Source organism: Rhea pennata, chromosome 1 (assembly GCF_028389875.1).
Source record: "Rhea pennata isolate bPtePen1 chromosome 1, bPtePen1.pri, whole genome shotgun sequence".
NCBI classification, from domain to species: Eukaryota; Metazoa; Chordata; class Aves; order Rheiformes; family Rheidae; genus Rhea; species Rhea pennata.
In genome coordinates this window covers 24,759,980-25,048,337 of record NC_084663.1, presented here as the reverse complement: position 1 = coordinate 25,048,337, position 288,358 = coordinate 24,759,980, and the positions used below count along the sequence as shown (strand labels likewise).

General features: G+C 37.7%; 2 protein-coding genes across 4 annotated transcripts; one reads left to right on the top strand and one right to left on the bottom strand.

Moving 5' to 3' along the window:
* The first annotated feature begins 139,692 nt into the window (after nt 1–139,692).
* PTPRZ1 (protein tyrosine phosphatase receptor type Z1) lies at nt 139,693–242,418 on the top strand. The gene is made up of 31 exons (XM_062592002.1): nt 139,693–139,753; nt 141,105–141,170; nt 180,237–180,416; nt 182,258–182,409; nt 183,872–183,967; nt 184,233–184,299; nt 186,907–187,064; nt 187,635–187,785; nt 194,541–194,725; nt 195,486–195,612; nt 202,695–202,738; nt 204,272–207,836; nt 211,412–211,556; nt 218,663–218,754; nt 222,114–222,199; nt 224,427–224,447; nt 224,608–224,704; nt 226,828–226,910; nt 227,650–227,784; nt 229,100–229,234; nt 229,996–230,159; nt 230,863–230,946; nt 232,704–232,839; nt 233,764–233,910; nt 235,962–236,055; nt 236,369–236,442; nt 237,450–237,578; nt 238,487–238,633; nt 239,272–239,414; nt 240,035–240,170; nt 242,013–242,418. The coding sequence occupies exons 1-31, from the start codon at nt 139,693–139,695 to the stop codon at nt 242,151–242,153; spliced, it is 7,041 nt and encodes a 2,346-aa protein (XP_062447986.1). The 3' UTR covers nt 242,154–242,418.
* A 7,204-nt stretch (nt 242,419–249,622) lies between these two features.
* Nucleotides 249,623–287,190, bottom strand: AASS (aminoadipate-semialdehyde synthase). Of its 3 annotated transcripts, none has more exons than XM_062583265.1 (25): nt 287,127–287,190; nt 285,675–285,784; nt 284,524–284,744; nt 283,107–283,283; nt 282,311–282,395; nt 281,531–281,598; nt 281,266–281,412; nt 280,215–280,293; nt 279,982–280,109; nt 279,682–279,830; nt 276,467–276,589; nt 276,203–276,314; nt 275,607–275,666; nt 275,456–275,523; nt 268,786–268,907; nt 263,710–263,839; nt 262,661–262,771; nt 261,245–261,353; nt 260,647–260,787; nt 258,677–258,844; nt 256,298–256,390; nt 253,742–253,857; nt 253,499–253,587; nt 253,010–253,186; nt 249,623–252,168 (listed from the first exon to the last, which is right to left on the bottom strand). In XM_062583265.1, exons 3-25 carry the CDS (start codon nt 284,734–284,736, stop codon nt 252,050–252,052), a joined length of 2,784 nt encoding a protein of 927 aa, XP_062439249.1. In that variant the 5' UTR covers nt 284,737–284,744; nt 285,675–285,784; nt 287,127–287,190; the 3' UTR covers nt 249,623–252,049. The 3 variants fall into 3 exon arrangements, with proteins under 3 accessions (XP_062439249.1, XP_062439259.1, XP_062439268.1); XM_062583275.1 differs by having other exon boundaries at nt 285,675–285,781; nt 287,127–287,143; XM_062583284.1 differs by lacking the exons at nt 279,982–280,109; nt 280,215–280,293 and having other exon boundaries at nt 249,624–252,168.
* Between the last annotated feature and the right edge of the window lie 1,168 nt (nt 287,191–288,358).

Genomic DNA, 288,358 nt, shown 5'->3' with positions numbered 1-288,358 from the left:
TTGTCACAGCTGGGGCAGTGATCCCCAAAGCACAATAACTCTATTTTGTTTTTGTTTCAGACTGCACTGTAAAGTCCATTTGCCCAGGCCTTCAGATGTCCAACAGCTTTCTGCAACGAGGTAGGAAGACATCTAGAAGTTCTGCTTATTTACTAGAACAGCATGCTTAGCTCTGAGGATATGATAACATAGCATGCAGGTTTTTCTCGACTCTTTGAAATTCCTAGGATAATTCTGCTATGGGTGCTGCTACAGAATTCAGTGTTAAGAATTGTTTTCCATTGTTTTAATGACTTGCTTCTCACATTCTTCTGCACCTAATTAGATTCAGATCAAATGAAGTCATAAGTGCCTAGGGATAAATAGAAGCTCTTAAAGGGCAATTGGCTCAGACAATGCAAGCCTCTAAGGGGAGTTTCAAGCAGATGCAGTGATTAATTGGTTATTTGAACTTTGTATGCTGACCTGTTCTCACAGGACAGGTATTCTCATGTCAAATGGCTGTCTCCATTGCAAACACAATTTGTTTGTGTAAGAAGGACGCAGTAACAAAATGAAGAGATGGTCATTTCATGTGCACACTGGGAATATATCTTCAAAAGTAGCATACAGGAGCTCAATATTTAAGATAGAGCTGTAGTAAAAAAAAAAGTCCAGCGAGTTCTATGTTAGCATCAAGAAACTCTGGCCCATGTTTTTCATGCGGTTAGCTGTACTAGGATAAACTCCTGAAAGGTTAGTCTGATCCCTTTCTACTCTGATCACCCTTCATGGAAAAGAGACTCCATGACCTACTGCTTCCATTCAGCTTCAAAATGTAAGTTCTTAACTTCTGTTTCATATACTAATTTAAGGAGTGATGCATTTTTAGCAAAAGGAGGAATCTCGTAACTAGACCACAACCATTTGTCTTTTTGGCTGTATTAATTTTGCCTTCGGCATACCTGATACAGGCCACAATGTGAGAATATAGGTAATTCCCTCAGTTCGGTCAGCAACAGTCAGCTTGGAATTCTCTTTGGTCTCCAATATTGTAACTACTTTGTATAGCAATTTTTTTCGTAATTTTGGCCTCTTCCCATCATTCCTTTACTATTATATCCTTTATGTAGTCACCCGGACTATTTTTCCATAATCTTTCTTTGTTTTGTTCTCTGCTGACTCTTTCTTCCCATTTTGTTTTGTCTTTCCTTTTTTTATTTTCCCTGCTGCCCCTGTGCAGACACATACACACTTACTCTACCATAGTTTTTTCTTCTATCTTTATCTCATTTTATTTAGATATTTATTTTAACAAAATAAAACCACAGATATACACAAAACCTGAAATAATAGTAACCTTGAAGAACCACAAAAGCAGGCACATTAACAAATTATGTTTTGAGATTGTTGATTGTTTCTCTTTACTCTTCTCATTTTCATTTTTTTTTTTTTTTTTTTTTTTTGATTTTTGGCTTGATCTGTTATAAATAATAAGCAATATAAACACTTTGGAACAATACCTATGTCCTTTATCAGTATAGCATCTAACACAATTTCAGATGCTAAAAAAAAGCTATAATAAATGGTTGAAAATATTTGTCTTAACAACTCAGTGATATATGTGCTTAGCATTCAGATTTGATTATCTTCTTTTATGTTAGGCAATTGGCTGTGAACTGAGAACAGCTATAACAACATATGGAATTAATCAGCTTGTATCAGTCAAGGGACTGCTATTAGTGTGTTTATCAGTTGTTTACGTGGAAAAAAATTCAGGCAACCTTATTGTTTCTCCAATCTCTAACTGGCAATAGAAGACTTCTACACTCATAATTACACTCTTGATTTATTAGGGAAGAAGGAGAGTGGAACAAAAGCTTGTTAGGTGCAACTACTGCTCAAGCTGTGTACTACATTTCTCTGTAAACAAGCTCAGTGCTTTGATTTTTCCTGTTTTCACCATAAAATTTAAGGATCTAACACACTGTGTATGCTCAGGAGTGCCACAGTCACCAGACCCTCTCCAAGGTCACCTCACTGCCCTTACAGGACTTGCATTCCCTTCTGTGGTGTCCATGCTCAGCAGGGCTGATACCAGCTGTGCCCACAACCTGGTGGTTAGCAAGCTTTTCTAGGATGTTTGATCTGTGGGTCTGAGTCTCTTCAGACACCTGTGACAGGCCCAAAAGTCAAGTCTCCTTCCATGCTTATAGGAGTGTTATGACCATTAGAATATTTGCAAAGCACAGATTGTATTACAGCAGTCATGGAGGAGACACCGTGCTGAGAGTAACAACCGAGAGATCATGGCAACTGCAGTCTCTAATAGATCCTGAAGAGACACACAGCTGCAAACACACCTTTTTCTTTGCATTTTCTTATGATTTCCACCTGCTTGGTATCAGGTAAATCTTGATTTTAGGCCACTAAATCCTCTGCTCATTGTATATGAAATTCAGTCAGGACTATCAAACACTGCCCAAAGAATCAAGTGCTAAACAGTCAGTATAGTAAAAATTCTTATTTGAAGCTGAGCTACAGCTTTGTGACTGGAACATTTAGCTATTTTGTTAGACTGCCCAGAGGCAGTGAGGTCTTTTCAAGCTGATTCTTTGCCAACTAGTAATGGCTTCTTATAATTATTACTTAATTAAAAATATGGAGGTGTTGGAAGAAAGCAACAAACTTGAATTTTTATTTCATAGCAGGCTCTTAGAGCAAATGTGTAAGGGATGTTCCAATGCAAAACTAGCTTTAATGCATAACCTTTACATCATTATTAATAGCGCTGCCATTATTAATAACGCTACATTATTAGAAGTGAATCAATCTGAAAAATATAGTTTTGCACTGCTGCTGCTGGCAAAGCTTATGCGTTTTTTTCATCTGTAATGATGAGCATAGACCTTCAGGTTATCTTTTTGTTTCAATTCAGTCCTGCATTTCACTTTGCAGACATGATCAAATTGTAGCAAGCACTGAAGGGAATCTGGTTAAACTCTTTTTCAATGATTTTTTTAATCTAGTAGAAATATGTGAAAGAATTTCCTTTTTTTTTAAATTATTTTTTCCAATACTATGAAGTACAGCAAAGCTGGGAAAAGTAATCATCCACTTCCCAGATTGTCACGGCTTTAAGCACAAAACTACATTACGAAACTTTTCAGTCAGGCAGAAATTCCATGAGCACATCAAGACAGCCTAAGTCACTTACGATACCAAACATAGCTCCTGTTTCTTAGCATCCGTGAACTTACATGACTGCGAGGTACACAGGATCAGGGAATCAATCTGATTACAGTTCAACTAGAAAAAGAAAACAACCTAACTTCACACCCCATGCCCACTCCCCCCGGAAAACAAAACAAAACAACAAACAAAATAATTACACAAAAACCCAGTTAGTTTTAACCTAAGTCTATTCCCTGACCATGTAGCAACATATTCCATTAGAGTCAATAGAGATCTAGGTAAGAATTCAGTAGCTACCTATTGACACCTCAGATGCCCTAAGACATCTCAAATACCTCTGTGGAGCTTGTATATATGACACAGGATTGAAGGGAGAAAATGCCTTTGCAAAAAGATAGCTGGAGACAGGTAGTTCAGTCTAAGAAATCTTGCATGACGCTAGATGTATATGGTTAAGCAACTGCATAGATGTTTAAAAAATTAGCTTGCCTCATCTCAGGTTGAGGCATCTTAGGTTGAATCCTACCCCTGAATTGTCTAAGGCTAGAACAGAACCCCACTTACAAACACTCCAGCAAGCATGTGGGAGAAGGGCTGTGCAAGGCAGTTAGTTACTGCTCAAAGGCAGAGGGAGTAAAAGCCCTTTTTCTTCCAGCAGAAATACCTGCTTCTGAGAGTTAAAAGTATTCAAGGAACAACATTGCTAGAGATTTAAAAGAGGCCACAAAAATGGTTAAAAAGGAAAGAGAAAACTCCTATCAATTGCTGGCAGGCACTAGAGTGGTTTTCTGTTTGTTATTCAGAGATCTTCAGATGGTAGCCCCCATTTACTCTCTTAAAACATTTAGAGATCCAAGATAGCTTACCTACAAGCATAAACCCAACAGTTTTGGTTTTATAGTAGACACAAAGATGCAAGGAGACTTCTATAGCCAGTCTAACTTCTAGTATCTTCAAGGAAACTTCAGTGAATGAAAATCTCCTTATGTACTAGAACAATTTTTTTTTATTTATTATTATTTGTATTGGTAAAAACAATAACAATAACCTTTTGCTTTTAGAACAGACTAGCCCATTAGTCTTTGTTTAATACTTCAGAAATCTCTGAGGAAAGAGATCTGATCCCAGATATATCCTGCCAAGTTCCCTTGACCTGCAATCTCTGTCTAAATGAATATTAAGTGACTCTGGTATGTATTTTCTGTAATTAATTCTACTTACTTTCTCTACAGGGTAGAGCTCCTGAATCAAAGTGCTTCTGGAGGCAACCTGTGACTAGGCACAGCTCCCACAGGAGTTATGCTGTGTAGTAGTGGCAATGAACTCAAAGGAGTGAGACAGTAAGACTAGTATCCTTCATTGACCTTCTATGTTAACAGAAGAATCCTACAAGAACATCATTAAAAAAGAACTTTGAATCTCTTTATTTCTGATCTTTACTCCTGAGGTTATTGGACCTGTATTCAAAAATACATCGTAAAACAACATACTACATTTTCTGACACACTTTTCTGTCTCATCTCTTTTGATCTCTCTCTCTCTTTTTTTTTTTTTTTTTTTTTTGATTAAGTTCATTCTCAAACAGAAAGCAATACTTAGACCTTTGAGGAACAAGGCATTGTTTCTACAAAAACAAAGTAAGATCAGTTATCCTAAAGGCAGAAATTATTTGGTTATAACTTTGTAATCGCTAACATTGATTCTTCTGTGGCCAGGAATCAGTCTCCCAATACTGTTTTATTCATAATCCTTTCTCTTCTAGCATCTCTGGCACCCTATCCCATTGTCTGGGACAAAGTCCTCTCCAAAACAGTCAATGTTTCCGAAATACTGAAATGACATAACTTGAAATATGTTTGACTAAAATGGAGAAAACTGCATTTCAAGGTTGAAAAATACTGCTAATTGCAAGATCCTGCAACCAAATAGATGGATAAGCTTAAGAGAGTAAGGATGAGAAGTCTAATTCCCATCAAGCTAGAGTTTCACCTCATTCATTTTTCTTCTCTTTTGATCTGAATTCTTCATTTACTCTGCCATATAAATTGTAGATGATAAAACTGAGTTGAATATTTCACTTCTAAAGCAAGTTAGCATTCATACGTCTCCCTGCTCAGGCAGGATTTCACTGAACACCTTCTTAGCTTAAGAACACAGAATAATCATTCATTCCCTATTGTCATCTTGATGTTTCCTGCTCCCTCCTAGCTCATATCATATATGAGCTCATATACCTTTCCCTCATATCACTCCTCCAAATAGAAACCATAAAACAGTGCTGAAAAATGAAAAATGAGTGTTCAGGAAGCTAACGCCCTCTCTCAATTATCAAATTTAACAATTATTTTTTTCAAAAAAAAATCATTTCAGGCAGCAATTTTCACATATATGAACACCAGAAATACCCCTCTAAGTTCAAGCAAGGCTTTCTGCTAATCAGGGAAACTTTTCATTAGTTATAATATTGAAGCACTACCAGGATAAGTGATAGCATTCACAGTGTAAACTCTGAAATGGTGAAGGAAACCATTGCTGGTGTTGAAATAGCTGTTAGACACTAGGATAGCTTTGTTCGTATAGCAGACCCATCACTAGGCATAGTGACCAAACTGCAAATCAAAAAGCACATTTGAAATAATATTTTGGAAAGCCACAGAAATAAAGTATGTAAAGTAGATACTATACCGCATAAAATATGAAGATACATCTTCACCAGAAAATATCTATCTGTCTAAGCAGATCATAGAATCAGAATCATAGAATCAGTAACGTTGGAAGGGACCTCCGGAGATCATCTAGTCCAACCTCCCTGCTCAGCAGGGTCACCTAGAGCATGGTAGACAGGGTTGCATCCAGGTGGGCCTTGATTAACTCCAGAGAAGGAGACTCCACAGCCTCTCTGGGCAACCTGTTCCAGTGCTCCATCACTCTCACAGGGAAGAAATTCCCCCTCACGGTCAGGCAGAACTTCCTGTGCTTTAGTTTCTGCCCATTGCCTCTTGTCCTGTTGCATGGGGCAACTGAAAAGAGCTTGTCTCTGTCCCCCTGACATCCTCTCTTCAGGTACTTATTGATAAGATCCCCCCTCAGTCTTCTCTTCCACAGGCTGAAGACCATATGCAGATGCACTGTCTTTACCACCTGAGAACTACCTTCATCTACCTGTAACCAAGTAGGCATAAAAGATGTAATGAGGGATCCTGAAAGACAACTCACAAGGATTCATAAAAAGAAGAAATAAAGAGAAAGCTTTATTTATGATAGACAGATTGCTAAGAACTCTACAGTAGTTCAGTCTAGAACTAGTTCAATCAAATAGTTCAATCAATAGTTCAATCAATAGAGAAAGCCAATCTTTTTGAGGAAAGACTAGTTATCTCCAGTCCGTCCAATTAGAACAATGATACAACTTTGTTCTGTAACAAGAGTTTTAATGTTACAGGTCCATCCACAATATGTTGAACTTCTAAGCAGAAGAGACCACAAGAAAATGCAAACAAAGATATTTGAACCAACTTAATTGAATTTAGCAAAGGGATTTAAAATGATTGGTTCCACAGTAACTGACCTTCAAGCATCACGTGCATAGAAAGTCTCCAACTTTGTTAAGGGTGTTGAAAGACTCATGACAAAGGTAAGGAAAGTCCAAAGGTAATGTGAAAAAGCATGTTCAAGAAATTTTCAGGTATGGTTTTGATTTCAGTAGTTTCTAAATTGTTACTTGGTCCCATTTATTGCTAGCCAAATGTAGCTCACGGAATAATCACTGAAATCAGCTTACAGTATCTCTTTGCTAAGCTCACCTAAATGACAGCTGCCTTCACAAGCAGAGAAGCTAATTGAAATGAAAAAATGCTAACAGTCAGCACAGCCTTGGTCCTGTGCCAAGTACATAGCTCTGATTTACAGAAGGACAATCGGAGTGGAACTGGTCTGTATATTCACATGTATCCACAGAGACAAAACAGATGCTGCTGCAGATTTTTTTAAAAAAAAAAAAAAAGACAAAAAATTTGTTTGAAGTTTTGTCTGTTTTCAGTAGCTTGTTTTTTGTGCATCTATGGAAAGCGACAAACAACAAAACAAAAATTTTGCAAGCAATTTCATATCCCATATTTTGGCCGTGAAAGAAATCATGTCTGTTAGGTATAGTGTCCTGTATTTCATTGTGAGCAACACAATATTTCTTCCAGATTCTTTACTAGTGTGTTCTCCTAGATGCTTGCACATGGGCTTGTCTCCAAATATTGCTACATTATGCATAAAACTAAAATCCAAAGGTAAGGTACACAAGATAGTATTCCTCAAAGAGTTTCCATTTAGATATTGTTGTACCTACAGAATTTTGTTGAGCATAAAAAGCCTTAAGTTCTCAAGATTAAAATACAGCTCTAGTTTATGTGGATAAAGCAGAAAACTTGAAAGCCTAAGCCTTGATACTATGACAAGAGACTACAGAATTTAAAGTTATTTTTAAGTCAGTGCTCAAATTACTACATTGTAGCCCCTTGTTTGGGGTGGGGAGAAGCTTAAGGAAATCTCTAATGTTAGTTTTGGAATCACTAGTTTCCCCATAAGTAAGTTTAAGTCAGCATCAAAGGGACTGCTTTCATACTTAAAATAAATCACATAGTTAATGCCTACATGAAGCCAAATGAGATTTAAGTAAAAGTAATAACGAACACTTGAGTATCATTTATCAGCCAGACAGATGATTCTTAAGGCCTTGATTCTTCAGGCTTTTTAACATGTAGAACTCTTCATTGTTTGATTAATCATTGAAAATAATGGGACTTTTTTGTGCACAGGTGTTTGAAAGACATCCTGCTAAATTGACAGGAGCTACTCTGTATCTATTCTTCAGTTAATAGACTGAAAACTCCAAATTCTTCTTTGACTCCTTGACAGATTTGAATTTTCTTTTTTCTTTATGGGTAGTGTTTTGGATGTCAGCTCACTTCTCTGCTAACTCAATTGTTTTGGTTGGTTGTCTCCGCTAAATTGAAAACAGCAATTTTCTTTAATCTGTAGCTTTTAAAATATATTTCCCATAATTGCCTACTATATGGCATTCCTCCCTGCAGTGTCTGCTCTGTAATTTCTAATGGATTTCTAGCTGCTCTAGAGTGATCTGCAATACCAATCCATTAAGATATTTTGGATGAATCTTCATGAATATTTATCTACTAGCAAGAGCATAGATTTTTACAGACAAATATATCTGGCTTCAATCAATTCCATGGTCTTTCTTTAATAAATTATTTTAATTCTGTCCTTTATGAGTAACTAGTACCTGCAGCAATGACATGACTTCCTTCAGGGACACTATTTGAAAAATAGATATATTCAAGTGACTCAAAGAGCAAAGCGTGTCAAAGTATTTAAGCTTTCTAACTTCCAAAAATACATCCAGTTTGTGAAGACATTAAGACAGAGAGGTTCAACTCCCAGTAAGGAATAAGAGAGAGATGTGGTGGGCAATCTAACAAAACTCTTGAAAAGCTGGGGCTCAGCCTGGCTAAATCCAACCTATGTATCCTCACCACTACCTGCCTTCCTCAGGAGAGGTCTAACATCAATGTATGCTTCATTATTTAGCTTTTAGATATTATAATACCTGTTCTGGGAAAGTAGCTGCATATCCCCCACCTGAAGTTTTACTGCTATATAGTTCATTCAGATAGGAAACATTTAAATGCTGCCCATATCCTGACTGTGCTCATAACTACAGCTAACTTCTCCTGACCTATCGATGCTGCTTTCCTCTTTTCCTATAACTCATTATAAGGGCTTGGGGGGATCATGGACAAGGGGTTGGTGTGGGGTTTGGTATCCATCTGAGAAACACAGCAAGAATCACAAGGCCAGAAGGAGAGCAGGCAATGGGAAGCCAGCCTTTCACCAGTGAGGACAGTCTCCTGCCACTGCCCAGCAGAACTGGGGTTCTAGATTCCCAAAGAAGAGCCTGAATTTTGCGGAGGACTGTTACTGGGTAGAAACAGAAGCAAGGCTGGAGGTAAGGATATTTCTTGTAGGCAAGTGAAGTCAGAACCAGGCTTTTTCTTGATTAACTTCCTCTGGCTTTCGCTTCTAGCAACGTGAGGCTTAGCTCTGATAGAGGGACTGAGGATGCTCTAATTTCCAGACTTTGAGATGCCCTAATTAAGGCATTCTGACAGATTCTCAATCCTCTTCAAACTGGGGGACTATGGACATATTGCTTAAAATCTTCCTGCTTTTTGAGTAGTTTCTTTAGTCACCAGGCTATTGCATTAAAGATAAGTACCACTGTTATCACATAGCTCCATTAAAGTTACCAACCCAGAGGAGCAGGAGTAGATTGCAGCCTGAGTGAATAGGTTACTCCAAGGGTGACAGATAGATAACATAAGTAATTTGGATCTTTCCTTAAAGTTTTCTAAATTCCCTGCAGAGCCAGTAGTATGAGGGAATCACTAAAATAAAACATACTGGATTCTACCTGTAGGGATTCTGTACAAATTTTTTATTAGTATGGATTTAGAATTTGAGGAAAGTAAGTTTCCATCTGGCCATGGCACAGCAGAATTGACTAGGAAGGAACTGAAATACTTATTTTGAAATATATTTCATGATAAACCATTCTATGATTGTGATAGGTAGGTCAGATGACTTATCCCAACAGAAAGTGAGTGACATTTTGCTGAGGACATTGTTTTTTACATTGTTTTATATATGTCTTAAAAAAATGGTCAAGAATCCTTCCTAGATAATTACTGTTCTTCTAGCAGCCCTTTGTCCTCATTTTCCACATTCACTAAGCTTTGTTTTGATTAAGATAGGGAAGATGAAGGCCTCAGAGCTGTCATGGTTTGGCTAAACTTTGCTGTGACAAGTTAAAACAGAGAAGTTCCCTGGTATATGCCATGCAGATGGTGGGTATCACTTGGATTAACAGCCAGTTAATTTCATAGATATGTAGCTGAATAGAATGTGAAAGGTTCAGGCAACTGTTTAGACAACACAGGCTATAAATGGATTTCATTAGTACTGCACTAATAACTCAGTACATTAGCAGAAAGAAAAGTGGATAGGAAACAGGGTGCAAGTCTTTATCAAGGTTCTCGTTTATTTTCGCTTTAGGTGACAGAGCACAGGAGCTGGTGCATCAGTTGCTGAATTCTGTGTGTAAAGAGTAACACAGCACTTAACTGATAAATCTAGATTAATTTCTTTATGAACGACTAGGTAATAACAAGAATTTACTTTTTGTATCCTTCTGCAAACCTATGTAACTTCCATTCCCTTAGTTCAGGAACAATGAACAAAATGGATCCCAATTCACGCATTATTTTCCAGATCATTGAAGCTAGAATGTCATAATAATATGGGATTAGTGTTAAGTGTCAAGATGAATAATAAAATTGTATACAACATAGATTTCTCTCTCTACAAAAAGAAGAAGAAATTATTTCTTAACAAGGATTTTTCAAACATAGCCACAGGGCTAACTTCTTTACGCTATTACTCAGTGCAGCCCCTTTAATGTAACAGCAAAAATATGGAGTAATGCACAAAGAAACTGATTTCTTGATGAATTCCTCTGATGTCTTTTCTTTTTTCTCTTCTACAAGCTTTCTGCTTATGTAATGCTTATGGGGAAAAGCAGTGCAATTGTGAATGGATTGTCACTGAAATAGTGCTAATTCAGAGAAATTATTTTACTGTACAGTGACAGATGCAAGTCTGCCCAGGCTCTAGGAGAGAGACAAGCACTAGAAGAGGGATCCATTGCAGACTACTAATTCTACTTGGGAAGCTTCCTGAACTAAAAATGATCAGAGACTAAGGGTTCTGGGCAATGGGAAACACTTGCCCTGTTCTTTCACTTCCCTAGGTAACTGCTGATAGGCACCACCAGAAACAGAATACTGGGTTAGAAGGACCAATTAGACTGTTCTTAATGGATTGAGATTTTAAAGAAAATTATTTCTGCCTCATAATTAGCCATAAGACCAGAAAAGTCTCTTGGAGTCTTTAAGAAACCATTTAAACCTGTTCTTTGGCATATCAGTTAAACAAGATTTAACTCTAAGTAAGTTTTTAGGGGAGCCTTCCTTATCTCTGACTTTACCATTAGAGCATATTCATACAGGTCTGTGAGTCAGCTCTCTCCTAACATACTTTCCCCAGCAAGGTTCATATATTCCTTAAAGCTTCTGTTTTCTTCACAGACATTTTTGGAACTCAGTTAAGATCATACAGTGAGAAAACAGCTAAATAGTGTACAGTTATATTAGCATTAACAATTAAAAATATGACATTCATTTTCTATAAAACCTGTTTACAGTGTGTGAACAGTCAGAATTATAATCCTGTACAAATGGTTATGAATAGTCAGCAGCGAGACTGAGCAGAAAGCAGTTATATCGTACCCAGGAAACTATTATTTAGCCTGTACATGATATTTTCATCCTCAGAGTTTTATGAGCCACTCATTCATCTCTGAAAGATAAGCAGGTCAGTTTTTCCAAATCTGTTTCTAAAGGCTTAAAAATAGTAAAGAAGTTAAGTGACTTACCCAAAGGCAATCAATAAAAGAAATTCAGTATCAGACACACAATTATAAGTCAAGGGAATCTAACTATATACAGACTGCATTTTGAGCAGGAGCCTGAGGCCATGCATCTCTGAATCCTTGTGTCAGTGTTGCACACATGAGGTTGCCATGACTTCTGGGAAAAGTCAGAGAAGGAAACTTGAGCTCATATTATCCCTAGGACACCATGCCTGATCCAAGCACCTCTGTAACTGCTTCCAACAACGTTCCTTGTAGTACGATTGCTGAGCATCCTCTCAGCAATCACTGAGATCACTGAGCTCATCTCCTCTAAAAGTGAATGGAATTTGTTCACAAAATCTAACATCAGCAGTATGGGTTCATGAGTTCCACTAATGATAGAGAAGAAGGCATGCTGGATATGATAATTTTCTGTTCTGAAAGCATAAGATGGGTGTGGATGCAGTCAACCTCTTCAGACATTAGCAAGTCCATTTTAATTGACTTATAGTGGAGGCTTTGTGGAAAAAAGATAAAGAAGAAGCAGGCTTAAAGGATTGAATTCCCTGGTCTTTAGAACCATTGCTACATTTTCTTTAGTTTTCCTTTATTGTATTTTTTTTTAATTTTGTTCCTTAATTAATGAAGAATAGCTTAGCCTGGAAAGCTGAGCTTATCTGTATTTTCAATGAAGAAACCTTGTCGGCGGAATTCTTCTATGAGAGAAAAATGTGAGCCTACAGAGGCCCACTGGTGGGATCCTTTTCTGAGATGAATCTTTTCTGTTTGTAGATACTTCTAACAGTAAAAGCAATTCACCTCTGAGAGCCAGTCTGAATGGCTGTAAAACACTCTGTAACCCCACATAAATACACAGGACACAGTATCTCCACTACTCTAAATGAATATATCACTCTCAACTTCAAAGGATCTAGGATGTTTTGCACCAGATGAAGACTCAGTCCCGTAGGAATTTCCTACTTTGCCAGTATTAAGTTGCTATCTCATGTCTTGTTTCAGCTGATCTGGATCAAAAGGTTCCTAGTTCCAGCTACTTGTCACTATCTCCTCTGAAGGTTATTCCCCCCTCCCCATCCCCTATTCTCCCTCTCTGATATGTGCATGTAATTGTTCCCTAACCCAGTTCAATCAAAATGAAACAGGTTAGAAAAAAAACCCTACTATTTAAAGTGTGTGAGCTAACCTGGATCATTTTGACTGAACTGGGTCAGAAAGTGATTATACGTGTAGTTGTACTAACTGAGCGAAAAGGAAGGGAGACAATCTATTTGCTTGGCTTAGTAACTGTCAGAGCAGGACATATGATTGCAGCTTTAAGCAAACTATACACACAGAGCAGCTTTGGAAGGCAAACTGGCATGCAGTCTAAGAAATGCTTTACTCTGTCCAAATACCTTCTTTTTGATGTGGTTTCAGCCTACCTGAAATCCTCCTGAAACTGAAATGCCCCAGCAAATTCTCCTGAAACTGAAACAGAGTGGGTAAGCAGCCATCTCAGGTCTCCCAAGACACAAATGTCTTGGGAAGATCTACCACAGGACTCAAAGTACTGACAAAACTCTGCAGTTGAAATGGTTTTCAACAGTGATGGGGGAGATTTGGGGCAAAAGCTTACATATTTGTCTTTAGTTTGAAATCAGCCCAATAGTTTTAATTTTGGCAGATAGAAGCAGCCTCTTTTCATCTATTCTGGAAGGGAGAAAGGATTTGCTATCACTGTAAGCCTGCAAGCATTATTGCTTCCTGTCTAAGAGATTCAACTACTCCACAAGTGAGGACAGTTAGTGTAGACAGTTGGGTTTAAACAAAAACACAGTCTTTGTCAACAGCTCATTTATATAATAAGCTTGTACCCTTCCTGTCCTTTTATTGAGCTGTAAAGAAACCAACAGAATGCCTTATATCCTTTTTGGAGGTGTATTGGATGTATAGAAGGCTAAACTTTTCCAAAGCAAGGACTGCTTGCCTTCAAAGTAAGCATTTACTTACAGTAAGCATTACTTCAAGGCTTATTTCTTTCTAAAAAAAAATGATGATTTTATTTGTTTGATCACAGAATTCTTCATTACAGCTTCTCTTCTTCAATTGTCCATTATCCATGACCTGACAACAGCACAGAAAACATTGTCCTAAATAAAAGGGTGTTCTGAGACTTTCAGCAACAAAATGGGAGCACAAAGGAGCAAAACCTCAGATAGGAGGTCCTACTTTGTCTGGTTCACCCTAGTGTCTTACTTTTGTTTCTTGCAAGACTTTTGACAGGAAACCATATTGTCTTACAGACATCACCTAGTTTCAGCACGACCATATAGTTAGGAAAAGGTCACTCTGTTGCCTGTTCAGCGGCTGCCCAGCCACACAACATTAGTTAAGTCATTTCACTTCTCTATCTCTCTCCTGTAGAAAGATCTTAAGAATATTGTGGCTTTGGGTGAATCAAGAGACTGAACTAGTGGCAACTCTGAGCACTTAGTACAGGTACCCAGAAAAATATTAATCAATATTAAGGGTGGCTGCCAGCTAGTACTATTTGAAAATCGTATCTGAGAGCTTTGATTCACAATCCCTCTCAGACTGAGCATGTCTTCAGACGCTATGGGTAACCCGGCGGAGGGCAATTAACACTAATATTCCTGGCAGCAAGCTGTGGTGTCTGAGGGGCAGGCACACTGCTTGGTGTACTGGCTCTGCATTAATCTTTCCCCACAGTAAAAGGGTGGACAGCTCGAGGCGGTAACCTCTTCTGCCACTGCAGCTAACCCCATCAGAGATTGTGAATCAGAGCCCTTACTATTTTCCACATGAGTGTTCCCCATTCATGCACCGATGAAATGATGCATTCCATAGAAAACAAAATAAAGTGCTCAAAGCATTAAATTCTTTAATAACAGACCAGGAGACATTATAACTTTTTGTCTTTAATCTCTAATAATTAGGAGCTGCTGTTAATTTCTTTTAAAATATAGCAGAATATTGAAATATTATCACTATTGACATTGAGAACATACTATGATTCAGACTGCCTACGTGATTTGAAATTTGAAGTTTAACTTTGAGATTTTTTTCCAAATCAAACTTTTCAAAATACAAGATGTATGAGAGAAAGAGCATCTACTTAACTGAGAAAACAATAATTGTCTAATTTTCACTCCAAATTGAGATAAAGTTGAATTTTGAATTTAAACACAAACCAAGATTTTAGAGTTTCAATTTGTGCTTGAAATCATGGAAGAAAAATGATAATAAATATGACATGTTTACATGGAAAGAGGAAACGGTTTCAGATTATCTAATTTTAGGTCACACACAACCTTGACAGACTTGTTTTTCTCTATCAGTGGATAAAATTTCTGTTGAATTTATACATCAGTGCTACATATATATGTGTGTGTCTATGTGTATACGTTATGTATATTTTTATATACATATTAGTAGTATATATTTATATACGTATATATATTCAGTCAAGAACAGCAATGAAGTAAAGAAATTAAGTATTAATTTTTTAAAATTCAGATTTATATTGTGCCTGGAAGAATAATAACAAAAGATAAGATCTCTATTTTGCAGTGTCTATTAGATTTAGCAGCCAAATGCAAAGCCAATCCTGCTTTGCATAGAAAGATTAAAAAATAAACATAGATTAAAAAAAATCATTTTGAAAGAGAATTCCAACCCCCTCATATTTTTCATCATTTACAGAAAAAAAAATCCACTCATAAACAAAAGTGGAAGTTCCAGCTTCCATGTAGGATGTTGAACTGAAAAGCCTGGAAAGCTGAGTTTCCCTTTTATTTATTCCCTCACCAACTTAAATCAAGCTGTTGGCTAACTGAGCAGCCAGGGTATTCAAACTCCCTGCTTTACCCACAACTTGGCTGACGCTGAAGAAATGGAGAGAAGAGGCAGGGCACTTAGCCTTTCCTGCTTCCCGCTAAGTCTGCCTGTAGGTTCCCAAGTGGAAGACTCTTTTTCAGTTCTCTTTTATTACTGAATAAGAGCAAAATTGGCAAAAGCCTGACAGGCTTTTGTGAGATGGAAATACTACTGACTGTGCAAATAAAAGAAAAGTCCTGATCAGCTCTGTGTGCAACCTCCTTTTAAGATGTGACACCAGAAATGGCATTAGTAAATAGTGTGAGGAGAGGAAGCAAAATGAACGTGATGGTACAACTTCACGATTATTCTGTTTAAATTATGCACACCTTGATGGTTGCCTTCAAGATGATATTTTAATGGTAAATTCGATTTCCTTCTTGTAGGCAAAATGAAATTAGCATTAGGCATATGTTACCTTCCATTTTATTGCAAGATCTGTTTCATTCTGCACGAAAATGAGACCACTAACAACTAATTAACATGTGAAATCACATTAAAGCACAGAATGCTGCAGCCAAAGCGAAACTCTGGGAGATTGCTGTTTATCATTTTTATTTACAGAAACCTTTGATGTTCTTGGCACTGAACAAAGCAGAAAAAAGCAAGAAACTGATCCTTCCCTATGGGGCTTACGATCTATGGGTTATGCTGTGCTATTGAAGACCGGCCTGAGCCATAGCTGCATTTTTCCATGCAGTGGAAGCATGTCAGCTGCTAACTTTAGAAGTTAAAGCATGCATATCTAGCATGCCAAGCTAGCTTTACTCTCTCTTTCGGGTCAATGACCCTCTCCAAGGTTCAGCAGAAACGTAGGATACAGTAGGCCTTTGAGAGAGGAGTAAATCCAGCTTGAAGCACAGGCTGTGCAGGCAGTTATCCAGAGCAGCAGACTGGCAGGCTTGCAAAATGGCTAAGATTTTGTCTGCAGTGTGCAGGGTAGACTAGATTTGCTGCTGCTGAGGTAGGGGTCAAGGTGAGTGAGGCCGTAGTTACTATAACATGAGAGAAACTCCAATGCAACCTCCAATGCACCCTGGTTCTGGTTCTGCAGAGGAGACTGCTCTGTGTATCTACACCAAGTTATGCAATGCTGTATAGAGAGCCCCATGCTAGGTCTGAATAAAAGAATGTGTTTAGACAGCACAGTGCACTGTCTAGCAGAGATATTAGCTTGGTTCTAAGAGCATAAATTAATACAGTTTTCCACTGGGACAAGTTTGTGAGATGTATCATTATGAAATGGCTATAAGCCTTATACTTTTAGAGCCAGTTCATTTGCAGCCAGTTTGGATACAACTACATGCTGCTACATTGCCTGATGTGGATTTATCCTTCATGATCTCCATGCCCTCACAGCCTCAGCAGCTGAGTAATGAGCCACCCCAGGCGGGTCCTGAATTTGCTAGAGCAACTCAGACACTGAATACACTGAGTAAGCAGATGGTGTACTCAAATTAGAGTGGTTTAGATGTCATTTTATGATTAAAACCTGTGTAGTGAGCATAATTCTTGCAAAAGACATGCCTACCCCTAGTAGGCATTATAGAAAACTGTATTCTAGGGAGAGAAACAGACCATGCATGGGGGTGGTCATTACGCAGGATTTGGACTATAGGTGGCTTTGGAGAATGTGGGGAGACAAGACTGAAAGATCATGTGGCACTTAGAAGTAGCCTTAGATGGTGGAAGAGGAGGCAGTGAGAAAGCAGACACACACACACACACACACACACACACACACACAGAGCAAGAAGTCTGTTGGGCCTGCAAGAGAAGTTTGAACGTGAGTAAAAAGACTTGGGTAAGTCAATGTAGGAATTCAGATCTTTCCAGGAGGGAGAGATGGGTGGGAGAGCTCTGACAGTTGATGGAAGGCTGCGACAAACAATAAGGTCCCATACTTCACTCCCTGTGCAGCCATACTAACTTACTAAACATAAACAGGTCCTTGTGTGAGCAAGATGATTTATAGCTCCATTCTTAGATTCCCTAAATACAAACAATGATTCTGAGCATCAAGCTTGAGATTTTAAATTTTCCAGTCAGTTGGAGCTTGGCTCTTTTTGAAAATTGCAGCTCATGCAGTCCCTAGAATTACCATAGCCTGAATCTCTAATTAGTTTTGAAAATGTTCTTAGTCTTTCTTTACTCTGCTTTCAGAATATTTTGCCTGTCACCCCACATGTGTCCTTCAGGGTCCTCTCTCAGCTGAGCTCACCAAAAATAGACAGTATACAGAAAAATCCATAGCTAGTATCACTAGTAAATGCCTGAGGCTGCCTTATGGAATATCCCATTGGTCAGAGCAATACATCCACACATTCATAGATGTTTTAAATCTCCCTCTCCCTGAGATGATTCCAACTTACGGGCTCCCAAGAAAATAACTGTCAGATTATTATCACCTTCCGTCCTTTTTTGCTGAATTTGGAGTCAAAATGAAGAAAAAGATATAAATTTCATGCTGACAGAGAGGTGATAGATTCTGTAGCAGTTTGCTTCATATAATGAAACCCAATCAACCAAGGAAATAAACAAGATTATTTATGGAATTTTATTGCTGAAAATTCATTAGTATGTGTAAAAGTCATACTACCATTAATTATAAACTGGCTCAGAGATGCTATTTTAGAGTAACAGAGACTGTTGTTTCTTTCATCCATTTTCTTCCCTTTTTTCCCCTTACATACTACAGAAATTCACTACTGAAATTATTATCAAATCATACACTGATGAATGAGCACAAAACTATTAATGGCACACAATTTACAGTGCACATGTTCACTAGAGTATCTCTCAGTCCATGCAAATCTTACAGGATACCCTTTGTGCTTTGATTTTCTCTGTTAGATGATTGAAAAATATTCATTAAGAGATTTCTCTAATGAGCTGTGTTCAAGCATGAAATAGGCCACTCCTTTTATAATTTAAGTTGTTTTTTTGAATATAAATATCCTCCAATTCCCTATAGGAACTGACTTCAAATGGGAATTTTGTCTTAACACAGATTTCAGGATCTTTGAAGGGTCTTTGAAGTTTATAATTGGGTCCAAGCTGAAATGTGGTATCATTCACTCAAATACTGTAGTTCAAACATTCACATTGATTATTGTTGGTGGAAAACATAATGCTTTACTTTTTGAGATATATCCCCAAAATCCTGTTGATATACACTTAAGTAGGGATCTGAGAGAATCTTAACAATTTGAAACCAATCTAGCATCCCCTGACCCTATAGTCAATTAATCCTGAGTGCCATTCACATGATTATTTCAGTCTTTCTTTCCATTATGTGATTTTATTTATTTATGCTTTTATTTATTCTGTTTTCATTTGCAGCACACTGAGAATGCTTAGCCAGAGCAATAGGCAGCTTTAAAGAAAACACATAAAGGTCAATTCTTGTGAGAAACATGAGCCTTTATGAGAAATATGAGCCTTAGCTCATATACATGTGTAGAAAGCGTAGAGTAAAACAACCCTTCCAAATACCAGGTTACATTGCTGTTATGCCTTTCTGAAGTCTGAGTACGAGGCTTTGCAACATATCCTAAGAGTCAAATGGATCTGAACTACTGCTCTCCGCAGGGACATAATGGAAGCCATAGCTTGTCAGAAGTAACGATTCTGAGTTCGATGAGTTCTTTATGGTTTGCTGTCCCTTGTAGACTTGAACCGATGAGTGACGGTTCAGGACCTTCAATGAGGTTAAATAGCCAGATATGTGATGTAGTGAGCAAATTGAAGATTCCTCCCTTTGCATTTGCTCTTTATGAGCTTAGCTGATGTTAAAATGCAAGCTCTGTGGTAGAAGTCCAGCTAGACTTGTAGCTGAGTTGCTGCACTCATCACTGCTGTGTCTTTATCAACTAGAAGGAGAGGGGACTTTACATGTTGGTAAATCAAAACAAAACCCTCAGACTTCTCTCAGAAGACACAGAATACATATCAGTACAGAGGTCTGGCAGATGTGACACTTAATAATGATGTCCTATGAGAAAAGGGGGAAAAAAGCCCTTTTACCTGCTGTGGCTTCCAGCTGTGTCTACTCCAGGTATGAAAATAGAGCAAGGATCCCATCATAAACAGAATTCAAACTCTGGAATAGTTGGCAGGTAGATCTGTGTTCCACTGCAGGTATTGAATCATCTAACAGAGTGAAAGAGAGTCTGTTTTCAGATCAGGACTGTTCTGGAGGGACAAGCATCTAAAGGGCCTGCTCCTATGCCAATGCTCTGACCGCTAGGTTACCATCAGATTTCTTCAAGCCTCATCTTCTGACTCTATGACTCTTGGCTTCCAGATGTAATTCACATACTTTCAAAATATGGGAGGAATGGTTCAAACTTCTCTTCAGCTCAGGAATGAGAGTGAGTTTTCCTGGCAAGCACTATAGCTGCTAGGCTATTTTGCAAAGGAGAAAACTGCCACCAACAACTACTTTTTAAAATTCATATGTACTTTTAGGTAGCTCTCCTAAGCTGTCTAGCATTGCAAAAGAATGGGGACATCTCACATATTCTATCAATTCTATATGCTCTCAGAGTAAGGAAGGAGGCACCTCACCTAGGGGGTAGTGATTAATGTCCAGAGAACGTCAAAAGAGCCTGCCTTTCTTCATTGACCTTCTAAGGACCATAGAGACTTACCTTAGAAGTGGATTTTTCTGTTTCTCCGTATACAGCTCCTGAGCAAGGAATCTGAAAATTAGATGGATTATCCCTTAATATGATCATATAGACTCTGAATTCTGTGATTTTAGATGGTTCATGTTCTGCAATATGGGAAGTAATTTTGTATTATATCTTTCATGTTACACAATTCTGAATTTCTTGTTCATCCTTGTGAGGCATATTATCAAAGAAGCACCAAAATTTACTTTATGCATCTTTAAAAGATTGGAATAAGGAGAAATGGAAAGAATTCTCTAACAGAAAACAGGAGACTAATCATTAGACAGATATATGACAAGCAACAGCCAAAAATCCATTTTATCATTGTGACTTTTCCTAGACATGTGTCAATGGTGTCTGAGAAAGAAAATAAAAAAAACCAATATATGCAAAGTATCAAGATGATCAAAATCAATATCAAGCTAAACAACCTGTTTTTCTTTTTCTCAGCCAAAAGACTCTGAGGACACTCTCTTGAATTTGACTATGAGCATACTATCACATCATAATTTAATCGTTTCTTTCTTTTCTTTTCTTTTTTTTCTCCGCAGAAAGTCATTTTGGATGATGTCTTCTATGCTGAATAGTACATGATAAAAATCCCATTAGTTCTATTGTCAGGAACAAATTCATTTTACTTCCCAACCAAATGTAGGCAATTGTTCTTTAATGTCAGCGGTGAGGCTGGAATATTTTTTCAATTAATTTTAGAGAAGAAACACTCCAAGATTGGAAGTGAGCAGCAATTTCTGCTTCTATAAGCCATACTTATTTTTTCATTGCCCCAGTTTTATCATAAAAGTTCAAAGACATAGTTTTCAGTTCCTGTAAATTGTCAGTCTATTTACCAAGAGACATGAACAAGCAGGTAATTAGGCTAATCTTGACAGCCAAAAATCACCTGTGCCTTCAAACCTGAAATCACTATGAAAGCTTGTTTCTCAAGCCAGAATTCAGAGACAAAATCACCATTTTCAACATGATAGCCAGCTCATTTCCTTTTGAAGACATTTTTGATGACTGTCTCCCATTTCTTTTACACCACTGAAAATAAGCAAGAATTCAGCACCCATACCTCAACAGAACTGACAGCATTACAGCTTGACTGTAAAGAGTTTACAGAGTAATAGAGTTTATTACTTACTGCAGAAATATGCTTAGCTGTGCCTAAAGCTCTCCAGGTTTTTCTTTTCCACTCAAGCCTACTACTCATTATCTGAACAAGCCTTCACTGTGTTTCTACACAATGTTTCTCTTGCAGATGGCTACATATTTGGAATTGAAGATCATGGTTACGTTCACAAATATAAGCCATCTCTTATTTCTAGGTTTCTAGAGGTATATAAAGGCTTATGTTGAATCAGGATATGGGAAATTCTCCTAGTCTCACGTATGCACGAAGATCTGTTAAAAGCAGTCAGGCAAAGACTGGCCTGTGACAGATACCACAAGAACAGGGCTTGACAGGGAGATCCTGAATATGGGAGCAAGAATGTTTGAGGTAAGAGAAGGGATGTTCTGACCCAAATATGGGAGAGGCATTTGTGCATGTGTGTAAGGCAATCTCAGGCAGGAGCACAGCCCTTGGAAATCTCCCACAGGAGATTTCAGTTGGGCCTCAGGCAATTTCAGTGCCTGGAGATACTTTACCCCTCGCCAGCTATAGACTAGTTACCACAATTTTGGTCAGTTTTCATGGAGGATATAAACAGGCTCCAGCTGCAATCTGCTATATGATCTATCTATTCGATGTCACCAGCCAGTTTCCCTGTCCTTTCTCCATGGAGATTAGTCAGAATTCACTGTGCCTCCCCTGTTACTAGGTAAGCAAAAGCTTCAGCTGGGCTGGTAGTTCAAAGGTAACGTGTGCTGCAGTTATTTATTGTGTGGAGGCTCTGTGATCTGAAATGACCTAGAAAATGCATTCTGCTTCTCAGATATGTTCTGGCATGCTCCAAAGCACACACAAACAGTTTCTTGAAAACTGAAAAGCTTTTTGGCATATCACTTTAAACAAGCTTATCAAAGAAATACCTGTGGTAGATATGTCTCTGGGTAAAAACCCACAACATGGAATATAAGAGTAATGACCATTCTTTGCACTTCCAAATATTTTACCACTTTGTAACTCACAGTGTTTTAGAAACTGCTAAGTTGTAACACTCCAGCAAACCAGAGAAGTATTATTGTCCTATTTTGTATATGAAGAAGCTGAGGCTCAGGCTAGCTAGATGACTCACCAGTCTAGCTAGTAATATAAAACATCCCTGTAGTTTCTGCAGTGAGAGTTGAAAAACAAGCCTACCAAAGAGCTTGGTGTATATATTTTATATATACAATATAGATTTATATATATATATATAAAATACAGATACGCCGGTCAGACGCTTCTGCCAAAAGAACATTTCTCCTGTGGCCCTTTTATTGCTATCATTCATTCTGTGCTTTCTCTAAATACACGTAAACTTCTTTAATTATTTATTCCAGTCATCTGTCATTTTTGTCACACTTAATACTGTGTAGCTGAGGAGGCTCTGTCAGCTGAATGCACAACTGAATCTTGTTGCAGATGGTGTTGCAGAGGGCATCTATCTATTGCCTTTCTTAAGTAACAGTTCATAAACTTTTCTATTCTTCTATTGTATAGAAGCTGCTTACACTGGGAAATCCATTCTTATTTAGCTTTCTGGTTCTTTCATATTCTTTGTAGGATTCTCCCTCAATAATCTACCAATTGTTCTCAAAAAAATGTTATACAATAAATCTATTTAATTTGCAGTTCCCTGAACACCTTTGTGGCAAAGTAGAATATGAAATCTGTACCTTGATTCATTAAAATTTCCCATGGCAGTTCAGCTTTGAAAAGCCTTTCTTTAAAGGCTGGCACAATATGCTAAACATCCAAAGAGTTCAACGCTGTTGCCTTTGGATACCTCATAACATGGTCACCAAAATACGAAAAAAATATAGAAACAGAAATGCTGCACAGAAATGCACTAATTAGATCATTGCTTATTCAAGGGAAGAGATCTGTCATCTCCCACAACTCAGGCAATTAGGTGAGGTCCCTCACAGCACACCACAGGGGCAGTCAGAAGATACTAATGAGTTTTATGCTGTAGTTGAGTAAACAACTGGTCATCACAGTCTCATTAAAACTCTTCCTTTTCCATGTTTTCTTCCTAGATGCCAGGCTCTGTGGCCCAATAAGACATGTAGAGTCCTTGTCGTAACTTTGTACCTGCACATACTGCTTTTGCTTGTTCCTTCTGCTCTGTCCTGCACCGTTTTGTCATCAATGTGGGGCTGGTGTTGACCTCACCTGTTCAGGCTTCGTTCCACTGACATCATTCTTTTCACATCCTGCCCCGGCATCCACTGAATGCATAAACTTGCTTGTATATATGCCTCTATTCTGAGCTCATTTTAGTGATGATGAAACTTCCAGTTACAGAGAATGTCTCTCTCAGTTCTGGACATCTGTCATGTCAGCCAGGATAGTAGCTGTCACAACTAGATGAGTTTTTAGGTTGCCTTATAGTGATTATTTACAATGAAGTAGCAAACTTTTAAGTTACACTGACAGCACTTCTATGTCCAAATATTTCTCATAGTTAATTCTCATTATATCTCTTGAACCTGTATTGATTGTTTAAAAATGTATCAATTCACATTTTGTGCTTTTATTCCAAAATAAAAGTTTCTGCTCACAAGGAAAAAAATATAAATGAGTTTAGCCAATTGAATTTGCAGAGAGAGTTGACTTTAAAAGCAGATAAAGTAATTTGTGGACTCTGGGCTAGACCGTGCTCTCCAGTGTCTATCCAGTGTCACTTTACACTATAGCAGTGTAACTTTGCACTACAGTAGTGTAACAGATGTGTGATGCAAGAAGCTATAGCAGGCTAGAAGCTGAGCAGTAGAGATGATCAGAAAAATTTCGGTACAACCAGGGATTGACAGAATCAGTCATTCTATTGAAATCTAAGAGCTCATCAAATTGGATCATTTTCACTGATATTTCATTTTCAAAAAAAAACCCAGACTACATTAAGACACCATTTTAGGCACTTTGACAATCATTTTTAATTTCTTATTCAGAATTTTCCAATATAGCTTTTTATGTAATCAAAAATAAAAAGTCTGTATTGAAACAAAAGGTGAAATTCATTTACCTGAATAGAGGTATCTACCGCCATTTGAGATGCACTTGTTGCTGTTCCAGAAAGGAGAAGATCTCTCATAGGTCCTGGGCACAATTAATATATTGCATATAGATATAGCTATAGATTTAGGTATATGTATTCTATGTTTATATTTAGGCAAACAAATCCCAGCAACAGTGATGGTCAATAACTGGGTTTGATGCCTAGACACATGTCAACATTTAAGGTTAACATTTGTAGATTCCTCTTATAATTAAGAATATAATTAATAAGAATTTCTTGGTTTTATGGTCCTTTCATTTATCTTATAACATCTTCCCCAAAACATATTTCCTCTACCTTTTGTATATACTGTCCACTCTAGTACCTTTTGAGCCGCATATTGATCAGTAGTTTCTAATCAAGAACAAATTTTTATCATAAACAGGTATTTATAAAAGTCTGTCTATGCAGACTTCATTCAAGAATGATTATCTTAAAAAGATCCCAAATTAAGACACTCTCCAGGAAGAAAGCATTTTGGAAGTGGATGATGCCAGGAAAGGGTGTCTTATTTGGAGTAAGAACTGTGCATATAATTACTACTGAATTCAGTAGTAATGGAAAAAAAAAAACTTTTATTTTATAAAAACGTACACACACACACACACACACACACACACACATGTATCATCCCATCTTATTCCAAAATAATTTTCAGGTGTATGCAAAACCTTGGTTATTTGCATTTAGTTATATAAAGCAAGCTTTTTCTTATCAAATCTTTTTATTCTCAATCTTTTCCCTCTTGAAGTAACCTAACCCTTTTCAAAACAGAAGCTTGCCAGACCGCAGACGTTTTTTGTCGCCACAGGGACCCTGGAGTATCACCTGAACAGGCACAAAGAATATAATAATACCAAGAAGCAAAGTATGCTTTATATAAGTATTTTTACATAAGCATATTTAAGCAGCAGATCTTGTCTCTTCTCTCAGCTTGAACGTATTTCACAATAAATGTAGGAAAACTTGAAAGGTTGAGGAAACAGAACATCGCCTGTTTAAAAACCCTCTGAAATGATAATTTTGATGCAAAATTAACATTAAGGTGAAGAGAGCAGCTCACAAGGTAAATCCAAAACATAGTTAGCCACCAAAGCTTTAAGTTAAAGGGGTTTGGGGTTTATATGTATTTTTAAATGAAATACGGGGTTCATGAGGTAGAGCAAAATCCAGGACTTAGGGCGCAGATTCAGTTCTTGGTTTAAGTTTGTGCTTTACCAGAGCTTTCTTGAATAACTGGGCAATTCACCCGAGGACTAGGTTGATCGAAGGATTTGAGGTTTTGAACTGACTCTAAAATTTCTGTATCTGGTGGGTACCTGCTGAACAAAGACACAAATCTCACCCTGGCTGCAGCTGTGCTGAGAGGATTCCCATCTATTTCATTCTCAGGAGACAGGCTATCAAAGCTCAGTTAAAACATGCCTATATCTGACTGTGAGATGAGGAAAGCCTGATACAAGGAGCTGAACTAGCAGACCTCCAGGCAAGAGAGCTCCTACTGGGAGGGTACTGACAGACAGATGAAAGTAGGATCTTTTTCAGTCAAAATCATCTATAGTTACAGAGGATGTGTAAGTGTCTAAAGAAAGAGAGCTAAGACTCTGAAAGCATGTCTGCTAACTTTCCCAGGCTCATCTGTGTAGGCAGCCTGCCTCCAGAGCAGAAAAAATTACACTAGTTTTACACATGTGAAACAGGATTTGTCTGTGTGGGTTTTAATGCAGTATATCTGGAATGCCAAAGAAAGAATCAAGCCTGGTCTTGCTTATGTGGCCAGTTTTTCCAGAAACTGACACCTGCAACTAATTTTGCCTAGATAATCAAAAAGGTGCCATGGTAATTATTTTTTCCTTGTCTGAGCTGGGCTACCAGAAAGAGCACAGACCTAGAAGCGAGCTAACCTCTCACCTTGCCCACCCAGCCAGCAGCCCCCTCCCACACCAGCCCCCATGGAGCCCTGATGGGGAACGACCAGGAGTTGATACCTGGTTTTTGAAACCATCAAATATCTGGTTCTGTTCTCAGTGTGACCAGTGTGAACAATCTCATGGAAGAATCTGATCCAAAAACTAATGGAGAATATTTTCTCTGTCATGAACATAACATAACTTGAGCAGATTTTAACTTTGATTTTCTGTCTGGTTGTTTCCTCTCCTTTTTTCTTTAGCTTTAACATGAAGACAAGTCAAAGTTGTGGTCAATACAGCAACAAAGATATTCACGTGAGAGAGAAATTTAATGTAATGGATTTAATTTAGCTAGTACACGAATGAATCACTCACCTTTTGTTCTTTACCTTTTGGTTATTTTGCTTTTTGTCTGTGTTTTACGAATGAACTCTTCTTTCTTCAGTACACAAGTTCCTATAATATTCTTGTTACATTTAGGAGGCACATCCTTTTCTCATATCCAGTCATCCTTAACTCATGCACGAAAAATCAAAAATACAGCACAATTTGTATGTATGTGGAGCACAACAGGGAACAATGCTATTAGACACTGAGAATATTAGATAATGTTACAACAACAAGAAACTTATCTGACAATTACAATAAAGGTATTCCAGAAGGACACTTAGGTTCTTTAGCTGATTGATACAAAAGAAAATACAGAGAGTTATCCAATTACAGCTAAGATAATGTTACAATCATACAGCTTCCCTAGCTGCCCTGTTCTTGCATGCAATATTTAAATAGGCATTGTAACACTATATTGAACCGTACTCTATAATGCCGTATAGAATAAAATAAAACACACACACAGACACACACAGAAACCACCCTTTGTTATAGAAAAAAATCAGTAACACAAAAGAAGACTAACATTTTACAGCAAATGTTCAGTTTATAGACATTCTTTAAAATGTCATTACTTTAGCATAGTTGCCAAAACTATTTCCATGCTAACCTTGTTTCTACTTGTTTCTAACTTTCTGAAAGATTCTTCTTTTGGACTGAGCATTGTGTTTTTTGCCTAAAATAAATAATATAAAGTTTGTCCTCCTTATTACCTGGGGAGAAATAACCCTTGGCACCAGTACAAGCTGTGGGTTGACCTGCTGGAGAGCAGCTCTGCAGAGAAGGACCTGGGAGTGCTGGTGGATGACAAACTGACCATGAGCCAGCAATGTGCCCTTGTGGCCAAGAAGGCCAATGGTCTCCTGGGGTGCATTAGGAAGAGTGTTGCCAGCAGGTCAAGGGAGGTGATCCTGCCCCTCTACTCAGCCCTGGGGAGGCCTCATCTCAAGTACTGTGTTCAGTTCTGGACTCCCCAGTACAAGAGAGACATGGAGCTACTGGAGAGAGTCCAGCGTAGGGTTACAAAGATGGTCAGAGTGCTGGAGCATCTGCCTATGAGGAACGGCTGTGAGAGCTGGGCCTGCTTAGCCTGGGGAAGAGAAGACTGAGGGGGGATCTTATCAATGTGTACAAGTACCTGAAGGGAGGGTGTCAAGGGGACAGGGACAAACTCTTTTCAGTTGTCCCATGTGACAGGACAAGAGGCAATGGGCAGAAATTGAAGCACAGGAAGTTCCGCCTGACCGTGAGGGGGAATTTCTTCACTGTGAGAGTGACAGAGCCCTGGCACAGGTTGCCCAGAGAGGCTGTGGAGTCTCCTTCTCTGGAGATCTTCAAGGCCCACCTGGATGCAACCCTGTCTAACATACTCTAGGTGACCCTGCTGAGCAGAGAGGTTGGACTGGATGATCTCCAGAGGTCCCTTCCAATCTTACTGATCCTATGATTCTACGATTCTGATTCTCCTCGTGGTACTTGCATCGTCTTGCTCTTTGCTTTCTCTTTTTTGACCTCAGCTGAAGTGAGCTTAAGTACTGTGACCTAAAATTACATTCAACAGCAAATCTTTGTCCAGCAGAACCATAAATACATGCATTGATCTTTAAGGATCATGCACAAGGAATACTAAGCACACCTGTGATGTTCTGTAAGCCACGAATGAAAAGCAGCTATTACGAATAATTGTGTGCAATCATAGTATTTCTTCTGCAAAGGCGAAACTTCTAATTATAAATAGTGCTACAGTTCTCAAGATGAAAAATAAAGAATGTTTTTACACATACAGAAGGGGGCATACACACTGGTGTTACGCCATACCTCCCATTCTGCTATCAGAGGATACATCTTACTGGTAAATAAAATGGAGCAGGTCCAATTTTTTGGCCCTGATGGCAAGTTACACAATACAGCTCGTATCTGTACAGCTAAATTATATCACTCTTGCCCACATCTGAAAGACGGCAGTCTCCTCTATATTGCTTAATGAAAACAACTCCTCACTTGATCTATCCCCTGGGCAGGGAATGTTAGCTGTCTTAGACCAAACCCACGCCAATGAATGTGCTAGTAGCATGGAGTGCTCAATAATCTGCCTTGGCCTCATTTAGTATAGCGTTATAGACAGCTCAGATAATTTTTGACATTGTTCAATTGACATTTGATATTCTAGTGCTTCTGGAGATAGTGTAGACCTTCAAGGATGGATTTTGATGCTTCTTCTCCCAGTGCCTCCACAAGTACATGATACGAAAGTATAGTAGTTCACTGCAGTTCCATCATCCTATTTGACTTAACCTGCATATCATTTGGAGCACAGATTCAGGGCCTGAATATGCTCTTATGCCCTTCTCACACCTGAGTAATTCTTCTGTTATACTAAAAGTCTAGCATTGAAGGACACTGGCTTCATTCTCCTTGTCTTTTTCATCTTCTGTCAACTGCCTAATTCAAACATGAATGATGTTAAAGTTCACTAATTATTAGTATGCAATAAGTAATCAAGAGGCATTTAAAACTGATGCTAAAATGCTAGAAAATTTATATTTTGGTTGTTAACATGATATAGTGATTTCCTGATGTAATGCGATTTTTATGACAGGTAGTGAAACACTTTCCGTAAAGTATTACAATTACTGCCACTAAAACTATTGGCCAAATCTATGTGGTAATAGTCATGGCGGTAGGGCAGGAACAAAACCCTTTTACTCCTCATAGTGTCTAAACTGGGGTTTAAATTTGAAGTTTTTACATCAACTCTAGGCCTTTCTGCCCAGAGTACTTGGAAAATCTCAAGCATAAAAAGCCTATCAATATATTTTCACAGTGCAGTGTGTTATGCTGTCCTCATTCAGGATTACAAATCTGGTAAAAATCCCTCTGACTGGATAACTTATGAGCTTTCTAATGTAGCATTTTATGTTTCCTTACATTATTAACTTCATAGCTACTCTAAGCTCCCAAGATTCTCTGAAGTTTTCCCTTTTCCAAGACTCCCACTCCGGGTTATTTTTGAGCACACCACGATAATTGAAAGTAAGCAGGTATAAAACTTTCCAGGGTTTCCAAAATGTAATTACGTTTTATTTATCATAAACATACACAGATATAGAAAAAATAATACCACATCTGCTAGAATTTCCCCACCTCAGCTACCTTCCCTTCAACATTCTTTGAATATGCTTCAGGCTCTTCTCAGAAATCCAGGATCCTCAGTACTGAATGTGAAAACTCTCCTCTGAATTCATGGCTTCTCTCACTCTCAAGAAGGCATTTTTCTTTCTTCTTCAGCTTGTCTTGCCAGCTACAGCTAACTACATGAGACTGGAACCTAGTAATGAGGTGTAAACCTTGGGCAAACAAAACCTGATAACAGCAACCTCACCTGAAATACATCTGTCAGTATATCGTATTGAGGTTAAAAAATATATTATGAATCATTTCAGTGGGACCTGCAAAACCTGAAATAGAGAAAGAAATGAGAGTAGTTGAAGTAGTTTAGGCTGCTTGAGAATGATTTTGAATGCAATTGCAGGCATAAGCTTGTGTTGTATGAATTCTTATCTCTTTTCTGCTTCCCTGTGTCAGTGATAATTCTCTTCTTGTTCCCATTTCTTCATTGCTGTTCTCAGGGGCAGATGTTCTGCCCTTGGAAATATCCAGCAGCCTCAGATGCTGGTCTGTTGCAGAAAAAATGGAGAATTTTTTTTTCTCTTGGATTCATCTACCTCAGGCCAAAGAGTTTGCACTGACCTGCATCACCAACCCTTTGCAATCTGTTCTAATGAGTAAGTAAAAAAGAACCCCGTATTTAAACTAAACTTGCAATGTGGACCTGGACCATATAGAAGGTCTTAAATTCAGGTCAATGTTATAATCTGCATTTGATGTATTCCTAATGTTATTTTTTTACAGATTAATAAATATGGCATGTGTTTATAGATTTAAAAACCCTTAATCCAATACTTTCTTCTGAATAGTTAAATAAGAGGTATTTTCATGACACTAAACACAGGCGATGATTATTCACTTATTTATCACAAGATCTACTACAAGATTCCTTGATTATCACATTTCATCTGTTACTTTAGAGAAGGGGTAAAAACACTAGCTGTGTTGCATGCTTTTCCAACAGTTTCAGTGATAAACCAGACACTGTCTTCCACATTAATATCTTTGCTATCAGCCACCATTGTGTGCTTTTTCATGTACATCAGTATTTTCTCCCCGATTCTACTAAATATATCCTAAATTAGATTTTATTTTAAGACATTAATAAATAACAGGCAATCCTACACTGGTATTAGAATACCTATTAATAAACCATTTGATTTTGCAGGTGAGACAGTCTTTTGTTTCTTTAAACTATGACAAGTCCTTGTATTAAATTTTGCCACTTCTCATATGTCACCTGCTCTTAATGGAGTTAGGGTGAAATCCTAGTCCATCTTAAGTCAATGCATTAAATCTTTTTGACTTCAGGAAGGTCAGAATTCCTTGTTCTGATTATATTTTGACAGCATTAGTAACAGGGAATTGTCCCTGTATGTAAAACAGGACTAAAAAAATGGTTTCTTGTGCTGGACCTATTTCAGGCCATTTTGAAGTCAATGAAGATTTAGAAAAGATCAGAGGGAGAGTCCTATAGAATACCAAGGCTTGAGCACATAAAAGGACCCCAAGACAGTTTCTCTCCAGAGCTTCTATAAACATGAATATGGTGCCATAGCAAGTGGCAAGTTTATCAAATTTATTCTTTTCACTGACCAAAATAAGGTCTGCAACGTAAGACTGTAGTCTTCCTCTTTTTCAATTATACACAAGAGACATCAAAGGAGGACTTCTAATTCTGTCTTTGCTTACAGTAGGGTTAATACTAGCTAGAACCTACCCTGAATCAACACCATAAATAACATACGACTCCTGAGCTAAAAGGAGAATACCTGTATGAGCTAGCACTACTCCTGCAAGAAAGTCTACTACATAAAAGGACAGATTTGATCCTAGAAAATATCTATGTTTGTGAAGAGGAACTGAGGCAACTGAGATTATATTGCCTATGGGGTCTACATTAGGCTATGGACCTGGAGGTAGCTGTGCGTTTCTACCTCCTTATGGATTCATTTTTCAATTTTGGAGACCTTTCTGTGTTTCTCTGTTTCAACTTACAATTATGTAGAAAACGATTTCCTACAGAAAATTAAATAGCTATATGCCTTAAGAATTGTAACTGTGATATTTTCTGCCATTGTGTATTAACCTGTTCACTGAATTATAACTCCTTCACATATTAGACAGCAAGTTCTTTGCAGGTGTTATAGCATTACCTGAGTTGAATTGCTTTATGAGTCATCTGGGAGCCATGTAAAACGATGATAAAAATAGCAGGGTTTAATGTATTTCAGCTGATATGTCTAAAATGGTGATCTTCATTTCAAGAAAATAAATATTAGCTTCTTATTGGCTTCTATTGATCTTTATTTTAAAAACTTAAAGCAGTAGTGAGAGATTTTGAAGTTCTTTTTGTGTTTTTACAAACTACTGAATCTTTCACATCATTATGTTCTATTTCAAAACTGGTTAAGTACAGAAGACATGGCTCTGCTAAGGGAATAAATACAATCTTTTTGGCATGAAGGACTTAAAGCTTTATCTGTTGTAGCTTTATACAAAACCGGTAGGCAATTACCTACAGGTTGAAAACTGACATTTAACTTTTTTTTTTTTTTTTTGTAAACATGTCTACACTGTATGATAAAAGGCAGTCCAGCTATTAGAAACACAGTACAAAAATGGGTCAGATGTGGATTATTGCAGCACTGCTGAGAACAATTTTGTAAATGTCAGTCTTCAGGCATTATTTTTAAAGCTAGCATAAGAATGATTTCACTGAAACAAACCAGATACACACGACTTGCTCAGTTTAATGAGTCATAGCAAACACACCCAAGAAACAGCAACAATTAACAGGAGAGACCAAAGTCAACATGAATGCAATCTAAGGATACTTTCTGTCTTTCACTGGCTTTGGTTAAAGTCTATAGTAACTGGGTAAAGATGCACATATATTAACATGCATACTCATTAAAAATGGTGAATTGAATATGCTTTCTCTGATTGTCCCTGTATTTATTTCCTATGGATATGGTAACATTTCATTTCAAATAGGGATGATCAGTTAAACAATATATTTCTAATGAAGCATAAGCAAACCAAAGTACATTTTTGTCCTTGTGAAGAAAGCTATTTCTATCTTTTACTCATGCAACTTGGGAAAAAAGTAGCATCGTGTGATCAACATATTCTACCACAGTTCTGATTTTGTATATTCCTGCCAGTAGAGACTAGCCATATAAAATTATTTACAAGAAATACCTGCTGAATAATCACAATTGCAAAAATATTTTCTTTTTAATTTGCAAACATATTATAAAGAACTTCCAGGTGATTTGATGGCAAAAAAGCTGAAAAAACAAATTATTCATTCAGGATTAGTTGTATATCTTTACAGGAGATATTTTTGTAAGTTATTCTAAATAGATTTGCAGCTTGTTCTTTATAACTATCAGAGATTAGCACTGGGAAAATTTTAGTTGTTTTGGATAATGAAATGATGTTACTTGTTGCATTCCTAAGGGAATGCAAGTGTGTAAATAAAAAACAAAGTCTTGTTGGGCTTTTTAGTTGCTTATCACTTCATTATGAGAAGGATTACTTCGAAAGAAATTAATGTTGGCATTAAAAAGTTAAATATTTACTTTTCTGCAAGAAAACTGCTTTGTATCTGTAAGCCCAGGCAAGTTATGCCAATACACAGCACACCCATAATCTGCCCAAGCAGCTTTTCCCTTTTGTTTTTACACGGGTGATCAGCAGGTTTTCCCAGGTAGGATTGTTTGTGTTCCATGGTGTCTTGTACAGAGTTGACTTGTCTTATGTAATGTTGCTGGTTGATTCATTCTCTCCAATATGCAAGTCTTGCAATACCATATGATAAACAAATTCTTATCTAGCTGATCAAAATCAGCATTTCATATCAAATCTTTTATAGAGTGATATGTTACAATTGAGGTATTCTTATCAATTATATAAAACTATTTGCTGATGACTATGAGAGAAAATACATTTCTTCTTCGGAAATCCATCCTTTTTTTACTCCCCTGGTCTTTAAAGCTAATTCTTCCAAGTAGTTTAAGTCTTCCTGTGTAGAAATGGCCCTCCAAGCTTTTCACAGCCTGGTCATGTTGTAATGCACTGACTGACTTCTGGATTATTCTCCTCACAGTCAATAGAGTAGTCCTGTGGTAAAATTCCAGCAAAGGTTGATTTCAAAAGTATATTAAGAAGGCATTTCAGTAGTGTTAGTTGCCCTTCAAATTTTTCACTAGCTGAAAAGAAATAAGATCAATTCAAGCAAGCACTAACACAGAAAGTAGATTCATTGTCACTATTCAGAAAAATTTCCAAGAACATACTTAACTCTAAGCCTGAACCCTAAGGAACTTTTCGACAAGGAGCAATGTCAGTGTAACATTCCTAGCCCAAGCATCCAATATGTATGTGTCTTATCAGCTGTAAATCCCTGAGTTTGTAGAATGATGCCAATCCCGCTAGCCAAAGACTCACTGTTTTCTTGCAGTGCCTTTCAGTACTCATGTAGATGTTGGCCTCAGTGCTTTTAAGAAATCTACAGAGTGTGGGATTCATCTCACTTAACTTCAGATGTTTAAATTTTACAAGTGAGAGTCAACATGCCTAAACATGACTCTTGGTGCCTAATGTTTGAGGAATTGAATTGGAGTCTTAGTATCAGCTTGTAGGCAATACAGAAATATATTATCTATCTTAATGAGGGATATTTCTCTCCATTTCTCTTTAAAATGGGGTGAGTTTCCTCTGGAGGTGATGTTTGTTCTCCATTAAGGAGTATAAGTCCAAAAGGCCAGCTCTCAGCTCTAATTGTCGAGGACTTAGAGTTCTGAACATTAGCTCAGACAGAGGTGCCTAGCGCCACACTCTTCTGGGGACATGAAGGTGTATATATTTAGCCTGGCAGATATGGCACAGGGGTGAAACCTTCTGGAGTGGCAACTAGGAGATAGGCAGGGCATTTTAGGGCATCTCAAATTACATCATTTCCCAATGTTGGGATAGTAGGCTCAAGACCCTGACTTTTGCAGATCTATGTGTAAGTGAGGGGAATTCTATCACAAATATGACTGATAATTTAAGTAAGTCCCTCATTTAATGTTCCATCATTTCATGCCACCAGACTTTCTCTGTGGGTAAAATTGATGGCTTACAAGACTAAACTAACTGACTGCTGGGTTGTAAGGAATCTCTAGGGCCTTGGTGGAACACCTAGTTCTGGACATCAGCATACTCTAACACTGCAAGCTGCTAACACCCTTCTCAAAAAGTAAGGTTTTTGAGGATGTTGCTTTATTGATCTCCAAATCCTGATGGGGGTGAACAAAGCCATTAAAACTTTTTCTGGATATGATTAGTTTGTATCACCCACATTTCAAGACTGTACTATAAGGAAAAGATTTGACCTTTTACTTTCTCTTGGTTCTCTTTTCTTTTTTAAAGGAGTTTAGTTTCCTTTTCAGTTTTTAAACATCTCAAATTGGATTGTGAGAAAGAACAGAAAAATAGAAATCGAAGTGAGTTTCTTGGTCCCCACAGCAGGCAGCTCCTCAGTGTCTTTTTTTTTTTTTTTTTTTTTTTCCAACCTGAAGTGTGCATAAATAACAGGCAAGAACAAGAAGACTGGAAGACAAGATCGTGAGTATTTGCATGCATGTTGTAATGGAAAACAGGTTATGACAAAAAAAAAAAGTCTGCTTTCAGTTGTAGTGCACAATAGGTTTCCACAGATAAAGCTTCTAGTTGAGTATTACGCTGTTCCTCATCCTTCTCTCAAGAATAAACCAAATAGTCTACAAAACCTCTGCATAAAATTCATGCTAAAAGATCCTCACAAATACCTCTCTGCTTTGCTTAGCTTTTGTTACCTTTCCTTTTCTCTCTTTCTTGCCTAAATTTTTAACTGTGAAGAGAAACAGATAGAAAATATGTGCTTGTATTAGCAGAGCCATAAATTATTATCAATTCAAATAAGGTTCAAAAATGTTTTTTCTGTTTCAGTGCACAGTGTAATTGTTCTCAGAAGCAGAGAAGAACAGGGAGAGGTAACATGTTGGAGACTGTTTCGGTTGGAAAGTGCTTTGTTAGCTTCAAAGTAGGTTACACCTCTGGTGATTTGGTGGAATTGCTTTCCTTTTTCCTTTTTTTCCTGGGTAAGGGTGAGGATTTGAGCACTCTATAGGGCATGTATGCTACAGAAAGTAGGTTAGAAAAATTCCATGACTATAGAAATTCACTCAACATTTTTGCTCAATTAATTTTCAAATCTTTTCAACAGCTGTTGCTGGCCTGTAAATTCTTGTTTTCTCATTATTTACTCTTCCTTCTGCATGTATAACCTGCAAGATACCTAGATGCTCTGACTCTGACTGGGCTCACTTCCCATCTCAAATGAATTACTTTTATGCCAGGGATTTTGGTGGGGTTACTCCTGTTTCAGGCCAGTAATGATGAGTAGAAATAAAATCTTTCTATAGGAAATATTTGAACAAAATGCAGACTAAGAAAAGACAACAATGTATCAATAGATATTTACTTTGTAGAATCACTGCTTTCCTATGAGGATAAGTAACTGCTAAATACAAATCTATATTGGTGTGTTATTTTAACCTGGGAAAATAAGGGACACCAATTCATTTTCACAGATCAGTTTACCTGGAAAGTCTGAAGTGATAATTGCTACCTATTCTCTGTCCACTTCCTCCTGGTGGTCAAACTATATATTTAAGTCCCCCTCCACTGCCACAGTTTACAGGCCATTACTTCCTGTTAACATACCAGCAGAGTACAGATTGCAGCGAAAGAAGCTGAACACCTTGCTCAGTTGTGCTTGCTACAGCGACAGAAAACTCTGGGACAGGCAGAGGTGGAGTTTTGATACGAGAACTGTCCCAGCTATCTTCTCCACCTGAGTCAGAGTTTTCAGGTGGAGAGATTAAAAACAATATATTTCTACTTTGGTGTTTTGTCATAATCACTCAAGTTTGAAAACAGCCTGATTATCTGGCCATACTGAAAGAGAAGATTCTTGAGTCCCAGACCTTTTTTAATTACAAATTACATTTTTTTCTCCCTGTCTGTCTGTCTATCTCCCTTTTTGATATAAAATACTACTAAGAACATCTCTAGGATATATATTATATCCTTTTTTATAGGTTTAACAGAGCAAATGTACTTGAAGGAATGGTTCGGTGACAAGCTGAGGCTAATTCTGTACACAGAAAAGGAGAGGTTTCCACTTCTGTAACAAAGGATGGAAGAAGGTACCTTGCACCTGATACAAAAATTTGAAGCTCTGGGCTATTAAGAACTTGGAATTGTTTCCAATAGACAAGCTTAGGGTGCCAAATTTTGCAGAGAACAATTTTTTCCCTCAGGGTGATTTCATGACCCTGCCAAATTCTAACCTGGAGAGTAATGGTTTCCCATGAAGTCAGTTGCCAAGATGAGCAGTGAGATACCATGTTTATTTAATTCCATTTTGGTGCATCTCCACGCACTAGAGAGCCAAATACATTTTTAGCACAGAAAGGGAAATGTCACCAACAGTTGCAGAGAGCTGGAAGCTATACGGCTTTTGGAGTAGCAGACAGAAGTTAAATAGCCTGGGAGCTGGCTGCAGAAGGAAGGCTCGGTGGCTCGGGTATTGGGATGAAAGGCTGAGAGCTGGCATGAGGAACAATATCTTTCTGGTACATGAGGCCAGAATAGTCATGAAAGAGCCTTGTGGGTGGCCCACTAGGAAGAGGAGTTGTAGTTAGGTCTGAAGGAGCCTGGCAGAAGAAGGAGGTTCCTGACTGCAAAATTTGCCAGGCTGCATATGCTGCAGCAAGGTAATGACCTCAAGGGGTCTGGCTGGACAAAGTCCATCTCTGCACCCAAGCATTGTGTTGTGGTTAGGGCTGAACGAAGTACGGTGATTTTACATTAGTTGGTAGCCATTTCCGTACACAGAGCATGAAAATAACACACCCCCAAAACAGACTGAGAAGGGGTACCTTCATTACATAGGATCAAGGAAACACGGGCCATTCCTGAGAGAGGTTTATTTAAGCATATATGTAATTCTCTAGTTATTACGATTGCACATCCTTCTTAGATTATCTTTTTCAATTCTTTGCTAGACTTAAAAATAGAGTAAAAATCTCCTTTGCTGCAAACTAAGCTAGTTAGCTGTTGCCTTGCCCTCTGTGGACTTGGAGTACGGTGGAGAATTATTTTCCAAATTAAAAAAAAATTGAGATTGGAAGATTTTTCTTGTCTTACCTCCTTCACTTAGTTTGTTCATTTGTAGGCTAAGTACAATTATAGCTTTCTAATCTGTTTCATGGATCCTGTTTTCTAAAGTTCTTACCATTTTTGCTGGCCTCCACTAGATTTTATTTTAATCTGTTTTTTCTTAAAATATGGTGACCTAGCTCAGTATTAGTTCTCCAGCTAAGTCCTCATCAGTGCCAAATACAGTAGAACAGTTATCTCAGACAACATAAAATCACATATACCTTTTTCCAATAGCTTAGCATAGTACATTCAGAGTTAGTCTCTGAAGCATTCTAAGCTCTAGGTCCTTTTCTGTGTTATTACCGTCTATCAGCTATACTCTCTTCTATATTTAATCCCCAAATACAGTATTTTAAATTTTGTCTTTATTGAAATTTATATCAAATTGATCATTTATTATTATGATGTTTATTGATCATTTATATCAAATTTATATCAAATGATTCTTCAGACTGCCAAGTTCATCTTCAGCAAACCCTGCCTGCCATCCCTACTCACTCAATTTTTAATGAAAGTTCTTCCATCCAATCTGTTAAAAAATATTAAAAAATACTGAAAAGAGGACAGAACCCTAGAGAACCTGACTAGATAACAAACGGCTGACAAATAGCCCTGGACTGGATGTCTGCTATTAGCTGTGAACCTGCCACACATCACCTATACAAATCTCATTGGGAGAAGGATCTCAAAGGCTGAAAGTCAAGATACATCCTCCTGCTGCTTCTCTCTCTCTTTACCTGAGACCATTTACTCTGGAGAAGAAGGGAATTGCAGTGACTGGACATATTTCATTCTTGACATATCAGTGTTTTTTTTTCTTATTACCTAAGTATCATTTAGATACTTACAAATTGCTTCTAATAATTTGCTATCATTCTTTTTCCTGACCATCAAAATTGGGTATTTCGATTCTACCCTTTTCAAAACTAGAATACCTTTTTCATCGGATTCTTTTGGCTTCTATGAATTCCTGAAGAAAATTGCTGGGGGTTCGGAACTGCTATAATGCTATAGAGTATACTTCATCAGGACTTTTGAAATTTGAACATATTGAAAATATTTAAATGTTTTTCAGCCTAAGTTCTCATTTCTGCTTTTCATTCTTATTATATGAAGCATATAGGAGAATTAACTTTTCACAGTATTTTAAATAAAAAAAAAACCCTTTGAACTTTTCAGTCTTTTTTACTTGCTGTTTTACTGTTTTACTCACTTGCCTTTCCTGTTAAATACTGGGCCCATTCTTGTCCTTCCCTTTCTTTTACTTCTAATGCATACTTAGTTTTTCTTCTTGTCCATTTTCTCATTAGTCAGCAAAAATATTGTCCACTGAAAAATTCCATTGTATAACCTCAACCAATTGTTTTTTTCAACAATAATAACAATACGTCTCACCTATCTCATCCTCCTAACTTGATCGCATTGTTACAACGCACTTCCAATTTATCTTTCTCCACAGACTTTCAATAGATAGGCCTCTGGTTTCTTGATCACGAAAGCATATTCATTTTTGATATATTATGCTGTTCCTTTTTTTTTTTTTAATTCATTTTTTGGTAACTTCAGTGCAAAACTTCTACTTTCTTGCTCCATGCTGCTAAGTCTATACATAAAAGCATAAATTTGAGTTCTATATATTGATTTCCATTTCTGTTAACTTTTATATGGTGAGACCAATGGTACATTTTGCATCCAAAGTGAACTTGCTCTAGTCTTGCTGAAAGCACATGAAAGCTGATTATGTTTACATTTTGCATCAGTAAGAGTTTATCAGTAGACACAACTTTAACAGAACTGAGCCCCAAGCTAATTAGCTCTGCAGTGGTGGAGTACATTAAAACGGTTAATATGTCAGAGTGGATGCAGAGCTCTCACTGGCTTATGCAGATAAGCTCATGCCTTCCTGAAAAAGAACATACAGATGTATTTTAAGGTGTTAGATCAATTACTGCACTATTTTCTCTCTTAACTTTCATGTGTTCCTAGTTCAATTCCGCATTATTTGCTTTAGATTTGCATTGGTTAGAACGTTATTTTTTGCAATCATTAGCTGTCCTTTAATCTCCTATCCACTGCTCTTGCCCTCCTCACCACCTCGGCAAGAGAATGTCCTAAAATGTGCATGCTTTGTCAGACAGCTCGACTAGTTCTCTGTCTCAGACCTCGTCTTGTGTTCAGGAACAGTATCAGTAACCTGTTGTCATGGAATTATTCCTTAATATGCAAAATTCTCTTACCTCTGTCTTGGCCCTTGCCTCCAGTTGAAGAGGTTGACATGAATACCTTCATTCCTAGCCAGATCTGATCTACTTAAAGCAGATCAGGCAGGATCTACAGGCCTACTTAAAGTAGACCAGGAAGGAATATTTTCACTGTGGAATAGTGGATAAAGTATTAAATCTTTGCTTTTAACCACGCTTTGATTTTCATTCTAGAGAAGTGGCCCTTGGGTGTTAAATGTCACATAGGTGTCTTTGCCCCCTCCATCTCTGCTCTCTTTTTAGAACATTTACAGACTGTGACCCACTTCTGACTTTGGTGCCTGCTTGATTCCAGGAACTAAGCAGCTTGCTGACCCATACAAATAGGGAACCCGGGCTGAGGAGCAGTGTCTGCTTTCAGAGGTAGCCAGTGGCCAGTATCAACCCAGCAGAGCAATCTATTTCCCTCAAAATTCACTCCAACCCTCACAGGTGGGCCCAGGGTGTCAGAAGTCCTTATGCTCCCAATTTTATAGTGGATCCACTTCCTCCCACAGCTCATTTATCTGTTTTCTCAGAAAATAGACCAGTTTTCCCTTTTCTGACTTTCCTCAACAACAGCCTATATGCTCCTGTACTAGTGCAGTTAACTGAGCAATGGAAAGTGACACCCCAGGGCTACATAAGAGTGGGAGAGAGGTGAGATATAACTACCTCAGTTCATTTTAGAAATTACTAACCAACTTGAAAGAGCAGTACATAGACTGAGCCTTCATGCACTTGAGCTTAGACTGGAATCCTTAAGTTACTTATCTCATTTATCTGGCTGCTCCAGTAAAATTGCCTTTAGATATTCTTTTATACTCTGTCTATGGGATTCCCTCAGCACTACAGACTGACATACCTATGAGCTGGAGGATCTATAGCACTTGTCTCTTAATGCATGCTACACCTATGTGACAAAACATAAAGGACTAGCAAAGTTCAGCAGCTGTACTGAGTTGACGGAGGTTGGTTACAGCGCAAGGACAGCCACACTGTGTGATACTGCTTTATATTCCATTACAGTTATGCCCACTGCTTAGGGATGACAAAATGATGCGCGTTCAAAATTCTTGAAGATTGAGGAAATAAGGAAGGGAGAAAACAGGGTAAGATTAGTATCATCCTTTTCAATCTTTACTATTTAATCTATTACTTAGGTACTTACACAGAGGGAAATCTGAAGAACAGATTCTTGTGCCATAAGAAGCTGCTCCCATAGAAAAACTAATTGCCATTGCAGTGATTAATCATAATAAAATCATAAACACATTACATATTTAAATAGCAAAAATTGTATCATTTTGCAAATCACTTCTTGCAGAAAAGAACTCCAACTACATTGGCTCAATCAGTGCCCACTGGATAATTACTTTCACTTTAAGCTACAGTAACTTCCTGCATGGGGAACCAATTCTCTTTCTCTTCTATTGAGATTCCCGTGGGGAAGGAAAGCTGAGTGTCTTTTGTAGTTCCCTGTGCCCTGTGCTGAACAGAAAGCCTAAGGTCTTGCCTGGCATAAAAGGACTGAAATAAGTAGACTGTGTATGCAATGGTGGCTTCTGGGAATGGTTTCAGGATTTTGTATTTCCTAGTTATTTTGTGCTTTTTTTTGTCAAAGGGTAAACATTTCAAGCTAAATTATTCAAAAGGGATTTAGGAGGTGTTTTCTTTACGTTCTGCTGAATACAAATGTGTGGAGAGAAAAATAATCAAGTGTTCTGTTTTGTGTTTTTGTTCGCTGGTTACATTGAGATCTTTGAGAAGGACTGTATAGATGTGTGAGCTAGCTCTGTTCCCTATTCCTGAGTAGGCTTTTCTTAGGAAAGCCACTCCAAACTACTGCTTGAGGAGTGCTATCTCAAGCTTATTGAAAGAGAGAAAAGAAAAATCTTGGCAGAATAAAGAGCCATGATAAAATCAGCAGTGATTCTGCTACCAGACTAGTATGCTTGTGGGATTTCCTCAGCAAAAAAGGGACACTGAGAACTTTCTAAGAGATGATATTATGGAAAGAAGTGGTAAATTTCAGAAGTGGATTGCCTGCATGAGGAGTTAGAATACAATGCGAGTTCACCTTTTGAAAAAAAATCTTCTGCAGGAGGAGAAGGGATACAGCTCCTTGAAGTATATGGTGGTAGAAATTTAAGTAGGAGCCACATGCTGTTGGATTATCACATTGACTGTGCAGTGTATGCGTAAATACCATTCCTGTAAAGATTCAGAATTTTAAATATGTGTATTTTGATGGACTTGTGAGACTGCTTATGAAGGAGGTGAGTAAGAGAGGAACAAGAGTTGTTTCTTAGCATCTCAGAAGGAGGCAAAATTACAAGACATTGAGCTCTGTGTAGCGACATTAGGGAGACTGAGGTTAAGGTATGGCTATGCTAAGTAATCTGGTTAGCCTTTTGATTAGAGCCAATAACACTGGATGTCCTTAGTGCTGTCGTTGTCTCACTTCAATGTGCCCAGTGTGTAACTGAGGCAGCGGAAGAAGCAGTAGCCCCCCAGGAAACTATGCTCCCCATGCCACCTCCCTCCAAGAGAACAATTTGCTGCTGCCTTTTGATAGTGTGCCTTTTGATACTCTGGCATTCATCCAGGATGAGCGTTATTCCTTTCATCTTCTGTTACAGTTTTGGCCTAGTTTCATGCGATACGGAACCACTATTCTGACTGCAATACAACTACGCTCTAGCAACTGATCCCCGAGCAACAATCCTGTTCCATGGCAACACATTTTTTCAGATGTTTTTATAATTACATTCTTTCTTAGTTCATTGACTCACAGGTGGCAAGGTACAGGCATGCACAAGAAATTATGTACATGTTAGCTTTCTACGCAGGGGGTCTCAGTCCTCTATCTTAGCATGATCTGGGATGTTTTAATACAGCGTTTTCAAGCTAAGACAGCTATTTCTGTGTAGGTTTCCGGTATGCAACTAAGAGACAGTTGTTTGGAACCTTTCTGGCATTAAATCTATTAAAATAAATTTCAGTACTGTGAGGGAGTGCTACTTTTCTTGTCCTTAAACACATGCTTAAAAATCTTACTGGACTGGAGCTTGTGAACTAAAGTTCCCAAAACTGACAGAAAATGGGAGTGAACTACTTATAACAGAGCTCCAATACAAAACATAATGTCAAAAGATAGGGACAGGCACAGTGTACTGGAATGCACATACAACTGATGCTTTTTATGATATATTCTTTATGGGGTTTTATGATAGGCTTAAAACATTGCAGCAATATAAGAAGTATTTTAGGGATGTTCCCAAGGAAGCAACAAGTTCTTAATTTACGTGGAGAGAGAAGGAAGAGAGAAGAACCAAGTTGCTACTCATGGCTTTTGATTCTTCAAATTCAGTTCCAGAAGTCAATGGGGAGAAATGTGAGTCACAAAAGCTGTATTGCTTGATGAGGAGAGGACCAGAAGTGTGCAACACCGTAGGTACACTGCTCTTGAATAGAAATATAAAACTTAGTATGCAATAAATGCCAGAGAGACTACATAAAGGTAGTCAGAATACACAACAGGCTGCTCGGGACAGTTGGCACAGGGAAGAGAGCTAAGTGGGGTCCAGTTCTGTGAGGTATATCCAGTCTAGTGGATATTACCAGGATGTTGTTCCCTTGGCTCTAACAGCCTCGACAACTCTCAAGTACATTCAAAAGGCAAAAGTTTTTAGAGACTGGGTTAGTTAAGAAGGAACTTTGTTAAATATATGTTAGAATTACTTTATGTTGTTTTTTTCCCCCTCTTTCCCACTTTTTTTACCAGTCCTGAAATTAGTAGTTTTAGTTTGCTAGAATAAACATGTTTTATTTTGCCCTGTAGTCTTCTTCTCTGGTCCTAGAGTTGAGGCCAAAGGAAGCTAACAAATTCAGCTCATGTTTTCTCTCTGGAGGTAAAGTATGCAAGGCTCAGTCTGATGCCTACCGCCCCATGAGGTGCACCCTGACATAAGGCTGAATGCTTTATGCCATGCTATAAGGGTCAGTTGGGGCCTGGGAGTGCCAAGTGCTGTATTGAGAAATTCGTTCCTGGCAGGCAAAGAGAACAGCCCTCCTTCCAGGAGCAGGTGACAAAGAGCAACCCCTTGCAGCAGACCCCCAGGGAACCTTTCAGACCATTCCATGGCTTCAAATGGAAATGCAGCAGCTTTCAGCATGGGAGTAAAGGCTGCAACTAAATTAACCTACAGAAGATGGTTAGACCATCCCGATTTGTGAGATTCCTCTTGAACAAAATTTACAAATGCTTTCTACAAAATTACCGCTGTAAAAATTTGGATGAAAGGTGCTTTTATTTGCATATGAAAAGGGGTAATTCATTTAGTCCAGTCACTTAAGCAGAATTATCTCTCTAGCCAGCCTTTCAACTAAGATTTCTGGTGTAAAAAAACTACCCTACACCTATTCTGAAAAGCACCTATTAGTTCATTCTTGGAGGTACTGTAACCATGCTGTTATTTAATCATTTCAGTCATAAGGTTTCACTGTCAGATTCATGCCTCAGGGAAGGTACTGTGGAACCTATTTAACAGCCAGATTATAAGCAGACCTGGACTTCTGAGTAAGTCGTTAATGCTAAGAAACAAGCTCTCAAGATATAATGCTCTCCTGGAGATTCTCCATTAAAGAGAATATAGGCCATAAAAATATATCCTACAATTATTAAGGTAGACATCTGTTATCTGAAAAGTATGCCTAGATACACACTTTCTCTCACTTTCTCTAGACACATCCACGAGATAGATAGGTGATAAGCCCACCTGTGTTTGCCTTATCAGCTTACAACTGGATTTGTCATTTAACCATTATGTCTTTCTTCTCCTTTCCTCCATAGCCTCCTCACAGTTATCAGTCATTCAATGGGGTTTTGTATATTTTTCTAAAATATTTTTCTTTCTAATAAGCATAGGGCAGTGACTTTGTGGTGTGCTTTGACTTGTGTATTTCAAATACCGAAAAATAAAATAAACAAATGTAACCTACAAGGCTGTTCACATAATGAGATGAGTGCATAAAAACTAAGATAGCTGAGAAAATGAAACAAGAAAGCAAGTAATGCTCAAATGTAAGCAGCTTTTTATTTCAAATCTGTGGAACAGCTAATTTGTACTTTTGTACATTTTACTATGAAGTGCAAGCAGCTCTTGGAATAAATTATAAATCTGAAAGACTGTGAAGAAGTGTTTACTACAACCTAAAATCTGACATTCTTCCTAGAATTAAAAGATACACCGGGCTTGGAGAGGTTTGCTATTTTTTGCTGCAGAATAGGCAACAATTACACTGGACCCCTTACCTATTGAAAGTCTTTTTCTTTTTTAGTTGGATAACAACACAACAGATGAAAAAGAGAATAATATATGGAAAGAGGTCAATATAAGACTACATAACTCCTGGAGTCCCCAGGTCCTTTAAAATCTTTATATCTACTCTAATAGGAAATATAAACTGTGCATTTTGTTATTAAGAACTCAAGGGGTCTGTGCTGGGTATTCAACCCCATGCTAAGGCCACGTTAAAATAGAAACATGAACGCTAAACTTTCTAAATACCATGGTGTAAGTTGTTTCAGCTTAGGACAAACTTGGACCAGATGTCACCTATGCTATCAAAATGAGAACCCCTTGAAGAGCTCTTCTGATTTTCTGTGCTCTTTTCTCTTTTGAATCCTAAACAATTCAGGCAAAGAATTTAAAATAAAAAGTGGTATATGAAAAAGTGCACAGTACACAGGAAAATAAAGAAACACTATCACCACTCTAAATCACAGGGATGAAGGTGGAAACAAGGCAGCAGAAAACCTCAGAGGGCACTGCAGCACTTTTAAGGAAAGCCTCTCAGAGATACTAAGAACTGTTAAAACAAGCAAACTTATTTCAAATGGGATAAAAGCAGTTATGCAGAAAGAATCCTGTGCTCTTCTCTTGAAGAGATTCAAGTGCAGAACATAGAGCCAAAGTGATAGTAATTCCAGCTTGAATGGGAAATATAACAAGGGAAAAGATTTACTTTAAAATAATAGTGCCCCGATATAGTGCCTTCCAAAAGGTTGTGAGTAAGCAGAAAAGACCGCCCAAGAACATTAACATCAGGAAACAGCTCCAGTAACCTGACTACCCTGACAATGTGGTTGATAAAATATTAAATTAATATTTTTAATCCAACAATAATAGAAGTCAAGTTGTGAACTTTTGAGTTAAGCATATGTTATTTAAACATTAGACCCTGAATTTTATTCACGGCATATACACTCACAGACAGGTTATCATAAACAGAAACAGAGCAACTGCACAACCACTGAAACCAGGCAACTGTGCACACAGAATTATCTCCTTGTGTCTGTGCAGTGCCAAGGAGCTACTTAGATCCCTTCTGTGTTTAATGACAGTGCTTAAAGGAGACACGTCTTGAATAGTGTGTATTGCTACTAACTGAAAAAGATGCACTGGAGTTTGCATAATTAAGTGTAACAGAAAAGGTTATGACAATGCCTATGCAATGCCTGTGAGCAACTACAGGAAAAAAAAAAAAAAAAAAAAAAAAAAAACTGTGAAAATAGTTCAAACATCTGTTCTTTAATATTGCTTATTACAATCTTAATTACAGATATGAAAATAATTAATTTTTCAATTTGGAGTCTGAATCTAAAAATACTGTTTAAGTTGTTTTAAGTCAACCTCTGAAAGGATTTGTTTCCTTCCTGTCAAAATAAAACCCAATAGCAAAAATATTTTGTTCTAAGATGCTTTTAGTATTTATGAGAATGATTTATAGCTGCTCCCCCCCCCCAAATTAAATAATATTTGCCTTCTGCAAAGAACAAGCATCAGAACTTTTATTTTTTCCAAACAAAATTTTGAGATTTGATCTCAACATCTAGAAACCATTTTGGTAGATTTAAAACTTTTTTTCTTGTGCAAGTTTGTTCCTCATTCCTATCTGAATGAAGGCACAAATTCCACTGAAAAGATATCTGTGAAAATCCACTAACAATTTCTTTCCTAATTTCAAGTTATTAGACTTAATTCTGCCCTCACTTAAACAGAGCAATATAGCTATGTCCAGAATTATCAAAGCGCTTGTGTATGTGCTTAAAGATGAGAAGCCTAATCAGGGCAGGATTTATACTTTTTTGAAAGCTAGGTCAGTTTTAAAAAAATTAGCTGGACATTATTTTGGCAGTTTACTCCTGCATTTGTATTCCCATATCAATGTCTGTGATAAGTGTAGCAACTTTTCTGTATTTTCCAAAATCTCTTCATAACACACACACACTGCAGAAAAATTGAGAGGGCAGTCTATAAGCTCCAGATCTACTCTGCTTATTTGTTAACTAGGGAGCCATCAGGGTGCTTCTGATCTCCAGGGACTAGAGCCATACTTTGCCATAAACTGGTTTTATCTTGAGGTGACCCTTGGCTGTGTACCAACCCCTTTCGCACTCTGATTTTCATCTGGAGGAAATCAAACCCATAGTCATTGTGGAATTACAGACTATTCCTATCCCACTATCTCCCTAGTACATAACCCCTTAAAAAAAAAAAAAAAAAAAAAAAAAAAAAAAACAGAAGATTCACAATCAGACAGCAATCAATGGTACCAGGGAATGAGGAAAATTGACCTTGTCACTTGAACAAAATCAATAAAGTAAAGAACATTAAAAAGACAGTTCTTTAAGATATTACAGGTTTAGCAATCTTGGCTACCACTTGCATCAACAGTATCCAGGACTTTTTAAAAGCAACAGTAATTTCCAAGCTGCTTCAACAAGTTGCTAAAACAATTTTATATTCCCTCATTTTCTTTATGTTTTCCTTTCTTTCCTTCAGTTCCATTGCACTTGAACTGCAGTTGATAACAAGGGTAGAAATGTTTCCCCATGTTTAGGGCATGTAAAGGAAGCTCAGTTGTGGGTGTTAAAATTACTGTCTTACTTTTGGAGAACCCTTAGCTCTACTGCTGCCTCTTCTCAGGGACCTGTGTCATGGGTCTGGGCAAACTGGGCATACTCCTCTCTTCTTCCCTATTCCTCACTGGCCTGAGGCTGGGAAATCCCTATTGCTCGCTGATTTGAGGCTGGGAAATCTTTGTTCCTGAGTGGGAAATGAGGCAGAGGAGGCATCCTCTGCTGGGTCTGTAGGTAGCTCCTATTTCCCTTCATTCTGTTGGTTCAGGCTCAGCCCTAGGAGTCACTGAGTGGAGAGGCAGGGTCCTGCCAGCTCCCCACAGAAGTCCTAAGCTTAGGTCCACCTCACTCCAGAACACATTGACATTAGAAGGACAATTCACAGCTTTCAATTCTTTATCCTAGTTGAAATTACATATTTTGCCCCTTCCTTTCATCTATTTACTAATCTGCCCCCTAAGCATTTAAAGTTTGAGTATCCCATGGATACATAGATGTTAAAATTCCAGTAACAGTGTCAATCAGTCAAATATAGATTTCACTCTGTGCTTGTTTGCCTGTCTTTGTGTGTAATAACAAGGGCCTAGAGAAATAATAGAGTAATGTTCCTAAAGTTTGAAGATGATGTAGTACTGCAGAAACTGTCTTGGTCATGAAGAAAGAGAAGACTAGTCCAGCTGACTCATACAGGTATAATATGAAATTTCATCACTCCTATCACATGACTTGATTTAGACTGCAAAAGGTCTGGATTTGAATTCCATGACAAAAATCTTCTATTTACATTACTCAGACCAAAACCCTGGGCTTGGATATCCACAGTACAAGAGTCTAGAATCTACTGGAACAGGGTCTGCATTTGCCACTGATGTTTTTTACATATTCAGTGCCGGTCTCCACCCCTTCTGCCAAAATAGTTTTTCAAATTATGCAATTATGATACATTTGAACAGCTGTGTTACAGACTAATTTAGACTGACCACTGGAAAATTCTCAGTGACAGAAAGTAAAAAGAAGCTAGAGGTAGCCTGACTCTTGAAAAGTCATGGCAATATTTAGATGGGAGAGAGTGCTAGAATTTAGTCTCCATTCCTAACATTCCTTGTATATTTTGTCCAATAAATGTTAAGTGGAGTATAGGAAGCACTGGCAGTAGTAGCACATGGCACAGCAACAAAAGCACAGGACCTGCCCTCCCACTGCCAACAGAATCCTTGTACCGTAAGACTACTCGGTCAGGTTCTCTCTTGATTATTCTGTTTTTCACACAGATTCCCCAAAATGTAAGTGTCTACATGTACATTTCTACATGTGCGCTAGTGTCTGAGCTTCCGTTATAGTCAAGGGCAACTCTGTTGATTAGCGTAAAGGAAGGCACCTACTATCATTTCAGACACCTTAGGATTTCTTAGATACCTGTGCAGGGCCAGCAGATATGAGTCTGGACTTAGGTAGCATGGCAGTGTGGCACTCCAAAATACTCAAAGTCATATCTGTGTTTATTCAACTGAATCTCATACTGACGATCTAGATGACACAAGCAGTGGAAAATAGAAAGCAACACAACTGAGCAAATACAGGTCTGTTTAACATCACTCTGTTCTCCATCAGCTGTATTTACTGAATCTCCACTGATTCTGTTGGGAGCTTCAACACTTACTCCAGGCTTATATGTGGACACTTAAATCTAAGTGTCTTAATCTGAGAGCTATAAACTGACCCTGTGATTTCTATGGCTTTGTTGCACAACAACTTTACTCTAATGGGTAGGATGCCCTATGCCCAGGCTCTTAGAAACTCTATGACTCAGATTACACTGGCAATTGAATTTAGAACTCTACAGGATTAGATCTGAACTACTCATTAACTTAGGCAGACTAGACAGATTCCAGCTATTACTTCTGGGTGCTGCAAAATATATAACTATTAGATTTATAGCAAACATGATCAAAGACAATTCAAACAAAAGAGAGGAGCTGTCTGTGATGCTTCTGACCATGGGCTGAGCACCAACACTTAACATAAGTTTCTTTCAATTAAAGATGTGAAGAGGCATGTATTTACATCAAAGTCACTCACTCAAAAGTAGCCCATCTTAAAGCAGGTACTTTTACTGTCTCATAGCCATTTGGTAGTGTCCATATATAATGATCTCAGTCTAGTTGCTCCACAAGGAGGTCACAGCATTGCAAAGAGTCTATTCAGCTTCCCTACAAATAGTTTTTGAAAGGATACCACAGATGGACCTGTTGCTAATGGTTTTACGCATCCTTGCAGGAAAGGCCTGAGCCGTATTCAGAGGACATTGTGAAAGGGCAATATACTGACATTTTACATCTTCTCAGATTGGTTAATATATTCTTTCAGCTTCTAGATTTTTAGTCTGGTAGCTTCATTGGCAAATTGATGCATGTACAATGATTGCATAAATGAATGGTAGCAGCATTAAGAAAGAACAGTGTCAAGAAGCTCTGAGACAAATAATAGATCATTTTTGACAAAAATATCTGTGAGGTCTCAAAAGACAGATGAAAAGACAAGACAGTATAAGCATAATGTAAAAATGGTCAGTGAAGCCAGATCCTCTTTACTAGATTGATTATAATTATAGTAAAAAAAATTTCCATCACATAATAAACTTAGCTAAAAATCAACTTTATGTATCTAAATAGAGAGAAAAGAGAACTCTTTACAGTTGTACCTTGATTTTTTTTTTAAATGATGGAAAATATTTTTCACTGGTAAAGTTTATGAATTTTAGCATAAAAAAAACCTATGGTTTCTTGAAAGCAGATTGTCATCACTTTATAAGAAAAGTATAACTAATTTGCAAAATTCCTTTCCTTAATAGAAAGGAAGTGAAATTTTTCTAAACTAAGAGGTTTTGATCTTGTTCTCTGCACACTCTGTAGCTAAATTCCAACTCCCACTCTCTCGTCAAAGGGCTTTAAATCTCACAAACTTAGTAGTGAATTTAATACAAAAAACCTGTGTTAAGGATAAAAGTGACAAAGATTAAAAAAACAAATTAAGCCATGCAAATCATAAATTAAAATCTGATATTTTAATCACAATTTAATTACCAAGACAACTATTTAGAATTTTGGAAGGCCACTGTAGAGCAGGTTCAGCCTTGTGCTGTTCCCTAGAGCAGTGAGGTACCTGATGATGTCCAAGGCCTGCTAGAAGCAGGAGGAGCACCTGCTGATAAGCTTTAACTCCAAATTTACAGGCTAACAGGCATGTGAGAAGTCCCAGGCTGATTGCTTTCAGATCCCTTATGTTGGTCATAATCTCCTACAAAGGACTCCCTCAGCAGGGAAAAGGGCCTCTTTACTGAAACAGCCAGAAATTGAGAGCCCGAAAGTGAGAATGACAATGAAGTTACTTTTGTGAAAAAAAAATCTATGACTCAGTCAAATTGTTGAGGAAACAGGGGCTGGAAGAAGAAATGGATAATACATTATAAATAAGAGGCAGACAACTTAACTACATAAGACTCAAAGACAAATATTTCAGGGTCACGTTTAGAGGAAAAAGATGTTTTGAAGATAGGAGTGCTCCTTTAAGTCTTGGGTCAGTGCTAGATGTGATGGAAAAGAGGAGAGCTTCTTCTAAAATCTTGTTCTTCCCTCCTTCTAAGTGCTTCTTCATGACATAACAGTAGGAAATTGTTGTAAAATTATGAAACAGCTGCTGCTGCTGTGCTTTCTACAGTCTCCCATAGTCCTTTGATCAGCAAAAATATAAGCAGAGGTCTAAGTTCATTGCTGACCAACAGATTGCTTAAATACATACCTAAATTTTAGTGTGTGATTCAGTTCCATTGGTGAGAGTAGACACAAGCTTGTAACTCAGCTTAAACATATGTGTTTTGCTGAAGAGTGATGGTGTATGGAGATGGAAGTGTGAACCCTCTGCCCAGCACCACCAACATCAGAGGAGAGGCCACATATAATTGTGGACATATCAGACTTTAGCTGCTTTCTTAATCTTGGAGATTGCCTCTTTATGCCTGTTCATTATTTTTCTGCAGTGGTCTTGAGTTTCCCCTTCTCATAACATGGATGTGAATTAGAGTGAGGTAAAGTATGAGTGAAATTTGAGAACAGACTTGAAGAGAATATTGGATCATCTAATATTGCCACCACAATGGGACACCATGCACTAGTCTCTCAATATAAAGAAAGTTCTACAAAACTTCATCTCCCATAGCATAATCCTGGTTGCGGGACAGAATATACAATACCTCTTTGTTCAATCGAGAACAGTCACCATTTTCCAGATGTGTGGAACAGTTTCATTTCTTTGTCTCTCTGCCACAATTCAGCTCAGGTGAGCAATTGGTAGGTGATTTAAGCAGATGAATCATCCTCAAGGAACACTTGAGAGCTTCTATTAGCATTCTGTTCTGAAATTACAATCCATAAAAAGAGGGGAAAACTGATAGTATCGATTCTTGGCTGACCATGACTGATGGAAGATTAGCGCAGAGGAGACATGTTAAAATGTTTCTCCTACTGATAAAAAAAGAGGCTTGGACAGAAACTACTTGAGGCCTTATTGTTGTCTTATCATAGGATAAAGTAAAAATACTGTGAAAACTGCAGTCTGCTAGTTTGAGGTTTTGTTTAAGGGCAGTACATGATGCTTTAGTTTTTATCCCCCGCTAAACAATGCTTTGGCTATCAGTTTCTGTCCAGCATCAGGTTTTTCACTAAAACCATTTTCTCATTTTCTCTCTGCATTTAGATTTCTTCTTCAGGTTCCCCTTTTCTGCAAGCAGTGTGAGTGACCTAAATGTATATACACAAACAATATAAAAAATACACAAAAAAAAATATTTACTTATTTTTGAACTAGACACCTGAGAAAAGGAAATATGGGATATTTTTACTGTAGGACTTATTTTTCATTGCCTAATATTCTCCCTACCATTTGTTTACACCACTCTGAAAATGAGTTCATAAGCCTTTTGGGACCTGGAAATTGTAGTTCTTTTTAAGCTCTGAAATTCAAGAGTTTTAGCTGCTGTTTAAAATCTGTAAAGGAATAAATTGCTATAACAGTCACTGAAACTGTGTTAGAGTCTTGAGGAAATATGAGCTGGCCCATGGTATAATAGGATCGCACAAGATCAGAGCCACTATGTTCATTTTTATTTCTACTAGGGAAATGTATAAAGCTCTTCTTAATAGGCAGCAAGGCGAAGGCATTGAAAAGCAGCTGGGTTCTGTGAAAGCACCTTCATGGCAGAGAGATGTGAGAGGGCTTTGGCAGCTCTTATTCAAGAGCCAGAAAGAAGAATAAAAAATACAAAATCACCCACAAATGGGATCCCTCACATCTCACTTACGATGTCTATGATGTAAATGCCTATGTTTGAAGTAGTCATCCCCAGGTAATTTTCCCTGGAGGTAAAACACCTTTCCAGTGTCAGATCCAAAGATCAGTCTGACTCCTCACATGCAAGTAACATGTAATTATATAGGCTAATTGTGGTTGCAATTATTTCTCCAGTTGCAGCTTTGTTGTTTCAAAGTCCAGAGATCTACTTGATTTACTTGAACCAGAAATGCCTAGAAAGCAATTCTAAAATTTTGCCTTATGCTTTTTTACTGACATAATGATTATAATTATCAGCCTACTTCAGTTACCAGTGTTTTTGATGTGGCTTCTGAGGGCCAAAGTTGACTGTAGAGGGAACAATATTCCTTCCAAAAATGCTGATTTTGACTTATGTAAAATATTTCACACAAATGTGAATGTTGTTCTAGAGCCATCACTATCTTCTTGCAAGCAGAAGATACAGTCATTGGATCGTAATAAAAAAAATGACAGAGTGCCTCTGATCCACCCAAATATGGTATAGCAGCGACTGGTAATCTTTCTCCCTGTTCTTAGGACAGCTCCAGTATTATCTTACATTCACTTCAACAGGGCCAATATGTTTTGTCTTGATAAAAGTCAAATATTAAATTTTCAAGTTATCATTTCAATTTTTATATTAAATGATAATGTATATTCTTTCATAAAAATAAAAAGACAATTATTGTGCGTAACTGAAAGTAGATGTATCACTGGAATTAAGCAGATTACTCTTATCTGAACAAACCATTTTGCATATGAGATGAAACATCTCAAGATGATCCAAATATTTCATTTTTCTAGAATTTTGAACTATTGGAGTTCTTATCCCATTTCAAATCAAAGCATTTTGAAATCTCAGAGTTCTTCTGAAACAGAAATTTGTATGCAGATTGGTGAAAGTTCAATGGGTAAAGTGCTTGAATATTTTCAAGCACTCTGAAGTTTATTCAAATTCAACTAAAACTTTGTGAATGAATCACAAAGAATTCTGAAAAACTGGGTGAATTTTTTATTTTGTGTGACTGTGGTACTTCATAAAAAATGTATATCATATGCAACAGGCTTCAATGATTATTACAGAGAACATACAAAATATCCTGTGGCTTTTGCACAAAAAATAAAAATCAATAAATTTGCTTTATTCAGGCCTTCCCCCTAAATCTCTTTATATGATTTGGAAAGATAATAAATCTGAGCCCCAGAAAGTCTGACCTGCTATTGGTATTTTTAGTAATTTTAGAAATGGGTAATGAAAAATCAATTAAATGGAAACACTCAAACTAAAAATACTTAGATGTTGTCTCAGACTGCAGTTATAAAGACCAACGAGCAAACCTTCCAGTAATCATCAGCATCACAGGAGATCTTTACTAAGCTCATTTAAAACCTAAATGCACACCTAAATCCATTTTCATGAAAAACAGCTTCCTCTGTCTAAAATTTCCCAGAAGTATAAATATTGAGGCACTGGTGTGCAAATGAGACAATTAAAAGCAAGATTAAAACACGTTTGAAGAATATCTTTCCTTCAGAACTATTCTTACTGAAGTTCCTCTGAGGTCCATTTGACTTCCCTGATGCATTTTTAGTCTTATTCTAGTATCAGATAGAATCTCTCCCTGCAGAATAACACATCTATCCTTGCTGAAAAGAAGGGCCAATAGCTATGAAATTGTATCAAAATCAAGCCAGAAATCTCGTGAACTACTTATGTATTTTGCTTTCATTCTTACATTCCCAAAGTCATAAAGAACACATAGCAGGTAACAGTGTACTCACTGTGAAGAGAAAAAACATTGCAAAGATTATAAACTACAGTTAAGCTATGTAGTTCCTAATGAAAGTCAAGCATATTTAAATGAGAACACACATTTATATTAAAAAAAAAAAAAGATTGTTTTTCTCAAGGGGATTTAGGATTCTGCCTTTTTTACTCAGCATGACTTAATAACTATTTATTTTTGAGACTGGAGTAGCTTGCTGAGGTAGACAATTTAGCTGAAACCAAATCTTCATGAGGGAAAACAATTACATTACCCTAAAAGACTAGCCTTATTTATTTGAAAATGAAGCAAGTGGATTAAATCTTTGAAGAACTACCTGATATCTTACCTTCCTAGACTACCAGCTATGTGCATCTATTCTTAGTATTGAAAAATCATGAGTTAAAAAACACTCTTTACATTCCCTTGTAATTTGGACAACTCTGCAGCTACCAAAAAAGTTCAAGCAATATGATCTCTGACGCTGTCTCATATACAAGCTACAGTTAAATCTGGTGCTTCGTGGTTCTCAGAGATAGAAGAGAGTTAGCACTGTGAGAATTGTATTGCCAAAACATTTTTCTGACTTGATTAGTCACTAATATAAGGTGGCAAAACACCTTTTATCACCTCTCCTGACTGACATACTACATCCCATCCTCTCAGGTGAGAACCTAGTCGCAGCAATATATATTTGACTACTCCTGCATAGGTCTGGACTTTGAGGCAGTACAAAACTTTTACCTTGCATGGGGTTGAGCAACTCATCTTTAATGAGAAGAAATCCAGAGGACACCTGAGGTTCAGTGCTCAACACCTGTAGTTGTCTACCATTCACTTCAAAGCCAAGCTGACACTGTGGGTTGTCAAATATCCAATTTGTATTCAGCAGCCTTACTTAATTGCCTTCAATTACTTCTATATTAACAACCACATAGTTGCTCTTCCCTTAGACAATTAAGCCAACAGTACCTAGGAAGAGCAAAGGAAAAGAGAGCTCTCCAACTGCGAATCAGCATAACGAGGGAGAGAAATATAACACCAAGCGAAACCATGCTTGAAACAGACTATAAAATGTTTGCAAATGTTTCTCTTCTTTAACAAGATTTAAGAATCAAGGAGAAGAATGGAAAGAATAATCTGTAAAATCTGCCAAACTATGAAGAAAAGAAGATCAATTCCATTATGGCATCCACGACTGACAATACTATACAAACCATGGGTAATGTAATGAAAGTCTTAGTGTCTAGAAAGAAAGTCAATATGGGTAGAAACTATGCTATCCCTTTATCACTTTTAGAACTGCTACGGCTCAGCTTGCATAAAGCCTGTAGTTATTTTATATCAATTAGCAGAAAAATCTCAAACTATCTGGAAGATAGATGGGAGAAGATATATTAAGTTATAAAATCTATATCTTTCTCTTTAAATGATTTCTTTCTACTCTATTATGCTTCACAAAAAGGATGTAAAAAGATTGTCTAAGGTGACTTTGAAGTCAAAGTTAGTTTGTGCTATTTGAACATTTCAGAATATATTTTCTGTACCAAAGGACCAAAATAAGATAGATTGCCTTACTTCCTATAGGTATGGTATTTATGAACTACAGAATCTATGGCACCTTTTCCAAGTTGATTATAAAGGCGACCCGTCCGCCTGAGTCAAATTTGGTGACGGTCATTTGGGAATAAGATCACACAGCCCAATCATGCAACTCAATCACACGGGAGCCAGGCAAGAGCAAAATTTAGTGTACCCAGAAGACAGAGCAAGCCCATGTCATCTGCATGAAGAATTTTGTTGTTGCCTTCTGAAGAAAGACTTTGTATAATAAAAAACTTTGTATTACAAACAAAATTTAAACATTCTTACCTTTACTGGCAAAGATGTGTATAATATCGACTGAAGAAAGGAGAGCTCTTCTTGAGAAGGTCTTCGCTATCCTCTTCACGCGGCTAGAAGAGAGTCCAAGATCGGCGGGCAATCCATCATTGCCCTCATAACATTTCCCTCGAGCGCCAGTCGGGAAGCCCAAGAACTCAACCACTCCAGTTCTTGTCCTTTCTTTCACTTGCTCTTCTAGATGTTGATATTTCTGAATTTTCTCTGCTGCTGTGTCACTCAAAGATGTTAATCCACTTTCACAGCGCACTGTAAGGTCCACCACTTTCAAACTAGATCCCTTCACCAACACCAAATCCAGCTTGAGGATCTTGTTGTTATTGTCCCTGAAGTGGACGATTACCTCCCACTCCAGTCTTTTCGCCTCCTTGGCTAGCATTCCACATAAGATGTTATGACATCGAATCCGGGCCTCCTGGACTGCAAGACAGTAGCCAATGATATGGAGCAAGTTTCCCAGACTGCAGCACAATGTCTGCAATTCTTTGGTACCTCTTGTCCCAGTCCACGGGCCAAATACTGTCAGGTGGGACAGACATTGGCCCATAGCTGGATTGCTGTTATCAGTTTTCTGTGAGGAATGCCTCTATAATGTACTAGCCAATCATTACTGATAGTATCATTTTCAAAATTCTTAATTCCGCGGCCTTGCGATTTGAGATTGTCCCAATTCTCTAACTCTCGTTTCCTCCACTTGCTGGGTATCGGATAGATGACTCTAGGAGCAGGATGCTCCATAACTTCTAGCTAGGTTATTTAAAATATTCAGGGTTTTAACCTTTCTTTCTAAGATCTTCCATTTCCAAAGTGCAACTGAATGAATAGTACAATGATTCACTCGCAGTGAATCTCTGTATACACTTTACTTCACCTCCTCTGCCAGAGGTAGATGAAATGCAACCTAATAATTTCTCAGGCATTTCTACCCACATTCAGTGAAGAATACAAATGTCATATAAGATTCCAATGACAAGTAACTGGAGGTTTTAAAAGTTCCAGAAACCTAGCTACTTTCTTAGCCTCCAAAACAGTTAATGTGTGAGGTGAAATGTGTCATGCTAAATGCTCTCCAATGCAATTCATTTGTGGGGCTGTTGATATTGGTCACACCTGACAGATTCAGGCTCTAAGCAGTCTATTTGGATGACTGTATTCTTTTAACTTCTGAAATAAACATAGGAGAAGGTGGATTGATGTTTTGGATAACAGAAATAATGACGAAGAACCTCCAATTATAATAAATGGGAGCTGGAGGTGATGCAGTTAACATTTGTAAAGTTTATATAGGAACCTGCTATGACAGTCAGTCTGAAACGTTAAAAAAAAAAAAAAAAAATCCTTCTTCCTTTTCAGCCAGTGTCAGAGCTCTCTATATCCCATCAAGAAGTTCCATTCACATCAGAAGCCACAAGTCCAGAGCTTAAATGGTTTGTACAGCCACTAGAAGGCCTCTGCACAATTATATCACCAATAATTTAAAGCAGATTTAATATTTTATTCTAACATAAATCAGAGCCAGGATCCACGCTTTGCCTTCAAATCTCCAGAGTTGTTTGCAATGCTTCTGTTTGACCTGGGACATGTCTTCCATCCCTTCCCAGCCAATTCTTAGGATTTTCCCATTGTCTCCCAAACGTATTTCTTATTCCCTGTACTCTACTACTGCATTTTCTCTCAAAGCTCCCAAGATTCCCACTGTACTTATCTTTACAAGACCTCCCTCAGATGCTCTGCTTTTAGCCTTTTTCATCTCCCAGCAAGTTCTCCACTCTAAAGGATCTAATAATTCTCCAACTTAACCAACTTCTTATTTGCTATCAAACTCAACAGAATTTCTATCATTACAATGTCTGCAACCAATTAAGTACTGAATTCCATGAATTGTTAAAGTAAATCAACACTTCCTCAGCATTATTTTATTCAAGACTGCCTTGAGTCTTACTCTGCTACTGGAACCATACTGATGTGCCAGTGTGACTGCACTTGTGCTGATGTTATGTTGTATTGAATTTAAGAGTCATTTTCATTTCAAGGATAGTCAGTATACATACATATACATAAAGATCAAAAGGTTAGTCATCACTTAACATTTTAAAATCCACTTTATTTTCTATTTGATATCAAACATAGAAGCCTCATCTGATCTTAAATGCTGAATGCTGCTGCTCATGACTCATTTCTGAAGTCTCATCACAATAGGAAGCTTGAGTCAGAAACTGCCTGTTCTTTTATTGAAGATCTTTATGTGTAACAGGTATTATTTATTAAGCAGTGTGAGGCAAAAGAGAAGGAACAATACATTCTACTCTTTTATGTATCAGATTCTGTGTCAGTGAGATAACTGCATCCTAACATAACAACCAGATTTCAGAGGTGCTTGTCACAGAAATCTCTTAAGTTGATGGCAGCTGCATGTGCAAAGTGTGTTTGAAAAACAGACCCTGTAAGACAATCTTAAATCCACTGAAGTTAATGACAAGCCTCCATTTTCAGCAAAACAACTTCAAGTCCTATAGCAATGACTTTAAAGTTGTACATTCCTGGATGTAGAATTGTTCAAGATGAAAGAAACGTTAAAGTTTTATTATTAATTTTTGCCATGAATTATTATTGAAAAATACCAAATTTCAAAATTTCTCACTGGACACACTTGCTTCTGGAAGGTTTAAAACATCGTGTTTTGTCTTTGTGTCTTCCTATTTATTTATTTATTTATATTCCTATTCCAAAAGATGTTTTACAATAGGTTAATGATTTGCATCCTGAGAATACCTGCTTCATTCCAATGACACAAGGGGATCCATGGACAAGTAATTCAGGCATAGATACGAGAGTGTAGATGCCTAAAATTAGACAACATGAAGCCTGCTTTTATAATCCAGAAGTTTCTGAGACCTAAGGATACTTATAGTAAGACAGTATAACTCATTGCCCAGCACAAACTGCAGAATATTACCCAGTAACTCTTCCCCCAGATCCAGAACCTTTCCTGATAGATGACTGGAGTCGTTTATTTCACCTTTTCAATTAGGTAAGAGAGAAAGCTAGGGACAGGCAAAGCAAGAGGAAGACACATAGAGCGTACAATTATTTCTGTCGCATTACATGAAAGCAAGGAAGAAAAGTAGAAGAAAATGAGAAAGCACTCAGAGAAACCATGTCTATAATACCTTTGCTATTGACGGGTTTCATATGGTCAAGCATGTGGCTCACCTCGATTACATCCACACTCCCTGTTGGTACAGAGTTTGAGCTAAAGTCAATACCCTAGTCTTCTCATCTGGCTTTCCTCCTGGACCCCACCAGAGTAGACTTTGGAGGCATGAATAATCTATGGCCTCTATGCCACGCAGATCTTTTTCAAGCATAGCAAAAAGGTTTCCAGTTTAAGTCAGAGACACCATTTCCCTAATAATTTTGTTCCAAAAGAGTTAACCCCAACTGTTCAAAAAATTACCCTCTACCTAGCTATCTGTTCTAACTTTTAGACACTGCTGTTCCCTTCTAGATTAAAGACTATGATTACATCTACTGTTATCTCTGGGTGGTGTTTATACACACATATATGTATATATATGTATGTATGTGCATATGTGTGTATGTAAATATATAAGATTCAGATTGTGCCTTGATGTTCTTTTTGATCATATAAATAAATTAAGGACAAGTCCTTTACTGAAATATATGAACATTTCATGAACTCTGTTACCTTTCTGATAATCTCTGCCTGAGAGAAAATATAAATGGAAGTGTCATATCCTGCTCATTGCAATGAAAGACACTAAGATTTAGTGTCTGTAGATCTAGCTTTACTGGTAGTAATTAAAACTCTAGCAAACAACATTTAATAGGATCAAAAAGGTCCATTTAGATTTAATTCCCCCAAATGCACATCTAAGCCTCCCACTTCCTCCACAGTGCAGTCAAGCTGCTGTGTAAATATGTACTCTGTCGTAGGAAGAAGGAATTTTGCCAAAATAATAGTTCAGCAGTAATAACAACCATTGCAATGTACAGTACTGTGGGTGAGAGATGAAGAAAAGTTTTGCAGTGAATGCATCATGAACCACAAGTGAGCCAAAAACAGCTGAAGAATAATCATGCTGGTTTGGGGGCATTTTACTCATGGAATATGTACATGAAAAGTTACATCATAGTGAAGGCAGCCCAGAAAAGCTTTTCACAACGCCACTCAAAAGCAGAATTCAATCAGATGAATCAATCTTCAGTAAAGTTGGAGATTCTCATTTTTCTCAAGGAACATCATCTTGTAGTCTACCGAGATCTTGTAAGAGTCTTTTTTTTGAAACTAGCTACATCCCCTGAAAGGTTGGCCTTTAAGGCTGGTACAGAGGCAAGAATTTTTACCTATTCTTCTATTTATGAAAGAGGTGTTAGTCCCATTTTAGCTGACCTTACCTGTGTTTCCTTCATAACTGGCTTCCTTAAATCCAGAAGATTTAGGCAGATCTTCTGTGAGGAAAAAGATATACACTTATTTCCTAAGAGAAAATAAAATGGGAATATGTATTGCACCAGTTAGATGGTTTGAACTACACAGAGCTTGAAGGGTGATAGGTAATTCTGCTGTATGCATTTCCCCAAAGAATCGCAGCATATCTGATGTTAAATAAAGAAATATAAATTATGTTGTATTACACACAAAATCTCAATGGATTGTTTCATATATTAAAAAAACACAAGAGGCAACATTACCATCATTCCTTGCTCTCCGTGCATTACTATTATATATCAATCCTGCTACATAAAATTTCCTTACATAAAATAACAGATTGTTAAAGATCTGAGCAGAAGTCTAGTCACACCATCAGCTTAGATTTGTGTATGGGAAAATGTAGAAGAATGTCAAGGAGACAGGTGATGGCAGCTAGCCAAACTGTTCTGCGGAAAAAGGAGGATCAACAGGGCATGTTGACCCATAGCCATGGTCACCTGGCTGGGCCTTTGCCAGGGTGGTGCTACACCTGGCCTGTGAATCAAGATCAGCCATGAGCTCAATACACTTGCTGCACATGTGGATAGTACATAAAAACCTCTTATAGTGCTCCCTCGATGTTCCTCGCCGTGGACTGACAGTCAGCAGTGCCTTGGATTCCCCTGCACTTTTATTGCCTCAATTGGGAAACTCCTAGAGAATCCCCACTTAGACGTAACAAATGCTCAGTGTCCACCATAGCATGCCTTGTGTTTGTGCATCTGCCCCCGCTGGGGGTCGAGGCAGTGCCCACACCTTACCCTTACAGTTTGCCTCTAATTGGTAGGTCAGATCTTGGCTTGCTACATCCTTACAGAAGCTTTATGGACTTTTGCATATGACCAATAATTTCAAAGCTTGTATTTGGCCAAACATTAGTTATGGTGCATACACAAAAATCCTGACTGTATCTTTGTTTCTACCAGGATAGGAGACTGACTGGCTACAGATATCACCTTTTTACAGATTGAAAAGCACCTGTCATTAGTAGGAAAAGAACAAACTGAACAGACTTCTGGACTCCAGACAAAGGGATTGCTTTAGAAATGTAGAATGTCTTTATTTTGGTGTTTGTTTTTCCTGCCTAGAGATTTCTATGGAATTGAATATCACATCATATAAGAAGACCTCAAGTGATGAAGACTTCCTGCCACATAAAAATTTCAGGCTCTATTCTCAGATGCCATTCTCCAAAGAAGAGTAGGGGTTATTATCACAAGGTCTTTGCAGTGTATATTTCCAACAAAAATGAATCTTTCAGCATTACAGAGATCAGCATAATGTAAAAATTCAGGATAAATTAATACCTCTAAAGCTAGAAGTCATTATTACTGTTGCTTAAGGTAACATCTTCAAAAGTGCCTAAATGTTGTGGTTCCACTTTCAAAAGTGACCTGAGCATTTAACAACGTAAATCCCATTAAAGTACTGTCTCATGATTACTGTAGCATAAGCTACTTCACAGCACCTGAGCAGCATTAACTGCTATATTTGCATTATTAAGCTATTCAGGTGAGGTTTACATGACTCTTCCTTTGCAGATTAAGTGAAGTTGAATTCTTCTTACTTCTCATGACTCCATTAGAACATGTGGCTTGCTATGAAGGTCTATTTGGCATATGATGGATCATTAAGTTATAGTAACTCTTAGCAAATGAAGCCAATGAGACCTCAGAATTTATGAATACATAAATTCAGCTCATGAGAGGTTTTTGACTCATTTCCTAAATAGAATTTCATCCTGCAACAATCCCATAATAGTTGTTGAATGGACATCTGAATGTATATGTTAGCAAATACCCACAAAATCTTGCTTCTTTTTTTTCTAGAAATAGCTTTAGCTTTTCTATACTATGGAATATGATTTTAAGTATCCTCATGCACAGGGATGTACCTTAATATTCTGTCAAATGGTGTAATTTATTGAGTGCCTATAGCTATTTTCTATTTCTTTAGTTCTTCTAACGATGTCAAGGTACCTATATTTTGGGGTAGATATGTGTCTTCTGTGTGTGCGTGTGTGTGCCTGTGTGTGTGTCTGTGCGTGCGTGCCGCACATGGGTATGTGTTAAAACTACGAATCATGAACAGCACTCCAAGATACATTAACAGGTTAATCATCCATATAACGCCTTGTATGGGCAGTTAAATAGTTCATCTGAGATACAGCTCATTTCTCACCCACTCACAAAGGTGTTACTGAAGGCATGAATTTTCTTTCATATCTTGGAACAAAATGAGGCTTATTTTTTTGGCTCTTGTAAGGAATGCTAAATGCAAAGTGAGGCATCACCTCAAATACACATAGAGTTCTCAGAAAGGTTTGTGCCACATCTACTACCAGGGCTACTGGGGCTAGTAAACAGTAATGTTAATACAAACTGATATTACAATATTGCTAATAATACAAAACAATAATACACTTATAATGTCTAGGGATTCTACAAATGTGTATCCTAAGGCAGAACACAAATTTCATCTGGAGAGGCAGAAACAACACATTCACCTATCTAAGGCAGTAAATAAAATCCTTTGTGGTATTTCAGCCTCTCTGCTGCAATTTTGTGTATTCACTTGCACTGGGTATGTTACTCTGTACCAAAGAATGAGTGCTGTGATCCAAGAGGCATGTGCAGAAGGACTGTCCTTTTGATTGCAGGATCACTTTATATAGGATCTGTTAGAATCATTCTAGAATACCCTGAAAGTAAAGATTTTGTTTTCACAAACTTGGTGAATTTTCCTGTGGCACTAGATGCAATAGGATACCCTGAATTCTCTATTAATTGTTTCCAAACTGCTGGTGTTAGATAACAAAAGATAATGAATTTTTTATATTCCCAGATATTAAAATTCTTAGTCACATATGGATGAAAGACAGCATCTCGTGTTGTTTTATTCTTCAAGTAAATATATCTCATATACACCATGCAACATGACTACCACACTGTTTTCTCCCTCTTTCTTTTATGCATTTTTAGATCATTCTAACTTAAAAAGAGCAATGATATCCATAAATTACTGGGAATTATGTTTTCATGTAAAAGATATCCTGGATGGTATATTCTGGGAAATTATGCTCTCAGAGAAGAAAATGTAAATCCAGTGTTTTGAAATTTAGAATTATTCAGAAGAATACTTCTGACATGTAGAAGGTATCATCGAAATTTAAGGGGATAATTTAACTACATAGCACAGAAATCTGAAAATCTGTCCTTTGGTGAGGCACCAGCTTCCCTGCAGTTACTGCAAAGTAAAAACAAACACATTGTGATTTTTTTGCTAGGGTAATAATGCAATTTCCTCTTCTACCTTACTGCTTAATGTCTTTTTCATCTATTCATAAGGTGGTCACTGTGAACAGTGGGAATACAGTTTTTTCAGGAAAGCATTTTCTAGTTGACTCTTTCACTATCCATGCACTCACTTCTCCCTCGCATATGGTAATACACAAGGAAACCTCTGCAACCGAACTCTGCACCTGAATGCAGCCCCTCCACTTATTTAGTCAACCTGAACTGCAGACGCAGTTCAAACCCAGCTGAACGGATGAGGAGTTCTCCCACTGTGTTTTAGCTTGGGTTGTGCACATGGACGTGGATAGCCTGACAGACAACGAGATCTGGAGAGGACTGGGTTTGTCCTATGTTACATTGTGGAAATCTTCACAGTTAAATGAATTATATGTTGATTTTTTTTATGTAAAAACCCTTCTAACTCCATTCAAGTTCACTCCTCAAAACATCTTCCTCTGCTATCAAGAGAAAAATCTGAAACATGCTCATTTTCCTCATGCTGTGAAACTACAGTACATGGTCTTTATAGGCAGTGTATGATGCAACTGGCAAGTGTTAAATAGCTGACCACCCACTGAGGAATAATAGTGGATGGTTGCAAAAGCACAGTAAAAGTCTATCAAATAAAGGACCAGAATTCCTTAGACAACAGTTAAAACCCCAGGGATAAAGCAGTCGAGCATCACTTCCTGCCTAAGATAGACGACATCAGTATCCAATCAAAACAGATCTGGACTCACAGGGGAAAATGCAGACCAGATCCTGAGATCTGGATGTGAAGGCATTCCATTAGCTGCACTTGTTATCTGTCCACCAAACAATGCATAAATCTGTACTGCTGCCTGATTGGAAAAATAAAAGCACTATATAAACCAGTTTATATTTTTTTACAGTTCCTCATTGCAGCTGGCAATTGCTAAAATAGATGATCTCATAGTCTGCTGTGTGCCTGCCAGATAGCTTGCATGCAGATAGATGCCTTTGTGCTGCAGACCATAGAAACCTGCATAAAATTGGCCTTCTTTCCTTAATAGAGCTGCATGAACAAAGATGAGTTTGTTGCTGACCAAGAACTGAAAGCTTTGTTTTGTAAGTCTCTCTGAATGTATTGCACTTTGCCAAAGGAGAAGATTCAAGAAAGAAAGAAAGAAAAGAAAAGAAAAGAAAATACAAAAGAAAGAAAGAAAAAGAAAGAAAGGAAAATAAGAAAGAAAGAAAGAAAGAAAAGTAAGCGGAAACCAAACAACAAAAAAAGTACATATACTTGAATGTACTGATGGTGGTGTCTAAAATGGGCTGAACCCCCTTTTTTTCCTTTTTCTCTTTTTTCTTTTTTCTTTTTTTCTTTTTTTCTTTCTTTTTTTTTTTTTTGAATACTGGTCACATTTCACAAGCTGAATAAAAATGAAAGAAAAAGGAACTTTAATTAATGGAATGTCTTTTGATTTGTAGAGCAAAACTGCCAGAGCAGATGTACCAGCAAAGAGGATTAGATTGTCCCTTCTCTGACGCACTGAAAATTTCTTTTTCCCCTTGTAGTAACCCCCATTGAGGAGAGGCTGTCTTTAGTGTCTAAGATTCAGCACTGCTAAAGAAACTGTTGTATTTGGGTACAATGGGCAGCTCTCACAAGACTAGACAGAATATGTGAGGAGAGAGCTAATATTCCTTTAAATACAAGGTTGATTCCACTTCAGTATTTAGAAAAGCCTAAATAAAAGAGAATTTCTAAGTCTGAGCTCCTTCAAAGCTTATAAAATAAGCATTAAAGTGAATCTTGAAACAGTCATGACCAATGTCATCCTTTTTAAAAGCTCAAATAAGTTAGGTAAGCAGTTGTGAACCTATTTTTCTTTTATTTATATAAGTAAGTAAGTCCATCAGTTTGCTAATTTCTGAGATTTTTTTTTCCTGGTTACAGTTTTCCTTCAGACAGACTGGAATGATGAAGTGCACATTTAACTGATGAATTTCACATACAAAAATTAGAATAGTTGACAAATTATTTACGTATCCCTATTTAAGTATTCTAAATACTTAAAATGCTGTTTTTAAAATTATAGTTTGAAGAAAAGCTGTCTCCAATTTTTATGTATCTGCCCTCTTTCACACTAGTTGTGAGAAAAGATGTATAGAAAAAAACTTCCTTTTTTCTAGTGCTTTGCTTAAGCAAAATGCAAGTTTGCATTTTGAGTTTCTTTTGTACTGAGAAGAAGCAAAAAACTATGATTCCAGTGGAAATATGCAATTGGCTGAACAATGCACACTTGGAAGGAGGTACAGACTAATTTATATGGTTTCAGGAATAGAAGTAAATACATATATTCTGTCCCATATATTCTGTTCCAAGTATAAGCAGCACAGTTTCTAAAGTGAACGTGTGCACAGAAAAGAAAGGCAATGAAGCATTCTGATGCCTTCTTTAGTCATTAGACTTTTCACTGAAGGGATGGGAAGAAATAAAATTTTCAGGCCGCATCAATTATTTCTTGCCTTTTTGGAGTGACTCCTGAAATGAAGCAGGCACCAAAGGCTTCAATTTACATTTTCCTTCCTTTTCAAGTAACACCGAATTACATCTATTCTTGCCTTAGACAGCCTAATGCTAGCCTTCCTGTCAGATTTCATGATGATGTGCCCAAGATCCTGATCTTATCACGTACTGGTTGGTTAAACGAAAATGTCCTTCTCTATCTGATATATTCTTGTTGTTTGTGTTGTGTTAAATTGAAAAATCTTTTCTCTGGGCAGATATATTTTGCCTGCTTAACCCATAAATATCTATGGGTCAGAAACCTTAATATTTTTTTCTTAAATTAACTCTCATATTGTAAAATTATTCAAATTCATGAAAACTCTCTCAACAAAAGTCACGAGTCACAATGAAAATTAAGTAAGCATAGTTTCACTGTGAAGTCGGAAGAGCTACTTAAGAATAGGTAGTCAAAAAGAAACATTTGTGGTAACGTAATTCCAGAAGTCTCATGAATAACATGTTCTAAAAGGTGAATAGGAGACATCCTACTACAGTGGAAACTTTACCTTATTCTACTCTGCTTATGTAAAATTCTACTTTTTCTGGAAGTGTTCTCCAGGGTAGTAATAGGAAATATTTTGGCAAGTATTCTTTTCTATTCTCACTAATGGCAGGTATCTTGTATCTCAACTTCTAAGCACCTACTTTAAATGAAAATAATCAATATTCACTATGCTTTTATATGCTATTGGAGCAGTGCAACATGTAATGAAGATACAGAGAATTCTTTTCAAACTGTGCTGGGCACCCAGATTTTTTCTTTTAGGTCTAGCATTTTAAGCACTTTTGTAAAACTGTGGGAACACTCACTTCACTAACTTATCAGTCCTTTTGTTCTGGAACACAGCTTCTCAGGAGTGAGAGTAAAAGTAACTAATTCCTTGTACTTTGGTTTTAGGGGAAAAAAACAGGAATAGCTTTCATCATCAGTGTAGCTAGATGAATCATCACTTGAGGGCATAACAGAGGGAAAGCTTGGGACGACTCATCTATGAAGATAGAGATGAGGAAGAAGGATCTTAAACTAAAAAGAAATTAGATCAGCAAGATACAAAGACATCAGCAGTTAGAGCCAGAAGAACAATAACACTGATGCTCTTCTTTTCACAAGATGAGACATGTGAAGGCACCAAAGACGTCCTATTGAGAGAATAACAAAAATCATAAACTGTTTAACGTGTTCACTGTGCAAATTCTCCTATTGTATTGCTGCTCCTCTATTTTCTTTTAGAGAAGTTTCAGATGTTTGAGAATAAATATAAACAAGATGAACAATGTTATAAGATTTAAAAGTAATATTAGAGTAGGACAGGGATCCCCAAAGTTGTGTTCCTAGAAGGTCTCTCAGACTACTCAGTCTGGGAACTGCATAACAAATCGCAGAGATCAACCCCCCTCCAGGAATGTGATGGACTTTAACAAACCACTGCAGAAAGTCTCACATTGTTGAGAGTGGGCCCCTGGGGTCTCTCCACACTCTGGTGGACAGTTTGGTGGGGTCTGGCCACTGCAAGCTCTGAAGACCCTGGCCTCATGTCCCAGACACAAACTTTGATCTTTGGGCAGCTGGAAAAGACTCCAGCCTTGGCGATCACTGGGTCCCCTGGAACATGACCCCAGTCCGATGCATGGCCCCATGAGAGCCACACATAACGGCTCTGTGGGCCACCAACAACCAGAGACTGGCATTACCAGGGCTTCTCTGAAAATGATGTCTGACAAACCACTTATTTCTCCAGCGTTATATGATGTTTCATTTCCCTAAAATATTTTCTATTACCAAACATCAACCAAGAATTAAAGCCCAAACATTTTATTTTTTGGAACTGGCTTCCCGGTATTTTTCCTGGTGCAGAACTTGGCTGTATATTGCTCTCCTACAAGGTGAGTTACTAGGTGTTTTAGGCTAAGATATTGAGAAATTCAAGTTTTGATGATATTTTTTGAAACTTGCTGCTGCTTCTTGCAAAGCAGGTTTTGCATTGCGCTTTATATTATGCTCCTGTTGCCACTATATGGTCAGAAGCTTTATATTGTCATCAAAATTATTAATATATTTTCCTTGAAGAGACTTGTTTACCAATGGCTTATCACTGCACAGGAATCAGAGCTGTTATTCAGCCAGTCTTAAGTCCTATAAAACACAAACTCAACAGTTCACAGACACTACTGGGAAATCTAGTCATCAATAGCTTTTCCAATGTTAAGACTGCAAATGGGTTTCTATGAAAGATCTAGTGGTATGACCAGCATACTGTTAGACAAGTTATCTCAGAAAAGGAGTTATTGAAGTCAGCTACTCAACCTCAGCTACAGCACGCAGCTGAAGTGCGGTACCTCTGTTTGCATTTACCTCTCATATCTCCTACTCATGCAGCAGGAGCCTATTTATTGTGCATATCCAAAAGCCGACCCCTACCACCAGTTCTGAAACTTAGAAACAAAGGAGATAAATGAGCTTAAAATTGTCACTTTTTGGCAAAATTAGGTATTCCTAATAAATTTTATGTTGTCTTGATGAGAGATCCCTAAACTGCCCATTCTAAAACTAATCGGATCATTAGAGTGTATAAATTTTCCAGAGCTTTCACCGTTCTGTAGCAAAACCCCACAACTGGCAGAGTGATGGATTGCAGTTCATATAGTGCAAAGAATGAAAGAGAAGATACTTAGACTCATTTTAAGAAGTTATTAACATTTTAATTAGTAACATGGCTGTGGCTGTGTTCTGTGGGTATGGTAATACTCTTGTAATAGAGCTGAGAAGAAGAGGAATCAGGCAAAGAGAGAATTTTCTTTTTCCAAAGATTTCCTAATCTAAAGTTTCCTTTTCTCTCTTTCATATTAAGCAGGATTTTACAATTACAATTACCCTCTGAATATTTTGATTATTTTAATGCAGTATTTATCATTCATAGGCACAAAGATCGGGTAAAAAAATGTGGGTTTGTTTATTTAATTGTAAGGATATCATAGTAATTAGAAAGGAAAATATAGCATTTTTTAATACCATGCTATTGAAAGAGCTAGAAAATACGTCTTCTTTTATACCAGTTTTGCTATATCTGTACTGCCAGAACTAAACCTAGCTTTTGGGGTTTGTGCATGGAAACTGAATTAGCAATAGAATGTAATGCAAATAAGTTTATCACAGTCACATTTCCATAACAGCATTACAACCACTTTACTTGCACTTGCTGTGTAATTATATTCATGATTCAGTCTATTTTGATAAAATATATTCATGTCTACATATGGGAAGATCTGCTTCTTTTTTCCTTTTTCTTTTTTTTTTCTTTTTTAATTCTGAAGTAGAGTTTTGATGGAGCCTGTTAAACCAATGCTTGATTATGAAGCACTATCCTAATTCTGTACGCCTTATGTTTATTTTTTTTTATTTTAAACTCTAACTTAATTAGTTTGTACTATAGAATTTACTCACTGCTCTATTCCAATACTTCAACTTTCATTGCAATTTCATTGCAATGAAATTTTTGTTCTGATATCTACAGAACCACATTATTACCTGTACTTAAATTATCAGATGAGTAATGCAGTAATGCTGGTGGTAATGCAGCCCCTTTATGTTCTATCGTATTTTTCTCCATTTAATGATGCTCTCTGCACATATTGTAGTCTATCTACCTAGGTACTAGAAGATTTATTCCTCTTTAAAAATCCGTCAATAACTTTGGTTTTTCTATGTTCAGTCTTCTTCTGGTAATAACCCTTACTTGATTCCACAGTTTTACTACAAACACATCTCTTTGACTTCAAACTCCAGAGCTTTCAGTTTACTTATAAAACCAAAACACATACAGTTATTATTTTTAAGTCTTTTTCCTCTCAAAATACAGAATCTTCTAACTGACTGTGAAATTATCAACTCTGTAATTCATGTCATAGCTGCTAAAATAGTTTTTTTCCACAATTAATTCCCATTGTTTTTCTTGTCCTTCTTCCCATAGTTTTTCAGGATTTGCATTTATAACCAGAGAACTGAGAAAACCATACATGGTGTATTCAATTATTTAATTTAGACACTATCTTGACAGCTTGCATATTAAGCAGGAAATCAGAAAATAACTCATCACTATAACTATGCCAGGGGTGTTCTTGCCATCCTATTCTACGTGGCAAGGGAGTGACTGGCAAAATAAGGCTTACTTGTGACTACGCCGCTCCAGCTGCGTAGCCTCAGCTTGACTACTAGCAAATGAAGAAATGTCAAACAGACATGGAAATGTGCATTCGTAGGAGAAATTTCACACTGGCTCCGGTTATTATTACCAAATCACCTTGCGAAGCACGCAGCTGGGTTTTCAGGGAATTCTTACCCGTGAATAGCGAGGTATCCAAGGCAGGGCTATAGGAACAGGCTTGCTCTTGGGGCTGCAGTCTTCAGTTGCTCGGGCAGAGTGGAACAAACAAGAACTGTTATATTAAGAAGGGGAGACAAAATGGGCAGAAGCTGTGTGAGAGAAGGCTGAGACTGAAGTGATAGGCAAGAGAATGAAGTTTTTCACTGCAGGAAAGAAAAACAAAGCAAGTGGTAGAAGGATCAAGGACTGAGCTGTGTTGCTGTATGAAGGCAGTTCTCCTACAGAGAAACAAGGTAGAAGGCTTTCCCATTTAAAACTCCTCTGAAATACTGCAATGTGAGGGATGAGTTACCATTTGGACACAGTTTATCCCCATTCTTTTCTTAATTTAGGCATGTAATTTAGGCCTAGATGAACCTACACTTTGGGTGCCTGCTTCTAGTAGGAGGAGCAGAAGAGGATTGCATCAAATGGCATGGCGCTACCTCTTTATGCAGAGGAGAGCATTGACTTTGCTTGCCTTTTAGGAAACTACAATAGTGGTTGCATGATGCAGCTTCAAGGTCTGCTGTTATCTGGATTATCACATGGCCTGGAGGCTGGCAACCCTTTATATGGACTGAAAGAAATCAAATCTCTGTTAGTTAAAAAAGGCCTAGGTTCACAGTGCCTTATTCCCCAGAATAAATACTAACAGGTAGCACATGAGGCAGAAAAGGGCATGACTGCTGGGTGGGAAATAGGTATCTGTCTCCTCAAAATAAGTGTATGTGAATGTCCAGAAATTTTTCCAACCTTCCTTCAGTAACATGTCAAGGATGATTAGTGCCTTGGCAGTTAGGTGCCAAGCAGACTGAAGTGAAGCTGCAGTGTTTCACCATCTGTCTTTCAAAAAAACTTTCATTGTACTTATCACAAGATCCACTTTTGTCAACGTTACTATCATTGAATAAGAACCTTAATCTGTGAGCAAATCTATCAAAATCAATTGCTTCTTCTCACATACTCAATATTATTAAGAGTTACAGTCATGGCCTTAAAGCAAGCATGAGTCATTGTGCCCCCCCAAAGAAAAATAAGCCCACTTTCTATTATTGAATCTTCCTCTTTTCAAGGTCCAATTATTATCTAATATGTGTCTTAACAGAACTACGCAGTTTACAAAATTTGGAGCAGTAATCAAAGCACTTTTATATTCCAGAATGAAAGGTCAGAGCAGATTCTAAATTGGCATCAACTGGCACAAATACATGAGCTTCCATGGAGCTGAGTCTATTTACATCAAATGCCTCCCCGGCCTTCTGAGAACAAGATTATATTGTTATTATTATTATAATTTTAAAGGCTACCAAGGCAGCAACATTTATGCAATTTGTTTTCTGAAACTTGAGTTTGTAAAAGAAAAGCAAAACAAACAAAAATCTTCTACTTTCTCTTTATTCATTTTCTAATTAAAACCACGTGGAGAAAATTGCCACTCCAAAAATAATTGTGTACATATTCCAGTTCTTGCAAGCATGAAAATTTTTTCAGTAAATATAATTGTATGAGATATCTCCTATAATAAGTGAATCTCACAACTAGGTGTGACATTGTCATAAGAAAAAGTTCATAATGCTCCTCCACCACTGAACCAAAGAAACAAGCTTGCTAATATATGCACAAAAAATATCCCCAAGCTAGACCCCTGCTTCTAGCTCAGAAGCTGAAGCTGCTGCTACGTTCATGCTAAAGGAAATAGTATCCCAAGCAGAGTCCTGACAGCCACGTCATTTCTAGAACTATTTTTTTTTAATATTATCACATCCGCATAAGAGACCCATTGACTCTCACATACAGAGAATTAAGGATTTATTGTCACTCTCTAGCGGTGTGGTTTGCAATAAAATTTCAGTTATACTGTACAGGTGACCCTGCATGAAGAATCTGGAGGCCTGCAAATATTGTAAGTCAGGCTAAAGTCCAGCAGTGCTTAGCACTGGGAGAGCATCTCTCCCTGACAAACAAGTATTTCAGTCATGGCCTGAGTTCCTGTAGCTTCTTCTGGTCACAGGCAACACAAATTAACACAGGTCTGCAATAATATGTATTTAGTTTTAGACTGACTAATAGTTGCTAAGCAACACAGTGATCCTTTTTGTTCAGAGGTACCATTTTGTTAACTGTAATTGTATATATTATCTCTGCTTTAATGAGAGATACCTAGTAAATTATACAGAGAAGCATTTCACTGAAGAAAACACAGGCACCCGGAGAAACTCCAGCTGTTATCGAACAATATTTATTATTCATATGCCAGCCTTGTTTTCTGTATGAAGCACTTCATGTTGCAAAAAAGGCAGAAAGCAAAGAAGATATCAATTGGCATTTTCTAATTCTAGACATAAAAGTTTAAAAGTTTGATTCTATGGTCTTCAGGCAGCTTGCTCTCAGCTTTATAGGAGTTTCATTGTCTACTGAATAGTTTTAGCCCTTACGGTAGGTGACCAGAGTCCAAGAAATTCTTTAGAATAATGATGGTCTTAATTTTACTGATGGTTGGCATTCTTTCTTCTAGAGAAGGCTATAAGGATTTAGCAGGTCAATACCAGTGTCTCTTGCCATGGCCTTTGATATATTAGATGTTTCAGGTCAGCAGGTAAAAATACTTGCTTGTATGTCTGAGCCAACTGTGTTGTTAATAGGGGGTCTTTGCAAAGGAAAAGGGAAATTGTAGCTGTTTAACTACATGTATTAAACATTAAGAGGGACCATAACATACAACATAGGAGAATAAGATAAAAACCTAATTAAATTCCCCTAGTTTTCATCATTTTCTCAGACTTACTTCTCCTCTGGGTGTTGTAGTCCTAGAGAAAAGTTCCAAGACTCAGAGAAAGGTAAACAATTCTGCCTAACCAGAGCACCCTGACATCACATATTTGACAAAGGAGACAAATGCACCAATAGACTGTGAAAGATGAGCCCAGTTTATCTACAGCTCTGATGTTTTATTTTATGAGACATCATGTTGAGTGAATATTCTCAGCCCAGCTGAACAAATCAACTCTGATTTTTTTTTTTTTTTTGAGATATGCTGAGATATCTCTGATATTTTCTGAGATATATTATATGAGATATGTTGAAAACTATATTTTGCAGAGATGGCAAATTTGGAGGCATATTTTTGTCTACTGAGCAGAGCTTTGCAGACCAGGTAAGGATAGGTGCGAAAAGGAAAATTTCCCAAATACTGCAGAGAAGGAGTAAGGACTCAGAACAAAAGAACAGGCATCACTTTAATTAAGTCTTCAGGCCTGTGAAATAAAAACACCGGATTCATGATTAATAGCCAAAACAGATACCACTCTACTCGGAGAACAAAGTGTAGTATTCACTAATGCCATGGATACTAGGAGAGTAGGCAGAGCTGTGGTGAGCAAGGGAGAATTACAGTGCCATATGGCAGCAAAGATACCCACACAGAAAGCACAGCTGCAAGTCCACAGTGGCAGCAGCAGCTGCTGGAAGAAACTGCGGGGCAGAGGACATCTGAAAAAGCCCAGGAGTAGGAAAATATTATGGTGTGGGGAGTGCCCATGCTGCTAAAATTCTCGCTATAGGCCTGAGCATAGATGAACCACTGTTGTTGGAGTGGTGCAGGCTCAGAAGGGTATTTTCCTGTTTATGACTTTTCTGACCCCCAAGAACGTCTCCACTCTCTCTATCACGTCTCTGCCCCTTGGCTCTTCATCCCCCCATGATATGCATGGTATGGGCATGATGTGCCCTGCATTCCTGTGAGGGTGAAACTTTGAAGAACCAAGTCTGAGCCTGATATAGAAGTGCCCTATATATAGCCCTGCATTGAGAAGACATTTTAGATGTGGTGCACAATCAGCAGGAGCAGTCTCTACTACTAGTTGTGCACAAAGGAGCCATGAAGCAGTTCTCAGTCTGCACTCCTCAATCCCTAGTTGTACCTGCTTGTGATGAGGGAGAAAAGGAAACACATGCAGAACAACTGGCATTAAAGAATAACCCTTCACCAGAGTCTACACCACCCAAATACATGTTGCAGTATCTTCTATTGAGTATACAACAAAAAGCTATAACAACTCTAACACCACAGAAAATGAAACCAGAAGCAAATACTGTGGTATTTTCACAGTACAACCCTTTACAAAAGGAAGCTAGGATTACTTTGGGTATAACTTCTTGTCTGAATGTGCACCTATCTTTCGGAAAAACAGCCAGCCTTAAAAAATATTCCCAGCAATGAAGAATCCATCGAAATTCATGAGACTTTTCCACTGGTTAATTAACCCCACCATAATATCTTAATCAATGGTAAATAATTGCTTTTTAATGGCAACAATTGTGTGCAGCCCTTAATTATCCACAAATTTTCTTTAAATCATCACCATCTTCAAGCATACAGCAACATACCCACTAATAGCACTGAAGCTTCATAAAAATCTTCAGTGATTTGACTATCTCAGCCCTGCCCCTCCAAAATCAGGTATTTAAGCGTCTTTGGAGAAGATCAGACTATAAATGGGAAAAAGGGCAAGTTTCACCCGTGTTTACCAGATGGAGGTTTGTTTTTACATAGCTGTTTTTCTTTTTCACTTAGCACATGCATTTCATTTGTGATGAAAAAAATTGATGTCCTCATTTCATTTTGTACATAGTACATATGGGAAAAGGCTTCCATGTGGCAGCACTGATCTTAACAGATGCTTCCCTTTGGGCAAACACAGGCTCTTAGTGCAAAAAGTGCTGAGAGAGGTGCCAGCTACCTTATCTTAACGGAGCAAATTCATCTTGAAAAGAATGTTTAGTTTCACTCCAGTGTTCCTTATTTATTATGTTAGCTATAAGCTGTTATCTTGCATCACAGCCAGTGTTTACCTTAAAGATAGTCATATCAGATATAAAAACGGAATTGGAACTTGAATCAGTTAATGAGCACAGTTTGTTAAATTGCCAACCTAACCCATGAAAAGGGAGATTGTGATTGTAGCTTATTCTTCATCTGTCACTCATTTCTCTTAAGGAAAATGGTTGTTGCTTTATACACATTGCATGGAGTCATCAGTCAGACTCACGGGTGCCTGATGCACTGCGATAAAATGAACACAGGAAAGATAAAGACTCAAGTCATTCATTACTTTTTCTTGTGCACCACTTGTAGACAAGGTGCCAGCTGCAGGAAAATCTCACTCTGCCCCACACTTGAGTTGCAATAGGCCTATTATTCAGTGCCAGGCTTCGGTTTCCTAACTTTTCCGGCATCAGCTTAATAGTAGTGTCAGCTGGGCATCATGCCATATACATCAGCTATGGCTCATTTACCCTCTTGCTCCCAATTAGCTCGATCATGATGATAAAACTAGGAGAAAGACCTTTGGATAGAAGGCACATATTTATTTGGCCAACAATCTAGTTAAAGGAAGGAAGGATGGGGAACTTATAAAGGGGAGGAAGGATGGATGGTGATCTTGGCTATTCTGCAAATGCTCTGCATGACTGCCACTTCTCTAAGCCTCCTCTTCTCCTTCCCCCCCCAACTGGGATAATTCTCTGCTTCACTCATGGGAGTCTTGTGAGCCATTCTGATGCCACAGAGATGAGACACAGAAATGACTGTAAATAAAGTAGCCCATTTAATATCTTCTTTGTAATAAACATCTCTGGTGCCATTCATGTTCAGATTTCTTTACAAAATCCATCATAAAGTATCCCCTTCTAGCAATAAAAATTCCAGTGATTTTTAAAATTAAACCAGATTTCACTAAAAGCCTTAAGTCTCTATCAAAAAGATTGATTTTTATTCTTGGAATGTGCTTCAGGAACTCTCATCCAACCTCATTTTAGGATCCATGTGATTCCACCTGTCTCTAAAGTAACTGCCCAAAAGGTATATAATGTGACATGTTAAGCAAATTCCTAACTTTGCTCACACAGACAATAGAACAGAGTTTACTGCCATGCTTGTAGAACTGGGCTTTCAATTTCTACATGATCTGAGAATGTAATACAAGTATACAACCTTCACCAAAATGGTAAAGTGAATAGCAGATTTACTTTGTTAAAGTAATGAGACTACTACTGATACTAACACCCTCAATCTTTCTCTCACCATAGTGCACAAGAGAAAATGTCACAGAGACACATGGCAGTCCTACCAGCATTTGGAATGCTTTCCATTTTTGCTTCAGTGTCCTTCGTCCAGGGCATTGCAATCCCAAGCATTCTGTCATCGTTCCTCAAATAATTAACAAGGAGATCATTTTAATTGTGCAAGTCTCTGAATACCCCCATTACTCTCTAACATGGGAACATCTATAAAATGAGATGGTTGTGAAATGGCATTTATATGCAATATCAAATAATCTGGAACACCATACGAAGAATATCCCAAAAGTCACGGACACGAAGTTTCTTTTGCAGCCAAAAGAAAATGCTGGTTTTCAGCTGAAATAAGACGTGGAAGAAATGGTTGCTTTCTTATAAAAGTACTTTGGTGCCAAACATTTTGGAGACATTGTTGAAGAACAGTGCCCCCTCACATAGAGGTCATCCCTGTGGTGCTGCCAAGGTCAATGCCTGAGTGCGTGATATGCCAAGTAAGTGCCAGTTGTGTAATATATACTGTAGCAGGCATGGAAGCAGATTTTACTTTCACACCCGCTTCTGAATTGGCATTCTTTGCCTCTTTTGTGCCAAAGTTGCTTCTCTTTCCCATTCTGTGCCCTCTCTTTTCACTGGAATGTCCTCACCCCTCACATATAATCTGAATGTCCCATTGTTTGCTAGAAAACAAGACTTGCTGAATATGGGCTTTATGGAAGTTACACACTGTATAACTTGCTACATACCTTATTTACATGATGCCCTTAGCAGGAGCATATTATTTCAACAAAATCCTTGTATTTTTGCCCTATACACTTCTCTATTCTATATAATAGGAATGAAAATAGCTCTTTATTCTTTATGAGCTCTTCTTTTTCTTCAGCCCATTCTATCTTCCTACTTACCTAAGTTTTGTTTGAACTTTTCCCTCTCCCAGATCTTGATTATCTTCAGATGTCTTCCTTTTCTGGCTTGCAAGTCTCCATTGATTAAATAAATAATTCCTACTTCTTAGACCTTAACCGTATGTTTTCAGGCAAGTTTCTAACAACTCTGTGCATAAGCCTATATGTACCTGATCACTTCTTTCTGAATGCAGACACTCAGGAATACCTTCTCAGTAGACAAACTGTATTCACTGAAGACATTTTAGAGGCAAGTGTTAGCAGGCAGGTAGGTTTATAGAAATCAAATGTGCATTTGGTGCATGATAGTGGAAGTCTTAAGCTTCTGAAAGTTAGAGGTATCCTTTTCTGGCTGAACTGGAGAATGAAATCCCTGTTTCACCTGTGCTGCTCTTCATCCAGGCCTACTGTAGGTGACAATTTCTTCCTTCCTTGGGATTCCCTCTGCTTACAATAGGAAAGAGCAGGGCAAGTAGGTTGAACGAGGATCAGTCCCTTTCCACCCCACATCTACCAGTCTCTCACCAGGCTAGGACACCACCCATGCATTCTTTGAAGTTTTATATTAATCTCATTCATTTCAGAAGCCAAGCGGAGCTGGGGAGCAACAGTTACTCTGCAGGTCTGGATGTACTATATAAGTTACCTCAGCTGACTTCACTTGTCAGTTAAGCAGCTGTATAAGTCAATATGCATGTTCTGATCCTGGGACAAGCATTAGGTGTTTCAACTTAGCTTTCCTCTCTTTCTCTGTGATCTAATCCAACTCATGTCTCCTTTTCCTGTTATCCCAGAATATGCACGTAGGCAATTACTGCAGCTCAGCCAATGCTTGATCAATTGTTAAGTATAATAATGTGATGGGATATGGGAGCCCCGAGTCATTATAGCTTTAGTGAACTGCTCTAAGATTGCTTAAACTCCTCCTTAGCTTAGAAATGAGTCCAAATGTTAAGCCAATGAGGCAATCTACTGAAGTATTTTATATACATCTCAGGCAGAACAGACAGAGGAGACCTTATTGTGTAGGGCTCATGAAGACTGAAGTGATTTGTGAGATCCAGTTAACATATATCCTCAAGGGTAGCTGCTGCCACTGCAGAGTGACCATTCAGTAGCCTTACACCTGATATACACATCTGTTGAGTCCCTGACATGCCGTGATTTTGCCACGAGGAATTCCACTCTGAAGAATTTTTCTGTGGAGGAAGTAATTACTTACTATCCATCTATTAATGACTGCTTTCAATAGGGAACAAACAATAAAGATGTCCTGCAGGAAAAATATTGGCTTTCAGAAATTTCTATACGTTTTTTTTTTTTTTCCTACTGATGACTACAGCTTCATCTATGCACATATCAAAGCAAGTTAGTAAGAAAAAGAAGTTAATATTCCCTTAATTATCTCCAAGTTAATACTTGGGTCTAAACCCAGTTTGGACTCCCTGACAAGCTTCCCAGATTCTAGGTCCAGGAACAATCAGGAACAGAGAAACATAGAGTGCAGCATTTCTGGGCAGAGATTGGTAATGGATGGAAATTAGGGATTTTTTCTAGAAAAAGAGAGAGAGCCTTCTTTTAACAGTGAGGAGAAAGTCTGCAGATGCTAATCTTTGATGCTCTTTGAAGTATACTTTCTGTTGCAGAAAACTGATATCTGCACTTGTTACAACTGAAATTAGAGGAACAGGAGATGAAACACCAACTATTCCTTAAAGGAATGGTAATAGACTGAAACATCACACAAGTTTTCCAATATTTATTTGTAGAATTTCATTGTACAATATACCTTTAAGTAGTTTAAGTAAATTTGAAAAAAAAAAACTTATAGAAAAGATGAGAATGTATTCTTACCTATGAAATAATATACTTTATAATGATCTAAACATACATTTTCCTTAGCTGACTTGATGTGTTACTTCTGCAGTAGGTGATTTTATTCCTCCAGCTTTTTCTACAGTAAATCTGTTGATCTTTTTTAATACTTACTGTTTGTTAACTTCCTTTCTGTCAGAAACTGTGACAGGATGCTCAAATTATCTTGTTTTCCAGAGACTTTGCAACCCACATTTAATCAGAGACTACACTTTATCTCATTTTTTTTCCCCAGTTACATTACTCAATATATTTTACATCTATCACTAACACGTTAGTAACTTGTATCACAGTGTTACTGGTTCTTTACAAGTAAATAAAAAAATAATAAAGTGTATACTAAAATAAGTTTTCTTCCTTGCATTTTTGTAAATTCATAGGAGATAATAAAACATTAATTTTTGAGCATTTGTAAAAGAGTTTCTTATTGCCAAACAATCCAGTCTCTCTTGTCACTGTCTTGGATGAACTCCTTTGGAATAAATGTTCTACCTTCCATTTCCCTTTCTCTCTTTTTCCCTTTTCCTTTTCTGTTTCCTTTTCCTTTTCCCTTTCCTTTCTCTTTCCCTTCCCCTTTTCTTTTCCCTTCGCATTTCCCTTTCTCAGCTTCCTCTTCCTCTTTGTCTTCACTTTCTCAACACAGATTTGATTCAATTTATGTTTAGGACCCATGAAGATGGAAGTCCTACCCTCACTTGACTTTGCACAGCCAAAACCAGAGTGATTCTGATCTAAATTATGCAATATGTGAAAATGATGCAAAGAAACTAACCTGTGTTTGGGGCTTGTGTATGTTGACTGTCAGACCGCTGCAAACTATGGCCCATATTTTGACTTAACAGAGATTCCTATCTCATTACATTCCCATACTAAATGGGAAATTACACTTGCTGCTGTAATGTTAGGTTCAAATAATTGAAAGAAATTAAGATGGGATATAGATTTTCTTTAGTTAATGAGTACAGTGAACATTTTTAAGTGTTTGAAGTTTAATTCAGTGGGACATAAATACATGGATAGTATTTTGTCTTAATCATGAACTACTTACAAAGAAAACCACCAATGTGGTTTCCACTTCACTAGAAACCTGACTTTATCTTGTTAAACAATAAATCCATTTCTTTTCATTAAGAGACAACTGTTAAAAAAATTCTTTAATATTCACTCATCAGTTCATATTGTTACATTCTCTGTCCTCTCTTTTGAGTTAAGACAATACTTTCCGACTCACATTCCTTGAGTCCCCATATTTCTCTGAACATATTAACAGTTTTTCCACACATAGAATCTTATATGTTTTGCTACTTCTGTGACACCCTTCTAGGGAAATCCATCTGCAGAACACAGTCTTAGAATAACATCTTAGCTCTCATCAAGGAGATGGCACATATTCTGCAGTGTACTTGCTGCTGGTATAACATTATAGCCAAAGCATAGAAGGCAAAGGTTCCTTTTGCTTTGCTCATCATCAACTCCTATTTTAGGCACCATATATTTCAGCAGACCTAAAACCTGCTCTAATTTATTTTTCAAGACTATTCCAGCATGCAGTCAGCCCAAAATTGGGCTTTTGTGACCTACAGGAAATTCAGAAGAAGCAACAGAGCTTGTAGAAAGAAGAGTTTAGAAAAAGGATGAGGAAATCAGTCTAGCTACACATTGCCAAAATGCTTGCTGTGGTTATAGCAACTCTGTACATAGTCATCCTCATAAAACAAACAAACAAAAAGGTTATGTTTAGGTTATTTTTACATGCCTGGAGTCCACTCATATTTATTATCCAAAATTCAATTCCAAATGAAACATAGGAGAATGCAAATCAAAGGAGAGAAATTCCTATATAATTCGTTAGCATATCTAAGCAGCCAAGCAGAGAACTGGATGTGCTGTTTCAGGAAACTTTCTGCCTTCTGACACTTTACAGTACCTGCCACTCACCAGTGTGGCCCGCTCTGACAATGGATGTAAAAATAGTAGCTTTGATAAATCTGAGCCTGGGAAAAGCAACATTATTAAGCTATGTTTTAGCATCATAGAACCTCTTATATAAGGTATTCCAAAAGAGCTATTACAGACTGAGAAGAAAAAACTTCCCATTTCTGCTTCATTCACTGAGATGTGCCTCTCACTGCTTTCTTCTCCTCACTCCAGCCCTACTCTCCCCTCCTCCTTTCCTTTTCAGCTTCTAATTCTTTCACTGCTTCCCATTCAGTCCTTGCCCTCTGCATTCAGTTTCTGCTTCTCATTCCCTTTTCCCGCTCCCCACCATGCCTGCTCCTTTCTAGGTTCAGTTCTTCTTATTCCAGCCTTTTATTTCTCTGAGGGATTTGAATAATCACTCCTCCTTTTTTGATCTCATTGTCATCTCAATAGGTCTTGCTGCCTTCCACCCTTTCCTCAAAAGGTAGGTTTCCAAAGAACGTATCCCAGCCAAAAAAGGAGGAAGGAGACCTCTGAAACTCAGTGACCCTTTCTAAATTGGATGGCCCATGGTTTATCATGGAACTAGGCATTTTTCATTGTATAAGAATGTTAACTTTGTTAGTGAATATATTTTTAATGAGCACATTAAATTCTACCTTAGTCTTAAACAAATATAACTTTATCTATTAATCCATCATGATTAATTTTGGTCTTCCCATGGCTGACGTTCAGTGTTAACAAGGCTGTGCCAAAAAATATGCTAAATTTTATGTAAAACATCAGGAGTCTCAGTCCTTGCTAAAAGCCAAATAAATGCCTTCATAATATATCAGATGGGAATCTAAACCAGAGCAGATACACAGCTGACAGTATTCACCACATTTTCAAAATGCCTGGTAAATCTTCCATCTGCAACTGAATGATCTTGAATGCAACTATGTACAGCTAAGCATCTAATTACACTATCTGGGCAGAGAAGTCTTTCACATCTGTTTTTGTATCTTGCTATGGGTCAGATCAAAAAAGGAGACCCAAATACTGAGTATCTAAGAAAAAAGATTTACCATTGTATTTCAGGAGCACAACTGCTAAGAATGAATTAGAAAATAAGTAGAAAAATAAAATAAAGAACAACTTTGCACTTAATATCAAAGCCTAGCTTTTGCTTTTTGCCATATGTAGAAACTGAAATAAAATAAAAGTCTGAGAAGAATGCAGCTGAAGACAAAAAGTAAGAAGACCCGGAGCTAAACTTCTTCAAAGGTCAAGGATATTGGCATAAGACACTCAGCTAGGCTTTTTACTCCTTATATACTGAATGACAGACCACTGAAACTTTGATTACTATCTTTGTAGTTAGGCCAGGGAATGGTAAAACATTTTTTTTTCCTGCACTCTCCTATGACCAGGGTATCAAATCAGCGTTTCAAAATAAAATGAATGCAGAACCATATGGTTAATTCTGACTGCCATCTTGCAGAGAAAAACACTCATGCTTCTGTTCTGTACTGCAGATGGCTCTGATGGACAGCCTCATGCAAAAGCACATTTATTATTGCTGAGGAAAATGTGAAGACAATTCTGAAAATCTATTTAAGGAACATTGTGTTTCTATTGAATGCAGGGATAAGTAACCAGAAAGTACCTTTAAAAAGATGCCATTTCTATTCCATATTCTATTCCACACATATTATCTAATAATGCAGACATTTTAGTCAATGGTAAAACTCCCTTCTGGTCAATATATTGCTGGATCAAGCCCTTAAAAGATTACACTTGCTTTTATCACATTTATCTTAGTTCCCAGAATTCTCATTTCCACCTGCCAGACTGAGGCTATTGTTACTTGATCTTTTTGTGTATTAGAAAGACTGATTATACTTTCTTCCAAACTTGGTAAGTCAGGCTGCCTCGTTTGAAGTAACAGCAGTCTTTAGTAGACGCATAGTAGACACATCTGACTCATCACCATACTTTTGTGGACTGTTGACTAAAGAAAAGAACACCAGCAAAAATTCATCCAAGATCCGTGTTCTTTTATATTGGCAGTTCCCATTCATCTCAACACTTTTCTTTTTAATGGAAGATGTAAACCAATAAGTAACTTTAACAGGTATCCTTTCATTTATAGTTTTTGCTATACAATGGGACAGTAATGTCCATCATTTTCAGTCTAAAGATATCACACTATTGCCAGATAAAGTGCTATTGCAAACATACATATTTAGATTAAACTGTCTCAGAATGCTGTCTTCACAAAACATAGAAATATTCATTTTAACAACAAAATCCCAATTTCATGTCATCTGCCTGTGACCATAATATTATGAGATTAAGTCTGCTCCCCCAGAACTCAAAGGAAGGGGAATCCAGCCCGTTCTCACTCCTCCTTCTCTTTGCCTTTTGCAAGAATTTAAATAAGATTTCCGTATCTACTTTTACCACTTACATTCTGTTTCATGAATAGGCTGTTTTGTGTAAATGCAGAGAGCACACGTTCACAGGCATTCCTGTTCTACATTCAGTTTCTACTAGTTTACATAATTTTCTCTTTAGGGATTCTTACAAAAAGTGACAGGGGGATGGAAGTCTTTTTTTTTTTTTTTTTTTTTACCCCTCAGCCATGAATTCCATCTGTTGTCATGGCACTGAACCCAGTCCTGAATAACAGCCAGCATTGCTTTTGATGTTCTGTAGGATTAGTAGAGATGTCTGATGTCATTGTGCAGATTATTCATAGGAATAACTCTACCTGAACTTTATGCAAATGTTCAGCTTAGAAATTAATAAATGAATATGATATGCCACCAAAGTTCACATTCCCTGGCACCTTTTCTATTTCCATAATAGCTTGCAGAAAGTTTTTACAATTATTCTCACAGTATTTTTTGTGTGTTTCCAGAGACACAAAACAAGTGTATGCAGCATTTAGTCAGATGCAGTCAAGAAATAAAAAGTAACACACCCAGTGAAATACAGTTGATGGTCTGTATCTCTTCCAACTTTTTGTTTTATAAAATATGACAAGAACAAAATTTATTTATATGGTTTTCTAATCAAAACACTTCACGATTTGTGCCCCTTGGCTCTATTTTTGATTCTGAAGCTTTTTACTGAGTCATCACGTAGACAAGGTTCCCGTTGATCCTAACTCTGAGAGAAGCCGAGTCTCTAATAATTGCAGGTATTCTTCAATGCTCAGGACATACAGGATGTTCCATCTCAGACTCTCAAAGCTCTTGACAAACATTAATCAAGCTTTCGCAAATGCCTGTGGAGTGGAGAAGTTATTGTTTTGATGTTAAAGATAAATATCAGTGCTGCTTATGATTTTTCTGCTGTATCATTTTCATCAAAGGTTATCGGTCTATCAATACCTTTTCTTGTTTGTGGATACACCTCAGGAATTATGAAGAAATGTTACAGTATGGATGATCTTCATCATTAGAAATATTTGCAAGTGTCAAGACAGCATTTCTGGTCAAAACAGAGAGCTTCTCACCTTGCATGAGCTCAGGAACAGGAAGTGTGAACAGTTACCTGCAACAGCCAGTTATGAAGGCTGGCAAACGGACAGGGCTCTGCTGACTCCCTTTCCTGTTCCTAATAAACCAAGTTTACTGCGGTTCCTCAGGGCCTAGCCAGATTATACTGGGCCAGGGCACTGGCTTTTTCTTTGAGAGGAAGAAGAGGTAGCAGTTGGCACCTCTTGCATCCAATCTTCTTTCACTGCAGGAGCAGCAAGCCCATTTATTCCTACTGTTTCCTGTGGAGAAGCAGTCTAGCACTTAATCCTTGGAAGAGTAACTTTCAGTTATGCCTCTACTGCTAAGATGTCCTGACACAGCTTTGGCCCAGAAGAGCAGCCTAGTGGGTTGGTCTCTCTCACAGAAGTGGATGACTTATGTGCAAGATGCAGACCTGACTCAACAGAGATGTAGATTCGGTGTCCCATAATTGCCCTACTATTCACTGTCCTTTATTGTTTCAGTAAAATGGTTTAAAGTCCCTGATTTTATTACCTCAGGATAGAAATAAATTTTATAACTGTTATATTTTTTACATTGTGATTTTTTTTTCCTTCTAGATAGTCCTAATAATACAAGGTGTAAAAAAAATTGAATGTTATCCTGGGAAGAAAAGTAGGAAATAGATATGTATTTTCTTGTCTAACTTCTTGAAGCTTACTGATTTGTACCCTTCAGATTTATGCAGTATTTCTAAAATAAAAGGCCATTTTTCCTAATTTCATTACTCTTCTAGCAATCATCGCAAGGCAAAAAAAGTTCTCAAGAATAGCGTGTACTCTTAAGCGCTTACAATTTGCACTGGCTTTTCCATATGTGAAATCTCTTTAAACAAAATTGTACAGACAGCTCTGCTAGCATTCATGTGGTGTAATTCCACTGATAGTAACAGTAACATCTTGAATTTGGTTTGGTGTAAATTAACTTGTTATAAAATTAATTAATCAACTTCTGATTACAAATGCAAATAATAGAATCTAGAGGTACTGCCTTGCTGTTCAACCGCTGCCTGGGCAGCTTTCCGAAGTTTTCCATGGAAGTGAATGAAGACAATTGGCTTCCTTGGGATACAGAATGGAAGAGAGGATGGTGGTATGCTGTGTTGGGCAGGTAGAGTTTCAGTTGTGACTGCCTTGCCCTGGACTGGTGACTCATTGCATTACATCAATTTCCTGCCACTGCAAATTGCAATAAATTCAGTTTATTCATAACTTTATGGAGCTGTAAAACTACAGTAACAAATACACAAAGAGGACCTATTCCAGAGTTGATGGAGAGCAGGTTGTTTCATATTTACTGGGGAAATATATTCAACAACATTTATTCTTGTGGGAGTTAAGCTTGCAAAAACTTTAAAGTTCTTTTAAAAGAAGAAGTCATCATCACTGTATAGTATATATACTATAATAATACTATAATAAATAGCCATCTTTCTCCTTGTTTTTATGAAGGCTTTTCACCCAGACCTTCAATTTAGCCTATTAAAGGTATATTTCTCCTGTAGTTGTTATATAAGGGTCTGTAAATACGCAGGTGGATGATTGAGATATCGCTGAACAGTAAATTGGTTGTGAAGCAGCTCAGCTTAGCCACTGGTGAAGTAGAGAGCAGCCACTCACTTTGCACCAATCCTTAAATCTCATTGCTGTGTGAAGCCTCAGTCTCCAGGATCTCCAGGCTCCAATGGATGTGCAAGGAAGCGGCATCAGCTCAGAAAGCCTCCTGAGCAGAGCCAGCAGCCCAGCTCGCCTCTCACTTTGACCAGTCTGTCTCTGGTAGAATTATGCAATATCCTCAAGTATTTGCTCTACAGTCACAAGTTACAGGGCTTCACCCTGCATCTTTTTGCAGGATTGAGAAAGAGATTACTACAGCTGGAGATATAGGCCATAACTCTACCTGTGTTTTTCAGTTAAGGGAGCGGGAAAAAATACTGCTATCCAAGAAAATACAGAATACTTAGTCTGTAGCTGCTCTGCTGTGCCGTCAGGAGTCCTTTCTGCTGCTCCATAGTATGAAGAGGGTGGCAAAGCACTGACAGTGACCTCAGCCTTTACATCACAGAAAAAAAAAGAGAAAAAAAATAGGCCAATAACATGGAGTTCATTTACAGATTAGACTAAATCTGATGGTAGTGAAAGAATCTCTGCTGATATCACAGAAATCATTTAATCCTTGCATTAAGCATTCAGTGCAGAGCATGCAATTGCAGATGCACCTAATTTCTGGTCAGTAAAATTAAGTTTCATTGATGATTTGATTTATGGAACACATCCTTCACAGGCTCCCAGTGCACAGGTGCAGCACTGCTATCTGAGCCCAGAGGCTGCTTGGCATGGTGCGGACCACAGGTACTAGTAGCAGGTTACATCAGTGAAATTACTTTAATTTTTCATTGTCTTAGTCCTGCAGGTTAGACTGAGCTGCCCTTCATCAAGCAGAGTAGGGCCTGATTCCCTGCTTCCGAAAGCAAGAGTATCTTAGAGTGAATAAAGGTCATGACATGTAACCACAGGAATCTTACTGAGTTTCATTTTTCCAGTCATTATTATCTCATGCAGCCCATAGATAAGATATCACTGCAGTAGTGGCATATAGCTCCAGGACCATAATGATTCTATCTCATTTCCTTCCTTGGCTTTTCAACATTTAATGTCATTCTTAAAAAGCTCAAAGTTTACTCTTTCTTAAAAACACAAAAAGACATTGAAGCACTCTCTTTTCAGTGTTTTAGAAGAATACATTGAATTATTTGCATTTAATTTGGCTTTGCAGAGCACTGAGAGGGTCTTCAGAGATATGAACCTTGTTGATGAAAGTGTAACTGCCTAATCTGTGTCAATCACACTTATGGATGCTGTAGCTATCTTGATGTTATGGTGCTCAGTACTGTCACATGGAGCTTGCAGATCAGCATAAAATTATATTTATAATGAAGTTGGGAGTAAATGGCAATTAATATGTACTATTAACACATTTTAAAGAAGTGGTAGGAAGCCTACTATGCTTTCTTCTCATAACATCACGAGCAAAAATTTTACAGATAACATATTCAAAAGAGAGAGAGAGAGACAGGAAGACAGAGGGACAGAGATCTACCGAAGCAAAAACATTTAGGGCCGGATTATGAAGCCTTTGCTGAAGTTGTTGAGCACTTACATGTCAAGTCCCATTGATTTCAATTTCAATTAGCATGAGAAAGGGTTGAACAGTCTGGCCTTTACTGAGATAGTGGGCTTAAAAATACACATTTGTCCACTTTGAGCTGAAGCATCTCACTGACACTAATTCTATTCAGACTACCCAACTAAAAGAAAATTGAATAAAGTACCTGCATGTTTTTTCTATGGCTCTTCTGTCCAAAGGGTTAAATACTGTTCAGCTCAGAGAACATAACTTCTTCTCTAAGACTGAAAAGGAAATCCACAGTCTGATGCATTTTCTTCTGCATATCCTGAGGCAATCTTCAGGAAACTCATTGTGATTTGAATTTGGGCAGTTTCTGAAATATTTCCTTTTTTTATGAACAAACAACACAAGACTTACTATCAGCTGAATATTTCTGGGCAAAAATGACTTTGGTAAGTTTGCATTTGGAGCAAAGTCTGTTTCTTGACATAAAAATAATCTACAAAGGGGTTTCCTTCACTCAGTGTTAGTAAGAATTAGTTGGTTTCCTAAATTTCAGAGGATTTCATCTAGGACTTTTCAGCTTGGAGAAGAGAAGACTGAGGGGGGGTCCTATCAATGTGTATAAATATCTAAAGGAAGGGTGTAGAGAGGATGGGGCCAGACTCTTTTCAGTGATGCCTAGTGACAGGATGAGAGGCAATGGGCACCAGCTGAAACACAGGAAGTTCCATCTGAACATAAGAAAAAACTTTACTGTGAGGGTAACTGAGCACCAGAACAGGTTGCCCACAGAGGCTATGGAGTCTTCATCCTTGGAGATACTCAGAAGTTGTCTAGATAGGGTCCTGGGCAACATGCTTTAGGTGACTCTGCTTGAGCCGGGGGGTGGACTAGATGATCTCCAGAGGTGTCTTCCAACCTCAGCAGTTATACAGTTCTCTGAATTTCAGAATTACATATTGCAGATTTTTGCTAAAAAGTACTGAGGCAGTGAAGTGAAAGAAAAAGTGTCAGTTCAAGAATTCTCTTCTGTATATTCAATGTACAAAAACAATTTTGTCCTTTGAGGATTTCTGCAATTGTTTTGGAAGGTCAGTGAACAGTTCTAGTTGTTCTTTGATACTTCTGCCTTGAAGAAAAATCCAGTAATACAGATATTGCTCTAGATTTGTATAATATATATATATATATATATATATATGTATGTATGTATGTATATATATGGATTTTTTTCTAAAGTATTTGAGAGACACTGGAGAAAATAAACATAAATAAGAATTTAGGATGGAAGTTTCAGGGAGGACTAAGTCACATTATACAAAATTCCACTAGTGTTTTTCCTATGCTTTCATTTTTTACTGTTAAAGAACAGAAACCTGTCCTGGCATGTACATAAATCCTCCTCTCTGTTCTAGAGTGAATGTATCTCTGTTTCTGCAACTTGGCTTTTAAAAACATATGTTTCCCACCTGGACTCTTCAAAGCCAGAAGGGAGTGGCAACACTAGAAAGGGTAAGCGCAGCTGCTTATCTATTAATATTTTCAAAGCTGAATAAGAAGCTCTAAATATTAAAGAAAAGAAACTCATAATACACAAATAACAGGGATTAAATTAAACCATGAACCCTTGTAAATAGGTAGAATTGTGCCACTAACTTCACCAGGGACCAGGACTTCATGTTTACTGCATTTCATAACACATTTGTAAATTCTGTACTCCATATAAAATTATGAATCTGCATTGTTTTTGTAAACATGAATTACATGATCACCCTGCTCTGTAAAGCCTCAATGATTTCTTTTCTGGTGAGTGGAAATGGAGACAGATTTGGAGTGGGAAGACACAGTGCTAGAGCACTGTCAGTTCCATTTCTAACTCTACAGGTGTATTTTTACAGATACACCCTCGGATAGACAATGCATGTCTTATCTCCATGGAGAAAAAGAAACACACACAAGATAGATCCTGCTCGTGACATTGTCCTACCTAAACCTTGTGACACTGTTTCTATATAATAATATAGGAAATAGCAAGAAGGAAAAAGGCCATCCATATTTTTAGAGGCTTTCTTATTCCAGGCCTGATCTACTGTAAAGGTAGCACTAAAAGCCACAGTCCCCACCAGTAGAATAGCTTGGTTTTAGAAACAATCCTCTAGTATGGGGGAGAGAGATGTATGTGGCACTACTCCAACCCAGCCTTTTTACCCAATAATCTATGTACATCACAGAATCATTTATAGAAAACCCTTTGGCAAACACAGCCATTTATTCAATAGTTCAAGTATCGAGAAAGGATGTTTTAAATTTTGAACTTACTTATAATAATTACACACATTACAGGGGCCATGATTTAGTTAAATCATGAACCTACTGAGAATAAGTAGAAATTTACACTATCTTTGTTTCCATATTAGTGTTAAACACTTTACGAATGGTATGAATGTTTCTTGGGGGATATAGACAAGATTAACACTTTTCCTTTGCTTTGTGTTTTCCTCTTTTGCTATTACATTTACAGCTGTTGTTTTACCACTTTGGGTTAGTTACTTTACAATGTATTTCAAAGATTTCCTCTAGTTTCCACTTCATCCTTTCCTGATGGATCTGCTAACTGATCCATGTTCTTATGGCTTCTTCTGCTCCTCCTAGATATCCAGTTTCCTAACTCTTAATCCTGTCTGACATTACTAAGCAAAATGTGCCTCCCTTCACACACTGCGACAAAATAAATGGCCACATCAATGCTTTTTTGAAAGTATTTCCTTAACGAAGGATATTAAAGCCCTAAAATCAAGTAAGCTGTACTCATGCGGGTATTTTCTGTTTGAAACATGAGTGCCGTTAACCAGCCAGGAACCTGATTCTCCCTTACTTGCACTACCATTTATATCTATGCCTTATGGTTGTAAGCTCTGCTATTTGTGGTGATCCATGCTCCACAATGCCCGAGTAGACAATAAATAGCTACCGTACTTAGCTACTGCACCTTATGCCTGCAGAAGGTGAAGCCTGGGGCAACTAAGGAAACTGCTTTCTTCCCCATCTGTCCCATCTTTGGTGGAGATTACTGCAGGGCCACTGCAGTAGGTATATTAATGTGGCATTTTAACATAAACTATCATGGTTTACATTACAGTAGAATTCACAGCCAGTTCAAAAGCTGGACAGTCATGGATGCACCAGAACTCTGGGGAGCAGAGAGTAGCTGGGAGAGGAAAACCCTTAGCTGCTTAATGTATGACATCCATGCTGTAAAATACAGTTCAAAGTACAAAGAAATCAAGAGCAAAATATTTCAGTCCTCTACTTTCCATATACACCAAGAAACTATGCAACTGCTTCTTCATGAAAAAGCCAAGATATTTTACAGGTACATTCACATTTGTTACCTGTAACAATTAGACTTAATTCAGCATCATAAAAAGACTTGAATTACAAAAAATCATTAATTTCATGGCAAATATGCTTGCCAATATCATAAAGTCATTTGTGGTATTTACTTTCATTTTAGTAAAAGATTGGCAATGTGAGCTTATTTTCTGAAACACAGGAGTATACTGTATATTTCCAATTAATCTGAGAAGTAGATAGCAAACTACAGGTTTTATTGCATTATTTGTTTTAATTGGAAGTATATGGAGGCTCTATGATTGTGGGAAAGGGACTTCTGTTAATGGAATCTGTCACACCTTTATACACAGCAAATCCTTAAGCAACTGTGAGCTTCACGACAGGTAGCAGATAAAAGTGACCTTAGCCAAAGTGACTGTCCAGCTCAGTACCCCTCAGGGAGAACTGAAGTGTAGGAGCAATGCATGTCACTTGAGCTACAGTTGGTTGTAGGTTATAGAGAAAGAATTCTACAGTTCTGTCCTAATCTTTTCAATTTTTTTCCTCCCATATTCTTGACTGTTGCTGGAGTCTGAAAGCTAACTTGCAATTAGGAAAAAAAAAAAAAAAAAAAAGTGTGTGAGCTTGCTGTACTGCACACACATACTCAATCCTCCACTTTTTCTTGTCAAAATAGTTATCTCACACATCAAAGGTTGGAGGGTATTTTTTGGTACATTCACAAAACGTTCAAGAGACGAAGAAGCTTATCTGTTCCAAATGATGAAAGTTCAAAGTATTTCATTTATGTGAATGGTTCATTAATATAGCTATTCATGTGTGCTAATCCCACTTATTAAGCTTTCCTGTCTTCTGTTAATAATAATTTAGCTAAATATGAGATGTTTCAACAAGGTTATTTATACTTTCACACATAATTATGCTAGATATAGGTATAGGACAGCAATAGTAATCTTCCTTTTTCACAGAGTCTTTAATCTAAACAGAGCTTGGAGTGCCACAAATTGTATGATGTACTACACAGACTACATTTATCTTAAAAATCTTCATTACTCCTGTTACTGAACCATCTTCAGAGTTCTTATCTCCGAAATCCTCATGTCAGTAGACAAGCACCATAATCTTCCCTGAGCAGATAGAGACCTATAGGGCAGAAAAAGGAGCAGAACCCAGAAGAGGCTTCATTCTTCTGTTTTTTAAGGACTTTATACCCTTCATCATAACACACATAAGTAGTCAACTTTCTCTTTACTCTCTCCAAGCCCAAGAGCAGCACATTTCTTCCTCCTCCTCCATGTAAGTATTATACCCTCCCTTTCTTCCCAGAGGACAGTTCTGCCATCCCATTGACTTATTTCCACTTTTATACAGGGTAGCCCACCTTTTCCACATGCAGCACTCTATTCAACCACTTCTCTAACCCTGCTGTGCAAACAGCCTGCATTTCCCTCCCTCCATTTTTTTCTGGCAACATCAGCCTGCTTGCATTCTCTCCCTGTCATCTTCACAAGCACCCAAATCCCATTCTGTCAAGCACTACAGTGGGATGACAGAAGTATCTTCCTCATCACCACCAGGGAATAGGCAGGAGGTCAGATAGAAGTATCTGTGATCATAGGTAGATGTAAGGCTTGGGATCCCAACCATGTATGGGCACCAAATTCAGTCCTGCAGGCAGAAATACAGATCTGGAGGAAGATGAACATCCACACATCCTCACCTCGTGCATGGCACTTACCTCGGGACCATAAATCTAACTGCAACAGCCAGGCATCTAAACATAGCAGAAAGTGAAACTCAGCACCTGTGGATCAATTCCCCTTTGCAGATTTAGCTCCTAGAAGTTCCCTCATAGTGACAAATCATGGAAAGGATTCAGCTTGGAGATGATGGATGAGTTCATTTGCCCACATATAGCACCTGGTACCACTTGAGATGCCTTACGGCTATTATCCGACTCCAGGAAGGTGTAGGTCTTGTCTGAGACAGGTTTGTCAAGATAGTGTGCAGGTAATGCAAATTCTTGGGTTTTCAGCTGGCACTAGATGCCTACATTTAGGAGACTGAATCATGGCCTTTACCGTCTCCATTTATGCAAGCTAAGTTTTCACTGTACTCAGTGAACATTTAACTAATACACTCAGTGGAATTTAGAGAACTATTCAATAAACCCTGAAAAGTAGACATTGGCATTTGATCAGGTAACACCAAACATTTCTCTGTTAACTGTAACGGTAGAAGAGTCATCCTGCAGACACTTATATTTAGGTGTCTTTATTTGCCCAGGTCCTCTACATTCCTCTCCATTCCTTGCAGCAACTTGTGGTATATATGCAAACTATTTTTCAGTCTTGCATTCTTTAGGCTATAGCAGATATTTCTGCAAGGCATTTAAAAAGGTGGGCTTATACAATTATTCTGAATCTATGTTCTCATACACAGGTCAGTAGCATTTGTGTGTCATAAAGTTATCATTCTGCATACAGCTCCTTGAAAACATGCTGAATGTAGCTGGCCCTGGACACACAGTCCATCCACAGGCTAGCCCCTGCATGCCAGCCCCTCCAGCTGGTGGAATCCAGAACTGTAGTCCTACTTGCGAGCTAGTCTAGCTTGAAGTTCACTTAGCAGTCTCATATGCAAACACAGACTCAACTTAGAACTCAAATAGAAAAATAGCTAGTAATAGGGTTTAATAAAATAGGATAGACTATGGTGATCAGACATGGGGCCCAGACTGACCAGCTACATACTTGCATGTGATCAGACCCTTTTACTATCCCCTTCCATTTTCCCATGCTTGTTCTTCCCCCCATTCACCTGATCTCTCCCTTTCTCCAACCTGATCTCTCACATAATCAACCCAACCTTAATTTTTTTTCCTATTGGTCCGAGTTCTGCTATATCTGTATCCATATTTGGTATTTTTGAAACCATTACCTAGGTAATCTCAGCCTTGCATGGTTTTATTGATACAGTTAGCCAGATATTGCTGACCTTGGAAGTTCTTCTCCCAAAAAGGTCCCCATTACTCCACCTTAATTATCTGTGAAGTCTGGCCATCTCTCACATAGCTCTCTCTTAACTACCTGTGAAATCTATCCAGCCTTCACAGTGCTTTTGTCAGCTTCTCATTCTGTTATTCGTTATGTCCCAAAATTTATCCTGTGTTTAAGTAGCTGAACTTCAGGCCAGTGCCTTGTCATCTCCCTACATACTTTACACTTGGCTTCTTAGCTCTTGTTTCTTTGATCCCTAACTCTAATCCTAACCATAAAACTTACCTATAGGATTCTGTTTTCTCCTGAAATGTATTTCCATGCAAATGTCTACATTTTTTCCAGTTATATTTTAAAATATTCAAAATTCTGATCCCTCCCCAAAAGACATTTGGTTAAAACATAATCTAATAGTGCCTTCATAAATTGAAGACAAAATACCCTGACATTTGGATGACAAACACCATTATTATCCTCTATCTGGCATGTTCAAGTGCGTTGTAGTTTATGTCTTCACCCAGGACAATGACTGTAGTTAATGAGACCTCTAAAGATCTCACTTGTCTATGATGAAGGCAGCTGCAAGAACATAATCCAGAAGTGTCTTTTGGCTCAGAAAAGGCATCCATTCTTACTTCAACAGGAAGAGTCAGCAAATGCCTAGGAAAGAGCAAGAACTGAACATATCACAGAATCATAGAATGGTAAGGTTGGCAGGGACCTCTGGAGATCATCCAGTCCAGCCCTCAGCGTAGCCCCATATGGGGACTGAACCCATGAGCTTGGCATTAGCAGCACCACGCTTTAACCAACTGAGCTAAATATATGATACTTTCTTCAAGTAACCTCTAGCCTCTAACTACATCTGTTTCAGGAGATTTCCTGAGACCGATGTTATATTATTTAGTAACCTGCAATAAATCTGTCCTCGAGCTCATGTGAATTCTTTATGTCCATAATATCATTGCCAAGGACATCCACAGGTCTAACTGTCATTGCAGGAAAAAGTTTGGGTTTGGGGGATCTGCTTTGAGTTTGACACATACTAGCTTCATTTGCTGTCAATAGTTTCTAATGTTGGAAAAGAAAGTGAATAGTCTATCCTCATCTACCCTCTCACTACTTATGATTCTATAGATCTCTATCTATTCATTTCCCTATTTGAGAAACTTGTGCCATTTGTTTTAATGTGCTAGAAGCCAATATCGCTGCCTCTGTTTATTTTCCTATCTATATAACAGCATCATTTGTGGTATTGTCAAAGCAGGCCTTGAATTTTGACAAATAGTGGCTATTTTTGAGATAAGTTATTGCATATCAGCATATCCTTGTTGTTTTGCTGCTGTTTTTCTCTATTGGTCAGTTGAATAGTAGATTACAAAGAAAAAAAGATTTATTAAAAACAATAAGAATAATGGTAGTCAGATAGGACAGTTCCATGATCTAAGTTGTTTTTATTTCCAATTTTTAAATTGAAACATGCCTTCTAAAATCTATCTCAGTGGTACAATTTGTTGTCAGCACAGCTGCAGAAAAAGATGATAAATGTATTTAAGAAAAGGAAAGTCTGTGCTTCATTTGCCAGCAGTAAACTATTTCTACCATTCAATATGCATTATTTGAAAACTCCTCTGTGCAGCATCATCAACAATGTTTACCCAAGCATGATGATTATGATAAATTGTTCTGGAGACTTCGTATCTATTGTGTGTGTACAACTGTAGCTGCTGTAATAAGAGGGCCAGCAGTTTCTAAAATGAAAGAGAAAAAAATTGGTAAATGTGATGTCAACATAGGAAATATTATTTGATTAGATTTACAAATGAGCCAAAAGAATTTGCTTTTGGCTGGAACTTGATCTAGTAAATCTCAGTTTAATGACTGTTTTGGGGGGGAATTTCTTTTTTGATTAAAAGAATCAGTTGGGCTATTGTTAAAACATGTCACAACGTAGGAACCTGTTTGTTTACTCTGCATGATAAAGTATTTGGTTGCATGCATGCCTTTAATATGTACTTTAAGCATGCACTAGAGTTTTCTGTTATGAAAAAGATTCCATTATCTTTGTAATTACAGAGTTTGTTTTGACTTGCTAAAATCCCTGTCAGGGCATATATTATCTTTTAAAAAGAAGGCAACAGGTAAAAGAACCTTTTTAACCACCAGCACCTCTGAAAACAGTTTCTTACTCTGTAGTTACTGAGCAAAGAAAACTTTTCCACCGGAATAGAAACTGCTCCTTACACACTGCAATGAGAGCTTTGCCAACAGTAAGAGGCAGAGGGAAAGCAAACTAGTGAAACTGTCAGTTGTAGGCACAGTGCAGTGCATGGGTGACATGAAAGATGGTGGGCTTCAACCAGGTCTCAATCATCGTGTACTCATCGAGGAGTAGGGAGCAGACTGGCTTTGTACTAGATTGTAACCATCTCTGGCATTTACACAGACCTAATTCTACCTCCATATTTATCCCTCCATAGAAAGACAAGGAAAAATTAGATCTCTCGGGAGGTCATGCAATTGTCCATTTGGGACTAAGAGACTGAGGGGGTGGAATCTATCATTAAATAATTCCCTCCTACTCCTCACTCTTTAGCTATCATTTCAGGGTTAATCTTATCTGTATCTCTGGGAAACTACTGTGTTGCTAACAGGTAACTATGCAGTAAGATGATATGCTAGTGTAATGGTAGATATGCTTGTGTTTCCAATTTTCCATTTAATAATCCAAGAAGAAATGAATAGGACTGCTAAATGGGAGTATGAAATATTATTTTAATTTTCTCTATTGCTGCATAACAGGACGGAAAAATAACCAAATGCCCCTAGGGGCATATCCATTTGTTTAGAGCATAGGAAGAGATCTGCAATTGGAGCAGAGCATTTTACAGCATGGCCATAGTTCTCAGAACTGAAAGCATAGTAAGAAATTCAGCCAGTGATGTATTTTTCACTTCAGAGGTAGTCTTTCTGTGGAAATATGGTGTGCAACCCTCTTGGAAAATGTTAAAGCTTGCCCAAGCGTACTACAGTATTGTAGCGAAAGAAATAACTTGTGAGGGAACAGCCACAAATGAATATGTAGGAAATGTAGAATTTGACTCAGTGTTCATGTACATATGTCTTAACTGTTCAAAGTTTGCATTTCAGCCCAAGATTTTTTTATTGCTTGTATGCCACTAATCTTCATAATCACTCTGTTTTGTAAGTAATTGGGTTAGAAAGTTGTTCTTCAGCAGATTTAACAAGAGGCAGCTCTTTTGCCACTCAAGGCATCAGCTAGGTACAGACTGTTTATGGCAGAAGAAATAGAATTTTTAGAGATGTGGTTTTTGTTAGGAGACCAACTGATAAAGCCAGGAAAAATAGATAAGATTTCTAGCCCCAAACCTTTCATCTGGACATCTGCATTGCTGGAAGAAACAGTAGCGAAGCCTTTTCTATAGCTAGATACTTGCTAAAATAGTTTTAACTATGCTGTCTTTAGTGCATTTAGCATCCTTGCTCTTTTCAACTAATTCTTACTGAGAAATAAAACAGTAAAACTAGATTATCTGAATAGACTTGGTCTCCCCTAGCTCTTCCATTATTTGATGGCATCTGCCTACTACCAAACTCTAGAATTCTGTTTTATTGCTGAGAGGAAAATATACACAATCTACCATCCTGATGTTTAGCTATGAAAAGCAGTTCAGTTAGATCTTCTGTTTAGCAAAGGACCAAATGTTCAATGTCACTATCTTATCCTATCTCCATGTTCCTGGAAGCAGCTGAATTTGGGAGAGTAATGCCAATCCAAACAATGGAAATAATGCAACTTCACATGGAGTATAAAAAATTGAACTCCCTTATAAAATGAAAAAAACACCTATCTTGGTATTCTGGTAACATGAAAAATTGAGGGAGACATAAATATTGTTTTTACTTTCCATTTACTTTTCCATGTTTGTCTCTTAATATTAAAAAATAAGGTTTGAGATCCAGTGCCGATATTCCTCTGTGTAAAGGGACATTTAATATTAATTACTCAGGGTAAAAAATCTCTGAAAAACAATATTCTAACCAGACAAGTCTGAAAATTTTGACTTAAATTGACATTTAATGATTAGTGTTTGGTTATTGTAATATATGTCTGGGTGAAATTCCTAATGATGGTAATAATCACTATTGCCAGCGCAACATGTGATACATACCTTTTTAATATTTTAAATTTATAGATGTGTTCCTCCAGTATAGTATAAACTAAAAATAGAAGTCCCCATTAACATATTGTATTATATCAAGAGATGCTGATGAAATAGCTTTCATATAGGAAAAGAATGGGAAAGATGCATATAAATGCAAAACAGGATATGACAAGCATCAAAGTACTGAAAATGCAAACATACACTGTAAGAAAAGCAGAAGATGAATGTAGCAAGAAAATGGCATTATTCTAAAAAACCTAAGCACTCAAAACAAGCTAGAAAAAAGCTGAACAAGAAATAGAATGACTCACCCTTGAAAATAACAAGATTGTCACAATACAAAGGAAAATACAATATCAACACAGAGAAGAGATTCACTTAGACTGAGAACAAACATGACAATGGATAAAAAGAGTAGATTTGAAGAAAACACTCAATATCAAATGAGAAGAATAAAATAAGGCTGAAAATTAAACAAAGAAATCACAAAACATAAAAAAGGGAAAGGCTTATCAAAAGTGGAAATTATTAACACAGAAATAAAAGAGGGACCTATTTCTCATTTAGATTTGCTAATATTCTAAAGAAGGACAAGTAGGAATATTCTTATTCTAACCAGGTGTATACAGACATTGAAAGGCCAGAGGTGACTCTTACAATTCATCCTTATCACCTATATAATACAGGCTACAAAACCGCACTTGGGTTACTTCGCAAGACTGCATTTGTGGTGTTGTTCTGAGGACACTAAACTCTTGATGCAAAGATTTCAGATGATTTTCAAATACCTGACACATTCACTGGTGATCTGTCCTAAAAGTTTATTTTTCTCCTTGTAAATATTACAGCGTATTGCCACCAGAAGTGAAAATTACCTATTGACATAGAAACCCTGTCAGGACGAGATCCTGTCTGTATAGCCATTTATTGTGGAGAACTGGGAAACAGCTGTGCCATTTATGAATGCTGTGCTTGCCCTTGAGTGTGGGTGCGTTCATGATGGATAACTCCTCCACGGTTAAAAAAAAAGGGATTTCTTAAAGCAACTCTGTAGAAAAGGGAACACACCTGAATGTTTTCCAACACCTACTCAGACATGATAACCAAATTAATAGCTGTTAGAGGTGATCCTTCAGCACTGGGATCGGTCACAAAGCTTTTGACTGAGGCTTAGGACCTGGAGACAAAAAGGCACCGACAAGAAGGTGATTCCACCAGGGTGGAGGGGGGAATCAGCTGCTACAAAGCTATACATACTCACAAGCAGCATAATCCAGCTATGTCTCCCTGCCAGTTTGAGGCAGGTGGAGCCAAGTGGAGGGTTTGCCTGAGAGCCATGCATAACTGCAGTCCTGGGGGCATTGGCAACATTATTTGTCCATGCATGCATGGCCCTGTATTCGGGTCTAATCAAATGACTGCATATTAGGTATGGCAGTGGAGAATCACCTCTGGAGTGACTGAACATATGCTTTCTTTCCCATCTGCAGCCTTTGACAAAATCTTCTGAACACACATTCTTCCTTAGTAGTATACTATGTACTTTACATTGTATATTATTTTATATATATATATATATATATATATATATATATTGCTTTGCAGTATTGTATAATTCTTATTCCTACTCAGAAAATAAACAAATTGCAAAATGGTGTTGGAGCTGGGGTTTATCTTGAACATACTATCTACTAGTATTAATATTTTATCTTGCATATGTCTGCCAGAGTGTTTGAGCACGTCTGCATGTATATAGGTTTGGAGGTCATTACAGTTGTTTCCTGGGTTCTTTTAATAAGATCAAAATCAGCTGACTGAAGTCTTTAACAATATTTTCCCTTAGGACTACTCCAAAATAGTCTTTTATTGGGGAAGCTCAGCACACAGAACTTGCTTCTTCCCATGATACCAGAAGTCAGTTTAACAAGAACTGTCATTCAAAGCTAATTCGTCTGCTAATGAACCAACCCCTATTGTATGTAAACTCTGTAGTACCCTGAAAGACGCTGACCTTGCATGAGAAGACACGTCTACTGTCTAATTTCCAAACATAATCAACTCCTTGAACATCATTGGCAATGTCTCCTTTCACATTTGTTAACTCAGAAACTTACAGTTTGCTTCATGCCAAGATAGCTCATAATCTCCTAAGCAGCCAGGTAGAGTAAGTGGACATTGAAATGAAAAGTTGAGACAGGAATTTTTTTGTTTGTTTGTTTGTTTTCTTTGAAGGAGAAGACGGCAGAAGTGGCTTCTATGCCTGAGGAGTGAGAGGCTTCATAGAGCAGCCTACCTATAAAGCACTAAGTGATTTTACACTTAGGTTGCCCCCCATTAAAAGTCACATCACATCCATGCTGAGTAGACGGTTTCACTCAGACGGGATGTTCAGCATCGCAAACACAGAAACCATTCACACCACCCCTGGGCCACACTTCGGAGGACTGAAGCAGAGGCTCATGTGTGTCTCAGAACAGTCCTAAAGCCTAGATTATTATTCAGAGCTGTTTCTAACCCCTGCGTGGGGTATGCAGGGAAACTCCAATCTTTAAAAACTGCATTTTGGCACTAGCATATTGGAGACCAAGTATCTCACCCCTGTGCAGACTGCTCAGCCCCCTTGGCAGGCTCGGCCCTGCTGCACCAAGCCGTGCTGAGCTGAGCCACGCCAGGAGCAGGCGGCTGTGGTGGCTCTCGGTGCAGCCGCGTGGGGAGCCCCAGGCCGGGGGGCTCAGCCTGCCGCCAGCCCGCGGGAGCTGCACGAGCTCCCCTGCTGCTGGACATGTTGTTTGTTCCCCTTAATTTTTCACCTATCATTTGAGTAGTCCGGGGTTTGGGTGTTCTTGGTGGGGGAAGGGTCTTGTTTTATCTTCCCACAGAAATGATGCCAGTGCCCGCGCCTTGACCCACTTCTACGCGGATAACGATATCCTGCCGCTCCAAAGCCCCTTCCCCCACTCCCACGGCAGCTCCCGGGGACCATGACGCCACCTGCTCACAGCCCGGTAACGTTTTCGGGCCGCGCTGAACGTCCTGCGCTCCCGCGCAGCCACCCTCGGCCTTGCAGGATCGGGCCCTCAAATCATCGCTGGGAGCCGACAGCTTTTTCATGGTGCTTCCCGGCCGAGCAGGCGGCTCTGCGCGGGGCCGCGCTGCGGGGCAGCTCCGCGGGCCTGCGCCCGCCTCCGCGATCCCGGAACCCACGGACCCCCCCCTCCCCCGCGCCACCTCCACGCCTAAATAAACTTTTGCTTCGCATGAGCTGGGGAAGGGGGGAGGTGTGCGGGGGGGGGTGTCCCGGGGGACCCCGCCCGGCTCACTCCCCCTCCCGCCCGCGCGCGCGCACACACTCACGCACACGCGCGCACACACTCACACGGGCGCACACACGCACCCGCCGCCCGCCCAGCAGCGCGCAATCTCCGCCCTCCCCCCCCCCGCCGCCGCTCCCCCGCCCGCCCTCGCGCACGCGGCAGCGCGGCCGCTCCGCGGGGTGAATTGGCGCCGCGGGCGCAGGGCGGCCCCCGCGAGAGCCCCCGCGATGCGCTGAGCCGCGGCCCCGCCAGCACCAGCGCGGCTGATCCCGCCCGCGGCGTGGGGGCGGCCGCCGGGCGCGGGCGCGGGCGCGGAGCCGGCTCCCCCTGGGCAGAGGCGCAGCGGCCGGGGGAGGCGGGCGGGCTGCGAGGCGGCCAGCCGGAGAGACGGGCCGGCGGACCCACGGGCGGACGGCGGGGAACAGGACGATTTGGACATGCTCATTCTAGGGCGCTGGGTTGCTTGTATCCAGCTCGTCTGTATCCTCCGAGTGGGTGAGTGAGATTTGCATGAATTCATCTTTGCGTTTCCGACCAACTTTTCTCCTCTGGCTCCAGGGGGCTTTCTCCCTCTGGCGCCCTTTGCCTAGAGACCCAGGCGCAGTCACCGTCGCCTTCGCACCATGGAAACACCGCCAGCATCATGGATGGGGATGTTTCTCCTGTCCCTCTTTACCTCCGCCTGCCGCCGCCGCGCTGCCTGCATGCGGGGACGTCCGTGCCGCCGCCGCCGGGGACAGGAGCCCCCGAAGCGGCCTGCGGGGAAGGTCCCGCGGGGCGAGCGCGCCCGCGGAGCCGCTGCCAGGGAGCCGCGGCGCGGTGAGCGCGGGGCGCGGAGCCCGGAGCCCGCACCGCGCCGCCGCGCAGCCCGGAGCGGGCAGCGCCTGCCCAGCGCTGCTGGCATCGGGCTTCACCTGCCTCTCGGGCAGAGGTGGGAAATTTTACTTTAGCCTCTCGCGTTAACTGTTTTTTTTAAGAGAACCGTTGATGGGTGCATCATTTCAGGCTAAAAAAGACCCGTTTTCCCGAGAACTGGTGAAGTCGGTGATTGCCCTAAGACGAGAAATAGCTGCTGCGTTCAAAAGCAAAATACAATTCATTCATTCATTCACATGAGACACAGGTTCCATATAGAATATGCATTCCTATACTGATTTTAGAGGACTACTAATATATCCAAATTAATTTTAGATTCATTCAAATCTCTGCAACTGGAGACCGTCCTAAAAACATACAGCGTTCTTTTATTCAGTATTATATATTCAGTGTTATGTATAACCCCTATGAGTCTGTTGATGCTGTTGGAAGTGCAGTCTTAAATTACTTTGCCAAATAAATGCTAAGAACCTACGTGATGGATTTGGATTGTATTGGATGTTTGTTTTGAACCTATGAGCTTCTGCCAATCGATCACCTGAAAATATTAGTTGTTTCCTTGTACTGAAGTACGAGAAACTTAGGATCTTCAGCCTACTGTATACAAAACCGGTTTTACAATAGGTCTCTCGTGATAAAGTAGATCCTAACCTACATTTTCCAGCCAATAGGTGGTGCTGCTTCTGAAACCGTAAGCTTTATAAACAAAGATCGGTGTTGGGTTGCTAAGAGTGAATGCGATCTCATACTGAGTTCTGCCGATTAGTAGAAACTATTTGTTTATGTCTTGTGATGTGAAAAAAGGTTTGTACCTCCTTTCCTAAAGTTTAGTGGGATAATTCAACATCAAATGTGATGAATGTGATTGACCTTTAATGAAAATGTATGATCCTTATAAAGACATTACTAACTTTTGATGTGTCCTATTGCATTTTACCATCGTTTCTAAACTTGTGTATCTTTAAAACTAGGAAATCAGGCAACATACACTAATATATTTTTCTTATACGAGCCTGGCAAAGAATGACTTATCATGAAACTTTTGATAAGTTTTCATCATGTCTTTCCTGTGTTCCCAGCCTATTTGCTAAAATCAAATGTACCCTCAAGCCTGCTTAAAGAATGGAGTTACCAGGTGTTTGCATATGTGTGCACAGGTTTTTGAAAATATGTGGATATAGGTCAGCATACTATGATATAATGTAATAAAACATGTATTGGAGCCTAGTTTTCATGTTCATATGATCTTACCACATCAAAAGACCCAAACATAACTTCTCTAATGAAACTTCTGTTTTCTTAGTAATTTCATCTCATATATTTTTAGAAATAAGGTGTTTATATATAATGTAATATTCAAATACTTTGTGTGCTTATGTATGTTATACTCAGGAATTTAAAAGATGAGCAGTAGAGGAAACTAACATTTTTTAACTCATACATGAGGTATAATACAAGCTACTGGTACATTCTTTTTGTCTAGACTACTACACTATTGTTTTCAGACCTGACCTGAAGTGAACACCCTTTCTAGATGTGATGGATGATTTGATCTCAATGGTGGTTCATTCTGAACATTCATGAGCGAGACTGCTTAGTGTGTTCAATGATGTGATTGTTCCCCAGAATTGGTACACTGTGCAGGTTATTAGGCAGATTTAATCAGATTTTGTCTGAATATCTTCCTCTTTGAATCTCCCCATAGCTCAGTATGGTCTCACCTGACACTATTTGTTCATGAGATTAAATATTTTATTAGGTTTTGATGTAATTTCCTTTTGTTTGCTCATAACAAAAATAAAATGATTGCACATTACCAGTGTTATGGTTCCTAGGGCTTAGTGAGAAAGGAAGACTGTGTTGGGCAGGCTGGTTCTCATCATTAGGTATTTCTGGTGTACAAAAAATCATGTCACATCAGAGACAGGGGTCTGTGAATGGGTCATTGCTGAAGAGTGTGGTGATCTGCTGGTGCATCTGGAGACTACGCTTACTAGATTGAGTCTCCCAAAGGAGAGCAAGGCAATTTGTAAATGCAGCCTCATTTGTTTGTAATTTCAAAGCGTTGTTGAGGGTTTAGCTGGTCATGTACAAATTCTTGTAGGAGATTCTTTCTAATTGTGAGTTTTGTTATTGCCTCTGGTAGATTCAACAGGAAAAACTCAGTCTTGTACGAGTTTAGAAAAGACGAGAAAGCCAAATCAACCTTACCAAAGAAAAACCTATTAGAGTAGACTAAGGCAAAAAGTTCCTTTGGGAATGACAAAACACTGACAGTTTGTTCTCTGTATTATTGAAGAAATGCTTAGAGGCCTGACTCTAATATCCTTCCCGAGTTATGAATAGCACCTTCTTCCATTGTATTACTGAAGCCAAGAGCAGCACTGATACAATTATTTGTGGAGCAGAGTATGACCTCAGCATTCACAGCGAGAGTCATTCAGTGAAGTTCAATGGGACAACCTGTGGAGTAAGGTGCTATTCAGTCACAAGTAAGGGCACAAGTAGTATGGTTATTTGCAGATGCTACTGAATAGTTAGAGATTTCCTATGAAGTTTTTGCTCTTGTTAAGATTAAAGAAAAAAAAATCTCTTTGAGAACAGTTCACTTACTTTTTTACATCTGTATTTTTAATGAGAACTATATGAATCTGTAATTACATTTATTCAGTAGGTATCTCAGGCTGCAGATGCTCTTTGAAGTTTTGCCCTAGCTTACTGATGTGTTCTATGTAACTGACTTAAAGTCAATGGGGTACATTTTTTTCGTAGATTTTTTCTCATTATTCAAGTATTGGAAGAATATCTGGAGTCTTTTCAATAACTAGATTGTCTATGAATTGTCACAGGCAAGAAAATGTTACTAAAAACAGAATTATGTTTTAACAAATTACATTATAAATGTGGCTAAATTTGAATCAGAGAGATGTAAATATTTAGATAAGGCCTAAAAAATATTCTCTATTCTACTAGCAAAAGATGTGGATGATTTCCCCTCAAAATATAAAAAGTCACTGTAAATTAACACACTTACACTTTATTGCTGGCAGTGTCTAACCTCAGCCAGGCATCTCAAAATGCAACTAATTAAACTCTACTAATTGTTTAATTAGTAGTGTATCACTTTAAGTTTTTGCCATCTAGAAAAGATCTCTCATTATCATTTCTTTTCTGATATCCCAGTAATGTGGTATTATTCAAACAAAAGTAATATTTTTTTCCCTAAATAGAGCATTCCCTAAATGCTCTATTTTTTATTATACAGTTGACATTACAACTGTATTTCTTAGCTAGCAGACAGGATATTTTTTACTACCAACAAGAAAATGAACTTCATTACTCTTTGTTGAATGGTTCCAATTAATAACAATGTGAATGAGAAGCACAGCATTGGCTACACTTTCTAAATCCACTCACACGTTCTGTTCATTCTCATGTAGGCACATTTGGATTTAGTAAGTCTTTGGACTGTTAAAGAAACATGGGATCAGATCCTATTTTTATCTCTAACCTTTTATATTGATATTGTTTTTGCAGATTGGATATTAACTTCAGCATACTTCAAGCTAAATTACATTAGAGTGGAATTACTATATATTACTTTTAATGCTGTAGTTTATTTTACACTAGGATGATAAGCTTTTGTTATTACTTATTTCCTGTGGAGAAATTTAGTCCTTCAATATCTAAAACATATGAGATAAAACAAAAAATTGAGTTTTAAGATTGTTTAATTATCTACATTTGATGTTATGCATTTTGGTACCTTAGGGATTGATAGAAGCCATAATATAAATATACACTTTGGATTCATTTTAAGTTCAAATACTGGCATATATGAAAAGTTGTGCAGAAATTAATGACATTTTAAAAATTAACTTCAATGTAAATTTATTCAGCATATCAGTCTGTGGGTAATATCTAAAGTAGATAAATCTGCAATTTTCAACATTTAATCAACACAATATAAAAGTAGAATTTTCTTCATTGTATTCAGCATTACTTTTCCTTTAAATATAATCTTCTGTCTGAATTCCTGGAAAAAATAATAAATATAAAATTGCTGTGCCAATTGCGTGTGTGTGAATTGAAACCATTAGAGTTTTAATCTGGATTATAAATCAAGATGTTAATTTATTAATGCAGGCATTTGCCTGTTTCTTAAGGAAGGCAATTTCCTTCATCTTCTGTGATCATCATTTAAGTGGTCACTTTCCACTACGCGTTGTCTAATTAGGAACTTAAGGGTGAGCAGATTCTGTTCTTTCGCTGACAACTTCGATTCCTCTTCAAATGTGCAGTGCTTCTCAGTATTCCCCCTAGGGCCTGGAAGTCTGAGTTAGTTCCGGAGCCCTGGTCTTCCATTTAACAGCTTGATTCTTACAGCTTCATGCACCATTTATGTGGCTTTCCTGTATGAGACATCCTTTGGGTATTCAATAAGCTTCTTTTCCCATAAAGACAAAAGTTACCTTTTTGAATACATGTCAAGGGTTCTGCAATAGAAAGATAAATCAGCAGGAAGAAAAGGATTTGCAGTATTAAATAAGTAAAATCCACTAAATGAAAGGTAGCATTTTTTTTTCAGAGAGTTTGTGGCTATAAATGAAACTTGGCTCCAGTAGGTTCTTGAGGAGTTGTTGCCAGTAGAGTAATTTTGTAGGAAGGTATGGTGCAGGTTGCTTGTTGAATATAAATTACTGAAGCCAGTCAATTCAGTCTTGAGTCTCAGGTGGAAATGAGGGATTTAGTGGAGATTTTAGAAATGAGGTGAAGGTATATTTTACTTTTTTATCCAATTGCTTCACAGGGTGATGTTTGAGACCACTTGGTCAAAGTTAAATAACAGACTTCCTAAGAAAAACTTTGGCACTGTCCAAAGTATCATGGATTATTTTAGTTGTGGCAGTGATGACTGTGCTCTCTTCTCATGCAGTTGCCCGGTGATTAAAGCATTTTACCAAGGAAAGCTATTCTAGAGGGCAGAACTGTTCTGAATGAAAGGGATTTTAACCTATATTTCCTGTCTACAAATATTAGGTTCTGGACTCTTCTTCTGACTTCCTGACTAAACTGAAGCATTTTGCCTTGGGGAAAAAAATAAAAAGCACCAAAATGATAGCTAATCCACTTCTCACCTTCTGTGTATGCTTATGGTCCCCTCATCTGGTAAAGGATACGGTAGAACTGGAAAAGAGAAAACAGAACTGGAAAAGCAAAAACTGGAAAAAAGGAAAACGGGAGATTATGGATGTCTCTTTTGAGGAATGAAGCCAGTAGGAGCCAGAATTAAAAACATAAAATAAAAGGGTAGTTCTTCCTGCAACAAGCAATAGACTTATAGAACTCTTTGCTAAAGGCTACTGTGAAACAAGAAGGTTTGAGGAGATACTGGACAAGTTCCTGAAAGAGAAGCCCGCTGAGGATTTCTAAGCAGATAGAAACCATATCTATTTCAGAAGTTTTTGGATCTGGATATAAAACCTGGGAGAATTTACAAGGATAGTTTAAACATATCATGTAAGTTTTCCCTTCTCTTACTGTTTCTTAGGCATCTGCTTCAGGCTTTTGACATACGACTCTGAATCAGTAGCATAGCATTGCAAGGGAAGAAATTTGAGATTTTGTGGCTGTTACTACTTCTCTATACCTCAGCATTCACTTGCAGGATATAATGTATAAATTACTACCACTACCTTTTCCTCTGGCTATGCTAAAAAGAATAATTTCTGCTTGTTCCTTTGGGAGAAAGTTGCAGACACTTACTCTCAGAAGGAATCTCTAGTAATACTTCTGAAAGACAGCTCCCAAAGGAGGACAGATTTCGGATGCACTTCCCTGTACTCAGCGTTTTACATGAGCTGTCCAGGGCTGAATGCCGTTTGGACAAGCTAGTTGCTTGTTGCTGCACTCGGATGCCTAAGTCTCTTAACTACAGTGAAGGCAGCCTGTACGTCAAGCTCTGGACTCTTCTAGGTGCCGAACATCCAGGTGACTCAGCCAAATGACTTGTTGCACCTGGGCTCCAGCATCCATTGCTCATGCTGTAGCTTCAAGCTCAGCAGCTGAAAGAAAGGCTAGAGGTGACTTGGTTTCTGGGTGTATAATAAGCAGTATTTACTTCTCACGGCTTGTATAGCATCCGGTCAAAAATACAATGTAACAATTGTTCTGGTAAAGTCCTTTATGTATCACATGACAAAGCTATTACTACCTTGGAAAAGTGCTAAAGATTAAGGTGTTTCTCTAAATTTGTAGAATTCAATTACTTGGAAAATTCTCTGTGTGATGTTGAAATATTAGAGATCCTACTTTGCAGTTGGTTTTCAGCAATTTGCATCATTTTAATGCATTAAATATAAAGAAATAAATTTATACTCCTTCAGACTCATTAGGAGAGTGTTAGTATTGCCTCTAAATCAAATGGGTTATTCCAGTGATCTAAAGGTTTTTGGGGGGAGAATTTATATGTGTTTTACACGTACTCACAAACACACAAACACAAATACATTGCTATGAGGATTTACTAATTGCTTTTATTCCATAGCCATTCAGTCTGTTGCCTATACTCTTATATTTTAAAAACATTTTCGAAAATCATTGTAATGGGAGGGAAAATCCTGTAACAAATGCAGTGCTATATTAGATGTTCTACAGGAGCTTCTATTTCACTTTTCAAAGGCAAATCCTAGCCTAAATTTGTATGAGTATCCAGTGTCTGCTGAAATAAATATGACGATATTAGGACTACTTACCTGATTAGTTGAGATTTCATTGATAGTTTTTTGGGACCAGTATATATACATTATTACTTTGGCTATAAAATGTCTAAAGAATTCTACTGAATTCTAGATGTCTGATGCCTGAGATATAAAGCAGGTAGCATTAGAAGCGGCATCCATCTTTACTTGCTTGTTTATCTGTGGTAGCAGTAAAAGCCTTGAAGATCTGATTAAATGCTAGCTTCTAAAAAGGTGAAATAAGAGACATCTGGAGTACTTTTTCTGTCTTGAAATAGGGTTATAGATTAGGTCTTTGAAATGTAAATAAAAGATGTTGTATAAAAATAAATGAAATTGAACGTATCCTAATGAATGAAGACCTATGTTTCTGCAAATATCCTAATTTCACAAAGAACTGCTAACTCATTTAAGATTTCCTTACAAATCATGATATATTCTTTAAAGGGACTATTTTTATGTTTTTTAGAAGCTATCCAGGCCAAAGCCAAAATTTTCCTGAAGTAAATGGAAGGATTTAGTAACTTTATTGAGATTTAGACTGATTTGTATGATAATACTTGAAAAAAAAAACTTTTCCAAGTATAATGCTACTTTTCAAAGCTGTCAAAGCCTTGGAAAATAATTTTTTTTAAAAAAGTAGTTTTCCACAGAGGAAGCTGATACACAGGAAACTGAAAGCTTTTTGAAAGTTAAAGTCAGTTTTTGAGGGAAAATTATGGCTTTAAATCAATGCCTGAAAAAAGACTTGATTCTTTGCTCACTTTGTATGCTTAATTCCATGATTTCAATGGAACTTCCCCAAAAGAAAAGCAGCTGCTTGCTTAGACTAAATAGTTAATGATCAGAGTAACAGCTGGCTTTATAAAAATGACCTAATATTACTCTAGGCAGTTTATCTTCCAGCTCCATCCCCAGATTGACCAACTGTGTTTTATCCATTTCTCCCTGTTTGGAAAAAAAAAGTTCAAAGTTTATTTCCGTTGTTTCTATGATTTCCCCTTGTAACTCTTTGTTTTGATAGGTACTTAAAGATGTAATAGTTAACAAACTTGGCAGGCTAGGATTTCCTGGGAAGCTAAAGGAGTCTCCTTACTCCCACCCTAGTCATCAGCGCTTGCTGTTATGGTGTGTTCTTCGTGTTAGGTGATGCAGTCACCACACAACCCCATGATCTACATAGAGAGTGGGGCTATTCCTGTGTACTCTGTGCCTACTCATTCCTCTATAACCTCCTTTGATTTCAGGACAGTAACTGTTCGTTTCATTTATCATACAATGCTAGCTTGTTGCGGAAAAATCCCAGGGAACCAGGTTCTCCTTTTTTCACGCAGCTCAAGCTTATATTGCTGTAGCTTTGCTGACCACAGTAGACTTACTTTTGGCTCATGAATTAGGTCCTGAATGAGCATCACGGAGCAAAGATCCAGAAAAGCTATTTAAGTTAGAGGATAATACTGACACAAAAACAAATGAATATAAACTGGCAATGTGTTAACTTAAGATGAAAATTAGAAGAAGGCTCTTAACCATTAAAGCAATGAGATTTGGGCAATTTTTACAATAGCAAAAAAAAAAAAAAAAAAAAAAATCACATCAGTGACATAAGAATCACTTTCAGTGAGTTCTGTTGTTATTTCAGCTGTGCCAAGTAAGAAGACTGAGCAATGTGTACCTGGCTGTGCCAGCCAGATGTCTACAGTTGAAACAACATAAAACAGTCATTCCTCACTCAGGACTAATACATTTGTAAGGCAATGCACTGGAGAACTGAGTGGTCACTTAGCTTCTCCATTACGACTCAGCATTTCGAATTGCACTAAGCATTAAAATAACATAAATCAATCCAGAAAAAAATCCCTTATAAAATCAGGAGATTTTAAAATGTGCATTTTGGGTTTTATTCATTGCATTTTGAGACTGTTAACAGTTCACTATTTAAAATAAAATTATTGCTATGAGCACAAGGTAGGAGATGTCCTTTGAAGAAAAGTGTTGGAAATCTCATGTGGCTATATGACTCCAGGAGCTAGGGCTTTAATTAAAATGCTAACTATTAGAAGGTCTTTGAGAACTGTCAGTGTTCTCACTTTCTCACATGATAACATCATAGCAAAATGAGAGGAAGGAAGCTACCCCTGTCCATGCATTCTGCAGAGCCTTCCCATACAGTCTAGATTGGCCCAGGTGTGTTGCTAGAGAGATGGGTAAAAGCCTGCTGAAGTTAATGCACAAGAAGTGGGATTTTGCCACAGATGTCTGTGGTGTGCTGCTCTGTACTCAGGTATGTCCTATTCATGATATAGGACAGTTGCCTCTGCCTCAGAAGCATTTTTTTTTCAAACCAATATGAGGCACATATTGTGCAATGGAAGGACCAAAAAAAGTGGAAAATGCCATAGTAGACTTGGAAGGTGTAGGGTTCCACCAGGAAACTCAGAATAGGAATAGTGCACTGAAAAGCTTTATTGTAATGCAGAAGAATGGCTGAGTACAGGATTCAGGGGCAAATGACAACATTTTGTAACTTTTGCATGCTAGATAAAGCAATTGCATATACAATTCTTTTTACATGGGCTAATGAGGTTGTGGTATGTATAATTATAAAATAATTAAATACTGTTCTCTTTCATGTTTCCAGCTGATGCACCAGCACTCAAATTGTTATATTTCACTGTCAAATTTAACATTGGCCAAATTCTGAGACTGTTGTCAGGCTTATCTACTGTTTTGCTCATTTTTCTTTAAACCCCTCCATGTCCTCTTTCACATTCTTATATAATTGGTATGACGTACCTGACATTTTTGAATGAACTTCTCTCCTGTCCACTTATACATTTCTCCAAATACACACACACATAGTTCTACATTTTAATGTGCTAATGCAAAACTATTCCTGAAATTTCAGAAGGCTACACCTTGAAGCTTTTCTGCCCCCTTTTTTTGTGTATTTCCTCCTTTTTTGACACAATTCCTCTTCACTGTTTCCTTGTGTATTTTGTATTAGTACTAACTTTCTCCCTTTCTTTATTTGAGATGAAAAGAGAAGTGTTCATATTTTGCTTATTTCTTTTTATGTACAGTAAAATAATGCACATCAATAAAGTACTTATTATAGCTAACCAAACAGTAGGTAAAAAATATAAATTCCTTAGTTTTCTTTCTCTATGAATTTTATATTCTGCACCATTGTCTAATCTCTTAGTTGTAGGTTTACAATTTTTGGTGTCTCTTAATTAGAGAGTAAAGACAAATTTCTGTAGTTAACATATATATTTCAACAGAGATCAGTCAGTATTACATTCAGTGGAATTCATTCAGGAGTACTTAAAAATAGCCCAACAAAGGAATTTTTCTTCTCATACATTAGTGAAAAAATGCTCCCTGCAAAAAGATTTTGAAGAGCTACCTTTTAAGTCTGAGTGTTTTTGATATTTTCTGATTTGTGCGATCATCTAGAGAATTTGTAATGTGTGAATCAGCAGAGAAAATACATTTCCATGAGCAATAGTCTTCTCCATCTGTATGGGGATTTCCAACCTTTTTATATGAGTTGATACAACCGTGACACACAATCTGCTAAAGATTTGTTTGAGTAGCTATGCTGCTAAGAAAAAGTCTTGAGGGAAAGATGCAGCCAGGAAAAGACATATACAGTTCATTGGGAATACGTGCACACCTTAAATTACCCAATATGACTAGCTTTGCAACTATATAAATGTTTACAATAGGAAGAAGGATTCATCTTTTGAGAACAATTACAAGTGCAATTTAAAGCAGATTAAAGATACTCTCATTGCCCTGCTGGGTGGAAGAAGATGGGTTCAGGTAAATCAGATGAAGATAATAATGCAGTGAGGCATAATGGAAAGTTTCAGACTACATGCAGTTTGATGAAATAGAAAAAAAAAAGCATACAGAGCGACAAGAAAATGTAGTATTGTTCTTGGAATGTAAGATGATGTGAATTAATGAGCTTTATCTAATATAATTGATGTAGTCTATCCTTATTGGAAACAATGCATGTGAATGAAACTTTAATCCAGTTTTTGTGGAAAAGCTGTCATTAAAGATATTATTTGTTCACTAGTTAAAAAAGTTCCCAGGATACAGAGGAGTTTTTCTAAACATATGAAACCTTGATTCCCTGAAATCTGCTGTTCACTTGAGGGCAACGGGAAATTTGACCCACTCAGAGTAGCATCATGGCTAGATCAAAGAAGAGCAATTTAGTCACCTTCCAGTAGAATTCAAATGGTGGGTTTTACCCACCAGGGATGTGTTTTTATGTATTTATCATACATACTGAGCCAGCCACGAGAGAGTTTAAGGCACCTAGACTGGAATTCATAGAAGCGTGCGTGTTCAGAGCTGGAATATGCATGCCTGGATGGTAAGATGAAGACTGATGTAGATAATAAAGTCTGAAAAAATAATAAAATGGTAAGTGCTTCTTACGGCTGCATATGAGAATACCTAAGCTGAAATTTCTTGTGTAGATGCCTAGACCCAACAAGAATATATTGGAATTCAGAATTTGGTGAGCTTCTTTCTCACCAAAACAACCATGGAAAAGAATGCTGATACCAAATACTTTACATAATCATCTAATAGTACAAGATTTGCCAAAGAAATATGAGATGGGAATTTGAAGCCATTCTCAGATAAGGAAGTTTGAACCTCAGCTGTGGAGAGCAGTACTATCCACAGGACACTAGAGCATTCTGTAGTTAAAGATGTGCTACTGTGCTGGTCTGGACCCACGCTGAAGATGGGAACAGTAGGAAAGTTTGAAAGAGAAAGCAGGATTATCCAATCTAATGGGTACAACAAGGTGGTCCAGGACAGTAATTTCAGGAGCCAGACAGGGTTTTGACATCTTTTTCTTCACTACATCAGCACCAGCCTGCCACAGAAGCAGCAACTCCTGCCACCTGCAAGCAGCTAATCCCTGGACTCTTCTGCTATGATTGCCAATCCCCCCCCCCCCCCCCACACACAACACCCACAATACACACAATGCTATCTTTCTTCTATCTTTATTTCTTGGGTAGATTTATCTGCTGTTTCTCTAGGTCTTTTAGATATTTCAAAATAGCCACCTACCTACACTTGGTCCATGAAGTCTATGCATCCTACAGTCTTGGATCAGTTCCTATCAGTTCCTTTTTTTTTTTTTTTTTTTTTTTTTTTTTTTTTTTTTTAATTAGAAACTGAGCCAGCTAGCCACAGAAGTGTATTGTTCCTCCTCCAGAAAAGAAAACAGTGAAGCTATGTCATTAGCCTGTGTAGGAAATGTATGCGTTTACTCCACCCCTGTTGGAACCCCAGGAAGTTTTCACCCTCAGGCAGGTATGGCAGCGGTGTGAGCAACAGCTGCATGTCCAGGGAGGGAACGCAGCATATGCTCCCTGGTGCAGCACATCAGCTGCTTCAGCTGGCACAGAGACAACACTCCCTGTTTCCCCAGTGAGTCACTGAGCCTCCCCCCAAAGACTTCTACCGCCAAGGCTTTCAGCTGGGGTGGAGCATATTACACTGCTCCCAATCCAGCCAACACCTTAAAGGCTCAATCAAACCCATAAGCTATAACTCACTAGATGAGCATGAAGGCTATTGCTGATGATTTTAAAACTACAAAGCATCTCCCTAAAAACCTTTGAAATTGACAGTTATAACTTTCTATTTCAGATGGAAAAGCTTTGATCACTCTAGAACAGGAAATAAATGTATGACTTAAATGGGTGAAATACAGTGACAGAACAACAGTAAACTGCTAAATACCCTGACATGGCAGAGGACCAAAGAAAGATTTTCTGTTTCTCTTTCCAAAACACAATTTGAAGCCCATTTCAATACTTCTGTATTGCATAAATGACTGTGAAAAGTCCCAGGAAGCCTGCAGTTAACATGTACTTATGGTCTGAAGATAAGACATAATTGGAGAATTTTACTTTCATGTCCTACTCACTTTTTTTTTTCTTGATTTCTATGCAATTGCAAAGCTAAATTCCAATAAGGTGCTAGAAATGAACCTAATAAAAAAATGTCCTGATTTGTCTTATGTTCCAACATGGATGTATTAGTAAGATTAAAAAGAAAATTGGTAAGATTAAAAAAAAACTGATAAAAATGTTTCTGAAAGCAACATATTCTTTTCTTGTCAAGAGTAGGAATATTTTGTAAAGAAACTAACTAAATGCATACAAAACCCTGGAAGCTTGATGTTGCTGTGGTGTTTTCCAAGAGCAAAGTATGTGAAGCTGCCTTTTTCTTTGCTTGACTAGTGCTGGTGGTGGATTCAGCAATAGCATCCACAAACTGTTTCATTGTTTTATTTAATTTTTCATGAGATTATCAAAATTAAGAGATACTTCAGTGGAAAACAGTCAGAGTTATTTATTGACATATCTTTAAGGACAATAAAAAAGGCATTATAGAAACATTCTGATTTTAAGCATGTATGGATATCTTCAAGTTAGTGGAGTACTGTCACATGCAAATAATGTGTGCCTGTTGAAGGCTTCTTCAGAAACATTTTATTTACGTTGAATAATTGTGTAATAAATTGTGCCTTTTGCATGTTTGACTAAGAACAAAATATTCTTCAAATTCCTCCCTGAAGAAATAAATATTATTTTAATGTTTTTACAGAAGAAAAAAATCAGTTTCCTTGTGGATGTTCCCACTGTCTCAAGTGGCAGTGTATGAGGACTTAGCTGGTTTTGAAATTTTACTTACAAAATAAAATGACATTCAAGTAAAATGTGAAAAAAAATCTTTCTCTCAATATGTGCCCATTAGGTTTTCTACTTAGGAATAAAATGTTATTACTATACTTTGTAATACGATTCCAATATTCTTCAGACATTTTACCAATATTTGAGAAGTTTAGCTAGTTATGAGAAATATAGTCATTTAAATAATACAGAGGAGTGCCTCTCCATTTCCTTATATGAACATAAGAATCACCTAACCAATGGGGCTCCTATACTTATTGGATATTTAACCAGAAACTGGATCTGAGGTTAAACTAACATGTGGAGGTGCCCTATAATTTAATCATTAAGGATCAGAAGATTTTTATATTGACAACCTCTAAGTGTGCTAGTCACTGGCTAGGGTTTCACTGTGTAAGGTACTATACAAACACAGAACATGAATATGATCCCTACTGTAAGCAGTTTACGAATGCAGTAAAATACAAAAAGAAATCTGATGGGACAAAGAAGATGGGAGACACTATTAAAAATAATTTTATATATTAGTCATTATAAAAAGACATTGATGAAGCAGCAATCTGTTGTGGAATTTTTTTTAGACATTCTTGCAAATGATAATTGTGGAAGAGTACTGAGAAAGACATTTAGATTTGCTGTCTTCCTCGTCTCTCAGATAAAGATAGTAATACCTTACTCAAAGATGTATTGTGTGAACAAGAGCATATTTTCATTTCCAACGTTCTTTCAAGGGAAAAATGGTATGTTAACTCTTAGTCTTATGACATAGGGCAGAAATCCTCTGCTGTGAAATCGTGTAGGTAAGCATCTTTAATTTTTGTAGGTCCTAATGTGTACAGGGAGGTGAATTTGTTTATAGTCACACTGAAAGGTTCCCGTAGCCGCAGTCCCCTTAAATATGATGTAAGCTCCAATTAACTTTATATTTGAGGTGAAGAATGCACATAGAGAGCTAATGTAAACTAGTGATTGATAGGGAACTGAAAATCCTGAGACCTAGGAACTAAACCTGGCAGGCAGTGCCAACATGAGCATGTCATTTATTCTCCTGGGCCTCAATTTACTGTCTGTAAAACTGAGATAATATCCCCATACTTTTTGAAATCACTTCAGGAACAAAAGCAGTACATAAATTTTAGAGAGCACAGATATTATAGTGTGAGCACAGGCATGTAAGGGGCTGAGATGTGCTGCTTCTGATGACAAACAGCTCTTTCAACCTGAGCACAGGCATCCTAATGATGTATGGCTTTACGTATGTAAGACTACACGTACTGTGCTTGATGGCTTGGGGCAAAACGGTTGATCTGATCTTTATTCTACAATGGATTCTCTCTGATCGTATTCCGTGCTTTTCCTGTGTGACCCAAAGATATCAGAAATTACAGATTCCAACAAGCCCTATTGCCGAATAGCCCTAATCTAAGAGTCAGCATGCAGAAATGTAACAAAACCCGATGTGTGTTTATTATGTAAAATAAAACTCTAACATATCACAACTTACTTATTGTGCAGTAAAATAAACAGTTATATTGAATAGGATACCCTGATGTTATTTTATCTTACTCTGCTCATTTAATATGCATATGCAGTGCATAGCCAGAAGTGTGGTAAGCTATCGTAACAGCCTACAAAGTTAGGTTTTCTTTATGAGTAACAGTCAGCTACTGTTACAGCTGGGATCCACATGTGTCATGTTTGTTAATAGTAATAATATCTGATAGCGTTTTTCTTCATGCTATAGGTGTGTGACTATGGGCATAGGATGGGTAACTGTAGGCAGTTGTTCTCTGTTAGTTACTATTGCAGTTCCACAGGATCTCAGGACACATATTGTCTACGAAGATCCTAATGCCAAATTAGTCTGTACAGCTTTTATTCTTTTTGCCATCCATATTATCAGGTAAAAAGGGACATGGGTCACAATTCACACTTCAACGTTTACCAGTTACCACACTATATTGTCCTGAGATATGACTGTTGTTTCTAATTCTAATTACAGGGAGGTGGTGCTCTGTATCCATGACTGATAATTGTAATTCAGTAGTAAGTGTTGACTTTTAAGTTGTGACCATTAGGACAAATATTGACGTGAACAAAAGCTTTAAATTGCAAAGCAAGCAACAGAGAAAAAATAACCTTTCTTTTTATTTTCTCCTTAAATAAATATACATTTAAAATTAATAAAGAGATCATTCCAGATTTCTAATACCTTCCAGTAAATGATGACTTATGGCCAAAAAAAAAAGTGGTGAGTTGAATGGTTAGCAAGAGAAAAGGTGTTAATGGTAGTTTCCAGAGACCTTATACAATAGCTCATATAAAGAGAGAGGAGGAGAGAAAAAAGACAGAAAAAAAGAGAAAAAAGAAAGAGAAAGTGTGAAAGATAAAGAAAGTAAGAAAGAAACCAAGAAGCAAAAGAAGCAAGTAAGCAAGAAAATGAAAGAAGAAAAGAAAGAAGAAAAAAAGGTTGCAAATGATAGAAACTTGACACTTGCACAGCTTCAGTTTATCTCATCTTTCTAAATTTTTATGCTGCTGCAGTTTGCATCTACTCACCATTTTTAACTACTAGCAAAGTAGACCGAGGAAAGGGGTTACTTCCACTTTCGCTTTCACAGGCATCCTGCCATCAAACTGAGAGAAATCCAATGAAGTGACTGAGCCCCAGGCTTTCTTGCTCAACTACTCTTAACATATCTCCTCCATGGAGTGGGAAAAATGAACAGGGTAACGCTACCATTTGAGGTTTTGTTTTTAAACCAGCTAGGCAGAGTCCACTGCAGAGCAGTTCATGAGATATTCATTTGCCAAAGCAGTGAACACTGGTCAGAGCAAGAGTTGAGGAGTCTTGTGTATAATTTCTTCTATATAAATTTCTTGACATCACAGTGACCTTTAAAGGTTTATAGGTATGTAATGCTTTTAGAAAGATTATAATGAACAATTTAAAGAAAGACACTTGTCGAGACTTGCGAGGAGAGGTTAAGTGACACAATGAGAGGGGAAGTCCTGGATTTGGGAAAGTAAGACCCTAGGCCCCATATCCATACTTCCACACTGCTTTGCCCTCTCATCTGTAAGTGACCCCAAATCCCTCCTCTCTCCTCCTCCTCACAAGTGAATTTATGCATGCCCCTTCCCTGCCTTCTCCTCACAGATTCCCCTTCAGAAAATCCTGTTTTTCTCGTGGCAAGGAGAGCTCTTGACTAAAACGGACAGGCAGGAACACCAGAAAGCAGATTCTGCGTTGTTGTCACTTGCTCCCTGTTGTAAGCATCTGTATCTGAGATTATCATTTAAATGCTGCTTAAACAACATGTCATCCCAGCACCCTGTTATCTGCTCCATTTCTGTGGATGCTCTAGCAATATTAGAAATAAATCACAGTAATAGTTGTTAGTGAGTGCTGACAGTGATATTCATGCCACAAGGATCACTATAACCCAAGAAAATCAAGAAGCCGTATTCTTTTTAATATAGAAATGTGTATTCTTATGCTAAAAGGTAATTTGGTTGGAATGGTATGTTTCATTTATAATGAATGTACTCAAGTGTAATGCTGCTCCCTTGTACAACATGCGAAGCCAAGAACTGATTGTAGCACTCAGTGCTTCCGAGTATTGCAGAGTCATGTCTCTGTGGACAGAACATGCTTGTGCATTATAGATAAAACAGAAACTTTGCTGTTTTTCCCCCAAATGTATAGAGCTTCGCTAATAGCTGGTTTTGTGGAAGGAGCATCTGAAGAAGAACTAAAAACTTGAACTTATCTGTGGCTGGGAAGAGTTTTAGCATGCAAGTGGCAATAGACAGTCTTGAATGGCATGTAAGTTCTGTAAGTTTAGGTTCTTTCTCAGGAGATAATATTTGGAAATATGTTTCACTTAAATTTCACAATGATTTTAACTGGATTAAAATAACTCTAAATTCTTTTTGATGTAACATCTATAATGAGTACTATTTAAAGAATCCACCCAGGGCTCTAGTCATTAAGAAACATGTGCTTGACTGGTTGCATTCACTCTAGAAAATGAAATTGATGTTCTACTCTTGCAGCTCAGACAGGAGAATCTTTGTTCTTTTTCCTCCAAGCCAGACTCCCATGGCAGCTGCTAGAAATACCCTGGTTTTCTGGAACTAACTTAAAGGTGAGTTAGTTACCAAGCATCGCTAAGGAAATGAGATATTACAGCAGAGTTGAATGAAAACAGGTTGATAGCATGGCAAGTTGAAAGAGACAAGTGTTACACTTTATTAACACCATGGGAAAATTCCTAAAGGATGGAATAGAAAGATAAGGGCTCTCAGCATCAGCTCTGATGAGGGACCTTGTTACAGTGAGAAACAAGGGTTATGATATAGACTAGACTGGAATTATACCATTGCATGATGGCCAAGGCAGAATTTCTGTACTTCACTATAGTGTTGAACAACGGGAAGAATTTGAAACAATAGCACCTAGCATGGTGAGAGCAAATGTTTAGCAGCCCGATTTTTGCACTTGAGACTAACCTCTGGTAATATCTAAAAATAGAACCTTCTATACAGGAAACTATGCAGGGCAGGTGTTCTGTTGTTAATTTAGCAAGACATGTTCTCAGAATATTAGTCTATACAATAAAAACTCAGTAAAAAACAGGATGATATCATATCATACTCAGCCCTCCTTGTCAAAAGTGCATGAAGAGCTTCCCTCTGTTATTTCAAACATTTGGAGTAGGGTGGACATTTTCATCCTTCTGATATTTAGTGATATTATCGGTGACTGATACACATCTATTAGACATTAAAGATTTCTGACATCTACTATGAAAGAAATAAAATTGTAACACTAAGATAATTGTAAGATAATAACTGGTACTCTCATTGATATTTCTTAGCCGTTTGCTTAGAATGAGCTACTAAAAATGAAGTAGATGGGACACACTGGCAATGCCAGAAGAGTGAATAACTAGCTTAAAGGTGAATTAGTTGTCAAGTATCATTAAGGAAATGAGATATTGAGCAGTCACCAGTCTCACACTGATATATGTGCATCTGCAAAAATCAACTTTAACTTATCTTCTTATTTTAAAGAGACAATTTAATTTTTACTTAGAATGACAGAAAAGGGGAAGTATTATTTATAATTTTCCAATTCTTCATGTCATGTTGTTATTTAGCAGAGCAGACATTTAGAAAATGATGGAAAATGGATACCGTGTTGCATACAGTCGTCCTGTGGGCTGAAGATTGTTGGGGACAGAAAAAATGGGTTAGGGTGGAGGAAAGACGTTCTGTAGCAAAGTATTTTAAAAGTTTTATATTTGTGAAATTCTGCTCCATTTGGATTCAAGAAAATTGTGCCAATTTAAGAAACTCATTCTGTTTTCTAACCTACAGAGCTAGATTTCAGTGTTTCAGGTATGTAGAAGGAAATTCAAAAAAATACAGCTGCTAATGCAAATTGCTGTTTATATAGCAGACTAAATTTGAAGAAGGATATTTCATTCTTAGACTACATGAACATCTGTGGGTTTTTTATTTAATGTAGGAAAGTGTCCAAAACATGGCCATAAAATGTGGAATATTAGATTATTTGAATCAGAACCACTATTAGTCAGTGTATTTAGTATCCCATGCGTTATAAAGATAAAAGTGAAGATACCCATAAAACCAATAGAACCTTCTTCCGACAGTTGTATTCTCCCATTTTCTTTCCCTCCAAAGCCATTTTGAGTACCATAAGAGACCATATATATTTTAGTGAATGAATATATGAGACTTAATCCTAACACGTACAAACTAGTACACTGCTTGTAAAAGAGCAGTAAGACCATTAATTTGGCAATAAGATAGGTATTGATGGATAGATTAAAATGCAATCCTTTCATCACTGCTTGATTTAGCATTTAGTTAACATCAGAGTACCAAACATATTAGAAAGAGAATATAGAGTGTGATTTCTCCATATTAATCTCTAATTTCTCTTTCATTACATCCTTTATAGCAAGCAGAATTAGTGCTGGTAATAGAATTTTTATTATTTTCTCAAAAACTTCTGTCATATTACAGTGTTAGCTTGCCCTGAGTTGGCATTTAGTATAGATAAGGTCTTCCTTCACCTTTAATCTAATTATGACAGCATTAATAATGAAAAGTCTTCAGAAAGTAAGTGCATGGCAATTAATAAAATAGTGGCTTAGATATAAAGGATTTTGCTTTGCTGATGATGACAGAGGTCAGTCTATAAATCAGCAGTATAAGATGAGTATGCTGAGAAAAGACAACTGTAAAGATCTCGGTAATTATGAGATAAAAATGAACCTCTGGAGATAAAGCAGATATTGATGGATAAATCAAATCTGAGGTGGGGCTGAGGCCTAAACATATAGATGAAAAAGACAGCTTGAATTTGATACAAGATAAAAGTAGTGTTCAAGCCGTGGACCATGTGTCATATGCAGCCCCACAGAAGAATTCATCCATCATTCAGCCCATTCCTGGCAGGTTTCTTTCTGTAGGGAATTAATTTGATGGCAGCAGCCTGCCCTCAGCTGTCATTTTTACCAGGGCACTTGCTTGATACAGTTGGTGCACATAAAAAGTTTTCTTCCTACTCTTGGGTAGAAATAGCCACTAGGAGAAGGCCAGAGAATTATTTTGGCCAAAAAAACCCTCTTGATCTGATTTCGAGGTCATAGAAAAAAAGATCTGGCTGTTTTGATGTTTGCAACCATCTTCCAGCAATTGCGTTTACAGGTTTGATTATTCAGTGTTGTATGAACCTTCTCTGACAGCAGACTAAGCTATGGGACCTACCCTTCTGTGAATGAGTTCACAGATCCATGAAAAACCATGGTATCCTGAGAACTTCATCATGCTGTACTCTCCTAATGAAAGCCAAGACACAATTATATGAAACTTGGAATTTGCAGCAGAACACTAGACCTTTACTAGTTTTTCTTATCTAACCTCAGCTGTAGGATGCGTGGGTGGCTCAGGCTGCCATGGGTCTTTTCTGAACTGACCCTGTTGTGCCTCAGAGGGGAAAGTTCGTTCATATCTATGTATTCAGAGCATTCAAGGACTGAATATTTTTCATCTTTGGGATGAAGATTAGAACTTTTATTTTCTAACATAGATTAATGTAGATGAATTAATTATCTGTATCATGCAGATGTAGCATGAGAACCTTTGACAGCCATAGGTAGCACAGACCAGAGCCGGAATACTGCCAGGACGTAAGCTTTACTCATTTGCCAAAGATATCACTGGCTTTTTGCATACATCCATGTGTTATTCTCTAAAAAACAGTGTTTGATTTCTCTTTCTGCTCTTATTTTGCTTTGATATAATTGTGCAGAAGCCTGTCGTTTGGAAAGAGGCAGTACTTTTCGTCATAAGTTATATATACTTTCAAACAATCGATACTTGTAACTTGGAAATTTGCATTTACCATAAATGAAGCAGTATACATTTATATATTGCTTGTTCACAACAAAGCTATTTCCTCCTTATGAGAAACTTACTTTCATGGAAATGTTTTGAAGTTGTTGGTAAAAGTGAGGTAACATGTTAGTAATGTGGACGACCAGAGAATATTGCATGAAGTTTTGGATATTGAATTACCAAAAGCTGTAAGAGTATATGAAATATATTTATTGTTAGTAGTAGGGGTTTATAGACCAAGGAAAGATTTTCTAACTTCTGCTTCAAACAGTCATATTTCTGTGCATGTCCTTAGGCAAAAATCATTTAGAAAGTCAGGCTTCATATTTTTCAGATAAATATCAGAATGCCTGATTTTTCCTGGATTGTTTTTAGGAGCAAACTTTAAGGTACAGCCTTGAGATTAGTTTTGAATTCCCAGGTGAAGGCTAGTACATATATGCAGTGCATGATTATTAATAGCCTAAGGGTTTTTATTTATTAGAATTCTATCATACACTAAGAAAATGGTTGGACAACTTAGAAAAACTGATGCTAAGGCTGAATTACCTTCGCTTACTAAATTCTATTTTCTTTCACTGAGAAATGTGCTTTACTGTTTGGAAATAATTGCTATGCTCTGTATTTGGATGTTAATATTGTGTGGTGTTTACATTTGTATTGTAGTATTGTAATGTATTTGTATTTATATTGGATAATTTAAAGCATAATGGGAACTTGTCTTTGAAGAGAGTAGGGTAAGATAAAGGAAAGTGTTTGTTCTAGTTTATTTGAGGAAGCTTTGTTGTAACTTGTTTGAGTATTTTTTATAACATTATGAGTTCTTTGTACTCTTAGATCATAGAGTACATAGAGTTTAATAGTCGCACCAAAATCAGTGACAAAACTACCTGTTCCTTTGATGAAACTACAGTTTCTCACAAAGAGGTTTGGGTGTATCAGGAAAGCAAGAATGAGGTTTGTGATTAGAATTGTTACATGGTAGTCTGACTTAAAATATTTCACAGCTTGTCAAAGAAACTAGCAATTAACTCTAAAAATTTTCATCCTTAAATATAAAAATGTATTCAATTTGTAATTATCTTTATGAGCTGTAAAAATAGACTCAAGATTAAGAAAAAATAGAATTCCTTTCATTAAAAGCCACAAGTTTTGTTCAAGGAAAGGGCATTACTGTCAAAATGTTGGTAGATTTAAAACTTCAGTGTGATTGTACTAGAAAAACAAAAGTGTTTCATTATTGGCAATTACTGGTACCACAACAGAGTCACAGGAAGGATTTTGCAGGTGCAGAAGCCGCAGAGGGAAAGATTTTGAAGCCAACAGTGGGAAGACTGTGTAGGTCAGCCTTAAATGAGCTGTGGGGTGAGAGAGTAAAGATTAGAAATCTGAAATATAAGCTGAAGCATTTGGGACAGACTGTGCTTCTCTCAGCCCTGTGGAGTAAAAGGTTATTCAGGTAAGTGCACTGACCTTTCTTCATTATGTAACCTAGCACTAAGACCTATACAGATTCATCGGAAAGATTTGGGTTTCTCATCATGAGAGTTTTATAACAGCAGGGATATTGCAAAGGGAAACATTTGAAAAAACACTCATGTGACTTAGGTGCGTGAGATCCGGTAGGAGCATTTGAATTTGTAAGACAGAAATCTCCTAGGCTCATTTTAAGAATAATTCCTAATAATGATACAGAAATATTGTTGCAATAAATCCTATATCTGGAAGAGCCTGTCCTGGCTTCTCCTTAGGCAAAATCTTTGAATGCAAAATTACAGTGATGACTTACTGACCACAGCTGATTTTACTGAATGTTTTTGAATAAGACTTATAAAAAATGGGTCTGAAAGGGAGTAGAAATAGTGTATATCATCCTATTTTGGAAGAATCTGATTGTGGCAAAAATGTTTGTCATTTTTAAAAAGGTAAGTAAAGTCAAGCTATATTGGGATATCTTATTGGTCAAAGTATAGGTATTGCATCTTCATTTATTTTTATTCACAAAAATTGCACCACTGTGACTGCAGAGGTAATATTTTTATGTTGAAAAAATCAATATAATGGCACAGCAAAACAGCATTTTTACTATAATTTTATTTCCAAATTGTACTGGTTTTACATCAAATTAGTTTTAAGTAGTGATTACTACTTAAAAATTAAAAAGACCATTTGAAACAGTCACCTAAAATATCTTTTCTTTAATATTTAACAAATTTTCAGTTTTTGACTGTTAACTGTGTTTTAGGAGACAAAAATATGTATTGTTTGTAAGTTTTATCACAATATGCATGCTAGAGAAAGCTTAGCTGCCTGTTTTCTCTGCAGACTTATGCAAATTTCTAGGGACCTTGCGTGAATGGAAGGAGTCTGAATTTGTGTCCATGGTAATCTGTTCGATGTGTGGAGGAAGTTACAATGGCATTAACCCATGAAAAGAATTGGTTGTTTTCATGGAAAGCAGTCAAGGCATGCTTTGCATTCAGATCACCAACTTGATCAGAGCCGGACCTCATTTTTTTTTTAAGAGCTTCTCTTTGAACAAGCTTAATGCTGGTCACATGTTACAGTCAAAATTTATCTGTAAAGAGGTATTTCAAAAAATTAACAGTGGAAGAACAGATACATCTCTGAAATAAAGGGCAAAAAAAGATCTGCAGTCGTTTGCAACTTCTGCTTGTGCAAGTAGAAACGTGAAAATACCATAACCATCAAGGCTCGCTACCTGCCTTCTGCCATTGGAGACTGAGTGTATTCATACAGTGTTTCTTTAGAACTGGAAATTTGGCAATATTTCTGTCCTCACTGCCTTCCCAAATGGAGCGGCAGTCCTGCTCGGGGATGACCATCAGACCTGAGAAGTACAGAGGGTCTTCACCAAACATGGACATTCAGAATCTCTCCATACCTTACATGGATCATTGCCTGACATGATGAGAATTCGAGTCAGCTCTACCACTTCAGCTTGCTTTTCCTTAGACACAGATGCTTCTGCTGGTACAGATCCTCAAGTAAGAAGAAAGTAGTTGAAAATATATTTACTTTTACCTTTACAAGAAGAAATCCTTTCTTCACTTTCCTTTACCTTTCTTCAAGAAGAAATTATACCCAGCAGCCTCATTTGGAGTGTTCTCCTGCATTTAAATTAAATTACAGTACAAGGAAGAGTAACATTAGGCAACCTGTGTTTATTTATGTAGCCAGTAGAGATTTAATTTGCAAGATTAATTATATCTGTCTCAGCATCCTCTCTATCAGCCAGTGAAAGTAAAAGATCATTCTGCTGTGTATCTCAATTAATATGGTACAGGTGTCATATATTCCACAATTTAATAGTAGACTACTGTTAGGGATGATTTGTTTTTGAGGAGGAGGATGAGAAGATTAAAAATAATCAATAAAAATAATGTAACAAAATGAAAAGTTTACCTATAATTCATGTCAAATTTTCTACAATATCTTTCTAGTGCTACTGTGAGGGATTTTATACCATTATACCACTGTTGGCTAAATAAATTTTCTCTATTGCTTTGTGAAGCCATGTTTAGAGAGCATTGTAACTACATTTCCTGACCTTCCTTGAAAATAGCATTATCAAACAGCTTTCCAGTGGGAAGAGACGGATCTTTCAATGCAGAGTTCTGAATTAACACAGCAAGAACAGCTGGTACTTGCCCTTAATCACATTTAAGAACTATAAGTTCCAGGAATTATTTTCATAAGAGCTACTGTGCCCTGTGCATGTTCACCAGTAGAGATATTTGACCATTAAAGCTATAGTAACACCCCAAAGTATAGGGAAAAAAAAAGCCACTGAGGGAAGGTCTCACTGTAAGGAACAACATCTCATTAAGACAGAGGAAAAATGGTTAGGTAACTACTATAATGTCTGGCTTTTTGTTGGATGCTTAAACTGTCTTTCTCTTGCTTATTTGATGCATCAGTTCAGAGTCAGGTTTTGCTGTCCCTTACGCTGTTTCAGACTATTAAGGGAAACATTTCTAAAAAACATTTAAACACACACTTAAATATAATCAGGAGAGTAGCCAATCATTTCCACTTCTCCAGCCAGCTTCTTAAAGTTAACTTCTTTTCTTTCTTGGAGGTAAATAAAGTGTGTCTGTTACAGAATAGTAAGGAATGTTCATGTTAAAAAGTTTTATTTAGAGACTACATTTCATCTAGGACAAGTACTATCACTGCTCCAAATACCCTGGTTCATTCATGTTCACTATGCAAATAGCAGGAATACCCATTTTGGGTCAGACCTGAATTCAGTATTGCCTGGCAGAGGCCAATGCAGATTCTTCAGAAGAATGGTATAAAATCCCACAGCAGGTAAAAGTGAGACACTCCTCAGTCTTTTCTCACACGTATACTGGTGTATGTCAGTTCCCCTTATAAATAGGTTGCAACAACTCCAAATACTCTTGATATCTTTATACTATTTTTATCTTCATCAAGCTGTTAGCCTCAGCAGTTGCTGGAGGTTCCACAGATAAAAATACATCCTTTTACAATTTTTCTTGCTTTTATATTTCTCATGAATGCCCAGCAGTGTTTTTGTTCTTCTAGAGGAAGGGAGATCCTAAGTTCCTAGTATTAATCTCAGGAACATTATTCTTCATAGTTATTTCCTTCTCCAAAATAAGCATTCTTAAGCTTTTGCATCTCCCCTTATTTGGATTTTTTTCTATGTCCATGGTTGTGCTCATCACTCACTCCCATGTAATTCTGCAAAATTCTTTTTGAGAAGGCAAGTTCAGTGTAGAACATAGTTTTCCAGATGAAGGTGCACTGTTTTATGTTAATGGATAATAATGTTGTTTCCTTACCATTTCTTATATATTTCCAAATCTCAGCATTGAATGCTATTATACATTGAATAAAACACCTCCATTCAGCTGTCCAAAGGGATGGTCTGAGCCTTTCTCTCAGCTTATACAGTTAACTGAAACCCTAATAAAGTAAAAGTAGTTTAGTTTGTCTCAGTGTACATATTTTTCTGTTATTTTTTGCTTTATATATATATATTGAAGTAGAACATCATTTGCTGTTGTTACACATTTACATTACTTGTTATATCTCTTTGAGCATCTTTGAAACTATAGTCTTGTCTAATCTTAATAACAAACATTGGCACATTGAAGCATTTCTGCAAGTGGCATCCCTATCAAAACAGGAAATATTGTTTATTTTTATTTCTAGGACCATTTAACAAGCTTGTGCATTTTATTTCTTAAAGGCTGGTGTCAGTGCATTGATTTGGCACCTTTGCTCCCCATTTAATGTCAAATTATATTGCAGCCATCACTATTTAATGGCTTGGCTGCTGTTGCCATGTGACCTAGCTACTACAGGTGTTTAATGAGTATACCAAAAAAGACCTCTACTCATTTGCATTCAAGAGCTATTTTTCAAAGATTTGCAGCTGCATTGTTACTCTAATGCTAGTTTGTTGTCTTAGACCATTTGGACATTTTACATCTGGTAATCGAAATCTTACTGTTTTGGTAGATTGTGCTGTTTCTTTGATCTTGCTTCTCTTTATGAATTCAGTTTGCCTTTCTTCATTAGGCTCTTTGGTATAGACATACTAATATATTATTGGAAGTTAGAGTTAGCTTTTATATAGATTCAGCTGTATATTCCTCCCCTTTCAGCAGTTTTATTTTTCCCTAAGATAGTCTCCAGGGTCTATTAAGTTTAAACTCTCCTTGCTCATTCAAGGAAGTGAGCTTTAGCACTCTGTTCATTTTGTCTACTTGGGCCTGCACATTTAATTGGGAGCATTTTACAAGAAAACAGCTACTGAGAGAGCTTCTTCTAAGTCTATATGTAAACATCCAGGCCATCCCCTATTCACAGCTCTCCATTGCTAGGCATGATGTGTAACGTGATCACAAAGCCAGGCTTCCTCCCTAGCACAATGGCACAAGTGCCTAAATGGCTCTGGTACAAAGCATCCTAATTACTTGGTCAAAGAATATTCACGGAAGACATTCTCAATCCAGCCTATTGATGCTATTCTCCATACCATAAAACCTTTAAATACATATTCATAAGAGAGGGAGAGATGGCAAATGCTTCAGAGCCTGCTAATTAATGCCTTTACCCAGAGTTTTAGTGCTGTGCACCTAGACCAAGGCAGGTGTCTGTTTGCAAGGACTTTGTATACCTTTAAGACCATGAAAAGGCAGGCCAGTGTGAAAATCCCTTTGTAGAACTAAGTTTCCATCACTTAAGAGCCTGAAGCTCCTAGTGCTGCGGAGAGTTAAGATCCAAACTTTCAAAGACCTTAAGTGTGTAAATTCCCAATGTGGAAATTACTTGGTCGGTCTAGCTGCAAATTTACAAGTCACTTTAGGTGCATTAGAATGTACTTACAAGAGTGCTCAAACCATTAACTCGCTATACATTTTTAGGCAATTTTTTCTTCTAATTCTTGTTGAACTCAAATGACAAAGCAATTAATTATTTTATTAATTGGCAATAAGCATCATTTAATCTGGATAGATGTGTCATTGTAATTAACTGGAAATGAGTTTACTAGCTACATGCATTGTATTAAATTTCGTCTTGTTACAATATTTGACTTGTGAAATTTGTGTGTGAATCATGAGAAGCTTCATGATTTTTGTTGCAAAGATTAAATTTCTTAGTGCTAGAAAGTCACAGGCAAATCGCGGTTGGTTATGGACTGACTGCCACAATATATGAACTTTCAGTTGTATTGAACTAATCTGAACCTAGGAAGAGGATTACTGCAATAAGGTTTTCAGTTCAAAACGTGTTATACACTTAGTATAGGATTGCAAGTAACAAGAGGTCAGAACCTCCATTTTGTGGTTCAGTGCACAAATTAAGGCTTTTCATAAAATGCCACCACCACCTGAGACCTGGAGAAAAGCTTTTTACTGTGTCAGCAAAAGGCTGGTTTGTATGGGGAACTGATTATTGCAGTAAGGTGAAATTTCATGTTTACTGTGATTGATTAAACTATGTGTATATAATCTTATTGGGCTGTTATTTCCACATTTTGGGTCAAACCTTGTTCAACTAGGTTTCTGTGTGTTGGCAGAATTCATCAGAAATTAGAGAAAGAATATGAATTAAACAAAGCATTCAAAAAACATTTTTTTCCTGAAATCACAAAGCTGTATTCTAGTTCCCTGTTTACTATTACGTGAAATGTGCATAAACAAAATATTTGGAGGATGTATAGCTGTACTGTGTCGAACTTTCTGCATTCCTGTGGACTTCATATAGCTTCCCTGGCAGACTAACCTCTGCTTTCCAATATTAAAAGTATGCTGATTACATACAAGCCAGACAATAGATGACACACAATACTTGACAAACTCCTGTCTGTTTATTCCTGAATATTATTAGGTATCTGAATTCAGAAAGGATCTGTGAAGTTCCAGTTTTGTGGGTGATGTGGGGCGGAACTGGGATGGACCTTACTGTTTGCCTGATGATACTCTCTTGAACATATATAAAATATGAGACAGAATTTGGTCTCAAAACTATACCAAATACACAAATACCACATATATAACAAACACTGAAGAGTGTAATAAAAACGAAGAAAAAAATTCAAAGAAAACAGATTTTAAAATGGCATGATCTTTTTTTCTTTTGATTGAATATGTTTCATTAAAGCATCTGACCAGAAAAAAACTCAAACATCAAGAACAGTGGTTGTTTGGTTTAGCTAATTACAGCACTGCCAGAAGCAATCAAAACACCTTTTTGTTTCTAGTATTCTGTAAAAGTAACAATACTATTTTATAAAAAAATGTACCACATGTCGATGTTCAGTGAAGCAGAGATACTGGCCATTCTCTATTTTTCACTTTCCAAAACAAGAGCAAAATGTGCTGGATACCAACAGCCTAGTATGAACACTAACTGGTGGAAATGTGTGAAAATACAGCTGTGGCATGGTATTCTACTTGTATTGCAGAGGGCAAAGCATAGAGGAGAGCCTGTCCCATCCACTTCCATGTGGAGTTACCATTCTTCCATAAATCCTCTAAAAGCTAGGATTACATCTTGATTCCTAAAGGAACTTCAAAATATCCTTTTTTGTACTCCTCAAGTTTGTAGAATAATAATATTATGTGCATGTTGACTTGTTTATATTGATTCATAAGCTTTGAAAAAACCTCTAAAATTGCTATAGTGAAATTGCTACTTATTCCACCAAAAGCAGAGGCCTAAATAAAATAACTTTGAACTGTGCTGAGGCTCCAGCCAAGGGGCACAGTGTAGCAGTGCAATGTAGGAAGGGGAGGACAAGTGTTGCTGATCTTTTTCTGTCACTAACCTGGCTTGCAGGAGAAGGAGCATTCAGTGCTGTGAGCTGCGTGTACTCCCACCTCCACTAAGGACAAGGAAATGCCATGATAGATACAGCCCCCAGGCACCAGACTGCATTCCACTGTTAGCACATACAACAGTTGAAAATGAAGGCATAAATGAGATTGACTATTTTGAAAAAGCAGCACTTCCCAGAAGTTACTACATAGGTACATGCAGTGCTCAGCCCTGATACTTGCTGTTTCCCAAATAGTGTCTCTCTGCATTTACTGCCAGTTTGTGAATGTAATGGGGACTAATGTGGGTGGCATTGCTGCTGCAGACCACACATCCAGAACTTTCACCATGGGAGATCCTGCAAAGTGGTCTCTCACATCTGTCACTTGTTCCGGAGCCAGCCACATGGCAGGGCTGTAATAGAAGTGTAATGAGGATCCCAAATGAGGTGAGGGGAAGAAAAGTGCTATTTTCATTCTCTGTAAGAGCCAGCTTAAATAGGAAAGGACTAGTTATTCCATTAAATGAAAAAACATTCTGTTTTAGATCTGGAAAAAACTTTCATTGAGCACACCAGAATTTTTCTTCTGGCTCTGTGTAACACATGCCTCTTTTTCCAATCATATCTGTATTGGACTGTGTCCTAAAGACTGAATTCCAGCCTTATGTGACAAGGTGAAATCTTTATTAGTATTAGAATATACTTGGAGCAAACAGTTATCATTTTGCCTATTGAGCAATGAGTTTCCCAAAGGTTTCTGTAATTTTAAATGCCAAGAGTCAGATTAAAAAGTGAGACTTAAGAATACAGACACCCAAGTCCAAAATTACCCTAAAGTCCTGAAATTATTTGCACAGTTGCTGCCTGACCTTGCAGATATCCCAGCTCTTGACCTGAAAGTCTTTCAAATGCTTAAAATTTTCCTTTAGGGTTTGCTGTGAATTTCTCAGTCTCGATTATATGAAGCAGCTTGGGACCTATTTCATACCTAAAACATGCTTTTAATTTAAAGAACTGACTGTTTTTCAGACCCATTTTCAAGACTAAACCTTGTAAGAACACACTAAAACACGTATTTGGAGTGTTACATTCCATGTAAGGTATTACTGATGCTAATTTTCCTTTATATTGCAGCCTATCAGCTCTATTGACATTGGGAGGCGTAGGTTCACTTCCTTCCCCTGCCTAGAGAGATTCAAGTCTACATAGCAAATGCTCTGTAACAGCGCCTGAAATGTAGACATAAGCTAACAGCAGAAACAGGTGTGAGAAGTACTCGCTATGTTCCTACTAAAGTTGTGCCATTGTGCAGGAGAAACGCAGGAGAAAACTCCAGCAGGACCAGGGTGCTCTAGTAGCAATTCAAAAACGCAATGTTCTGTCTGAAAATTCAGGCAATTGGAATATCTTTAGAATATGCTTTCATGCAGGATTTTTTTTTTTTTCCTTTTGGATGCTTTGGGACTTGTATTGAAGTGAATATTCATAAATTAATTTGAAAATAATTGCAGTTACTCTGTTTTACTTTTTTTTAGCTATGATCCCCCTTATGCCGCTGTATAAACATTCTGCCAAACACTAGTAAATAGAACATTTTAAACTTAATTAAATGAAATTTAAAAATTTTTAAAGCAAATAAACACGTTAGGTTCCTTTGTTTTGCCTTTGCTTGTGTGCTTTTAGTGTGTCAGTGGTTTGTACACTTTTCTTGTAGTTTTTAGCAGCCATGAGACATATTCTTTTATTTTTCAAAAGAGGTTTGTGTTTAATCAGTTACAATGAGTAGAAGGGAAATGGTAAGCATGAGCTTCATAACCTGATATAATTGCAAGAAATTGAAATATCTGTATATATAGAAATTGTGCCTATATTTACACTCTATTTATATATATATATAGATATATATATATATCATCCTATGCTTTCTGACAAATCCATACATGTTTGTATACATGTCTTTTACAAGATTTCCATTGTATTGTTTGCATTATGTTTATATGTTATTTGTCAAATAATGAGCCATGTATCTATATAGATGTACAGTTAATACTGACTGTCTGTGATTAGCTTTGGAACACCTTAACAGTCAAGTGCTTTATTTTTCAGTCTTAATATTATAAGTACAAGCTTTCGTATGGGAGGTTCAAAGTTTTATTTCATTTTATTGTTTATTTATTTATTTATTTTTAAGATAGATGATAAAATCGCTAGACTTGTATGAACGCTTATACCATAATCATCCTGGGCAATCTATCCCCTCCACTCTCCTCCTTTTTTCACTAAAAAAGAATTCCACTAAGAAGTTTCACATAAATATATCCCTGAAGCATCAAACAAACAAAGAAACAAACATCTAAAGAGCTTCATTTCTGAGACCTTGCGTACAGAGGGATAATGTTGCAATTATGAGGTGTCTGTTTTACCCAGTTTTCAATTTTGTTGGAAAGGAGGTTGTAAATATTTTTATATCTCGTTGTTAATTATAAGAGGTAAAACACGTATATTTCATTCCTAATTATATGTATTATATTTGTTGACATACAGTTTTCCAGAAATCAAAATCATAAAAGTTTTCCTCAGTTTATCTGTGGAATATCCAGAAGGTTGAAGAGGATCATGAAAATAAAGTTAACTTACTATTGGCCCTTTATGTTTAATCAAAGTCCATTTCTGTTCAGTTCTATCTCATTTCTCCCTCTCTGGTGGTGATATCAGAGAAGTAAATTCATTTTGAACAAAATGCATACAGTTTGCTGACTTGATTAAATTAATATTTGTTTATACCTAGTCTGGATATATTCCTAACTTCTGATTTATTCCATTCCATTAATTCACATGTGTAGCCTGTATGTGGGCATAGGCAGAGCATTATATCTTATATGAAAGTATATCCTGGGAATCACTACTTGACAAATTCTTTTTAAAAAAGAAGTTCTGTTCTTTCTGTCTTGCTAAAATAGTTGTTTCTTCTAATAAAACTCAATATATACTAATAAAATCTCAATACATACATGGAAGAATAATATAGCATCTTTGGGAAGATGATGGTCTTCCTAAATCACTTCTGTTTTTGGCTTTAGATACGTAAAATCCCATTATTGTTTTTAACAGCAAACCAGTCATCCTGTGTTTATCTTGGATTACCTATTTCTGTAGATACCTAAATTATTGAGATATCTTTGTATTTAGCCCCAAAGCTTCACAGGCATTTAATTTCTCTCACCTGTGCTTATTGAGAAATATCTATTCTGAAAAATCAAGCAGCAGTCTCCTACCTAAAAGCTCTGTGCCATCTAGGTTTCAGTGAGCAGGCACCTGAATGCTACATAAATCCCCACCCTAAAACTTAACATAGTCATCGCTACAGCTAGCCTCTGATGGTTGCCCGAGAAGTGGACATCTATCAAACTGTTGAGCTCCGTCTTCAGATGATGGCTAGGGGTATGGATCACATGTGGAAGGAGACAGCAAACATTTCTTACTACTTTCCCTGTAGTCACAGTGAATATGGCAGCAGTCAATTGAAGCAAATTACATCATACTCTGCAGAATCCTGAGATCCTTCCCTCTTTCCACTTACTGCTTAGGGATTTAGGGGGCTCTGTAAGCCCTGGGCATGTAAAATGCCAAAAAGAATGGAATGTCTATTAGGGAAATAAAATCCCGGTTGCTTATTTTCACATACAAATGCACTAGAAAATTACGTTTGAATATGATTTATAAACATTAGTTGACACTGTAGGGTTTATTCTTTTAATTCCTGGTGTTTACTGTAAAATTGTGACAGATTAAGCAACCAGAATGCTCTTTGGTGCTCAGTGATATGTGCTTTTAAATAAACCCAATCAATGTGTTTTTTTTTAAGATACAAACACTTTTTAAATTAGTAAATACACACTATTAGTAAATAAACATGACAACTGTCAAACTGTAAGAAGAGTTTTGCTTTAGCATTATATAGTTAAGTGAAAGTCTCACCCTATTTTCTCAGTCTCCATCAAAATCGGCAACCTACACTCTAGCAGAATAAATAGAACTGCCTCTATAGATATCCTGACATGTATTGATGCCTAAAATAAACCTACATAGAAGGAACTGTGGATTAAAAAATAAATAAATAAAAACACTTTTAAATTTCTTTACGGCTGTTAGAATGCTCGGACCCATCTTGACAAAAGACTTAGAGACACATTGACTTTTGGAGAAAAGAATATATGAAAGATGGGCTATTAAATCATTTTGGTATTCTTAAAGATTTTACAGATAATATTACCGAAATAAATAAATCTGTAGAAAAGAGATCCTGTTCACACCCAAGTAGCTCATTGTCTCAAAAGGATTTAGAGATACTTCTTGTCAGTAAGAATTTCTAAACTGTTAGCAGGTTGTGGTCTGAATTTTCTTGTTCCTCCATCAGTATAAATCAATAATTATTTCTGTTAAGGAAATAAAGTTATATCATAATATGGATGAAAGATAGGGAGATGGATCCTGTGATCTTCCTGTGAATGGAAAGAGCTAAATAAAGGCACAATGATTATGGAGAAAGCATTGTACCTAACATCAGACTGCAGTTTAAGCTGAGAGGAGGCTAAACTAGTTTTCAGTGTCCTTTCGGCCTCCTGGTTCCAGCAACTGATATCCCTGACACCGCAGTGGCAAAGCAGACAGGCATAAAGGCCTGGTAAAATTACAACAGCCTGGTATACATTGCATTCCCAGATTACACCTGAGCTATAATCCTGCCTAGCAACGGAGCATATTGAGTGTATCATTCCCAAAACACGCTTTGTGACTGTCCTCAGAATACCCTTTTTTATTAGAGAGGGGTCTCCGGTGGATACTTGAGGCTTGTTGCCTTAGCATCTGTCAGAGGATTTTCCCTGAAAAAATTCAGAGACTTAGGATCCCATTTCCACTTCTTTGAGTAGTTTACCCTAGCCCAGAGTGCCAAATAAGAGGCTGTCACTCACAGACATTTCTTTATTTTGATCTTTAGAAGTATTCATGTTTTTACTTTTGCATGTAAATAAATACACATTGAGGACCTGGATGTTTCTTTCATTTGCAAAAGCAATATCATGTCAGGAGGAAGAGAATCTGATTGTTTATATATTTTTAATGGGGAAAAATACCTACAAGATCTGATTACTCCCAGTACTATGCTTTAAGCGGAAACCCCTCTTCTCCATTTTCTTCCCATGACTGTAGAATGGAACAAGAGAGAAGGTCAGCAATAAATAAGTCAGGCCAGCTACCCCTTATGAACAGCGGAGTTTTTGTTGCCATTTTTCATAACCTTATGGGCCTCTGGGACTGGAGTGTGTAGTAGTTGGGCAGAATGTAAAAGGAAACAGATCTCAGCTTCATACAGAAAACTCTGGCTTTGAAGGAGGATAGGAAAAGGGGACAAAAAACAGTTAATGATATCTTGCACATCTCCTTGACTTGCATAGAAATATAACCATACAATCAGTTAACAAATGATCCTGCAGCTGAACTGCCTTGTTCTATGAATAAATCAACAGTCCATGGAAACATGTTCACCAGCATCCTGAAAGCACAAGAGAACATGAAGGTTTTTTTTTTGTTTCTTTGTTTTTTGTTTTTTTTTTCCTTCATAAAGCAGCTCCTCAATCCACAACCAGTAGAATAAAAACTATTTTAGGCACTAGCTGAAGACAGTCAGTGTCACAAGGGTCATGCTTGTTCTCAGGCTGATAGTTTTGAAAGCCCGAGTATCTGTATCGTAGATCTATCTGCTAAAATGCAAATTTGCAGTTTTTCTTCCTTTTTTGTGAAGACTTTCGTATTATTACTATTATCATTTAAATTAAATGTAAGGCATGTAATTACACTATTTAAACAAGTATTTACTGTAAAATACTAAGAGAAAAATGGACGCCATTTTGTCAACTTCAAAATAAAATAATTTCCTTCCATATTGTGTCTGTATTATCATTTGGTCAACACTGAGCATTTACACGACAACACTATACAATGCATGGCTGCAATATTACACTGACAGTTCAGGGGAAAAATTGCTGCATTGGCTTGTGCCCATACACTGACACGCAAATGCGCAACTTTCCCTTGCTAGCTGTGATTCTTTAATCGCTTCCCTTCCCCAAATGAGGTTTCCTTTCTTTTTCTCCTCCCTTTTGCCACATATTTTTAATGGAAAGAGACAATACCAAAACCACCAGCAATCACTGCGAATGTGAGAATGCACAAGTCGGTGAGTGTGCTGTGAACAGACTGTGTGGACACAATAGGTGAAGAGCGGAGGAAAGAAGGTGTATAAACTCCTAAAGTCTGCTCGCATTTATACAGGCTTTCTGTAAGATTTACTGGGTCTATATGTGTGTAATGCACCAAAAAAAGTGAACCTTGCCCCTTTTTTTCTTGTTCATTGAAGCTATCACTCCTTGTCTATCAGACCTCCATGTGGAATTTAAGAAGTGGTGGGACGCTCTCACGCCCAGACCATGCTTAGTTAGCATATGAATGCTCAGCTGATTGTTTGAAGTAACAATTAGGAGGACAATGGATAAAGGAGGAAACTGGAGACAGCAGCTAACACCTGTGAATCAGAACTTAAAACAACTTGCTTTTACATAATTAATTAAAGAACCAGGAACAACGCACATTGTCTGAAAATATAGTCCAAAGACAATGCTAGTACATGTAAATCCCTTTTCCACTGCTTTCAGTTACACTCCTTGCATAAAAGGTTTGATCTTACTGCAAAAATCTTAGTTATGAATGAATGTTGTGTAGGTGTTGCAAGGGGCTTTTTGGCAAGGAGTGGGAAGGGAAGAGAAAAACATTTAAAGGAAAAAGGAAATGGATGCTATGGACACTGTTTCATGAAATCATATTTATTGCAGAATATGAAAAGAATTCTGTGGCATTTCCTCAAGGAGACGATCCGTATGTGTGCTAAATATGCTCATATGCAATTATTTCCAAAACAGGTTATACTGTCTTCCTTAGAACTTCTTAGTGCTTCTTAAGATTACGACCCTAGATATGGCTGTCTCACAAAATCTTTATCCTCAATTTACATATATTAAAAAATGTCTTGATCACACTGAAGTCAAAGTTTAGCTTTCACTGAATTCCAAATAGCCCCAACTGGTTCTTTCTGGAGGACTATACAGAGGATAGTATAGTCTTCTTCAAGTGGGATGCCTGGTTCTATGGAAAGAAGGAAAGAAAACAGACATGATGTGAACATAAAGGAAGAAACCTGGATGGAATGAAGCTCAGAAAGAAAATTTATCCTTCTAGCATATGTATGTCAAGTTTTAAAATAAAAATTAAAAACTAAATAACAAATTACAAAAACAGAACAAAATTTCCCACATTTTATGTTCTTCCATTTGCTTTATTTGTGACCTGAATGATGACGGTAATCACATTCTATTTAATGTATGCTTATCATTCAAAGCCCAAGACAAGGATGACATAAGTAATTTATTGGTAGTCAAAATAGTTATTTTAGGGGGAGGGGAGACTATCATCTACACTTCTTATTCCAGTAAGTCTTCCAGTTTTGATATTGTAAATTCATTAATATTTTGCAGATTTGGTGTACGGATACTATAGACAACAACGGAAATTGGTTGAAGAGATTGATTGGTCATATACAGGTAAGCAACACTGTCTTATTGAAGAACTTATTCTGTTTTGATATTTTCATGTTCACTGTTAGAACTTCAAGAGTCTGTTGTGTATATATAACACTTTTCATATACCTAAACAATTGCTAAAGTAGAAATCTAAAGTAGGAAATAGATTCTGAAAAATTGCAGGAACAAGTGTTCCTCTGCATAGTGTACAACAAGACTGATTACTTTTGTTTCTTATAGAATCATAGAATCCGTAAGGTTGGAAGGGACCTCTGGAGATCATCTAGTCCAACCTCCCTGCTCAGCAGGGTCACCTACAGCATATTAGACAGGGTTGAATCCAGGCGGGCCTTGAAGATCTCCAGAGAAGGAGGCTCCACAACCTCTCTGGGCAACCTGTTCCAGTGCTCCATCACTCTCACAGTGAAGAAATTCCCCCTCACGGTCAGGCAGAACTTCCTGTGCTTCAATTTCTGCCCATTGCCTCTTGTCCTGTCATATGTGACAGCTGAAAAGAATTTGTCCCTGTCCCCTTGACACCCTTCCTTCAGGTACTTATACACATTGATAAGATCCCCCCTCAATCTTCTCTTCCCCAGGCTGAAGAGGCCCAGCTCTCGCAGCCGTTCCTCATAGGGCAGATGCTCCAGCCCTCTGACCATCTTTGTAGCCCTACGCTGGACTCTCTCCAGTAGCTCCAGGTCTCTCTTGTCCTGGGGAGCCCAGAACTGGACACAGTATTCGAGATGAGGCCTCCCCAGGGCTGAGTATAGGGGGCAGGATCACCTCCCTTGACCTGCTGGCAACGCTCTTCCCAATGCACCCCAGGAGACGGTTGGCCTTCTTGGCCACAAGGGCACATTGCTGGCTCATGGACAGCTTGTCATCCACCAGCACTCCCTGGTCCTTCTCTGCAGAGGTGCTCTCCAGAAGGTCAGCCCCCAGCTGGTCCTGTTGCCTAGGGTTATTCTTCCCTAGGTGCAGGACTCTGCACTTGCCCTTGTTGAACCTCATGAAGTTCCTCTCCGCCCAACTCTCCAGCCTGTCCAGGTCTCTCTGAATGGCAGCACAGCCCTCTGGTGTATCAGCCACTCCTCCCAGCTTGGTGTCATCCACAAACTTGCTGGGGATACACTCTGCCCCCTCATCCAGGTCATTGATGAAAAAATTGAACAGGATGGGACCCAGTACTGAGCCTTGGGGGACACCACTAGCCACTGGCCTCCAACTAGACTCCATGCCACTGATGATGACCCTCTGAGTTCTGCCTTTCAGCCAGTTCTCAATTCACATCACTGTCCACTCGTCTAATCCACACTTCCTGAGCTTCTCTAGGAGGATGTTGTGGGAGACACTGTCAAAAGCCTTGCTGAAGTCAAGGTACACAACATCCACTGCTCTGCCCTCATCTGCCCAGCCAGTCATTCCATCACAGAAGGCTATCAGATTGGTTAAGCAGGATTTCCCCTTGGTGAATCCATGCTGGCTACTCCTGATCACCTTCTTCTCCTCCGTATGTCTGGAGATGACATCCAGAATGAGCTGATCCATCACCTTTCCAGGGATGGAGGTGAGGCTGACGGGCCTATAGTTCCCTGGGTCCCCTTTCTTGCCCTTCCTGAAGACTGGAGTGACATTGGCTTTATTCCAGTCCTCAGGCACCTCTCCTGTTCTCCATGACTTTTCAGAGCCTGGCAACAACATCCACCAGCTCCCTCAGCACCTGTGGGTGCATCCCATCCAGGCCCATGGATTTGTGGATGTCTAGCCTGCCCAGAAGGTCTCTAATCCTATCCTCCTCAACCAAAGGAAAGTCTCCCCTTCTCCAGACTTTCTCCCTCACGTCCAGGCTGCAGGATTCCTGGGGGCTGCCCTTAGCAGTGAAGACTGAAGCAAAGGAGGCATTCAGTAATTCTGCCTTCTCTGTATCCTTTGTCACCAGGGCCCCCTCCCCATTCAGTAGCGGGCCCACATTTTCCCTAGTCCTCTTCTTGCTGCTGATGTATTTGAAGAAGTCCTTCCTCTTGTCCTTAACATCCCTTGCCAGACTCAATTCCAACTGGGCTTTAGCCTTCCTTGCCACATCTCTGCATACCCTGACTGCATTCCTATAATTCTCCCAAGTAGCCTGTCCCCTCTTCTACCTTCTATGCATTTTCTTCTTCTGTCTGAATTTGGCCAAGAGCTCCTTGCTCACCCATGCAGGTCTCCTGCCCCTCTTGCTGCACTTCTTACTCATACGGATGTATCGCTCTAGAGCTTGGAAGAAGTGATGTTTGAATACTAGCCGGCTCTCCTGGACCCCCCTTCCTTCTAGGGCCTTAACCCATGAGATTCCTCCAATTAGGTCTCTGAAGAGCCTTTTTGGAAAGAGCAAGTCCTCATCCGTATGGTCTTAATCCTGAGACATGATTTACTTGAGGAAGGCTGAGCCAATATATTGTTAGGCACTCATTTGAAGATTACTGTTCTGGCAAGTTTGAAGACTGGACAGAAATGCTGAAACAAGGCATAGCGCAGTATGAGGATAAGACATATCCATATGCTGCATATGAACCTCTGCACTTTGTTTTTGAACAGCTCAGCATCCTTTTCACACCAGGTCCCATCTTGATTATTGTAAAATATCGACATTTTGGCAGTGAGTCATTTGCATCAGTAAAAAAGATATACCCTTAAATTCTGCATGAATTTAAGAGTAATTACAGAATTGCTATGGGAAAATCACAATTTGACTTCTAGATTCTTCTGTAAAAGAGAAACCAGTTTCAGTTCTAAAGTAGTTTTATCTTTAAATGAGATGTATATTTCACCCAGAGTGTATTATAAATATAGAAAGTGACCTTCTGTGGTTGTGCATAGGTACTGACATTTTTAATAATTGAAGTTATTCTGTTTCAAAGGGGACCAATTTATAGGTAGAAATAAGGACTGTCAAATTTCAACATTTCATGTATTTCATTCGAAATATGTTCCTGAAGTTAAAGCAAGCTACACCATTCTTTTTCTTTCTCTCACTCTATTTCTCATTTTTGAGATACTTCTATTTCTTCAAGGTAAAATGTATAACAAGTTTTAATCCTAGAGAGAATTGAAACAGGCAAGTCATAAACCCTTCAAAATGAGATTTATAATGAAATCTCCTACTTACACACATTGCACTGCAAAATCCAAGCATAGGATCAGTCAATAAAATATTTCCTTTTCAAAATCTATCAGATTTTTAATATTACAGTTAGAGAAATGCAGGTGTAAGCCTCTAGGATTACAGTGGTGACCAGAGAGCTATTTATGAGTTTTCTTTAAAGAATCAGTAAATGAGTTTTGCAAAGGGTATCACAGAGGGATCGAGTTCTTCCCTAGCCCATGGAGAACAAGCACCGCCAGTGCAGGTGCTACAACAGCCTGCTAGGTATTTCTTGTTGCTGGAGTTGTACCACTTGGGTGGAGAACGTTACACCCCAATGTGCTGGAGCCATCAAGCACAGCACAACTGCACCGGTTCTGCAAGACAGAGGATCCAGATCTGTTGCTTCTCTCCCCTAAAGTGTGAAATACCTTCATTTGGTTATCTCACTTCATTTTGCTTGCCCTCTACTGATGTTGGCCAAGCCTTTCTCCCCATCCAAACCTAGATACTCAATTGCAGCTGGGGCATGGGGTCTCCAAATGTGCCTTGTTAGACAGCTTACTCCTCACCACTGCAGCCCCTGCCACTGGTCGGCCTTCACCACCTGGTCCTGCACCAGGAGTGTCCTGGCTGCATCAGTAGAAGCTGAGTGCCCTGAGGACTCATACCACAGTTGGCTCTAACCTTAGAAAGACAAAGATTTTCCGAAGCTTTTTCAGGGGCTGCATATAAATCAGATACTCTGTTTCTGGCTCTGGCACCTATATTACGGGCCATATGATATGTAGTATTTTTCTTAAATACCTTATATTTGGTGTTTCAACTTGCATTTTAAAAATATACAGTCTTCATAAACGTGAAGTTGCAGTTTTAACTTGGGTGTATATTAGAGGCACAAAAGTCCAGAGGCTTAGACATATTTATTCTGGTGTCAGTCATTTATGTTAATTTATTTATTTTATATATTTTAATCTCATTATTTTATTCCTGGGGCTCTGCTCAGAGCATTTAGAATACAATTATTGGCAATGCCAGGTACTACTATGTGTAACTACTATACCTATCTGGGAGTTATGGTTTTGAGAAATAAATCAACATGTACATTTTTTGAGTAGATGGCTTATACTTTCTCAGTTCATTGTTTCCTCAGACAATTATATTCTTCTGTCCTGCATACTGTTGCCCAAAAGACCTGAAATATTATCCTCTGTGTGCCAATGAATTTTTATAAGTGGGCCTTGGGGCCCTGCAACCACAGAGTTTGATCAACCATGAGTTAGAAAAATCTAACTTTGTCTGAATTTGAGCAGGTTTCATTCTCTGTATCAAATAAGAAACTTCAAATACATTAGCCAGAGTGGATCAATACATTTCTCTTCTAGGATGGTGCTATGAGACTGAAGTAAAATATAACTAGAGAAATAACTTGAATCATGTAATTTTTGAAGGTAACATTTCATAATAAAGCAATTTCACATGCTATTATTTATGTGACTCTCATCAGATTCTATTCTTAGGTAAAAATGCAATTAATGAAGATGTAAATATTACCAGAAACATTCCGTAGTACTTCTAAGTGCTCAACTTTCAGCCATAGATGAACTTTGTATTTTCAAGCGTAAATTTAGGGATTTGATTCCCTGACTGATTTGCATAAACAAATACAGAGTTTCAGATGTGGAAAGCACAAGTGCATGTTACAGGTGCATCTAATTCTTTCAGGAGTAAATGGTTCCTAAAGCTAGTCTATTAGTAAAATGACTTTAGCCAAACTGTCTTTCAATGTATTTTTGTATTAAACAGTGATTAAAATGATTTTTGATGACAGAGTGAATATTTTTTAAATGAAGTCAAATTGTAAAAACAAATCCAACACTTTTTGTTGTGGAAAAAATAAGTGTACTGAGAAAATTGGCTACATAATTAACTGATGAGCAGAAATTGTTTAGGCATTATTTAACTATACTACCAAGGCTGGGCAATCACATGGTATTTCAAACTATAAAACAAGCAATATGAGCTTCAATTATTTGTCTCTGTCATATAGATGAAAGATTACTTTTTATTGATGCTCTGTTTATCTATGTAGTTTTTTTGCCTAAATGAATGATGTAATGCTCTTTTTCTTTTTTTTTAACATGGCTAATTGGCATTTATTCATGGAGCTCCATGTCTGCATGATCACATATAAAATATCAAATGCTATCACAAAGTAGATTTTTTTTCTTGGTAAAGTTTCTTTCTATCAGGGATTGCAATTACTCTTGGAATTTGGGTTATCTTGTCATACTTCAGCAAAAAAGATACTTGGTTTAGGAGGAAAACAGATCTAGATTCCATTAAAAGCAAGAAATTCAACACAGCCTTCCAGGAATTACAAAAGCTGAATACTTTCTAAAATTGAATTTACTGTGTAAATGCATGGCATAGCCAGTTCAGTGTTCTTTGTCTCATCATTCAATGGTATTAACTTCAGCTTCTGCTGCCACTTCTTATGTGAAACGTAATGCTACAGTATGATGATATAATGCAATAGGATGATTGAGGATGACATAATTGCCTCACAGATACTGGAAACTGATCCTGGTCAAACGGTGATTTTAGTGTAAACCATTGAGTCTCAGGGTATTCAAAGGACAATTTTGATGCTTTCTTGGAAAAGTACCTCATATTTACTTTTCTCTGAGTGGGATCATGAATCACAGAAAGAGAATAACTTAGGTTTGTAGGGATCACCGGAGATCACCTAGTTCAACCTTTTGCTCAAAGCACAACTACAAAGCTGAAGCAGTTTGTTCAGGTCATGTACCGTTGAGTTTTAAAAATCTCCAAAGAGGGGTATTCTGCTGTCTGCACAATGTGTTCCACCTCCATTTTGAAGGCTTTTTTCCCTGTACCCGATTGAAATTTTCCTTAATGCAACCTGTGACATTACCTCTTGCCCTTTCACTGTGTACTTCTGAGAAGAGTCTCTCACTGTCGCTGTAAATCTCCTTTATGTAGCAGTAGACTTCAATTAACTTCCTTCTCCAAGCTCAACAAACTCAGCTGCCTTTCCTTGTATTGCACATGTTCCATTCTAGTGGCCCTTGATTTGTTAATATCTGTCTTCTACTTGAGCAGGGAGGAGGCCAAACCTGGGCCCCATATTCCAGATGTGGTCTTAATAGAGTGAAGTAGAGGGAAATAGCCACTTTCCTTTTCCTGCTGGCTGCGCTCTTGCTAAGGCAGCCCAGTATGCTATTGTCCTTCCTTGCTGCAAGGGGGGCTGCTGCCACACATACAACTTGTTGTCCATCAGGATAATTAGTTATGATCTCTTCAGATAATCTGGAATAACTAGTGTTATCATCTCAGTGGTAAAACCTGGCAGTAGGCAGATGCTCTCCCAGACTTTAGACCAATACTTCTCACAATAACAATGGCTAGACATAATGGCTTGCGGGTTTTTTGCTTCAGTATTGAGCATTGAACCAATCTTAAGGTTAAAATTGTTGTTGTTCCATATTTTCTTCAACACACCTTGGAGCTGAATGGCACAGTCCACCTAGTTTATTGACCCTGTTAGCATCACTTCACTGATAAAACCTTCGCTGTCAGTTGAAAGATTGCTTTTACCACCACAAGTCCAGGAAATTTGGGCTGATGGTTTCAAATGTAAACTATTAGCAGATAGTCTGACTCTGAAATGAAAATGGCCACATTTTCTGTGCTATTTTTTTAAAAAGAAACAATTCTCTTTCTTGCACAAATAAGATTTAGTGTTTTAATTTCAAATTTTGTTCTATCATTCTCCATTACCGAGATGATTCCTCTGCAAATTCACTGTTCATAAAGTTAACGGGAAAGTAAGTTGTTGTTTGTATCCATAATCATTTACAGGTGTATTTTGCTTTTTGCTCAGTCTAAAGAGTCAGTAAGGATCTGAATTAATTCAACTATGTCTCAAGAAAACAACTCTGATGCTGGCAGCTGATTCTGTTTATCCCACAAGAGGTGTCTCCTTTCTATTACCCCACCATCTGATCCAAGTAAACAGGAAAATTTCAGGCTCTGCCCTCATCCTCACCCTGTCTGCCTCTTCAGTAGCCATTTGTTGGGAGGATGCACAACAGTAGGCATCCAAGTGCTGCTTTCTACCCTTCAACTGCAGTGGAGAAGAAGCTGTGTTGCAGCGTCTGCGTGAGCGTGGACACACACACATGCTGCTATCTCTTTGATCTTGTTTTCCCTTCTGTGCAGAGAAGCTTTTAACCCTAAATATGAATGCTTCAGAACTGAGTAGCTGCGTCAAAAGGACCCTGGAAAAGAGCTAGATGCTGGAGTGCTGGTTTAGCACAGCCAGTGGCAAGGGATTGTTTCCAAAAGCATATGAAAGAATTACAGGAGGGAATTTAACTCCAAAGGGAGTTAGAGGGTAGAGTCACATGGTCTGGATCCTATCCTTTACAGGGCAGGGTGGAGTATGATAGAGGAGCCATTTAATGACCCAAATCCCAACAGACCAGCTGTGTGGGAGAGTGGGCAGCACCTGCAGGAGTTTGCTAGAGGTGGAAGCCAGCAGCTGCTGGTTGAATTGACTGTGATTTAATAAACTGTTCTACCAGATCAAACTGAAATGTCTCCAAGACAGCACTGGCCAAAAGCTGATGAAACCTCTTAGCATCATTGGCCAGATAAAAATGTGCTCTGGGGAGATGATGCATATCAAATTAAGTTCATATTTTCTCTTACTAGCTGACCATCTTGGCAGTATCAGCATAACTATGTGAGATCTGATTTTATCACCTAATATGAAATAAATCACTTTGTGATTTATAGTCTGAAAATATAATCATAAGTGATGTCTGCATCAGTTGTGAATAATAAGTGAATAATAAATTGTGAACAGTAAAGAAAAGCCTACGCTCTTGGAACTCTATGGGTTCCTTCTATAAAAGACAGTTTAAGAAGTCAAAATAACATGCATTCTTTTATTAACTCATATAAAAGTAACTCTGCAGAGAGTGTCTTCATTTTCAGTAGATCTTATGCTTCAGAGGCTGTCATACCATTTCTTGCATGATAGCTCATTATATGTGTTTACATACCCCAGATCACACAGTCACTAATGGTTCCAGTCTTTTGTCACTAAATTTACAGACTCATTAATTAAAAAGCTGATTAAATTATTATGGTTTGGGAAGGCTGATGATTCAGCAACAGAAATTACAGTGTTATGCATCTGCCCACACCAAAGAGACAAGGTGTCCTCAAGCAGGGAGCTACATGCTGGCATTGCTGAACATGGAGAAATCCCCATTTTAAGGTATCTCAGTGTACTGAATCAACAATACAAAGTATGTTGTTCTAAAAAAAATCAGAAAGATATTTAGTATATTTATGTTCAAGCCTCTGAATTCCTGTGAAATCCTGTGGTTCAGAAGAGTCTATTTTAAACATCGGCTGCCTCCCTTCTTTTGAATCACAGGAGAGTTGATCTTTGAACATTAGTAGGCTGATGTCAGCAAAGTGCAATTTATTTAGTTTTGAATCAATCAACATTTTTAGGGTAAGATATGTGGAAAACTGAATATATGAAATAGATGTGAAACGGATGCATTGAATAGACTGTCAGTTGGACCTCATATTCATGGACCTTTCAGAGTTGGATGCCTGTACACAGTTATGAAGAATGGCATGTTGTTGGGTTCCTAACAGATAAACAGAAATAAAATCATATCCCTTTTTCAGCATTTTACAATTCACAATAAAGATGTCAGTGATCTGTTTACCAGAGTTTCCAGCACTGATAAGGTCTATTCCTTGTCACATTTTTCCCTTTCATAAAAAGGGAACTTGTTAAGTTATGTTCAGAAACAGTACCCCATCTCATTCCAAACATTAATTAGATTATTCAGATGTGGGAGGGTCTGTTTATGAGATGTAGAGAGTCAAAGCATGACTTTTTGTATAAAGTGCGGAATTTCTGTTTGATAGGAGAAGGTCTGATCCAAGGGTCAGAAAGATGTAAGCCTACCCATTAAGTAAATGAAATTTGAAATTAAAAGCTGTTCTACGACTACTGTCTTTGGGAATATACCAAAATAAAAGGCAAAAAACAGATTGAGGATACCTCACAGTAGATTGCAGCCTCTATTTAAGCATCTTTGCCCTTCAAAAGGATCATAAAACTATCCTCATATATATATCACTGAATGATTTCTCATTTATGAGTACATTCAGTCTGTGCTACAGTGGGAAGGATATGTACTTGAGGAATTCACAGATGATTACTTTGAGATAATCATCAACACCACAACAAGTTGATTTATGGATCTGTGAAATTTAAAGCCCAGAAAATAAGGTCTGTCCCTGCTCATGTTCAAAGAAGGCCTTGTTTTACTCACTTGCTACAGCCTGTTTATTTAGGACCTGGTTGTGAACATTTTTACTCAAATGAGTATTCTATTCTATTTATACTACTCTTCTACTGTATTTATAATAGTCTTTTGAGTTTTTTTCTACTGTACTCAAATACTGTTCATTTCATCATGCCCAGTTTGCAGGTATACAGACCAACTGAAGTAAAGGCAATAAGTTTTTGTAATTTACTTTCAAATTCAACATCCAATGATACAGACTGGTATCCAAGCCTAGAAAATTCTCTTAAGAAAATCGTCAACTCATGTATTCCCATAAGACGTAGGAAACTCTTCTAGCAGTTCACTGACACTGATCATTTTCTCAGACCATGCCTTTCCACTGGTTACCTTGAACTAGCACTCACCGAAGCCATTCATGACTTGCTGCAACACAGTAATTCAATAGAAAACCCTTCTGGATCATTTTTCCATGACTCAATAAGGGTTAAAGCAGCTCTACCAAATGCAGGGCCAACTCAAGAGAGACGCAACTGTGCTTGGCTAGGACCATGAGAAAAGAAACATGGAACATAAGAGAAAGGATCCTGAGGAGAAGGAGGCTGGAGGAGTGTGGTCTCCTATTTTGGCAGCAGAAAGTTCCCAGGTAGGCTTAGGTGTCCATAAAAATCACAACTACTGCAAGCTGAGTGAAGAGTGTGTGGCTGGTATCTATCATGTTTGCTGGACTTAAGAGTTAAGCAGAGAGTGGGGAAAACAGCAGCTGAGTGGGACAGAGTGAGTTTTGATAACAGACACTGAACAAGAAAACAGACACTTCCAAATGTTATGAACTTGGAAGGAACATAGATTGTTTTCCAAAGGTAATACATTTGCAACATTTCACTCTGAGACATAATGGTTCAATTTCTAAATTTTGAATGCCAAATTTCTGCAAATTTTTGTAAATGAACTTAAAAAATGCATTTCCATTCTGGAATTTAATTTTCCAATGTTATGATGTGATTTTTTTTTTCCATGAGAGAGACCAATCAGCAGTTTTGTTTTGGATGAATCAGTATTTACTGAAAAAATTAAATCACTGAAAAACCCTGACCTTTCTAAAGTTAATCTGTAGAAATGGCACTATCATTTCCACCTGCTTGCCCTGTTGTGTATGAAGAGTATCATTCTACTTTCAGAGGCAAAAATAAGCTACTATTTCTCTTCAACTGTACATTCAGGACAAGCACAACTGGTAGCTAGGTGACAGGACTCTGTTCTCCTTTGTGAGGCATTAGCACAACTGCTTCATTTCTTTCCACCTGTTCACTGTTATGTGAGGTTATCAGCAATAGCTTGTTTGATCTGCAGGCTTCTGGGAAGAGGTACTAATTCACAACAAAACAGGATAAATTAGCAAAGGCCATAAATAATTTTTATTTGTGTAGAGAATACTTTCTATCAAGAGTCTCTGAGGGATGATGTGGGCTGTTTATTTATATACAATCAGTCTATGTGCAGTCATGTATCATGACTTATAGAATGACATTAGCAAATTTATAAGAAAACTAAATTATTCAGGAGAATTATACAGGTTATTTACAATGGGAAGATCCATTCTAAGAAGTTTTTCTGAAGAAGGCTGTGTCCTGTTTCTCTACCAGGATGACAAGCTTTCCATTCCACCCTGAAGAAATAATGGGGCATGACTAAAAATTGTATATCCCAAAGGAAGTGTGTGATTACAAGTGAAAGCTCTGTACCCTTACATTGGTACTTGAACTTCACAGTTTCACTTCCCTTTGCCCTGCTTTACCATTTTGGTTTGTATGAGACCAGTCTTCCCTATTCAAAGTGATCCTTTCTTATAGAGTCAAGCTGAAAGATATCGAAGTCTGAAACTGTTTTTCTGCTGCAAAATCTGCTGGGCACTGGCCGTGGCCATAAGCACAGTGTGGATTTATTAGCCAAACCGTTCCCTCTATCATCTGGTTGCCAGGACTGCAGAAGTTCAGGTCTCGGCCAATAACCTTGTCTATCTGTAAAAGGTGCATGAAGTCCTTTTTGCTAACAAGCCAGATCAGGGCATCGAGCTGCAGGGCTGTTTAGCTGATCCCTGCTAGGCTTTAACAGTTGTGTTTGCAACAAACTCCACATCCTTCCTTTGGGGGCCTTTCTGCTCTCTTGCAGGAGCTTTCTGTATGAGAAATTAAACTATGGCTTGATCTGATATTGCTTGGTACTAATCCTATTTTAGGAGCCACAGAAACAATTGACTGTCTTCTTCCATCCTTTATTACAGATTCTGCATGTCAGAGCTAAGCTGGTTTCACTTTGAATGTGGTGTTTCTCTGTCAGTGATCTTTATCTGATGAAAACTGTGTTAACCAGAGACATTTTTAAAAGGCAGTTAAGAAAATGAAGATATTAAAAATGGAAAAACAAAGAGACATAGTGTATTAAATGCTGGAAAAGGGAAAGAAGAATTATTGACATGTAAGGACTTAGATTTTTTCAAACTTCAGATCTTTCCTAGCTGTGCCAGAGTCAATTCAGGGCATAGGCAGATGTTCATAGACTGAAAACAATTTTTTTGTAAGTGATAAAGACCAAGCAGACAATGGAAAGCCCACCTTGAATTACCCTGCTTGGTTACCTGAAAAGGAAAGATTAAAAAAAGAAAATGCTATTGCTGGAGTGTTTTGGAACATATGGGTCAATAGTTCATACATTCTTTGCTACTATATTTCAGAATATAGTAGATTTTCTGTCTGTTTTTACATGTTTTGATCACTTTGTGTATACACAAGATGATCTTTTTTTTTCCATCTGTATTTTTTCTATCAGCTTTCATGACAGCAAATACCTATGGTTGGAGCACTGTTTAGTGAAACGTTATAAGCACAAACTTGTTTTTTGTTTTAATTCAAAAGCATCTTTATGAAAGCTAACCTTATGGTAGGGGCTGTGATATGTGTGAATGGTGCCTTGAAATTCTAAGTAATGTCATCGCTGAACAGGAGCATTAGCTCATAACTTCTTTAACCTGTAATTTAGCTACTTTCAGAATAGCCAGGACAGATTAAATGAGACAAGCACAAAGTAGAACAGATGCTATGTAACATGTTTTATCGGGGAAGGAGCACATACTTAAATAATGCAACCATACATTTTATTCAACACTAAGTGCCTGCTTTTAATGGAACAACAGTGTCTTACCATAACTGTTCTTTACCAACACATTTGAAACCCAAGGAGGGAACTGTATACCTGCCAGTCCTAATGTGATCATACCATGTTTTGTTCAAATAAATAACAATATTCATCCTCCTCAGCAAAAAAGGAACAGGTGATAATCTGCTGCAGTGTCTTGATGACTTATCTGAAGTTCCCTTTGAAATTATTCATTGTGTCTAGACAGGTTATGGAAAATGTGCTAAAAACAGCTTTTCAGGATGACTCCCTTTGTCTTCTCATGGCATTCCTTTTTTCTAGATCATTCTTTTTACCTTTTCTATTTGACAGTTTTTGTCAAATTGTTTTATTTACTCTCTCATGGTGCAGCCAGTATTTCTGTTTGTTTTTTGTATTACAAAATTCTTTTTTTCCCCACATTAAATGATTATTTAGTGTTTTGTAGCCTTCTTCACCCTGACACCCTGACATTCATTAATGGGTGCATGAAATAATTGCCAATTTGTTACTTTGTCCCCTGTGTTTTCAGGAGAAACTCTTTCTCCTCCCAAAAAACTAATGGAGAAAGAACTAGCTGAGTGTTTCCTTGTCTGTCTTGCACTTGGTCTCTCCCTGCTGCTTTTTCCTAAATGTCACGGACACACTCCCGTGTGGTTACTATGGTGCTTTCTCCTGGAATGCTTACAAGAGTTCACAAAAGCCAACAAATCAACTGCACATTTATAGGAACCTATTAAGATGGAAGCTATTTACCTGCTGTATCATAGTTAAATAGAACATAACAAAAGATGCATATTGCTGCACATTTTATATAGGGTTGGCCCTAATTTAGGTGCCCTCTGAAAGCCATCCATCAATTCAGAATAAGCTGTTTCTTTGTCCCTCCCTTTGTGAGTGTGTTGTTATATACATATAGATGTGTTACATGATACATACACAAACCTGCTGTTGAACTTGTCAACTCAACTGATCCATCAATAAATACAAATAGTGAAGAACAATGAGATGCACCACACTGCTATTTTCCTTCACTACCTGCTTTAAGAAGATTTGAAGATACCTGTTTCTTTATAATTGATTATTCAATCTGAAACATTATCTTTAACAAAAGAGTTTTTATTTGATATAGTTTCTTGGTGTGAAAGTCAATATAAATTAAGAATTAAGTGCCTCCAGCCACAGGAAAGATTTTTTTTCTCTAACCTCAGGTTTATAGCTAGCTATATCTGTACCTACATTTGCAGCTGAGACAGCAAAGTCCTTTTAAAAGAACCAATAGATTTTAAAACTCACTTGAAAATCCCATGTAAATGAGTTGCACAGTTCTATCTTTAAGATTTCATTCAGCTCGTAAACAGATTTCAAATGTAAACATTAATAAATGCTCTGTTCTAAATATTAAGCTGCTAGTAAGTTCTGTTCCAGTCACGTATTTCAAGGTAAGTTGGTCATGTTTTGCTTCAACGAAAGATTAGGTAGACTGGAAATACCTTGTGGCAGACTCAATGATCATACAGACAAGAGCTCTGAACTACTTTGGTCTGTTTCTTTGACATGTATTTCACAGAAACAAAATACTGTTCTCTCTGTTGCACAGCTTTAGCCCTGTGAAGGAAATCAGTAGGATTTTTCACTAAAGGCACCCTAAGTACCTATTCAGGTTTTTCTTACTAGGACTAGAAATGGACTCCCCAAGTCCAGCACTGGGCTATTACAGGCAATCATGTAACTAACTCCTGCATGAAATTCATTGAACTCTGTTTCAGAAGTAGACATCTCTAACAATCTCTTGACCCTCTTGCTAATCTCTTGACCTTGAAATGTTATCCTGATTTCCAGACTAGCAATATTTGTGGGTTATTGGGGTCACCTGGTTCCTTTGATAAAATGGGCTTGTTTGGTTTTTAAAGAGTTCTCTTCCATTGCCAATATTTATCATCCTCTATTGTATTTATTTTTTTAATTAAATAATAACCAAGCTATTTTGGCCTTTTCTTATCCTGTTTTGGTGATTTTACTAGCTTTTTTCTGCTCACCCATGTTTCAGCTTAAATTCTGTCATCTTCAGGCATGGGTGACCAGGATCTTATGCATTTATCCCAGATGAGCTGCCCCTGGGACTTTATACAACAACATTAATACCTTCCTATCTTTACTGGGAGTTGCCTGGTTAGAGCTTCAGAACACATTTACCTTTCCTGCACTCTACCATTTTACAGTCCTCTGAAATTGGCTGGCGTGGTTAGATTCTGTGTTTTCCTGTGAAGAAATGAGTGCTGATTAGTAACAAAAATGCATATTAGTAGTCTCTAAATAGAAGATTTTACAAATTGCATTATTGAAATTCACCTCATTTTTACTACATCGGTTCTCAAGGCCAGCTGTTTCTTTCCATATGTTATCCTGGACTTCCTTTGTAATGTCATATTTTCACAGATTCAGATCATCAGTAGTTTTAATTAGTAACACTGGGGAACTCAGGAGTTCCCTCCAACACTACTTACTGTTTTCTCCTGTTCTAATATTTACTAAACAAATGAAAACACCGATTTGTTAGGTGCTGTGGTAACAGTTCTGGATATTTAGTGATCTATTCAGCACAATTTCTAGCTTTCCAAAAGCTTCTGTAGTTATTCTTTGTTGTTGTTTTGACTTTATTTTTCCAAGATGGGAGAATTTGGATACTTAAACAGCTGACTATGTTCTCCTTCATATTCTGCGGGGAAATTCAGCCTTGCTCTAACTATGTTGACTTTATGAGCATGAAGCAATATAGGGAAGTTACAAACTGCTCTGTATCCTACACAAAATATTTGTTATGTCCAAAGTTTATTTCCTATTCATGCAGTAGTAACCTTCAGCAATTATTATGTAATAGTTATTATTATATAAATTCTTATATGCATACTAAATACATAGTTAGCAGCTCTATTAGTAACATGCTATCACACACAAGTAAATTTCATTTTTCTATATTTCAATATAAATAATATTTTAATTATACTGTGAAATTACTAGATTTTACAACTGAATTAATTAGCTTTTTTCAGAGTTCAAAATTTTGTCTAACAGTTTGAGCTAAAGACATTTGAAGTTAATGGAAAGATTTCCCTTGACTTAGTTGAATTATTACCTTATGATTAAAACTAATTTATCTCATCAGCAATGGAGTATGTTAATAAAATCTAAATATAGGGATTTTAGCAGTCATGGAGTAGGTAGCAGAAGTACTCAGTAGTGCATTGTGAACATTCATTCTGCTTTCAGTGTGCAAACATTATGAAATGTTTGGAAAAACTGAAATGGCAAAACTTGAAAATTTTGGCAATTATATGAGGAGTCACTCCACGTTACCTATGTAGCAAATAGCCGTCCCTGTGCAGACCATTCTTTCTTTGACATTAAAAGAAAAATTACAAGCATATTGGCTTGATTTTACAAAGCTGATCATCAATAAAAATTGATGTTGACATATAATTGTCCTGAGACTTCATATTTAATATTTCACTAAGATGAAAGAGGCAGCTTACATTTCGCAAAAATATTGTTTCAATCTGTCCTAATTCCAGATCCAAATTAATCCACATAATTAGCTTTTTCTATGCAATGAAGAAAGATGGAGATTTTTACACAGTTAACAGTTATGTGAAAGTATAAAATAATTCAGTTGAACCTATCGAGATATATGCAACAAAACTTCTTCCTGTATAAAGTATTGTTCAGTATCTAATATCATGGATGACAGGATAGGGAGGAGATTTACAAGTCCATGGAGACACCAAGCTGGAAGTTGCAAGAATTTTGGAGAATAGAATCAAAATTCAGAATGAGATTGATGAATAGGAGAAACAATTTGAAATCAGTCAAATAGAATTTGCCAGCACAATTGTAATGATGAGTACAAAATACTCCAGTTGGGTAAGAAATCAAGCAATGGATGCAAAATGGGGGCTGTCTGGTTAGGCGCCTATCTGGCAGTTAGCTATAATTGAATCTGAATTAATGAATTAATATGCTGCTGTTGCAAAAAAGACAATCCCATTCTGGGGTGAATTAACAGTTCTATGTTCTACGTAAGGCATGGGTGGCAATTATTCTGCTCTACTTGTCATAGGCAGGTCTCAGTTGTACTCCTTGGAAAAACTGAAGGAACTGAGTTTGTTTAGAAAAAAGAGTTATGATAATAGTCTTCAATTATTTAAAATTTGTTACACAGGAGACAGTGATCAATTGTTCTTCATTCTGCTGAAGTTACAAGTACAAATCAGCTTAATTTGCAAAAGAGAAGATTTAGGTGCAATAATAGGGAATATTAATCATAAGAATAGCTAAACTCAGGACTAGGTTACTTAGGAAGACTTTGGAATCCCTTTCACTGAGGTTGAGGGAGTTTGGGAGTTTTTGCTTTTGTTTTTTGGTTTTTTTTTTAATAGCAAAGACAAGTATTTATGATAGTCTAATTATACTTGATCTTGTGATGAAGGAAAAAGTCCAGATGGCCTTTCAGCCTTACACACATGTAATATTAGGACCACTTAAAAACCTATTTAATCACCTTTCAAAGAGTGCCTAATGTATGGAGTCTATAGACCACTTTTTTCTAAAGTGCAAAATTTTAATTGTTTGCTCTTCTGTCAGTCATCAACCATTTAGCTAAGACAGCGATTTTTTTATGCTAGGTTGAAGTTTGAGATTATGAGAGGAAGGACTGTAAGGACTATTCCAGACAAAAATACATTCTTTATAAGGAGACCCAGAAAAAATACATAACTTTTTTGGAAAATGTTGACAGTCTTTTCTCTGAAATTCCTAATATATCCTCATTTTGGAGCTGAAACCTGAAAGATTGAGATAGCTTTTATTTTATCAACTCACCTTCCGTTTAGGGCTAGTGTTTCCTGGGCAAGCTCTTGTCACCAAGTCACTGCATAAATAAAATGTGTTGAGTTAATATAGTATTATCAAAGTAAAGGAGGACAGTGTTAAATCTGAGGGGGCAGAAGCTTCTGTGTAAGGACAGTAACTTCTTAAGCCACACAAACTTATTTCCAGGGCTTGGCTGATTTACACCTACAAATAAGATTTGACAAGGCAGATTTCTCGTGACTCCATGCTCACAGTTCAGTGTGGCTTTTTCAATCCTTTATTCTGCCAAAGTTTTTGGATTCCCTACTATGTTCGGGTCGTGCCGCAGATTTGAAACTCAAACTCATTTGCCTTACATGGGAGTTAAAAAGCTTTTTGCTCTTCTTTAGACACTTATTGCAGACAATTTGAGATTAAATTGATTTCATCTTCTGCTTCTTGGACTAATGCAAGCCTGCAGTAATGCTAGCTCATTACCTCCGAGGCAAAAGCTTTCTACAGTAGAGAACTGAGGGCTGTGACCACTTTTTAACTCGTGCTACCAAGAACTTCCAACAAGCTAAATTTTCAATAACTGGAACTTACTAACTTTCCTGCCAGAGCATCCCTACAATCTTATGTTCTGAATCTGTATTGCTTTTAGCTTCCTCTGTATTTATGGGCACAGTGTGGACTAGTGCCGCCTGTCCTTTCATCACACCTTCCACTGACTTTGCATAGCAATGCAGCCAAGCTGCACCACCTGTTTGACCAGCTAATGATTACCAGTGGGCTCTCCATATCTGTCCTAGAATCTATGGTTTCTCATATTAATGTGAGAGCATGAGAAATCAGCTTTGTAAGCCTGCCATCTCAGAACACCTTCGCAGCTTCCTTCAAGCTACATAGAACATTGATGCTAGCACACTCGTCCTTGGTGAATCAGTTTTCTTCATGCTTTTTTTGCTCTCTGCATAGCTGATAAGTTCCTTGTAACATTTCTAGAGGTGACTGCACCATGGTATTTGATGAATCTGTGTCCCTGGATGTGTAATGTTAGATTTCTTTTGTGCGTCATAATGATACTGCATAATGGAACCAGAATATATACCCAAAGATTGAATAGTTACAAACAATATCAATCCAGCAACAGCAGACGTAGAAAAAACTGTCATAATCACTTTTTTAAAAAAAGTCAGGCTTGCACCTGCATATCCTCATCACCCTTTTGTATATGTTCTTTTAAAACACAAACTGCTTTCTGTTTGCTGAGCAGCCCAGAACAATCACATAATCGTGTGTTTTGTGCATGCTTTTATAATAAACTGGCATGTTACAGCACTACGTTTAAGCAGGTGCTTTTTTAACCTAAGGTATAATAAATAATACAGCCATTTAGGACCTGATTCTGGCTAGGCAGTTCCTTGAAGACTGCCAGGAGCTGAAGACACTGCAATTTATTTACAGGCTTATGCACTTGACTGATTTAAAGACAAAGATGCAGTTAGGAAAAAAAAAAAAAAAAAAAAAACTCTGTCAATTCCCAAACATCTTTTCCCTTCTCTCTGACATCTTTCTATAACACATAAAGTGACTATACTTGTTAGAAATCACTGGCTTTTGTCTAGAAGCAGGGCACATAAATGCTGGTGTGTAGGAGGAGCAGGGCTAACCGTATCTGCATAAGGGCATCATGTCCATCAGGCTGAAATATCACTTGATTTTTATGATTTTTCCAAGGAAGCATCCACTGCTGTTATTGAGTTGAACTGAAGTTAAACAACATAAGCAAGGAATATTTTTTCCATCAAAAAGACAGTTTGAAAGATTTTTAAATTTTCTTTTTACATATCTGCAAGCTCCATCTTATACTCCAAGCTCCAAAGTCACGGGCTCATACATGAACTATTACTGTATCCTACAGCTCCTTTCTTCCTCCTGCAGTGTGATGCAATTTTACTACAAATTAGCGCAGTTCAGTGGAATAGAGGTTCCAGATGCAGCTTCTGTGCCTCTCGAATTAGATTATCTGTGAAAAGTAGCAAGAAGCAGTCCTAGAAGCAGATCAGACTCCAGGCTCTTTCCTTTCCCTCCTTCCTCTCCACTGAATGCTATAAGTACTAGAGGAAAGTCAGGGTCCTTCATGTTGCCTTGTGACCTGAGGTCTCTTGCTGTCTAGGAGCCACAGCAGCTCATCCTTTTCAGAAAATTTCATTTACTGATTAGGCTTTTTCCTAATATCTTGGTATAATTGCTTCTGGAAGAATAAAAGAAAGAACTCAAGTCACTGCTTCCTCGCAGTGCTCTAACCACTTGTGCAGAAAGGGAGCACTGTGTTTTTGGTGAACCTCGTCCCATCACAATTAGCAGAGAACCAACTGAATTGAACAGATTGGACTGCCTTCTGCAAAGCACCTCCATTCAATGTAGTCTGAAGAGAGCCAGGCACATAAGTTATAAACACTGGATTTCCCCGTGCAGGTCTTCTCACCTGTGTAGCATATTTCACCAAAGTTAAATATATTGAATTAACCCTGTGCACTTCCACAGAGAGGTGCTTAAAACATCAGTGCATTTCTGCTCTCTGTTTCCTCCTTTTTTTTTGAGTGAAACTGCAACATATGGATGCTCAAGAGAAATTTTTTCTGTGAAAATAAGCAATGTGATTGTTAAACCTCAAAGGCTGGCAAATGTAATCCCTCAAACCAAGTTATCTACTTTTCTTGAAAATAACTGACCAGCTTTCAAGGTGGCAGTAAGCCTCCTTATAATCTATGCAGGGCAGCAAAACTGCAATTGAAAAACCAAAACCTTTAGCAGAAATGCAGCTTATGTAGATAAAATGTTTCTTAAAGTTTGTTTAAATTCACTTCAGATTTTTCAAAAAAGTGCTTCAATTAAGGTTGTTTTACATTCTACAGCTCATGTAGCAGGCAGTGTAAGGAGTTATTAATAAAATATTAATGCTGTCAACCCACAGTACATATTGTTTATACCATCATAGATGCAGATTACATCTTCGATCAATGGAGCAATTAAAAAAAAAAAATACTCTTTCCGAAGCAGCAGTTCGAGTATGATTACAGTTGTCCACAGTAGTTAAATCATACAGCAAATTAGGAAATACGTGTCAGGACCCATTATTCTAATGGGGGCTGTGTAGGATTTTTAAACAATGTAAGTAGATGCTAGGCTTGCAGAGCAATGACCCTCTTTGAAACAATACCCCCAGCAGAGAGGAGAGACCCGAATACTGTTGACTTGTGCATGGCTGTCAAGTTAATGCTTCACAGGAATCCACAACACTAATCGTCTTTCTTGAGTGCAAGTTCTTCCTTCCGCTGGCTCCCTCACAAGGTATCCCTTAAGCACTCATTAGACCAACAGAGCTGAAAATTTGTAAATTTGTTTTCAGTGTCAGCTGCCACCATTTCAGTCCTAGCCAGATACACAAAAGACAGCACAGTACTGCTGATGTCACTTTGTTTCCAGCAATTTTTGTAAAGAAACATTTTGTTTTTAAAACTCATCAAAATAATGTAAGATCTTATGTATTTATACCCCATCAAATACCCAGTGAGTACAAAGAACTACAAAACAGTATAACAGAGGGGATGGAAACTCACTGTCCTAAATGACCATTTATCTGGAACATCTGGAGACATACAACTGCCAAATTTTTAACAATCATCAGCAACAGCATTAACAAGGGAACCATTATGGTATGTGTAGTTGCAATATTTATTTTATGCAATTAACAGTTTTTCCTAATACTAAATTAAATTATGTACCAAATTAAAGGCAAGATTATGTCTTATATCTTTAAATGATCTCTATTTGTTATAGAAAATGGATTTGTCATACATAATCTGAAGGGATGAGTTTATGCAGAAACGCAGCTGCAGTTAAGTCAAATGACAGAGGAATGCAGAGTAGGCAAGGGCAAGGAGTAAAGCTCCCTTACTTCCTCCTCTGGGCACAGAAAGTCTGTGTCTGCAGGCTCAAGGTTTTTGGAACAGTGACCAAATGTTCTGATGAAATGTTTTAATTAAATTCTACTCAACTAAGAAGTGAGACAGCTCAGTCATTCTACTCAACTAAGAAGGAAACAATTGTCAACAAAATCCCTTCTTGGTGGAAGGCTGAGTATTAGTGTCATGAATGCCTTACAATATCCCTCAATATTTCACTTTGGTGAGATGGCAATAATATTCCAGGACAACAGTACAGGGGCTTGCAAGAAGAGTGCTCTTCAGGCTCCACTTACTGACATTCCTCATGTGACCATGAAATACAGCCTGTGGAGCAGCTTGCACAATGCATCCTCAGGTTTTGTGGATCCGTAATTGAGGCCAGGGTGGCCATGCAGAAGACTTGCAATGCTGCAGAAGCTCTGCACGGTGGTGTGGCATATGCAGCTCTGATGAAGAGGTTTCCTCTCTGACTTGGTTTCTCAAGACCATATTATTCTTTCTTTACAAGGTCCAGGATAGAGAGGAAAGATCTTACTCTCTGGTCCACTTGCTTTTTTTCCTGCTCATCCCCATTAGGCAGGGTAAGATTCTCAGGCAAAAGACAGATCATTAGTAAACTAGAGAAGGACAGAAATGCAAGAATCTAGACAAGCTGAGAGACAATAGGAGTAAGAGGAGTCTTATTGCTTAATACAAGTCTACATGGCAAGTCTCCACAGAGTAAGAGCTTGAAGGACAATCACCAGGCAAGGAATTATTTATTAGAATGATGGTGTGCCAGGACATTAGTTAAGGTAAAGTGGGAAGATAGCTCATTTTCAGCTGATCTCCTGTGACTCACAGGCTTAGGCAACTGACTGGCAATATTTTCTGTGAAGCTCAAAACACCTTTATTTTGCAGGAACAATTCCATGGAAACTCCACAAACTGAATCTTCTAGATTTGATGTTTTCCCACAAGGGAATAAGCTGCACGGGAAACGTGAGATTCTGGGTTTTATTCCAGGTGATAAAGGTGATTCTGATGAAGGGGAAGATTGTTGCTACTTACAACCAACAGGAATTATTTAAAAAAGAGTTCACAGTTGCATTTGTAGTAAGCTCTTTCTGCATTCTCTCAGCAGCTTTCGTGTACATAGTGCTTGTGCCTTTCATTCCACTCCTGACCTCCCATCTTTTTCTAAGCTATTATTCCAGGTCTTAGAATTGATGCAGAAGAATCATATAATTCACTTACATGTCTTCTTGATCAGCTCCTTAAGATTGAAATCTCTGTGTAAATGTCATGCAAGTCATTAATGAATGAGACTAATCCTTTCATATTTCAAAATTATACTGAGAGATATAGATTCAGCTGCAGAACAAGCTTCAATATGTCCATGTTCATCTGGTCATCTCCAGCCCAGTCTTGTACCTTCCCTTTAACCATTACAATCTTTTGCCAAACTTTTCATCCATTGCAATCAAGAACTACCTTAGTTATCCACACCTACTCTTGTTAGGGAGAAGTCCTAACTTAGGTCCTCAAAGAATAGGAACACTGAAACAGTTTTAACTGTGACACATATCCTGTGATGTACAGTGCATAGGGGTGAGTACAAGGGATATTATTCTAGAAATAGAAATAGAAAAAATGCTTTAAAATTGGTGATTGATTTAGAATTTGCATAACCTAGGTGAAGTTTTTTCGCTTGTTTTAATGAATATTACTTTTTTTTACCTGAAATCTGAGTTCCTTGTTTGAAAATATAGAAATTAGATATGGTCTTCTGATACAGACTTCAGTCATGCAATTGCATTAAAAATCTCTTGATGGATGTGTTGCTATTTTGAGCTAAATGCCATGTAGCAAACACTAGCTATAGCATTTGAGTAGCAAACACAAAACAATTAGTAATTTTTCATATTTAATTATTGCTAGAAATTAAATGTTTTAATTGCTTTAATAAACTTTTAATTTGTCTCAGAAATGTGATCTATTTATATAAACAATCTAATGGTAGATGAAGTGTAGTATATTAACTGTATATATGAAGTGAAGTATAGCCACGTATACATTCTGTGACCTGAGGAGCTGGCTGCCAGTGGGGATCTGCTTATGGGCCTGGGGCCTAAGTGAAATGAGAACAAAAAGACTGGAGAAATACTGCAGAAGAATTAGACTATGGTGTAGATGTTCTGTGCCTGAGGAAACTACATAATTTAAGGTACAAATCTGAATTGCGATAGATACTTTGTGGTAACTTGCTGTGTAGACTTTCAAAGTACACAAAAGTTTAGCCTATCCAAATCTTAAAGGGAATAAAAGTTGCGGCTGAAGTTCACAATTAAAAGTTAGGCACCTAAACAGCAGTACAGGGGAGTTATTTGCTTCAGAATGAGATTCATTGATAAGCAGGAAGATGTGTATGTATGTCACCCATTTTTTGATCCCTGCCCTTTCCCTGCTGAATGCTTCAACTACTGGGCTACAAAATCAACTTTTGAATTTCTTATCTTCTTCTGGACTCCTTAGCATCACCAAGTGTTATTGGTAGGGTGGCTGAAGAGGTTCATTCCCCTTCCATCTTAAACAGTCTGTAGCCTAGTACTTCAGGCCTTCTCATGGGAAGTAGAAAATGTGGAATAGGATTTTTTTTTTTTGACTGAGGAAGGTGTTTGATGCATGGTCCCCCAGCTCTACTACTGCCTGATGCTACTAGGATATTGTATTTTAATAGTGGGAGTCCACATCCCATGTTCTTGAATGGAAACATGTGGCTGCAGGGCTTTGGTTTCATTGCAGTGCTGTTGGCCACATAATTTCACTGTCACTTGGAACATACCGGGTAGAGAGATGCCTTGGGAGACTGAAGAAAGGGCTGAATAATATGTGAATCCAAAATGGGGCTTTGATGGCAATCACCAGTTTAGTCAAACTGACAGTGCCTCAGGGCACAGACTGTGGTAGAAATTAGCGACTTAGGAAATTCTTGGTGAAAATCTGAGAACCTAGAAACACTAATATGGGTTGGTCTTAATGTAGTTGGCACACTATACATGTGTCTACTTTTGGGGACATTTTGGCCTGAGAGATTTCTTTGATAGCTGAAATTTAATACATGAAATTTCATATATCACCATTTTAATTATGGCTGTCCAATTCCTAGCAGTTTGAACAGAGTCTATTGTTAACTTAAACTTAAGATTGTTTAGAATAGCATAAAATTGATGCTTGCCATCAAGAAGGGGAAGGAAGGGAGAGGAAATAGTAGATAAAATTTCACAGAATTAATCTTTATCTCCTTAAATAGAAGTCATCCACAAATCTAGAACTATGCGGATTCTTGGATACCACAGGTACCTATGTGCATCTGATCTCCCTTTAGCACTCCTTGATTTCCCTTATATGAACAGTAGCATATCTAACACTGTAGCAAGAAGAAAGTGCTGCTCTGCAGTAGAGAGAGATTTGATGGTTAGATGATGTTAATGCATGAGGAATACCATGTCTTCCTCTTGTTTCTGCCATAGCAGGTTCCTGCTTAAAATATTAAAAACCAAGAAACATACCCTTAACTATCCTACTCTGGTATAGCACACTAGACCTCTTCCTCCTCAAATGGCTTAGTGAAAAAAAATAAAGAATATATTTGATAAAATGATAAAAAGTACCCTACATGTGATCCTTAGGTAAAAATGTGAAGAAAGAAAATAACATATGCTCCTCTGATTCCCTTCTATTTTTCTACCTGTAGCAATGAGGCAAAAACTATTTTTTTCTTCACAGAGGAAATAAAAGAGAAAAATGATGACATAAATCTGATAGAAGTTGGTTCTGTGTGTTAGCTATAGATGGAAAGAGAAAAATACAGTTGCCAAACCATTAAAGAGTTCAGCGAATTTAAAAGAGTAAGAAAACTGGATTCCTCACTGTGGGCCTTTCAATCAAAAGGAGTAGATTAGGCTATAGCTTTTATTTATTTTCTGTACAAACAATGCAATGACTTGCACAGCTGATGTAAACATGATGAAGCTGCTCTCCATCATCTTTGAAAAGTCATGGAGAACTGGAGAGGTGCCTGAGGACTGCAGAAAAGCCAATGTCACTCCAATCTTCAAAAAGGGCAAGAAGAAGGACCCAGGCAACTATAGGCCAGTCAGCCTCACCTCCATCCCTGGAAAGGTGATGGATCAGCTCATTCTGGATGTTATCTCCAGACATATGGAGGAAAAGAAGGTGATCAGGAGTAGCCAGCAAGGATTCACCAAGAGGAAATCCTGCTTAACCAACCTGATAGCCTTCTGTGATGGAATGACTGGCTGGGCAGATGAGGGCAGAGCAGTGGATGTTGTGTACCTTGACTTCAGCAAGGCTTTTGACAGTGTCTCCCACAACATCCTCCTAGAGAAGCTCAGGAAGTGTGGGTTAGACGAGTGGACAGTGATGTGAATTGAGAACTGGCTGAAAGGCAGAGCTCAGAGGGTCGTCATCAGTGGTGTGGAGTCTAGTTGGAGGCCTGTGGTCTAGTGGAGTTCCCTGGGGCGCAGCACTGGGTCCCATCCTGTTTGACTTACTCATCAATGACCTGGAGGAGGGGGCAGAGTGTATCTCCAGTATGTTTTGTGACGATACCAGACTGGAAGTGGCTGATACACCAGAAGGCTGTGCTGCCATTCAGAGAGACCTGGACAGGCTGGAGAGCTGGGTGCAGAGGAACCTCTTGAGGTTCAACAAGGGCAAGTGCAGAGTCCTGCACCTAGGGAAGAATAACCCTAGGCAACAGGACCAGCTGGGGGCTGACCTTCTGAAGAGCAGCTCTGCAGAGAAGGACCTGGGAGTGCTGGTGGATGACAAACTGACTATGAGCCAGCAATGTGCCCTTGTGGCCAAGAAGGCAAATGGGGTGCATTGGGAAGAGTGTTGCCAGCAGGTCAAGGGAGGTGATCCTGCCCCCTCTACTCAGCCCTGATGAGGCCTCATCTCGAGTACTGTGTCCAGTTCTGGGCTCCCCAGGACAAGAGAGACACGGAGCTACTGGAGAGAGTCCAGCATAAGGCTGCGAAGATGGTCAGAGGGCTGGAACATCTGCCCTATGAGGAACGGCTGTGAGAGCTGGGCCTCTTCAGCCTGGGGAAGAGAAGACTGAGGGGGGGATTTTATCAATGTCTACAAATACCTTAAGGGAAGGTGTCAAGGAGATGGGGCCGGACTCTTTTCAGTGGTGCTGAGTGACAGGACAAGAGACAATGGGCAGAAACTGAACCACAGGAAATTCCGTCTGAATGTGAGGGGGAATTTCTTCACTGTGAGAGTGATGGAGCACTGGCACAGGTTGCCCAGAGAGGTGGTGGAGTCTCCTTCTCTGGAGATATTCAAAACCTGCCTGGATGCAATTTTGTCTAAAATGCTCTAGGTGACCCTGCTTGAGCAGGGGCCTTGGACTAGATGAGCTCCAGAGATCGCTTCCAACCTCAACTGTTCTGTGATTCTGTGATTACTAGCTGATTGAGGGAAGACTACAATTGCCCATAGATGCATGGGCACAGTTGCCCAGAAGCGCATTAAGTGCATGCCTCTATAGCAGTTAAGGTGGCTTCCATCCATTACAAGCATAGTTTCTACTGCAGGTAAAGTGGAAAAGCTGTGAGGATAAATGCTATTAAGGGACTGTGAGTTCCCTATCTGAGGTGAGTTATACCCACTACTCGTTTGCTTTTAACAATGCATAATTAAGAATAATTGCTTAGCACTTAACATAACTCTGAAAGTTCTTAGTACTGAAAGATTTTTAAAACCTGATTAGGCCTTTTTATAGATTTGCAGTAGAAAAAAATAGATTCATACAACACATTTTAACTTGGAAGAAATTCTAATGTGTAATTTACATAATGCTGTTGTCATGTCAAGCCTAGTAAAACTCCACCCAGTGAAAGAGTTGGTAGGGCGTATTTCTGAAGATACAATAGTCTCAAAAAAAAAAAAAAAAAAAAAAAAAAAAAAGAAGAGGAGTAATCACATAATAGCATTATTGAAATGTAACGTCGAACATTATCAGAGGAAGAATCTTATATACATCCACTGATATTGCTGTTGCAGTTCTGAAAGAATCAGTTATAATGTTGACAGAAAAGTGGAACAGTAATACTGAAATTATGCTTAGCCCAGTGTTAATCTAGAAAGGTTTGTGGAATGCTGGGTGGGGACTGAGTTTTATTTTCTTGCCACTTATATATTTTTTGTACATTAAAAAATATTAAGGTTCTCTGTCTAGTCAAAAAACCACTGATTTAGAAAACCTAGGTCAAAAGCAAACTCAGAGCACCACTGGAAACATCCAGCTAGTTCAGTGATACATTTAATTAAGTGATCCATCTTAGTGGATCCTTATGCATTGTTAAAAGCAAATGAGCAGTGGGTATAACTCACCTCAGATAGGGAACTCACAGTCCCTTAATAGCATTTATCCTCACAGCTTTTCCACTTTACCTGCAGTAGAAACTGTGCTTGTAATGGATGGAAGCCACCTTAACTGCTATAGAGGCATGCACTTAATGCGCTTCTGGGCAACTGTGCCCATGGATCCTTTGAATTAGGAAAAAAAGGACAAAGTTTCTTTAAAAGGACACACACAGAATCATAGCTATGGGTGTATGAAGCTCATTTTCTCAAATAAGGATTTAAATTTCTAGTGTATTTCTGTATTCCTCTAAGAATAATGCACTATTGTTATTTACAAATGTATAACTTTTTTTTCTCCATCATGCTAATTGCCTTGCTATATTCCAAAGAGGCCTTTGCAGTTGCTTTAAAAAATCAGTCATTAACATTTTCAAAAGTCTGTAATTTTTTTGAATGGGGGGCAGAGGGAAGGAAAAGAGAGTTTTTGCAATTGCAATTGAAGTTTTTTCTTAAGAGCCATTTTATGAGGTAGAATTGGCTTTGTAAGGTAAAAAATGTGCAGTTTAGCACACATACAGCTATAGCTCTGTGTAAGAAATCCATATGGCACAGTACAGTACTATAAAGCAAATTTCTGCTCATCATGTCTTCTGTATTATTTATTAAAATAATAAATTCTGTAGTATTTATTAAAATTCCTGTTCAGGTATGATAACAAAGCCTGCCAACAGACGCTAGAAGAGCTTGCCTTTTTATGTTAGTATGTTGTTCTAGAGATACAGGGGAGCTTCACTGTATAAGAAAATTAAAGTTCTGTAATATGAGAATCCAGGGAACAAAAAGAGAATTACTTTTATGCTGTTTCGGACATAAGGGTAGTATAGCCAATAATGTGCTCTTGTGGCCAAGAAGGCCAATGGTATCTGGGGTGCACTAGGAAGAGTGTTGCCATCAGGTTGAGGGAGGTGATCCTGCTCCTCTACTCAGCCCCGGGGAGGCCTCATCTCAAGTACTGTGTCCAGTTCTGGGATCCCTAGTTCAAGAGAAACATGCAACTACTGGAGAGAGTAGCAGGCAGCTGTTGGAACTGACTAAACAGTGATGTAATTCAGTATTCCTTTTTTATCCTTATATTTGTCTTACTTTGGTTTGTTACTGTCTAGTCCTTGCGTTTCAGGATCTTTATATTATTCTTTAGAGTTGTGATAAATGCCTTCTTGATATCCAAGGGTAAATGCCAACAGTTTCATGGTTGTTTGTAGAATTTTTGCATCCAAGGTTCCACTAGTATTATTTAGTAGAGATTTTTATGCATGCATAGCATATCTGATCCAAAGCCCACTGAACCTACTTGGCATTTATTTATATACTTAACAGGTTTCAGATCAGAACTTTTGACTGTAACTGTTATTAAAAATATTAGTTTTATAGATAGGTCAGTACTGACATAAACTATTTACGTAGGTGATAACAACATAATAGTGCATGTATTTGGTAACTGGAAAATGTGCTTTGTGCTGTATCAGAATACTTTTTCATGAAACATAAGAAACTGCGCATGAAAATTTAATATTCTGTGAGGGAGGGAGGAAAAGAGGGAAAGAGGGAAAAAAGGGAGGGAGGCCACACCAAAATGAGAGACAAAAAGAGATAGTTTTCTCAGTGAAAACAAACATTATTAGATTTGTTAATCTGTTGAGAAGTTGAGAAGAAAATAGCAGATCTCTTTTTAAATACATGGTTACATATTGTTTCTGTACCATGTGCCTGGTTCTACCACCTAAAATCATTTCTAAAATACAGCAGAGTGTACCTTGCAGCAGTGAGGAGTGAAAAGCCAAGACTGTCCTAGTGCATTTCGTGAGACTTGAATGGTGAATTGCACTCTTGCTAGAATGAAGTCCCTTGCCCCTAAAGATGGGTTTCCCGGTGCTCATCTCCTGGGATAACATCAACTACCACTTACCAGAGAGATGCTAAATACTGCACTTGAAGTCGATTACTGCTTCCTCTTCCTTTGCTCTAGTTGGTGGTCCTTTAAAGAGCATTTTTATGGTCTGCAAGCTTTGATTCTACACATTCTTTGCCATACTCAGCCATTATGTTTTGAACAGGTTGTTACTTGTATGACATGGAGGAGAGGGAGAAAAGAACTCCATTCATCCCCCTATTCAGCAATAGAAGAATAATATATATCCATTGCTTCTCTCTGCAGTAAGGGAGTAAGCTTTAAGTCTGTTTCCAGGAAAAACAGCTGAACTGTGATGGGGCTGTTCCTGCCTTGGAAAGCTTTTTGGCTTGTATCTTGCAAATCAGGTAGGTTTTAGGTAGGTTTCCAAATTGACCATCTCACTTTCTACATCTTTCCTTAGTAGAGACATGCCCAACACCTTACGAAGAGATAGGAAGCCCTTTCCTTGTGGGAGCTGAAAAAGGCCTTGAACGATGCCATGACATCTAGTTGACATCTAGTTTGAGGATATCCAGCATGAAAAAAAATGAATAAAAAATAGCTAATATAATAAACAATAAATAAATAAAAAGCAACTATGAAATGAAGTCATAGGCAGTGTCTCTCACTCTGGGCAAAAGACAGTGCCTAATTCTTAAACTGAAAGTGAATCAGCTCCACATATTCCAATTCTGTTTTCAGCTTTGATTATTTGTGATTTTAGAATGATCTTTGTCACTCAACAAAGTTGTGTTCAGTTTCATGTCCTGAAGTATTACTATAGGTAAAGAAAGTCATTACTACAACCTGACTTCCTGGTAGTAAGGTTTAGATATAATCAAGGCTTCCAATGAACTTCCCATATTGTCAAAAAAAAAAAAAAAAAAAAAGGAAAAGAAAAAGAAAAGAAAAGAAATAAAAACAGAAGACAGAATGTGTTTTAAAAAAAAAGGAAAAGAAAAAGAAAAGAAAAGAAATAAAAACAGAAGACAGAATGTGTTTTAAAAAAAAAGGAAAAGAAAAAGAAAAGAAAAGAAATAAAAACAGAAGACAGAATGTGTTTTCCCTCCTTTTTTTTTTTTTTTTTTTTTTTTTTTTTTTTAAACTGGACTCTTTCCAGTTGACAAAATCCCAAATTTTCTGCTTAAAACTTACTTGAAAAATACAGCTAAGAGCTATGTCAATTATCGAAACTATGATTCAAAGCTATCAGAACTATGTTAATTAACAAAAATAATTGGCAATTTTTCATTATATATTGCTACATGATTGTCTGGGAGCATTTATGTGCGAACTCAGGAGTAGTGGGATGAGAATAATGGAGAAGAGACACTCAACCTTAAATTGAATTGGATGACTTTCCCCTGTAATGTTTCTCCTAATCTAAACATCTATCCCATTGAGTGCACTGCAAATGGAGCATCAGTGATTATCTCATGTATGTCTCTGGCACAGAAGCATTTGATTATGTATTTTCTAACTAACCACCAGAAAGCCACCCTATTTGTAATACTGCATACAATTTTCCTTTTTATCTATCTCAACAACTATAATTTGATGATGTTTATTTTGCGGGGATGGAATGAAAAAAAAATATTTTCTCACTTGGTTGATTTGGGATTATTTTATTGAGCAATGTCTCAGTGAGTGGAGATGTGGAGGAAGCACAAAGTTTAGGCACAAATAAGTACGATAAAAATATGAGAAAATATGGAAAATCCAGACTGTTTTCTTTCATTAATATCAAAGCAAACAGTAATTTTTTAAATCTGGAAACAAAATTTTCATTTTGAAAATTACTAGCATTGATATAGAGGAGAAAAAGGAATTCTAAAAGGTTAAAATTTAAAAGCAAATCCAAATATTTCATTTGAGGTTGCAAAACATCTTTTCACTCATGCAAAACAAATATTAAATTGTTTATTTGTTCTACTCAGAATATATACATATATTTTAATTTAACATTTCTGGCACCTGTGTCACTGGACTATTGTTTATTTTCTGCAAATATTTTTGCAGAAACATTTTACAAAACACAAATTACCAGGTTTCTAAGCTGCTCTGGATAATATTCCAGAAAGTTATGCCACTACAATATATACAAAATTATAGGTCTAATAATTTGAAGATAAAAAAAAACTTTCATCAGATTTTTTCTCGCCTGCTAGTTAGATTTCAATGAGAGGTAAGTGATCAAGCATGTTTCATATGAGGAGCACAAAAATGAACGTATCAGAGTTCGACTGAAGATGGATTTGTGTTGTGCCATCTTTTAGGGTATTCTCCTAAAGTTAAGTCCGTATTTGCCTGTTTCTATACAGTGTATATTGTCTTTTTGTGTGCACATATTGAAATATATTAACCTAAAATGTATGTATGGTGATATTTAGATATGAAAATCAGAAATAAGGTGCTAAACAAAACAATAAATTAGATGTTTTGACTGGCCTGAATGCATCTAATTGCAAAGTAACAAGAATGTTTTGTTCATTTATTTGCTTCACTGGAATTATTAAATCTTATAGTAGTAAAACATGTAAAAATATGTAAAATAGATTATTTTTTCTATCACTGTATTTGTGCAAAAAAAATCTATAACTATATTTGACTCCTGTTCATTTAAAAGCAAATTACTTTATTAGTGTTGAGCTTTGATGGTTTAAAAAATATGAAAGTTTTTCAGAGTGGCCATGCAGTTAATCTTTGATCTGACTCTCCTTAACACAACCAGTATAATTACTTTCATTTTTGAACACTTAAAAAGTGTTCAAAATCACCCCTTTAAATATGGACTTTTTTCAGTCTGAAAAACTTATAGAAAGCTTAATGAAAGGGCTGTGAGAATCATTAGGGTTTTGGTTAGATGGCCAAATTGGAGAGGAGGGAGGGGGAAACATGAAACCCCAAAACACTTCTAATGCACATCAAGATGAAATAGAAATTTTGTTTTTTACTTAGTAATACGTAAAACAAACCTTTCATTTCTGAAGACCAAAATGTTTCCCCAGAATAAAACTGTTCACGTTAGGACTGTTATAACATGAGCTATAACTAGAATCACAAGACTAGTATTGGCAGTACCTCTCTTTTGGTCCAGCTCTTTACCTACTTAATCTGAAATGTGAATTGAAATTACTCTTCTAACTTGGAGGATGAAAAACTGTGTTGTACAGTTTTCCGTAACAGGCTGAATGCATTAGCCGTGTCTGCTGTGGTGATCTAGTTTGTATGCACAATGTAAATGGTGAATCAGAAACAAAGAGGTAAGAAATGAAGTTTGGTGTTCACAACAGATTTTGGACATCTTGGACATCTAAGTTTAAACTTTGTCCCAGTTTAAGTACCCACATCTTTTCATAGCCTTATTTCTGTCATCTTGGGTTAAAATGAGTTTGCTTAAAAAACAAACAAACAAAAAAAAAACTTTAAATCACTTAGCCCTTTCAAAGTGGTAAGATTTTTGATAAATCAGATCCATTTCTAGCAGTTCACACAACAGGAACATCCTTCATTCCCCATACATTTTCAAACTTCTCTATAAAAGTAATTATATCATGAAAGAAGCAAAAGTGATGAAAAACAGAGTCGGAAAAATTAAGTAGAGTTAAAATAGCCATCTCTCTTTTCTGTCATCTATAATATAAACCATAGGGTTCTCAACAGCTTAATTTGCAAAACAGTAAGTGAGGTAGAAGCAATAGAAAATGTGGATCAGACTTATGATTATTTCTGTACTACCTTTATTTCACTCCGGCTATATTGCCAGTTTCAGAGGCAGTGTTTATACTTTGCAGTGGGTAAGAGTTGAGTTGTGAACTAAATCTATTCTTAACAGGAATGCTTTTAGCTTTTCAGTATTTCAAAGCTTATATCTACAAAGTATGGCTTCTTCCCTTTGATGTGTGTTTAAAACATTTCTTTTTCTGTAACTGTCATTAACTTTAAGGCTTCTTACAGTTCCTCAGGGCACACACGCAAAGTTTATCTTCATTCACATGAAACATGATCCTAATGAGACCTAGGAATGCAACCTCTGGTGTCAGAACAACACGTACTAGTGTTGGTAGTGCTTCCAACTAAAACTTGTCTCCTCGCGAATATACTTTTCTGACATCACTATTAGTCCCATAAAGCCAAAGCTTTATTATTAACAGCCTGTTTCTTCAGAAACTATATCTATGTTCAGTAAGAAGAAGAAATACAGAGTATTTGTTTCACGTATTTAGAATCAGGTTCCTTTGGTTCAAGGTTTAAATTTTACATTCTTGGTATATATCATAGTAGAAAACTACGCTCACAGAGGTGGTTTATAGCCCAGTGGACACATGCATAGTGGTGTGTTAGCACTCTGAGAAGCACCTCTTCTGGCAAGCTGCTGAGGGGACCGCAGCCCACACAGCTTCACAGCTCTCTCTTTCAACTTGCTTGGGTTACTGACGTGCAGAATTATGTGATAGAAGCTTTTCTTTCAAATATTTTAACAAAAGATAGAAGTGTAGTAACATATTATGGGCCAGATTTTCCAAAGACTGCAGCAGTCTTTTGAGTGGAGTACAAAGCAAGAATTGGACTCTCCTGGCAGAGTTGAGATCAGCGAGGCTAAGGATGAGGCAAAGAGCTCCATATCAACGATTCCTAAAAAAAAATAGGTAAAAAATTTTTCTTTGGACATTCTGTCCTGGGCAAGAAGAGTTGTTAAGGTATTAGCAGTCGTCCATGTAACCTGTAATCTGCTGTATTCAGGTGCATTTGTATTCATTGTGAACTGTCAGTTCCTTCTTCAGAGCTGACAGTTTTGACAAACATTGCTTTCTCTGTGCACGTTTCGAGTTGTATCATGCACATGTTTATTCTTCTCAGATTTCTTTCTGAGCAAAGCACAGTTTGGGGAAATTCATTTTCAAAGCTCCGTTCCAACAATATTTTTCAAAATGGCTCACATTGCTTTGATTTATGATTTCCATTATAACACCTACAGTAAAGCAATCTGCTCTTGTTTAGAAACATTTGTTTTTTTCTCTTTTACTTTGGCTTTCTGCAAGTCATGTAAACTACAGCAGCTTCACCACCTGCTGACTACAGTGGGTGCATTTACAGTAATGTTTTAGTTTAGATCAGGAGTGGACTTTTGAAGCAAATCTCTTGCTTGCTCGCCACTTACCAGGTTTTGGTTCACAAGGCAAAGTTGTCTCAAAGTGTGAGACTTGGAGTCATCTCAGCTGAAGTTAAACAGAAAATGTGCACCTAATGCATTTTAACTGCTAATGGGCGTTCAGCTTGTGGGACCACACAGAGAGAGTCTCTGAGGTAAAAACCTTCTGAAATACTGTGGACATCTGGTCCTCAGCCTCACTGTTTCACTCTATAAATCCACTTCTCTTGATCTCCACTACTTGCTAACACTGGCTGCTAACACAGCCAATATCTGCTCCAACACTTGCAGGATTTATGCAAAAACATGTATTTTACTATTCAAATATACTTTGAACCATCATGACTGAACTGCAGGAATTCCCTATATTCCTACTCCAGCAGGAGCCTGTTTATGTTTAATTTCATAGCCTTTCATAATAATACAACTTCTCAGTAGTTATATATCTGTTTTTCCTCAACATATGGAATGAACACGGAATCTTGGTCCCCATTAGTGAGTTCAGTATCATTTTTTCCTATAGCTTGTTCTACTTCAGAGAAGGCTTTGCGTCATTTGCAAAAAACAGCTTCCATGTTGCCTGTGTTACTCCGTGCTAAGGTCACTTGTGTGTAATTCTGCAATTGTAGACAATAATATTGTTCGTTGCTTATTTAGTTTTTCAGCTACGCCAAATGTTTGACCACAAATAAAAAATGATTAAAAGTTGTCACATACTTATTCAAATTTGCCAGCAGGCATTGATTTGGGGATTTTGGTTAATTTGTCTTAATGAGAAGTCTTATCTCTTGTCTTTTGCAACTGTAGAAGTACTTTTATTCTTGAGTGATTTCAATTAACCTTCATAGAACTACAATAGGTATTTTTCTTTTTGTTAATCAGAGAGTATCATCAGGAATAATATTTGCATCTCCTTCATATATAGCGTGCACAGATTAGCTTCTTACCATGACTACTGGCAAGTATATTGCAACATGTAATCACATGAAGATCACTGTTCTAAAAGTTTCTTTGGGGCAGGAGGATTTGCAGATGTCATAAGATTTCAATAAGTGGCAAACTGCAAAGCTCATTATGAAAGGGAATCTTTTTTATACAGTAAGTTGCTTGACTAATTTGCCATTGTTTCTACATAGAAGAAAAAGTAGACTATTATCAAATCATTTTAGCAAGCCCACCTCATAGGATTGAGGTCTTTCTGGGAAACAGGAAATAATGTTTTTCATCAGACCATGCCTTCTAACTTCTCTGTTTTCTTCCTGGCAATACGATACTTCACATCCAGAATGAAAGAACAAACTTCCTCAGTTGGGCCACAGGCGTTGCTATACTGCCTACAGCTGGCATCCTGCATAACTCCACATACTCTGAGTCAGGATGCCATGATGGATTTTAATGTTGGCACAACACTATCTTTTGGGGTGTGTGAAGATTACTATTGTTATCATTAACTTTGCGCTAGGGATTTGTTGTATTATGTGCTGAGGCACAGATAGTAATAAGACTACCAAGTCAACAAATTTGCATTCTGTATAACAAATCCTGAAATACAAAATATGAAACTAGAAAAAGTGGAAGGAGATTATAATTTCTTTATTTTTATATATATTTATATATATATATTTATATATATTTATATATATATTTTTAATATGTTTGTTTTAATTGAACTTGATAGTGTATAGCAGGGAATTTCAAGGGAAAAATTGGGGAAGTTTGCATTCCTTAAAATAAACATGGAAGAAAGTGCCCAAAAGTGCAGAAGCAAGAGAGAGAAACAAGTAGAATTCTTGATCAATTAATTATAGTGTCACTGGTGGAAAGAGCAGAATAAGGGAAACGCGTATTGGAAAAAGATTCACAATGATGTCCTGAAGGAAAGGTTGCATGTGCACAAGGGGAGTGGGTAGGTCAGTGGGAAGAGAGAGAATATTGCTTCTCCCTGGGGCAAACTGCAGGAGCTTCTGGAAATCATGGGCTATGAGTAAAGGAGGGAGTGAAAGAAGCTCTGCACAGAGCGGAGGACACAGGCTGACTTCAGATGGGTGGCTATGGCCAGCTAGCCTGGCCAAAAGTGGCAGCAGCTTTCAAAGCGCCAGAGAGGAATCTGAAGAGTTTGCTGCAGCTTGGAAAATCACAGAGTTGGCTGAAACCCAACCTGGAAACAAGGGCCTGTCTGAAAGGATGCAAGGGGCAAGCCGAGAATTGTGTACTAATGCTTGTTACTTCTGTTCTGTCTGACCCTGTCTGAAAGCTCTGCTTTTTAAAAAGTTAATTATTCTAGCTTATATTCAAATATAATTAGATTTCTTGGATTTAAAAGCCATCAATAATTGTGAATTTTGCTATAGGAGATCTTAGCAGATTCATCGCCAAGTTGTGGTTGACTTGGGCTCAAAATCTGCTCAGGGAGGCTTTTGAGAGAGAAAGTGGAATATTATTAGCCACTCTTTTCTTATGACAAATACATTAGAAATCAGAATCTTACATTATTTTCCCAGGTGGTAAACTATAACTCATGGTTAATGTCCAGGAAAAGCATTACTTGAGGAGGAGCTGGAAAGCTTACACAATATGATACTCCCAAGGGGGCCAGTACAGAGCTGTAATCCTTAGCTGCAGGAAACTCAGATTCATCACATTATGACTAAAACTCATTTTGGTTCCCTTGGATGTTATGCCTAACAGTTTCTTCTGTTCCTGTTTGAAACACGTAAATGAGTTTACATACCATTTGACCTGCAGTACTTCTGGGGTGGCAAGGTGATACTGGTAACTTGCTTTACTCAGTGCTTCTTGAATAATTTAGCTCAACTTTGTTTCTAGGTTCTAGCTATCCAGATGAGCATCTTGTATTACTGCCTATTGTCATGGTTACAGTATTGGCTGCATTTCGTCTCCTTTTCTGAGTTTTCCTTGTGCAATATGAGGCCTGTCCTTGCCTGGCATACAGTACAGCAAATCTTCCACAGACAGACTGGGATGTACTACAGCAGCCTAAAAAAGAGCACCGCCTCATTTCAGCACATCTAATAGCATTCAAATGTGTGCATTGGATGCACTAATATTAGCTCTTAACTACTAGCTAAGTGAAATAATTACATTTTTGTATGTCTGTACAGTCAACCATCGGTTTTAATTGGCCTGTTGAAGTGTTACCAGAATTATTAGGAAGAAGTATTTATTTGTGTGTATGTGTGTGTATAAATACACAAAAAATATAGTATTGTGTATGTTACTGTATTATATAAACATATAATCAAAACATTCTCAGAACATCTCTGAACTCACTGCACTAATCTCTTGAGTACCTGAGCATTTTTCATGGAAAATATTGTTGTGATTCAAGGACCTGCGGTTTGCATCCATGTCATCTGTGTATAAAATTGTCTGTAGTGCAATGCCGTGATGATGCCCTGTCCCCCGGCAGATGTGCCCTGCTGAAGCACAAGGCTTCCCGTTCTCTCTTGTCTGGCTGCAGTGTAGAGAAATGGCTGGAGAGCTTATGGAGTCCTCTATGTGCAAAACCTGGCCATATATCCCCTCTCTCTAGCCATAGCATCACTAGCCTTTTTCCTTTTCAGGGTGAAATCACTTTTCTTTCTTTAATTTGCATAAGGATTTATTTAAAGATCTTATTGGCTGGTTGACATCCATGTGCAGAAGGGAAGTTAGCAATGTTTTTATGATTAAAAGAGCTGTTTAGAAAGGAAGATTTTGCAGCAGTTCCCAAAGATTTTGAATTACAGTTTGTTTCATCTGAAAATTTATTTAATTCCTATTTTATTTTTCATTGCTATATACTGTGTGTGAGTTTTTCTATGTTCTTCTTTCCCTGGGGATTCAAAATTGTAAATGCTTCACTTTCAAAATGGTCAAAAGGTAACCTAATTCTGAAAGTTAGAGTGCAAGTTCTGTGTGCTGAATATTGTACTACTCATGGAGGCCTAAGAAGAAAAATCTGATCACAGATTAAGAACAGACACAGACACAAATTATGTCTTAACATTCCTATATTAAAAATAAAAGTTTTAAATAATATTTAGAACCAGTTTAGGATTTAAATGTCCCAATCAATGTATGTAACTGTTTACTTTAAATGTTTTCATTTCTAGGAACTTTGAACCAAAAGAACTGGGGAAAGAAATATTCATCCTGCAATGGTGCCAAACAATCTCCTATTAATATAGATGAAGATCTTACCCAAGTAAATGTGAATCTGAAGAAACTTAAATTCCATGGGTGGGAAAAAGAAACTTTGGAAGATACTTTCATTCACAATACTGGCAAAACAGGTAAAAACTCCAATTTCATGTGTGGAGTTAAATGAGTCAGAAAATTGATAGAGGACAGTCAGCCAAGAGCTTTTAATGTTTTTTCATTTTCCGTTTTCTTTTTCCCTAGCATTTGCGTTTCTGAGTTCATCCATAAAAGAAAAAAATAGGTGATGGCAGTGGCCAAGCGTAATAGAGAAGTCACTAAAACAGAAAACACAAAGGGAATGTATTCATGCACAGGCAGATAGAACCAGAGCAATCGCATGATTACTATCTTCTCATCATGAGTACTTTATTGAAGCTAAACGGCAATTTAGCATTTGCCGCAAAATGATGCTTACTACTACTACTACATAACTGGAATATGCAATAAGTTTACAAAAATGATTCTTTTTAAGTATGACTAAATTACCTGCCCATCTAGAAGCACTTCACGGGCTGGCTGTGGTTTCAAATGTGGAGGATGGGCTTCATCTCACCTTATCTTTAAACATCTGTTAAGGTGGACCCTTGCATTGAAATTACACTTCAGCTTCCTATTGTAGTCAAAGAAGAGAAATAGGTGCTTTTATGGTCCAATGGTCCAACCTATCTTAGAAATATATTTTAGGAAGAGATGATTTATGCCTACAAATGCCTATTTTAACCAACTATAAAAGAAGCTTAATTTGCATTGCCAAATGAATCTTTTTTACAACCACTTTGCTGTATAAATCTAGGTTAGTATCACAGACTGCTTGGTTGGAAGTACTTTTTCTTGTTTCAGGCGTAGGTAAAGAATATCTTAATGACTATCTCTAAGCTTCCACCAGATACTGTAGGAGCACTTGGCCTGCCATTTTATTTTATTTTAGTGTCATTGTTCCTGGTTTCTGTTCTTGGAACCATCATGTACTTCCTACATACTGGTCAATGAATTGTTTACTGCCCTCTTGCCCTCCTAGGTGAGATAAATAGTTCATTTGTCCTTTAGAGAAAGCTCTGAGGAAACACTCTTTAAAGTCCATAAAAGTGATCTGAGTTTTCCCCCCTATAATCCTATAACAATTCAGATATTGTGAAAGGAACTTGCTAAGCCTTTCAGTTAAGTTTGGCTTCAAGGTCTTGAAGAGAGGAATGAAAGGAAGCTGAACTCCATTATCACTGTTTTAGCAAGAGGTCTGACAATTCACCGTCACTGAAAGTGGAAAAGCCAAACATGGAGAAGTGTCTTTTCCATCCTTGTAATTCTCTCCAGCAGAAAAATGTTCAGTCCTTTAACAGTTTGCAACTACTACAGCCTGGTGAAGACTCATCGTCACCTACTTCTGTACCAAATTGTTCCACAATTGAGGACTCTCACAGACAGGATAGTTTTCCTAGTAATGGGATACAATTTTCTTTTTGTAGTGTTTCCTGATGATATGTATCTAGAATTATGTTAATAATTAATGGCAGGGATCTCTTTTTCTTACAACTGCATATACTTTCAGGAGGCTTTTTATTTTAGGGAATTTCTTTCCTTAGAAGGACAGTTTCATGGTTAAGCCAGTTTTTCTGAGCTTTGGGTTAGTGTGATTATGTGGTTAGTTTCAGATGATAGGAGTACATAAAAATAATTCATTTCACTAGATAATTATTTTGTGAGTTGCAGCATGAAATGAAATGAAATATATTTCTTTTTGTTAATAGTGGATTAACACACTCTTTATTTGGCTTTAATAATCAACTTTCTGTCAAATTGCTTATGAAGTGCAGGAAAAGAACTATAACATGCTTAGCTTTTGGTCTAATACTGAAATACTAGAGTCACAGACGCCTTGGCTGGCTTTTATATTGACCCTCCTTTTCTCTTTCTCTGTGTTTCTCTCTTTTTTCAGTGGAAATTAACTTGACAAATGATTATTATGTAAGCGGAGGTGGCTTAGACACAGTTTTTAAAGCAAGCAAGATCACTTTTCACTGGGGAAAATGCAACATATCATCAGATGGATCAGAACATAGTTTGGAAGGGCAAAAATTTCCTCTTGAGGTAAAGTACAGAATAGATTTTGTGGAATTATATTTCTGCAGGTAGTCACACTGCTTATTTAATAGCTTCATAATGTATAATCATCACTTAAAAATTAATAATATTTAAATGACATACCTGAAAAGAAAATGTAAGGCACACTGAAGATGTATAAACGGTACATTTTCACACATGCATTTTAACAGTGCATTAGGAGTTGGTCCAGCTAATCTGATAAAGGCCGAACTCCCACTGACGGTTAAACTTCTAAGAGCTTGGCCCATCTTATCCCACAGTAATAAGCTATTTAAAGTGCAAAGGCGCTTTTTCCAAGCTGGGGCATTGTTCGGAGTCAGCAGGAGCGAGGAGCCGCTGCGCCTCGTCGAGACAAAGCCCCGTCAGCCTGGCCAAGCTTGGACCTGGGAGCTGGAGGGCGAGCCAGGAGGCCAGGAGCCACCGTGTGAGCGGAGTTCAAGGCTCCCACGGAGCCCGGGCGGCCAGGCCAGCAGCCCCGCCACTGAGGAAGGCCCGGCTGGCTGCTTTTCCCACAGACGTAGTGGCTCTCCCTCTCAGCTTGCAGAAGTTCAGGGATGCGGAGGAGAAGAGGAGCAACTTTTGCTGGGCTGAATACCATGGGGGCACTCTGAATGTGCACTCTTAACCCTCAAAGTGGCTATGCGATCGTTTTCAGCTCAAAAAGGTGCAGCTATGGCATGCATCCGTGTTGCTCCTCACTCGAAGCACTATGGCTTTCTGTGTCAGAGCAAAGCAATGGGGCCGCGGTGCTCTCTTCTCTGCTCCAAGGAGAGCTGTGGCCAGGACCATCCCCTGGGCTTCCTCCACCTCACAGCCATTTAAAAATTTCCACTCACACTCCTGCCATGGCATCAAAGAGAAGATTCTCCTCCATCACCATCTCATGAAAAGGCAGCAGCAGTAGCAAACCCCCGCTTCGTATTGGTGACCCTTCACAGGAAGGGATTTCCCAACTGAGGGAGCAGAGAGAGGCAGCTGGACTTAGGCCAATGCCCAGGACTCCGCTTAAATGAGGTCCCAGAATATCTGGCAGTTTTTTATTATCAATACTTCTCTAAATTTACTGTGAAGCAGATACCATAGGGAAATTCTGCCTTATCGAAACTCCTGAGGGGGTTACCCCAACTTGAAGATTCCCTTCTAAGTTAGATGTCCATTGTAAGCAAGTTATCTAGACTTGCTAGATTGGTGGCAAATGATATGTTCCTTGAATGGATAGTTCCTGCAAACTTAATGGTTTTCTAAGATAGATAGTTTGTAGATAGCTAAAAGCTGATGAATTCCATTCTGTATGTTCTGTTAATGCATGTGAGATGTGTAACAATTCCATGTACTGTTATTAAATTAATTGGTTGAAGATTTTTCTCAGACTAAGAATATAAGTAACTGCATTGATTTTTTAATATATATTTTATATATGTAACATTTGAATATATTTTATTTACAGATGCAAATCTACTGCTATGATGCAGATCAGTTTACAAATTTTGAAGAGGCAATTAAAGGAAATGGAAAGTTAAGAGCTTTATCAGTTTTATTTGAGGTAAACGAAATATATTTTTGTGGCATTAAATAAGCTTTGAAATGCAGCAGATGTTCAAACTGAATTTAACTGGTTCCAGTGTATGATCAGTGAGTCAAAAATTTGCACATATTTTTCTAATTTATTTTCACTAAAAAGCAAACAGGCAAAAATGCCTGTTTTGCTTTATATCATCTATAGTTTTGGTGGTAAAATGCAACCTTTGATTTTTTTTTCCATTAAGTTTGTACTGAAAAAAAAAAACCCAGCAATTTCTTTTTAACAGATTGGACCAGAAGACAATCCGGATTATAATCCAATCATTAATGGAGTAGATAGTGTTAGTCGTTTTGGTAAGTTTATCCCTGTGTTTTATTGATTATTGATTAGACTAAATTCCATTTCAGCATAATTATGTAAACTTTTCATCTATTTTGTTAGAAAAAAAATATTTATTTGATTTACCCTAAAACTGAATATTTGTATTAACAGCAGTGAGTGTAAATGAATAAATATAACTATCATAAGGAATTTACAACACTCTAAATGCTAACTCAAGAGAAATATCTGATTTACTTTGTGAGGTTTCTTAGTCATGCATTTCTGAGTTTTTTATACTGTTGGAAGGCAAATAAACCCATTGCAACAATCCAAGATGTGTCTTACAAGAGTGAGTGAATATTAGTATTCTGTACACTCTGTGGAGATGAATTCTTTTTGCAATAACCCTTGTGTAAATCTGAAATGATCCAGTTGTATTATATTTGCACTAGCAGTATTGAAACCAAATGTTGACACTTTAATATTTCAAAATTCCTCATGGTTTTACATCAGAGTACAGAGATTATGGAGTAATGCATAAGGAGATCTGGGCTTATTTCTAACTCAGTTTCACCATTGTTTCAAATAAAAACAGGAATGTGTGCTGTCCTGAGCAGGAATGTTCTTGCACCACAGCTATGATCCTAAGTAAAAGGCTAATTTTGCCTCAGTTACCCTATACTTAACAATACTTGTGTTTTGTAAAACCCTTTCAGACTGATGGGCTTAAAGTGTTAAAGATTGTTAGTGTCATTATCTTAAAAGCTTTTGAAGATATGGTGCTAAAATTGTAGTTGATCCTCTCCAGAAAATGTTCAACAAATATTACAAGGACTAACTTTTATAACTTACAAAGACGGAAGAGCTGGGCATGTAAAGCAGTTAGGGTTCATTATCTTTGAGAATCTTCTTACATGAAACACAAAGAAGAAAGAATATTTTATCACGGCAGATGCTGTCCAACATTATGGATGCAGGAGATGTAGGAGCTATGAACTATAGGCACCACGACTCAAAATACAGCTAGTATGTGGCACTTCAGCAACGAGCAAAATGTGATTTTCTTGAATAAAATGTAAATGAGCTCTGAAAATTCAGGTCATGAATAAATCAAGTTGTTTATCCTCCAGAAATGTGTGTAGCACATGATCTGTCCTTGTCTGCTGTATACGGGATCTGTCACTGTCAGTCATATCTTGTATTTTGCATTTTTGAATTAGAGTAACTCAGTTCTCAAGCTCTGCAGAGGAACAGTCTTGTTCCTTCTAGACAAACTGTTTCTCATAATTCTTTGTTGATGTTTGGTTTTAGACTCTAGACTGTCAGTCAAATTAAATGGCATTTTAAATCCGAAAGTGTAAAGTTCATAGCAGGATTCTTAGTATAAATGAGAAGTCTCATGTCCACAAGCCTCTGTCTAAAATGGGTTAGCCATTCATTTTTACTGAAGGAGGAATGCATTAGTTAGACACTTACCAGATAGCAATAATAGCTGGTATCTGAAGATGGCTAACATGTAAACAGAAGAAATAGTTCAACAGCATAAATAGTTCAACACTGCTATATGTTTCCCTTTCATTATATGTGGCTAAGAGAAAGGGGAAGAACTAGCTTTTAGAGCTTAACTCAGTGGAACAACAGTCACTGTACAGGAAAAATCAATGCTTTATAATAAATTGTTGATATAATTCATTGTTCTCTCTAAATTTGAAAGGAATTATGAAGACAAGGACAGGTCAGAAATTCTTCCAAGGGTTTCCAGGAGAAATATATCTGGAAAACCACAAGTTAACATACAGTATTAATATTCATTAAATATTCATAAGTGAATATTTATTAAAGAGGGAGAAATTTAAAATCACTAATTTTGAATTGAAATGACTTACATAAAGATCCACATTTATTCCAAGATAGAAAGAAAAAATACTGGTTTGGGTGCATCTGTCAATAAAATAGATCCTTGATAATAATCTCAAACTGAAAAATTCTGCCATATGAACATGAACTTGGTTTCTGTGAATGGATACTCAGCTGTTCCTCATGCATGCTCTCAGCTGACAAGGTAAAATGATCACCTGAAAAAGGTGACGTTTCTTTCACAGGACAACAGAGAGCAATGTCTGCTCTCTTGGGGGAGGTCTTTTCCTCCTTTCTTGCTTTGTGTAAAGCTGTTACAGCTTTTCACTGTATTATCACCATTTTAAAATGCCCTGATCTGCAGAAGGGGCACTTCTATAAACAAGAGTGATATAACTCAGTTCTAGCAGGGTGACATTTCCCCAGGCAGTGAGTTTCTACAGAGGTTAAGATCCTGTGAGAATGCAACAGCTTGCCCAAATTCAGGAAAAGTTAAAAACCTTGCCATGAGAGAGTTACTGGGAGCCAGTGTACTGGTTCCTTTATTACTGATGTAGCTTATTAGATCTTCCCACATACACCACATTGGTATTGATCAATATTTACTCAAACTAGATGGAAAAAGCCCAGCAATTTGTTTGTATGCTAATCTCCCTGGAAGTCAGATTTTGAAAAGACTCAAAATTAGCCTGTTCCCATAACAGAAGCTCTTTTGGAAAGCTGTAGTTCTATTTATGCAATGTTTTAACTATCTGTCTATGAAAGTTTTTTTTTTTTTTCAGGAAAGCAGGCTGCGTTAGAGCCATTTATTTTGCTGAACCTTTTGCCAAACGCAACAGACAAATATTACACATATAATGGATCTTTATCAACTCCTCCCTGCTCTGAAACAGTTGAATGGATTGTGTTTAAAGATACCATTACTATTTCTGAAGACCAGGTAATTCATTTAATGTGTTAAATCCGAACAATTCTTCTCACCTCCAGAGAAAAACAGTTTTTATGTACATGGTAAAAGCTCAGGATGTTCGTTACTGGACCAACAACCTGATATTTCTTTTATCTAGTTTTTAAGTTTTCATGAAGTCAGTAAGTATATCTGTCTCTATCTCTGTCTCTATCTATTATTTGTGTTATCTTTTGCCTTTTTGAGTTCAGGACCACATTCCCAGTCATTGCTTTCCTTACAAGGCAGTAAGAACGTACTTTCTAACTCTGAAGGATATCTTAGCTTTTGGCCCAGATTAAGAGGAGTGCAAAATGCTCTTTCCATATTCCCCTGGCTAAATGGTGGTGAACGGGCCGGGAATAGCTCCAGCAGCAGAGTGGTTGGGGAATACAGGTGGAGTAATGATTCTCTGCTGATACAGACAAAAAAAAGTTCAGTACCACCTGAGAGAAGTCGACTGGGAGAGTTTACATAGCATCTCCTCTCCAGGGTTTTGCCTGTAACTGGGATCTAGTTAATTTGCTATGACTTCTGACATTTCTTTTTTCTCATTTGCTTTAGTTAGCTGTATTCTGTGAAGTTCTTACAATGCAGCAGTCTGGCTATGTTATGCTGATGGACTACCTGCAAAACAACTTTAGAGAACAGCAGTATAAGTTCTTTGGGCAAGTGTTTTCCTCTTACACTGGACAAGAAGAAATTCATGAAGCAGGTATTTACTGAACACTTATTCCTATCTTCATAGGTGGAAAGACAATTTTAAGTACAAAATTCATTCCAGTATCAAGATACTCATTTTAAAATATGCAGAAAGCAGCACCCTCTATTATTATTCATAAATCTATCACTTCAGAGGAAAAAAACTAGCACTCATAAAACATGTCAGATTAAATGGAGTGGAAAATTAAATGCTTGTCTTGACCAAACGTTCAGTGAAGATCACGTCAGTTCAAGCTTTTTTGCACTGCCCTTTTCATGTGTTTCAGATCTAAACAAAGCTGCTATCTCATAGGCAACAAGAGGATTTTATTTTACAAACCCATCTGGTTCTCAGTTGTATAATGTGGATGCTTCTCCAATGGAAGATGAAGAGATATCACAAAACTAATTTCATGTAGGCTACTGAGAAGGTGATAGATAGGTGGAAAGAATCCCAGAAGCCAAATTCTGTTTTCTATTTTACTCTAAAATCTCAGGGAACTCAGTGGAGGTTATGTCACCACAACAGTATGTTATGTAATGGGAAACGAGATCTAGCACTAAATATGTAAGTAAGTTATTTTTATACTCACAAGCACAAGGAAGAATATTCGCCCTCTAGCAGTAAATACCTAATCTGGAGGCTGAGTTGCTACTAGGATAGGGATACCTCTAAATTCTTAAACACAGTTGTACTGAACTGTAGTTAATTAGATATGTACAGATGACTAAAATGTGTAAGTATTTTCCAGAATAGAAACAAGCATGATTTTATTTTAATTTGCTTTGGCTGGTTGGATATTGCTTTTCCGACTGGAAGGATTCTGTGTATGGAATTTGCATAAAAGCTAGATGTCCATCATTCAGAAGTGCCGGAGGACTGGGTCTCCTGCCTGCTCACATGGTGCTGTTTGCTTCCCAGCACAGTACGGAATGGCTTTACTGCTTATTATACAACTGACCAGAGACATTTCTGTTTTGACCTCAGTTTCTCATAAACTCCTCAGATGTGTGCCCACAAACTGTAATTTTTCAGACTGGTTTATGCCAAGAAGTTTACTTTCTGCCAGGGGCACTTTATGCAACAGCACTTACAATTTTGTAGCTTGGAGAATGAATAAAGAATTGAGCTTCAACAGTTAAGCAAATTATGATAAATAAACTGCTATTTCAAAATATAGTTCCCATGGTCTTTGCTGATTTGGCCTTACTTGAAAAAGGAGAATCCTTCCTCAAATTTTTCCCCTTAATGAAGGTCTCTGGGAGACAAGTCATACTGTAGTGTAGTTCACCTTTCCTAATGTTCATGCTGTAGGAAAGAAATGAATCTTCTCAGTCCTTTGTAAAAAGCAGTCAGTCTACAGTGAAGAAGTGTCATGGGCAAAGGACTTGAAGACAGAGAGCATGACTTCTGCTGCCCTTTTTAATCCACTTGCCTCCTAGATAGCTGCACTACTGCTTTGACCTTGGCCTTGACCTCTTCAGCTCAGGCTACAATAGAGAGAAGCCGCTTTCAGCTGTGCCACACTAACCTAATTTTATATGGAGGCTGACCAGGATAAAAGCTGAAAAATACTGTGTACAAAGGGCCCTTGCTCCCTTCCTATCATTCCATGTGCTACCACCTGAAGGAGCTTCTCATGTGCTGTCCCACAGCAGAGTGGGAGTTAAAGCTGTGTAGGAGGTTGCTTCCGACCACGCCAGTTTCTGCACTGTCACAGAGAGATTCTGTCAATCTGGTATCTTTTCTGTGAGTTCAATATCCACACCAATAAGGAAGAAATGTCAGCCTAAAGATGTTAGGATCCCTTTTTGCATTCAGTTTTACTGTTTAAAATTGGTAGCACTTTCAGCTTCATGTAATGATTAAACATGTTGTACAGAGCATACCAAATTCTTCTGTGTGTGTAATTAAAATTTCATACCTAGCAGATCAAGAGCACAGAATTTTTCTTTTACTATACTTTCCAGTTTCAAGGTAGACAATAAGCTTTTTCACAGTTGACTGATAGACTTGTGTAACACAAAACAAAGGGATTTCAATCTACTGAGTTTAAGAAAAAGTACTCTGCACTCGCATCACCCTGGCAACAAACACATGTAGCATTCATTCCGAACTAGATATTTAAAGTAACTAATTGTTGATTAAAAATTCTGTTTTGGCCATAGGCAAAGGGGAACAGGAGGAGGCCTCTAAAATTTCAAATCTATCTATTAATATCTGTTTCACATATATGTTAATATTTATATGCACTATGTATATGCAACAGCATATAGGCATACATATACAAATATGCAAATATACACAGACAAGCATATATAGACACAAAATGCCACATGCATGTATAGACGCAAAATGCAGTTACTGGATTTTTTTAATGTACAGCATTAGAAGAGCATTTACATTTGCATTTTATATTTGCATTTTAATGGAAGATAAATGAAAAGTCCTAGGCATCATTAAACTTAAATGCTGAGATATAAAAAGTGTAACATGAATAAATCTTTAAGAGTGAATAGGCTTACATATTTCTTATTTGATATAACTAAGTTCTTGTAGTCAAAAGAAAAAAAATTGAAATTCTTTTAGACAACACAGGAGAAATGGCAAGAGTGGGACTTATTCAAGTACCTAACTGAAAAATGAATTCAGTATTGTGAAACTTGGGATCCCAGTTTTCTCGTGTATAATATTCAATGCAGATTCCTATTAAGCAGTAGATTAAGTGCTTGACTTATTACTGTTGTTAATACATACTATTTTTTAAACAGAACAAAGCTTTCTTAGAAAGGCTAAAATAATCTCTGAATTAAACAAGTTTCAGCAATATACTATACAAAATTTTCACACTGGGACAAACTCAACATTTTTGCTGTGTAAGAACTGCTTTACTGAGGATATGGAAGATATTTCATTCTTCAGGCCTGCGTAGTGATACATGTAATTTTCCTGTGTGATATGTATATATGCACATACGTATGTAAGAACTAGATTAAAATAGCTGATCCTGAAAAAGGATCCTTGATGATTCAATTCAAAAAACTTCTTGAAATTTTAGCCCTTTATTTCTACCAGCCTCAGCTTGCATGAATATCCATTTATAGCTAGAAATCATCATTCATTCCTATCAATCTGAGAACTATATTGATAGATACTGGGTTCATTACATAACTTTTCACCCGCTGTACAATAATGTCCTATTGGTAAGTGTAGAAATAGCATTCTTATTCATATTACTGGATTTAGTAAAGATATATAAAAAAATGAGTTCTTCAGGATGAAGACAGACAATACATATTGATAAAAAATATTTGTCAACATGTCCTCTTATTTTGGCCTGCAAAATAGAACCTTGTAAAACTCAGCAGTTATTTTCAGTAGATTCTCATGCAGGAACAGGGGTAACACTCAAGAACTCAAGACATTTCCTCTGGTTTAGGCTACTTTCTCCTGACATATCTGCCTTGCCTCTCTACTTCCATAAAGAAGTAGAATAACCTGGGAATATAAAATATCTACTCTATGCCACACTCTGTAACATAGGATCTATAAAATCAGTGATGACTTAATTTGTATGCAGTGATTTCACAGCTTCCACAATTGAAAATTCAGATTTTAGAGAAAAAAACTCAAACTCATATTGAACTAGAACTGTAGAGATTCACTTTTCATTCAAAGCAAGCAAAATCTCAAAATTTCTATGGTTATAGGGTTACATTCCTTTGGGTCCAAGTATGTTATTTGTGAACTGAATTTAATTGAAAATTAAATTTTACTTTTAATTAGTAAAAGAAAGCAACAAATATGAAAAAAATCCTGAGTTATCCAATGTTCCCTCTAAACTATACCCATATTTATTCATACTGTGTGTTGAGCTCAGAAAACACTTAAATCCACATGTAATTCATTATTTATTTTAGAATCATAAAACTGTTAAGGTTGGAAGGCACCTCTGGAGATCATCTAGTCCAACCTACAAACAAGTGGCCTATACAGGGATTGAACCCATGACCTTGCTGTTATTAGCACCATACTCTAATCAACTGAGCTAACTGGCCTGGGAGTTACAAAATAGTTTTCTAAAATTAAAGTCAGTTTTCTAGCAGCAAAACCTCTAGTAATTTCTCTTCTAATGTTGGTTTGACAGGAACAAAACAAATAAAAGGCACTGAAATGTCTTCTTGGAGAAATAACTCCAAAAAAACTATCTGTTCTCATCCCCTTTATCTCCTAAGCATCTAATTTGTATATTCATTATCAAATGATTTATAGCATATGTGACCTCACATTAAGCTCAGGGTGTGTTGGGAAAGGAATCTATGCCTCTTTTCCAAACAATAATGACCATTTGCACCTTAATTTCCAAAATCACTTTTAGTACAGATTCGGTACACCAGGTCACCACATAGCCCTGTGAGTGGTTTTAGCTGGTCTTGCTCAACTCGGAAAGGGTTTCTGGAACTATATCCTTATTCTGGTGGTTTAGTATTACTTTCTTTACATTTATGTTACAATATCATTCTTGCCATAAGATGAGCTTTACTTAACCTTACAAATATACAGCAAACATTTAAAGTTAGAACATCTCAACCTTATGAAGTTACCATTGTAACAGTTGTCAGGTATTCAGAGAATTTTAGTATTTAGCTTAAATCCTTCCCAGTCTTCAATTAACACGTCAGAAGTTATCTATTTAAGAGAAGCAAACATCTAGGCTAAAGGTAAAAGCTCCCCTACATTTCTGTCGTATTTCAGTTTACCAAAGTTTCTTCATCATTAGCTCTTTCAAAGATCTTGTTCTCTTGCATTCATTTGATAGAGTTGCTACCTATTTAATATATAGGCAACACATGCTAGACACAAGTGCAGGCTTTTGTGTCCACTGTGAACAGGGTCTGCATTCCCATGGGAAGAGGAAAAGGCTCCGTTTCATACAGTAAGCTCAGAAGATACTCTGTTCCTTCCTACCCGCTGCACAATTTTCCTTACCTTTAGTTCCCTCTGCTCACAGGGAGTTTTGAGTGGGGAGAACTGATCTAGTACAGTGCTTACTTTCAAAGCAAAGATTATGCATTTATTCAGAGATGATTCGTTCTTACTCTGAAACTGTTTTTTTTTTTTTTTTTTTTTTTTTTTTTTTTTTTTTTTTGCTGCTTGCCCCTTAAAAAAAACCTAAGAAAATACAGTTGAATATCTGTGACTTCAGACTAAGCAACAGGTTCCTTTTTTGCAGTCTCTTTGCCCAAATATTCGAAAAAGCCAGTGTCAGACCAGAAGTCGCTAATTAGGTAAGTTGATAAGTGATCTCCTGGCTTTCTCCAGTCTTCAGACAGACCAGAGAAAATGGGAGAATGCAAGAGTAAAGTAGCTCTGGCAAGTGTCTGTGTAAGACTGACCAAAGAGGGAAGGAGCAGCACAGGCAAAATGAGTGATGATGAGGATTGAACGGAAGGAAGAGGACAACAGCTTGGGAGGGAATCAGGGTGACATAATATGCAGAGTAATGTCATGCAGGAATATTGTTGCTCCTTGTTGGGATGACCACAAAGAATGAGAGGATCCTCGAAAGGAAAAGAATAAAAGGGAAGATAACATTTCTTTTTTACTCGGGTAGAAATAGTTGGAAGAATCACCATGGAAAAAAGACAGAGTGAAAGAGAAAGACATTACATTGGACAAACCAGCCTGAGCATAGTCAGAGATTTTAGAAACAAATTCACTCATACACAAAAAAGAGGGAGAGGAAAAAGGACAGCAGGGAAGAGTTTGGAATGCAAGTTTGGAACAGGGAGAAGCTTTAGACATTCATTGTGAAAAGGAGTTTTAAGAACACTTGAACACTTTCCAAAATAAATATCGGAAAAGAGTGTTCCAATTTGTTAAAAAAAAAAAAAAAAAAAAAAAAAAAGAGCTTAGGTCTTTTCTGATATGGCTCAAGGGTGAGAAGGGAATCATCTTTGCTGAGCTGATGATTTCATTGTGCCATCTGGTGGAAATGAGGTGGGATAACAAGGTTTAGTAAATTAATGGCATGTACATGGACTCGAGAGATTATTCTTTTTAATTTATGCTTTCTTTATATGTCTATTAAAATAATTTAATATAATAACATATCAGATGCATAGCACTATAGATTCAAAGTATACAACCTGGCACAGCTATAGAACGCACATACACACACACACAAAATTATCACTGCTTATCTGTCGTTGACTGGATTAGACTAGAGCATCACAGAACTTCCCACCGGCGCACAGAACTACAGAAGTGTGATCTTGCAAAATATTTAGTTCTGAGTGCCCCCCCGTGTTCGAGCGGGAAATTGCAAAGTTAACTGAAGGCATTTTTTCCCTTTCCTTTCAGAACTGTAGTATAGTCCACTGTATCACAACATATCAGTCATTTTTCAGTGATCTTTGCCTGAATGATTTGCATCTTCTGCTAATGCAGTATATTCATACAACCTTACCTGCCTTTGACCGGTATATTGTCTTTAAGCCCCGTGCAGTATGCTATAAATTTACCAAGATTCTGCCACTTGTTTTTTAAATTACCCACGTGCCTGCATGTACATTCTGTATGTTCTGAGTTTGAATTCTAAAATCCTACTCTGTTGCTCTAATAGTCAGTGAAACCAGCATCTCAGATATTTTAGAGAAAGGCAAAAATTAGGCACATGAAAGACCTGCACTATCTTTGACAAGAGGTGGATCAGGGTTTCAGTAGAGTCATTTAATGAGTATCATAGTCTTTTTTTTTTCTTTCAGTTTGCAGCTCAGAACCTGAAAATGTCCAATCTGATCCAAAGAATTATACTAGTCTTCTTGTTACATGGGAAAGACCTCGGGTTGTATATGATACCATGATTGAGAGATTTGCTGTCTTTTATCAACAATTGGATGGAGAAGACCAGTCCAAGCATGAGTTTCTGACAGATGGGTATCAGGACTTGGTAACTGTAAACTCTTCGTGTTTCATATAAAGTAGGGATGGTAAAGCACTCATTGTTAATTATTTTAAAGGATTAAACAATAGCTAGGAGCTGATTCGATGGAAATTTATTGCTTTGGCTGCAACCCACAGAAGCTATACTTCATTCCTTGGCTGTGCAGCCACAGAGACAACTTAGAAAAAAAAAAAAAAAAAACAAATGAAGAAAAGCCTCCGCTTGTCCAGATGAGAGAGAAAGCTTTCTTAAATTGCTGTTCTTACTTGCCTGTAGTGTCCCCCAAAAAACTTCATGAACATGTCAAACTCAAGAGTTCCTTAGCCATAAAACCCTTAGTAACTTGATAGTGATCTACAGATCTTAAGTGTTCACTGATGTGTAAAGAATAATCTAAACAAGCAACTGAGGAAAGAATCATTATCTGCACAGTACTGATATAAATATTAAGTTTCTGAATATAGTTTCATGATATTTCACCTATATGATAATTCCCTTTATCCTCTTTAAAGAGGCATAAGCTTTTTGGAGATAATTTACTTAGACTAGTATTCAGCATTAAATAATTATGCAGTTGTTTGGTATCTTCCATTTTAAAAAATCACAAGATTTTTTTTTTAATATCTCTGACAATAAAATATAAAAAGCGTGTTTTGTAGTACTAGTAGAAGGGGTTTTATGGTTTGTGTGAAAAATGTGTTATGAAAAAAATAACTTCCAAAAATTTGATGAACATTCACAAGTAAATGCAATGTTTTTCTTTTAGGGGGCTATTCTAAATAATCTGCTGCCCAATACGAGTTACGTTCTTCAAATAGTTGCTGTTTGTTCTAATGGTCTATATGGAAAATACAGTGACCAGGTCATTGTTGATATGCCTTTAGAAGACCCAGGTAAGTGTTGTTTTGAGCTCAGTGCTCATTTTTAGCTGAAAATCTGTATTCAGGGAAGTATTTTGTTTGCAAATCAGTTAAAACATGCGACTATCAAAATGTGATAAATGAAATTTCAAAATCATTGCAGTTAACCTTCAGCTTGTTCTTTGCTACTGATATTTTATCATGATGTAATTTTCCATTCCTTGAAAATATTACCTGTGAGACTGCATGTTAATTTTTTAACTCTAAGAATATTCTGAAAAACACCCACCTGATTTCAAATCTCACAAGTAAATCTTTTAGTAATATAATATAGGGAAATAAAGCCATGTTTGGTATTATTTCTCTATAATTAAAGCATCCTTCTGCTGCTCAAAATGAGTCCACATAGCTAAAGTGTTAAGGAAACAAGTAATATAAACCAAATATATAAGTAACAAATCTGTATCAATTGATTTTGAAATTTGATTACTTATGATTACTTGGAGTTTGATGTCAAAGCACTTGTGGTGATGGAATTCCCTTGCTTCTTAATGTTGCCTTGCAAAAAATCAAAAGACCTAACAATCAAATCTTACTGATTTCAAATCAGATTTACCTCTTCAGCCTGCTAGTAAATATGAAATAATTCAAAGCCATAACATGAAGCTTGATCTTGTCTGTAGTAATTCCTTAAAATCTGTGAAAGTTTTAGCATTAGACACGGTTCCTATCAAAGTTAGTGTGAACTGTCTTCTGAATTAAGTATTCTGTAATTAATTACAGGAACAAATCAAAATCCTTTTGATCATGCAACAAATCACTTTTTTATTTAAGAACCTGGATTTCTGTTGTTCAGCTGTGGGTTGTATAAATTTAATTTTACATTTAGTTAAGTCTGTGTAGATATGGCAAAGTCCTTAGTGATATTGTGATGTACTTGGGAAAACAGGTTAGTTTTTCATTTCAAGGGAACCACATTTTTTCACAGTGAGAAATAATATGATTCTTATAATATTCATATAATATGACAATCTCTACCACATGAATTGAGAGCTAGTGATGGTAATGGGCTTAAAATAGCATGACAGTCTGGCTGAAAGCAGAGTGGGAGGAAGATTCAGGGTATGGCACATACAAACTTTCAAGAAACATTTAACTTGTCTTTCAAACACAACATGTTACGAGGGTATTTTGGAGTATTGTTGTGCTAATATCTACCAGAATTTTCATATTTTTCTTCATTTTTGTAGCAAGTCTGTGACAAGGTCCTGTCATTCTGCATGTTTCACTTTTCTGCTTATCCTTTACCCGCCTCTTTGATATTGTATTCCTCCGGTTCCTTACCAGAATTTGTTCATTTTGTGTTTTTAAAAATTGTTTGAGAAGCAGTTCCATCTAGGTACCCCTATATCTGTTTCTACACTGGGTCACAAATAAACAGCTTAGCGTTTTCATTATTAAACAATAATTGATTCAATAGTCAAAGTTAGCGCAGTGCTCCAAAACTCAGAAGACAGGCATTGTAAAATGTGTAGTATCTGTAGGACACCCCGCCTTCCTGCCACAGTTGTAGCCCTCCAGCAGGGATGAGCGAGACCTGGATGGAATCATAGAATCGTAGAATCAGTAAGGTTGGAAGGAACCTCTGGAGATCATCTAGTCCAACCTCCCCGCTCAGCAGGGTCACCTAGAGCATGTCAGACAGGGTTGCATCCAGGCAGGCCTTGAAGATCTCCTGAGAAGGAGACTCCACAACCTCTCTGGGCAACCTGTGCCAGGGCTCCGTCACTCTCACAGGGAAGAAATTCCCCCTCACAGTCAGGCAGAACTTCCTGTGCTTCAGTTTCTGCCCATTGCCTCTTGTCCTGTCACACGGGACAACTGAAAAGAGTTTGTCCCCAGAAGCTCCTCCTGGAGCTCCTGGGTGGCGTGGCTACCAAGGCAGGACTGCGGGGAGCACAGTGCCACCCATTGACCTGCTGCTGGGGCTCAAACCTGGGAAGAGGCTTACGGGGGGGCAGTCGGCAGCCCCCAAGCATCCAGCAGGGTAGTCACAGCCACTGACAGCTACGTCCCTGTTGCACTTCTGCTGAAGTCAGCAATAGTTTTACATTAATTTTGATAGAAGGATGAGTGAGTGCCTTTCCTTGGAATGTATACTCCCAAACTCATTTTGCCTTCCAGCATGTCTGTAGAAATTGTTCTGAGCTTGTACACAAATGCAATAAGAGAAGTTTTGGTGCAATAGATGTCTTATGTAGCAGTTTTGAGAAAAGGTCTTATATTCTCCTGCCTTTTTGCACAAGCATATCACCAATTTTATTTGAAAGAGAAAAGAGAAAATACAGCCTAAGAGACATAATAATGTAAATATGTATTTATGTGCAATATAAACAAGGTAGCATAATTATGAAAATGATATTTTTTTCATTTCTTTCATTTGAGCATTTGAGTGTCTCCTTAATGTTACATTAAAGCAAATTAAAGCAAATTAAGAATATTATCCAAAGTTTTCTTCTTTTTAAATAATTATAAGGAGAAGAGTTAAATAATCTGTATATTAAAACTGTATACACATCTCTCTTTTCAGTTTTGAGCCAATTCTGAAATTTTGTAATCATTTCCTTTAATTTGTCAAGAGCTGCAAAATTGAGGAGAATTATTTCAGGTTAAATTAAGAGTTTTGTTTGGCCCCAAATGAAAACTGCAAGTTTGGTTTCAGGGATATTTTAATATTGAAAAAAGAAAATAAAAGAAATAAAGAGGAAAACATTTATAACTAAAAGTGAAAGAGCAAAATGAGTGCCTCAGTTTTGAGTGTCCCAGAAAATCTATTTCTTTGCTATGCTTTGTTTTTGAAGCTGACACAAGGTTATTAAATGTACTTTGTGTTGTTTTAATTTGACTCTTCCTCAGTGGTATATCTGAAAGCGATGAATAAGGAAAGGTCAGGGAAAAACCCCTCTCTTGTAATTAATATGATGACTATGAATGTACATTGCTTTATAAATAAGTTTTAAAAATTATGTCTTGCCCTTTGATATAATTTTAAAATAAGAAATAAACTTCCATTCATTTCTAATATTAATTAATGTTCATTTCTAATATTAATTACTTTTACTAATTATTTACACCTGAATTAATTGTATTGCAAATATTAAACAACAGAGATATGAGAATGTAGATATCTAATGAGAAAGATTTGTTCAGAGCAACTTGCTGCTTACAACAGTAACATCAAATTGGTTTTGTGATCTGCTTTATAGATCTTGAGGCAAAAGGGGATTTCTTGGAACTCCTGCTTGTGAATTTATGAAAGAAAAGTTATCTTCACCGTGAAGACATGAAATAAAATTGACTCATATAAAGCATAAAATAAATGTTCATAATCAAGAATTACTCTGAGTAAAACAGTTTAATTAAGATGAAATTCACTGCAGTCACCTCCAGATCAATTAATCTACTTATTAAGAGCTTAAATGGGGCATAAATCATGCAGAAGCAATAGAAAGGCCCTTTTCTGGGAAGGATTCTACCCCTGGAGTGGCTACTTTTAACATGAGGGAAGTTTATGTATGCTATGCAACACAAATTTGATTTTCAGAAAACTAACCTCTGCCATTGGTTCAGCCTTTCCTTTTGAAAAATGTTCAAGAGAAAGCATTTCTAATGCCTTCTCCCCACCCTATCTGTCATTCTGTGAAGGGTTAGTGAGGGCTCTGCAGGCTCCAGGTGATCCATAGACCAGATTTAAACCTTCTTGTTCTCGGGAATGCTTCATAAGCAGAAGGACCTGTTTTGGGCCATGCCCTCTGCAAACTTCTGTCTGCACTGCTGATTTCTAAAATCAGTTTAATCTGTGGAGCCATGAAGAGCTCTGATGTGACAGTGTAAAAATGATCATGCTTGAGCCTTTTGCTCTTTGTTTTGTTTTATTTTTCTTTCTCAGCTTTTCAGAGTGGTAGCATTAGGTATGCCTGTGCACGGGTATTGTACTGGTTTCCCAGCAGTGACAGTGATCAGCTGCCCAGCATGGCTTAGCTACCCAGCTTCTACGGGAATTGAAAGGAATTGTCTGCATAATGTCTTAGTCAACTTTGAGAAAAGTCCAGCCATTATTCACCAACTTGTCCTTCGCTATTAGCATCAGATTTTGAATAATTATCTAAATGCATGCTTTTGACTCTTCAGATAAAGTTTGTATAATGCTGGAATTATCTGCAGCAGTTTGTGGTGTAGTTAATGCTAGTGGTACTTCATGCTTCTACTGACACTGGAAATGAAAATAAATAAATATCTCTCCTCTCATCCTGTATGGAGACCTTGGTTGGAGTTTATCAAAAAATCATGCTGGGATATGGCTTTCTAATGCTGTCTCCTACATGGGAGCTCGTGCTGTCAGCAATGCTTTATGAGGATCTAACTATGCAATTTTGTTGTAACTTGTCTTTGGGAGTGGTTTTTGTCCTAAAAAAACACTAAAGATATCTTAAACGTTTCATGTAGGGGATGCTTTTTGTAATTTTGTACTGATGAATGTAGATATCTGAAATTTAATTTAAATAGAGAAAAGAGGCTTTACTTTTGTTCTTGCAGTGTCATTTATTACGTAAGACAGTACAGAAATGAAAACAGTTTGCGATATGAAAATTATTATACAATTACAAATTAGATTATTTTAAGTTTTTATTTCAAGATTTGTACTGAGCTTAAATGTAGAGAATAGTTACTTTTTTGATCTGTGTTCTATCATTTCTTCATCTATCGTTAAAATGCAGTATTATATGAAAACACTTCTTTAAAACTTTCTAACTAATCATTTAATTATTTTATTTAAAAATGTAAGCTATAGAATAATCAATGTGTGGTTCCAGAAAAAAATAAACAGAGCCTGCTTATTGACCTACATCAATGGGTGGTTTTTGGGGGGGAGGAGGGAGTTTCTTTCTCCTAGGCTGGGGAATGTTACCACATTGCTAATATGCTATTAAATCAAAAACTCAGCAACAGGATTAATAGAACTTCTCTGAGTGTGTGTCTCATGCTTCTGACAAATACTTTTCTTCTGTGACCAACTAAAAATTAAAAGGCTTTGTAGAATGACTGGAAATTTAGTGTTAATATGTATGTTTTATTTATATATAAAAATATATACACAAACACACACATATATATGTGTATATATGCACATATACATGTTTGTATGCATGTATTTTAATGCCTCTCCGTGGAAACAGCAGGAGGAGCTGTAGTTTCCTGCTTGTGGAATCGGAAGACCTACATTATATTGTATATTATAATAGAGTAACTGCATTTTATTTTTTCTTATTGTTTGATTAAAGCTCTGCTCAAGAATAATGACCACAAAATGAATAGTTAGCACTATTCTTTATTAAAAATACTATGCTGAGAAATCTGATGAATGCCTAATACACACTACGAGTCTACTGTAGTAAGACTTTTCAAACTAATGTCTTCAATGTTTGGTGTATATCATTGAGAAGCCAGGGAATATCATTATCTCCTCCTCCCCTTCCTCACCCCCCCTACCTCTGGAGCCTCCTAGGCTTCCAAGGAACAAAGGTAAGATAATTTTTCTCTATATTGTTCATGAAATATCTGAAGTGGTTAATTCAATATTTCATAATGTATAAAAGTTTGTTATAAAAGAATATAAAAGTTTTATGTATGATTGTTCAGTCAATAATTTTTTTACATCCCAGAATCTACAGATAAAACTATCTGAGCTTGTTAGTGAGATACATTTTATCTAATTGTATGATGCATATAATACATGTCTCTGTTTTGAAACACAGACATGGATAGTACAAAGAGAACATAAATTAAGTCATAGATGCGCATCTGACTCTGCAGAGATGAAAAGTATAAAGATGGCATCTTTATACTAATATTTTGAGAAAACTTCATTTGGGAATCATGAAGAAAAAGCGAACATTGAATTCTGTGGTGCTGTTTTTACAATGACTTCTCAGATTAAAAGATTCACATTTTCTTTTAATGCAGTATTTGGAATATATACTAGTATTGATGTGTAAACACTGAAGTAGAACAGAAAGATTCAAATGTAGAATGGATGTTTCTGTGGATAAAGGAGCAGTAAAATGAGTTAGTGCTGTGGAAGGGTTATTAGATTTCACCACCTGAGACCCATGCCAGTTGCTACCAAAAATTTGAAAGTTTCTTGCAACCTGCTTTGAAGCCTCTGTTGCTGAGCACCATCAGAAGCAGAATACTGGATCTAGCCAAAAATACAGTGAGGAAGAAGGTGAGAGACTGCCTCTAAATTGGATAAGCATTTTCATTAGGGTTGTAGAAGCTTTTCTTCATTCTACTTCAATTATTATTTATTTATAAAAAGTGATGAATCCTTAAAGCCTAGTGATGAAGCCTCTTCACAAAGTGTCCGGTACCTATTTGTTAGGGGCCTTTTGTGGGATGTGATACAACTGGGTTCAGGTACTTGTATTACATAGAGTGAGAGTTTGAAAAGAACTTCAGTGCCTTAAGCACTGAACTCTTGGGTATAACAAGGGTAGATCTCTTTGATCTGCCCTGCAATAGATCAGATGAATCTGATGGGATGACTATCTTTAGGCTGAATATGATGACTGTTGCACTAGAACCAGCCTCTAAGCATGGGTGTCAAAATGAAAATTATAAAATAGATCATTTTAGGAGAATATTTTAAAACTTTCAGATTAAATGTAGAGAAATAGTTGATTCCCAGATTTACCTTTTCTCTCTCTTCTGTCACTTCTGTGTTAAGTGCCACTTGCTTGTAGAAAACTTTCTCATAAACTTAGTTCTTTTGTCCAGGATGTGGTTCCTCAGTGCAAATTCAGCATGAGTTGCAGTATCAAGATGAGGCCAGTCAGAAACATTGTGGCTAAACATACAGTGCCTGGACAAACACGGCTACCCTCACAGCTAGTCCTCAGTGCAGGTGGCTGGCCACTTCTTCAAACAGAATCCTCTAAAGCATCTTAGTCTGAGCTTCAATAAATGAATTAACTAATCAAATGAATCTTTTCAGAATTAATAATTCTGTGAATTTTAAATGTTGGGTGATATCATATATATTTTTTGTTTTATAGAGGCTGGCCTCATTCCTGAACTGAATGAAACTGAAGAATATGAGGTATAGCGTTTTTTTTTTTTTTTTTTTTAAAGAGTATTTCAAAGCAATACACCTATTTAAACTAAATGGAGCTCTGATTGTGTAAAAATTTACCAAACTATGTTACCAACAGAACATATTATTTGAATTTCTATATATGCATATGCAGCCTGCTCTTTCAGGTATATCTGCCTAGATAACTCTAGACCATCTAGATAGTTCTTTAGAGCTGGAGATACATGCAGAAGTCAAGGAAATCACAGGATATACCTATTTTTTTTTAAAAAAAGTGGAACATGAGGATACTGGATAAAGTCTTAACTCTGAGTGAAATCAGTAACCTAATGTAAGGTAAGCTAATGTAAGGGAGAAAGGCATTTTTGATGAGATAGAGTGAGATTTGTGTGTGCCTTTCAGACTGCTATTGATTGACTTTAAGAGCAGTCATTTCAAACCAGAAAATTCCAAAATTCTTGGAGGGTCAATCACCCTTACTTCTTGAACCCAAGTTAGACTTTAAAGTTTATTACACCATATCTCTATTCCACACCATATTGGACTTTTTGTTTCTTCTGCAGGCCTCATAGATACATTCGGTGACAAGCTTTCTGGCATCCATACAAAGAGAGAGATAATAATATCACAATAATTTTCTGACAGTCTCTAATACTGATTTTATAGCCTGGCCAGTTACTTCAGGTAACTGCATTTATATCACGTGATCACTCAGAACTTTTATTTTATACATTCAAACTGTATCCACAATATTCTCATGGATAACAAGTCCTTCTTGGTTAAAGATAGTCTGTACTTATTCTGTTTACCCCTTTTTCTATTTGTGGAAGATGTCTAGCCAATAATCTGTCTATTTCTCCATATTTATGTAAGCTACATATCTAGATTATTATATTGCCTCTGACAAGACTGTAGCTGAATGTCAGCTCTGGATGACTGCACTGCGTAGACCTGCAGACACCACTGTGTCTAGGTCAAAAAGAAAGTGACCACTGAACAATTTAGATGCTTCCAGATTACATTTTTGGATTTGGGGTGGGGGGAAGGAGGAGCTGTGTTTCAACTTAAGTCTTGAAAGACCACCTAAATCCTGAGTGTATTTAGACGTATAAGTTCTTTTTGGATCTGGTTTCAGAAGTCAAAATCCTAACATACACTTTTCACAAGGTATTATTAATCATGTTCAGCAAACAAAGGGTCATAACAGGGACTAGGTAATATTGTTTACAACACTTGTGAAATTATTACAGAGTAAGAGTAACACAACGTTTTAGAAGTTACTGATAGGATTTTTTTTTGATGGTATTGCAATTCAATAGTGTTTTCAAGAAAGAAACATACATATAGGATAAATACTCTTTCAGCTAAACACTTTGCTTTAAGAGCAACAATCTTTTCCAAGGTTTTCTCTAATTTTGTCTCCCATGTTTTCTGTTTCTTTGAAGCCAGGAAAATGTATTATTGCAGTGTTTGGCTTTGATTTGTGTATATTGTCTATAAACATTTTCAACTTTCTTTGGCTATGATATTTTTTCAAAGGATGAAGTTGATGAAAAAGAAACAGAGGTGGATGAAGAAACTGCAGTGATTCCTAGCACTGATAGTGCAATAAACCAAATAAGGAAGAAAGATTTTCTGATGACTACATCCAGCTACAGTAAAGAGCAAATAGGGGCAAAATATAATGAAGCTAAAACAAATAAATACTTAACAAAAGAAGAAGAATTGCATGGTAAGGATGATGTTTTCAAAGCAGTTTATTATCAAACTTCTCCACCTGTTAGTGAAATTTCTGAAGAAGATCCTTTTCTGGAATCCCAGACAGTTACTGGAACCCCTCCTCAACTTACTAACTCAACCAAAGGTATTGAAGAAGAATACATATACCTTTCCTCAGGCACTGAGCCAACAATAATAACCACCACTGGCCATAGTGAGGAAGATTTCTTATTGTCTACTTTTAAACCTGATGAAGAATCGGACAACTTTTGGAGTTCCTTTCTTACCACCTCTTCAGCACAGTTGGTTACAGAGGAGACCTCCCAAGAAGACATTCTGCCTTCAGGAAGCCCAGATATAAGCATGCATGATGTTCTTTCCCAAGGATCTATTAAATATATTTCAGAAGATGTGACATCCTCAAGCTCTGATAAGCCTCCAAAGCATACATATTCCACTGATAGAAATTTATGGTTGCATAATGCTACAGATCTGATAGCTCAATCTACTGATACAGCGGATAGTAGGCAATTGTCTCAGATCAGTTATACTGATGCTTATGTTGAGGGATTAAAGCCAGCTACAGTACCCTATTCCAGCGGCCCAGTGGTTTCAGAGGACACTTCAGATGCGGATTTAGAATTGCCACATTACTCTACCTTTGCTTTCTCCTCTGCTGAGTTATCACCTCATTCTCTGTCTTCAAGCTCTGGAGAATATGATTCTGCTTCTGCTGCCAGTGAGGTACTCTCTCAGACAACTCAACCAGTCTATAATGGTGAGATACCTCTTCAACCTTCCTCCAGTAGTGAAGTGTTTCCTCTAGTCACCCCTTTATTGTTTGACTCTCAGATGCTCGACACTACCCCTGCTACATCAGGTAGTGATGTGACCTTGCATGCTACACCTGTATTTCCCAGTGTTGATGTGTCATTTGAACCCACCCTGTCCTCCTATGATGATGTACCTTTGCTTACATTTTCCTCTGCTTCCTCCAGTAGTAGAATGTTTCACCGTCTGTACACAATTTCTCAAATGTTTCCTCAAAGTGCTACTCCAGCTGTTACAAGTGATAAGGTGTCCCTGCATGCTTCTTTGACATTGGCAGAGGGTGATACATTAATACAGCCAAGCCTTGCTCAATATGCTGATGTGGTGTCACATCAGACTACTCATGCTGCTTCAGAGACATTGATATTTGGTCATAATAGAACTCACATATTTTCTCAAGTTGAACCATCCAGCAGTGATTTAAATATGCATGCACTGTCTACAATGTCTGAACTTCCTTATGATTTGTCTAGTAATGTGGGATCCCTCCAAAGCTTTACTGTTTCTTATGACTCTGCAGAATTTGTGCGTGATTCTATTGACGTATTTCGTCAAGATCCTTTATTTAGCAGCTATAACAATGTACTGGTGCATAAACCTTCTTCTGTAATATCACAAGCTGATACTTTGCTGCAGCCTACGCGCTCTCTGTCTAGTGATACGGATTGGTCTGAAGCATACTCTGGTAGTGAGTCCCTTTTGCCTGATACAGATACTTTCAACATATTTAATGTTTCATCATCTGATTTTGTAGATGAAATCACGTATGAATCATCTGGGTTTAGTGATGTTAATAAGATGCTTCATAAAAGTGATGTTATATATGGAGATGAAAGAGAACTGCAGATTTCCTCCTCTTTAAGTGGAATGGCTTCCAGTGCAGAAAGTAAAGTGACACTTGAACTTTCTACGTATGTTTCTAATCATGATATAATTAAGCAGAATATGTCTCTGCAAGAAAGCCCACTTCCTGTTTCTAGCACAAAGGGAATCCTCCCAGTCTCTCTTGCTTTCCCCACCACTAAGCTATTTGATCCTGATGTTAGCAAACTTACAGAAAATCAGCTTTCCGTTCAGCCTTTGCATGTTACATCTCCAGCCTTTGATGATACTTTGCTTAAACCTATGCTTAGTGCAATCTCAGATCAAGCTCTCTCTGCCCCTGCTTATAGTGAAATGTTACCCTCAACTCAGACGTACCTTTATGAGACCTCAGCTACATTAAGTAATGAAGCATTACTTCAATCCTCCTTTCAGTCTTCTGGCGATGACACTCTACTTAACACAGTTGCAGTTGTGCCTAGTTATCCAATATTGGCTGAAAGCCCCAGGGTTTATAAAGATAGTTCTACATTTGACCAAATATTGCATCAAATGGCACCAAGTTCAGCTGCAAATGAAACAATGCTGCATTCTACATCTGCACCTACTGTTGCTGACTTGTCAAACACTTTTAGTAAGCCCACAGCATCACTTCAAAGTTTATTTGTGTCTTATGCAAGTGAGGAATATGTTTCATCCAATTTGTTTAACAGTGAAGATGTTCAGCAGGTTATGCCTTCGTTTTATGGTAGTGATGTTTCATTCCAGCTGACCAATTTAGAAAATACAAATGCCTTTTCCCCCCAGGCAGCAAGTACTGTAACAACTCCTTTCCTAACAGCTGATAATGTAGCTGCTCCTCCAAACAGCCATATCTCCTCAAGCATTTTTGAAAGAAGTGGGGCTACCAGTTTCTCTTCAAGTTCTGCAGTTGATGTTGATCCTGTTCACATGCCTACAATTGTTTCTGATTCTGATGTGTCCATTCATCACACACTTCCTTTACCAAATGTACGTGTTTCTGTTATGGCTGTTTCTCCCAAAAATGAGATCCCTATATCTCTGAGTAGGTTGCTGGTTCCTTCCAGAGAATCCTCTGGGTTGTCTCCCAGTATCATGTCCAGTACTGATTTATGGCCTGTTGTAGTTGAGGATGACTACGATGAGTATGATGATGGCTTCCCTGTAAGTAATTGTATTACATGCACTTCCCATAGAGAAACTCAGGACATGGTAGTAGAGGAACAAAACACAAAGGTAAACAATAACAAGGATCAGAGTAACCTAATTATAAGTTCTCATTCTGAGAAACCTGAAGAAGAAGAGAACATTTCAGCTGCTGCATCAGACAGTCAGATTAACCGTGGCATGGACAGACATAATTATACATCAGAACCAACTTTGACAGCAAGTGTGATACCTAAGAAGAGCAACAACACAGCAGTTTTGGAGAACCACATTCAAACTCTTAGTGTCCCGTTGCAAAACACATCAGAGTCTAAGTCTTGGGCTGTTTTTACAAGTGATGAAGAAAGTGGTTCTGGCCAAGGTACCTCAGATAGCCTTAATGATAATGAGACTTCAACAGATTTCAGTTTTCCTGACCTTAATGAGAGAGACTCTGAAGGGGCAGTTGAAGCAGGTAACTCAGAATTAACTCCTGGATCATCACAGTCATCAGTCTCATCTGTAACTAGCAATCACTCATCAGTATTCAACATCTCTGAGGCAGGTTAGTTATGGATAAGTCTAACGTGTAGCATGGAAAGCTCTGAGGGGATATTTTTGTATCATAGCGAATGAAAAGCTTTTTTGCATATATTGTGATGCAAAGAGAACATAATAGGGCCAGTGGGTGTGATTAAGGGGAAACACTGGGGAACTGGGGATGCATGTTGAGCTGGCTGTCTCGTAGATGCTACTTCTGTCTACTCAAAACAGTACCTGAAACACTCTTCAGTAATAAGGTTAACATTCTGCCTTTGGATAGACTTGTACTGTCAGTAGAATTTGGGTGGTGCACCATCTAAAAACAGAATTTGTTTCACTGCTGTCTAATTTTATTTTTTAAGGTTTAACAGGGCCATAGGCTCTGTGCACAAAAATAAGTGGTGATCTTTCAGAAAAAAAAAAAAAAAAAAAAAAACCCTCTGAGATTCTGGTTTTTTAAATTATGGCAGCACATTTTCTCATTATATTTTATTTTGTGTTCTCCAAGTTGTATTGAGCAAGGAAAAAGATGTTTCAGTTTGATTCTGATTCATCTTGTGAAAACTTTCATTTTCATTCTTAGTGCTTTTGCCACTTTCAAATTTCAGTAAGATGCTGACAATGCATACTAGATCTGCTTATTTCCAAAACGCTAGAGCCAGATCCTCTTGCGCTGCTTATATGTATTAGTATTTTCCTCTCTAATTAGTCCTCTTAAACTTAGTTGAACTATTTGTGAAGAATGATTCCAAGGATGAGTATAGAATGCAGAACAGCACCTCATCTGAATAAGAATATGATAAGTTTAAAACATTTATTTTGCATTTAAAAATATATTGGTGGAAAAGTGTGCACTATTCAGACACATATTTGGATTGCCTCTTATAAGAATATTGAAAATCCAAAAATAAAGTCAGAAACAAAGTCAGAAACAATATCTACAGTGATAATAATTAAAAAAAAGATTAAAGTGGTATTTCATAAAAATAAATTGAATGCAGGAATTTCGTTAAATATTCGAGGCATCTGTAGAGGGCAGTATCATCCAACTAATTCTACCTAAGGAAAGGAATCCATAAAGTATGTGATACTTTAAGCACGGTCCTATAAATACCCAGTTAAATCACACGAGGTCATATTACTCACAAGTGAAAGAATACTAATTAGACAAGGTGATAGATTGGCACTCTGTGTAGTTGGGGCTAATCGAATGTGAAGTAAAATTGAAAATATATTGAAAATTAACAGGAGTCCTACGAGGGTAGTCACTGTAAAACTGAATCTGTAAGTAAATTAATCTAATAGGTAACTAGTTACCAAGTTGTTGAGGTAAATGGGTGTTATCATAAGAGGTTTGCAGTTAACATAAGAAGTGTCATTTCCAATTAGCAATGAGCTTGAATTATTACTGAGAGTAATTTGAAAGGATTATACATAACTGGAGTAGCAGTGCAACAGACTGAAAGTTTGTGTTACAGGTATTTTTGAATGACACTATACAGTATCACTTCATGTAACTTCTAATATGAAATCTGCAAATCAAAGAAACTTTACTTTGATTCAATTAAAAAGCAATTAAAAAGAACAAACACTCTCAGCTGAGAACTTCTGTGTACATCAGAATGAATTCATCAGATGTTGTTTTGTTGTTTTGACTGTTTAACATTTCAGAAAAATTGTAATTTTTAACATTTCCAACTCTTCATAGCTGTTGATGCGTATTCATGCTTATTCTGAATTACAGCTTTCTTGATAGTAACCCTATGGCTACCTAAACCTTTCAATTTCAGTTTTAAAGCAGTAAGAGAAATTAATAGAGAATGAGTAATGCAAGGGATCTAAACATGCTTATTACTAGGGAGCAAAGAAATCCACTATAAATGAGTCTGCCTTTCCAGCAGCCATCGTTGGAGTAATGGCCAAGTAGGCAAGAAGCTACCTGCTTAAAGAGAAGGTTTGACTGCTTTTCGCTCCCCGTAGAAGGAAGGCTAATAGAATTTTGTCATGCAATTTTAAGGAATCCTGTCATCACGTAGGTATGACCAGGTTTTACCCTGTGATTTAGTCCAGAGTTGGATACGTGAATGTGAATACTTCAAAGGGATCATATTGTGATCTCTCAAGCATGTGGGTGGTTTCCACTGAAATCACTAGGAAATACTAATTTTAGCATGCTCACTAGAAACTTGGGGAGTTTTCTTTTCTTTCTCCAGAAGCCACTTCTAACACTGACTACCACTTGGTGCCTTCAATCACTTTAGACATTGAGCTTCAGGTTTTAAAGAGCAATGAGAGATTTAGATACTTGAGCACTTTCAAATAAAATGCAGAAGGTGTCTGCAAAGCCTTTTTATACATAAAGTATCTAAACTCAAGAAAATGGAAGCAGATAGCTACTGTTTTTTTTTTCTGTTGACATCTTAACTTGGACACTTGCTTTGTTGTCGTTTTTTCAGCTCCAGCTGCATTCTCTCCTCTTTTTTATCTGAAAGTTTTTATCCATGTATGAATTAGAATCAGTCACTTGAAATACCAGTGAAGGGCAGCTTATTTCTGGACACCAAACTTCTGCTCCCGTACTACATTTTAATTGAATTAGGACTGAATGCAAATCTAGAACCATTTAATTATCTTTAAAAAATCTCGAAGTTAAATTCCAAGAGCTGTGGAAGTGGTTGTTTCTGTATTTTATCTCATTTAAAAGCCACAAATCACAAAAGAGTATACAGATTGAAAAAGAACAGCAGTCATTTTGTATCAAAATCACTGTTTTTAAAGTGTTTACTTTTATGGAGATAGCCAAAATGAAGATTCCAGGATTAGTCTCTTCCCCACTATGGTCTCTTATTTTAATGAGATTATAAAATATATTATGTTAATCTTCAAATAGATTTCTATGCCCAAATATTTCTGTCATCCAGCATTACAAGGCTGGCAGAAATGTGATTTATAGACAATATAGTTATTTAAATAATAATTTGATTCCTGCTAAATATAAAAAGAGAAAATTAAATTCTGATTCCAATAGAATATGGGAGGGAGTGCTGTAATCGAATTCAAAGGAAGCAGGATTTCTCCATCTATCTATATGGAAAATTGCAGAATGGACAATGTATTAAAATATAGAAGCCCTAACTGCAGAACAGAGATCGCTTAGTGATTTTCTGTTGTAGTAAAAATGTCCCATCACATTGTTAGTCAAGAGAAGTGATTTGCATTATATGAGTGGCAGTTTAATATCAGTGTGTTCTTTATACTTTCCAATATTACATATTCAGATCCCTTAATACCATTAACTCTGAGCTGATAGACTGATAAAAAGCTTTCTTCTCCTAATTATATTTTAACAACAATCTGTTGTTCTTACAAAGAGAAGTTTCCATTGCTGGAAGGCTGAGTCACATAAGCTTGAATATTTTGCATTACTCTCTGTCTGCTTTTTTTCTATAAACTGGTTTGCAAATGTATACATTTATGCAGTACATAGTAAAAAAGAGAGGTAAGTGTTATTTAGTAGGTTCATTATAAGACACTGTCACTTGTGCTATGCATTTCTTAGAATTTAAACGTGGATGTTTCAATTTTCTCTGACTGCAGAGGCAAGTAATAGTAGCCATGAGTCTCGTATTGGTCTAGCTGAGAGTCTGGAATCAGAGAAGAAGACAGTTATACCACTTGTGGTCGTATCAGCCCTGACTTTTATCTGTCTAGTGATTCTTGTGGGTATTCTCATATACTGGAGGTAAGTTGTTTGTTTGTTTGTTTTCAGTTCTAAAGAGCTCTAATCTTAAAAAAGTGTTTGACATTATTGAGCTGAACAGGCTCAATAATCTAGTCAACAGACTAGATCCTGTCTTTCACAAAATCTTTGTGTTCCTGTGTTCCCAGATGTGCTGTAATTTCTTTCCAACGTGTTCAGCTGCAATATCCCTTTGTGGTTGCAGAGGGTGAACAATTTCAAATAATTTATTTCCATATTGAGAGGTTTTAATAAAAAATGATTTGTGATTATTAATGCTTAGAAACTCAATTATTTGAGCAGTGGGGAAAGAGGAGGAGGAGGAGAAATAAATAACAAGGATTCCTTTCCTATATTTCCAATTCATGGAACTATTAAAAAACACTAGTTATCGATTTAAGACAAGAATCTGTGGTCCTCAACAGCAATAAGCAATTCACAAAGGATTGTAAGAGTATGCTGTAGCTCACGCTGTATGTGAGCTAGGAATAGGATAGTGTATAAATGTTTAAGATCACTTATAAAGTAGCCCTTACCATGTTATGTGACTAGAAGGTTGTTCCTAACGTGGGATTCTTCCAGTCTCAGAATCAAAATTTTTTCCTCAACTATTCAAACCATTCAGCAGGTAACTAAAGATGAGTTTCATGTGCACATACATACTCAAGTTTCAATCATGGGTGTGTTTCTCCATGAGTTGCTAGGTTGGTAAGAAGCTGAGAAAGATGTTAAGCTAAAGAGAAATGATAGCTATAGGAAACGTGGATAACATAACTGGTGAGGATAAAAGAGACGGTCTTGTTAAATCAAATCAACCAAGGACCATTCTCCAGCCCTGAGGCCAACCAGCATGGCACAGCTCACTTCCATACAGCTAAAACCTCTTCCCGCAAGAAACAGGCTGGCTGCATACAAATCACCTACTGGGAATGGTCTCTGACTGGTGCTAACCCCAGATTATGGCTAGGGTTGTGTGGAAAAATGTAAGATGACCTGGACTAAAATCATACCAGGAAGCTTGTTAGCGATGTGACAGTACTGCAGGTTGGGTGAGAGCGCTCAAGCTTTTGCGTGACCGTTTCTTTGTAAAGACAGAGAGTCTTCCTAGGGTCAGTCCTTTTACGCTCCCTTAGAGCTTTCAAAATCCATGCAGAACCCTAGCATCTTCTTTAGGGTGTTGCTTGCCAACGAGGAAAGGCAGTGGGTCAGAAAGGAGAAATTAGTTGCAATAATTTGCTGCTGTGGAGATTTATGCTATGTCGTAGCTGTCAGGAACTTGATTCCAATGTTGCTCATGCAGTATAGCGCTAATGTGTAAACAGCGAGAGCAGGACTGTGTTCTAGGTCCTGTACGAACGAGAGGGAAGGCAGGCTCGAACATCTTACAGATGCTTCTGAGACTGTTTCTTTGTGGGTTTTTCTTTTTTTGTTTTCATTTTCCCAACCCAATATTGTTTAGTCTGAAATGCATAACTTTTGGAGAACCAGCAGCCAGCCTGTCTCAGCTACAACCCGAATCATTAGGTTATGGTGTCAGAGTTGTGCTTACTGACTTTTCTCCATGTCTCCTGACACTGGTTTTTGTGTCAGACCATCAGGCTACATCCCACAGGGGCACAGAATACATCTCGTCTCTCAACGGACTAAGAAACTGAGCTTGAGCTGCCGTCATTCCAGGCAAGAGTGCTAACGAGTCAGCCAGCCTTTGGCATAATTAAAGACACTTTTGAACAACTAATTTTCAGAATAATTTTCTCTTCTTTCAAAAAAAAAGGTAGCTAGTTGTAGGAAGAACTGCAAGACTCATTTCTTACTTTATTTCTAGTTGGATAATTATACACTTATCACAGAATTAACCAGTTAACCACTTTCATATTGAGTTTTTACCTTTTCTTTTACGTCATGCAACATGAGCATTCATCTTTCAAAGAGTTTCATCCTTGAAGCTAAGTAGTATTTAAAATCTCTCCTATTTGCCAAACAGCACCATCCATTTTAAGACTCAGATTGTATAGTGCAGTTTTAGTAATCCTACACATGTTACAAGCTTGTTTTTGTCAAATAACATTGTGTTCATTTAGTATTCTTTCTCTGGGAATGAACAATTCAGTAACATAGGTCTTTCAAAATAACACAAAAATCCCGTTAGCCATAATATCTTCTTGAAGTTGAATTTAATCTTTCCTGTATTTCTTGTGTACTACAAAATAAAATATGGAGCTCTTTTTTTGTTAATCCTCCGGAAAAAATTTCTTGGGCATTATTATAACATCAGTAACATATTTCTTATTTCAGAGAAATGAAATATAAATAGTATGTATTATAGGTCAGACTTTGTTGCCTTGTTTCAAAACATGAGAAAAATCAGAACATTATTTTTAGTGTTATATTGCTTTCTTCCTGCTTGGAAAATATTTATATAAAAGATATAAGAATTCTTTAGCTGATTTTGAAATAATTTTTATAAACTATCGACTTTTATTTTTACAATGCATTTTAAAACCTTTCTCTTTTATGTGGGTCAAGTATTTGCACTCCTTAAAGTTCATAAAAAGTTTAGTTTGCAAGGAGGTATCATGTATTCTTTGGCAATAGTATTCATAGAAACTGCATTGGTGTATCCTAGCTGTGTATTTGAGTGAGGGAATAGTATTCTGAGTTGTTTCCACCATTAGCTCCTGATTTGAATATGAAAAGAGTGTATTCTTTTTAAAAAAAAAATGTTTAAAAAAACTAATAACTAGTCAGAGATACAACTTTCAGCTTTTCAAGGTTAAAAAAAGCAAAATTATTTCGTTCTGCACTCAGATGACTTGTATCAGAAGAATAATTCTATACCATCTGTTGTTTGGGTTTGTTTTTTTTTTTCGTGAAATTGTTAATCAGCACTTGAGGAAATTCCCCGATCTCTTCACTATCCCATTAAACACAAGTTCAATCTATCTGCAATAAAATACTCATTTATCTGATAGGAATAAAAGAATTTAGTGGTGATACTGTCTAAATAATATCTAGTTGCAGGTGGTTAAACAAAATACACAGTTTTAAACTACTCTAGTTTTATATCAAATCTTTAGTAATTCAAACAATTTTCCAGCAATGTCATTTCTCTAGCCTACTTAAGATTACAGTGGAATAAACAAGGAGATCCTTTTGCCTACTTACTGGCCTTGTGTTCTGGACAGATTTTTTTCTATAGCTTTAGAGAGAATTTTCCATTCAAACCTAGAGTCTTTCCATCTCTCTATATCTACTTCACTGAATCGTTGTAACAGAGATGAATCAGGAATATTTGAATCTCTTTTCTCTGTCCTTTTAATTTCTTGATGGTATCATCATTCTGATTTTGCTGAATTTAACCTTATCTATTAAGATGACTGAACTTGAAAGTATCTCTATGCTGACATACACTGGAAATTGCTTAAATGTATGTGTACTGTTTTGAAACAGTTCACAGAGTTGAGCAATGAGATTAAGCCTGATGGTGTGATTTATAGAAGATATCAGGTTATTTATGCAAGTTAGTTTTCCTAATGGTTATCTTAAACAAGGCTTGAAAAATAGTAAAATAACAGGTGTCAGTGGGAATTGTACCATCCAAGATTCTTGTGTATATGTGAGTCTCAGTAAGAGACAAGCTCTTATGGTGTTGTGAACAGCAAACTGCTAATACAGTTCAACCTACATTTCTATCTATAGAGACACTGAATATCTACTAGCTGTTATGAAGCCTCCTAGAAGCTGTATGACAGCAGTGCTTCGGAAATTGCCAGCCCAATGGCAGAAAACATCCTGAACAGGCTTTTGTGATTTTAATTCTTTCCCTGCCATCCTACATCTTTGAAACATAGCTATCAAAGAATGCTCATTTTCATATCTGTGTTTTAAGCTTGTACCTTGAATCCTGTCTTAATTTTGTGGAAAGAGAGTTGAGAACCCTGTATAAGCAAGCATATTTAAACCAGCACATGAAGAGACATACTAAAAATGGATTTAAACTTACATAGGTTGCTTTCATACATCCAGGAAAGAAAAAAATGCTCAACTCTGTAGCATCAGATTGTAAATAAAAGAATTAAAAAAATTTTGAAAATTAGAATTCCAGACAGCAATTTGTATTCCTTTAAAAATAAATTCTAACAAGTATTTGAGAATACCTATTGCCTGATATTCTGTGAGCATAAAAGACTATAAAGTTCTCAGAGAAAAAAAAAATAGTAATTCCTCTGAAACCATGCTGGGTGAGCAGTGGGTGTTTCAGAGGCACGCTTCTGATGTTTGACTCTCTTCCTCAATGCTAACATTTTTGAGGAGCAATTTTCAGCCAGCGTGCACTAGCAGTAACCCCTACACACTCACAAACACACCGACCCCCCTACGCGTAGTACCACGCTGTGCTGCCCAACTCCCTGAGCACCAAAATCAAGCGCTGAGCAGTCCCTGCCCCAAAGAAGTAGGTGCTTCATCCGAGATGCTGTGGCTTGCACACAAGAGAAAGGATGTTCTCTGCAGTTTGTGGCAAAGGTTTGTCCCACGCAATTCACATTTAAGTGTTCGGATCGAGTATCCCTCCTGTTAAACTGATGAGCTGCTGCTGCATGGCTTCCTGTACAGATACAGACTGTAATTAATTCAATGTTTTAGCACTGTCTCATGTTTAAAATATGTGTTTGAAGAAGTGCAGTGTCTAAATGATGAATTACAGTTTTAGGTTGGAGATCTAAATGCTGTGATATAAGGTGTAAATTAAATAATCGGGTTAACATTGAGTGATGGGACCTTTGTCTGCAAGTTTGAAACAGTCATCACTTTTTTCATTAACGACAGGTGATAATTAACAGGAGACATGATTATTAACATTAGATTTAGTCATGAAGGCTTTTACTACTGATGCAGAAGCAGATGGAGTACCTATTTATGAGTCTTATTATAGGTTAAATCAACTGCTATGAATTTGTCTCCCAAATGTGTTAAGGGTGTAATTTATTTTCAGCCACAATTAACTTGTTAAAGATTAAAGACGCAGTGGCTCAATGAAGGGTAGTGAATGTACAGCATATTATGAGGACATTTTAAGCAAGGCTTACAGTGTGAGAAATCATTACACTAATTAAATTATTTTTAGCTTAAACTTTTTTCATGCATAAAGCTAACTTTTTAATGTTATTACATATACTTTATGTATGACCATTGTTCAAAGCATAATGTTATTTGATGGAGAACATTTTGTTTTGTCAGTGCTTTAGTATTGGGGCAGTTGGTATGGTTAGTTTGTTGTTGTTACTTTTATAAACATACTAGACCTGAATGCACAGTGCTCAATGCACTGGAGGTCAGACTTTCCAAAAATAATTAGTGATTTGAAGTACTTCGGTATTTGTCTACCTTTTATAACCATTTTTCACTTCCTCCTAAGACTACCTTTTGAGTATTACACTAACATTGAGAGGCAGCCTCTCCCACCCCAGTAGCCGGTCTAGCTGGTCATTCTGTTGGATGCTAATCTTAGGACCTCATTAAATTTAGAAGGCTGTTCCCTAGCACATCCTGAATGTGATCTTAGTCTAGATTCAGAATATCAATTTCTAAATGAAGTACATAATGGATGGTCCTACTCCAAGTGTATCATGGAAAATCAAAAGCCCCTCCATGACTGCCATAAATATACTTTTAGAGGATTCTAACTAGACTACAAATATGGTTTCCATGTAAATCACTAGTACTATTTTGCATACCTAGATTTTCTTGTTTGTGTAACTGTCCACTTTCCCTTGCATTTTAAGAAAATCTGCGGAGTACACAAAGGCAGAAAATTCCCAACACATTCCAGGAGTATCTGTGTGTTTCCCTGAAGCTTAATTTAAATAGGCTTACCAAAGTCTTTATGATTTATATTAATGATCCCAGAAATAATGACAGTATCCGCATAAACCTTTATTTTCCACCTGTTTCTCAAAGTAGGCTCTATATTTCTCTTCGATTATAGCAACCATATGGGGGATTTTATCTGTACAGTGCTACTAATTCACAAGAACAGTATGGAAGGAGAACTTACAATAACACTGATTACATAAAATGCCAATGATCATACAGTAGCTTAAGCCAACAGTTTTCAAGGAACAGAACCTTGTAAATATAAAATGAGATCAATATTTTCCTCATGCATATATTTCTTTTTAATTTTAACCAGTTGTGAATAATATTTCAAATAGATTAAGTGACCCAGAGTAAAGATTGCTATTAGCATGTCTAATCATCTGGAGATTTTTTAATTAAGGAGGCTTTGCAATGCTTACAGCAGCAGTTGGTTATTCAGTCCCTTGAATAGCTTGGACTCTTAACAGATGCTATTCTTATTATCTTCACATCTGGATTGTAGGATGGATACAAATAGTATTTTGGGTTAAGGTTGATCTGTTTGTATTCTTACTTCAATGTTTCTGCAACAGAGCTAGCACCTCTTGGCATCATAAATTCCCCTGTTTCTGTCTATCAGCTTCTGGAAGTCCTCCTTGGTTAAAGTGTCCCTCAGCGTTGTGACTACATTATGAAAAGATCATTTAGTCCCAATCATGGTAGTTCCACAGCCTCCATTTTTCTGTTGCAGGGCTTGTTGCCATCTACATTTCAGTGTCTGCAGTAGGATCTATTGGTGAATTACCATGACTGATCTCATAAGTTGCACCATCCTCAGGCTAGCATAGTCACAGGAAAGGGGACAGCAATTATGTGTGCAAATTTGGATAAGCAAGGAAGACAGTGGCATTTTATTATGCTTGAAATTGTTATCCAGCATCTACAGCTCATGATACAGAGTGCCTCTCTCAGCTTCTACTATGTCTGATGTGTGCTCTATCTTCTGCCTCTGGTGTAGGTAAAGATGCATAAACTATTTATCATGCTGTGCTATTGTGGTATCTTCAGGTCGTGTACATAATTTGGTGGGTTTCTGAGGGATTATTTATATTATAGCAGTTGTATTTGATGTTCCATGAGAACTGGTTCTCAAAAGCACAATTTTCTATCTTGACTTAATAATGACAGAATTCCGAGAGATCTCAGCTAATGTTTTGTGCTTGCAATATTTATTTGTGTTTCTTACCCTTCAGGAAATGTTTCCAGACAGCTCATTTTTACTTAGAAGATAATACGTCACCTCGAGTAATTTCTGTTCCTCCAGCTCCAATTTTCCCAGTCTCAGGTATTTGTCAACTATTTTGTGGATTAGTGTTAGTTATTGAAAGATGCTCTTTGTATGTGCCAGTATGAATTCTTTACATACTGTAACATCAGTAAATCAGATATTTGTGCCCTCTTACACTAATAGAGACAGGTGCATTTGATTGAGGCAGAGACTAGTGCTACTAATATTCTTTTCTGTAGGAACGCAAAAGAGAAATATCCTTCCCTTACAGAGTTGTTTCAGACATATGCTGCATCTTCTAGCCAGCGTCATCCACATTTGAGCTGCACTAAACAGCTCTAGTTCACTCTAGTTCAGCAGAGGATTATACCAGCAACATAATTTGCTGTATTTCTTCTTTGTCATTGAATGTATAACTTACGTATAGAATGTAACTTTTTGTTTTTACCATCAGGACCACCACATGGCTCATCTGTCTGCATTGCATTGGTTATTGTAATGTTGGAGGTTTTTTTTTAGCTTGCTGATATATTTTACTAGTATATATTGCCGGTAGTAAAATTCTCTGTGAGCCTCAGATGAAACATCATATGCAAATGCAAAATATTAGCCTCTCTTGTTTCCATTTCTACTATAGGTTATATAGAGAAAATTTTTCTTTCTTTTTTTCTTCAAAGAATATCAGAAGAGCACTGTGCAGCACTCTCCAGCTCTTTCAGACCATTCAGAGTAGAGCGAAAAACACATTAAATAGGTTACTTCTGCAAGTGATCCTGAGCCACATTTTCACACATGAGAAAAGAATATATTTTTGCATAAGTAATGCTATTTCAAATGGTGCAATTACGTGGGGAAATTAGTTGCCTCAGAATAGCTAAAGGAAGCAAAATTAGCCCTTGTGTAGATCTCTCATCAACACATTTAATTAAATAAATCCCAAACTTTAGGTTTCTGTTGTAACTGAATTGTAAGCATCTTTAAATATGTCTTGCATTGATTGCTGTTGTTAGAGACACAACCTTTTTCTTGTTTGACATGTATGAATGTCAAGTGGCATTCAGTATATGAAATTTCTGTTCTTAGTGTCTATCAGTAACTGTATTGCAGTACAACTGTATAATTTCCTTGCAATTTATTCTCGTCAACACAAATAGTGTTTTCCATTCATTGAGACAGAATTACACTTACTGTTATTTTGAGTACTTAAGTTGTGTGTTCCAATGCTGGTGGTTTTACTTCTAAAAAGCTGATAAATATTAACTTAAAGGTGTTTTTAAATGACTAACATTCACATAAAGTATTTTATGGAAAAACTCCAAGTGCCAAGGAAGTATTTTTGTTTCATTTTGTGTGCAACGGATGTCAAGGGTACAGTTTTTGTGTTTTCTACTGTAAAATGTTTTATCAATGTAATTTTACAACAATTGAGCCTAACCACTATATATTATTGGCAAAGAGCTTAGGCCAGGAAGAGCATTCTGTAACTGCTAGCTTTTATTTTTTATTGTAACTATGACTACAAACACATTCCACAGATCTCCTTATTACATATTTAGTTTTTCTTCTGTGGAGTTCTACTGGCAGAGGTAGAAAATTCACAGTTACTCAGAGAAAATGCACTTCATGATATAATTCAGAGAGGCATTCACTACAAATAATGAATTACTGGCACATATTATGTGCTAATATGAACCTTTAATTAGTATCAAGTGATACCTGCTATGCAGAAGTAGGATATATCCCTGGAGCCAGAAGTGACTAAATGGGAAATTAGCACTCACCAGAAAATAAAATAGTAATAGCATCAAACCTGGGATCTCTTTCTTCCTTATTGTCCGTGCTCATCTACTTTCCCTTTTGGTTTTGTGTTCACATATCATAGAATAAACGCTTTGTTCCAGGTTCCTTCTCCAAAGCATGAGGACAGTGTTACACATTTGTTCAGCTTCTCTTAGGCTTGACTGGATAAATTCACTTTTTGTATTCAGGTCCATTCGTGTAAATGGAAGACCAGATGGATCTCAGTACAAATCAACAAATCCTTGGTAACTGAAAGCTAAAACTATTTTATGGCCTAAATGATGAACATCTGTTGATATAAATAACAGGTCCCATTAAAATGTTTGTAAAGTTTCCTTCTCATATGAAACAGTGGTGAAATTGCAAATTCTGAAACAAAAATGATTTAAATTCATGATTTTTTTTAAAAAAATCTTTATTCTTCAGAGCCAAAAATAGTTAAAATAATGTAGTCTTTAACAAGTAATTAACAGAACAGATGACTCTGTTTACATAGCATATTTGCAGGAAAGAAAAGATTAAAAGTCCCAAAGGTTTTTGACATGATTCCTAATGAATATTATACACAAAAGAGTTTTTCTGTGTTTATATAAAGTAAGAAGGAGATTTCTTGAAATATAAACATCAGACTGAAAATTCAGACTCAATATCAGGACACACAGGGCACATTTATTGGCTGGGAATGTAGATATTTCCTTTGTGGGTATCCAGAAAATGTTCTTGCAGGTATGTCAATTCCAATTTACATAGATTAAATGATTAAAAAAAAAAAAAAAAAGATTTTCGCTTATAACTTGAAGCCTGAAATAAGAGTTTGTACTTGATAATCCCAGGATCAAGCATAAAATTATTGTCAGTGCTTTGAATATCATAGAATCATGGAGCAAAAGTGGGGAAAATTCCCTACTGGAAATCCTCTTGGAGTAAAAGAGGATGATTAGTTGTTATTTCCTTTGGATTTAAATGCATAAATTTAAATTTCTGTTGCAACTATGCAACATATCAGTAAAAACTGTAAAAGCTGTAAAACTGTAAAAGCATAGCAGTAAAAACTGCCGCATAATGCTGGATTAATTTCTTAGATTTTGGACTATGTAACAAGTCCATCAGAGTCCCAGTGCAACATTAATCAGCCTAAAAGCATCTTGACTTTTCTGCTTGATCATTCTTCCTCTACCAATACTATCCAGAGCTCTACTCCTGCTGTCTCCCTTTTGACATGTTGTAGAAAATTGCTAAGACTCTCAGTTCCCCTCGGAATTGAGAGTTTCGAGTTTGGAGTTTCGAGTGCTCTTCAATTTGTAGACAAAATCATCATCTTGCAGAATCAGCATGTTTTTTGGAGGTTTAAAGACAGAGAAAGAACTATCTGGGCATTTTCCATGTCTTCTTTCTGAATAGCCCTTTAGGAATGTATAGGTATTGAAGAAAGGTTTTAGAAATGTTATTGGTGTTAGAGAGTGATTTTAATTTTAAACAGAGACATATATCCTAAGTTCATGGTGTAAATTTTATTTCAGGATATTGTGTGGATTGCCTAAATATGAACTCCTTTATATGTCACTCTGGCTTTTTATTCTTCATAAATGTATTTTTTGTCTTTTCCCACTCCTAAGATGATGTTGGAGCAATTCCAATAAAGCATTTTCCAAAACATGTTGCAGATTTACATGCAAGTAATGGTTTTTCTGAAGAATTTGAGGTATGGTTCTATGATGTCATCTTTCCTTTTTAGCGCATACAAATAATGTTAGATTTAAATGCAGATGGAAACAAAGAAATTGGCATTACATTCTGACTTTCATGAATGTATAAACTTGAGCCCAGTAGGACTGCTCATGTATAAAAGCTAGGACAATTTATTAAAGATAATAGGGTTGGAATGCAGATGGGGATGGTTATTGTTGTGATAAAATGTTAAATGGTTGTGTGAATAACCTGTGAAATAGTTCATCAGACATAGACATAGACTTAAAGCTTTTTGAACACTAATGCCAATCGAATTTTGCAGAAGCTATCCACTTTTGCTTGTTCCATTTACAGAGAAAAAAATATGGAAGTAATTATGAGTACATGTGACAAGACTTCTGATTAACAGGGGAGCTAATGTAGAGTCTTCATATATGGTAGTGAAAGCTTTACAGTTCCTTTCATAAAGTATATGGTTGATATGAGGTATTTCAAAACTTTGAAACATATACTCTTATCATATATGTCAATATCACCATAAGAAACCAATGAACTTCATTGTTTTTCACATTCCTACACGTTAAGACTGAGTTAAAGATAGATGTCTGTTCTACCTTGTCATTTCTAAAATACACGTAAATCCCAACTCTGTAATCAGAGCTGTGGTGTTAAAGTTCTTGACATGTATTTTCTCATAAAATCACTCCACTGAGACAGAAACAAGGTTGTTTATAGATCTCTATTAACTTAAAATATGCTTGTAGTAGTCCTACTGCTTAGACAATAATACTGAAAGTAATTCACATCTTTTGGTTTTGGTTTTGTTTCCCCATCCAATGAGCTGCAATCTAATAGACCAAAAAATCTGTGTCATTAATCTAACTACTTCATCCACATTTCTTCTGCAACTCATATAATATTCAGAATATGCATCTGATTGTGGGATCAAACTTGTAAATGCTTGTAAATGTCCATTACATATTCATATGTGAAGCTAATCATTGCATAGGCACTGACAGGACTGGGCTCCAGATAGACTGGCTGTTAATAAGGGCAAATGTTGAAGGATTTTGTGTAAATACGGTGATAACAATGTTCCTTCACCATAAGCGAGGAAATTAATAAAAAATAAAATCATTTATTGTCACCTTTTCTTAAACTGCAAGAGTGATTCAAGGACTAAATATATTGCATTTCACCAGCTGACACCATCTTTCATTCTTGCTGTTACTATGACAAAGAATCCACTGTTCTCATCTTTTCTTGGAAATCCTTTGTTGATTTACAGAATGTCCCAGAATTAATGGTCTGACCTTTTTCCTACCAATAAAGAACTTACAAGTTATAGAAGATTTTAAATATAGCCATTATCTTTGCAGAATCAGCATACTCTTGAAGAGGGGGGCATGAACATGTTCAGTTCTTTATTTCTGTTTTGTATTATGAAATAGCTCATATTTAACATTCATTTTAGCAGTCTATAGCAAAGCTGGTAACCACTTTTCATATATATATTTAAATAGCTGATAAGGAAGATAGTTTGTCTTAAAATAAATCCTAGAAAACATTGGGAAGTATTATTATAGTATTTTTATTCATGGCAAAATATTTTTATATAACTTTGTGAGCCTTATAAATGCCTGAGTTTCCTGTTAACTAAAATAATCAGTAAAATACTAATAAATGAATTGAATTCTGTGAATTTTGTAGACTTTGCCTACCTTCTCAAGCCTGTCTCTCACAGACAGTTTTTAAAACACATCATTGAGAAACTGCTGGCAGTTAACAGTCCCATGCGACTGAGTTGCATATTTTCCAAGACTGCAATTGAGTTCAAAGAGAGCAAGAGCATTCATCAAAGAAACTAATGCAGTTATAAGGATCAATAATAAGACTTCATAAATCCTTTGAACAGTTAGATACATAGATAATCTGACTAAAGGCAATGATGTTGCTCACATAAATATGCTTTCCCAGGCCCGGTGTATAACATTAAAGATAGGAAAATAGATATCAGTATTTTAACAGGAAAGTTATTTCAAAGTTCAGAATTGCTAATCTCTTTCGTTTTTAAGAGTTATGTTAAAATATTCAACTTTGTTGTTATTATGAAGATATATATTGCATGACCATAACTGTTTTCCATATAGTAATTGTAATTTATATGAACACTTTTATCCATTGTTCTGTGCTGTGGAATTTGATTTTTTTTACTTTTTTTGCATTCATTCCCTCATTAGACACTGAAAGAGTTTTATCAGGTAAGGAATTATTTCACTGCATTTCTTTAGCAATGAAGTAGTTGTAAAATATCATAGATAAATGGGTGTAAGGTTGTGTTTTTTCATGCTAGCTTACTGTATTTTAAGACACTGTATATATCTTAATATTTACTATACTATGATGTACATTTTTTTCCAGGAAATCCAGAGCTGTACTGTAGATCTAGGTATTACATCAGACAGCTCTAATCACCCAGACAACAAGAATAAGAACCGATATATAAATATCGTTGCTTGTAAGTAAATGCTTCACTTGGTGTTTTGTGTAAGAAACCATTGTAGACAAGTATAAACTTACACGGTATTAGAGGAGAGGAAAAAAAAAACTCTAGAATGAAAACTCTAAGTACTGCTCAGCAAAATGGCCAAGATTTAACATTTCTTCAGGGTAGTCCTCTGACATTCTGCTGCTTTGATGAGCATTTGTTAGCAAGACATACTTGTGTCTTTTGGGATGACCCAAAGGCAGTTGGGAGATTTTGTTATAATGTCATTATAAAGCCAAAGAAGCTGTATTTTGATTGCCAAAATTAATCCATGTTTAAGCTGGAATAATGATTATTTATCCTCTCTAGGAGCTGCACAATCCCAGGATATATTTACTGACCTATACAAATATAAATTTTCCAGTTTTATGTTGTATTGTGCCCAGCCATGATGTAATAAATCCTTTTCATTAGCCAGGACACATTTTCCAATTTCTTTGCCCTCTCTTTGGAGTCATTGTCCCTGACCTCTTGATCATTTTGATGTCTTAATGTACTCAGCTGTCTATAGTATTTCATCTTTGTGCTGCTAACAAGAAGCTCTAAGTTAAATATATGTTCATCATTCAATGGCACTAGAGCTTTATAGATAAAGAGACAGAATCAATCCATCTGGCAAAAGACCATGGAAATTGTATACCGGCAGTAACCATTCCACCTGGCTGAAGATACCTCTAGAGGGAAGGGAGGTCATGAAGGTTCCTCTGCCATTCTCTGAGTTTGTACCTGATGGTACGGAGAGCACTAACCTGACTTTGTCATCAAAGGGCAGTGCTCACGCAGGGCGGGAAGGGGAAAGAGTATTGTGGCAGCTTTTCTTCTTAACAAGTTTTACATCAGTCCTTGGCTTCTTAAAAGTTTTATGAATGAAGATTTTGTGAATGGTGACATGCCTTTGACCTTAAGGAGGGTTAAGTCTGAAGTAAAAGCTTTGTCCATTGGCTCTGTGAAATGGTGGGTGTGATACAGTTCAGGACTAAATGTCTTTACATGTAGGAGTTTACATGAAAGTCGGTGTTTGAGCTCTCATTATAGTCAATGGAACTCTTGGGCACATTCAGTTGTCCTGAGTAGGTGACCAGGGCATCTGGGATGTCCTAGGCATTCTGCCTACCTTTCTGCTGTCATTCCAGAAGTGTGTGGATCTCCCACAGGTCCTGCATTACAGTTTCATGCTCCTCACTGAGGTCTCAGTTACCTTGGGGCATCTTGAGTAGCAAGAAGTGCCATGTGCAGCAGAGTCGAGGCCCTATTAACAATGGAGGCTACAGAAAGCTTTAGCTCACCCTGAAGTAGTCACCTCGTTGACTGAATAGGCAGTCAGCTGAAGGCTCTTCAGCTGACCAGCTCCATAGGCTCCCAGAGGTCTCCAAGCTCTGCTCTCTTTCCCTTGAAATGAATTCCTCTCAAGAAAGGAATCAGTTACCAAAACATGGGAGCCTACCATCATTTGCAATATCCCAGGTCATCCTGTGCAGCCTTGGTAGTCATACCACAGGACTTAGAGAACACCTGTACCCTTCTTAAGCAGCAGATGGACGTTATAAGGCGTAAAATGCCTAAAATGACTTTAATACTTTTGTTCAGGCAAATAAATTGTGCACCTCAGTATCACTGTACACTCTATATAAATACTGAATACCAGCAAGTAACATTAGTCTTTTTTACCGTGACATTGTAATGTACAGCTCTGACAAAATCACTTTACACTATCATCCTTTTTATTCATCTTTACTGTAATAGGATTATTTTTCTCAAGGGACTCAGGTTTCCATCAACTGCACAGTTTGAACTTCCATGGCTTCACAGAGCTGTACACTTTTGTCATATGCAAAGATCTTTTTATGTCTTTTAAAAAGTATTACTATTTACTTCTGAAAAAGTTTCTGAATTTCTGAATCCATTGATTAGGTTGTATTTTTGCAACTAGAAGTTTGAATGTGCTTCATACCTAAGTTCAGGATGTTTGCGTATGTGACTGTCAATGTACTAGCTTAGAAATATTGTAAAATCCATTTTATTTTTTTAATATTTTACAGAAAGAATATAATCCTTGCAGACAACTATGCTTATTTTGTCCTTTTTTAATACAGATGATCATACTAGAGTTAAATTAGCACAACTTGCAGAAAAGGATGGAAAACTGACTGATTACATTAATGCAAACTACGTTGATGTAAGTGCATTTTTCTATCTGCCAATCCATTTATCTGTCAGAACTCTGTTCTCTAAATACTAAGGCATGGAGGTGAATAGACTTAAAAAAAGTGTCATAATGTTAAAGGTTTTGTTAAAAAAACCTTTTGATCTGACTTAAACCCACAAAGTGATGCAGGTACATCTCCAATTCTTCCTTGAATCCTCTTGATCTTCCAGCAGCTGCAGCTTAGTGAAGAGCTTTATGAAGCATAAAATGTTTTATCACATCTGAATTGTTTCAGAGGCATTTCACATGTGAATGTTTATTTGTTTATACACATTTGGTAAGTGCTTAATTCTTCTCTCTGAGACAATTTCATGAGGATAAGATGACATTTAGCTGAGATCCTCATAGAGATACCATTCATTCAATTTTCATATCCAGTAATTTGCATGCGAATGATTTTGATTCATTTCTTAAACCACTATCATAACAGATGTCTCATAATCACTATCATGTCAACATTCTGCCAGAATGCGGGCACTTGAATATATATCCTATTTGTTGATATGATAAACATTGACATAACAGTTCCATTCATGTGTCATCTGGTACCACAGGCATTCTGTGAATTAGATAGTTATAAATTCAAAAGTACTTAAAAGCTCTTGAGATTCTTTAAAAATAGATATATATAATGTCACATAATCCTCCCAACCTTCTTTTGCTTGTGGACTGTGATTTAACAAGTGTCATTTGTTATATTTCAATTTAGGGCTACAACAAGCCAAAAGCCTACATTGCAGCTCAAGGGCCACTAAAATCGACCGCTGAAGATTTCTGGAGAATGATATGGGAACATAACGTAGAAGTTATTGTGATGATAACTAATCTTGTTGAGAAAGGAAGGGTATGAGTACCTTTGTCTGTTATTTATCTCTCTGATATTGATAGATCTATCTCTCGCAGGCTCTTTCCTCTCTTTTAAAAGTCTTTTTTAGGCATTTATTGAGAAAAAAGCAATAGTTTGTAGTAGTTGTTTGTACTAGAATTGGCCATAGAAGTATAAAGATGAGGATCTGTAGTATGAAACTGAAGAAAATACTCAATTTCCAACAACTGAGGTCTTGAACATACCATGTTATAAATAAAAAATTGTCTTATACTAGAAAATGCCATCTTGGATGTATTCAGGAGTGGCCAGACTGTGGACAATGGGCCAAATTCTGCTAGCAATCTGTTTTCTGAAAATCTCTTTCTCATGCACCCTTAGGCTCTGGAAAGGAGACAGCTTTAATTCAGATTAAGTATTCTGAATGTTCACTCTCTGTTAACATCCCATGCCACCTACAGTTCCTCGCTCATCACATGACTAGATACGCATTAATCCCATGAACCAAAATGAGATCTTCTCTTATCATAGGATGTGTCTTCATCTGATTACTTGATGGGGATATGCATGTCCACTGGGGTCACCTGAGCAGCCATTGCATCACGCATGCCACATACTGGCAGCAAGCATGCCTGTCACTTGACCTAAAATGCATGATTTCTTGTCATATGACCAATTAAGTGCCTGTCAGGTGATAGAAACAGCAGATGCAGGCACAGTAAGTACTATTTCATTTACCAAACCAGACTATAAATGTGTACTCTAGTACTTCTAGAGAAGGCTTGAATGGTTACCCAACCAAAAGGCTGGACATTGCAGCTCTATATAGCTCTGTTCTGACCACACACAAGTTCACTCTTCTCCCCTCCAATCAGACACAAATATACTGTACCCATTCTGTGATCCAACCAAGAAGCTACAATGATTCTAGTGATTTGAAACAGAGGCAGAACAGACTCCACCCTTGTGTGGAACATATTCCTTCCATTCCTGTAGATCATCTGTTACTATCTTTAGATTTTAGAGTAAATATAGAATAGCAGTTTCCACAATATTAGAGTTCTGTAGTTCTGAGAGCATGATTTTTAGCTCTCTTTTTTGGAATATTCCAAATAAAGAATGTCTTCACACAGTCAGATGTCTCTACAGAACAAAATAAATAGACATTCTTTGTTCTCTTGAGATGAAGACCATGTATATTATTAACTGGGTGTATCGGGAGTTCCTGTATATTTCTGTGGTTGACTACGCTCTTAAATTTGAACATTTCACCTTGAAAGTTTGACCTTGTTTTCCGTCTCTCATTCTCTGTTTCTCATTCTCTTTCTAACAGAGAAAATGTGACCAGTACTGGCCTGTTGAAGGTAGTGAAGAATATGGGAACTTCTTGGTTACTCAGAAGAGTGTTCATGTACTTGCCTATTACACAGTGAGGAATTTTACTGTTAGAAACATCAAGGTCAAAAAGGTTTGTGGCATCCTGAAAGCATAACTGGGTCAAAAGGAAGTGCTGAAAGTTGCTCAGAATATTTTAAAACAGTTGACAGATCTTTTCCACTGCAGAGGTAAAGCTGAATCGTGTAGGTCTCAGCCAGCCAAGATGCTCATCAACTTCAGAGTTAATTTGGCTTGATCAGCTGGTGGAGGACATAACTGGCCTGTGGTGGTGTGATGCAGAGAAAAGATTATGATTACATGAGACAGCTGATGTGGACTTTGCCTTCCTGATGAGCAGGAAGATGAGTTCTCAAAATGACAGCAACTAGTGGAACATATGGGATGATTTAAGTCATCCACTTATGAATTTTCCTTTTGTAGGACTGAATTTTTAACCCCCTTGTGAAACAGGTGGATAATTCCCTTTTTGATCAGTAAAGCTGGATTAAATGATTTCTACCTTTTCTGTCCACCTGACAGAAGCAGAGTGGCAGAAATAATCTTAAGAACAGCTGTAGTTTGTAATCCTTCCAGTGCTCTTAGTCTTTCACTATGTCTTTCTAAGGGGCAATGCCAAGTCACTTTTCTATTTAGCACTAATAGAAGCACCTGCCCTTCCTGTTATCTTTGAAAAATGGAGTATTCAGCACTTTGGCATGTTTGGCTTACTTTTAATAAAATAGAGACTATACTAATTTAAGCAAAGAACTATTAGTTACATAAATAAAATTATGAAAAATAATGTCTTTTAAATGTGGGGTACTTATTCATGGTATTATTTTTATATTGCAGGGTTCCCAGAAAGGGAGGTCTAGTGGACGTGTAGTTACTCAGTACCATTATACCCAGTGGCCTGACATGGGCGTTCCAGAATACACGCTACCAGTGCTCACCTTTGTGCGGAAGGCATCGCATGCCAAGCGTCATGCTGTTGGGCCTGTTGTGGTTCATTGCAGGTGTGGTCTTTACTGTAGTAAAGTTCATTCCACTTTTGCTTTGCAGAAAAAATGAATTTTCAGTGGCGGGTTAAGCAAACCTTCACCCATATTTAACAATTGCTGATGGAGGAGGATTAATTTCTTGGCTGATATTTCTATCTTTGGTAAGGCCAACTAATCGATCAGCTGTCTGTGCCACTTTACAAATCTCCATAATGGATATAAACAAGATGATGCTTCTCTGCAAAAAAATGCTTTTCTTTTTGCTTTCTTGCACACTTCTACTCTATTCTCTTGACTGCTCTGAGCTTACCATGTACAGTACAGTATAGCAGTAATTGTTTCATTTCTGCAAATATACATATTGTTAGGATATTTTTGGCTCATGCTTTCTTTGGTGCAGGGATACTCTATAATCCTAAGAGGAGCTCTGTGCACAAAAGAAGATTCACTGTATTCCTGGCTGAACTGCAACTCTGCCGTTTTTAACATTGTTCTGTGCTCTAGCGTTCATTTGCAATGGAGGAGCATTCTGGGGAATGGTTTGAGGTCTGCATGTGCTGCAGCGTGCAGGCAGGTGTTCTGTCAGTGCTCATTAAACCTGGGCAACCCAGGGAAAATTGGTTAAAAATGGCTTGTAGGGCCTGGAATGACTTCACAATGCCCGTGAAGGACCGGGTTATTGTAAAATATATAAGCAGGTTCTGGTTTTCCACTGTAGTACCTCACCTTTGATGGAACATTTGGAAAGAGAACCTCCTCATGAATTCTGTCCTTCTGGAGCTGACTCTGGGGAAGCCAACAGGTAAAGTCACCTCACAAATGCTGAAAATGAAGATATTTTATTTCTGAGATGATCTAATATGACTGAAATCTATTTTTAGCTTGAAAAATGAGCTTTCCACATTTTGGTTAGTCTGCTGTATTTGCACCCTGCCTTTTCTTGGGAAGTTCAAAAGAAGAGCTTCCCTAACAGCCTGTGATCTATGCCAGTGGGCTGAGAGATCAGTAACACGATATAAATCAAGTAAATTGTTTTTTTTTAAACAGTGAACAGTGGTAAGTTGTATGGCTTCAGTCAGACTTCTCCATTGGGTCATAGATTTAACTCAAATACTTATGTTATTAGACAATTTTATAAGTCTTTTAAGTTCACTTGTCACTGTGGACTGTGGAATTTCAGAGGAATCTAATACCAGAAGTATAACTTTTACTTATCTTTACAGGCTATATGGAGGACAAATATGAGGACTTCATGACACTTTATGTAGTTACTTTGTGTTTTGATACATTTTATGTTTTGCCTTTGCCTTTTCTAACAAGTACAGATGGTACCTAGTAATCTTTGTAATTTTGTGTGTGCAATAGTGTGTCAATAACCTGGACTTTTCCACTTTATATTGTGTTTACTTAGACAATGGCTTGCAGATGATCTGAGCTCACTCTAGCCATGCTTTGTGCCACCTCTGAACAAGAACTGAGGTGGCTGCATTAGCATGGACAGACTGAGTTTGAATCTGCTTCTAAAGGACCAGGTAGACCAATCATAGTGTTGCTGCCAAGTTTTATGTACCAACACACATAGCATTTCCACATAACATTACAGGGAAATTACAACTGTCTAATTCCCATGTGTGACCACATAACAAAAAATTATCTCTTGAGTTAATACTTCTGACCCACAGTTGTTTGTTAAGTCTATATTCTAGAGTCAGACTTCATAACAGGACTGAATGTTTTAATACAACATGGCTCCAAATGTTTGGGGTTTTGTTGATTTTTTTGCTGGCATTTCTCAGAGGCAAGTTCTTCTCTCAATGCAGAGATACTTAGGATACAGAGCTTTCCACATCCGAGGGTTTCCCACACAGCGGCAAAATCTGACTCTGGCATAAAATAGTGCCAATACTGGACACCAATTGTTGATTAACCCTTTTTTCTTCCACGGCTTCTCTCTTTAAGAAAGGTCTCAACTGTTGCTTTCCCTAGTTTACATGTTTGAAGAGTAATAAGCTTTTTCTTTTACAGATGTATCTTCTGCAGCTCTGCCACTTCCTAGGATTTTCCTCAGTCCAGTATCTTTGAAAGCTCCATAGGCACTATCTGTAAGGGGGGGCATAATGCAGCTTGCCCTTTGAAGTGGCATGTGTTTCAGCATAGAAGAACTTGGACACATTATGTGCCCAAATGCTGACGTATGCCACACTTTCTAACTGGCTCAATATCTTTGACAAAGTTCTATAGGGATCAAAAGTAACAGCAGTCTAAAAATTGTAGTCTAATAGGAAACCATTTAGTTCTATTGCAATTGATACTTTAGGAAAAAAATGGTTTAAAAATGACCTTTAGACCCATTATTACATAAAGAAAAAAAATAATGAGGAAAGATTTTTCTTCATTACTAACCTTGAAGTTTTAATAAAGTAATATATTCGTATAGCAATCTAATTTATAGAGGAAGGCCTTCCCCACACACTAATTTGTTGAAAAAGCTATATATAAGAAACAATTCTCTTCATGGTTGTTTTACTTCAGACTTAAGAATGTTTTTTTGTTTTATAGTGCTGGTGTTGGAAGGACAGGCACATACATAGTATTAGACAGTATGCTGCAGCAAATTCAGCATGAAGGGACAGTCAACATTTTTGGATTCTTAAAACACATACGTACCCAAAGGAACTACTTGGTGCAAACTGAGGTAAGACTAAAATATATTTAGTGAAAATATTACTTTCCATAATTCTATTTGCAGTAGCAGAGATGATACAATCTTCTTGTTGGTGCCACCAGGCAGAATGTCAACCAATCACCAGACCGGACTTTCCTGTTTTCTTCTCCTTTTTCTATAGTGCAATCCTCCTAATCTCACTGAAAGCAAATGACCTATCTGTGGGCTCTTGACGCTTTATTAGAGAGGAATGAGAAAAGATAAAGTCTGTATAAATCATGCTTCCCACAGTAGCAATTTCAGCAGCACGTGCATTTTTGTTATAGTCCATTTTTAAGGAAACATCATGTTTTAGGAATCTTCCCTGACTCAGATCTAACAGTTGATAGCAGACAATAGTAAGCAGGAAGAAAAGCTGTTTTACGCAAAGGTTATATACAACTGTTTTAAACAGAAGATTATATATAGAATGGTAAAAGACCAGAAAGAAACGATAAAGGCAACAGCAGGGCATTGGAAAGCCTATTTCAAATTTCAAGAATGGGGTTAATTCCCTGGTGCCTTTCAATAGAGGAAGAGGTAATCAACAGCAGCATGAGCACTTGTTCAAAAGCATGTGAGAGAGAAAATGGAAGATAGCAGTAGGAACTGGGAGTGGTCACTTTATTGCAATGAAGAGAGGCATAAATAAGAAGCTGACCTGGAAATTTGATTCAAGGCTATCATATCACATGTACATTGCATGTGTAGTTCGGTTGCACTTGTAAATATGTACTGTCATTACAGAGGTGTAACCTTTACTGTAGATGACCACATTTTAGAGAACTCTACTATCAAAGCAAACTGCAAAGAAATATTGACTCAGTCAGTCAGAAGCGGCAGCTTAGCCAAAGAAGATGCCCAGGAAAAATACAAAAATAATTAGAGCTCAGATGTTTGGTTTTATTTTACTAGGAGCAATACATCTTTATTCATGATGCACTGGTCGAAGCAATACTCAGTAAAGAAACAGAAGTCCTTGAGACTCACATTCATGCCTATGTTAATTCTCTCTTGATACCTGGACCAACAGGAAAGACCAGACTGGAGAAACAATTCAAGGTGAGCTTTCTGAGATATTAATATGAAAATCTTTTGACTTGTGAACATTCTCAAACTGAGAATCATCTTTCTCTGTCTATAATTTAACTGCTGAACCTGGATTCAGAGTACTTTTACAAATGCATGCAGTCAGTTGGGATGAAAAGAATTATTTACTTAACAGGATTTTTTTTTATTTCTTTCTAAAAACAAGAGCATAAGAAACAGCCTAGTAAGTAGATACTGGATAAAACTACTACATACCTTTGCATGAAGATCCCCAAAGGCAACATAACTGTCTGGAAAGGTGTCATTCTGACAGAAAACATCATATTCTATGTTGGTCAATCAACATAGTCCCCTCAATGTACAGCAATAGCTGTAGAGGTAGACAGCAGGCAATAAATAAACACTTCAGTGTTTGTATCTATGAGATTGATGTGTACGTGCCAATGATTTTCAGCCATCCAGAGAAAGACCAGAGGTCAGAAGCTGGGCAGATAACAACTCAGAACCTAGGAGAGAAACAGTACATTGACTCACGGGGAGAATGGGAAATCTAGCTAGCTCACTGGGGTGATTTAAGAAATAAAGATGGAAAATCCTACCTTTTCAGATGAATTTGAATTCAGGGAGGTAAAACACAGTTAATTTTTTTCTGTATTTTGTGGCATGACAGGCCTTTCTTTTCCTTAAATTACTAGGAAGTTACTTGTTAGAAGCTTTGTCTCTAAATATTTTAATTCTGATAAGAAATGTTTGAGTAACATATATTCTTCCCACAATTAACTACTGGATCACAAATAAAAAACTCAAGCAAATGAGTCAGTAAATAATGTCAGTAGATAACGAGGCCATGATAAATATTAATATATTTCTTTTCTGAAGCATTTTGGTCACGTAGGCACAGTAACTAATATTTCTTCAAGATAATGATCTACAGAATAGGATCAAAGGATTTCACAGAGTGCTACTGTCTTGGTTTGAAGGATCACACAGTGTTGTACTGTTGGTTGTTTTCTAATGAGAAGCAGGTTCTCCTATCTCAGCCATGGTGTGTTGCCAGGAATAAACATCACACCATTCTTATGCAGGTGAAAGAATAACGTACATAATAATGTGCAGTGTAAGTTGCGGGAGACCTGTAGAGCTCTAATTATGAGAGATTAAATATTACCGGATAGGGGCAGGTCTGCTTCAATCTCATTTTCCTTTGAAAGACAAAATTATTAATGTGTGAATATAAATGTGGAGTATTAGTTTATGTAAAAACTGTTTTGGATGAAAAAAGAAGTCATCTAGTTCATTTTGATGGAAATTCTCTGATTCACTATCTGTTCTTCCAAACCAGTCGTTTTGGGGGCTACCTATGATTAGACCAAAATATCACAGAAAAGTCTTTTGAATTCTTTTGAACATTCTGATTAATCAGCTGATTTTACTAGCAATCAGAAAACTAAAAACTAGGAAACACCTGATTTTCAAACTTACTTCATCTCAGGCATGGTCATTGTGACATACATACTCATTCCTTCTCACACTTGTCTGTCTGAATTGTGTTAGTCGAAACAAGTAGGTTAATACGACCTCCATTTCCATCTTGTATTGCTCTCAGATCTGGAGAGAAAATCAGAAAACTCGTGACTGGGTTACCCAGAGCTGCGTCACATCATCTGCACTGCCTGGGTAACAATGCAGATTTTTCTGCACTCAATTTAGACAAGTTATTTACTGTTTGAGAAAACTGTTTAACACAAACAGCTGTGCAGGCACAATGGAAGAATTGACACTGGGGTGGCTACCAGCAGTGAGGGGCTGGACGTGGGAACAACTTGAACTGGCAATTCGTCAAGTGTCTCTCACCGAGGGACCGAGAATCATTTGAACTGCTGTAACAGCAAAGAGAAAGGACTCTGATGACAAGCTCACTGATTTAGTGAGATAACTAGATGCCTAAATTTAAGCATTGCAGCTGACCTGCCATATGCATACCCTTCTCTTCAAGGCAGCTAATGAGAGAATGGAATGGTTCTTGTGCAGTGATTTGATTTTTTTTAACTTCCTTGTTTCAGTTGCTGAGCCAATCTAACATACAGCAGTGTGATTATTCCACTGCACTCAAACAGTGTAACAGAGAAAAGAACAGGACTTCCTCCATCATTCCTGGTAAGCTGGTTCAAATAGGTGGCTTCTTCGGTGGCAAAGTTTTTATGAATAGTCAATCATTTAACTGTTCCTCAGCAGGATCTGAGGATTTCTGCATTGGTGTGGGGCAATGAGTACCTAAGTTTTGTAAAGAACTTTTAGTGAAGAAATGAGTGGCTAAGTAGCCACACTGAAGAAAATGAAAAAGATGGCTGGTTAGCACTTCATCCAGATTGATGGATCTTAGTTTTGTTAACATTACTATAATACATGAGATATTGCTCAAATATATGTGTTATTCAATAAGCAGACTAGTTCATGACTTTTTTTACAGTGGAAAGGTCTCGAGTTGGTATCTCGTCACTCACTGGTGAAGGGACAGACTACATCAATGCTTCCTATATCATGGTAGGTCAGTCAACTGTGCTGATGAAAAATGCTGTGCCCCACTGTATGGCTGTTTTCAGAGCTGCCAAGGATCCATGTTATAGTGACATAATTCTAATTTTGAAAGCTCTTTGCAAACTTTTGTCCATTATTTGTTCTTTACCTTCTCACTGGAATTACTATGACTGTTATTACTCTTTTAAAGTCCATTTAAGTGTATGTCTGTAGAACCAGAAATCCCATCACAGTTTTAAAAACTAGTGAAGCCAGGTATCACCTACGGAAGGATCTTCTGAAAGTAACTAGCTAGTGTTAACTAACAAGTTACTTTTTAATAGTTATGCCATGAAACCAAGCTTCCTTCCCACCTCATTTTACAGATGTGCCTGCTTGCAGATATCTAAAATGGCTTTTGCAACTGGCAGAGCTCAGACACCATAGGTCATCATCTTTTCATCATTATCTTTCTTACTCTGCGGGTTTCCTTCAACTCTTTCCCCCTCATTAGACGAAGGAAGGAGTAAAGGCTGTCTTTTACACTGAAAATGTCCATTCAAGAAAGAGAGGGGAGAGCTCTCTGCAATGCTATTTATGCGTGATATTTCATCAGATGCATGAGTGCAAAGGAGATATCTTTCATGGATAGAAGTTGTCTGTGACATTTATACAAATGAAAAAGCTTCCTGGGATTTTTTTTCAGATCTTTCAAGAGATTTTCTTTTATTTGTTTCATGTCATAATCTCTAGGATGTTCTTCTGGGTATTTTCATTCTGAGTTGACTGTTCAGTGTCAATTCTCCATTGATTTCTTCTGTATTTTTTGTTTGATTGCTTGAATTTTTCCAAGTTTTAAAAGTTATTTCAGTGTAATTGGTTTTATTCTGTTTATCTGGAAAATATTGTGATGGCAGTTATCTTTTCTGTAAAAGATGCTTTTTGGCATCATTCTGGAATTTATTTTTTAGAAGTTTCCTTTAAATGTTGAAAGCTGGACATCAACTCTGAATCTGATGGCGGTCTTTTTGCAGGGTTATTATCAAAGTAATGAATTCATTATTACCCAGCATCCCTTACTACACACTATCAAGGATTTCTGGAGAATGATATGGGACCATAATGCCCAACTGATAGTCATGCTTCCTGACAGCCAGAATATGGTAAGAGTCATGGCTGATTGCTATAGTTTTGTATATGAATTTTATTAGTATTACCATTTTAAAATATGTAAAACATGAGATAAAATGTCTGAGATTTTTTCCAAAATTAAAAATTAATAATACTGTACTGAGTGCAAAATACTCAAAGTCATCTGGTTGATCTCGAGATCTTCATCTGGGAAGATTTCAGCTGGAATGGGAAGATATTTCATAATTCCTTTATCATCTATAAAAAGGGTCAAATAGCAGGAGTCATCCTTGGCAAATCTAGTTTTACTCCAAGACTTTTACTTTAGTTGTAAAATGGTTCCCTCAGTTATTATTAGGTAAGGGAGGAATATGATGTTGTTTCTCTATCTCATCTCCTAAAGTTGCAATTAAGTTTTTTTCTTTTTTTTTTTCAGCTGGAATTTATCTGACTATAAACAAAGAAAAAAACTCAATTGTGGATACTGTATGCATAATTTAATAAATAATGTATGTGCTTTTCAGTTACTAGATATATAGCCATAAAAATATCTAAGAGTTTTTAGGTTGGTACTTACAGAAATTTTGAGACATGTTTGGTGATGAGTTTGGAGGAGGGCTATACAAATGCTTTGGAAAGTGCTGCATGATTGGAAAAATAAGGGCAGCCAAGACAATTTGTATTTTTGTCTCCTCATTGAGCACATTATGAATGTTACACATCCTACAAAAGAGATAGATAGGTTTTTAAGTTAGTCTTAGCAGTAGGGAAGCTGTCTGAAAATCATCAATCACTTCAGACATTTGTAATCCCACTCAAATTTTGATTTGTCAATTTAAATCTAGTTGGGTGCACTGATTATGTACCTGGCACATTATATATTATGTTGGATTAAGTTTTATTTTTATATCTGAAAATGACTTTGTTTTTCTTCCTTGAGGCTGAAGATGAGTTTGTTTATTGGCCAAACAAAGATGAGCCAATAAACTGTGAGAGTTTTAAAGTTACTATGATTGCTGAAGAACACAAATGTCTGTCTAACGAAGAAAAGCTCATTATCCAAGACTTTATTTTAGAAGCTACACAGGTAACACTGTCATAAACCTTGTAACTCTCTGGCTTTGATTTTTTTAAAGGTAACACCTACATTTTGCTACATTTTCTATGGTAAATGTGAGAGAAATGAGGGCGCCAAGATAGAGCGTGAAAAAAGGGAAAGTGAAGCCTGCAGTTGCCAAGCTCAGAATTAGGGAGCTTCTGGGTGTGCTGTCTGCAAGGAAAGGGCAGGGGCTGGCAGGGCATGCGGGGCCAAATATTACTGTAAAACTTTAGCATTACTGATGGGAAGCGGTGCTTTCGTCTTTTCTACCCCTTCAGCATAGGAAGCGTGCACAGCTGTCTCTGTACTGCGCTGCACTTACCGGAGCAGGACTTTGGGTGTTGGGGCACCTTGTTGCTGTTTCTCAAAAGAAGGGAATGGGAGTGTTTTGGAGGGCTTGTAGCCTGTTGGTCCACAAGTGGACCAGATCTGGAAGGCTGAGTCCTGATGAGACCCTAATCTTGAAAAAAAATAATATTTTTGTTAAAAATATTTTTGAGGGTCCCTAGGAGCTCTGGTGTTTTTAAATAGTGCCTTAGAAATGAAAAGGTCGTTTTTTCCCTTCTTCTTGCTTTTAAAATGTTAAGCACTAGTTATGTTCTTTTCTTGTTTTTCCACTCTTTTAGGATGACTATGTACTCGAAGTAAGGCATTTTCAGTGTCCAAAATGGCCAAATCCTGATAGTCCTATTAGCAAAACTTTTGAACTGATCAGCATCATCAAAGACGAAACATCCAACCGTGATGGACCGATGATTGTACATGATGAGTAAGAAGTGCAGCTTTCAATTTCTTTTGATGGTACTCTCTAGAGCCACATTTGCTGCTCATTTAGAATGAGAGTCACTGAGACAAGGCAGAAAGTCTGCACCTCACAATCACTCTGCTGCTTCTGTTTCAACTGCATCAAGAGACACATTTGGGTTTAGTAACACACTGAATGTTCTTTTTTTCAGTCGATCCTTTTTGATACTTTGGATCATTACTGAGTTGGGCGCTGGAGAGTTGGGTGCTGGAGATTAAAGCAATCAGGGTTTCATTCTTTCTTATTGAAAGAAATAAGACTATTTAGCTGAGGACCTGCCCCAGCTGTTTAACAATGACTGAAAATATTGTAAATGGGCCATAAAGCCTTCATGATTCTCTTAGTATGTGATTGTGGGAAAACATCTCTAAAACTGAGTTTTAAAGACTCCTCAGAAGCTGTAGCCAAATACTGTGAAGGTCGTGTTAAGTAAGGCACTGCTGTGCAGCCTTGTTTCAGAAAGTTATAAAGATCACATCATGGAAATTCATCTTACCTATTTATCCTAGCCCTAGTATTTTTCCAGCTGTGGGAATCTGACCCAGTTTATAGACTTTAATTTGTGTTTTTATTCCTTTCCAAAGGCATGGAGGGGTGACAGCAGGTACTTTCTGTGCACTAACAACACTCATGCATCAGCTAGAAAATGAGAACTCTGTGGATGTTTACCAGGTAGCTAAGATGATAAATTTGATGAGGCCTGGAGTCTTCACAGATATCGTAAGTAATAAGCAAAATATGTACATATTTCTTTTTTATTATGTGCAATATTATTAACGTGCTTAGGTGCTAAGGCAACTTTATTACACCGCTCATGAGTTAGTTTCTTCATGAGTTAATCGGAACCGTTTTCCAGGAGTGCTATAGTGGACCTATAGCTAATTCCAAAATAAAGTGTTTCCCATGAAAAACTACTTAGTGGGCTTATTCGAAATGTGCAGAACTGCCACCATGATAACAAGTCTGTACTATGGCATATAAATAATGATTTTAATTAATCAAGAAATAAATTTGTATTCTGAGTAGACCCTGAAGCAGTTACTCTAGTTCTCCAGTGCAGGACTGACTTTGAACTTTCATGATCTATTGAATGATCACTTGACACCAGTGTCACTATACTTACAAAAGGGAAAAACTAAAAAAAAAAAAAACAATACTGTAGCAAATTAGAATTACCCATGTAAGTCTGTACCATAAAGATGAATGCGCATTACAGAAATTATGAATCCTGCCCATGGTCATACCTCTGCTAATCTAAGTACTGAAGAGTTAAAACGGGTGTAATAAAAAGTACACTTGAACAGTAAAACATTAGGGAGAGGATTGCTGTATTTCTGACAGGAAGGACAAGATGTGACAGAAATGACAGTCTTTCATATATGACACGTTCTTGTCATATTCAAGGCATATGACATATTCAAGGCAAAAAAAGACAAACAGATCAAATAGCCTTAATCTTGACCCCATTCCAAGAATGGGTCCTTTGCCATTGATTTTAGTCAGGTGTGTCTACCCCTTCCCCAGGGCAGCCAGCCCAGACTGAGGCACCCAGCAGACAGCTCTGTGTGGTGAGAGCTCTTCCCACCTCAGCTGCACCAGCACGTCTCTCACCTCTCTTGTCCTAGATGCCTCCAGGAAAGGCCTGGGCCCTTTAGCTCAAATTTCCAGTTTCCCATCTGTTCCAGGTACAGAGTTTCCAGCTCCCTGCTCTTTCCCCTGCAGATCTCTGAGTCCATACTAATACTCCAGCTCCAAATCTCCTCCACTCTGTTTAGTCTGTCTTACTGCTGTCCACTCCTTCCACCCCAAGATTCCTTTATTCTCCTCATGTATCCATTCAGGAATCCAAAACATTCCTCTGCCCTTTCAAATCACCTGCTGTGACCTAGTGCAGCATGCCTTTGCAGCACCTGCTCTCCAGAGATGTTGCCCTACACTGAGCTTCCAGCGTTTCCTCCTCCCCAGCCAGCTCCACCTAGTCTGGCTGGCTTCTGGCCAGTGCTTCTGGCACTTCCCATCTCCTATTGCACCTAGCTGAGACCCCCATTCCAGCTAGGCAAAGGTCTCTTCACTTTATCTTCCCGCACAATCAAGTCTCTCCTACACTTGCCAGAGGTTTCAAAATCATAAGAACAAAATACATTTACCAAAAATGAAAAGGAAAAATAAAGTCTGCCAGGATAGGATTCACTGGATAGAAAATGAGAAGGTATTCAAGGGGAAAAAGTAAACAGATAAGGGAGCCCTAATCCTGACCCCATTCCTTCAGTGGGACCTTTACCATTGACTTAAACAAAGATCAGTTTTAGTCCATATACTTAATGAAATACATTGTTTTTCCTCAACCTAACAAATGTGCACTATGTTCCTTAATTTGTGGTCCACACTGTGTACAGGGGGGAGTGATTAGTCAGAAAATCAACAAATCTACACTATCAGCTGTGGAGGACTCTATGTTACCAGACTGACACATTAGCTATTAACTGAATAACAGTGTGTTAATAAAAATCTAGTGTTATTATTTGTGAGAACACATTGAAAATATCCTCTTTTCTTCTCCAGGAACAGTACCAGTTTCTGTACAAAGCTATTCTCAGCCTCGTTAGCACAAGGCAAGAAGAAAATCCCTCGGCATCTATGGACAGTAATGGCTCAGCTTTACCTGATGGCAATGCAGCTGAAAGTTTGGAATCGTTAGTTTGATTAACCGAGCAAATCAGACAGACCCATACCTGCAACACATCAGTCATACCTGGAGTTTACCATTATTATTTTCAGGTTTATGGTTTGGGGGGGAGGGAGAGAATCATCTCAGTTATTATATATATGATCAGTTCCCATCTTTCATTTAAACAGTTATTTCTGTTGCATATGACTTTACTGCAGAACTTACATCATTAACAATGTGTGCCTTTTCTTGAAAGATTTCTTGTAATATGTTGTTATGTCTGGACTAATTTGATTGACTTTTACAGTGTTTCTAAGAATTGAATTGTGGTATGTTTTTTCAGTATTAGTTTTTGATTTATCTTGATTTAATTTTAACTTAAAACTACTATATTTATAGATGTTAGGGGATTCTCAACTACAGAAATATATGTCATGGTTTTAGTACTCAGTTTATTTGCTGCATTTATACCAACCTTACATTTGCTAGAAATATAACTTTTAATATAGTAGAATGTAAATAAAATACTGTTCTCCATAACATTCAACATTTTAAGACTTCAGTTAGACATTTAGAAGAGTAACCTGATACTTACTGTAAATACTGCTACTTCTATAGTGATTCCATGGACCAAATTTATATTTATAATTGTAGATTTTTATATTTTACTACAGAGTCAGTTTTCTAGTTCTGTGTAATTGCCTTGTTAAAATGATGTAGTCCAGTAAGTTTTTATTTTAACAAAGTCTTCTGATATATAATTGTGCATCTTAAGCAATTAACCTTCATATAGCTGCATGTAATTTTAACTTTTTGTGGGAAATAGAAATCATTTGTTTTGAAATGAGAAGTTTTTATGAGAATAACATCTGTACTTGTCATTGTTAAATTGTTTTTACCTATGGCATTGCAAAAATAAATATAAATATTCCAGTCTGTGCTTAGCAATCTGCCACATACAGTAATCAATCTGCATTGTCATAGGGAAGAGTTTTAACTTACAAAAATATGGACTCAAAGATGACCTGGAGAAGCATATTGTTTCTATGTAAGCCCTGATTTCTGATAATTTTGGAATGCTTTAAATTATATTAGTTATCTCTGTTTCACTTCTACTCATACCTGAGGTGTTCAAGTCAATGCCTGTTTTAACCTTTCCTTGTGGCTCTCCTAGCCTTAGCTGCAGGCTGACAGGCTGTCCCAGACTTCCAACCTGCCTTAATGACCCCTTAGCAAGACTTCTCCATGCTGGTTTTGCTTCAGAATATTCATTCAGTTGATGAGCTCTTTATTGCCTTGTTTTGCAAGGTGAAGGCCATACGCTAGGAAGAAAAAAAAGAGAGAGAGAGAGAGAGAAAAGAAAAAGGAGTAATCTCCATATGGCCAAAAGCAAAAAGTTTCAGCTTGGCCACCCAACTATTTTCTGTAACCTTCCATTCCCAACTGACAAGAAAAGATACTGGATTGTATCTTTAAAGGCTGCAGCGTTTACAGGGATGGAGGAACCTGAAGCGGAGTGACTCTGTTTAAAACTAACACAGACCACGATGCACTTTGGTGCATTTGGTTGCTAAATAAACATGTTGAAAGCAGAATATGGTTCTGGACAAGAAGGCCATGGCAACTGATGGATGGTATCTTAGTTGAAAACCCAGGACATGGGAAAATGAACCTATGCGGGCCTGGAGATTTTTGGTTGACTAATACCCTGCAGCAAGGTTGTGGGGGATCACAGTACACTGCATGTGTCAACGGATAGATGTAGATCCCCTTCAACAGTGTGGGACTTCCTTGAGAGGATATGTGGAATGATAAAGGTAAACAAATACAAGTCTAGAAGAATCTGAAGAGCAACAACTTGAAAAATCCTGATATTGTTGACAAGCTAAGTCAGTGTGAAGAAGACATAATGGCATGTGGATTTAGTTCCTTCTTTTGTCCATTTTTTAATTATACAGATGAAATAATCAAAACTAATGCATATTTTGTCCTATGAAAGTGTGCTGACACTCTTGAATTGAATGTTCTTCAATTCTGTTTTTACATTTGACTGCTTCTCTTAATAATCATAGCTATGTGGTCTTGGATGTTAAGGAGTGGCTGAACCTATTAGACTTTGGGACCTGGAAGCTTTCTCCTTCTAAGTCCACCAGAGCTGAATCCAGATTTTCGCTGTCTCAATCCAGTGGATGTGGCTGGTGCTGTTCCTCTTTGCTGGTCCAGCCAGAAGCCAGACTGAGCATATGTTCAACAGAGGGAGATGCACAGGCACGTACCACAAACACACACACACACGCACGCACACACTTGGCCACACAGACCAACACACAGAGCGGTGGCTTTATCAGCATCCAATAACCAAGAACAGCACTCACCTAAGCATGAACACAAGTGACCTGATCCCGTTCTTCCTCTCCAGCTGATCAGGACTGAAGTTCAGTAGTGAAACACACATATGCATGTGCATGTGTGCACACTCCAGATTCACAAGCACACCAGTCATGGGTCCCTTGCGTGCTGCTACAGACTCCCTGTAATATCTGTGCTTGGATCTCTAGGCCCTCATAAGCTCAGACCTTGAGTATTTCTAGATGTGGGTCTCCTCCTTCCTGCTAGATAGTCCAGCTTGACGTTTGCTAGTGCATTGCACGTACACACACACACACACACGCACGCACGCACATCCCCCCTGTAGCTGGCCCTGCACACACGTGTAACCAAGGGCTGGCCTCCAGACCTACAGTCCCCTATTATCTTTCTCCAGTTGCTCATGCCCATACCTGTCACCACCAACACACATACACACACAAAATAGAGAGTAATATCACATAGCAAATAATTAGAAACAGGATTCATTACACCAAAGACAGTTAGAAAAGGGTTTTAATAAGAAGGCAGAAGAGACTGCAGTGATCAGGCACAGGGTACAGACCAGCCACCCGCTTACTTGTGAGCAGGCCCTTTTACTCCCTCCTCTCTCCATTTTCCCATGTTTGTTCTTTCCCCATCCATGGTGATCCCTCTGTTTCTCCACTCTGGTTTCCTTATTTCCTCCCAGATAAACAACCTGCCCCTCATTACTTTTTCCTCAGTAATTCCAGTTTTGCTTTCTCTGTACCCAAAGTTGTTTTTCTCTGACCATCACTTAGATTTCTGCTGGCCTTGCGAGTGCTTCTACTCCAAAAGGTCTCCAGTTCTTCCCTCCAATTGTCTGTGAAGTCTGACGATCTCTCAGCTAACTCCCCCTTAGCCCTCTGTGAAATGTGACCCACCTTCATTGCTACATCTGTAACATTTGTCAGCTTCTCACCCTTACTTGTTTTGTTCAGCAGTTTCTCATGTCATGCCCAGCAGTTTCATGGGATCTGTTCAGTCAGCTTAACCTCAGGCCAAGGACTAGTTATCTGCATGTAAATTTTAACACCTGCCTCTCAAAGCCCATAACAAATTGATTGAATAATTCTGATAGAAATGGAGGAATCTCCTTTTCTGAGCTGAGACATCTCTGTTTAGGCTCTACAAGTTTCTTCCTGTGATACTTGTCATACCTTCACACTCGCTAATTCTAGACTCCGGGAAGAATAGGACTGAGAGATGGTTTCTAAGTGCAAGTGTCCACTATGCTGACTTATAGTGAAGCCTTAGACAAGTTAAACATCTTTGAAAAATGAGATCAGGATCTTTTGTGCTAGCTTGTGTAATATTTTTGTTATTTTGGGGGTGGTAAGAGTTACAAACGTACAGAACCTGCCCCAAAAATATGTAGATTTTTATAACCTTGTATTCTTATATATACAGATTCTTCCCAACATTCAAGCAGTAAACTGAACTTTGAGCAAGCCAGTATGTTCTTTTTTCCCAGTGGCCTGGGGATTACTTGCTCCTTCTTCTTAGGTACTCAAGTGACTAAACCCTTTGACTTGCATATTTAGTTTAACAAGGTCAGAAATACTATCTAATTCTCTCCTCTTTTGTTCCAAAAACATAGTATGTATTCAGACACAATAATTTTTGCTTTCTTTATCTCTAGAGGTTCATGTAAGAAAGAGGTTAATTTCAATCCAATCTTATGGCCATTTCCAAACCATATTTCATAATCTTCTTACTTATTCTTCTGCTCTTCACCATAGCATTAGCACGTAACGTAAGAATCTGTAATGCTTGTCTGCTACTTCTCCAGCTTTTTCTTTAGGAAAACTGTAGTCTTTTACAACTTTATGCTTTTTTCTTCTGACAACTTCTATTAATATATTTTGCAGTTACATATAGTCGTATATACAGAGTAGTGTTTAGGCCAATAAATTTTGTCATGTGTTTCAAGCCTATATGGAGCAAAAGCAAAAAAACCTTCAAATCTTCCTTTCTAAAATCCCATCTTGATATAACTGTTCCTTTCAACCTAAACTGTTTTGCAGACATTTTAAAATGATAATCCAAGGAATCAGCTGTTGTTCAAGGTTTCTTCCAGAGATGTTTGTAATCACATTCATCATCTTAGCATGCTGAGGAGTTATTTAAAACATAAGTGCTTAAGATAATCTCTTTACCAACACATATTGGTTCTGATCTGGAAAAAAAAATTAAGAATCATAAAAAAATCTTCTATAATCTTCAACCTGTGATGGATTACAGATTTTAATAAATGCGTGTCAGTTCCTCTCTCAGACAAACGCCATATTCTAATTAATTTTTTCTTGTAATCCAAGCTACAGACTCAAAAGACATACACCCTGCCTTTTCAAACTGGGTCAAGTGTGGAAAAGATGCTATCTATCTCCTGCAAGAAGTAGGCTATTAATAAATAATATCAGTTTAAGACTTTTTTCTTTTAAATATAGCAACAAGTCTTGTGTCACATAGGAAAAAAATGAATGTGCTTCCTCCTAAGAAACAGTAAGTAGAGAAGGAGTTTTAAAAAATAAACAAACCATAAAATCTTAACTAGTTTAGTAAAGTAACCAACTTTTTAAAAATATAGAAATGGTGTTGTGATTTAATATCTAAGGAAAAGCTTTACAAAAGTCAGTAAGAAATGATTAATAGAAGTTACAGATTTATCATTATCAGTACAATAGTATATTAGTTAAAGACTTTGGTAAGAGCTTTGCAAATTATTTCACTAAACTAGTTATTGATGTGTTTAAAAACTGGTTGTCCAGCATGGTTCATTATAATGTCTAGGATGATACAAAACCAGGTGGACTGAAATTTTCTGTGGAAAATATTTCAACATGAGTTTGGCAGGATTAAACTCACTCCTGGTATTCATTTTCAAGGAAAAACAAAGCTGGAGGTGGGGAGAAGATGAGTCATGTTGTCTTGTTGTGGTTAAAGAAGGAAACAAAACCCAAATTACTACAGCAAGTCTAAGATGTCCCAGTACCCTGTCACTGAAGCCACAGCTTGGGATTTGCCACTGGGCACAAGCGTTCATGGTGGGATTCACTTCTATGCCTGGATCACAGCATGGACACGTTTGGCTCTGGATGCTGTTCTCACTACAGCACCCTGTGCCATGAGAAGACAATAGCCAATGGGCTGTAGATGCCACCACCATTGGGCATGGTCCACACTGGACCCTCAGGCCTTGGTAGGACTTCCTAGAGCTGTCCCTCCAGCCACCAAGCTGCAAGCCAGCATTTCAGAGAGCACCAACTATTTTCCTCTTGCTGTACACAGGCTCGTAGAGTGTCCTTTCCTGTAGCATGTGAGGGAATAGTGCATTAGTGACATGCCAGGAATTACGACAGGCATTTCACATTCTATAATGGGCAAAAGGATAAGGCATCTAGAATGCATTTTCCAACAATACTCCATCAGATGCGAGTGCAATGGCACCTGGTACATCTCCTGTCTCCCACTTTTCTAGCATCTTTTACTGCCAGCCTGGACGAACCTGTGCTGCATGGGCACCTCTGCTTACATTTCTACTTGGTCGCTACTATCCAACCTCAGCCCTCAGAAGATTGAGGTAGGTAAAGCACTGCCACTGTCTCAGGCTGCTGAGGTATCTGCCAACTTTGTCATATTTCTCAAGCAAATGGAGGAACAAAGGTGTCTAAGGTGCCAATAGGTGTCTAAATTAAAAAAGCTTATATAGCATTAAGAATGATAGATGGGAGAACAAAAGGAAAAACATAGCAGATGGCACATGGAAAAGGTCACATTCTTAGTTTTCAATACTTCTCTGTAGCAGTAGGTTAAGGTTTGACTATATATTTCTGTTTCACAGGTTTGTATGTGATTAGATAAGGCAGTTTTAAAGGAGCAAGAGGGGAGAGAAGGGTCTCTCAGCACATTTGGCCATATCTCCTCTACCTTTCCTCTTTTTTCAGTTATGCTCTTGTCTTTTTAGAGCACAAGAGTGAAAATAAATGAAACCTTCTGGATTACTGAATTCATTCCTTTGTTTCAGCAAACAGTTATATCTTGTGATCTTAGAATTAGCCACACTTCATTTGAGAGGGTCTGATTTGCCTTGATAAATTCTGCTGGACAATCATTCGTAAACTTCTTTCTCCCCCCCCCCCCCACCCCTTTTGTTATATTTCCAGCCTAATCACCATCACTTTACCCCATACTGTCTTGATCCAGATTTTTTCCCCTTAAACAGCTGTTGAGCTCATCCTCTTGTCTGGCAGTCAGTTACATTTTTGTGCTCCAGTCCCTGCTAAAGGATGTAATTCTTGTCTGCTGGAATATCTGAGGGCTGAAGGAGAGTAAAATAGCAGTGCAAGGAAGGCAGAGGCTGTTTGAGTTAACCTGGCCCATGCACCTTCTTAACTTAGAAAGAAATAAGGATCTTATCTGTCAGAGAGAGCAGTCACTAGAACAAATTCCCAAAAGAAAATATAAGAGAAACACAATGACAAGCAATCTGTTCTTTGCAGCCTAATATGAGCACACAGCTTAACAGCCTTTCATCCCAGGCAGCGACATCAGAAACCAGGCTGAATATTCAGCTTAGCATTGGGAGAGAAAGTCCCTGAAGCTGAGACAGGCAGTGACAGACAAAGCTTCTATTTCTTCCTAGGGCTCAGGTAGACATTATACATCTGTTATTCTGTAGCTTCTCACTTAACTAGTTGACCTTGTACCCAAGTACAAAACATTCACTAAAAAAAGCCTCTGCATTCCTTAAGACTACAGCTGAAAAAGAAGCTGTCTAGATACAGTTATATATATATATATATAGTATTAGATGTGGATGTTCAAATAATCCTCTAAGAGATTTCTCTTATGAGTCTAGCAACAAGTATGAAAAGATATTTCACATACACAGTGAAGTCCAGTGAGTCCATTCCATGTGTAGACACCCTTTCAATATAGCCATCTACATAAAACAAACAGATCTCATTCATATACATCTTATCAGACTATAAAGATGACATGACAATGAAAACACAGGTCTTAAGATTTATTGCAAAATAAATCCAATGTATAAGATTCAATTATCTTTCCAATAATATGCAAAGAACACTGAAAATTCTAATTTTCCATACAAAAGCTAAGCAATATATTTATTTAAACCTAGAAAATCAAAAGTGGCATTGCACTGGAAAACAGAAATAGATTGATACAAAATTTATCAAAATTTGTAGCAGTGTTTCTTGAATAAAATACACTGTAATGCTCATTCCTTTTATGCTCCAGTATCATTACAGACTTAAAAAATATATATATATATTGTCTGCATACTACTTTTTCTGGGCAGAGAAGCAGGCAAGGTGCATGTACACAGATACAGAACACCACAGCTCTGTGCATATTTGTAGAGTGCAAGACTGAACAGAGCATTCTTGAGTGAAATCCTGGTCTCACTAAGCTTTGGACTGGAAGGGACTAATAGATCTAAGTCTAGTTTTAACCCTTAGGTATAGGCCTTTATTCTAGCAGGGGGGAGGAGGAGGCAGCAGGGAGTGGAAAATGCCTTCCTGACTCTATCCTTCCATAGATATGCTTACAAACCAAGAACAGATTGACAGTTTGTAGTGTCAGTGGGAAGCAGAACAACATGGTGGAGCCAGAATTTCATCCCATATTCAGAACAGGCGCTGGCTGTAACAGAATCAAGATTTGACAAAAACATTCAGTTCTTCAGTGTAAAAAGCCTTCCTCTTTGACATTATACTCTGCCTTTTGAGTTTTTTCCTTTCGCTCCTTCCTTCACCCTCTTTGTTGCAGCTGCTATTTCATTAACAGTTCTGCACAAAGAAAACCCAAATTCTGAGTAAGGAGACTGGAGATCAAAATGACAGCTATTGTTATGGTTGCTTTTCCTACTGGGCAGAGGAATACCAGGAATTCCAGTCCCTCGCAACTGTGGTAATTGTAGTGTGCTTTCCAGAAGGTAAAAGGCTGTGCGTTTGTCAGCAAAGCACGTTTGTGAGCAAAGTCAAAAGCAACTTCCAGAATCTGTGACGAACTTCAGAGAAGGGGAGCTCCGGACAGTTTGCACAGGTCAGATACTAGAGCAACTGGTATCTGAACAAAGCACTGTGCCTTGCAGACCTACCTGGTGGAAGTCTAGGTCATGCTTGCACTGCAAAGTAGGGTAGAAATCCTTGAGCTAAAGCCAGAGAAGCTGTACTAAACTGGAAGGAAGCAACTGCTGTTTTGTCAGAGCGGTGCAGCACTCAGGCTAATCAGCTCTGCAAGTTCAACACTGGCCTGATGCAGCAAAACTGCTGCTAGACTCAGGTTGGCACAGTTGTGCAGCACACCACTTTGCCAGTGTCCCAGCTCACTTGATCCTAACTCCCATCAGTCTAGAGTGGTACTGCATTGAGCAGGATACATAGGCCCCCAAATCAACAATTCAAAAGTATGACAGAAAAAGGACAGAAGCTAACTCAAAAAGCAATGATTTAAGCCTCTTGGCCTACAGCATTGCAAAGCTGTTTATACTACTGTACTACACAGGCTATTCCCTTTGTACCAGAACTTGACCTGGACTAAGCAAATAGTGTAAGTTGAAAGAGTAAACATATTATTTGGAGGGCCTTTTAAGCCCATTCATTCAAAAACATCAACTATGTTGTATTCAAGAATGTCCTTCCTAGCTGCAGAGTTAAATGCTAGTGTGCTCTCTAACAGCAAAAAAGTAGCATGTAACAGTAGTTATTTCAACATATTGTGACCCTTCCACTCTGTAATTGGAAGGGTATTTATATTTTTTGTTGTTTCAAATTCTTCCCTCCTCCAATTAAGTTCACATTCATAGGAGATGTATTCCACAAATATTAAGATCTAAGTTTCAAATATTAACAACTAAACATTTTAAAGATTTAACATGATCTTATTTGCTAGTTGCACAGAATTTCTAAATTATTTCTTGCATATTGGGAAGATGTTCACAAATACTGTTAAAGTGCATGGGACAACAACATTTAAATTAAGTATCACTTTTATCTCTATTATTTTAACAAATTATATATGAACACATGAACAATCAAACTTAATCAAAGCCAGGCTTTTCCTTCGCAAAAGAATTCACTATTTTTCCCTTTTAGCTGAATTGTGTCTTGACAATCACCTTAGAGGATAAGCTCTATCAATTAAAAAATCCTCGCAATGTATTTTCTTATCAGGAAAGATCAGATTGATATTAAAACATGTACATGACAGTATGACAGTCAAAGGCTTTAAGGACAACAAAAGTCTTTGGCCACTGTCTGACAGGTCCTCTTTAAAATCAGCAGCGCCAGTCAGCTGAAATAAACAAAGCCCCAGGATTGTAGGGAAAATATCACCATTTATATGTCATTTATTAGTGTATGCAGTTCCTACATTAAAGTCAGGCAATGGGTTTTATAGAAGGCATCATTTGTGTCTGAAATAGCAGATGCCACCTTTAACTGTTCAGTTGAGACTCTTGAAAGGGGGCAAAAGTCAAACAAAACCAAAACCAGATTCAAGCCACTGTTTCCAGTTATTGCTTGATAACACTATGAGTACTATATACAATGCCTTCTGCCCTAACACGTTCAAGTATTGGTCCATAAATATTCTTTGTCAAGGGTATAACCATGCCTTTGGTATTTATTTCACCTGAAATAAATATAGAAAAAAATTAGTATTAAGTGCAAATACCAATTTGTAGTTATAATATAATATACAGTTTCAGTGACTCAGGTTTTATGTTTGCTTTCACATAGCATCAGTACTGTATCACAAAAATAAGGAAAAAAGCTTGACATATATAATATCATATACAGTTTGAATTTGATTCATAGAGCTGTAAAATCAAACCATGGTTTGATGTTTGATGTAGAGTATGAGAACTTAAAAAGTTATTATTTAAACAAAATAGCAAGAACAGAAAAATCAAAATACAGTTTTTGCTCATTTCAATTAGCTAGCAGAGGTTAAGACCAAGAAAAGGGAAACCACATTATTTTCCTTAAACTTGGTGATGACCAGGCAGAGTGAACTTGTGTATATATACATGCAAAATGATCAGGTAATATGCCCCAAGCACAATCAATCCGGACAGTAGCAGTGGAAACTGCTGGCTTATTCAGCATTGGTATATTTTAGCATGCTTCACTGTGGGCTTGACCTCATGAAAGAAACAGAAGTGTAATTTGCCATGCCAAAGGTCCTCTCTATACCAATGAAACACTTAAGTCTAGCTAAATAGAAATCTGTATAGAATAAGAAGTAAATTAAGAAGAGTGACTGAAATATTCATATCCAAATATGGAGATTAACACTCCTGTAAAGGAGATAGGAAAAGTTTGATAAATTTGAAAAAAAAAATCCAAAAACCTTAGGAACACTAGACATCCCCTTTCTCACTTTCTACTGGTAGGTAGATACAAAAGGGATTAAATACTGTTACCGAGGTAAAGATACAACCATGTTAACCGAAGGTCGAACAGTCACTTACCGTCTAGAACCATCTTAGCAGCAATAGCAGTGGGGTATCCTACTGTTTTAGCCATCGCAGAGTACCCGTTGTTATCACCATAGACAACGAGACTGATGAATTTGTCTTCCAAATGACCAGAAGGATGCCTGAGACCTATTTCATTTCTCATAACAATCATATCTCTCTCTCCAGTGCCTAAAGGAAAAAGACATATTAATTACTTATATTCTAATTGTACCAAGAAGAGGTTCCTGATGAGCATGGCACTATGCATACACATCACATACATCAGGGAAGTGTCTTACAGTGGAGACAGGGGCTATAAAGATGGATAAAATATGAAGGTGAAACAAAAACCGTAACAGGGAAATGAAAGGATAAATAAGGGGAATAGAGAACATAATCATAAGACTTTAAGAAACATAATGTGCACACACTATTAAGGTTGGTAGGATAAACATATTTGTTCCAGTCAAAATCATGCACAGAGCAGAATTTGTTACATACCAAAAGGCAGCTTCATCTCCATGTGCTTTGCAAGTGCCTCCACAATGGAATCTGCTGCTGGAACTGGTTCATCTCCCAGTAATCCTAACCTGGCAGAAGAAATGATACGTATTGGTACCAATTGGTCTCAACAGCTCAGTCTTTAGCTCTGTAATTTCCCCGGGTTGCTCTGTTTTAACATGGACCAAACTGAGTAAGATTGCAAACTTTTTTTTAACTTTAAAAATCACTGATACATCATACCATTCCACTGCCTCCAGCTGACTTTTGTCCTTTCCCAGTTTGCTAAATACTGCTTCTTTGAGAGCACTGTACTCAGCAGAGGGTTTGATTCCAATCTGTTTGCACATGAGCTCTTTCTGAATTAAAAGAAAAAAAAATTCAAAGTGTAATCACAACAAAGGAGAATGAGGGTCATCCTTTCCTAAAACATTTTGTTCCCACCCCTCAGCTGCTTCTTCCTACTTTTAGTTGTATTCTTTTTTCTCTCAGGGAAAAAAGGACATATAAATCTGCACAAACAAGGAACACTAGGAACAAGTTAAGGTAAAAGGGAAGCCACTTGGAGAAAGCCAGTGAGTCAACCAAAGATTATCTATCAACTGGTCTAGAAATGGAGGAAGTCATTTTCAAGAGGAAAGAAACAGACTGATGAACAAGGCTGTGACAATCCTGAGAGTATTACCAAAATGCCTTCTGTGCATTTTCTGTGCATTTTTGTGCATATCTACAGGGCATTTTGTGCTAAGAAAATCCTAATTATTGCTTGCTTTGTTCACATCAAGGCAGGTAATAAAAGGAAGTAGTAACAAGAAATCAAGCAAACAAAAACTGCAGAGTTGGTTCAGAAGCTCAGGTCCTCTGGCTAGATGACTTACAGGAAAACTAAAAATAAAAAGCAGATGAAATAAAAGTAAAGTAACAAGATGTAACAACATTGCTGAAACAAGCTTTTCAGTGAAACATTAGAGTTCAGAGCTATTTCCACAGATTTTGTGATGCTTTATCCTTGCTTAGTGCGACTAGAATGACAGGAAATTCAATAATCTTTGCAAAGAAAACTTGAAGATATCAAACCTAAAATTGAAAGTTGTCAAAAACCTCAAAAAAAAAATTATCATTCCTAACTTATTCTATGATGTGAGGGGCCTGTTTTGCAATTACTGAAACAGACACGTTGCAGAAATGTCAGTCCAAACATCAACCCAAAATCTCCCTGGAGTCTGGGAAGATAAGCAGCCCTCTCAGTTGGTCAGAGACAAGTAAGACTGGGCCTCTTCAATTTGTTTAGTCTCTGGTTTTGAGAATACTCAAGACATTCTTTACTTGAAATAATGACATAGTCAGAAAAACACTGTTTCCCTCAGACCATCACACAGCATAAACCTGGTATCTTTTTCCAGATAAATGTTGGTAAAGGCACTAGGACGGAAAGAGAAGACAGATTTCAATTCTGTTCATTTGAGCAGTAAACAAAGTCATTCTCTCAAGGTTTTGAAAAATGCTGGAAGAATTTCTCACAAGGAAGTGGAAAACAGAGACCTGACAAGTAATAAACTCTTTGTAAATGCAACTCTCTATCCCATACTGTAAAATGAAGTTCCCTGTTTTGCCTAGAGAGACAACGGATATGTTGATTACCAAATGCTGCAGCAGCATGTTATAGGAGTCAGAGCTTGGCTGCCTCAAGTTTTCATTCTTTTCTGCTAACTATGATCTCTGGTGAAATTAAATTATTTTTGAAGCCCACACATACCATAAACAAAGTTCTAGGGGTATTTAGCTTTGACAGAACAAAAGCAAACCAAATCCAAAATTAAAATTTTTCATGAAGAGTGTGAACTTCCCCCTCAACACTAGAAAGTGATTAAAACTGCTGTTTACCCCTTTTAAATGTCTTTTGAAAAGAAAGAGAAAAGAAAGTGACTAACTGGATTGTGAAAGAGTTAAAGTCAGTTTTATCCTCTAACTGCACTTAGAAGACCACTGTGACTGTCTCTGTCATTCTTTCACAAAGCATCACCCAAAGGTAACCCAAACATAAGGGAAGAACACACTTTTGATTAGTTGTCTAGCTGGCGCATCTCACATTTCATAAAAATGACACAATTCACCTGAACCTGTAAGTGTTTACTTGCAAGGTCAGTGGAAAATATCTCTGAGAAAGTAACCTAAGACACAACAAGGATTTTGCAGAGCTAACGGGATTAAGGTGAAGTGAGGCATTGGTAATCAAGACAGCAGAGCACGACAACATAAGACAAGAAAATACTTGCACAGAGTTCTAAGAAAAAATATTTTCATGCACTCATTAAGGTGTGATTCCCTACTGCTTGAAGCTCTAACAAATACTTTGACAGGGAAGCTTATGGGCCAATACCATGCAAACTCATAGCACCAGGCTACATTCTGACTAGCAGAAAATTTAAGACAGTTCATAAAAATGTTGGAAGTGATTTCTGGAGTTCATCTACCCTACGCCCTGCTTTAAGTAGGACTATTGCCAGCACTCAGTCAAGACAACCCTAGCTTCACCTGGTTGAGTGGCTGAGTCCTGAAAGCCTTCACTGATTCTACAGTCTCTCTGGGTAATCTGTTCCTGACTGCACTATATCCCTAGTGAAGAGGTTTTTCCTAAAGTCCAATTCAGCTTCTCTGAGGGGAAAAAAAAAAAAAAAAAAAAAAAGACAAGCCCAGGATGCAATACAATCCCATTGCTAAGCATATCCAAGCCTAGCAATTAAAAAAAAATTATTAAAATAGAGAAAAGTAGATGATCAAAGTAAAACTTATACCTACCCAGGTTAGAGGTGGTGTGGTTGAGCTTAAAGGATAAGGATCTGGGTTAATCAATCCTAGTTTTACAAAGCCTCCCATAGTTTTAGAATATCCCTGAAATAAAAGCATAGCATGGTTAAAAATCATAGTTACTTGAAACTAAGGTAGATATTTCTCCTTTGTTTGAGTGTGGTGGTGGACACAACCGTGGAAGTGTTAACTGTTATTCTTATGGGAAGACAGCCACAGTAACAAGATGCCAATAGATTGCCTCAGAGTCATCCTTTCTGCTGCACTTCCTTGAGGACCTTCTCCAGTCCCTCCAAAACCCCAAATGCTTTTTCCAATACCATTTTTAATGATTTATTATTATTCTGCAGTCAATACTTCTACCACAAGCAGCTTTGGTTGACAAGATCAAAGGGCCAAGCTGACTAGCTGTAGTCCAGGACAAAGCTTATCATTACAGACAGGGTTGTATCAGCCAGTTGGCCCATAAACAAACTACTGAAGCCTGAGGTCCCAAGTCCGAACTCAGCTTACCCCAGTTTTACACCAGTGTAAAACTGTATTGACATCACATAAACTAATTGCAAGATCAGAATTCCTAGAATCACGTGTTGGTATCTTTTTCTTCAGGAATAGCAGAGATATAACCAAGATACAAGTCAAACAGTATTTAAGAAGAATTAGCAGGGACAACAGGCTGCACGATAAAAGAAGTCTCAAATGGTTTCTTTTCATTTCTGTTTGTTTCTCATTAGCAGCAACAAGGGCACTCTCACAAGGCTGCTGTATACCTGAAAACACTTACATACAAATGACAAGAAACATGGTAAAGAATGGGATGCTGGAAAAAAGAGGACACTTGAAGAGGGCTAATTATACTTAGGAGCCACCTCCACCATCACTGAGTTATTAGCTCAGATGGCTACATAGTCTCATCCTTCTGTGACACCTCTTTCTAAATTGATTCCATTAGCTGTATGAACTCAGTCTACAAACGGCACTCAAGAGCAATGTGAGTGCCCACACTGAACAGATCACGCTCTACTCAGCGACAGAGCCACGTGCACGGAGGGTCGACGCTGACTTCTGCCCTGCTCGGCACTACGTTCAGCCCACATGTACCACACAGGTAGTGACACGGCAAGCTCTTCTGCACAACTCTGCCGACATCACCCCAACCCCAAGTGGTGGACCTGTTTTTTGGGTTAAGAAAACAGCAGTATCCACAAAAACATCTCTCTTGCAGCATAGCTGATAACACCTTTTCATGCCACTCTGCCATTTTTTCCTTCTGCTAACACTTATACAGAAGAAGAAAATTCTACCAGACACCAAATGGAAGAGCAGATACTGTCATATTAAGACTTCATGACGAGATGCCTTCTACATATTTTTAGAGCTCCTGAACAAGCGATCATATCTAGACTGACAAAAAGAGAGCTATTGCAATTTGTAACCCTTATTCCCCCATATCTGCCTTCCATCTTCTTTTGATAAGCAAGCCTCCCTTCCTCCCCACCACCAAAAAGGAAAAATCCCGTTGTACTGCAACAACATAATTAAGGGGGAAAAGACAAATACATTTTTCCTCATGCCGTGTACAAAACAACTTTAACCTTAACATAAACCTTAATCTAACAGACATACCAAGACATCCATAAAAGCCGTTTCAAGTTTTCAGTATGTTTTTAGCAGACTTATTCCCTCTTAGTGTACACTGACTGGTGAAATAATAATAAAAAAGAAATCCAAAAGGGAAAACATAAACAAAAATAAAATGTTGATTTTGTTTTATGCAGCTAACAAACGAAGGTAAAAAGCCTAACTGCTACAAGGAAAACACATTCATCTCTTAACATTTTACTTGATTGACCAAAATGTCAAAGCTGTTGAAATTCAAGATTTCCAATTACTTAATGAAAACTCTTTCAGTTTTATGGAAAAACACTATTTTCTGGTTTTTTTACACTATGTTTCCTGTAATAACATAAGTAATAAATTATAAATTCATTTTTTTTTAATCAACTTTAAGAGACTGGATCAATTCTTAAAAATACATACTATCAATACTTACTGCCTCACACAAACCAGTCAATTTTTTCTGTCTTCTATTGATCTATCACCATACACAGAGCCAGAGGAGAAAAACCCACAGGTAGAGACTATGCAAGCTAACTGACCAGCTTACCTAAACTACCAAAATTATTCTTTCTGCTTTGCAATAACAAATAGCTATTAATTACATGAAGTAAAGCTACATCACAGCTCTCTCACAGCTGAGACAGTGGAGAAAGCTCATAAATAGCAAATATAAAGACATAAAGGGCTGAATTTTAGATGCACATTTTTATAGCAATGACCATACTCATTTCTTGAGGAAAATAAACTTACTTTGTATCTTAAGGTGCCTCTTAACAAAGTGTGAGCTGTCTGAATACCATACGGCTCAGCATATTTTGTACTGTCTCTGTTAGGAAAACCTTCTAGATTTAATCCTGGGAAAAAATCCATCGAAGTAACAGAATCAAGTAACGCTCCTCCAGCTGGAATACTGACAATCTGAATTTTGTGAAAGAGCAGAAATATTGTTTCAATGCACTGTAATTTAATTTACTTCTACAATAGCAAATACAAAGTATGCTTCTGCAGCAAGTAAAGGACTAACCTAAATAAAACAACTGTATAAGAATTTAAGTATATCCTGTGATGAAGGAGCATGCCCCATGTCAATCATTTACCGACCAAAGGGCTAAAACAAACCACTTCATTCTCAAACTGTATCAATGCCTGTTGCACTTTATGAAGACTGCAGGCTCCCATTTCACTTACATTAGTGTAATTTTGGAGTGATTCCCCAGACTACACCAGTCTGAAGGAATATTCCACCCATAGGCTCCCTGCTTTTATGAACATTTTTTTTCTTCTTTATTGGACGAAAAGACAAATGTAAAAAGAAGTTTTCCCTTTTCTAAAGATTAAAATAAATCAGCTGATATCACACTAGTAAAAAATTTTTGCCCATCTGTATCTTTACTTGCAGTTACAAAGCATGAAAAGAATGTACTGTTGACAGGAAACAAAAATAAAGCTGACTAGTTCTATTATTACTACCAACTAAAGCCTTCAACCCTGCTTCCATCAAGCAGCTGATGCAGCAATACAAACTCATTTTGTGGTTTCTGAGCAAATGGACAAGGTTTCCTTCTAGAAGGCAGACTAAAGCAACCAGTGCTGCAAGATCTTATTGTGTTTATCAGGCAAGACACAAGTGCGGAGCAATCCTGCACAACAGTCAAAGACAAGTAAGGATTTAGGGACAGGGAGCAAAAACTGCACCATAGATTGACAAGCTCACATAGCATTCTCATAACGAATCATTCACATGTATGATCTAACTCTTCCTAGCAGTGGGTGATCCAGATCAGAATTAAATAAGAAACACTCCCACATTCTTCTAAGAAGCTCTTTCATCTGAAACTTATAGTGATGTATTTTTTTTAATAAAGGTCCAATTCACAATCCTTGAACCTCTCCTCCTTTCTCATTGAAGTAAGGACACTAGAGCACCAGAATGTCATGATAAAGCATCTTTCAAAAGATTTCTCAGTTTTGTAAATCAAAAGGTTTAGATAATCAGCCAAACTTCAGGGTGGTTAAACAAGGCAGTCCCCTTGACATTTGAAGAGCCCCTCCTCATAACTACTCTGAGCAAGTGGGAGTGATCAGACAGATAGGATTGGAAAGCAGAAATTTGATAATGGCTTGCAATAGCTTTGCACAAATCACAGTTTAAATCTTTCCACAAAATGGATGCAAAGACAATCTAGTCTAATGGCTCCTGCAAGAAGCGCAAAACAGAGCTTATATAAACCACCTTTCAAAGCTTACTTAGTGTCATCTATTAACTTATTATTGGTATTACAGATTGTACCAAAGGAAAAGGAAATTAAACACTGTGCAAGTACAGAATGAAGCAATTTGGTTTACTAATATGACTAGACAGAAAAGCAAGTAGAAGGACGTACTCTCACCTTTGTTTACCTGAGACAAAGGTGAGAGTGATTGAGTGGCAAAAGCAATATATGACAGGGATGGGGCCCCAACCCAGAACACTAATCTCAGTCCAATGCCTTAATCTTTAGGTACATGCTCCCTACTTAACATCATATTCCATATAGGAAGAATTAATCTGGCAGCAGTCAGGCACCATTACACTCCAAACAGAGGAGTAAGTGATGACTGGTACTCACTTAGGCAATTGATTGCCACTGGCTTAAAAAGTAAACATATCACCTTACACTTCCTTAGCCCAGCTAATGGGCTTTGCCTCTGTTTAAATAAAAATGTTAGGAGTACTTCACCTCTCCATCTTTTAAATATGTGGCAGACTGGACTGTATTCAGCAACACTCCTTGTGGGCTCCAGCTGAACTTGTATCTCAGAGGATTGTCAGAATGCTCTGGAGCTGGCAGGCCACCGCAGAAAGAAGTGTAGGATACAATCTGCAAGTGTTTAACAGCCAAGTCAGATTTTTCCACAGAAAAGAAACAAGGAATAGAAGGAAGCCACAGGACGGAAGCAGCGCTGAGCCACCCTGCAGGGATCCCCTTAGTTTTTAAGTTTTCTGTTGACATTATTCCCCTAAGGGCCAAATCAGACAGAAGATCTGCAGGTGGACAGGGAAACTCAAAAGAACTTAATTGAGCAATGGTGTTAATCTGACAGACAGCCGTAGTACATAAAGGAGAAGAAACCAAAACTTACACTGAGGTGAAGTCATCTTAGTTGATGGACTCTCACCAACTGGATATTAGTTTGTATCCAGTTCTAAACATCAGAAATCACAAGGTGTCTGGAATCCAAAACACCTCTAAGAAATGTCCATGAACTGGTTGCTGTTAAAGGAAAAAATTCACTCCGAAAATCTTGGCAGAACTATTTATCAGCTGTTAGCCTTACCGTAGCACCAACTTCTTTTGCTTTGTCAATACATTCCATCGCCAACATATGGTCAAGACCAGGATCCAAACCCATTTCGCTGATAACTGTAATACCAGCATCTTCTATGCTAAAAACAACAAAAAATGCAGCATTTTCAGAATATTCAGTATTACAAGCCATTTGTTCATGAAATATGTCCAGTAAAAAATCTGTTTATTGAACCTTCCTCACCAGGGAAAATCTTGGGCTCCATCTGCAGCTTATGGAAAAAACAGAAGCAGATGTTGAAATCTAAGCAGTTCCAATTGTCGTAAGAGTCAGTATACCCTTGGTTTCTCCCAGTTTGCTGTAACATTTAGGGGCTGATGGAGATCTGCCAGCTGCTCTGTATCCTAGATTCTCCTGGATGGTACCATAATGCATGGAGGCAATTACACAAATGACAGAACAAGGCTAGTCATAATAGCCCTAAACTGCTGCTAGGGATGTCAAGCATTTGGGCTTTCTTCTTTTTAACAGTTCCCTAAATTTCCAAGATCACTTATCATCAAAAAATGAGGTGATTTATTTTAAAAATCACTTTGTATTTTTATAAATGAAATTTTTCACCTTTTTTTTTTTTTTTTTTTTTTTTTTTAAGAAAACGCCCTGGCATCACAGCAAAAAGGAGAAGAGATGCTCCTGAACTGCCCTCATTGTCTGCACTACTGGGTCTCCACTTGTGTAACTTTTTTATTATTTGCAGGCACACCGTTTATGAGATTCCCATCTCAGTCACTCAAAGTATTCCAGAGATTTCAGTACTGTGACTCAGAGGAATGTGGATGACATTTCAGACAAATTTCCTCTTGTATTTATCAAAACACATTTCCATCAACCACTAATACAGCCATGGGAGAAGGATAAGCAACTTCCATGCATATATAATAAGCAGGACAACAGAAATATTAATAATTAGAATTATTAGCAATTGAGATTATTTGGTAGGCCTGTCCAAAAGAAAGTGCTATGAAGGAGGATGTCATCGTGGGTACAATAAGCCAAGAATGAGTTTTCATGAGGGGAATATGAAGGAAGACAGACAAGCTTGCTGTCATTGGTATAGCAAGACAGTCCAGCAGCTCCTCCAAATAGCACAACAGGGTTGAAGAAAGAGGGAAAGGCACAATGACATAGAATGAAATGGAGAATGCAGAACAATATGTTCCAGTGTTTAGAACACTATGACCAGATTGGACATGCACTCACTTCTCTGCTTTGCCACAGTCTCCACATGCAATTTTTCCTGAAATTAATCTTCCTTTTTAGAAAAGGAGAGAGAGTACAGACAACAGTAACTCACTACAGGTGTTTCAAGTGTAACAGACTGCAAGGTATTTAGATAATGCACCTAAGAAGGAAGGAAAACAAGGGAGATGCTACTCTCATACCTACCTTTCCTGGAGTTCTTTCATAGCTGGTGTTAAGTAGCTGGCTGTTACCAAGTTCACTTTGTTGTTAATACATTTCTTAGCAACCAAAGGATGTACTGAATAAGGCAGCAAGCTACAAGTCAAAGAGAATTATGCAACATTAAAATCCAAATAGTTACTTATGTTTTCACTGGAAAGATACTCACAAATGATTTTTTTGTATGCCTGTAAAAGGGGTCCAGTAAACACCAGGGACTGCTATACCTGCCTTGCCCCGACACAAGTGAAATATGCCCTATCAGAAGGGCATTGTTATCTGCACTCAAAGAAGAGTGCAAAGCAACAGCAGAGAATTTCTTTAGATAGCATTTTTGTCACACTTCTGCTTATAAAAAACAAAATACTGACCTCCTCTCAAGGCCAGCTTCTAAACAGGCATGCTAGAGGTTTAGAAGATGCAAAATGAAAACCACCCTTGAAAAAGCTTGCATTACAATGATCTTGCTGAAGCACTTTGTGAAAGCATGCTCTACTTGGAAAGGAAACAACACTCATTACATCTTTGGCAATAGGGACAAAATGGCAAGAACTATAAAGTAGTTTCCTCCCATATTTCAGTACTTGGAAATAGATCCTTCTCAACAGGAAATTTGGGAGAAATGACCAAGTTGTGAGAATTTTGCCTCTTCTTGATGTATACAAATTCAATCATGAGCACACATACACCGGTGAAGGCAACTGCCCCATCACATTAAGAAGGCTATGCAAGTAACTTGTAAAGACTTCTAAAGAGACACTGCATTCAAAGTCCCTTTGAAAGTCTATCCCTGATGTCCCTGTAAATAACAACACAGTGGCCAGTTACAACTGTTACAGGAACAAACATGGCTCCAGTTCTTGAGCATTATGAATCTGTGGATTAGGGCCACATAGGCACCACCAAAAACTCTTGCAAAATGAGGGCGTTCACTTAAAGGCCCTCCTTTACACAGTTATCAGGCTGACTTGTGTCAGTGAACTAGGTGAAAGCTTTCAGGGTTGAGCCCACTGTGTTTTACTCAAAATTCTGACCTGATGACAAGGTCATGTTTCTTCACCAAAGAGGACAGATTTTTCTCATGCTTAATGACATCCATATGAACTGGAGTAACACTGCCATATTTTCTGGTCAGTTGTTCGAGTTGTTCCTTCATGACAGATGCTGTTTTAAAAATAAAACATAACAATTGTTACCTAAAAATGAAGTTAATTCCAAAGCACTTCCACTGATCTGTGTGAAGGCAGACCTCAACTGTCATATTTAAAACATTACATTACCCAAGTTATCATGTAACAAACTCCACTCATCAGCACTTACATTGCATGCACTCCTCTGCAAATGGATAATTGTGCTTTACATCTACCTCCTTCTTTCCACAGAGAAGCAGCTGCATGGATGTTTTCTTTTTACTAACAATTGGAGAGAAATCAGGTATAAAGCATCTTATCTTTTTCTAATGTAGGTCAAACCATAGAAGCTACAACTCAAGAAAAACAGTCTACAAAGAATATTTACTTTCAGAAATAAAGAACAATTCACTGCAAAATTGTATAACAAGAACAGACTCATAACCTGTTAGCAACATTGTGAGTGTGCTTAAAATTAACAAAAATTTTAACTGCAACCATTAACAAAATTTTCCTCATCTAAGCAGGCTAGGTCAACACAAATTATGCAAAAATAAAAGTCATCACCCTCCTCTTCCACTGCATGTAGTAGTAGGTCTAGAATACATGAAAAAAAGGAGAACTAAACCTATCTTTGTGCATTAGGACACTGCAGAACCCATTGGTTCATTTGAATCATATGCACATCTTCTAGGCATGGTTTTCTACATCACCACTGTCTGCATTTGCCAGGAATTTTGCAACCAAGTGCCTATGCGGTGGGAGTACAGATTAACTAAATAGAAAGAAGTGCACATTCACATGCAAGTGTTTCTACGGAAAGTGAAAAAAGTCTGTCTAATAAATATCTCTCTTTTTTAGAAATGTGTCACAGAAGCATCATTAAGTCACAAAAATTCAACTCTTACTGTAGCATAGGCAGGGCTCTGTTCTACTCCTAAAGCATACTCCCAGGTCTTTAACTCTGGACTCTCGTGATAGCTGTAGTAAGACAAATTCTAAACTGTAAAAGTGTATATATATGAAGTTCAGTCTTTAATATCTCAGATGAGCACCTGCCACTCTTAGATAAGTATCTAAATACACTGCAAAAAATATTACAAAGTTTCCAAAGAAAAGTGACCAAGCCACTGACGCAGGAGGAGAACCAGGTTCTCTCTGAATCCTTAGAAACTCATCCCATTTTGGATCTAAAAGCAGATCAATAAAGAAAGTATTTGAGGGTGAAGAATGCAAGTAACAGTCACATAAATGGGGCATAAGGATGCTACTTATCAGGCTGGAGAAAAATCTTGGTCAAAGACCACAAAATGGTGGCAAGAGCTGTAGTAGAGACTAATACTGACACAGGAGAAGGCTGCTCATACAGACTAAAACAATTCCCCACACAAGGTCTCGTAAAAATAAAATAAAGAGGACCAACAGAAAACTGTAAGAGCAGCTCTACTGCTCCCTGGCCACATGCACCACCAGCCCATTCAGGCAGATCAGTACTAGTGTCAGTGAGCAAATTGTTGCAGGCAGGGGGTCAAAAGGATCAGGCATATAAAAAACTTTAAAAAGGACATAAAGAGAACCAAAGCAGGAGTAACAAGCAATCAGGAACTCTGTAAAATCCTACACAGAGCACAAAAGTGCTATTAAAACAAGGGAGCATTTTTTAACATTTTTTTATTTATTTGGTAGTAAATCACAGGACAGACTTGATCTTCATGCTTTGATTTGGGAGGCCCATCACCCCTCAGGTCTACTGACCCTTGCTTATTTAAGTCATCCAATGGTCTACTTGACAGAACAGGGATTTGCAGGATTAGGTCAACAGTGTGTAGGAGTTTCTAGGATGCTAGAAACTCACTTTGAGGTCCTGGCTATATTAAATTACTGTAGATATTCATAAAGTCATCAAGTTGCTGGAGAAACAGTGTACAACTATAACAGCCATAAATAAATAAGTAAATAAAGGTAATTCCCTCCCTGAAAAAGTGTCTTTCTTTGCATGTTTCTGTCCTCACTTGGAACAGAACAATCTAGTAGCATGGAAACAGCTACAGTTTTTGTTCGTCCTTTGACTTTCAGACAGAAATACAGAAACAGCATGCCTGATGCTTCCCAATTTAATGAAATGGCTTGTTGCACTGACTCTCAAGAGAAGATCACAATGGAAAAAATTATATGCTGTTTGTTTTAAAAACAAACTAATTTTGGATTTATAATATTTTCCTGGGGGAAAAAAAAAAGTATTTGTAGTTAGAGCAACAATTTATCTTGAAGCCTAAAGTATTTCAAATCACTAAGCAGTACATATTTTTTTCCTGGTTTTAAAAATGGGCATGTGGTTCACTTGGCTTAGTAACTCTGAGCAGAACTGAAATATTCAATCAGTTTTTGACAGTAGCAGCCTTTTCTACAAATGCACCAACTTTTTACTGAAAAGCAAGAAACAGGTGGAGGTCCAGGAGGAAAAAAGCCCACAGAGGAAAGCTTCTTTTTCTTTTTCAGATCATGTTAGGATTAGGTGAGAGAGGAAAACCTTCACTAGTTCAGATGTCTTGACCAACATGTAGATTGAACAGAGCTAACTAATAGACTTATTAAACAAACAAACGAACAAACATGTGCCCAGAAAAGTTTACCCCATCCCTCATTCCATGTAGCCAGTACATTTATAGATAAATCTAGTTTAAAAAAAGCATTTCAAAACACTGACTCAGTAGCTTTTAGTAGAATTCCTCTTTCTATCCAAGAATGGCTGGACGGTTTAAATAAAAAAAAAAACATGTTGTTCACCATTTTTAACACAATAAAAATATAAAAGTTAAGCTTTTGCGTAAAAATAATATGACTAAAAGGTTCAGCTTCAATGTAGCTAGCTTCAGTACATATACATGGCTTAGTCCTATCAACCCTGCATACTCTCACTTTACCACTAAAAGAGAGGCCAGTCCCTGCCTTCCTCCTGCCGCCACTTGCTCCTTCCTATTCTCTTGCTTGTGTTACCATTAGCTCTTACATTATGAAGAAAATGGAACTTGGAAAAGTGACCCAGGTTAAAACCAATCAGGACTTGCTATATCTGACTGAAAGTGAAATGGGTTCCTTTCCTGGCCTAGCATGCAGAACATCAGTGCCAGGATAAGGAGCAATGCAATGGGAACAAAGCTGGGAGAAAGGAGTGGGCAAGGAAGGGAGCAGGTAGGGCACAGGTTTGCAGAGAAGTAAAAGCATCTGTGCCTCTAAGTTAGGGCCTCGTTTCCTTATGCCCTTTTCAAAGTCAAAGGGAAAAAATTATCATAGAATCAGAAAGGTTGGAAGGGACCTCTGGGGATCTTCTAGTCCAACCCTTGTGATCAAGCAGGGTCACCTAGAGCATGTTAGACAGGGTTGCATCCAGGCGGGCCTTGAATATCTCCACAACCTCTTGGACAACCTGTTCCAGTGCTGTGTCACAAATACTCCCTTTTAGTGGTAAAGTGAGAGTATGCAGGATTGATAGGACTAAGTCATAAGCAAAAGCTTAACTTTTATATTTTTATTATGTTAAAAATGGTGAATAACATGTATATTTTTATTTAAACTGTCCAGCTATTCTTGGATAGAAACAGGAATTCTACTAAAAGCTACTGAATCAGTGTTTTGAAATACATTATTGCCAGAGGGTGATTCTCTCTACCCTAACAACCAATTTGCACTTAGGAAAAAAAAAGCGCAGTAAAATAGTCTACAAATTCAAAACAAAGCTGACATTAAGTGAAGGTTTCCTCATTAAAGTTCTTAGTCAATGGTTTCAATCACTTAGATCTGAAATGGTCCAGCCTAACAGCAGGGAAACAATGTGGCACTGTGAGGTGAGTTTCATGCTTTCTTCATCCACTAACCTATTGTCAAACATTAGACAAGTAACATCATGTTTGTGCCTTTTTCCTCCCCAGCCTTTTTTTTTTTTCACTGTTGAAACTGCATGTTTTTAACTCACCCAGGTAAGGGGAAGGTGCTATGTTTGCACAGTGCTTGGCAAAACAAATCTTACTGCTACTGTATTGCAGGGGCTGGATGCAGCCACCCTGCTGATGAGGGGATGGGCACTGCACACGGCTGCAATTCCTCCCTGTTTACCACATCAGCCAGTACTAGTGACAGAGGTATAGCTTCCCCAATGTGCACGTCTTACTTCCTAGGAAATCTGTCCCCAGAATTTATCAATACCCTGGTTATCACCTCAAAGAGTAACAAAAGCAGCAAAGTGTGAAAGTAGCATGGAGAGGGGAAAAATAAAACAAAATAACAAAAAAATTCAAAACGATAGAAACGCAAAGTTTCACAAGAAACCACTTTCTGATAATGTATCACTCGGGAAATACAGCTTGTTTTTTAATTCTAAAGTCACAGTATTAGGGTAAAGTCATCATCATGGGTACAGAAAAGTGCTTTGTAGATGTCCAGCATGAAATATGCTGCAGATAAAACCAAAACAGTGTATAAACAGGTAGCCATGTGTGCAGATGTTCCTGAGTTCAGGATCTGAGGAAGCTTTACTATACACTACCACTTAAGTCAACAGAGGAAACTCTACTCATAGACAGCTATAAAAATAATTTCATCTTCTTTCTGTGTGAGGCTGAAAACACAACTGAGCACCAAGGAAAGAGATTGACTAGCCACAAAGCAGTCACAGGCCCAAAGCTGGTATGTTAGATGGAAAAATACTCTTTTCCAACTTCCCTATCAGCAATACATGAGAACAGTAAACTTTTCATGTGTCTACGTCATTTTCAAATTGATTATGTAAGTTAAAAATGTTCAGAAAAGTACGCAATCTTTTTCTGCAGTGCATAAGAGCAGATTTTCTTTATCTGTTCTCAGAACCAACTCCACTTAACACTTACGAGAAAGATCCTGGCACTCTAGTACCGGTTAAAATAAGCCCATATAATACATGGAAGACATATTTTTTCCATCAAAAACAAGTGAAATTTTACATACCCACTGTGATGTCAATGCTGGAATCTCTAGTGAGGTATTCTAGTACAGGGCCAGAAACATAGCCAGATCCAAGTAACAAAACCCTCTTCTTATTATCCATGTTCAGCGACTGAGCATATTCCCTAGGACATGTTACAGGCAAAATTAAAAACCATACAGAAGAAAGAAACAGCAAGTTGCTAAAGCTGACAAGTAACTATGTGTTAGTAAGTCTACAATCCAAGAGCTCTATTCAGACTAAGAGTCAAGCTTTTGGCTATCTAATTCAAGACTGGTCAATCACTGTGTCCATTCTTCTTTTGCATAACTTCTAGTCTCCTTCCTCTAATATAACCAAGATCAATTCCATTAATGTATCCACTGCTTCTCCAATTGCTACTGACTGTTCTAGACATTATTCCTTTGTTGGCAATACATTTTCCCCAATGGCCAAATGACTGTAGCTTGCTCATATGAGGACCACTCATATGTATCATGCTGTGCTGTCAGAAATGTGTTCCTGTCTGTACTGTGCTTCCTTTACATCAGAGGTACATATAACTATGCTGGTGAAAGCACATTTTGGGTAAATCATACTAGGCTTATATTAGACCATCATAGGAACATACATACAGAGACAAAAAAAAAACAAAAAAAAAAAAAAAACAAAAAAAAAAAAACAGTTAAGAAATTCTGTTTGCAAACAAGAACTCTTATTTGACAACCGGCAGTGTGTTTCAATTAAGGTACTGTTACTTTCCTAAACAATTTAAGAAGTAGCTCTTCACTGACTTTCAACATAATTGTTCACACTAGACTTTGCATTCCTTTTTGCCAGCCAGAAGAACATTGCTTATCAATTTAGTATGTTTTCATAAATGCATAAATTATAATAGAAAAAAAGATTTTGTTTGTTTATAGATAAAGGGCTTTTTAGCTTAAATTTGCATTAAGTTGTAAAACTGGGATTGTAATACTGTTTAAAGTATTTTCACGACTATGAGGGCAAAAACTATTTAACAAGTAAAAATATGTTTGTTGAAGCAGCTCTTTTTATTATTGAAGCAAAGGAAGCTATTTATTGTCTTACTGTTCAACATAATTAATGGAGTTTAGATTTTGGTATTTTCCCTACCTCATATCCTGAGAATCAATTTCAATAAATACCAAGACCTTTGAAAATACAGACATATGGAAAATTTCAGAAATGTATAGGCATGTTCCTTATTTTCCCGTTTATCCATTCAGAATTTACATAGGCATATACTGCACTATGTAGAGAGAACTCTGGTCTGAGTTACAAGCTCATGTCTGTGCTGCTTTGAGCTAGTGTCCTTGAAAAGGAACTAATCGTATCTCTACCAAAAACTGTTTGGCTTTGATACTTTGGGGACTCTATATGGCAACCATAAGTAAATTTTTGGTTGTATTTTTTTGGTTAAAAAACATCCAAAACAATGAAAGATGATGTCACAGCCTACCACAGACCTAAAGTATGCAGTACGTTGCAATATTTAGGAAAACAAGGTCTCAAACACCTGTGTTGAGATACTGCCCTGAGTGGACCTGAGTTTATGAATATCAAATACATCTATCCTATCAGTCTGAAGCACATTCCCACCTATTATATGTGTCTGAGTGTTTGTGAAACTTTAATTAACCTCCAAAATTACAGATATTTCATCCTCCCTTCCTTCATTTTCATGTTTGCTTTTCTTTTTTTTTTTTTTTTTTTTTTTTTTTAAAAAAAAGGTAGTTCCTCTCAGTTCTGTAAAATCTCAACAGGATTTACCAGTGTATTTACCCGTCTACCTAAATTATTATTACAAGTTACTGGACCTTTTGATCTTCAAACAAGTTTTATAATTTTAGACTTTATTTTTTAAAATGCTAAATTTTTGACTTAATCCATTCACAGAAGGCCTCCTAAAAACACCACATCCTTTCATGTAAAAAAACTAAGGACGTCCCTCCCAGTCCTAATACCACGTTTAATAGAAAATCCTCCTCCACAACTACAACTCTCTTGGGCCAGGAAAGAAAAAGAACTTCTCTCCTCCCATTACTTATAGCAAGTAGCTGTGGTATGCAGGTCCTTGGAGCAACAGTGTTGACAAACAAAAGACTTCCTACAGAAAGGAAAGCTAGAATTTGTAGGAAAACTTCTTATCATCCTTATTTTAAAGTTTTCCAGTGTCCAGAATTACAGCACACTTGGATCAAATATTATATGAGGAAGAATTTCTTCACTGTGAGAGTGACGGAGCACTGGCACAGGTTGCCCAGAGAGGTTGTGGAGTCTCCTTCTCTGGAGATATTCAAAGCCTGCCTGGATGCAACCCTGTCTAACATGTTCTAGGTGACCCTGCTTGATCAGGGGGGTTGGACTAGATGATCTCCAGAGGTCCCTTCCAACCTTTCTGATTCTATGATTCTATGATACAGCTCAAAGCAGTCTCACGATTACAGGCCCTGGTTCTCATGGGAGACTTCAACCACCCTGACATCTTGGGTGACACAGCAAGGCACAAACAGTCCAGGAGGCTCATGTAATGCATTGATGTTAACTTCTTGTCACAAATGGTGGAGGAGCCTACAAGGAAGGGTGCCTTGCTGGATCTTGTCCTTACCAACCAAGAGGGACTGGCTAGAGATGTAAAGGTTGGGGGCAGCCTTGGCTGCAGTGACCATGAGATGGTGGAGTTCAGGATCCTGCAGGAAAGAAGTAAGGCAACAAGCAAGATTGCAACCCTGGACTTCAGGAGAGCGGACGTCAGGCTTTTCAGAGACCTAATTGGTGGAGCCTCATGGGTTAAGGCCCTAGAGGGTAGGGGGCCCAGGAGTGATTCAAGCATCACTTGCTCCAAGCTCAAGAGCGTTGCATCCCTATGAGTAAGAAGTGCAGCAAGAGGGGCAGGAGACCTGCATGGGTGAGCAAGGAGCTCTTGGCCAAATTCAGACAGAAGAAGAAAATACACAGAATGTGGAAGAAGGGACAGGCTACTTGGGAGAATTACAGGAATGCAGTCAGAGTATGTAGAGATGTGGCAAGGAAGGCTAAGGTCCAGTTGGAATTGAGTCTTGCAAGGGATGTCAAGGACAACAGGAAGGGCTTCTTCAAATACATCAGCAGCATGAGGAGGACTAGGGATAATGTGGGCCTGCTACTGAATGGGGTGGGGGCCCTGGTGACAAGGGATACAGAGAAGGCAGAATTACTAAATGCCTTCTTTGCTTCAGTCTTCACTGCTGAGAGCAGCTCTCAAGAATCCCGAAGCCTGGATGTAAAGGAGAAAGTCCGGAGAAAGCAAGACTTTCCTTTGGTTGAGGAGGATAGGATTAGAGACCTTCTGGGCAGGTTAGACATCCACAAATCCATGGGCCTGGATGGGATGCACCCACGGGTCCTGAGGGAGCTGGCGGATGTTGTTGCCAGGCCGCTCTCCATCATCTTTGAAAGGCCCTGGAGAACAGGAGAGGTGCCTGAGGACTGGAAGAAAGCCAGTGTCACTCCAGTCTTCAAGAAGGGCAAGAAGGAGGATCCAGGCAACTCTAGGCTGGTCAGCCTCACCTCCGTCCCTGGAAAGGCGATGGAACAGCTCATTCTGGATGTCATCTCCAGACATATGGAGGAAAAGAAGGTGATCAGGAGTAGCCAGCATGGATTCACCAAGGGGAAATCCTGCTTAACCAATCTGATAGCCTTATCTGATGGAATGACTGGCTGGGTAGATGAGGGCAGAGCAGTGCACATTGTGTACCTTGACTTCAGCAAGGCTTTTGATGCTGTCCCCCATAATATCCTCCTAGAGAAGCTCAGGAAGTGTGGGTTAGACGAGTGGACAGTGAGGTGGATTGAGAACTGGCTGAAAGGCAGAGCTCAGAGGGTCATCATCAGTGGCGTGGAATCTAGTTGGAGGCCTGTAGCTAGTGGTGTCCCCCAGGGCTCAGTACTGGGTCCCATCCTGTTCAACTTCTTCATTAATGACCTGGATGAGGGGACAGAGTGCCTCCTCAGCAAGTTTGCTGATGGTACCAAGCTGGGAGCAGTGGCAGACACACCTGAGGGCTGTGCTGCCATTCAGAGAGACTTGGGTAGGCTGGAGAGTTGAGTGGAGAGGAGCTTCATGAGGTTCAACAACGGCAAGTGCTAGGGAAAAATAACTCTAGGCACCAGTACAAGCTTGGGGCTGTCCTGCTGGAGAGCACCTCTGCAGAGAAGGACCTGGGAGTGCTGGTGGATGACAAATTAACCATGAGCCAGCAATGTGCCCTTGTGGCCAAGAAGGTCAATGGTCTCCTGGGGAGCATTAGGAAGAGTGTTGCCAGCAGGTCAAGGGAGGTGATCCTGCCCCTCTACTCAGCCCTGGGGAGGCCTCCTCTCGAGTATTGTGTCCAGTTCTGGGCTCCCCAGGACAAGAGAGACATGGAGCTACTGGAGAGAGTCCAGTGTAGGGCTACAAAGATGGTCAGAGGGCTGAAGCATCTGCCCTATGAGGAATGGCTGGGAGAGCTAGGCCTCTTTAGCCTGGAGAAGAGAAGACTGAGGGGGGATCTTATCAATGTGTATAAGTACCTGAAGGGAGGTGTCAAGGGGACGGGGACAAACTCTTTTCAGTTGTCCCGTGTGACAGGACAAGAGGCAATGGGCAGAAACTGAAGCACAGGAAGTTCCACCTGACCGTGAGGGGGAATTTCTTCACTGTGAGAGTGACAGAAAACTGGCACAGGTTGCCCAGAGAGGTTGTGGAGTCTCCTTCTCTGGAGATCTTCAAGGCCCGCCTGGATGCAACCCTGTCTGACATGCTCTAGGTGACCCTGCTGAGCAGGGAGGTTGGACTAGGTGATCTCCAGAGGTCCCTTCCAACGTTACTAATTCTACGATTCTATGATAGCACATCTGTTCCAAGACAGGCACAAACATGAGAAGCCAAATGACCCATCAAGAGTGGGAAAAGAATATACATAGTCTCGGACAGGAACATTTCAGACCGTTACCCATTCTTTCTATATTAAAGTTCAAATAATTCATTTATGTCAGTCTTGGAACAACAACGCTGTTAATGGTGTATGTCATTCCAGCTGTGGAAGAGGAACAGGTAACCAGTGAAAAGATGGAAAGAAGTTCAGTAAATCAAACCACTCCTGATTTCTGATGGCGCTCAGACAGACCAACTCATATAACCTGGCTATGCTGTGTCTGAAATTTCATGAATATTCAAAGAGTATAAGTATTTAGTCTAAATAGAGCCTTCAGCTACTAAACTGGATATAGCGTAATATTTTGTTAGAGTAGTAACACAAGCCACATCATTCATACAGGTTCTAAATAGAGCTCACCTCTAGCTAAACCATCACACCTATAAGCAGTAAGCCCCCTGCTTTTACCTACATTATTTCTAAACTTTGATATGTAAAAGGGAGGTAGTGTTAGTAGGTCTTGCTTTATCTACAGCTAAGTGAGCAACACCAACAAACAACTAAACATCACACGCAACGCTCAGGTTTGCAGAAATATCAAAAATCTACCCAGAGAAACTCCCTTAGGAAAGGAAGTCTCCAGATTCTCAGGACAGTTCACACATGATCATGCAAGCAGTCAAGAGGCGAGACAATAAAAGAGACCACAATGTTGTGCAGAGAGTAAGAAAATTTGTTACTGAGACAGCCTCTTGAGGTGGTTTACCACAGAGCACAAGGCAAAAATAACCCTGAACTTTAGCCTTTGAACTATAGCCAAACAGCACATTTCTTTCTATGGAAAAAGCACCTATAATTCGTCATGCTGAAGTTCATAACCAGAGACTTGCCATGGATCCCTAAGCAAATTTAAGAAATCTAGCATGCAAGAGTCAACACACTATGCTTTTAGTATCCACTAGTGCACATAGTGTTTGTGGTCACACTAATTTCAACTTTAACATGATGTATAGTATCTGGCACTAACCAAGAACATGAAACCACAGGTAGTCATCCATTTCAAAATTAACATTTTTCTACAATAATCATAGGTAAACTATAGGCATTTGTTAATAACAGGGAGAGAGGGGAAAGGGAAGGTATATCCAGGCTATTTATATTTTTGTTAGCTTAACTCAATATTACTCTTTCACATTACTACTGGGAGACAAATACTGAGACAAGACAAGGATGAAGCAGTAGGTAAAGCTGTAGCTACAGCAGAAGTATAATGAAAAGTCAGAGGCTCCCACAGAGGCTCCTGAATACATCCAGTCACAGAATAATGAAACACATCAGTACAGTAAAACCTTCCCTGTACTTGAGCCATACTAGAAGAAACTGGATTCAAGATTTATTAAAGAGCCTTCTGCTTTCAGCCATGCCTTACAAAGGATTGTATGCTATATGCATTTAGCAGGAGCAAGAAAGAGTAGAACAGTACTGGCACGTGGCTATTCTTTGCCTTTGCTAAAAGAGTCTTATGTTAATAAGGTAAGTGTTAACATAACACTTGCTCAACTTCAGTATTACTTACTAACAACACATGCTACATGAGTTAGACTGTATGGAGAAAGAAGAAAGTCATCAAGCTAGGAGACACTGAGACACAGTACAATACAGCAACATTCCACCAAAGCACAAGCGTAAATAAATGCAAAAGGGAAGACAGAATGTTGACATGCTTATTCAAAACCCCAAACCAGACAAAATTTAAGAAGATACACATTACCTTCTCTCCCTCAATTTCTGGATATATTCATATTTAGCTGTCAGTGAGCCATTGGATGCAATCACTGCCTAGAAATACATGATATAATTTTTTGAACCTGTATTTTTTAAAGCAGAGGAAGACAAATAGACAGTCAAATTGTAGAACTTACATCTCTAACAACAGATGAGTAATTCTGGTTTTCAAGAGGTTCTGAGCCTTCTGATAAAAGCTATAGAAATAAATTATTTCAGATCAGGTCTTTATTCCCCATACTTTTTTCATAGCAAGTAAAATATCAAGATTTTAAGCAACATTTAAATGCATGCAACAAGGTCAGTATCTTGTAGATCTGAAATTCTACTGGCCCTAATCAGTATTATTTGAGTTTTATGAACATACAGGAACTCAGACAGCAGTCTAACTGTGGCTGCTGAGTGCCCCCAAAGCCCTTAGATTTAGACACCTACTGCATGGTCCAGGAACAATGAACTATCTTGATAGTTCCTTGTCCACAGAGAAGCCTACAGAAATTGTTCTTGATATAGTCCTCAAACATCCAAGTTCCTTATGTCTCACTTTCACATGTTGCTTTTTCAAAGTATTGCCTCAATACTTAGAAAGCTTTTGTTGTTGTTGTTTTAATACAGAGTCCATTATGTTCTACAGCAGATTCCTTTTAAATATGCACGGGAGACCAGAAAAGCAACAACCAACCAAACCAAAGTCCAAGTCTTTTATCTTCTTGTTGGATATATATGACCTTACCATCTCTTCAATATATGGGAAAAGCATATCGCCAAAGTATTCTGTTGCTTCTATCGGAAGCTGCGCTGGCAGGTTGTCGATGGAACACATTAGAATCCCAGAGCCTTCAACACTGAAGGAAAGAACAGGGCTCTTCTAAACCACTTCTGCTTGGTACTTGAAAGGTAATCACCTTCACTGAGCATTTTATATGCACGATTTTCAATATAAAGCTTCAGTGTATAAATTACAGACAAAAGCAGTACAAATTAAAGGCTCTCCCACCTGTCATGAATAATGTGCTGATCAGCATCATACATACAAAATGGACTGTCAATTGTTGTACACTCCGTCATAAATTCTATAGATCCTCCAGTGTCTGCTGAAATGTCGCATATTGCCAAAAGTCTAAAGCAATTTAAAAAAGGGAATAGAGTATTATCCAAACTACAAATATAGGTGTAAGAGATCATGAGTTAACATGTGAAGACCCATCAGAACTGTAGTTTCATTCAACTTAATTTAAGAGTCAGTGTAACACAATAATCTCCAGAAATGTAATGGAAATCTGGCCCTATTGTAGTCAGCCAGTCATTCACACCAACAAGACCCAAATATCATCCACAACTTCTCAAAGACCACACACCATTCACTTATACATCTTTTTTTCCTAAATCTCAAAGCCAGTGAAAGCAAGGTTTATCATGGTAACAAAAGTTACAACCCATAACTCCTGCAAATGATCTCACTTGCTAATGCTTAAATGGTTGGATAAAAGAAGAGCAGAGAACAAGCACTGGCTACCTGATCTACACCAACTCACCATTAGCACCTGACCTAGCTTTGTCTTTGACCACACCAACAGCTCTCTCTAAAACAGAGCATGGGCACAGCTTATTTCAATAAACACTCCCAAAAGGGAGCATGGATGAGACTACAATAGGCTTAGCTGCCTCCACAGACCAAGGCTCTGTACTCTTACCTCTCTGCAACACACCCTCACGTCACAACTTTCATCATGATACACACATACCCTCAGTTTCATGCTAAAAATCATACCTTTCTTCAGGGCTACAGCATGATCCTTGTACTTTCAAACGTTTAAAACGGAAAGAAACACAGTAATATCTTTGGACTTAGGATCACCAGTGAGATTCAGAAATGAAGCAAGTCTAAAACATGTAGAAAGAACATGGTTGCTCTGCCTTATAAAGAGTTGGCCCTACGTAATGCAGATATCAGCCAGAATCACCACCCGGCTCTCTTATTTTAACATTTTACACATAGAAATTGAGTACAGTATTAGAAAAAGTAGATCTACAGAAATCACCTAGTTATAAAATATTGGGAGCTATGATGCATGCTCACTGGGTTTACAAGAGAAAAGTTAGTTGGAGCTGAAGTCCTCAAATGCAAGAATATGAAACACGCACACAAAAACCCCAAACTATGTTCAGTAACTGCTATTCATTAGCAGCATCTTATTCACCCCCCCATTCCATACTATATCTTTGCAAATACTGATAGTCTTTGCACAATAATGATCCATTGGCGTTACTCTAAATCCTTTAGGATACCCTCAGCCTGCCTCAGAACATGCCTATTCTAACATGGCCACCCTTTTTTTTTAGCATTTTTTTTTCTTTTTCTTTTAACAATCCTTTCACATAGTAAACTTTGAGTTACTTGCCTAGGTAGAGTCAAACCTATATTTTTAGGTCTCCTCAAGAGAATTCCTGAAATAGACTTCAAGATATTCTCGGTAATGGACCTGCTCCCCTTTCAGTGAAATTATGCCTCCCCGTGGTCAAGAAAGCAAGACTGATGAGACTAAAAGGAGAAAAGCAACAGGAATCTGATTTAATACTCTGTGAATTGGGACTTTTGTAGAAAATGATGGAGGATTGCCTCCCTTCATTAATGACTAATGTAAAACAGAAATAGTTCTTGAAGGAAAGAGTCATAACCAGCATTGTAGCTAAGGGCAAACACAGAAATGTGCTTCTAATGCAGGCATACATTTTATACTTCTCCCCACCCAGTCCGGACCACTAACCAGATTAATTTATTCACTTCATCTACCACTGAGCATTAGCCAGGATCCTCTCATCCCATACACTAAGAAGTCAAACTGCCTGTTTTGTGATCTCTCTTGCACTGTGCTGACTGACTTCACTGAAATTAGATAGTAAAGTGCACATCCATCCAGATCAATTGAAATGGTGTCTGGGAGAAGTGGACACAGGAGTAGAGCCTTGTGTAACACAAATCACTCTTAACTCCCTAGCCAGCTCTCCAATCTTTTCAGTTGGGTCCCCTTTTCCTTTTTTATAGCAACTGCTACCAGCTCTCTCACACAAACACATCATACATGCATCCCCAACTCCGCAGCCTATCCCAAACCTTTCAAACTGTCTCTAATCACATATTATTACCACTATTACCTCCAGATTATGCAAGTAGCTCATCTCTTTCCATACTAGTTTTCCTGAAAATCCTGACATTCTTCTCTGCCTAAGAATTTGTGGGGCTGGCTAGTCAGAAACCTTCTTCCAAACTCTGTACAGCACGTACTACCAAGACTTCCCATTCATTGCTCACCTACCTATTCTCCTGAGCTGTCACTGCAATACCCTGCTAGGATAACTTCATCATCATAAATGAAAACAGAAAGACGTAGCTGCCTCCTTGGAGCTCACTGACTGCTGGCCCAAGTGGAGCATTCCCTAGCCTAACTCACAATCTCTGGCCCCACTCAGTGTTAACACTTAAACTCTATTTGTTAGGCAAATAACTGTGGGAGAGGTAAAAGAAAGAAAGGTGTCAGGAGTGGGCAGAGGACAGATAAAGGCCTGCTTCCTCACCAGGATACCCTGCCATTTTCTCCGGAAACCCATTCTTAGGCCAGCCTCCCGGAGAATTATTACAATAGGCTGTTAGAAAAAGCATGTACCCCTACCCACTCCAAAATGAATCTAACCCTAGATTTGCATCACACATTCTGTATTTAAAGCTATTTTGGCCTGGGAAGCATTCCAGCTAAACCTGCTGCAGAAATCTGAAGTGGTAGGGAACAGTTACAGAACTTGTGCAAACCAAATGACATGGTATTTATCTAACAAAGTTTATCTAACAAACTACTGATGCACAGACATTTCTAGCAAGAACGGAGTAGTAGGTACACATCCTCAGAACAATAAAAAGTTTTACTACTGCATTCTGCATAACAATCAATGGGAGAACTACTCCTGCAGAAAACAGCCAATACCTATCAGTCAGGTGGTGTGGTGATGCTTGCAAATGTGATGTGGAAACTCTAGACCATGAAAACAAGACAGCAAAGCACACAAGAAGAAAAGCAGAATCAATGAGGCATTTTAAAACATGTAATAAGAACATTGTAAAAACAGTAATTTGCTAGATACTGTGATAAAAGTGCACAGCATTACAGCTTAATCATGATGTTGCAGAATTGTTACTAATTAATTGAGTTGCCTTACTTGTGTGGTAACTCAGGACAGCCCTCCCTTGCAGCAGCAGTAGATTTAACGGGCACCAGCAGCTTCTGAGCATCCTGTCGACTTAACAAGCGAGGAGTATGTTGTTCCCAGTATATGCCATTAATTAAACAAGTTGTGTAGGGTGCAATCTGCAAAGAAAGTTACAGACGCCTGATGTCCTCATCTAGTACTTCGAGAAGTCAAAAGTATGATCTAGTGTTTTAAATAAATGCCCTCTCAATCAAATGGTATGCAAAGTCTATGGAAAATCTTTCATAAAAGAACAGAAGGGATGCTCACATCAGTGTTAAAACGGGAAGTGTAAAGTTCTGGATGTTTATCATAGTCTACAGGATCATACAATCCATCACGCTTCCTTACAAGATGATGGTGACGACTTAACACTGTCCCATAGACTTTTCTGAGGTCTGAGGTTAAAAAATAATAATAATAATAATAATTAGCTGTTATAGAACAGTACTTGGATAAAAAGAGCTCCAATGTTTTTATCACATTTATTGCCACAGTATTACCTCCAGATTTGGAAACTTCCTTTAACTCATGTGGTTCCACAAACTCACATGGGAGGGCATTAAACATTTCCTGGGCACCCTGTAGACCAGAATGAGTAGAAAATGTAATAGCAGTGTAATACTGTTCATCTGATGTGTGAAAACTGATATGAAAATGCCAAGTACAACTTGAGAGTCCTTCCAGAGAATGTCTTCAGAGACATATATAATCATTCATACTTTTCCACTCAACCAAACAAAGCTGTCAGGGTTCTCTACTGAAGTATCAAGGAATCCATACCATTCCCCCCTACTGCAGTATGCCTAACCCACAATCCAAAGTCTACTTTGTATTTCTAATGGCAGAGCTGGGAGGCAACTCAACCACAACAGACGGTTTTGTTGCCATTCTGAGAAGCAGTTTCTCTTTAGAGAACACACCAACCCAGCTGCTCTAAAAGCAAAGAACTTCAAGATGAAGTTTCCCAAAGAGATATGTTCACAGACAATGAAGGGCGAGTTTTTCAGACTCTTCAGCCACTCTTTTGTTCAACATGCACTCTTATTTACATAGGGAATGATTTCACTCTGTAGTTGGAGCCCACCTAACAGAGCTTTGCTGCCAAAACTAGAGGTGGACTCTTTTCCCTGGATCCTATACAATGGCTCTAAAATCTGTCATTTGTAAGCCAAGCTAATGCTATAAAACAGCTGAAAACAGACTCAACAGGTATTAGAAAAGGTAATTCTTTTTTTAACATGTCAAAGAACTGATTCAACTTACCTAGTGAGACCAAAGTCAACAAGTCAACACAAAGGAGAAAGGGGGATGAAAATCATGCAGGTGAAAAAGGAAAGAGGAGGAATAAGACTTAACCCATTTTTATGATAAGAAGCTAGTGTTAAAGGCATTAGTTTAGGGTACTGGTAAAGAAAAAATTGAAGTCCAAGCAAACAAAATTAACTTATCTTAGCCCATTTAATCTGATGTGCATGAAGTGTCAAGCTACTGGTAAAAATAAGTTTCATTAAAAAATAAAAAAACATTTCAGTTTGAAGACAGAATTCTTACCTTGGAAACATTACCAGTGCCTGTAAACACAAATGTTAAGGGCCCAACAGACTTTGGCATCAATCCCAGTGAAATTTCATACCCAGCATCCCGCACAGCCTGCACAGCCTGACTGCTGTTCCTGTAGTTATGTGCCATCCCAATGTGCTGCAATCAAAGACACACAAACGTTATGTAGTATATTTTCTATATACAAACCAGTGATAATTACCAAATGTCCAAACATCATTTGGTTATAGAAAAATATATATGCATATGCTCTCACCATGAGGGGAGTGTGATGTCCCAAGGCTAGAAATCGTAATCCCAATCCATGTAGGATGTTGATCATTCCTATTATTAAAAAGGAACTCACACTGTCAGCATTAATTATGAACATGTACAGTTGGAAACTGCAGAAACTGACATGTATAAAACCAACCTTGATATTTTTGCCTGTGTTCTAATATTAACATTTTACTTGTAAAGAAAATTAACACAAACCCAGAGAAAAAGAAACCTACATAATCTACAGGCCAGGACCATAAGCCTATTCTGGCCTACATTATGCATTTCAACACTGTTTAGTGTTCAAATATCATTTTGTCAGGTGCTTTAACATCACTAGTTTCCAAAGTGAAACCACCTGATGAAAAGATATTTCTGAGGAAACAGATTTGAAGTTCATCAGAAAGGAATGAGAACCACGCTTCACAAAATCAGTGTAAATGGGTAACAGAGTGACAAACAGATGTTGTTCCGATCTGCAGGACTGGCAGTAGCAATTTGTTTCAAAAGCCTATTCAGTCAGCTTCTTGGCATTTTGTCTGTCTCAGATTAGGTTGTGCAAACAGAAAGGACTCAAAACAACATTAAAAAGTGGATTTGTAAGAATCCATAGAACTATTTGATGTACACTGTCATCAAAACGTAGGCAGCACAGAATATAAGTCTTTAAAAGCAACACAGTAGATAAAAATGCATTGCAAGCCTCAGCTTTCAGGAAATATTCATAAGCAGAAGTATTACAGGAAGTTACAAGCCTGCCTTCCTTTATGCACTATACCTGCTACACCAGCCCACTTTCCAAAGGCCACAACTCGCATTCCTTTATGATCAACCATTTTTTCATAGTCAATCAGTCGAATTTCCTGAAAATACACAGTAAACTGAGTATTAAAATCTTTAAGTGAATGCACAGTCAGTGGCAGGTTGCTTTTCCACAGACTATACCGCCATCATATACCTCCAGCACCCTTTGTGACAGGGGTCCACGGACTTACATGACAAGGGCAAATAATTCGTAACAACATTTAAAAAAAAATGTACAGCTTGCACTGAATTTGTATTTTAAACAGTCTCCACACTGCATGTCTATTCTTGGTGTGAAGTGCCCCAGCTGTTGACTCTAGTTGTCACAGATCCATTCACATCTTGGCACAGGTCCCTTGCTTCTGAGTGAATTGGCTGCCTCCACCTTACATAATTATCAATTCAACCTATTGACAACTGACTCATTCTGGCTTGAACACTATCCCATAAGCCTGTGTGCTCACACAGCATGAGCCTCTCTTGAGCATACCAATGCTTGCTTGCAACTTATCTTATGCATATAAATATATTATGTATTCATATGTGATCAGCACTGTAAGCACAAGATCCGCTTGTGAGCAAGACATACACAGCTCTAGGAAAGAATACTGAAAACAGGTCTCATTAGCTATCTACAAATATACATGTTGAAAGCAAACACACTAGATAGCAGGCTTTCCACTACATTTCAGTATTAATTTCAGTTTCCACTTGAAACACGCTGTTAGACCATGCTAACAGCAACTGGTCTTCATTACAACAGTATTCACCTGTCGTAGAATCTCATCCAACAAGGGCATGTTTGCCTCTTGGGCTTTAATAGTGTGAGAAAAGAAGGCATAGTTCTTTTTAGGGATTAATTTATCCTCTGGAGGTCTCTTCACGCCCACAATCAGAGAAGCCTCAGAAATATCTTCCTGAATAATGCCACCTGCTTTGACATAATCCTATAAAAGAGAAAAATCAAGGTAATTTTTTCTGTTTCTTTTTATGTTCAGATCTCAGCACAAAAGTAATTAAAACAGCACACAAATAATTCTATAAAGCAGAAACAAGTTCCTACATGTGATGCGTTCATAAAGGTCTTTATCAAAAGGGGTATCAAATCTCAAACTGAATTTCCATGCTAATGTTCTATTACATGAGGCCAAAGCACAGCTGCATATTAGTGAAATCATTCATCAAGTCACAGACTACAAAAAGAATATTTTGCTGCATTTAAAGTATCTTACAGGATTGCAAAATGAACATTTCTTTGTAAAATGTTGAAATACTTGTGAATAAGTTTATAGAAATCTGACATACTAAATTGAAGCCTGATGAGGTATGCTTTTATAAAACTATATAAGACTAAGTCCAAGTTGAAGACCAACCTCCTAAAAATGTTTTTCAATTATTTTTCATAATAATGTTTTTCAATGTTTATTTTTGCTCTCCTTTAACTCAGAAATATATTCAAATTCCAGCTTTCAATAGGGCAGTTGCATATCTAATGTGGTCTGTGCTTTGTTGAAAACCAGTATTGCACCTTAATTAAAGGACGATATGTGCAACTGATCACTAATAATTCCCCACTTATGTTTGAAATTTTATCTGTTGGCTTGGACAACTTACAGCGGAGTATTACTAAAACTGTATGAGCTTTCAGTTCTAGAGCTCAAAGCATCAAAGAAAAAAAAATCCCTCTCCTCATTCTACACAGAATGACATTAAGATATTAAAGCTAAGCAACCAGTCACACCTCACTGCATTTTCATTTAGTCTGCAAAAGTCTTTAGAAATCACTGTTCAAACAGGGATGGGATTCATAAATGGAAGGTTCACCCTTTCTCTTAATCTCTTTCTCTTTTTTATGTTTTTTCAGTCATACAAATGAAAGACAAAAAATACCCATGTTAAATGAGAAATTCTCAAGACTCTACTCCAAGAACACCTAGAACTTCTTCATCAACAGACAAAACGAAGACAAATCAACAAAAAAACTTCCAAAAATTCTTCAATATGCCAACATTACACTAAAGAGCTAAGCAGCTACTCCCTTTTCCCTCCATTAAAACCCAACGATTCCTCATTTAACAGAGACAGTATTTTCTCTATTATTTATACCCAGTAGAATATTATTTTTCCTGTGTTATAGTTAATAATTAACCTATGGTTTCGCTTTTCTAACTGAAAATGAGACCTTACCTTTTCATGGATGGCTCTCCGGTTTGATGGTTGCACCAAAACTTTGTATCCCATTTGTGTCAATTCTTTAACATGCTTTGGTGCTAGAGGTGCTCTTCTCTCCCACACATTAACATCTTCTCTCCTGATTGCCAGCACAGACTTATGATGATGCCGACACTTACAATGATGGACCACATACCTACCATTTGTGTGATTAAAGGCTCGGAGCATGGTAAAGTCTGATGGCAGCAAAGATAAAATAGTAAAACAATATATCTATATATATGCTTCAAATTTTTCTTTGTGCAAAATTTCTGGTCTCCTTTAATATCTGCTGTAAAACATAGATCAGCTACTAAATACTCTAATTATAGCCTACTTTTGTGAGACATGAGTTTCCTTTCATTCCTAAACATAAAATGTTTCAATAGAATATTTTAACTGAGATTAGGCTGACCTGTACTTTGTTGCATCTCACTTTGGTGGAGTGACCTTACAGAAATAAGTTGCTTATACTGCTGTAAAGGAAGGCTTTTAATGTGTTCACAGTACCAAGTTTTTAATTACACAGCTTACAATGAATGCTGGAAATGTGAAGATACCAATTGAATTGATCTGACAGTATAAACATGCAAAGACCAAGAATTCATCAAAGCTTACACTAAGAACAGCAAGAAGGCAGTGGTAAATGCACAGAAAGAAGGAAAGTAGAACACAGTTGATTAAACTGTGCAGTTGATTAAAAGAGAAATCCCAGCATGTAAAACTGATACTAAGAATGTTTACATAACTAATTCATACACAAACTATGGACATGAAAGGACTGTAACTCTGTTGCTTAGTAGTCAGGGTACATGTGGCCAAAAATGAAAGGTTTCCTTCCTGATAAAATTTATGCAAAGTGCGAAACATAGAGGCTTTAAAGATGTGAATTTTGTTCCAAAGCAGTTATAACTGTTAGAAAAACTTATTTGAATATTTGATATCTCAATCATTTGGCAAATCTTGTTTGTCCTCATGCCTCAGTCTTGTAAAATATCTACACAGCTAAGCTTTAAGAGGTCCTATTTAACTCTAGCCTTGCTTAAAAAGAAAAACTATTATGCTAAGGAAGGCATGAACAGAATCACACAGTTCTCTACAGTAGCTCTCAGTGTGAGCATTCCTACCTTCTCTAAACTAGTCCACCAGCAGAAGTTACTGTACAGAAGTTGGAGTTATGTTATGATGTTGCTCTATAGCATGTTAAACGGACCCACAGAGAGCACATCCACTGCTTCTGAAAGTAAAGAAAGTCATGTTATGCAATGTCACTTTTTCTGTACATTAAAGTATGACCATGGCAGTAGGTTGTATTGAGAAGCCAGTATACTGTACATCTCATACCCGAGCCCATTGTGAACTAAATTCTCTCATACAGACAAGACTTCTAATAAGAAAAATGCTGCTTTCAAAGGGGAGCAAGCTGCCTTGCAGCTAGTGCATGACAGGCACTCCACAGCCTACAGGGGAAATCACTGCCTTAAGCAAACACTTGTGTGACCTCGGACAGGCCAAAAGTTAATACGCTTGCCTTTCTCTGTATGCTGAGACTTAGCCAACGAGATACTGATATCCCATGGTAAAGGTGAAAGTAACTTCAGAATTCAAAGCCCACAGATATAAATCTATCTGGCACTCCTCAGCGTGCTCTTGGCCAAAGCCAGCAATTCATGGCTGCTTGCTGCAGGCCCACTTTTACAAGGTTATGCAATACATTACTCTTCCTCTCCCCACCTCCCAAACCACTGCCAACTTTTGGAACAGGGCTCTAAACTTGACACTTAGTCCATTACAAAAATATAGTTAAATTACAAAAGAAGAAAAAATAGTTAAATTAGATTGAAATCTAATGATTGAAATCACATTTTCACCAACAGTGAACCTGACCCCCCTTTCTGTGCAACCCGGTATGCTAAGCAAGCACCCGCAAAGCCCAAGCCCAGTCAGACCATCACGCACGCCCGGCCAGGGAGCTGAATGCCAGAGACCGTCCATCATCTGCCCTGTGGCTACTGAGTACCGCAAATTATATGATTTTGAGTTTTATCACAATAAAACACCATTGAGCAACATACCAGGGCATACATAATAACAGCAATGTATTTGAGTACAGCATGCGATTTTAGTATGATCCTGCTTCCAGAGGGGAGAAATTTGGGCAATTTTACTAGTGCACCGACAAGGAAGAAAATCAAGAAGAAGAAGAAAAGCAGGAAAAGCAAGGAAGAAAAGCAAGAAAAGCAGTGACTTCTTAACACTTATCTAAAATAAACTGTCGGGCACAGCAAGTGCGCTGTCGTCTCCCCGGCCTCCTGCAGTTTGTACTACAGGGCCGCTTCCAGCCTGCCCTGGGCAAGGCCGAGGCGGAGAGGAATCGAAACCCGTCGAAAGCGACAGCGGGACAAGGAGGCAGGCGGCGGGGCCAGGCGCGGGGCCCGGCCGAGCGGGGCAGGCGGGCCCGGGGGGTGGCACTGGGCCGCGCCGGCTCCCCGGGGGCAGCGCCGCTGGGGTGGGGCGGCCGGCGCGGCGCGGCGCGGCGCGGCCTGGGCGCCGCGGCCGGCGGGCGGCGCCGCACCTACCTCGGCCGGCTGCGCGGGAGCCCCCGCCGTGCGCCCGGCCGCCTCCTCCGGCCCACGTCCAGCGCACGGCCGGCGCCGCAGGCGGCAGCCAACCGCCGGCCGCCCTCGGGCTACACCCCTCGCCGCCCGCCAATGGGGACGGGCCCTGCCGCGGCGTCACGGCGGGCGCCGCGCACGCCCCCGCCCCGCCCCGGTGCCGGTGAGGCGCCGCCGCGGCCCGCCGGCGGCAGCCGGCAGCGGGGAGCGGCCGCCTCGCGGCCTGCGCGGCCCCCTGCGCCGCGAGGAACCGCACAGAGACCCCGCGAGGCCTGGCGGGCTCCCCGCTCCGGCACAACACCCCCGAAAAGTCCCCCGCAGACTCTCGGTGGGGGAATAGCATCTCACAGAAACTGCCTATGCCAGCCCAGGGTCCCCTACAAGCCCCCCACACGGGTGTCGCACCGTGATACGAGGGAGTGCTGCGAACCCAGCGCAAGAAATACGAATAGTCCCGGTTTCTAATTACAGGGCAGGGCGCGCAGCAGATTAACTGTGCGAGGTGTCCACGGCACCACCGTATGTCTCTCCAAGGAACTCCCGTTCAAAAGGTTTTCCTCCTATGCACTGGCTCAACTTATTTATGTGCATTCAATCACACTGCTCCTTAAAAACATTTTTCTATAAAACTATCTTTAGCACGGTACATTAAATATATATTATTCCTTAAAAAAAAACCAGAAATGATACATGATTTTTAATGTATTTTATTGCTAATTTTCTGCTGAAGATTAAGCCTTGAACCTGATCTTTATGACCAACTTCCAAGTGCTAAAGACGACTTAAGGTAATTAAAAACTAGATGTTGTGGTTATAAATCTTGACAATTATGAAGTGCAAGAAACCGAAACAAAACTAGAGTTATCTACTTGATTTATTGGTGAAGAAAGCCTTTTCTGCTGGAAAAAGGAAGGCCGTGTGCTGTAAAAACTATGCCTTGGTGGGATTCTACAGGCAAATGCAGTTGCTGTTCTGTCTCCATTAGCGAATTTAGAGACATTACCACAAATGATAAGAATTTGAAATATAATCTCTGCAATTAGCAAAAGTAATTAGGACTGAAGAATCTGAGGTAGACTTTGTTCACATTGCACTTTGCAACAGCAAGACCTCACTAAAATTAGGGAGAAGTTTGAGCCTGCAGCACAGTCGATGATGACTCACCATTTGATCTCTTCTTAAGACAGATTTAATTT

What these genes read in the sequence shown, in the direction of transcription:
- PTPRZ1 (XM_062592002.1), top strand. Translation starts at nt 139,693, where the DNA reads ATGGAAAGAGACAATACCAAAACCACCAGCAATCACTGCGAATGTGAG. An exon ending in GGCAAAAATTTCCTCTTGAG is followed by an intron (nt 182,410 to 183,871) that starts GTAAAGTACAGA and finishes TTTTATTTACAG; the next exon opens with ATGCAAATCTACTGCTATGA. An exon ending in TATGCCTTTAGAAGACCCAG is followed by an intron (nt 195,613 to 202,694) that starts GTAAGTGTTGTT and finishes TTTGTTTTATAG; the next exon opens with AGGCTGGCCTCATTCCTGAA.
- AASS (XM_062583265.1), bottom strand. Translation starts at nt 284,736, where the DNA reads ATGCTCCGAGCCTTTAATCACACAAATGGTAGGTATGTGGTCCATCAT. An exon ending in CCACACCACCTCTAACCTGG is followed by an intron (nt 253,858 to 256,297) that starts GTAGGTATAAGT and finishes CTTTTAATTCAG; the next exon opens with AAAGAGCTCATGTGCAAACA. An exon ending in CAGCTGGAGGCAGTGGAATG is followed by an intron (nt 253,588 to 253,741) that starts GTATGATGTATC and finishes TTCTTCTGCCAG; the next exon opens with GTTAGGATTACTGGGAGATG.